Below are 288,358 nucleotides of genomic sequence, written 5' to 3'. Positions count from 1 at the left end.
ACTTCCAAAACTTAGGAGAATTATCTGTTCTGGATGCTAAGACTACATAAAGTATTTCTCTGTACTCATGAATTCACCTCTACTCATTACTCTCAAAGACTTTGAGACTGTACGACACTGATCCAATAAAAAAGTTTCTATGGCACTGCTGAAATGATACCTCTACAGATGGAAATGTGTTATTTGGACCACGTGTTGGTGAGACAGATAAGGGAGCTTCACGCTGGCATCCAAGACCCGAAACAGGAGCGCAGTGACAGGATGGCAGCAAACTCGCGGGGTACCACAGCCAGCATCCCTTCCAGCTCTTCATGGACTTGCCCTGATCGCCTCTTGTCAGGAGCAGTCTTTCATGATTTGCTTCCCTGTAAGACTGCCTATAGAAGCAGGTCAGTGCCATGAGATATTTATTATCTATATATATATATATGTATATATATATATACACGCCTACATATATACATATATATGTATACTTAATCAATATATATATATCAGTATAATATATACTATATGTCAGTATATATATAATATACATCAGTAATAAATTTGCACGTCTCAAATCAGTAATCTCACTGCACTGCATAATGTTCTCACTCCAAACCATAATGCTGCCAAAAGCCTAAAAATCACCATTTCTAACTTTCTCGTATTTTTAGACATGTAATGACAGACAGATAGTTCACACAGGCCCAAGCCAAAAGAAGAAATACAAGACCACAAACATTTTAAATAGGTAGCTAATACCAAAGAGCACTTACTCTGGAGATCAATATAGATTTCCATAGGAAACATGTGCACCCTCAAATATACATGATCGGTAAACGCAAAAAAAGTTTAAGTACCGCAATTTACACAAGCAGCAGGTATTCAGAATTAATGGTATTTGTATTTCTTACTGGGTAATACTTGGTTCCTGGCAAAAGGTACTCTACTGCTGGAGTAGGTTGGACCCATTGTGATTTACATTTTCAGAACACTTTCCTTACATAAAATTAATCTAAGTTAATTAAAGAAGACCGATCCAATGATCCAATGACATAATTAAGTGAGCATTATGCTCTCATGAGCAGAAGTGAGCGACCCTTCGAGCCATGGATAGAAGAGGAAGATGGTGACTTATATTTTCTCCTTCTGACAGCAGGAGCTGGTGGAGCAATGTTTGGTGGTAGACCCCAGCAGGGTGGAGCGATGCTCAGCTGTGGACGGTGAAGGCTCCAGACCAGCAAGGACCAGCTCCGCTGGTCTCTAGCACGTGGCGCAGGAAGGCTGACGGCCGGGCTGGGGACGGCTCCTGTCATCCCGTCTGACACCATCCTCTTGCAGAGACAAACCCTGCAGCTCCTGAGGTGCAGAAATTACCTTTTTTGATAACATAATTCCAACACAGTAAGGTCCTGATCCAAATTCAGATGAAATTACACACTCCTGCTGACTTCTGGAAATTCCAAACTTTTAAAAATCTTGCCGTATTCTCCAAAGCTGATTTTTTGAAAGGTGCTTTATTTAATATATTATTTAATTTATAGCCTGTCAAAGGGTTCAAAAATGCCTGTCCACAGCTTCAGTGACAGTTCACCATTCAATCACAAGGCCAAAGTCCCTCTCCCTGGCTGAGGTAAAGTGACTGAGAAGCCTTTCTCAGCTGTGGGGCTCCAAACAGCCCTGTTGATACTGTGGTGTGGACTTTGCCCTCTGTAGGGTCAAAGGAAGACCCCTCGTTATTACCTATGAGTGACTGAATTTCTGAAATCTAACCGTTTCCCATTTCTGCACAATTATTTAGGTACAATTTAAACTCTCTAGAAAAGGGGAAAATTTCCAATTTCCATCTCAGTTCCTCCAGATATACAGTTCCTGAAACTGCATTTGGCCTCTGAGAAAAAGATTAGTTTAAAACAGAGGTTAATAGTTCCTGGAGAATTTCTCCAGATGATATCATCAGTAACTCATTCTAATACTTCAGTCTTTTCTTTTTTCCCAAGCAGACCAGCTGCACCAATCCATTTCCAAGATAGGCCCTACCCACAAACTTGACAGATGAACTAAAAGAGAGGAAGGCTTTTTTCTAGTAATTTGAACTTTGCGCACAATATTGTTCATGAAAGTTCAAGTGAACTCAAGAGAGCTCACTTAAATCCCAAGGCGCAGAAGGTGTAGAAGTAACTAAAAGTGAGAACTAACTGCACAGCGATACCAAACCCAGCACTTTATGGACCTGAAACAGCCTGCCCTACAGCAAAGAACCACTCCTTGAATGAAGCTTTATTTGCATATGCATTTGAGATGACAAATGAGGCCAGAAGAGAAGACAGAGAACCCATGGGAGATGTGTCTCACTCTGCAGTGGCAGCTGAAGACCAGGTGGGATACCCAAGTAGGCCGTGTCCGTGCTTAGGTAACGCATTGACATCCTTCATATTTTAATGTATGATCATGAGTTATATTTCTGCGCTCCTTCACAATCCATATTTCCACTGCTGAAGACAAAATTCCATTAGTGTTTTTTTTTTTAATCTCTGCATCGCTTTTCACCATATTCCATTACAATAATTGATAAAAGAAATGACAGAGCAGGTAAGATGCATAGCCGAAAATTTCTCATCTTTGAGATCTGCTGTGAATGATTTGTTCTTGTGTCTCATTTGAGCCCTAGGACTCTTTCAGCAGCCAAATGTGCCCAGCAGTTAAAAAATCAATAGACTCCTACTGAGGAGTATGTCTCTTCCCATCTCTTGTGCTGATTTGTTCTGTAACCTCTGACAAGATCACGTTCCTCTTTGGCTCCCACCCTGTCTGCTTGTGAAACTGTGTGCAACAATGGCCCGAAGCGTGCAACAGCAATTTCCAGTGTTGGGGAGAAGAGTCTGCCCTCCACTGAGCAATGTCCTGCACTTTCTTTCCCTGCAGGAAAGATGGGGAGGGACTCCATCAGGGAATGTGGCAATAGGATGAGGGGTAATGGTTTTAAACAGAAAGAAGGGAGATTTAGATTAGATATTAGGAAGAAATTTTTCACTATGAAGATGGTGGGACACTGGAACAGGTTGCCCAGGGAAATTGTGGATGCCCCATCCCTGGAAGTGTCCAAGGCCAGGCTGGATGGGGCTTTGAGAAGCCTGGTCTGGTGGGAGGTGTCCCTGCCCATGGCAGGGGGGTTGGACCTAGGTGATCTTTAAGGTTCCTTCTAACCCAAACCATTCTATGATTCTATGAAAGTCTCCCAAAAGCTGATAAGCTCTGGAGGCTTGTGGTCCTGTTGAATCCGAGATAGCCAATAAACTCAGCAAGAGTCTGCAGACTGTGTCCAAGGCCATCAGCACACAAGAGCATCAACACCAGGTTTTGTAACTCAGACCATACCCAAGGAGCTGGCAGCTGCTATATGCAGACACAGACCACAGGCGACAGGGTTTATATACACCTGGGTAGGAAGGGACTTCTGAACACCTTCCTAAAAACCACCAGTGCATCGGTATGTCCCTCTGCTTCCAGCAAACACCCAGGGTTGGCCTCCCCAGTGCTGCTCTAGCTGGGTAAAATGAAGGATTGAGGGGGATAATTGAATGGACGGTACCGATAGTACGTTCTAAGTAAGGTCCCTTCCAACACAATCTATTCTATGATTTTATGATTCTCCCAGCCTCTGCGGCTTCCATCAGCATCAGATTAGAGATATTTGCCTCCTTTGGTCATCCTACCTTGCCCACCTCGGCCAATGCCTTCTCTGGAGACCCTGTAAGATCCCCAGGGCAGCACAATGCAACTGAGGAGCAAGGTCTGTTTTTCAGTGAGACCCTCCCTTCCCCTGCCAAGCCCTGGTGAAACCACATGAGCTGAGCAGTCATTTCTCAGCACAAAACTTGCTACAGAGCTAACCAGGACCTATGCTTATATTATCACTGTAATTTAGAGCCAAATCTGTACATAAGTATATGGGTAACTGCAAGCCTCGCTCGTTTTATACTCACAGTGCTTCTGAGAACTGTGACAGCTGCATTAAAAAATGGGATCATTTACATGGATCCCTATGTAAGATCATAAACCAGGTTTCTTCCAGACTTAATACTGCTTCATAGCCTCTAACAGTTAGCACCCATACTGTTTGGGTTGCAAGAGAGCTAATTTGTCACCCTTATGGCTTCTACTAGCAGTAGGGTAAGAAAGAGCAGCAATTTTAATTAAAAGTTTATATGCAAACATATCTCACAATTTCTGTGTGACAAATGGTTTTCCTCACCCTGCGGGTTTCCCTGCTGTTGGTCAGAGCAAAATGCTTGCTTTTGCAAAATTGCACATTTTTGTCAAAACACACACAGGAAAACAGCAGTGATTCTCACAGCTCTATTTTTGGACTTCTGTAGGAGAAGCAAACTTCTTTCTGTCACGCCTATTATTTTATCTGTTTAGGGCTTCATTCCACAGGCAATTCTGTCTGGAGTTAAGGCATCTTCTTGACTTTATTAGTTTGTAATTGCTTTAAAACAAGGACCATTTTCTTCTGCATTCATGCCTAGTACCTCAGATATCTCCACATTAATATACTGAAAAAAATTATGGTAAGTCTTGGAAGTATTTTATTTTTAAGTCTTTTTACAGCATTATGGCATACAGTGAAATAAAATATCCAAAGCTATAATTGTACTAGCTGTGTTAATGGCTGAATAATGGGAGAAATTACACAAATAAATACATGTCTAATTTAAATGCTCTGGGTATGTCTGCTGAGTGTCCATTATATTTCTTCATGGTTTTTTTTTCCTCATATTAACTTCCATTTCTAATCCTTCCCTCTCCATGCAGCCCTCTAAGATGGAGTATATTCTCTCTTCTTACTGTCTGGCTAGCTAAACCATATTCTCAGCAGGCAGTTGCTATAATTGCTGACGTAAATTCTTTCCATAAACTGAAAGAAAGGTTTGGAGTGATTTTCTTCATATCAGCGTATTGCAGTAGATCAGTCCAATATCGTCTATCCCTCGTATCATTCTGTCCAATGCAAATTCATTACCATGTAGTCTTGGATCAGCACAGATTAAGTCTATTCAGTACAGTTTTCTGCATGCATATAGAATTATAGAATCATAGAACTGCCTAGGTTGGAAGGGACCTTTCAGATCATCGAGCCCAACCATCAACCTAACACTGACAAAACCCATCACTAAACCATATCTCTAAGCACTATGTCCACCCATCTTTTAAATAACTCCAGGGATGGTGCCTCAACCACTTCCCTGGGCAGCCTGTTCCAATGCTTAATAACCCTTTCAGTGTAAAAATTTTTTCTACTATCCAGTCTAAACCTCCCCCGGCGCAACTTGAGGTGTTTTCCTCTCATCCTATCGCCTGTTACTTGGGAGAAGAGACCGACCCCCAACCTCTCCACAACCTCCTTTCAGGTAGTTGTGTAGGAAAAAGCTCAACTTCTCTATAAAGCCTTCTGATTCTGTGCTGATGTGGGATCTGGTGGGATCTGTGGGAATCTTTCTTATAAGAACAACTTGTAAGAAGCCTTTTCATTGCAGGGTAGCGTATTTTGTTTACTGAGTTTCAACAACATTAAATAATTATTCTAATTGCTAATAGCCAGGAAAAGAGGAAAGATAGCAGTTTAGAAAGTTTGTTCACGGTCTGAAAGTTGAAAGAATTACTTTGAACACCACTGTATATAATCCTAGACTCCACAAGAATGAAGAAAAAGGAAACAGGGTGGAGAAGCCTTGGAGGAACCCAATAGCAGCCCTCCAGTGCTTGAGAGAAGTCACTGAGAAGATGGAGCCAGGTTTTGCAGAGGTGTCTGGCAGGAAGATGAAAGACTATCATCATCAATTGAAACGGGAGATTTTTACTGGTCACAGGGGAAAACATTTTCATCAGAGGCACTGGAACAAGTTACCCAGGAAGTTTGCTTGTGGTACCTCCTTCCCTGGAGATTTTTGACTAGCTAGACAATGTCTAGGTACCAACCTGGGCTGAATTCAGTGTTGACCCTGCTTCGGGCAGGAGACCGGGCTAGCAGCCTCCTGAGGTCCTTTCCAGTCTCAACGATTCAATGATTCAAATGATTCAAAGACCACTTCTTCCAAGCTCAGGATCGGTGCATCCCTAAGAGCAAGAAATCGGCCAAGGGACGCAGCAGACCTGCATGGTTGAGCAGGGAGCTTCTGAAAAAGCTCAAGTGGAAGAAGGAAGTTTACAGTAAGTGGAAGAATGGAAAGACCCCTTGGGAGGATTACAAGAATGCTGCCAGAGCGTGCAGGGATGAAACGAGGAAAGCCAAGGCCGCTTTGGAATTAAACCTGGCAAGGGATGTCAAGCTCAACAGGAAGGGCTTCTCCAAGTATACTGGAGGCAAAAGCAAGACCAGAGAAGTTGTGGGCCCACTGTTGAATGAGACAGGAGCCATGGTGATGGAGGATGCAGAGAAGGCAGAGTTACTGAATGTCTTCTTTGCTTCAGTCTTTACTGCTCGGCCCAGCCTTCAGGAGTCCCAGGCTTTGGAGAAAGTATCGGGAAAAGAGGAAGACTTCCTTTGGGTTGAGGAGGACTGAGTGAGGGAACAATTAGATTGATTAGATAGTCACAAGTCCATGGGCCCCGATGGGATGCACCCACGAGTGCTGAGGGAGCTGGCGGAAGTCATTGCTGGGCCACTCTCCATCATCTTTGAAAGGTCCTGGAGAACAAGAGAGGTGCCTCAGGACTGGAGGAAAGCCAATGTCACTCCAGTCTTCAAAAAGGGCAAGAAGGAGGAGCCAGGGAACTACAGGCTGGTCAGCCTCACCTCCATCCCTGGAAAGAAGATGGAACAGCTTGTTCTGGGCGTCATCTCAAGGCATGTGGAGGAAAAGAAAGCTATCAGAAGTACTCAACATGGATTCACCGAGGGGAAATCATGTCTGACTAATGTGATAGCCTTCTATGATGGCAGGACTGGATGGATAGATGAGGGGAGGGCAGTAGATGTTGTCTACCTTGACTTAAGCATGGCGTTCGGCATGGTATCCCACAGCATCCTCATAGGGAAGCTTAGGAAGAGCGGGCTTGATGAATGGACAGTAAGGTGGATGGATAACTGGTTGAAAGACAGATCTCAGAGGGTAGTGATTAGGGGCACAGAGTCTAGTTGGAGGTCAGTGACGAGTGGTGATCCCCAGGGGTCAGTATTGGGTCCAGTCCTCTTCAATATATTCATCAATGACCTGGATGAGGGGCTAGAGTGCACCCTCAGCAAGTTTGCTGATGCCACAAAGCTGGGGGGAGATGGCTGACACACCGGAAGGCTGTGCCACCATACAGAGAGACCTGGACAGGATGGAGAGTTGGGCAGAGAGAAACCTTATGAAATTCAACAAGGGCAAGTGTAGGGTGCTGCACCTGGGGAGGAATAACCCCATGCACCAGTGCAGGTTGGGGTCTGACCTGCTGGAGAGCAGCTCGGTGGAAAGAGACCTGGGAGTCTTGATGGACAACAGGATGACCATGAGCCAGCAACGTGCCTTTGTGGCCAAGAAGGCCAATGGCATCCTGGGCTGCATCAAGAAGAGTGTCACCAGCAGGCCGAGGGAGGTCATCCTCCCCCTCTACTCTGCCTTGGTGAGGCCGCACCTGGAGTACTGTGTCCAGTTCTGGGCTCCCCGGTTCAAGAGGGACAGGGAACTGCTGGAGAAGGTGCAGCAAAGGGCTAAAAAGATGACTAGGGGACTGGAACACCTCTCTTATGAAGAAAGGCTGAGGGATTTGGGCCTTTCCAGTCTGGAAAAAAAGACGGCTGAGGGGGGATCTTATCAACACTTATAAATACTTAAAGGGTGGGTGTCAGGAGGATGGGGCCAGGCTCTTTTCAGTGGTGCCCAGGGACAGGACAAGGGGTAATGGGCACAAACTTGAGCATAGGAAGTTCCACCTAAACATGAGGAGGAACTTCTTTCCTTTGAGGGTGGCAGAGCACTGGAACAGGCTCCCCAGAGAGGTGGTTGAGTCTCCAACTCTGGAAACATTCAAAACCCACCTGGACGCATTCCTGTGCAACCTGCTTTAGGTGACCCTGCTCTGGCAGGGGGGTTGGACTAGATGATCTCCAGAGCTCCCTTCCAACCCTATGGTTCTATGGTTCTAAGTTTGGGCTTAGCAAAATAATGCCTGAAATGATAATTTATGGTGTGTTTTGGCTTGCAGTTTTGCACTAGAAAAATGCAGGCATGGGACTTTCAGGTTACAGTATGCAGCGATGGGGGGAACAGGACTGGTAAGAAAAAAATACTGTTTATTCCTTGCTGAAAAAAAAGTCAATGCCAAGCATTTCCATCAAACACAAAACACTGAAATTCCAACCCCTGCTCCAATGGCTTTTTATAGAAGTTGGAGGAAGAGAATGTGGAAAGGACCAATCCCAAATATTTTTTGTGAAATAGGGATGTTTTCCAGTCCCAGACTCCACCCTGAACTGCTTTCCTCTGTCACCAGGTGCCACGCAGCCCTTCTGCCAGGGCAGTAGTGAAAGACAAGAGATGGGGGTGGAGACCCATTTGCCTCCAGCTGGCCTGGCCCTTCTCCTCTGCTCTTCTCAGGACACTCTGCTGGGGTGCAGAAGCTGGAGCTCATGCTCTCCTGGTCTCTCATGTCCTCTGTCAGTGCTGATCCACAGACCTATTGAATAAAAGGTCATCTTTTTTTCTAGTGCTTTCTGCGTTTTTGGAATCCAGACCAAAGGATTCTTTTTTTCCTTTGGAAATTAAATGCATCACTTCACTTTGGACTTTTTACAAATAATGTGTTGAAAATAACTCCTCTGCTCCTAAATACTAACCAGAGAGGATTGTGTGGGCAAGATCCTCAGCCAGCACAACCCTCCGGGCTCCATTGCTTTTCATGGAGCTGTACCCCAGCTGAAGGTCTGGTCTGAAACGTGAATCTGGCAACCGGTCCGGCGGTCCACCTGAACCATCCTCCTGCTCATGCCAAGGGTGCCAACACCCGACCTCTCTATAGCGATAAAGTTCACCATCAAAAATCACACACACAACCCCATTGCACAATGTACCCAGACGTCTAGAGCCAAACGGTGGACATCTGTTTTCATCAAGCGACCTTTCATAGTGGATATATTTGGCTTCCTTGCGTTGTATTCAGGTGCAGGGCTCCAAATATACGCAGACGCTAATGTGTTTATTTCAATGCACAACTATTTAACTGCAGGCAGCTGTGACATCCGAAAACTGGCATGCATAATCCTCTGGGGTGTCACATCTGCATTTATTGAAAGATTCCACATCAATATACTCGAGCTAGTGTTTGCATATGTTGGGAGTTCTGCACCTGTATGTATACCAAGACATCCCAAAAACGGAGTTCTAGATCTATTGCATTTCTACTCTTTAGTGATTGAAAGGTAAGCCCATATGGGCAGTCCTTTTCTGTTCCTCTTAGAAGGAGAGAGAAATATCACATTTACCCTTCTTGGCACATCAAACTCAGCAAAAAGGAACAAGAAAATGTTTGCCTATTCTTAGCTCTCAGCACACATTCAAAGCTCAAAACTTAACAGCTCTTGCTATAGCAAAAAAAAAACCTCCCAATGTGAGTCTCTCTTGATAGTTGTTAAGGTCCCCCCTTACTCTTCCAAACTAGATCAAATTTTCCATTATCTTATTTTCCAATTCATCTGTCGTTCACCTCTAATGGCCTTGTTGCATAAGTTGTTTTTGCCTGAATAACAATGATGAACGAGATTGTCATCATTCTGTTAGGAGATGTTTCCTAAATGGTTTATCATCTCTCCCAGTATTTTTTTCCTAAGCTTTTCCGTTGCTTTTACCCTCATTTGTACTTGTGATCAAATGACTTCAGTATTTAGCAAGCTCTTCATCCTCTTAATTTGTGTATGTTATGTTTGAACTTACAGAATGATTGTCTGAACAGCCCTTTTGCTTTCCGTAAGGTTTATTCCAGTTGCAGTGTATAACTGCATGCTGCTATCGAATGAGTAGCAGTTCCATTAATCCTTGCAATGAAGCTGTTTCCCTCTTCATCCACATCTTTCTCCTCAAAAGTCCATGGAACCATTATGTTTGCCCTGTTGTCAGTGGTGACCTTAAAACTTGCTACTTAAACTGACAAAAATAATAATTTTTCCGGTCAGTTCACTGTAAATTTATTAGCAAGTTTTAGAAAAATAAATCTTAAAAAGAAAAAAAAAGTGCATTTATGTTAATGGCTTAAATACACATTTAGAGTTCATGAAATTTGTGGAATCCACTAATTACCTTAGGTAGCTGGATGGATCTGGGAGAACAGCAATAACAGATCAAGCAGTTATCAGATTAATAATATTCCTCTGCATGTAAGGAACATTGACACCAATTCATACAGAAGCAAAAGAAATTGAAAAAACAGACAATGTCCCTGACTGACAAATGCAAATAGGTCATTAATCCTAAAATACTCATGTGGTATTTACAAAATATTTAGCCAAAAGGCCAGCTATTGTGTTCCCGGTCTGCTTTTATTATTCTTGGGAGGACGCACCGTTATGTCAGCAATAAGGAAAAAGACGCATTGTTTTGGGATTTGTCCATGGAAAGAGAGGAAAGGAGCAAGATGTTACAAAAGGGCCACCGCAGGCTGCAGCTGTTTGGCGCTGCCAGATTTAAAGACCCAGCTCCAGAAGCACCCGCCAGGAATAAAAGCCACAAACAAATGCTGCTTCGCCAGCGAGGAAATCAACAGGTTTCAACTTACACAAGCAAAATGCTCCCGAAAGATTTTTTCCCTTGCGGTTTGATAGAACCACCGTGCTCTATGTAATGATGTAATGTAATAATGTCACAGTTTTCTCCTTTTTTGATGAAAGCGCTTTGCTTAGAGAGGGGAACGTGCGTAGCAGCTGACATCCAGATAACCGAGAGGCACAGCTTCACCGCGAGGGTGGATGAAGGGCTACAGTCCAGAAGAGCACAAAGCCCTCCAACTCCACGGCTGGTTGAGAGCCACGTGGTGCAGAGCCCAGTCCTGACGAAGGCTGCGCGTGCCCTCAAATAACCCAGCTTAGAAAGTCTAGACAAGCAGCTAGATCGTGCCAAGGCACTTGCTGAAATCTGTTGTAATAACTGAGCGCCTCAAGGTGTTGCTGTCCCTTGTTTCTTATTTGTCTTGTTTGCAACTTCTCTTCACCCTTGTTTTAATTTCAAAGCAATTTTCTGCTGAATCTGTGCGGATGTGCAGAATGGTGTAAAACAGATAAATGTGAGAAGAGAGCTAGAAGTACCAAACACTTCCCGCTGCTCGCCGGGTCACAACATAGACGGGTGCTTAGCTTCAAAATTGTTGCTGAATTCTTTATGGTTCCTCTTCACTGTGACAAACTGTCCTTTATACCAACTGGCTGACAACAAAGGGATGTTCCCCCTGCAACGAACTTAAGCCAGTAGATTTGCAGCATTTTGCAGTTGCCATATCTCAAGATGCTGTCACATCTTTCCTTCTAGCAATAAAGAACCTATTGAACCAGAGAGTCAGTCAGTTTTCCCATTTTTAAAGCTAAATGGAAGGGGAAGAGTACAAAACTGGCAGAGCTGAAAGATGGCATTGTACATTGGGTATCATGTAAATGTGGATTTGTGTCAGGAATTATTTTTTCTCAACCAAGCACAAAATGCAAAAAGCCATTACTCACTTTATGCATCATATGTCACAGTATGAAATCATCTCTAGCAGACTGACAGATGGAGCTGGAATTATATTTGGTGTTTCCATATGTTAGTGGTTAATGGAAGAAGCTCAGAGGTCCAGTCCTGCAGAACCGAGTCACGCAAGCGAACCCTGTCAGAGGTGGCTTTGATGCTGGTGGGGTCCACCTTGCCCAGGCACAGCGGCCGTGCTCCACGGCAAGGTCCCCACCCTCAGGGAGTGCTCCACCGTTTAACTGCATACAGCTCCATCCACTCGCAGATTGTCAGCCTAAACGAGGTCAGGGCTATATATGCATCGAGAGTGACAGCTACCCGCTACTACAGTGTACATACAATAAATGACTTTTTAAATATGAAAATTTGCCATCTGCCCACTCGCATGGAGAAACTTAGACTTGCATGCAATTCAAAACCTCCTTCGAAAAATAGAAAGAAACTCAAGTATATCCTCTGATCAGAAAACCTGAACATTTAGTTTTATCTTTACTCCTCAAGGTGTTATCATAGCCCAAACTTACAAATATATGCAATAAATGAAGCATTAAGATTTCTTTCCTTTTTAAGGGTAAGAGCAGTTTCAGTCAGAATCAGACCAAGGGCAGACATATTTTCTGGTGTGAGGACACTACTGGCAGGCAGGGATCCCATCCCAGGCGTCCCACCACTGCTGCCTGCCACCACTCACGCTCTCAGAGGATATGACCCCTCTGACCCCCCATCTACAAGAAGGGTCAGAAGGAGGATCCGGGGAACTACAGGCCTGTCAGCCTGACCTCGGTACCAGGAAAGATCATGGAGAGGATCACCTTGAGTGAGCTCTCACGGCAAGTGCAGGGCAGCCAAGGGATGAGGGCCAGCCAGCATGGGTTTAGGAAAGGGAGGTCCTGCTTAACCAACCTGATCTCTTGCTATGACCATGTGACCTGCCTTCTGGATGCGGGGAAGGCTGTGGACGTTGTCTGTCTGGGTTTTGGTAAGGCCTTTGACGCCGTCCCCCACAGCATTCTCCTGGAGAAGCTGGCGAATCATGACATAGACAAGTGTACTCTTCGCTGGGTTAAAAACTGGCTGGATGGCCGTGCCCAGAGAGTTGTGATTAATGGGGTGAAATCCTCTTGGCGGACGGTCACCAGTGGTGTCCCTCAGGGCTCAGTTTTGGGGACGGTTTTGTTTAATATCTTTATCAGTGATCTGGATGAGGGGGTTGAGTGCACCCTCAGTGAGTTTGCAGACGACACCAAAAACTAGGTGGGAGTGTAGATCTGCTTGAGGGCAGGAAGGCTCTACAGAGGGACCTGGACAGGCTGGATCGATGGACCAAGGCCAACTGTATGAGGTTTAATAAGGCCAAGTGCCGGGTCCTGCATTTCGGTCACAACAACCCCAAGCAACACTACAGGCTTGGGGAAGAGTGGCTGGAAAGCTGCCCGGCAGAAAAGGACCTGGGGGTGCAGGTGGACGGCCAGCTTAACATGAGCCAGCAGTGTGCCCAGGTGGCCAAGAAGGCCAACAGCATTCTGGCTTGTATCAGGAATAGCGTGGCCAGCAGGAGCAGGGAAGTGATCGTGCCTCTGTACTTGGCACTGGTGAGGCCTCACCTCGAGTACTGTGTTCAGTTCTGGGCCTCTCTGTACAAGAGGGACATGGAAGTGCTGGAGCGTGTCCAGAGGAGAGCCACCAGGTGGTGAGGGGTCTGGAGACCAGGTCATATGAGGAGAGGCTGAGGGAGCTGGGCATGTTTAGCTTGGAGGAGGCTGAGGGGAGACCTCATTGCCCTCTACAACTACCTGAAAGGAGGCTGTAGAGAGGTGGGTGTTGGCCTCTTCTCCCAGGTGAATAATGACAGGACCAGAGGAAATGGTCTGAAGCTGCAGCAGGGGAGGTTTAGATTAGATATTAGGAAGAATGACTTTACTGAAAGAGTGGTCAGGCACTGGAACAGCCTGCCCAGGGAGGTGGCTGAGTTGCCATCCCTAGAGGTATTTAAGAAACATCTAGATTTGTCACTTCAGGGCATGCTCTAGTGGCAGAGATTGTAGGGGGGTTTTTTTGTGTTTGTATGGTTGGACTCGATGATCTCAAAGGTCCTTTCCAACCATGAAGATTCTATGATTCTGTGATTCTATGATCTGCCGGAATAGCTGCTTGCATAATTGCTCCCCACGGATTTTGTCAATACTCCAACTAAAATTTATATACTGGGTTTTTCTAACCAAGGTCTGAACTGGATGACTGAGTTTTCACACGCTGAATATACATCAGCAGGTCTGGAAGAGCAGCAGCTTCCAAGGTGGGCTGGTACCCGGCTGCTTATGACCAGCAGAGGGGTTGGGACTTGGTGGTCTGTGTTGGCTGCGAGCAGAGCAGGAGCTGCCCTGGCTGTGGGAGCGGGGCTCAGCAGTCTGACTTCAGAACCGGATGTCAAAGAGCTGCATCGTTCATCCTCGGTGACCAAGTGTGGTGCTGAGCTGTCACAAATAGATGTAGTGGCTCCCTTGGAGATTGTTTCAGCATCTTTTAAGTGTAGTTGCATTGCAGCATGTTTTACAGCCTGTGCATCTGCTGAAGACTTTGTCTGTTCATTGGTTACTGTACCATCACATATTTACTCCTTGCAGATGATTAGCACATCTTTAAAGTATTTTTCTAAAGCTGTCTCTTGCACATGCCTCTAAGCCTAATAAAGCTCTGTGTTTTTGTTAAATGTGCATTGCTGTCTGCTTAACTGTGAAAAACAGAAAAGAAAAACAGAGAGGCTGCTGTGACTTGCCAAAAGGTTTCATGTAAGTATTAAAAAATCAGCAAGCAACCAATACATGTCCTCATGTTCCCAGTCAGAAAGCAGAGGGTTTTGCATGTGGTAAGTGGTTATTTAATATAGCGAATAAATCAATCCTCCCAATATATTTAATCAGATTAAAGAGGTTCAGTACACCTCTTGTGGATTACCTGTTTCCTCACATCAGGACGTTAAAAAACTGAGCAAAATTAACACTGAAAATGCTGTAAAATACTGGGGAGGGGGGGTGGGGGAAGCATGTTTTAGCAGCTGTTCCTTAAAATAGAACTGACATAATGTGAGCCCCACTATTTCCCTTGCTTTCTTTCATCTTAGCCCTGAATTGCTTTCATGGATATCTTCCACTCATGTAAGGAAATTTGCAGTGCTTGGTCCTTGCTTCATGTAAAAGCACTGCTCTGCAGTCTGAGAGGATGTCAGTAGACTGCACCGAGCCACATCATCTACCTGTCACTTTTGAAACCTGCATTCAAACAAATTTGAGAAGCCAACCACCTTGTTTCTTAGGTGGTCACCAACTTCTGCAAGTGCTGGAAGTGCTGGTGAATTATCTGTGTTCCTCCCTTGATGGCCAAGTTTGACATCCTAACGTGTGGGAAGATGTCCTGTGCAAATGAATGAGGGACTACTGAGAGAAGTACCACTGGGAGGGGGTCCTGGGGCACTAGAGGTGACTGGGGCAGATTGCCTTCAGTCATCTCGATCTAATTGTTTCATGAAGAAGTTTTGGAATTACTGCTTTATATCACATCTCTGTAGAGGGACTTGATCTCACCATATCACACTAGTACTCTTCCAGAAATGCCAACGTGAAACATGAAAATAAGGTACCAAGCACAATACCCATTGTCTTTCATATCTCTCTGTTTCTTTGTCACCAACCCAACACCCATACATATCTCTGCAATGCTCTGATGTTCTTTCAGCTGCTCTTTCTCTCTAAAAAATGTCAACACACCATAAACGCACCACATGGTGTTAGGAAAATGTCCTCTAGTGTATTCAAGTACTTTATCACCTCTACATATGGACAAAATGAAGCATCACCCTGGGCAAATAAAAGCCTTATGCTAACATAACATCAGCCGAGGAAATGTCAAGGCGACACCAGGAAGGCAGCACTTCAGCACTGCTTCGGCTTGGAGATGTGGGGTATACGGCCAGTGAGCCCAGGGCTACACACACATACAAGTTAGCCCTGTGGACACAGGCAACCAAAGCTTTTAATGCACCAGGAGAGGTCTGTGCACGGAATTTCATTTGCGTTCTCAAAAGCAGAGGACAGATGTTGGCACCCAGTAGCACAGACAGACGGGCCAGGGTAATATTTCATGAGGATGTGAGGCACTGACTGGAGAGATAAGCCAATCCCTCACGGGCAACTTTTTGGTCACTGAGAGAACAACTTCTGCACTACTAGTTGGGAAGAGTAGAGCTGTCTCAGCTCCAACAAAGTTACAAGGATTGTTTTGCCAAGGCTGCAAGGGAGGATTTGAAGGATTCTGGCCAGGTCTCCGCTATGAAGCTTTACGAGCATAGCTGTACTGGCTACGAGCACACACAAATCACACCTCACAACACCAGCAAAAGCCCTGATCTGGGCACAACTGTGCTTTCAGATAATACTTCAGTTCGTACTTTGGGACAGGTTTGAGCTAGGCTGGAAGCAAGCCCCGTCAGAGACATCCCACCTAGATGCGTTCCTCTGCTGTGATGCGGCCGGGGGTGGCTGCCAGCAGAGGCCGGGCAGACTTGGGGCACCTAAACAGTGCTAAAGTCTCTCAACATGAGGTTGTTCCGATTGAAACCAGCTTTCCTCCAGGGGAAGGTAAATTCTTGCTAGCCAGCCAGCGTGGACTGGGTGGTTCAGACCCTTATCTGCAGAGAACTCCTGCTGTTAAGAATTAATAACGTTCAGAAACAGGATGGTCACTTGGTGCATGTTGGCAGTCACATCCCTCAAAGGCAGAACTGCCAGGACTGAAAAAAACCCAGATGGGCTGAGGGAACCCTGTAAAGAGAGAGAGAGGAAGAGTAGGAGGAGGTTCCTTCACCAGGACAGGGTGGCTGAGCCACCTGCAGCTCAGCAGCTCGGGAGACGCTCTGGCAGAGCCGGGCAAGCAGCTGACCCACAGCCAGCACAGGAGCCACATCGTACTGGGCTTCCCCTATTCCTTTTTGAACAAACAGGACACATTTTGGAAGAAAGAGGAGTAGTGGTAAGGTTAACTGCCAAGTAGATAATGCACAAGGGCAGAAAAAATAGTGTTATTGAACTCTGAAAGCTGAAGCACTTGTTATTAATTACTTTTAGGCTACTTTGATACTGTGTGTGTAGGACTGATCATCCTGAAAACCATGGCATTACCACTTATGCAGAGGGCAAGACCAGCAATGAAAATAAAAGATGAATCGGTATTTATTTTGCAGGCTAATTAGATTGCTTTCGGGAAATATATGAGTCTATTTAAAGTAAATGATAGCAAAAGTCACTGATCATTAAATGCAATGTGCACATTAAATGCAATGTGATCATTAAATGCAACATGCGCAAATGCACAAATGCACAAATGCAATTTACAACGTGCACATAACTGATGATCAGCATCCCTGCATGCTTAGAACATACTATTTTTCATGTTTTTTACATATTTTATACATACTTTTGCATATATTTTACATATGTAGATCTTCTTTACATAGCATCCTTTACTAATGAGAATGTGGTATTTAAGATGTAGAAGTATTAAAGGGATGTAACACTACAGTATTTGGCAAAGTACGTATACAGTAGTTTTAAAGATGTCTGATCTAAGTTGTAAGTATTTTCCCTTCTACAGAAAACATCGTACTTGGGTAGCAAAGGGCAATAGCATCTCACCCAAATGCTGTTACGGTGAACCTAACCAGCCACACCACAGTGAGACTGTAGTCTGTAGTGTTGACTTCAACACCTCTTAAAGCCTATTCACTAAAATCTGAGACCAGGATGAATACCCCATTTCAAATTCCCTAGTGAAAATTCAGAAAACTATCATCCTCTGACGTACTAAAATGCTTAACCTAAGGATGGATCTTACATCAGTCCCGTCCTCACTGAAGACACCCAAGTTCAACCATACAGACTACAACCTTAGGTTTTCTTTATTATATTAATTTTGCCATCCAATAGTCAGCATTTTTACTATCATGATAACTGCATTTCTAAAGAGCCTGTCATTCTAGGTTGTCAACCATTTGGATTACATTTTTTAAGTTTCCCCTATATAAAGAAACACGTTTTCCCTGCTCTTCTTTTTAATGCTGGTTTTCGTACAAAGTAAGGGTCAACAGCCAGTTTTTTATTATGGAAGATAAGATACACTGATACGCCTTCCAGTTTATCTTAAGGTGAAACCTTTTGCAAAGCCAAAAGCTGTGTTACACAGTAAAACAATTACAGAGACCTGTGCAATACTTCTAGTACTTTAATTGCAACCTATAGGAGGAGCTGCAATATTACGGTCACTGAGTAATACTCATCCAGCTTTCTTCAAAGCCAATGGTGGACTACTGTTGCCATCAGTCGGAAACAAATTGGGCCTTGAATGTGTACCCATTTCAGTAAATTGCTTGTTAGCTTCTCCCATCAAAACTGCGGTTGAGCGTACCGTTGCCAGGCTGAGACAACACTCACGTTCGTTTACAGAGGTAGCGCAGAAGTGTGACCGTTGCAGAATACGGATTGTTTTGGCTTCTCTGCTTCCATCAGCCACCCCCGCAGAGGGGAAGGCAGGCAAGGCAAGGCAAACCCAGGCAGCTCACAGCTCTGGCTGATAGGAAGTAATGGTCTCTAGCAGCCCAGCGCTGCCATTGCTGGACAATGGTGCAGCTTTCGTGGACCTCTACAAAAGCCTGGAGACCTGCAAAAGAATCCCAGAAGCGTGGGAGCATGAACTCCAAGCGCCAACCTGCCTGCCTGTCCTTGTTGTCCTCGATGAGAAATACCTGAGAAGTCAATACAGAGTTCCTAATAAATTGTATTCCTGGAGATTGCAACATGGTCTTTCCTCGGCACATTTACCAAAATGAATACAAAATTTGCTCATTCCACAAACCTCTTAAAAATCTCTGCATGCAGTAAAAGGGTTAATAAGTCAGCTTCTTCTCTGCCTGTAGACATTAGTTTTTATGGCTAAATGTTAAATTTTAGAGTTACATACATTTTATATGCACTGATTTTTATTGCCTAGAGAGTTCTGCATTTATGAATCATCCTCAGGTCCTTTAGCTATTTGAATCTAGGAATGAAAGTTAAAACGCTGCATGGTACTAATGTAGTTTGTTTTTCTTTAAAAAAAAAAAAAAAGCAAATGACAAAGCATTAAATCCAAGGCACAGTTAAAAATTCTCATTTTCAGGAAAGAACGTAAAGAACATTTAAACTAATGAACACCTGAAGTGACACATACCCCAGTGAAACATTCAAAGAACTAGAAGTTGTATGAAATTATACGTATGAAGAACAGCTTGCGAATGAGGCAAAGCCCCTTTCCTATATATGCGTACTTCTTGGACACTTTTTAAAAAAAGCAAACTCTTCTCCCCAACAAACAAGTGAAACTGCAAACTCTAATATAAACATCACTTTCCCCTACACCCACGCTAAAATATTTCTGTAATTTTCAAACAATGCCGTGTGTTCTGCTACCAAATTGCATCAAGAAGCTCGCGCAGCTTATCCATAACGTTGTTGTCAGAACCGTTTATGGAACGTGTAATTCATCCGCAGGGTCTATGTCTTGAAACACGGTTTATTATTCTGGGCTCCCGGCAAAGTTCAGCGCTTTGGATACAAAAGCTGCTGACAGTTCATTTTCATTCCTCAAGTCTCCGCGTTTCTGTGTTTAAATCCAGCGGAGTCCTGGCAGGCTGTCGACTCGAGGAGTGCACCTCCAGCTAAAGACACGGAGGGAAAGATTTTTATTAGCAGAAGATAACTATCAAACTAAATTACAGCCTGACTCTTTAAGGATGGATAGATACATTTGGGTAGAAACATAAAGGTAATTTCCATAAAACTCATCAGAAAAATAGACACTTCTCATACGGTTTTCGAGTGATATAGCCTTCTTGCTAGCTACAGGGCAGCCAAAATAATCCTTCACTGGAGAAGCAGCCACTGGATGGGTATTTATTACCTACCTAAATAATTCGAAAAGGAAGTAAAATTAATTAGGATCAAAAAGTGAGCAACTGGAAAGCTGACATATACCATCAAATGCAAGTGTGTGAATTAATGCAAACTTAATCTTGTAAAGTGTTGATCTCTGAACCAAGCCCAGCAAGTCACTTAAATGCGCTTTCTAGTTATAAACATGTCACACAAGACCCATCAGGGTACAACCACAGGCAGCCGGTTTAGCGTGGCAATGAACAGGGACATGGTGCCCAGCGTCTTGCAGGATTGCTCCCTTTATCCTCATTTTATGTGTCCTGGAGTGTAAGATTTAACTGCGTATACCGTCCAAATATGCAACATCTGCAGTCAGAGAGAGACACAAACATGCAGATCCCGAAGTCTGCTTCTCTACTTATATGAAGGCTAGTCTAATTTAAATGTTTGCATAGCCACCGTTTAGAGAGAGAGTTTACATTTAAATGATGATACCATTTTTGTTAAAGCAGCTCTAGCCCACCCAGCAAGCTGTAAATCCTTCCAAGGTGAATTCTTCGACCTCTATGAAAGTTTTGTTCCCAAACAGGTAATTTTCCCCTAATTTTCTATTTTCTTTAATGCTTTCTTATTAGCAATAACCACCACATCTTGCCTACCAGGCAAAGCTCTTAAAAGATAAGTAAATGTCACAGAAAATGCTGGACATTTCCTAGGGATTATTGCATGCCTTTAATTTCTTAGTAAATTCAGGTTGATTTAGGCGTATGCCGGAATTCTCTTGCAAGGATTGAAGTTGCCGACTACTATGAGAGTCTCAGAAACTTCAGGGATGAGGTACAAGAGTTAAGAGACATAAAGTAGGAATGGATTCCAGCATTCCCAGATGTTTCCTATAAGCACAAACTGAAACCACAATGTGATTTCATTACAGTCAACACCAATTTCCATTTTAACCCTATTAAATGATGAGTGGATCATGATAGGTGATCCTGATAATTCTAGCTGACTAATGTTTTCCCATTAAGTTCTTGTTTTCAGTGGCTTCTATTTTGCCAAATACGACCGTTTAGACTACATTTTTCTTCTTTACTCTAACCGGTTATGTTTTTGTTTTGATTTTTAGGTTTCGGTACAGCCAGTTCAGCTGTTTCTGAGAAGTACGCGGGGAAAAAGTCAATAACTTCGCCAGAGCTTAAACTAATATTTTAGATGCTTTTTTTTAGCATGCTCTTTATGTTTACATATAGCAGTAGGGAAAAGCAACTGAGCAAGATTTGTGCCGTGCCTGTGAAAAACCCCTACTCTGGGCAAATTGTGAGATTCTAAAATATATATATATTATATTTATACATATTATATACATTTTCTAAATATGTTTTCTATATATCCATTTTAAATACATATATATGAAAATACAATATATATATAAAAATACAATATATATAAGTATTGTATTTATATATAGAACGTATCTATACACACGGTGATTGGCAGAACTTAATGGATATCTACTGAAAATATCACTGGGCATCCCATCTGCACTGACCATGCCTCGTCCCTCCTGAAACAACTTACCAATACCAGGTACAGCAAGCACACCAGCAGGAAAAGATTCGGAACTCTGAGTGAATTTTCACTGCAGAAATCACCCTTTGACCAGGGAAAATAAAGAGTCAAATTGGGGGCAGAGGGGAAACCTTCTTGGTTTTAAAGAATTTGCTCCTCTGGTTCGGTGTGGCTCCCGTGCAAAGTGCACTCCCCTGAGGTTCCTGACCCTGATCCCCCTCCTTCTGTCCTGACCTGCTGGGCTTTGCCAGCCCACCCCACTCCTGGCTGGTTCCCAGAGGGCCAGTGCAGAATAATGCAGAAGTCGGCTCTGTCATTGCTCCATTGGAAGGAGTTCACTCAGTACCATACATTCCAACAGAAATTAGCCCACATCGCTAAATTGCTAACTTAGCACCCCAAATGCACTACGTGTCCCTCCGTAAAAATCAGAGCAAGGTCCTCAAGAACCACGAACTGAACCCGCAGTTCATGATCTACATTACTGTCCTGTGATTAACACGCTGATCTCGGCAACCCCCAAGGTGTCCTTCAAACCTTTGCTGGGTGGCTGGTCTGTGTAAGTGTTACCAGCTGCTTCTCGAACTCATCTAGTGGGAGCCTGGGCTGGGTAACTAAATGTCTTTAGGTCAGTGCTACTGACTGTCCTTTGTGGATCTGCTAAATGGAATTAGATGTGGTAGGAGAATTTATTTACATTTTTTAAGACATTTTGAAAGTGTTAGAAGAATAAGCTGTCTGTAGCACTCAGTATTCCAAGTCAGGAAAGACGAACATGAAGATAGTTCCTTATAAATTGCTCCTTGGGAAAAGATGTGCTGCTGGACTGATGGGCTCTAACCGTGCCATCCCTGTTATCTTGAAATGTCTCCCTGCAAGTGGGCTTGATGTGGGTGACATGGGAAACAACGACTATAGCCTGAAAGGCTGTAAGTACATGAACGCATGACAGGTGCCTGAACTGACCACCACTTTCGTCAGTGAGAAGGAACACAAGAGATTAGCACATGGCTGTAAGAAGAACAGAGAACGCTCATTTATTTTTGTACTTTGGGAACACAGGAGTGACTGATTCAGCTCCCGTCCCTTTCATAGAATCACAGGATGGTTGAGGCTGGAGGGACCTCTGGAGGTCATCTGGTCCAACCCCTCTACTCAAACAGGGCCAGCTACAGCTGGCTGCGCAGAGTCATGTCCAGGTGTTTTTTAGATGTTTCTCCAAGATGGGAGACTCCATGACCTCCCTGGGCAACCTGTGCCACTTCTTGGTTACCCTCACAGTGAAAAAGCGTTTCTACATGTTCAGAGGGAACCTCCCATGTTCCAGTTTGTGCCCATCGCCCCTGGTCCTGTCACTGGATATCACAGAAAAGAGCCTGGCTCCTTCCTCTTTGCACCCTCCCTTCAGGTATTTATATACATTGGTAAGATCCCCCTGACCTTTCTCTTCTCCAGGCTGAACAGTCCCAGCTCTGTCAGCGTTTCCTCATAAGAGAAATGCTCCAGTCCCACAATCATCTTCGTTGCCCTTCGTTGGGCTTTCCAGTACGTCTGTGTCTCTCTTGCACTGGGGACCCCAGCACTGGACACGATACTTACTCCAGGTGCGGCCTCACCAGCCCTGAGTAGAGGGTTAGACTCACGTCCCTTGACCTGCTGGCAACTTTAACACAAATTTCTGAGAGTTTATCATATCATAGTTTATCATAATCAGGGCAAGCAAGCTATAGCTCTAAATTTTAAGGACCAAATAGTCCTGATTTTGCTTTTTACAAAGTTCTGTGTTCTTCATTTTCCCATCCTAACTTTCGAAAGCAGCTTTCTGAAAGTACATAGTATTTGTAGGCACAATTAATAAAATATATGTACTGGAAATACAATCCCCGTTTTGGATTTAACTCTTAACAATTCTATAACCCAAAGCCATGAATTGCATGTAAATATTTAATTACACACATTTAATTGGACTAGGAATGTGCTTTTCTCTGATGTAGATTTATGAAAGTGACGGTAAAAAGAGATGCTACTTGACTCTCCTTTTTTATGACAGAATATAAACCATTGTCAGTATTTTAATGTATTGAATATTATTAATGTTTAAATGGAGTGTATAACTTTTTTATTAGAACTTTTCTTTGAATAATTGCTTTGAATTGAATTTAAATTCTTTTTTAAATATGACAATGCTATGGACATTTCAATTTCTGAGAATGTTGTTGAAGGGAAATTTAAGAGCAGAGATGTATTGGAGATTCAGCATTCACTGACATAGTGGAAGAAGAAATATGACTTTCAAAGGGTCAGTGTTAGCTCCTTCCTATGTTTTATATGGAGTAGATTGTTCAAAAAAAAAAAGCACCAAGCAAATACAGAATAGAATACATGAAAAAAGCAGGCACAATATCGCCTGGTGGAGGGTTCCATTTATGAACACCAGCAGCATAGAGGCCAACCTTCTTATGTCAAGAGTCTTCTAATAAGAGCTGCCTCTGGCCACCATGCTTCAGGTGTGTGCTGGAAGAGGAGCCTTAGCAAGCCCCCCATGGCATGTTCAGAGTTACTCACAGGGCCCTCACCATGCGTTGTACAGGACTTTGCTGCCTGAAAAGCCCCTGATGCAGCGTGTGCCCTGTGCCAAACTCCTCGACATCTCAGCTTGAACTGCCCCTGATGTCCCAGGGCATTTGCTTGGTCTGAGGGACTGAAACCTGGGAAGCAGCGCTAGCACAGGAGTTCCTTCATCACCTACTTTCACTCTAATCAAACCTCTTTTCTGCACCTGGACAGTATTTTCTCACCCTAGCTGGTCTCTGCCTAGCTCACAAGTACTGAGATAAGCTCATCTATTCCCTTAAAGTAAGGTGATTACCAGAATGATTTGATTTAGCATTAGTGACTTCTTGTAATCTCAACATTTTTCTCACTGTATCTGCTGGGTAGGATTGAGCTTTTCTTAACAGCCCAGTCACCTTAAAGTCAAAACATCACCTGATAATGATTTTTGCCAGTAGGAGATGGACAAAATTTGTTAGAGCTTAAACTAACTGCACAATCAGTGGGGATGCCGCAGCTCAAGTCAGACTTCATCTGCTGCTAAATCCAATCCCTCCCTTGCATTAACTAAAGCAGCCTGCGTAGACCTGGCGTGGTTTCACGGCACACACCAGCGCTGCTCGCTGCAGGGACCTGCGGGTACCCGACCTCCTTTTCGATAAAAGAAATATGGGTAGGAGAAGCCATACTGCCGCATTGTAACAGAGCTCCACGTGGATTAATTTTACTCAAGACTGCTGATGCAAAACGCAGCGCTACTGCAACCAGTTTGCTCCCAGCACTTGGCCTCCCTCATTTATAGCTTGGCTTGGGTAGTTGTTATACCACACCAGAATATGGCCCTGGAGACCAACATTTACAGTGTACAGTTCCTTTGCTCTCACCTCACCTCTGCATAATACATGTGAAGGATTAAGCAGGCATATTAACGGGTTGGAGCCCTGGCCCTGAGGGACAGGGATGGGGACCTGCTGCTTGGTGACTGGGGAGGGACCTTACCCAGCCCTCCTCCCTCTGCTGAAACCAGCCGCAGGGAAGGCCAGGACATCACGGGGTGGCAACGTGGCTCCAAAAATGCACGCTTCTGAAATGCTGTGTGGTCGTTGGAGGGTTTTTTTGTGGTTTGTTTTGTTTTAAATCACAGAAAGCTGTTGGGGTTGCGGCGTGTCCCATCAATCAGCACACCACGCAGTGTCTATATTAAACATCCTACCGAGTCCCATCGGGAGCGTGAAATTTCCGATGACAGAAGATAAGAAAACATTCAGCAGGTTTTGTTAAACAATTTATATGTTAAGGGACTGAAAGGTCAGCAAGAGGAAATTGTGTTTTATCTTCCTTGCATATATATCGCTTGATGATTAGGTCAAAAATGCTACAAATACAGATGTAAGTGAAAAATATGACTATTCATAGGCAGAGATGGGAAAACAGAGGGCTTTGTTATACTGTTCATTTTGGTTCCCAAAAAAACAGATTCAGAGAAAGGTTGTGCATTGGTACAGAATGGGAGAGCTGCTTTTCTGTCGCTTGTGGGTATTTTTGTTCTTTTGCTGTACTGTACCTGCAAAGCTTGTGTAAAATTTCTAGCAAAATAAATTTTTTATCAATTCTTGTCCATCTCCCGTGCAAAAATGCATGGAGAGCTATTTCATCCTTCAATTGGCAATATTAGATGAGTGCAAATTAGTTACATTTCCATCCTATTGACCGCTTAGGGGTTTGATCTTGTCTTCAAACACTTGCAGGGTAGTACCTCAGTAGACCTGCTAAGATTGGTTGGATAATTAGTGCTGAAAAATCTGTAGTTTGCATTTCCGATTTCATGGGGGGGGTGTATGATGGCCTTTCTGGAAAAAGAACTCATCAAAGGGAAGGGGAAAACCAAATTCAGACCTTCTGTGTAGGGACTGTGCCTTGCCTCGGCTGAATTGAGTCAGAAGGTTTTAGCAATGAAGCTTCTGTTATGTTGAATTTAAGAGCGGTTTTCATTTCAGAAAAAAAGAAATGAAAAAGAATAAAGAATTTTTAAGGCACTGGGCAGGCACCGGGCAGGCACCTGGGCACAAGGCCTTTCTGGGTTTTTTTCCCAGATCTGTCATTGACTTTTTGATTATATCTTGTGGGTCCTTTTATTTTTTGAAGGAAAAAAAAAAGCAATAATAAGAATGATAAGAAAATGGGGAGGTTTGATTCACTGCAGCATGATCTGTAGGGTTATGTTGCAGGCTGGGTAAGGAGACCTTCGGTGTATTTTGGTCCTTCTTTATATCCATTTTGCCGTTTGTCTTTGATACGTACTGGCTATAATCCTGTGGTTTCAAGTTCAACAAGGCCAGGTATAAGGTCCTCCACATGGGTCACGGCAATCCCAAGCACAAATACAGGCTGGGCAGAGAATGAGTTGAAAGCAACCCTGAGGAGAAGGACTTGGGGGTGTTGGTTGATGAGAAGTTCAACATGAGATGGCAATGTGCTCTCACAGCCCAGAGAGCAAACCGCATCCTGGTCTGCATCAAAAGAAGCGTGGACAGCAGGTCGAGGGAGGTGATTCTGCTGCTCTACTCTGCTCTTGTGAGACTCCACCTGGAGTACTGTGTCTAGCTCTGCTGTCCTCAACATAAGAAGGACATGGACCTGTTAGAGTGGATCCAGAAGAGGGCCACAAAGATGATCAAAGGGCTGGAGCACCTCTGCTATGAAGACAAGCTGAGCGAGTTGAGGTTGCTCAGCCTGGAGAAGAGAAGGCTCCAGGGAGACCTTATAGCGGCCTTCCAGTACCTGAAGGGGGCCTACAGGAGAGATGGAGAGAGACTTTTTACAAGGGTATGTAGTGATAGGAGAAGGGGTAATGGCTTTAAACTGAAAGAAGGTAGATTTAGATTAGCTAGAAGGAAGAAATTATTTACTGTGAGGGTGGTGAGGCACTGGAACAGGTTGCCCAGGGAAATTGTGGATGCCCCATCCCTGGAAGTGTCCAAGGCCAGGCTGGATGGGGCTTTGAGAAGCCTGGTCTGGTGGGAGGTGTCCCTGCCCATGGCAGGGGGTTGGACCTAGGTGATCTTTAAGGTCCCTTCCAATGCAAGCCATTCTATGATTCTATGAAAGTCTCCCAAAAGCTGATAAGCTCTGGAGGCTTGTGGTCCTGTTGAATCCGAGATAGCCAATAAACTCAGGACAGCAAGAGTCTGCAGACTGTGTCCAAGGCCATCAGCACACAAGAGCATCAACACCAGGTTTTATAACTCAGACCATACCCAAGGAGCTGGCAGCTGCTATATGCAGACACAGACCACAGGCGACAGGGTTTATATACACCTGGGTAGGAAGGGACTTCTGAACACCTTCCTAAAAACCACCGGTGCATCGGTATGTCCCTCTGCTTCCAGCAAACACCCAGGGTCGGCCTCCCCAGTGCTGCTCTAGCTGGGTAAAATGAAGGATTGAGGGGGATAATTGAATGGACGGTATCAATAGTTACTTTCTATTAACAGTAACAGCTGGATTCCATTATTAATAATGGCTTAAGTCATAAAATGTGTTCCAATAAATATTGATAGCAGTCTGTATCTCTCCCTGACTGGTTCCCCTATCTGGAAAATTTACCTCCTTCTCCCCCCGTAGTTGGAGAGACAGGGCGACAACGCAAAGAAGATGCCACGCTGTCCCCTGTAGGGGATGGGGGAGGAAGGGACGATGCTCCGGGTGGGGAGGCAGGAGAGAGGCAGGCTGCTACAGGGGCAGGGAAAGAGAGGCCAGCAACGTATCCCAGGTATCCTGGGTTCACCGAGGTCACTCATGACATCTAGGTACTGATAGAAATATGATACATACATTAACAATAATGGTGGCACTAAATTACCAAGATCTTTAGACGGACAGTGCTACAGGCTGTTCTGCCTTTCATTAGGTGAGTAAAGCGGATAGAAGCGGGTAGTCGTGTAAAGATTACCAAGTATTCCTGTCCACAGATGACTTTTTGCAGACACTAACTCGTTTTTGAACGCGGATTAATTTCTGGAAACAGAACACCTCAGTCCACAGAATTTTTCCCTCATTAATAGTGTTAATTGGCTCGTGAATGGACAATAAAATGTTTGCCTTTATGGTCTCCAGCCCTGTTGCTAAGAGCTATATACAGCAACAAACCGTTCACATAAATTTTCACATTTTTCTTAGCTAAAAACCCAACAGGAAGGAAAAAAAAAAAATCCGCTGACATTGATAAAGAATTTGAAAAAGCTCCTATGGTTTTTGCCATTCCAAACTGCCAGTTTATAGCCTGGGAACATTATCGCAGCTTCATTTCCACAACAAAAAGGCCCCATTCTTTTCTTAAGGGTTTGACCGTTCATCCCGTCCTTGGTGTTTTGCATCAGAAACGCACTCGCGCCGTCAGCCGTTCCCTTAGCGCTCACCCACCGAGGCTGCCAAAGAAAAGTCTAAGCAAAGGACAAGTGTCCAACAGGTTACTATAGTTCCTTTCGTGCCCTTAAAATTTGCAGGCTTCAGGCGTTTAAAAAAATGTAATTAACATTTGTGCATATGATACATTTAAAAACGGGGTGAACTTTTCGCACTCGGACGTTAACAATTTCCATTTGTCTGGTCTCCAGTAAGTTTCAATCGTTGGTTAGTTTTACTCCAGGGATTTTTGCGGGGCTGGAATCCTGCTGGGTCCTACTAGGCCTTTTACAGACACAGAACAGGAAACGGCCATTTAAATTTTCAATGTAAATCCAGCGAAATGGAAGGTATTTTCCCCCCAAAGGTGAAAGAACAGGATTTCAATTATTGCAAGCTGGTAGGTGGGAGGCATCTTGCTAATACTAAATTATTCAGTTTTTCTTTCACTGTCATTTTATATAGTCGTTTAGTTACAAGTTATGAAAATGTATCAATAATCCACTTACGCTATGTCAGCTTGCTGTGCAAAACACAGTCCCATAAGTGAATCAAATATGATTTTGGAAACATTTAAGGGAACAGCAAAGTTCGTGCAGTTGAGGATGGAGACATCACACCGCCAGAGAGCTCACGTAACAGTGTTCTTCCACCAAAGTTCCTCAATTAAATTCCAGAACGGACTAATTGTTAATGGAAATTATCATCTGCTGGTTACTTGATGTCCTACAAGAAGTGAGTCCAATGGTTTTAGTGTAGTTTAGTTTAAAGCATACTGGTCTCTGTATCACAAACGTTACCAGTTGACAGCCTGGTTGGCAATCACCAGCAAATCCACTGACCGTTGCATTAGCCTCTGGCGGCAGCATTTGCCGGCCAGGGTGAGGTAAGACAACATCAGGAAATCTGCACCGTGCATATTCCGCAGTAGTAACCTCAACTTCATTCTCTGAGGCTGCCAGGGTGATACCTACCAAAGGTGCGAGTCCACACGGTCCTTAAAAATGCTGTTGAAGTTTTGTCTGTAGGATGTTACACCAATTTGAGCAATTAGAATTGGAAAGAGACAGAATTAAGTCAGTACCACTGAATTTTGTTGACGCGTCTCTTTAAAGAGCGGTGCCCAAGAGAAAAAAAATTGCTGCAACACAGAATTTGAGAGTAAACACCTCAGCATTTTAATAACTGCAAAAGCCATTTTTGATGGAATGCCATGAACGTTATTGCTGTAAGATAAAACAAAGGGCAATCCTATAAAACAGTATGTAAAAAGACAAAGACATTACTTGTCACACTGCTTATTTCAGGGCTAAAATGCTGGCTGCATGTTCCCACTGCACTATTTTAATGTTCCCAGCTGGTTTCTGCAGGGGAGTGCTTACTTCTCACAAAGGAATGCGACTAACTCTTCAATCAACGCGATTCATATAGGAAACAGAAAAACACTTCTTCTCACAAAAGGAATGCGACTATTGCTTCATCCAACACGATTCATATAGGAAGCAAAGAAAGACTGTCTCCCTATTACCTTTTTGCTCCCTGGTCTCCCCGGGTCGGTGAGACAAAAGGATGCTAATTGCAGATCACTAGCACTGATATGAGATTTTTTGGAAAGCAATGTAAATAAGTGTTGAACCAAAGGGACGTAGTAAGTTCAGAAGCCTCACCCCATGGCACGTACATGTGTAGTCCTCTAGTATGTATGTGCTGGTGTCAGGTGTGAGCATCACGACAGCATTAAAGGCATTAATCTGCCTGCTAATGTCAGAGATAGGATGAAGAAACAGGACCCAGAATATTTACTCCTCCCCAACTGGCAAGAAGCCTGGAAAAAAAGGGCAATGAAATGAAGACCCTGGGAGTCAAAAAGGCAGGGGAGGCTTATAGGTAAATTCAGAGAGGTTCTTGGAAGGACAGATTATCCAAGGCATTCAAAAGGATTACAGATTAAAACTCACAAAGCAGGTGAAATGATTCAGATTGGAGGAAGACATGGTTAGAAAAGAGAAGGTGAAAATGAGTTTAGCAAATTAGTTTTAGGTAACAGCAAAAGGATGTTTGGAAATGAGGGCAGAAACGGACAAGGAACTTAGCGATGAAGATAAATTGCCATGGATAGGCTTGCTAATGTCACATGGAATAAAATTATTTGATTTAATAAGTGTGTAGATAGAGAGGCAAAGGAAGAATGAGAAATCAAAGGCGATGTTAAGAGAAGGAGGACAGTAAAATTCTGAATAAACAAACAAGGGAGAAAAGAACATCCTTGGGACAGCTAAGAAAGTCTTATCTGAAGGGAGTTTGAGATGGCATGGTAACATCAAAGAACATATGATGGAGGCAAAAATTCACAAGAAGAAAAGAAAGTTGTAAGTAACAGAAACTGTTGGGGAGGACGAGTTAGTCAAAATAGAGACTATAAAGATAAAAGGAGGAGGACTGAGGGTGAAAATCTGAAGGGTGCCAACAGATAGTGGAGAGAGAGTGGGAGGATCTACCAGAGGAGGTGCTAAGAGAACAGTGTTTGAGGTAAAAGTAGAAAGCAGAGAGCACAGGCTCCCCAAAGGATAAGGTGGAAAGGAAGAAGACGTGGAGAGGTGCCAGTGGTCCTGAAAGCCGCATTAAGGAGGATGTGAATGGAAAGAAGCCCTCTGGCTTGGCTAGGAAAGAACATCAGTGAAGGAGGTCTCAGTGCATACTAAAACTAGATAATAAAGAAAGTCTGATAAATGCTAGCTGGGAATGAATGTTTGGAGGTCTAACTGGGTGTGGGAAAAGCTCAAGGCAGAAAGTGCAATGGTGTTTCCAGGCGGGCTGAAAGAAGCCAGAGAACTGAGGCAAGGCAGCAGCGACATGGCTGAGGAATAAGAGAACAAGGGGCAGCAGGATCGTGTCATACAGGGAACAGAGAGGTAACGCCACAGAAATCTTACCCTCCAAGGAACAGAAAGCAAGGGGAGGTTGCATTTAATTGAGAGGCAAACAGAGGAGGTAGAAAAATCAAAGTAGTTTTAATCGTCTTTTAGGGGATTTTGCTATTTAATATTAGCAAAGGGTTGCACGCTTCAAAACTGTCCCCTGCAAATGCAAGATCCAGAAGTCTCAATAGATGTAGTGTCATATATTAAACTGATGCTATAGTTGACCTTGTTTCTTGAAGGAGAGGCAAGAGATTAACTTATATGGAAGCTTTCCAGCCACTGAAAGTACAATAGAACTAGACAAAATATCATAAAATCTGTCTCAGTTATGGGGCAATCTAGCCATTAGCGTTGAGGTGAAAATATTTTGGAGAATCATTAGGGTTGATTAATAGATTTACAGGCCCTGTGAATTACAGAATAAAAATCTGTGGGGACCCATATTTTCGGTCTTTCTTTTTCTGATGAGACTGCAGGGATTAGCGAGGCCACACCAGCCATGAGGCTGAAGTATCAAGGCAGGCTCCTTTTGATTTCTCTCGGTAACTAGAAGATCGATTTACCTGGCATGGTCTGAGAGGAGAACTTGTGCCTAGGTGATTAGTTTAGGAAGTTAGCACGGATCTGTCATAGTTTTCCAGTCATTAAATAATTGTGGCAAAGGAGGGCAGCTCCCAGTTTCCAAGCTACTTGTGGTTTACCAAACGATTTCTGTTGCTCAGAAGGGCTGCTGCTGAGACAGGCTCTACTTGCACCTTGGCACCAACTGTTTGTGCCCTGGTTCCAAGGCGAGGTGCAACAACGATGCAGGGTGCGGTACTGGTACTCTGGTGCTATACCCGTACTGCTGTGAAGGCCGCAGTCCCCTTACAAATTCAGTAAGTTTGCCTCAGACACCAAAATATCCGTCGCTTCAGTGCCAGGACAGTATGTAGCTGCTCTTTGTCACATCCTCATCGCACGCGGTGGAGCGTTAGCCGTGCTAACAGCATTGCATTAGTTGAGCATAGAATAAGCTGCTGACCTACAGTAAACCACCGACTAAGGTTGTCAGGCTGGCTCATGGCTTAATCTGAAATATACCAGTGACTTTATGTATTCAACATTGAAAATGCTAGGGCACTCTCCCTATAACTAACAAGAAATATATCCTTGCAGATGACACCTAACTTCCCTGCAACCGGACAAGATAAAGAAATTGTAAAAAGAGCTTTCTAAATATATCGTTCCCTCTTCCTTGTGTAGAAGAGTACCAAATAATAAATGCTATAAGAATAAAAAATGTTTCTAAAGATGGCCACCTGCCATTGTGTGCCTTAGCGTAATTAAGTTCATTTAGTAGGGCAGTGACTTGTCTCCTTGACACGACCTCTTGCAGGCTGATCTTGGTAAAGATGTTAAACAAGCAATGCATTTTTAAAAAGCGATCGCCCTTCAAATCACACAAACCAAAAGACTGAATTTCATCTGCTTTGAAAATGAATTTTTTATGCCACACAAAATCAGCAACACAGTCATCTTTCTATTTAAAAATGGCATAGTAGGAGGATGCTTTCAGGGTGGTTTGGTTTTTTTTTCCCCCAAAGATTACGTATTCTTTATGGCTTAAGTTGAGAGGCTGCCTAGCCTCATTAGGAATCTGGGTTGACAATAACTTTAGAGAATCTATGCAAATCTATACATTAATACATCTGGTGATTAATAGCATGTGAATTTCTCACAACTCAGATCCACTTATATCTAATTAGAGGCAAGAACTCTGCTAAAGCTTCTAGTCAGAAAGAGACCCAGAATCTCTTTACAGAAAATATTTATTTCATTCGCACTAGTCTGTCCTAGGGAGAAATACAGAAAGGTATGATTTCTCTACTCTTGTTTCTCATGTAGATGTTGACAGAACTTCTAACTTGCTTTTGAAATCTTAATTCTGAGAAAAGTTAAAGGAAGTACAAGAGGATGATAAAATCTGGCAGATGAGATTTGGCACAAAATGCCTGAAAACCAAAAGCATATACGACTCATGAAAAGACACATCAGAAATTTAGAGGGAAGATGCATTGCACATAACAACTCACAAACCTGCAGTTTCTGCCATGATTCAGAAACCAGTCATCAGAGCTGAAAGATATCCTGGGCACCAGAAATCCAGGACAACCCCAGGTTGTGTTTTAATGACTGGTATTCATTAATAATGGTTGTCTGTTTGGTAGTAAATCAGCTGTGGTCTAATTGCAAGTCCTTGTGAGTTTATTCTTGCATGAAAAAGCCAGCACAACATTTGACCATGCAGTCAACGGTGTGTGGTGGTGGCTCTTCAGGAGCTTAGAACCACATGGCTACAAGGCTAAAACATTTTCTTACTTAAAATATTACTAGGGCACTTGTACTGATGGTGCATGGTAGCTTGTAATTTTGAAACTTTCATTGCACTTGTTCTGTGAATCAACATAGGATTTCACTGTTCAACATTCTTATGCTGGCACCTTTAAGTAGCAGCACTTTGTACATGATCTTTTTATAAATGAGAAGACATAAACGGAGGGAGAACAAATGGAACTCAGGATTTGGGGATTTACATTTCATTTATTTTAGAACTGCTAGAATTCTATTTAAGTCTAATTATATGCATTAAAAAAAATTAAGATATACTTATTTTTAGCACCATAATTTTTGTGGGACCTACAGATTTGTACTTCATGCTTATAATTTCTTTCCCATTATTAACCCTTTCTTCAAACTGACCTGACCTGGCTGGGGTTAGGAGCTCTCCCAGGGAGATTTCAGCTTGTACGGTGGCACTGGAGCTCCCCTTCCTCCCCCTGCCCCCCTTCATCTGAGTACTGGAGACATTATCCCAGTGCAATTCTCCCCAGAGGCTCGCTGAGGAGGGAGGAGAAGGAGAGGGTAGCTCCAGAGCACCAGACAGACAGACAGACACTGCAATACCCCTAAGCAAGACGGGAGGAGGGACAAGGCAGAGCGGTGCAGTGCTGGACAAAAGAGCAGGAGCGAGGATACCGTACGGGTACCGGCATCTAACAAACCTGATAGTGTTGTTTAGTGGATAAACTCAGAATCACCCCCTCCCACTGTACATTTGTTGTCCATCATAGCTGAAATGCTTGGGTCAGTTTAGTTATGGTAACAGAGGCCTCTAGCGGGAGGACAGCAAATGCCAGACAAACACCTTCTGCGAGGATAGTTCAAATGGTTTTACACAAAACTCTCCTTCAGAGTTGTGACAGATCAGTGGACGCAAGTGGTCCGGCTTTCTTTTTGCCCCATCCTTATCTGGTACAGGATACCATACACAGGAACTCTATGTACTAGCCAAGCTTGGGATCCGGAGGGTCGTGAAGCTGAGGTTTGTCACCGAGAATGGCTGCACTTGGGTATGAGCATCACAGAAGTGGGACCGTGGTCGTTTTTTCCCAAGAAGAGACAGGGCAGAGCTGGTAGTGTGCAATGTGCACACCACGGGGGCATGCACAGGATATTATGACAAGAGATGGGTGAGCTTTGCTGAGCTTTCAGCAGCAGGGAGAGTCATCATGTGAAGATACGGTGTGGATGAAGACAATCTCACTGCAACGCTGTACAGCCACCCACTGACCAAAGAAGTTTTAAAAACAACCTTGTCCTAGTATGCACGGATTTAAAGCATAAGCCCTGACATTAATCTCTAACATTATCATAATCTTCAACATTAAATAACTACCACTTTATTTCAACTCTACAGGGATTCCCTAGAATTTCTTTCATCAGGAATGGCTAAAACATTCCTGAGACCCTTGGCACCAGTCTGGCACATGTGATGTGTACTGGGCCTGCTTGTTTACTCCACTGTATCAGTTTTATCCCAGTGTAAAACTGATATAATAGAGAACCAAGCCTCCAACCTCTGTGTTTGACTCGCCAGACCTTAGCTTTAGCACAGAAGAAAATAAATCAGTGTATAAATCTGTTACATATTTCTCATCTTCTCTCCAGAGGCAAATTCATTTTGGATAGGTGCCCTAGGGAGCAGGAAAGACCGCGTTTTCAGCTTTTGTGATGTTTGTTCCTTCTTTGATCAGAAGATTACACAGTAATCTCAACAATAAAATGAACTCCAAACAATAACAATCCACCAAAGTTTTAGCTGTGTGAAGAAAAGCCTCCTCAGTGAAGACTTTGAGAAGAAATAGGAGGTGATGGAGAGGTTAATTTGGATGTAATTTTATTCTTAAGGTGATTTGACTCATGATTGGGAGCAGCATTACTGGAGAAAATGCATTGAACCTCTCTGATGGGAGGTGAACTCAATCACTAGCAAAGGTCCTACAGCAGTGGTCCATGACTCCCAGGAAGCATGGTCAGTGAGCAGGTGATGAGACCACTGCACGCGTGCAGTCCTCAGCAGCACAGCCCAGATGGGTGTTATGTGTTGCTCTGCCCTCTTCTCTCCATCCTCCGCTTCTCTTTGCGCAAACCAGCCCTTTAAAACTGCCTTCATGCCTCCCTCCAGCCCCAAACTTCACCGTTTTCTCCTGGTTTCTAAAAGGATATGCAGGTATAGCCTTGGGTATGAACTTGTTTCCCAAAGCTAAGTTCTATGAAAAACAGGTAGATGCTTAGTGAAAACGTTATTTCTATTAATTCCTGTTCATGCTGCAAAATAGTAGCCTATTTTATACACACACACAACTATAAGGGCCTCTCTCTCTGAACAAACATATGCTGATACTTGAATGGTTGTGGTTAAACTGATGAGTGAGCTGGAAGTACAAACTGCTGGCACAAAGAGGGTTTCGGAGCCAGGTATGTGTTTCTCTCAGCGGTTACTTTTCACAAAGCAGGCACGGAATTTACTCTTTGAAAAGACACTTCCTTTTTGAAATTGTTACTGGCTTTGAGAAAAATAACACATTTCAAGCTTTCTTTGCACGTTGTAAGGAAACACAAACAGGATATGAACAACATTTAAAAAATTCTCTGCCAGTCACCTTTAAAACCCTGCAATTCTCTGTAAAAGGACTCTGCTGCATTTTCTTCCATTAAATCCTTTCTGTCTCATGTATTCTCAGTGCTCTGTTCCTGCTGTATGCGAAGTATGTCTTAGCCATACAATATCACATCGGGGAGACTTTCTTTTATGATGTGACATACGATCACAGTACAGTTTTAGGAATCATTTGAGCAGCAGTCCTAGGAAGACAAGGGAAAAACCAAAACTTAAGATAAAAAAAAAGACACAGCAAGCAAACTATAGGGATATACTTTTTCATAAGGGTATACCGTAAAGGTATACTTAAAAAATATGTTAGAAGACCCAAAATATGAAAGTTCTCTTCTGTACTTAGAATCATAGAATTGTCTAGGTTGGAAGGGACCATCAACCTAACTCTGATAAAACCCATCACTAAACCATATCTCTAAGCACTATGTCTACCCATCTTTTAAATACCTCCAGGGATGGTGACTCAACCACTTCCCTGGGCAGCCTGTTCCAATGCTTAATAACCCTTTCAGTGTAAATTTTTTTCCTAATATCCAGTCTAAACCTCCCCTGGCACAAATTGAGGCTGTTTCCTCTTGTCCTATCGCCTGTTACCTGGGAGAAGAGACGGATCCCCACCTCTCTACACCCTCCTTTCAGGTAGTTGTAGAGAGCGATAAGGTCTCCCCTCAGGACGTTTTCTCCAGGATAAACAATCCCAGCTCCTTCGGCCGCTCCTCATAAAACTTATTCTCCAGACCCCTCACCAGCTTCATTGCCCTTACATATCTGTTCTGGTAAATGTTCAAATCAAGATCTAGCTGAAGAAAATACAGCTGCTATAAGAAAAGTCCCTTTCAACATTGAGCAGTCTTTCTCAGCTACAACATTTTGACTGCTTGCCATGCAGATATCTTCCTAAAATGTAAGTGTGCACCCACAACTACCAGTGGTAATGTCTCCCCAGACATTCCAAAGGGACCATTATCCAGTCATCCAGGGTGCGTTTATCTCCACATTTGTTATCTAAAAGTTGGCCATCTAGTTCAAACCAGTTGTCCAGGGAACCTCTTCAGTCAGTGGAGGGAGACAAGTATCTTAAATGGGCAAAGATACACATCTCAAGATGTGTGTTTGACACCAATAAGAGGAACTGCCCTCTGGATGTTCCTGTGCAGCCCACTAAAGGAGAAGACAGCTAGCTTAGACAATCATCTTGACTTTTACATGACTGAAGATCAATGAGACAAAGCTCACCACAAATGTACTGTTGCAGTGGGGCTGCTGTAAGACTCAGATTCACTCCTTTCTTTAGATACACTTCCAAAGCACCTACAGGATGAGTCACTTGCCTGAGGGACCTTCTATGGAGACTGGAGAATGACAGTCTATTCAGGCCGCCTAAGATCTTCTGGGACACCGCAGCAGGAGCCAAGAGCAAGCCTTTTGCATTGCAGGAAACCTGGACAAGCAGTTAACATTATGTGGGATGAATCCCAGTTTAAACCCCACTAAACTATGGACTTCCACATTTACTGTGCAGCACTAAATCCAATGTCATACTTTGCTGCAAGATAAACAGTACCCAATAATAAGGGAAAGCCATAATTGTCTGAAATAGTAGCTCTTAAGAGATTTTTTTTTATAGCAGAGCAAACCAGATGTTGACTTTATGGATGTGACAAACCGTTTTAAAAATCGCAGTACAATAGGATTTCAGCTGTTAGCACAGATTCTGCTAAGTAATCGGTATATGTCCAAGGAGAGAATTTGTCCTTAATGGCTACACTTCTGCTTATTTTTAAGCAGCAGCTTAAAAATGTCAGCCAGCATGAAGTATTGGAGCCAAGTGGTCTCCTGCTATGTTTATTAATTTCAGTGCAGAGCCATTTTAGCTTTGTTTTTTGCCATTCAGATGTCTGTGCACCACATCATTGCTCAGTATTTCTGCCCGCAGTAGTGCGGTGTGTGGAGATGCGCAGGGAGCTTGTGTGTCAGACAAAAGCTGCTGAAGTGTTTCTGGCCGAAAGCTTGTCCTGAAAAGCATCAAAGCCAAGGATCTAAACAAAGCATCCAAATCAGCACACCAGGACTCTGACCAACCCCATAACTTCACGTTGTTACGGTTCAGCATTCTTGCCCACCCCACGAGCAGTGCTCACCTGTAACAGTACTCTCAGGGGTAAGCAGGCTCGGCTGAATGCAGAAATACCTTTCTTTCACCAATTTTTCCTAGACCAAGTCCTACTCTGAAGTACAGCTTCTTGGTTACTTCTACTATTGCTACTTTCACGGCTGTTATCTCAGTCCTGTTGGATCACGGCACAAGAAAGCAAATGCTGCTGCTAAATGAGGCTGGCCTCCACCGTGCAAAGACCAAGGGCCAGATTAGTCCAGTCCTTCAGCTTAACTCTACAAACCTCATTAGTTAAAATCAGATAACCCCCCTCCTTCTCCTTCTCTTCTCCTTCTCCTTTTCTCCTTGTCTTTCCCCTTCCCCTTCTTTCCCCTTCCCCTTCCGCTCCTCATCCCTCCCTTTCTCCTTTGACTGCATCTCCTTACCAAACCGTCCATACAGTCCTTTCATCACTAAGGTAAAAACAGGATTCTGCTGACATCTGAGGAAAACATAAGCAAGTAACACATAAAGAGAAATTACGAAGTAGTGTAATTCATACGGATGAATCAGACTAAAAGCTACTTTTCTCCCTATACATGGAACCAGATTTCTATGCTTCTAAATAATATTCTTACAATTGCATATAAATTGACTTTGAGGCTCTCCCAGCGTCACTGTGGACGTTTTCCCATCATCAGTGATTTTCAAGTGCTTTCCAATAGTCTTATTTTTTTCTGCGCTAAGGTAACAATACGAAGGTAAACTACCTTACTTCAAAGGAACATTAAAACCAAATTTATTATGGCATGTGGTATTTAACTGCTGGGAGTTGAGGATGTTATATACAGGAAGTTTACTGGAAAGCTCAGAGCTAAGGAATTTCTGCATATTAGTTGTGACACCTCTGGGAATATTTAGATTTTGAACCAGAACTCAGGTGGGCTTCAGTGACATCAATTCTATCCCGAAACGAAAATTACCATGCTATAGGCAAATAATACTGCCTTGTTCCCAGATAAGAAAAACTTAGTTTTTATAAAAAATAAAAAATAATGTGCTGACTAGGTGGACTTCTCTGCTGTGCTGAAAGATTGTATAAGGTTTATGCAAAACTTTATTCTGAGGCTACACAAAGACCTCAGAATAGGATGTGAGGGGGTGTGTGTACATACATGGCTTCCATCCTCAAAACACTATACTGATAAAGGCAACAAAAAACTGGGATTGTTGTGCCCCAGTTAGCCTGTTAAATGTTCACACTAATAGATATAGTTACTAGCTGAAAAAACAGCTCTTGAAGTTGAGATTGCTATATATCAGAGTTAGAGATAAGCAGGATTTGTGAGATTTAAACTAGAACACAGGTAGGTAAGTAGGTAGGTGATTATCTACTAGTATTGTTTCCAAATTTCAACCAAAGGCAATTAATCTCTTTCTCAGAATGGAGGGAGCCACAAGACAGGAAAAATAGTTATTTATTCATGTTAAACAATTTAGATGGGTTTAGCAGCTTTAGTTTTCCAGTGGCTTGAAGTAGGAATTTGGAACGTGGCATAATACAAGCATGATCCTACTGATGTGTCTTTGGCTTTCTCTGGGAAATGCTGCCTGCAGCAGAGCAAGCTGTTAGCCTGAATTTGAAAGGAAATGAGGCTTATTCAATTAAGGTCTCTGTCAATCCTTCCCTAATAACTTTTGAACCAGATGGCCAGTTTGAAAAGAAAAAAAAATTACAAAGGGATGGAAGTCTCTGCAGCCCGAAGTTCCTAAAAGCTTTCAGAAAAGCAGCAAATACAAAAAGAAGAACTAAATATTGCATACCCAGAGGAGGAGACAAGTGAGCTCAAGTTACCTGGTGTGTCTGGCCTGCCAGGCAGCTCCTCAGCAGCGGTGCAGCCAGGGAATTGGTATCCTGGTGCAGCCAGGGAATAATCACCCCAGCAGTTCAGAACCAGCCACAGCACACGCTTTCTCTTGCCTTGCCCATGGCAGGAAACTGAAGACAAAGTGGGGAAAAAAAAGGCTTAAGGTGCACGAAGGGGAAAAAGGCAAAGTGTTAGGGGCTGTGAGGGAGGCCAGTGCTCTCCCAGGTGAGGGCAGAGGGAATATGTAGTAACACAGACGCAAATTGATAGGAAATGAGATTTTAATAGTGCTGCTGCTCATGTGGCTTCCTGCTTATTAACCATAATCATCATGGTATCACACAGAAGCCTTTTTGCTGAACTGACCTTTGGCATGAAGGTCACAAAACCTGTGATATGTATACATATACATATATACATGTATGTGTTTAGATCTGATTAACGCCACTTTATCTGAACCTCAGGGACGTAAACATATTTCTGGTGGCAACAGGAAGGCCACTATAGGTAAAGGGAAGAACGACAATAAAAAGTGAAAATTCTCCTTTCCTAACTGTAAGATGAAATTTTGGCTTGCAGTATTTAGATTTTAAATACCCGTAGCTTTTTTGATATATCTATTACAGTGAGCATGAAAGCTCTTCCAGCAAATCAAAACTGATTCTAAAATACCTATAATATTATCAGAGTCAAGAATTCCTTTATCTTTTGCACAACCTCAATAGAAGGCGAGCTTGAAAAATGTTCCGTAATGTAACAAATGAGTTTGCAGACCCACAAGGAAGGGAAATGAGTACAATGCCAATTTATTTTACTGCATCTTTTATTATTGTGAACTGTATCTTAATTTCTCCTACTGCTTTAACGTTGCTGCTATTGTTATTAGACAATATATATTCTATAGCTATATATTCTATGTTATAGTATCACAGAAAAAAACACAGACCAGTAATAGATGTCAATAGAACATGCTAGAAGCTGTGTAGTTAACAATTATAGGGCAGACATTTTGGAGACAACCTGCAGATAGGAGAAAATGTTCCCTTGTTTTCATAGAAAATGTTCCCTTGTTTTCATAATACAGTAGCAGTGGCTTTATGCAATGACACACTGGGTTTATATTACTGGAGATATTTCTGTCTAAATCTATTATCTACATAAATATCCAGTTTTTTATGTACCTCACTTAGCCCTTGACCTGCGTCTGACCATGAGTGCCATGGGTCGGTCTTGCATCAGATGCTTCGTGTTTTCTTTTATGAATTTTATAAATATTGCCTTCTAATTGCATTGCGGTTTCCACTGTAAGCTTTCTCTAGTGGCTAAACTTTGCAGCCTATTACAAACTAGGGGCAGGCTACGTTCTCATCTCCTTCTCAGTCTCACCCATTTATTGACCTTCTTTGAGGCTAGAAGGCCTAGGCTGCTAACTTAGACTAGGACAACTGAAGCAAAATAAACTCCACTGGAAACTTCAAATCCCAAAGATGTAAATAAGACTTTTTCCATTGATCTTTCTGGATTGTGGCTGGAGGCATTAAAAACCTCACTGTTTCCTGGCACCCTGGGTCTCTGGTAGGCTAATGGTGTGTATTTTCCTCTTTTATCACTTGTCTTACAGTATGCCCTGCCTAACTCCCACTCAGACCCAGCCCCTCCTGTCTTTTGATCTCGGTTTGATTGCTTTGCTCCTTTGCTGACTAGATTCTCACAGCTTACAGGGAGCTGTGATTGAGAAAGCGGCTCAGAACTAGGCCCATCATAGTATAATTTAGGAACAAATATAATCATCCCCACCACATTATATAAGTTTCGAAAAGGTTACAACTCAGAAAAATTACTAATGCTTTTTTGTACTGAAAAGATAACAAAATAATTTAAACACATTTTGGCTATCTCTACTTGAAATAGAAATGCGCTTCCTGAAGAGAGATTATCTGTAAAGATTCAGGAAATACAATCACAGGTTTTAGGAATGTCGAACAAGAAACAATCTGCCAATCGTGTTATATTACTCCCTGTACAAACTAACCAAGCTTTATATTAAAAACATTTGGGGAGTTCTTTTGGCTCTTGCATTTCCTATCCTAGAGTCGTAGTTTTCTGATGTTTGGAAATTTTAATTTCTGGCCTCAGTTTTCCTGTGAACCGGTTATATATGTTTGTCCTTGAGTCATTACTGCCAGTTGGCTGAACTGAATCTTCACCTTCTGTGGCATTTACCTCTCCTGCCAAAACCCCATCATATCCCTCTGCTTTTGTTTCGTTAACGTAAATACACCAATTCTTTTTATTCTCTTGACATAAACAGGCTCTTTGTTCTCCTGATTCTCTCAGTACTCCCGCCTCCCAGTACTGCAAGCCAAGTCTGCATTTCTGGGAATTGAAAACTGTAAAGACGGTATTTATACCAATAAAAGTTACGTAGGACCAGGGCATGAGGACACAAGTACAGGATCATCCATACCATCAAAACACTAGCCTGTTCCCTGGCACAACTTTAGTCCACACTACCCAGCATCCCTCCGGACAACGCATGGCTCAGGGGACAGAGCGAGTCATAGCCGTTCCCAGTAGATGCTTTGAGATGAATCCCGGACTTCTCCTTTAGGCCTGACAGTTGGGAAGAGGGAATGCAATTTAAGCTTATGAGCCATTTATTTGCTAATATAGATATAGCCGCAGAATTTCAGACATTAACGAGACCTCATTTACATGCTGTCACAGCAGACACTTTGATACAGTTGATGACTGCATTTTCTGTTTTCAAGGACACATTACATGGACGACATCACACCAACTGACCTTTTGCAGTTGAGGCACTTAGAAGCTGCTTTTATTTACACTGCCATTTAATTATAGCTGAATTAATTTCTGAACACTCATTTCAAAGTATTTTTTGATGACCACCTTTTCAATAACATCACATCACAAAGCCAGTCTAGTATGGTACCATTTCTGATTGGTTCTGTGGCTGTTTGGCACATGTTCTTGTTAGATACCAGGCTTAGAAATATCTAAATTTTACCATTTGTTCTCCAACCGATACCGGAATGACAGACTAACGCTTAAGTGAATTGCATCTATGTCTAAATTGAAAGCTGAGGGGAGATGTCTGGCAAACTTCATTCACACCCTTCAGGAAACTTTACTTTTTTTAACAATCAATCATCAAAAGGGATAGTAAAGCTAATTTTTTGCTCTTTTTATCCCCTTTATAGGCCCTTTATAGGCTCTAGCATTTAGCAATCTTTTCCAATCCAAACTGCCTTTAACGTTTTTTCTGAAGGTGCAATTTCTAGTTACTTATTTCTGAACATTTTCTGCTTTACAAAGATGATTGCTATTCACTGTGTCCCTGTTGTTCGTATAACACCTAGTTTCATATTCGGCATTGGTTGTTCTAATTTCTTTCCTTTCTTTTGTGTAAGCCCCTTGTAATTACTGTATAGATACTTCAATTGCTTTTTACTGATTATATCCAATTTCCCAGACAGATGAGACACAGTCCTTTCTATATCTTTTTTTCATTAATATGAATAATTTCTTCTAGCTAGCAGTGTTTTCCTGCTCTTTGACCTATCTTTTTTTTCTGTTGTTTGTGTACGTTTTAATCAGATCTTGTTTAATTTGTGCTAAAACCAGATGTCTCTTCCACTCTTCATAATTCCTCTCACTTCTTCGCTCACATAACAGACTCCTAAGAGACCAGTATCCCTGGTGCTCAGTACTGTTATCATAAATGTTTTCCAGCAGCTGGTTATCCTAAAATTCTTTTTTTTTTTTTTCACAGAGAAAATCCTTGGCTGCATTATATTGTTATGAACATGTCACAGAATTGTAAGAAACGTAAACTGCAGGAGCCACTGCAGATCATCAAGCCCAACCTTGCTGCTCCAGGCAGGGCTGGCTTCAGGGACAGAAAACAGGGTGGGGAAGCAGCAGCAGGAAGGATCAAAGGCAGGAGAAGAGCAATAGGAATGACCTATTGAAGGCAGCTAGAGATTAGCAGTTCATCATGATCCTAGCGCATAGATATCAGCTTCTCAGGATGCCCAGATCAGAGACAAAGAACACTGAGTAAATGCTGACAACTCATAGAGGTGAGATAGGATGGAGAAACTCATCACTGAGATGCCCTAAAGGGTACAAAAAAGCACGTGCAAAAAATCAGCACACAGCTCCCAACCTAAGAAGAGACCAGGAGACAAGATGAGGTCTCAATAGCTGGCAGCCTTGTCCTTCAACAGGATTCCTGGACAGACCACCTGGACTCAAGCATCCTGATGCCTACGTGTTGGACAGACTACTTGGGTATATATGTCCTGGTGCTTGTCCGTAGGACTGTGAGAGAGCATGAATGAAAACAGTACTCTTTTAAAGTAAAGCACCTTCCAGTCCCCCTTCCAGGGGGTAGCAAGAGCATTGTTGCTCCCTGAGGGGAGATGAGCCAGGAGCTGAGGGTGATCACGCACAGGCAGAGGTACTGCCCTCACTGACCCGGCACCCTCCCACCGCCCCTGAGCAAGGGGAGCAGGGCCAGGCTGACAGGAACAGGGCCTGATGACAGTCCAGTGACAATCAGATGGATGCAAAGGGATGGGTCAGGTCCAAGATCAGCCCAGGAAGTCCCATTAGCAAGTCAGCAAGGGACGGGGCTGGGCAAACACTTACCCACAGCACAGCTCAGGAAGGACCCAGCAGAAATGGGACTGCAGGGCCCCTGGGAAGACCATGGGGGCCCCAAGTGAGACTCATCAGGGCAATTAAGGCTTGTTGGCCACTCAGGACCCTGACACGCACGTTTTTGTGTACTCATCCGGTTGATTTTTAAAAGTCTCCGAGGCCAAAGATTCACAGAACCCTGGGCAACCTGTTCCAGGGCAAAACCATGTTCATGGTAAAGCTTTCTTTTTCTTATGTGTAAATCAAAATTTCCCTCACCGTAGCCTGGAACTGCTGCTTCTTGTTCTTTCACTATGCTGGCCCTGTCTTTTCTAAAGCCCTGACTGCTTTTAGAGGCCACCAGAGCCTTCTCTTCTCTAGGCTGAAGTCCACTTTGCTTTGCCTACCCTTGTACACCATATACTCCAACTCCCTCACCAAATGGTTTAGTAGTTCTCTGCAGTCTGCTGACAGCTCCCTTGCACAGGGCAGGGCCCAGCCTTTATAAAGGGTTTGAGATGTGACCTCACCAGTCTCAAGCAGAGGGTAAATGGAGAAGGTAAATGAAGGCTAAACGAGTAGAGGACAAATGGAAAGAGATGCTCCATTTCCTGAGCATCTCTCCCTAGCTTGCCGTAATCATCCCTGATCTGTTCCAGGTCATGTCATTTGTTCACAGAAGAGTGACAACCAGAGGAGACTTTTCTGGTTCATCAGTCTACAAATGTACATCAAACTGTATCTCGGTCACTCTTCAAGACTGCTGTAACAGCCAATGTGTCTATCGCTTGCTTATGAGTTTGGTATATGAAAATCTCTAACATTTTCCACTTACATGCTTCCAGGCACCTTCAACTTAACCTATATGTAGTTGTAACTTACTTGTAACATTTATTGATCATCTATTAATTCGACATTAAGCATTTATAAATGTACCCTTCATACAAAGTATGATTCATTCATCTACAGAAATCTATTGTTTGGGAGGTTATATTATATAAAACAGATCTTTATTATTAACAGAATTAAATTACAGTATCCTGTAAAAATCATTCATGATTATAAAGACAGAGAAACTATGCTGACATGCTTAATAGTACTAGAAATTGAATGGTATAGCTATTATACTGTATATATAATATATAGGGTTTTATGGATGAACAGTCTTTGGCTTCATTCTTTATTTAATAGCTATTTTGATCCGCCATGTTGCTCTAACTTCTACCATAATTCTCTATAAATCATGTAGCGCACTTAAATGGTTTAATTAATTGTTCTACTTGACCAAAGAAACAAATATAGCCATACCTATATAAAACAGTAAAATATCCAGGAGAAAATTTCAACAGATATATAGTCCCAGAAAATTTGTACTGAAAAATAATTAAATGGCCACTAAAGCAACAGCAAACAGGAATTGTGAAATAAGAACTCACAGAGGGAAAGTGCATAACTAAAAAAAATATCTCATTCAGTGGGAAAACCGCCTTTTCATTCCTAAGAGATTTTAAGACCTGATACTTATCGTATATGAAATACTGTATTTCTACTAACTTTAAGTACTTGAGTTAATAGCAGGCGGATTTATACTACTGGGCAACCTTGCTCAACATCCATTCATGTTACATAGTTTGATGCAGAATCTATATTTCACGTTTGTTCCCGAGACTTCAGCCTTGCCTACAAGAAGGTTACCTTGCAGTAAGAATATTCATTATAGTCATGTCATACTAATGGAGATGCGTCATCCATGTTCGGTGATCTTTTACTTTACCATGATGCATTGTTTCTATACAGAGAACAGAATTTATTTTGAATGACAAACCCAACTTGGGGAGGAGGTAGGCTGCTCTCTTCACTCCCCTTTCAAACACCATGCTTCGGAGGACAGCTTCTATGAAGGCCTGGAGGATACTTACCAGAAGCCAGTTAGGCTGGAAGGCAATGTAATTCTGAGTATGGAATCAAATTTTTAAAGTGGCAGGATTTGTTTCCAGACATCACTGATAATATAATTTTATCAAAGTATAATCCTGATGTATTTTTCCATACTCTTTCCAAAGAGTCTCCCGTGCTGCAAGGACAGTGCTCAGGAGCAGGGTACAACTTGTACCTTCTGTCTTTGATAAGTCATCACTGGATGATTGCACTTTTGGAGGCCAGGCACAACTGCTGACGGCGGTTTTCAAAACGGCAGCTACATCTTACCACTGCAGTGAGAGAGCTGGACGACACTGGGGACGGTTGTTGGAGCAGCTTCATTCTGTTCAAAACTGTTGCCAGACCTGTGAAAAACACTGATAGGCACACTAGGTACAGTCAGCTCCATAGCTGTAATACAACCAGAAGGAAGGCGGGTACTTTCCCGGTGGTCTCTGCAGAGCCTGCCTGAGGAGCACCAAAACGCGTGGTTGCTCTCCCCTGACAGCTCGGCCCAGCGCTCTGCATTGCTACCGGGAAGTTACAACGAGGTACAGACAGCAAGAAATCTTGTGATGAAGACAGGCGCCATTATTTAATAGACACCCACAGGTTTCAGAGCTTGCCAGGAGACTACTAATAGTTTTGCCGCATCTTGGTGTATATAATCAGAAAGATCACTTCGTGGTCATTGCCTGCACCATGGCTATCAGTTTGAGGAAATGGCGAAATGCAGGAAAGCATAACTTGGAAAGCCTACAAGTATGCACTTGCCAAAGCATCAGATTTGTCTTCTTTGATAATTTTAACTCAAAAGACTTATTCCTACCAACAAGGTAGAACGATGCTATAGGTAGAGCAGATAAGTAAAACAATAGTTTTGATATAAACACACCTTTTAGGTCAACGCATGGAAAATAATAACGATATCAATTGACATCACAGGAGCCTGAGAAGTCAGATAAAAGGGAGGGAGGTAAAATCAAATTGCCTAATGATAACTGAACCAAAAATATATACTTAACACTGTCATTATGAATTCTAAATTTTTTAAATCCATTTAATTACTACAGTGTGCCATAATCTAGTTGATTTGTACTTTGTCTTTCAGAGAGGTACTAGCGTCAGACACACAGTTAAAGAAGGTTTCATGATTCCTTAATAATTTTAATTATGTACATATGTACAATTATGTATTTAATAATTTTCATATACTTCAGCATTATACCCCTGTCTGGTTCTATGAATCAGATAAAATGATCCCAACAGCATTTTAGTATTGAACTACTCCCAGGGCAAGTATTACATGAACATGACCACGCTGATAGAGATCGGATGTATACTTTAATTTCTTGAAAGTTTACATCAATGTAAGACAGTTCTCAATTAAAATGCTGCAGAGCATCAGCACTCAAGGTATGTATAAAGTTTGTGGGTTTGACTGAAAATCCATTCAAAAATCAATGTTTATGTTGTATTTCTGATGCGCGCCTTCAGCCTCTCCTTTCCCTGCAGAGCTGTCCCTGTGTTCTTTTCCCTGGACCATCCATTACCAGCTTCCTCAACAGTTTCACCCTTCTGATCAACTTTAGTAGTTAAAAATGACCACAAACTGCAACTAGCAGGTTGGGAGGAGAAAGGCAGAAATGTGTCAGAAGAGTGTAATAGAAGACGGGAGAGAAAAAAGACTGCAACTGAACAGCAAGTTGAAACGTTCTGGTCCAAGAAAGCACTACTGGTGTTTATTGGCAAAATGTGAAATCTATTAAGCTCCAGTATGCAAGAAAAACTTCATCTGATAAGCTGCAAGCCTTTCCAGAAAATTAATATGACAAATGTCTAAATGAATATTTCAGTTTACTGGAAACAAAATGTGTTAGGAAGAGAAAGGGAGGATGCTTGCAAAGTTTTCTTCTTGAATAACAACAAACTTAAGTCTTTTCAAAATTGTTCAGCAGCCGTGGGTTGACAGGTAATTGAGTCAAAAAGGCCAGTACAAGAATGCTGAGTCTACAGATAATTTGAAATTCTTATACCATTTCTCCTGAGCTGGGGAAAAATCCTTTTCATTCTAAGAAACAAAATTACGGAGACCTTGAAAACCCCGATACAAACAAGTTTATTTGTACTGATTATGTGGTGCATGATTTGCTGTGTCAGATCTTAACAACATTCCACCTACCCAGTATTAGCAAATGTTGAGAGATGAATTTCTATTACAACTTCACAAATTTAGACTTTTTTTTTTTCCCCTCAGTTGTATTTCTTTGTGTTCCTCAAATGAAATGAAGTGGTAGGAAACATCTTTGACTTGCCATGTAAAGAATTCCCAGCAAATATTAAACCTTTCTGCCTGGAGCTACTGGCAAAAGCTTGTATTGTGAACAAAAAGCCAAAGCGACAAGAATGCAATGCTTTCAGTTACTCCCATCTTTCAAGTACTTCACATGGGATCTGTGCCAGGCGGCCCTTACTGAAAACAGGAGGCCTAAAGTACCAGCCAGAGTGCAAATGTTTGTCTTCCAATGTTCAGACGAGAGCATTGTGCTGATTTGGTGGTGGCAGCTGAATGCCAGTTTCAGAAACCATTACACCCACAGACCACCTAAAGGCAGTTGTGGCTTACAGTTGCCAACTTCTGTCCATGTGCACTTGCATAGGAGGTCCCTTTCCAGCACCTCCCACTCTTCTATACATCCGCAGCAGAGCTGACTTGCTGTAAAGAGGCTGAAATTCTTTCTCAGAGAAGGTCCAACATATTGGACAAATTGGATTATCTGCCTTGAAGTGTTGAAGTTTTTAGAGTACGCAAGTTCTAATCAATTTACTTCTACTTCACATGACGCAAGCATGACTGTGACTGTCACAAATTTCTTCTTTGATGACTCAAAAAAAGCAATTTATCTGGCAACTGTGTTGCTAGTACTTTGAAGCTATTGGGCAAAACAGCTTAGATTGGAAGGAACTGGAAGATGGGTGTGTGACTTAGAAAGGATCTGGATGTCAAATTTCAAGGGAAAATGTTTATCGGGGGAAAATGATTACTTCAGTTATTCAAAAGGAATTACAACGTCATCCTTTCTCCTAAGAGAAGATTATTTATATATGAACTAAGTTCTTCTGGTGTGTTGCTTGATAGATACACTTGATTGAAGCTGGTAATGAAAATACGCTTTTTGCCTTAGTTTCTTTCTAAATGTCACTGCATAACGTGATCTGCTATATGCCAGCAAGCGTGTACATAATAGTCACAAACTTGCTTTTTTAAGTACCATCTGGAATGCATGTGTCTGAGCAGAGCCAGAGGAGAAATTCAGCAAAAAGTACTGAGTGCCGCATACAAATCAAACAGTGTGCTTCTTTTCTTGTGGTAGTTAGAAATAAAAAAAAATAAAAATGGTTCAGGAAGATGAGTACGATGAGTTTGAAGGAGTCATGCAATAATTTAATATATGATTAATAATGAAGAGAGCTCATTCATGTTCTTTAAAACTGGTAGGTCAGTGGATGGAACTCAATGGACGTGAGTTCCAAGACAATGTATTTTGATCTTCCCTGTTTACTGTGCTATAATTGTTTTAAAATTTAGTAGAATATCTGAAAATTATGCTGAAGTTTAAATATCAACTTGCTCATGAAGTGCATTCATCTCCACAGTAAAAATGAAACATTTTTTATATTGGGCAATTAACCTTAGTTTTGGACCATGCAAAAGAACTGTCTTGATTTCAATTTTGATGGAAGGAAGCATTCTTGTTAGATGAAGCAGAAAAGTATCAAACTAAGAGACCTTGGAAAAAATAAGTCATATTAAATTAGACTGCCATCATTTTAGAATACATTCAAGAATAAATTAGAGGACAAGATCACAGACTGATCTTCACAGTAGTCACATACTGCCGTGAGAAACAGATGTGATAACAATTCAAATCCTTTAGATTTAAATTGAGCCAAATTTAGACTATAAACTCTCTGGGATTTGCATATACTTGCTTCTTTGAAGTATGTATTTTTAAAGCCCCCTAATAACTAAGTATGGAAAGACTGGAAATGAAACTTTGGAAGAATTGCAAAATCTGACTACAGAGAGTCATCTGGAAAGGACTGGACCTATGTATTAACTTTGTACTTTTAATTAGATGGTGGGTATTACCAAGAACTTAACTTTAAGCATCCTAGCTTTGGTTCCAAATAGGATATCTTTTATTATAGGCAGAATTGCTTGTTCAAACAGTATAGAGCACAAGCAAAAAAAATAAATCTGAGACCCATTTTTCATTATTTTATGAAAAAAAAAAAAGGGCAATAATTAAGGAAATGGTAGTGACAATTAAAAAATTATCATAATTCTCTCCCATCATTAATTTCTGCTATCAGTCAAAGGCAATCTGATGTAGTGCTTCTAGACAGGCAACCAGCACACAGTGGCCAATACCAGCTAGAAAAGCAATTTTGGCCAAAAGCCACTAATACTCAGTGTCTGCCGAAATAGCAAAAGAAGGATTTCTTATCAAAATGCATGCAACTGAGAGAAGTAATTTGGCAAGAGCCAAAGCAAGGCTATGCTATAGACTTTTCAGTAATAATGTGGGTTGGGGTATGAAGCATTTAGATTTCCAGCTCACACAGTTGTGCCATTACTTGACTGGTGTGGCTTTTTTTTTTTTTCTACCCTGCGAGTCATTGTTTTCCTATAGCAGCAAACGACGCACCTTTGCTGGTCCACCCTTTTGGTGGATTTGATGGTGGAGGAAATGGCCTCAAGTTGCCCCAAGGGAGGTTTAGATTAGATATCAGGAAAAATTTTTACACTGAAAGGATTATCGAGCACTGGAACAGGCTGCCCAGGGAAGTAGTAGAATCGACGTCCCTGGAGGTAACGAAAAGACGGATAGACGTGGTGCTTAGGGACACGGTTTAGTGATGGTTTTAGAATCATAGAACTGCCTAGGTTGGAAGGGACCTTTCAGATCATCGAGTCCAACCATCAACCTAATGCTGACAAAACCCATCACTAAACCATATCTCTAAGCACTATGTCTACCCATCTTTTAAATATCTCCAGGGATGGTGCCTCAACCACTTCCCTGGGCAGCCTGTTGTACTCAACCACTTCCCTGAGCAGAACTGCATGTGTAGCACGTGGAGAATCAATGTTTGTTCTGAATAAAGGTTCTAATGAGACATTATGAACGAAAATGAATACTGAAATCTGCAAAATTGAATCTGAGGAAAGAGAACTGGGAGACTGGATGTTTTTACATATCATTTGTTTATGTTACCATCCACTAAAATACATTATCTGAGTGTCACAAATAGCAGCAATACTTCTTGGCAGGCAGATTTTCTTGGTATTTTAACATTATTTTTGTAAACTGATGCCCCATTACACAAAAAATATTACTTCTGAGAAGTTATTTTAATAAAATTTTTGTATTCTGGGTCGCTTTGGGCTAAAGACTGTTTGTCGTTGATCCAGAATGTTATTTTATTTACTTGTAGCATCAGACTTCCTAGTGCCTCAGAGAGAAGACCAAAAAATCCTGTTCCCAAACCCAGCCTCCTTGTTTTCCCTTTCCGTTCCTTTTACCTAGTCATTGACTCCTTCTGTGCAAGTCCAGTTGTAGCCACAGTTCCCTCTCTGTTACGGCACAGGTGGCTATCATAGATTAGCAAATTAGAAACAAGAAAACCTTTCTAAGTCCTCTTGAAATCAAGTTACTCCAAACAAAGAAATTGCACGGTGCCTGCAGTTGTTCCTAACTTAGATCAGAAAACACCCCACAGCATAAAAGGAGCACCTGCAGCGTCCCAGATAGCAGAGAGTAAGCTGCAAAGCTCAGAAAGAACACCTGGTGTAAAAAAGGATCTTTGTTTTAAAGGAGAGACTTTTGTTTTGTTTTGTTTTAAAAAAAGTGAATTAAAAATTCAGAGCCACCTTCAAGGCAATGCTCTTTTATTTTTTGGGTAACCCGAGAGCTAAGCACCACATGCAGCCAGGCTGGTCGCCAGGTGCAGCCCGGCCTGGACGCGAAGGCTGTGCTACCCACCCCCGACCCATCCGCGTCACCGGGCTGGGCCCGACCGGGGTGCACGTCCCGGCTCAGACACCCCGGCATCCCGCCGGCAGGCTGCCCGGCCCACCGGCCTGCCCGACCCCACGTAGGACGCAGCCCCGGAGAAGGCCCCGTCTCGGTGCCCCGCGGCTCCCTGACAGGCCGCACCGCTACCATGGCATCCGCACGCGCCCGCCCAACCGCCGCTTCCGCCTCCCGCCGCTCCCCCGGAACGTCGCCGCCAGGCCCGGCCCTTCCCCCGCGCAGGCGCAGTTACCCCGGCCTCGGTCGCGGCCCCGCCCCTCCCCGCCGCGTCACGCACCCGGCCCGGCGTCACCCCCCGCCGCCCCGCCCCTTCTCCCCGGCGGCGGCGCGGGGCGTAATGGCGTGACCGGGCGCATGCGCAGCCGGCCGGATCTGGTGGGGCGCCCGCCTCCTGCGCAGGCGCAGTGGGCGGCGGCGCCGCGCGGGCGGGGGAGGAGGGGGCAGTTTAACAGTAAACATCCGGCCGGTTTGAACGGCCGGTTTGGGCGGCAGGAAGGGCCGCGGCCGCCATCTTGTTTGTTTGAGTGAGCGGCTCGGCTCGGCGGAGGAGGAGCGGAGCGGTTACCGAGCCCGGCCTCGCCAGCCGCCGCACCAGCCTCTCCCTGCACCGGAACAGGGTAAGGAGCGGCTCCGACCGCCCTCGGTTGCCCCGGCTCACTGCCGTCATCCGAAGGGGTACAGCGGGGCGGGCCGGCCGCAGCCTGGCTTTCGGGGCGCTGCCGGCCTACTCGGGCTCGGCTGGGCCGCGCCGGCTCTTGGGCCGAGCCCTCCCGGCGGGGGCAGGCGAACGGCAGTGGGAGGGGAGCGCCCGCCTGGCAGCCCGGGGCGCGGCGCCGGCAGGGGCAGGGCGGTGGGGCCGCTCCGGGGCCCTGAGCTGGGCCGGGGTGGTTGGTGTGACCTGCGGCGAGGTCGGGCAGAGCGGACCCCCGTCTCAGGCCTGGCGGCGGTACGGGCAGAGCCCCGGGGCGGAGAGGAGGCAGAGGCGGGTGCGCTCCGAGGGGAAGGCGGTCTGAAGCCTGGAGCGGTCCCACGCGTGGAAGCGCAGTGATCCCCTCAGTGATCTCCCCGCTTCCATGGGGGAGACGGTTCACGGGGGAGCCAAGAGAGTGGTGTGCGGGCGTCCGGAGGCCGGAATAACGTACCAGATCCCCAACCGGGGGCCTGGCAGAAGGGCCGGGGCAGCTGCGGGGCTGCCGCAGTCCGGGGAGGGGAGCAAAGTTTCGTCTGCCCGTGACTTATTTTCTCATGTGATTTAACTTTTCACTTGGACAAATATTCTCGCAGTCCTTACTAGTAACATATGAACTAGCTTCTGGGCGCTGTGGCTGTTGAATAGGCCCCTTTAAAAATGCCTGCCTCTTGAAGAATTAAGACCTTACTCTAGCAGCTCCTAGGGACACTGATGTAAATCTTCCTATAGTTTTTGAGATTTCTCTCTGATCCTAAATGAAAGACTTCAATATAAAACGAGTTGTTGGTTTCTTATTGATAACAAGGGAAGTTGGGGATCACTGTGACATATTGGCAATGGCACTGCTTCAATAAAAATGGATTTTTATTAGATTTAGGCACATGGAAGAAAATACTGTAAATTTGGAGAAGTTACCGTTTAGGCCAGTATTGTGTGTGTGTGCAGTAAGCTTGTGCTTTCATTAATCTGTTCCTGAGTAAATCTAGATACATGAAAAGTGGGGCAACAACAAAGCATTATTAGGGCCAGACTTGCGTTTTATTTTGTGAAGATTCATTTGTGAATACTTTAAATTCTATGAAACTTGGAAACACAAAGCCCACTGATCTAATGTTTTAACTAGAGAAGGAAGTAAGTGTGATGTGGGATTAAAAGGAGGAGCAAAAAGTTAGTGAGACCTACAATAAACTTAAATTACCACACAATTTAATTAGTCTTGTCTTGCTATCAGGGTTGCTGATATCATGGGATTTTTCCACAGAAATGAGAATAGTTGCCTCAGTTAATGCATGAGTTTAACTTCTTTGAGGTAAAATGTTAGAAAGTTAGTTTTTTTACATTTGGGCTCTTTGGGTGAACAGTGCAGAGAAATAAGCACTGCAAACGAGAGTGACATAAGGAATTCTGTTCTCTTATTCAAGTTATGTACATTTAAGGAGTGTGTTAATACATGGTTTCTACAAGTGTATTAGTTTGACTTGGAACTGGAATTGCACAAAACAGGTTGGAATAATTGAGATAGGGCCTAAAATTAAAAAGATTGTTTTCTACTGGATGAGTAGACACAGGGGCAAGGGCAACCTGCTGAGGTTTAGATTCATAGGGTTCAATAATGTCAAATGCTATACAATAGTTCTGTGTGATCTGCCTTTTGAATTAGTAACTTTAGTAGGGCGCTGGTTCTAGCAATTTGATTATGTAGGTGTGTAGTATATGGTAATTGGAGAACAGTGAATGCAGTTCCTGTAAAGGAGAGGGGTGTGTTTTGAGGTATTACAGACCTGACAGTGCAAGCTCAGCCATGGGATTTCAGGAAAAAATGTTGATGGAAAAAGCAAGGCCTGGAGACAAATGGAAAATGCTGTATGCATTTAGCAAAGGTATGCCAAGTTAGACTGGTTCAGTTTCACCTTTCAATAATTGATTTTGTGGACATAAGAAATTGAGGTGACTTGTCAGTGAACTTCAGTAAAGCTGCAGGTGCCACAAAGAAATACATTAAAATTCGGAAAAATCTGGATTGACCAGAGAATTACAAAAGTGGCTGAAGAAAGGAGGTTAAATAAGGTAGTGCTGAAAAGATCTATTGGAGTAAGGAGTTATTAGTGGAGCTTGTAAAGACTGGTACTATGATGAATTTTATTTTATTTTTTTAGTGGCACCAGGTGTTCAGTGTGCTAATGAAAGCTGCTGGTGAGACAACATTATTAAGTGCCTACAGCAGGGAAGTTTTAGACGTTTAAGAAGGACTGTATCATGAAGCATTCTGAAGTAAAACTGAAGAGCTCAAAGTACAATTGCAGGGTCAGGGTAATCCTTGCAGACTTCTGAAGTCTGGCGGGACCAACTTGGACTGCTGCAGGTGCCCAGGGTGAGATCACATCCCCAGATCATCCAGGGCTGGCTTGGCTTAGCAAAGCAGAAACAGAGACAGCCTAGGAAGAAAACGTGTGTGTGCTTAACCAGCAGAGGAGAGAGATGGAAGAATAGTGTAAGAACAAATTAACTAAAATGACTGGCTGATTTCTAAATTGTAGTATGAAGGTTGTCTGCTGATCGGTGGATGAATGTGGTTCTGGAGTAGCCCTACAACAGGAGCAAAAGTAGGTGACAATAAAACAAATTGAAGACTGAACTTAACCTGTGAACTGGCACGTGTATACATAATCTGACCTAGTAGAGTAACAGGCAAATGGATTTAATGGGCTGGAGTGAACCACAGTCAAAGTAAAATATTGTATATGTTGTCTGGAATATTATTGTCAAATGTTAGTTAGTTAAGTTTCTTTATGAATGACTTGAAGGATGGGACTCAAATTACACAGGAGTGCTTTTCAGAATTTAAATACTTAGCCATTCTAACATCTGGAAGGATTTTAAGACTTAGTATTTGTGAATTGATGGTTAAGATTAACTTCATAGGTAGCATCTACCCAATTTTCATGTTGTTTATTTGGGAGGATCAATTTCCAGATACTCAGATGGGGAATGGAACAGGCAGATTCTGGATCACACCCTGTGTGCTATCTGTATTGTATTAGTTTCACTTTACGTGTTCAATTACTTTGTGTATAGAATTATAGCCTTTTTTACATTTCTACAGAAAGAAAAATAGTAATAAGATTATTCAGTTGTTGAGGACCAATTTAGGCAGAGGAACCTGAAGACAATTGTGGCACATTGAAGCAAATTCAAAGTTAATTAAAATCAAGTATAAAGTCTTTTAAAAGCTCAATTTGGCAGGCTTGGGATTTGATCCCACCTAGTCAGATGTGAGTACATATTATTTTTGCTTCAGAGTAGTGCAAGCAAGACAAAAAAATGAGTAAATTCTTAGAACAAGTTTTAAGGTTCTGGTTCATATCCAGTCAATTTCAAAAATTAACAGCTGTTGATCTAATTGAAGATGTCCCCACTCATTGCAGGGGGGTTGGACTAGATGACCTCTAAAGGTCCCTTCCAACCCCAAGATATATGATTCTATATCTTACCTTACAAGGTTTTTAAGAGACATCAGTTACCCTTTATCTTTTGAGGATTCTTATGAATTGCTTTTGCAGCCAATGACATATGTTTTACGTGTCTACATGAGCACTCTGCTACTCCAGGAACTCTTAGTTCCTTTAACATTCATCCCAGTCTTGAATTATGCCAGAAAATCTTTCTTCTCCTTTTGTGCCAGTGCATCAGCATACTGCCCTGTGAATTAAAGATCAGACAAAAAGCCTGAAATACGGAATAGGATTATCTGAAAAGAAAGGAAAAAAAATCTGGAGAAGGTGAGAGCAACCATTGGGGCCTGCTTTTAGGCAATTGCGCTGATACTCTAAACAACAGTAGCTGAATTGCTGCAGCTCAGAACTGTAAAGGTGCGATTTGTACAGTTGTTGTAACCCCCATGTTACCATACAGAGCAGGGTGTTTGCTGGGATTTGGAAGTGGCAGAGCCTCCTGTTATGACATAGGAAATCGGTTCTTCAGAGAATAGAAGTATGGTTTGTTATTAACAGTTCAGATTAAAACAGACTTTAAAACTATCTATAGTCTGGTTGTCACTGTTTCTCTTCATGCATTTTGCTGTGACAAGGCTTCATTAATGGCTGAAGAGAAACAGATGACCTCTGTCAGAAGCTAGTTATTTTTGGTTCTTATTCGCTCCTGAAGTTTAGGTACCCTGCACATGTAGTGTAAGCTTCTCACTAGTCTTCCAAGCAGGTTTTAGGTTTGATCCATAACTCCAGTAGTGAGTGGTAGTCAAACCTAGGAAACACCATGAATGCAGGTGTCCACTTACTGTTTCTAAGCCTTCCCTTGGTGCAGAGGTTTTCAGCCTCTGTTCTTTGATTTAGTTGCTAACAAAGCATATGTTTTGAAAACCATTCGCATATGTTAAGCCCGGTTATGGGGAGTGCTTTGACTTGGATTGTCAGTTCAAAAAAAAAAAAAAGTTGTGAAATCATTAGCCGTGGTGTGATCCCGACATCTCAGTTTTTTTGGGAACCTTGCTTTCTTTTAGCTATCTTAGATAGTTTGTCTTAAGCTTGCATTACCCTTGCTATCTGGGTTTTAAAGTGGTAAGTTGTTTCTGTCTGACTTGGCCAAATAGTATGTTTCACATTTAACAGGAAATCTTTGGTATATTTTCAGGGTTACAGTTAACTGTATGCTTGAAGTTTTGTGAAGCTCGTGCTACATATTTTAATGATTGTAAAACATTGGTGAATAATTGTGCTAAACTCCATGAATCAAAGTACATTCTCTTGCAACTGTTGTTGGAAGTTTTTAGCAGAGCTATATAAGTGGTTTTGTTGACTGTATGTGGTTTTCCCTATTTTTCATAGTTAAGGATAACTTAACAGGCCTGCTGTTACCAGAACAGCGCATGATTGTCGTAGTAACTCAAGATATCAACTTGCTGTGCTGCAAAATTATGTCTCTGCATATGCAAAAATATTGTGAGGCCTTTGAAAATGCACAAGGGATTGAATTGTCAGCTGGCCTTTGAGACAGTGTGATGTCTTTTGAAGAAACACTGGGGGAGTAGAATGACCTTCCTTTAGGTAACTTCTATTGATGAAGGAGACTTCCATAATTGTTTCATTGTGCTTCCTAGAAAACCTTGCTCATGTCCATCTTCTTGCAGTGCTGTCCTTAGCACCCCCCCCCCCAATCTCAACAAATAAACCCGTCATTTTAACTTTTTGTTAATCTGCAGCTTTGTTATAACTCATAGCTATTAATTTCACTCCCAAGAACAGTTTTGATCTCTGTGTCCAGGAGCAAACTATACCAACAAAGAGGAAGGCAGGAAAGAATGCTAGGAGACCTGCCTGGATGAACAGGGAGGTCCTGGACACACTGTCACACAAAAAGAAACTTTATAAGGAGTGGAAGAAAGGACAGCTAGAATGGGGGACATATAAGGAAGCTGTCCGAACAGCAAGAGACCTGGTGAGAAAAGCTAAAGCTCAGTTAGAATTAAATCTAGCCGAGGAGATCAAGGGAAACAGCAAAAATTTTTATAGGTACATTAATGGTAAGAAGATGACTAGGGAGAGTGTGGGCCCCCTCAGAAAGGAAATGGGGGAGCTTGTGACAAGTGATATGGAGAAGGCCGAGGTTCTCAACGACTTCTTTTCCTCAGTCTTCACTGGCAAGGGCTCCAGCCACACTCCCGGAGTCACAGAAGACTGGCAGGGGTTAGACAGAACTGCCCATTGTAAGTGAAGATCATGTTCGTGACCATCTGATGAACCCAAAAATGAAGAAGTCCATGGGACCTGATGGGATACACCCACGGGTACTGAGGGAGCTGGCGGATGAGGTTGCTAAACCGCTCTCTATTATATTCCAAAAGTCATGGTAGTCTGGTGAAATCCCCACTGACTGGAAAAGGGGAAAGAAGGATGAACCAGGGAACTATAGGCCAGTCAGTCTCACCTCTGTGCCTGGTAAGATTATGGAGCAGATCCTCCTGGAGGCACTGCTGAGGCATTAAGAATAACGAAGAGGTGTTTGAGTACAATCAACACGGCTTCACCAAGGGCAAATTGTGCCTGACAAACCTGGTGGCCTTCTATGAGAAGGTCACAATATCAATAGACAAGGGGAGAGCAACTGAGGTCATTTACCTGGACCTGAGCAAAGCCTTTGACAGTGTCCCGCATGACATCCTGGTCTCCAAGCTGATAAAATATGTATTTGATGGACTGACAATTCAGTGGATAAAGAACTGGCTTGACGGCCGCACCCAAAGAGTGGCTGTCAGTGGGTCCAAGTGGAGGCCAGTGACAAGTGGAGTCCCTCAAGGATCAGTACTGGGACTGGTCTAGTTTAACATCTTCGTCAGCGACATGGACAGTGGCATAGAGTGCACCCTCAGCAAGTTTGCTGATGACACCAAGCTGTGTGGGGCGGCTGACAGGCTGGAGGGAAGGGATGCCATCCAGAGGGACCTTGACAGGCTGGAGAGGTGGGCCCATGCCAACCTCATGAAGTTCAACAAGGCCAAGTGCAGGGTCCTCCATCTGGGTCGGGGCAATCCCAAGCACTGATATAGGCTGGGCAGCGACTGGCTTGAGAGCAGCCCTGAAGAAAAGGACGTGGGGGTGCTGGTAGACGAGAGGCTCAACGTGAGCTGTCAGTGTGCACTAGCAGCCCAGAAAGCCAGTCGTATCCTGGGCTGCATCAGAAGTGTGGCCAGCAGGTCGAGGGAGGTGACTCTCCCCCTCTGCTTCACTCTCGTGACACCCCACCTGGAGTACTGCGTCCAGTTCTGGAGCCCCTGCTACAAGAGAGAGATGGATGTGCTGGAACGTGTCCAGAGAAGAGCCACGAGGATGATCAGAGGGCTGGAGCACCTCTCCTGTGAAGACAGACTGAGGGAGATGGGGTTGTTCAGCCTGGAGAAAAGAAGGCTCCAAGGAGACTTTATAGCGGCCTACCAGTATCTTAAGGGGGCCTACAAGAAAGCTGGTGAGGGACTTCTTAGGATGTCGGGTAATGGTAGGACTAGAGGGAATGGATTAAAACTAGAGATGGGACGATTCAGACTGGATGTTAGGAAGAAGTTCTTCACCATGAGGGTGGTGAGACACTGGAACAGGTTGCCCAGAGAGGTGGTGGAAGCCCCATCCCTGGAAGCTTTTAAGGCCAGGCTGGATGGGGCTCTAAGCAACCTGATTTAGTGGGAGGTGTCCCTGCCCGTGGCAGGGGGGTTGGAACTAGATGATCTCTTGAGGTCCCTTCCAACCCTAACAATTCTATGATCCTTTCTCTACTGTGTTAACTTGAGCTCAAGCTGAGCATGGCCTCCATTTCCTTTAAATCCTCTCCACTGTGTCCATTCTTGGTTATGAACAGAATCAGTGGCTAATCTGCCATTAAGACACATAAGCTTGGTAATCTGTTCTGTTGTCCAGACAGCTCTGTTCTGTTTAATGCAGCTGAAATTCAAAGCTTTCATCGTTTTACGTGTTGTACCCACTCATAGGTGTCGTTCAAGTACAGAATATGGTACCACTGCAAAGATAATTTTCCCTATCCTTCAACTCCCATTTATTGAAACATAAATGCTCCTGCACAAATGCACAAAATACCCAAAAGATTATTTGCCTTTACTTTGAGATCTACCCCTAGTTCTACAATTTTTAGTTTGTTACCCAGGTGTCTAGCGGTTGCCTTTGCTTCCACTGAACCAGTAATGCCAGTGGTTCTCTTGCTCCTATACTTATTTTTCTAGCCGTCACAACTGTGCTCCCCTTTTTTTTCTTTTCCTCTTTTCTTTTGTGTGAAGCATACTCTATAAATATCAACACCTCTACCCTAGCTGCTTTGAAACTTGTTTCTTCTACCTACAAGTAAATTGGTATGGTTTAGGAACTGGCTTCCTGAGAATCTCTGTCTGGCTGCCATGTTTACCAATGCTTTGTGTTTCCCCGTGTTCCCTATTTGCTTATAAGTTGTGTTGGCATGTATTTGGGAAACACCAGGGTTTTTTTATGGCTATAAACTGATGCTCCTCACACTGTCTCTGCGTGCCCAGATTAAACTGCCCTGCTTTCACTGTTACATTGCTGTGCTTCCCCTGGAAGTTGTTCTGTAGGCACGGGGGAGGTAAAAACTGAAATGCACTTGTTGCATCTCTTCTGTTCTTTCATTTCTTTTTCCCTTGTTATGGGTATTGCTGGAGAAAAAGCTGTTTGTGGAGAATTTCTACCTCTTTGAAGCAAACTTTTCTCAATTTGTAGTTGAACTTAATCTTATGCTTACCTCGTGCATAAAATTGGCATGTTTAGATCATAAGACACCATGCTGTTCTGCTTCCCTATGGTTTGATATGTTGGCATCTTATCAGCCGTAGGAAGGTAGTTACGAGACAAGTAGATAAAAGGAAGTCAGTTTTTCTGGTGAAGGAGAAGGAAGAAAATGAAATCTTCAGGAAGTTTAGAATAATGCATTTTTATCAATGCTTGAACAAAAAATGTGAAGCGTTACGAAGAGGACTATGAAATGGAGAGCAGTCTCTTCAGAAATGAAGACATAATTGTACTTTCTGTTTAACAAAATATGGTGAAGTCCAAAAGTTTAGGACTGTGTATTTTATAATGCTGAATGTTTAACTGGAATGCTATAGAACATATATATATACTGGTGTAGTATAGTAGTAGCTACTGAATTAAGAATAGAAAGAAACTGATGTGGTAGAAAACTACAGTGGACTGAAAACTGAGATATGTTTATTTGCATCATATGATTTTGGTATCATTAAGATAAAATTTAATATATTCAAGATTTTTTTTCTTGTGGGATGGTAAACATTTTTAAATTATGTAAATGGTCATCAGTTGCTGTTCTTCCTGCTTTATATTTCCTCTGCAATAAATATATATGCTTTTACATGGCCGATGCTTCCAAGTGTTGCTGCCTTAAATATTTTATACAAATAGGCTGACTTAATGACTGAAAAGCAAACATGTGCTTTGCTTACTGCAGGTAAAGGGTGTGTTTACAAGGATGTTCCTCATAAAAGATTTTCTAGAAGCCAAAATAATTTGCCTTTCTTTTTACAGGTTTGCACTTTGTTTTAGACATCTGGGACCATGTTCTATGCTCACTTTGTCCTGAGCAAACGTGGGCCGCTGGCCAAAATCTGGCTGGCGGCCCACTGGGATAAGAAGCTAACCAAAGCCCATGTTTTTGAATGTAATCTGGAGAGCAGTGTGGAGAGTATCATTTCACCAAAGGTATCTATTTTACACTGATGTAATGTTATCTTGTAACGAAAAGAAATTGTGTGTACAGGTGGTAGTTACTATTTGGGTCACTGAAACAAATAAAATTCTTAATGTTGCTATTTTAAAGAGTGGAAAGATCTGTTCAGATGTAAAATACTCTGATTCAGAAGAGTATTTTCTTGTGAATTTTCTAAAGCTAATCATGCAATTTAGTTACAAAATGTTTTGCTTTGCATAAATGGAGGACTTGTATCTTGATGTACCATGCATCGTTTAGAAGCAAGTGTTTGAAAGAGAGGAAATCCTAGGCTTTCTAAGAATTATCTCTTAAAGGCCTCATGATGATGCTCTTTCAGTGCTGTTGTTACTGGGAGCTGTAGAAATAACACTTAAGATATTTTTGGTTCTGCTTGTGACCTGAGTTCATAGCATGTTTCTGCTTAGCTACTGCAAAAAGATCTGAAGTATTGTGGTAGCTTGTAATGTTACTGGTTACACGACAATAGTTTTCCATATAATAAAAATACTACACACTAGTGAAAAAGCCTTGCTTTTGAAGCTTTTAGTCTCTGGTTTTCTGAGAAGTGAATAGATGGCAACAAAACTGAAAGAGCATAACGCTTTTGGATTGCTGTTGTGAAACCAGAGGAAATTCTGAGGAACTTGGGTGTTTAAATGTGTGGGGTTTTGTTTTCCTTCTACTTCTCATGAAAATGAAATTTTCCATTTAAGAACCAGTGGACTGAGATGGTTGTGACTTTTGTCACTTAACAGATGTCTGAATATTTTACAAGAAAAGCAACTGTGAAAAAGAATGAAAACTTATTTTGATCTTTTCTTTTGGTTGATACAATATAACAATGTTTCTATAATGCTACTCTGGATTTTGGAAAAAATTGCTAAGTATAAGCAAAAACTGTATAGTACAATCCCATAGATATTTACAATTCCAGAACAGTGATTTGCTTCAGTGTCAGCTCTGGAAGGATTTAGAAAGAAGATGATAATGTTCATGGACTCACTAGTGAGCTGCAGTGTTCTTTTAGAAAAAGGATAAATTGATAGGCATTCTTTCTTATATTTAACTTTGTATAACGGTTTCATCAGCTGAAATGCAATAAAACTTTAGAATTCTTAGAGGCTGAGGTTCAACCCTGTATGGCTTAATCTTTCTGGGAGACAACTGTTCCATGTACCCTTCAACACAGGTCTCATGCTCTTTCAGACTAAAGTACTGAAGAAGAATCCCTTCCTTAAATTTTTGTATCAGTTTTCTGTTCCCACAGCACATACTTAATTACATAGTAAAGGAGTGAGGTTAAAGAGGAAAGGCACTTAAAACATGTTTTAATGTGTCAGTGCTTGTTTATGGACACCCCATATCTTCCACTATTCCTCTGTGATTTTATTTTTAATTGCAGGACAGAAGATGGAGAAGTAACAAGTAACAGTTTTTAACCAAATTTTACTTAACCAAATTGTAATTTGTGGTTGTCCAAGCTTCTGTATTTTTCACTTTTTTCACATTTAAAGTAATGCAGATGTCAAAAAAGGTGTTGTAAAAGGGTTTTATCTTGTCATCTTTTTTTTTTACTAGGCAGAGCAGTGTTTGGGAATTCCTGGAGTGAGCTGCTATTTAGTTACAGATATTTGCCAGATCATCTGTAAATAATATGTAGAGCATGGTCTTGAACTGTAGACTTTGCTTTCTTTCTTTCTTTTATTTTTCTGCTGATTTTTATACATGTTTTGGATATTTGATGTTATTGAAAAACTCATGCAAAGCTGAATGAAATTTCATTAAAAGAAAATAATGCTACATCTAATTCACTGGTTGTGCAATATGTTTTTAGGTGAAGATGGCACTTCGAACCTCAGGACATCTTTTACTAGGCGTTGTTAGAATCTACCACAGGAAAGCAAAATATCTTCTTGCAGACTGTAATGAGGCTTTCATTAAGATTAAGATGGCTTTTCGTCCAGGTATCTCTCTTTATCTAAGCACTCTCTGAAAAGTTATGTTGTTATATAATGATATTTATTTAGAAGGTATACTGTTTAACCTTCCTGTCTCAGTAGAAGAATTACATGAAGTTATACAGGATTAAAGGAGAAGTTATTTTCTTCAGTGCAGCTTCAGGCTGGCTATGTGACTGAGATATATGCTGAAAATCATCCTTAAATTGAATTCTGAATGAAAACTTTTCCTATTAATGCTGATTCAGTTAAATATCAATTATGATTTTTGCTGTTGTTGGTGTATGATGTTAAATGGAAATACGCTGCATGGTTTTTACCTTCTGTCACAAGTCTGAAAAAGGCCAGTCGCATGTACTGAATAGAAGCACAGAAGGGAGCTTGTTTCCATCAAGGGTAAAGATTGCTTTGCCATGAGTTACAGAAGAAACATAGAAGTAAGCTGGTTTTTTACCACTCTCACATTTTAGTTTCTGGAAATAATGTGAACTGTAATGTGTGCAACAAAATTTCCCTTATGTATTTGTGACACAACTTCCCCCTCTATTGTTGCTTACTCTAAGGTTTTTTCCATGAAGATGGAGAGCCATATTAATACCCGAAATTACTTTCCATCCAGCAATTAATTACTTGGCTTACATGCAGTTGGTAGTTTTCTTTAATTCTGTCCTGGGAAACTCTTTTCCAGATGGAGTGTAGCTGTGGCAGTGATGCTGCTTGATACTCAGCTGCTGAATCAGATTCTGCCTTTAAGTTTGTGAGTGTAATAGATTTAAAAGCTGAACTTAAGGAAGACTTTTTTTTTTTTGAAAGGCAATTCTTGAAAGCTGGTGCAACATTAGAGAAAAGTTAAGGTATATAATGCTTTTAGCTTCATTTCCTGATCTTCACATTGTGATTCAGGCATTGAACTTTAAGTTTCAGTGGCAATTTGTTGACTGTTGCCAATTTTTTGTTTACTAGTTGCCTTTAACTTCCCTGGGTGATGAGAACACAAACTTGTCTAATTTCACAAGGCAATCCGTTTTCCCAATTTTTCCACTTGCAACAGAGCTCATATAGAAGGCGAAGCACCTTAAAACAAGAATTACAAAAAATGAAACAAGTTGTGGCACTTGTCTTTGTTCTCAGTTTATCAGCTTTGTGGTTTAGGCATTGTCTTGATCCTGTCTGCTGTGAGAATCATTGACATGTTTTATTTTAAGCAGCCAACAGGTAAAAATACTGGATAGCTCTGAAAGGATGGAATAGGTTTCTTCATTCCTAGCCAACTACCAAGATGAGTAAACTACAGACTCATGCTTGTTCCTGGTCTCTCTGGGCAGTGGTTCTTTGATTATTCATTGTGGAGGGGAACACAGTGGGCACAGAAGTATTTGTACCTCATAATTGCCTGTGTTGTGTGGGTCAGAAGGCAGAACGTAGAGTTCAAATCTTCTGCAAGTTACAGAAGAAATTGAACCCGCATTTCCCATGTGCTTTCGAGTGTCCTGACCTCTAAGCCTTTGAATAAAAAGAGAGGCACCAACTACTGTTACTGTTTTTGTGTGATGCCTAGTCTGATAGTCATGCTCTGAGAATGCCACTGAATAGCAGATTAAGCATCGTGCAAGGATAAGAAAAGGTATGTATGTGGTTTAGGAATCCAGCTCTGTAAAATGCAGAAGCCTAAGCGTTTGTGTGGCCCAAGTACAATCAATACTGTGCTGGGACTTAAGAGAGCTAATTGAACTGACTAAATGACCAGTAGCAAAGTAGTCATACTGTGTTGCCACTGCTTTACCCAAACTAGGCTGCTATGTTGCCATTGCTGTACCCAAACCAAAATATAGGACTAACTAGCTCATCTGGAGCATCATGATAAAATGATTTTGTAGCAAGTACCTGCATAGCGTTGTGATGACATACGCTGCCTGTGTTAGCTGCACGGCTCTGCATTGTGCTATACAAACATTGAGTGATTTGAGGCTTCCAGGTTTATACAAAACAGTAAAAAGGCTTGAGGGTATATATTTTGAATTTAGACTGAATCTCAATACTAGCCTTATTTAAGGTTTCTTCATGGGTGTCTATCAGCTAGTTAAAGACAAGAAGCTCACGCAGAAAGAGCGATACTGAAAGCACAGGGAAAAATGCTGCCCATGTAAGGAATGGGAACTCATGTCTGACTGTTCTTCTCTGCAGGGGTTGTTGATTTGCCTGAGGAAAACAGAGAGGCTGCTTACAATGCTATTACCTTACCTGAGGAATTTCATGATTTTGACCAACCACTTCCTGATCTAGAGTAAGCTTGGTTTCTTGTTTTGGGTGTTTTTTTTTTTTTATTTCCATGTTTTGTTTTCAGTTGAGGAGAACCTGATTTTAACAGCAAACTCATTGCCGAATTAAAATAAAAGCCTGTAGGTACCATGTGTTCTTAAGTCTTTTAGTATACAAAGCAAGTACGCAATCATGTTTGTATTGATTTTAAGTTCATAATAGCATGTAATTTTAACCAAAGTGAAAGTTGTGATTACAGAAGCTTTTGAAAAACTCGTATGTATTATCGCTTTCTTTTTTCTTCTACGCAAGGCAGTCTACATCACATACATTCTTAGGTTAGACAAGATTAGTGTTTTGGAAATGTCCTTGTTGACCTTCTGTAGTGGCACTTTTAATTCTTAAAACTGTTTAATACTAATGGGTTACTTGTAAACATAACAAGTATACAACTTGCATAGTTCTTGATCTTTAAAAAAGTGATGTTACCCTTTTGGATTACTCATAATGGAATTTCTAGGACATAGTTTGCTTTACTCAGTGTTCTATTTTGTTTATATTCAAATTAGAGTATATACTAATTTGAAACTACATAAAAAATTGTGTTCTAAGAAATGTACCTTAACACATCACAAAGTGTTAACTTGGTACTGTTACTAGATATATTTTTTTGATAAATTATATTAATAGCTTTTGAAGTTGAAGGGGGGTACATCTGTTCTTAGTTATTAATTTGGCATTTAAAATTAGGACTACAATATAGCAAGGAGTAAGAGAGGTTACTGATATGTTTCCCAGAAGCTAACACAGTTTGGATGATAGGTTTTAACCATGAATGGTCTTACTGTTTTAAGTAGTGTTTTCTGGTTTGCATTCACCATCAGCTGTTTCATTATCATAGAATCATAGAATTGCTGAGGTTGGAAGGGACCTTTAAGATCATCAAGTCCAACCTTTAACCTACCCTGACAAAAGCCACTTCTAAACCATGTCCCTAAGTGCCCCATCTACCCTTTTTTTTTTTTAAACACCTCCAGGGATGGTGAATCCACCACCTCCCTGGGCAGCCTATTCCAATGTTTAATAACCCTTTCAGTGAAAAAATGTTTCCTAATATCCAATCTAAACCTCCCCTGACGTAACTTGAACCCGTTTCCTCTTGTCCTATCGCTTGTCACCAGGGAGAAGAGGTCAGCCCCCATCTCTCTACAGCCTCCTTTCAGGTAGTTGTAGAGGGTGATAAGGTCTCCCCTCAGCCTCCTCTTCTCCAGGCTAAACAACCCCAGCTCCCTCAGTCGTTCTTCATAAGGTTTGTCCTCCAGACCCCTCACCAGCTTTGTAGCCCTTCTCTGGACACGCTCCAACACCTCAATGTCCCTCTTGTAGTGAGGGGCCCAAAACTGAACGCAGTACTCGAGGTGGGGCCTCACCAGTGCCGAGTACAGGGGGATGATCACTTCCCTAGTCCGGCTCACCACACTATTCCTGATACAGGCTAGAATGCTGTTGGCCGCCTTGGCCACCTGGGCACACTGCTGGCTCATATTCAGCTGGCTGTCAACCAACACCCCCAGGTCCTTTTCTGCCGGGCTGCTTTCGAGCCACTCTGCCCCAATCCTGTAGCGCTGCATGGGGTTGTTGTGACCCAAGTGCAGGACCCGGCATTTGGCCTTGTTGAACCTCATACCATTGGTCTCAGCCCATCGGTCCAGCCTGTCCAGATCCCTCTGCAGAGCCAACCTACCCTCAAGCAGATCAACATGCCTGCCCAGCTTAGTGTCGTCTGCGAACTTACTGAGGGTGCATTCGATCCCTTCATCCAGATCATTGATAAAGATATTAAAGAGAACCGGCCCCAGCACCGAGCCCTGGGGGACACCACTTGTGACCGGACACCAACTGGATTGAACTCCATTTACCACCACTCTCTGGGCACGGCCATCCAGCCAGTTTTTTACCCAGCGAAGAGTACACCTGTCCAGGCCATGAGCAGCCAGTTTCTCCAGGAGAATGCTGTGGGAAACAGTGTCAAAAGCTTTGCAAAAATCCAAGTAGATAACATCCACAGCTTTTCCCTCATCCACTAAGTGGGTCACCTTATCACAGAAGGATATTAGGTTTGATAGGCATGACCTGCCCTTCACGAACCCATGCTGACTGGGCCTGATCACCCTGTTCTCCTGCATGTGCTGTGTAATGGCACTGAGGAGGATCTGTTCCATGACCTTCCCAGGCACCGAGGTCAGACTGACTGGCCTGTAGTTCCCCGGATCCTCCTTCCGGCCCTTCTTGTGGATGGGTGTCACCTTTGCTAACCTCCAGTCAGCTGGGACCTCCCCGGTTGTCCAGGACTGCTCATAAATGATGCAAAGTGGCCTGGCGAGCACCTCCGCCAGCTCTTTCAATACCCTTGGGTGGATCCCATCCGGCCCCATAGATTTGTGCACATCCAGGTGCTGAAGCAGGTCCCTCACCGTTTCCCTTTGGATTACAGGGGCTTCATTCTGCTCCCCATCCCTGTCTTCTAGCTCAGGGGTCTGGGTACTCAGGGACCAACTGGTCCTACTGCTGAAGACTGAGGCAAAGACTTCATTAAGTACCTCAGCCTTTTCCTCATCCTTGGTCACTATGTTGCCGGCCCCATCTACTAGAGGACAGAGATAATCCTTAGTCCTCTTCTTATTGCTAATATATTTATAGAAACTTTTTTTGTCGTCCTTGACAACAGAAGCCAGGTTTAGTTCTAGCTGGGCTTTGCCCTCCTGATTTTTTCCCTACATAGCTTCACTACCTCTTTGTAGTCCTCTTGAGTGGCCTGCCCTTCCTTCCAGAGGCCATAGATCCTCTTTTTTTCCCTAAGTTGCAACACTAGCTCCCTGTTTAGCCAGGCCAGTCTTTTTCCCTGACGGCTTGTCTTCTGGCACATGGGGACAGCCTGCTCCTGCGCCTTTAAGACTTCCTTCTTGAAAATCATCCAGGCTTCCTGGGCTCCTTTGCCCTGGAGGACTGCCTCCCAGGGGACTTTGTCAACCAAGCTCCTGAAAAGCCCAAAGTCCGCCCTCCGGAAGTCCAAGGTAGCAGTTCTGCTGACCCCTCTCCTTGCTTCACGCAGAATTGAAAACTCTATCATTTCATAGTCACTGTTCCCAAGACAGCCTCCAACCTTCACATCCCCCACAAGACCTTCCCCGTTTACAAACAACAGATCCAGCCGGGCACCTTCCCTAGTTGGCTCTCTCACTAGCTGTGTCAGGAAGTTATCCCCAGTACATTCCAGGAACCTTCTAGACTGTTCCCTCCCTGCTGTATTGTATTCCCAGCAGATGTCCGGCAAATTGAAGTCCCCCACGAGGACAAGAGCTCGCGATCTTGAGACTTCTCCCAGCCATTTATAGAATATTTCATCCGCCTCCTCATCCTGTTTGGGCGGTCTATAACAGACTCCTACTACGATATCTGCCTTGTTAGCCCTGCCCCTGATTCTTAATTGACTTTTAAGTGTATAGTGTACTTTTTAGGAACTAATTTCACATTTATCTAAGCAGGCTTTATCTGTTAATTTTTTTAAATGGAGATTTTTAATAATTGCCTTCTGTTTGTTTAAGTGATATTGATGTGGCCCAGCAGTTCAGCTTGAACCAGAGTAGAGTGGAAGAAATTACAATGAGAGAAGAAGTAGGCAACATCAGTATCCTCCAGGATAATGACTTTGGTAAAAATCTCATGTATTTTTACGTGTTACTAAGCTAGTTTTGGTACTTGTAAAGTTATGGTTTTGCAATTACTACAGAATGCCCTCTACTACGTATAAGACAAATTACATCAAACATGCTGTGTTTCCATATATTTAACTTTTAATTTGTACACGTTGGCTTTTCCAAAAAGCCTGTCCTCTAATATTCAGCAAGCTTCCAGCTACCTATATAAAGCTGAAGAATATTCAGTCAGGTTAATTCGTGAAGTACTATGTCAATTATAATTTTCAAAACATGGTGTGAATATGAAGTCAGCCGTTGTAATCATAGGCATATTTTCAGTCAAACTGTTACGAAAGTTCTCAAGCTGAAGCACTCAGCAGTGACTAGCTTACTTCTTCCAGTATCTTTTCAAGGACAGTGTTCCAAGATATGAATCAAAGCCTGGAGATGGTTGTATTTGAATATCTAGTTTCCAGAGTACAATAACGTAATCCATAATTTAGTAATCTCTTAAAATGTATAATCTAGGTATTGATGGTGGTGTTGATTCAGTATTGGTTTGCTCTCTGTACCTGAAGCACAACCTTGAGGTGTAAGGTATAACTTTTTTGAATTCCCTTGAATTCTTTGGTTTCAGTGCAGCTAAAATTTAGTAGAATCCTGCTAAATTCAATTCAAATAAGTATAATAAAATGCTTTGAAGAGGAGATGGTTATTTTTATAATTGTTGGAAGGGTATTTTTATTATGGTATTGCTGGACATAAATATTTACATCTTGTCATTAACTCAGCAATTAAGATAACTTGAAATGAAGTTTGGTCTTACATTTGGGCCTTTGCTGATTGATTCACTATGTGTCTTGTGTCTTGGTTCTTCGGCATTTATAGCAGTGAAATTGTGTTCTTGCAGGTGACTTTGGGATGGATGATCGTGAGATGATGAGAGAAGGTAGTGCGTTTGAGGATGACATGCTAGTGAGCACCAGTGCTTCCAATCTCCTTCTGGAACCTGAACAGAGCACCAGTCACCTCAATGAGAAATCCAATCACCTGGAATACGAAGACCAATACAAAGATGATAATTTTGGAGAAGGAAATGATGGTGGGATATTGGGTAAGTTTGAGAAATTTGTGTTTTCCTCTGCCCTACCTTCTGCCTCAATAATTAGTTCTTCAGGGAACTGGGGGAGGTTGTTTCCTTTGCCAAGGTCCCTGTCTAACTTATGCCTTCAGCAGCAGAATTCTAGTTTGTGACTGTTACAGCAATATGGATGGTGTAGTATGTTAAGTGTTGACGTATTCCAAATGAAGTAAAATAAAATCATCCAGAGATTTTCCATTCTATACGTAATGTTCTTTAGAGAAAAATTAATGTGCAACTCTTTTTGTTCTTTGACCCCTTCCAAGGCTTTATTTAATATGTTGAGAACTGTATTGAGTGCTTCTCTGTGAAGTACTAAGAAACCTACTAAGATGCAAATATGTGACGACTGTATTGTAAAAAAGGTTATCTGTAAACTCAAAGTTTGAGCTGAAATGCACCTCGAAAAAGCACTCCTAATTGCTTTTGTGTCAGCATTGAAAGTATAGGTTTCTCTAACCTTTGCACTGTCTTTATCTGTGTTGTCATAAATTTGTCCGTACTTGTTTCGTGAATGTGTGGATGCAAAACTCATTCTTCCATATGGTTGTTTCAGATGACAAACTGCTCAGTAATAATGATGGTGGTATTTTTGATGACCCACCTGCACTCTCAGAAAGTGGAGTAATGATACCGGAGCAGCCTCCCCATGATGATATGGATGATGATGATAATGTATCAAGTGAGTATGATCTTGGGCTAGATCTAGAATTACTTGCTTTCCACTAATTTAATTGGGGTTCTCATCCCCATCTCTCCATCCCTAAAACCGTGTTGAGCTCAAAAGTATGAAATGTGGTAAACCACTTTAAGATGTGGAGGAGTGGTTGGGAACGGTAGCACAGTTTCTTAATGTTTTGACATAGTGCAAGATACTTGTTCTAATTGGCAGTGGGTGGACCAGACAGCCCGGACTCAGTAGATCCAGTTGAACCATTACCAACTATGACTGATCAGACAACGCTTGTTCCCAATGAAGAGGAAGCTTTTGCTCTGGAGCCTATTGACATAACCGGTGAGTGAGCTATTTGGGAATGTTTTACTTGGGTCATCAGAGACAACCTTAGCTTGATGGAGTGGAAATGAATGTCTGGCACTGCTGCTGACTCTACTTCTCAGTGGAAAGAGAAATGCGGGACCAAGTACTGAATTCCTTTTATTCTAATGATAGCCTTACAGAATGTTCCAGGTTGGTAGCTTACATTGATGATCTTGGAGGATACTAGTCTGTCGTTTCTGCAGTCGGTATGTATAGCGGCATGGTACTGTAGCTTTTGATAAACGTGCTAGTTAAAATATAGTGAGTTGGAATAGACATCATCATGTCTTTAATTCTAGTACGGTATCTAGTGCAGCACAACTCTCAATACCCTATGAGGGCCAGAAGTGACTGTTTACACTGAGACTGAGTGATTTTCTAGTTCGTAGCTTTAGTGAATTGCTGATTTGAGGAGATGCATCTTTATACTTGAAGTTCCACTAAATAGTGAAATTCCTTGTCGTCTTCTCTAATGCAAGACACTTTTTTATTTTAACTGGTATTGTATTTGGCTCATTATAAACAGATCCCTGCTTCATTAAAAAAATTAAGATCTGTAAAAAATGCAGTTTGTCCTGTGTTTTCAGACTGAACTCCAGCCCCTCATTTGCTGCTTGACCAATTAAAAAGCCCTAGCACTGCCCTCTGGTGGCAAGCTAGCAACAGAGGTCCTAGCTGATCAGCTGGGACCAGCAAAGACAGCATTAGCCAGAGCCTCAGGGTCTGCTGCAGAGTGCCAGGCTGTAAGCAATTTACAGTAAAGTCATTCTAGAACAGGATGGGAGGGTACAGGTAAGATAACCACCCACGTTAACACTACCAAAGCTCAAATAGGGCTTAGGGGAAAAACTTGTTGTGGTATTTTGACTCCTTGTCGGAGGGCCCCTGCATCTCAGGGCTTTGCTCCTGAAGAACACCAGCCTGACAAGTGAGCCATGAGGAAGGGAGGTATGTGCAGGTGAGGACATTGATGAGGCTTAGGTAGATTCAGTAGAACTATGAGTATACGCAGAAGAATTTGTAGGTTATGGAACAGTATTCACAGTGTTTGACCTTTCATAGTGCTTATAGCTTTTCGTTCCTTCTCCCAAAGCTAATATTGCCTTAGATTCTTCAGGCAGCTTTGTACATGGGCAAATAAGACCTATAGAGAACGTGCAAGATTCTTCTACAGCGTGGTATCTGTTTAGGCTAACCTTCATTACTTGCTAAAAATCTCAACAGTCAAGGAAACCAAAGCAAAGAGGAAGAGGAAGCTGATTGTGGACAGCGTTAAAGAACTGGATAGCAAGACTATTCGAGCCCAATTAAGTGACTACTCTGATATTGTTACTACTTTGGATTTGGCACCTCCTACTAAGAAACTGATGATGTGGAAAGAAACTGGTGGAGTTGAAAAGCTTTTCTCTCTGCCTGCACAGCCTTTGTGGAATAACAGGCTACTGAAGGTAATGTTTTTGTGCTGGTTCATTTCTAAATGGACTATATTCAAGATTGTGCCTCGTATAGTAAATATCAGCACATGAATAGCAATGTAGTGATAGTGGTAATCATCATCTAAAAAAATAAACTAGTAAAACAACTAAAGTAACACCAATGCTTACATTATTTGTCAGTTACAGAAATAAATGATTTTCTTAAAATGTTACTACTGCTGGAGAAGAGGTTAAATGGGAAAGGAAGATGGCCTGTAATTACTTGGCCTAAAATGAAATTAAGGACACTGAGAACTACAGTAGTGACTAATGTAACCTTTCCCCCGTAGCTCTTTACTCGTTGTCTTACACCCCTGGTACCAGAAGACCTAAGAAAGAGGAGGAAAGGTGGAGAGGCTGACAACCTCGATGAGTTCCTTAAAGACTTTGAAAACCCAGAGGTTCCTAGGGAGGAGCAGCAACAACAACAGCAACAGCAGCAACGGGATGTCATTGGTTTGTGTCTTGTTAAAGATGCTCTGCTTTCCTTCAGAGCTTATTTTTCTCCTTTGTTTGTGCTTTATATTAAGTCGCCAAAGATTATGAATGAAGCAATGGTTGATTAGCTTGATATACAGTCTGTGAGTTAAAATAGCTTTTTTTCCAGAGGATGACACTTAGAGATTCAGTTTGCTCCTGTGGATTAAATGGGTGTTGGACTGGATTCTATGCACATCTGTACCAATTCTATTTAAGTCATGGCAAAGGCTATGCAGACTGTTAGGAGTGCTCAATTCTAAATTAATAGCAGACTGGACTTAGTAATGGAATTTCAAATGGTACCAAAGTATCTAAAACTGGGTTTGTTGAATTAGATGAACCTATTCTGGAAGAACCAAGTCGTGTACAAGAATCGATGATGGAAGGCAGCAGAACCAACCTGGATGAATCTGTTATGCCACCCCCACCACCTCAGACAGGTGTTAAACGCAAACTGCAGCAAGTAGAACCAGAGCCGGTGTTACCTGTGAGTAAGATGTGCTGGGGTTTTTTTTGTTGTTTTTTTTTTTTTTTTAAGAATGAGAAGTGGGTAGTGTCTTTGAGCAGATTAGAGGCACCAGCTTTCTGTGGTGTTGTGAAATATGCTGGAACGGCATCAGAATCTTTGGCCTTGGGTAGTCTTTTTGGTGTTTTTCTTAAATGGGAAGCTTACTGAAACATTTAAAATGTAGGTAGGATAAAGAAATGACACTGTTTCCTCCAGAAAAAAGTCTTCGAGGAGTAAAGTTTATTACTCACAAAGCTATCAAGTTCTTCTGCTTGGCAAATGTATATGAACAGCTTTCATTGATGAAAAAAGGATTGTGCTAGCTGCACAAACTTCCTTTTTAAGATAGTCCTTGTATTCTAGGGTTTAACAGTTCAAAGAAAAACTTGGATCTTCAGTAAAGGTTTTCTAGTTGAGTTATAAGTAGACTTGGAAACTAGGTTGCATCTACCTCTTCTGTAAAAGCTGTGATGCAGTGTGATAGGAAGCCATATTTGTGAAGGGAGAGGAAATGGGCAAAATGAAAGGTGTATGCTCTTTCTGAATGCTTACCTGGTGAGAACAGCCCTGGTTTATGCTGTCTTTCTCATATTTGTGCATTTTTTAACTCCACTTCTCGTATGTTTCTTGGCTAACAGGTTGTTTGCTGTAGAATGAGACTGTTTAGATGTCACATTGCCTTATTAAAAAGGGTGCAGCTGATGCTCCTCTTGGCCATGTCATTGGGTGAAATTGGCATCAGCTGTTTGTGCTGAAATCAATGCTGTCATGCCAACCAGATCAGGCTTCTAGCAGTGTACCTGTAGCAATAACCTGCTGTATGACTCTAAAGTAGAAGTTATTTTAATAGAGCTGTTTTGGGGTACATGTAGAAACAGTTTCAGGTATTAAGGTAGCTATTGGCAATCACTTAACTGTGTATAGATTCAGGGGGAGAATACTGTACATTAATTTTAATAAAACTGAGTACATAGATCCTGTTAAACTGCTTTTCTGGATTTTCCTCTTGATACAAACGTCTTCTGAGAATGGGTGACTTCTGTGCTCAAGTTATCATACATTTTTGTAAACTTTACGAAGTACCTATGTTTTAATTCCTTCATGCTTGTATTGCAAAGAACAACATTTTGATATTTTGAAGATGTCTTGTTCCAGTGAGTTAAAGTGTCTTCATGTAGCACTGCATCTTGTTATGTGGGATTTTAAAGTTGCATGTTCTGATCCAAGAAATGAGGTCAGTTGTTTGGATGGTGGACTAAGTTATTGGAAAGCCTTTTTCCTTATAGCGGTATCATCATTTCTGGTTTGAGTGGACTCTAAAGGATTAAAGATACACGTATGGACAGCAAAACAAAACAAGAAGGCTCTTCATCTTTCAAAAATGAAAAGTTCTGACAAATGGCTAAGATCTAGAGACTTGGACTTTGTGAAACTGGCTTGTAGCATCAGCATTCTGTTGTAAAAGCACTGATAAAATAATGCTATCTGTTTAACTATATTGTGTACTCTTAAAGCATCCACCATCACAACAGCTGGAAATACCACCTGTAGAAATGCCTCCAGAGGAGCCCCAAAACATCTGTCAGCTAATACCAGAGCTAGAACTTCTGCCAGAAAAAGAGAAGGAGAAGGAAAAAGAGAAAGAGGAGGAGGAAGAAGAGGAGGTAAGAACTAAGCTCTTAAAAGCAAGCTGTGTAGAAAGAAAGGATTTGTGTGTTCCCCAACACTGTTTGACTTTGGATTCATTAAATGGTGTAAGAAACCTTCTGTCCTTACTTGGGAAATGATAACCTTTGGAAACGTAGACTTTAAAATTATTCCATGACCGTTTTTATAAATTGCATATACATTCTGCTTTGAATTAGACGGTTCTCCTGTTCATCCACATAGTTGGATTAAACCAATCTATATATTAACTATATATTAATCTATATGTTAACTTTTTTCCCAGTTTCTCTACCTCCTCCCCTTCAGAAGCACAGGGGGATGGGGAATGGGGCTTCCAGGCACTTTATCACACATTGTCTCTGCTCCTTCCTCCTCAGGGGGGAGGACTCCTGCTCCAGTGTGGGGTCTCTCCCACGGGGACAGTTCTCCACAAACTTCCCCAACGTGAGTCCTTCCCATGGGCTACAGTTCTTCATGAACTGCTCCAGTGTGGGTCCTTTCCATGGGGTGCAGTCCTTCAGGAACAGGCTGCTCCAGCATGGGTCCCCCATGGCATCACAAGCCCTGGCAGCAAACCTGCTCCAGCGTGGGCTTCTCTCTCCACAGGGCCGCAGGTCCTGCCAGGAGCCTGCTCCAGCCTGGACTTGCCACGGGGTCACACTCTCCTTTGGGCACATCCACCTGCTCTGTTGTGGGGTCCTCCATGGGCTGCAGGTGGATATCTGCTCCTCCATGGACCTCCATGGGCTGCAGGGGGACAGCCTGCCTCACCATGGTCTTCCCCACAGGCTGCAGGGGAGCCTCTGCCCTGGTGCCTGGAGCACCTTCTTCCCCTCCTGCTCTCTCATATTCTCGCTCCTCTCTGGCTGCAATTGCTGTTGCACGTTTTTCCCCCCGCCTTCTTAAATATGTTATCCCAGAGGCACTACCACTGCTGCTGATGGGCTCGGCCTTGGCCAGTGGCGGGTCTGTCTTGGAGCTGGCTGGCATTGGCCCTATCAGACATAGGGAAGCTTCTAGCAGCTTCTCACGGAAGCTATCCCTGTAGCCCCTGCATTACCAAAACCTTGCCATGCAAAACCAATACAACTGTCCATGTCCCAAAATCTGATAACTGAAGTTGTTTCTTAGCTACAGTGTTGAATATTCTGTGGCTATTAAACCAAACTTCATTGATTCTTCTTATTTTACACCCAAACTGCATAACATTAAATTAGCTTTTTAAAAACTGTTTTATTGTTGAAGTAACGTATCTGGAATTTTCCTTCTGTAACAAGTGACACATACAAAGAAATGTGAATTACTTTAATCGAGATAACTTTCCTAGAAATGTAAAAAAACCTGTTAGAATAGAACAGAATATTTTCAGTTGGAAGGAAAGGACCTACAACTATTGTCTAGCCCAATTGTCTGACCACTTCAGGATGTTGCTGGATGCAGATGAATGTTAAAGTCGTACAATGAAGAGGAAGAAATACATGCTGGCTGACTTTTGAGAAATAATATAATTGGCCAAACAGTTTTTCTGTACAGCTTGAGGTTCCTGAGTTAAGACTAGAAACAAAGTAGTTTGCATGTGTCGCTTTCATTAATTAATTGCTGGTTTGAAATAAAGCTCTTATTTTAAAAGCATAACACATCTTCCATAAACAAGTAGTGTTCTGCATAGGTGAGTGCTTCACAGGACATGGAGAGGTGAGTTGTTACTGCCGGCCTTTGCGGCTTTCAGCAACAACCTGGTTTGCTTTTCAATGGTTCTGTTTCCACAGTGAAATGAGAACATGTCTGTGTTTATTAATGTTTGCAAAATAAAAGCACTGTTGATACCATGTTCAGTGCTAGCATTCCTAGATTAGATTGAAGTGTCTCTTCTCATTCAGCTGTCATGACCGAACTCTTGTGTTTACTAATTGTCAGCATAATGTTTTGAGGTATAATCATAGTGGCAGGCAACCTTACTATGATACATCAACTTAACGTGTGTGTCTTCTTCCGTCCCACTACCTGCCTCTCCTAGATGTATCCTGTGACTCAAGTTGTCTAAACCTTCTGGCTTGATGAAAAGAAGAAGCTGCAGTGATATCTAGAAATACCTCATTTATTCCATAACTCAGTGGATGAAAAGATTATTGTTTTGTAAATGCGTGAATTTTGACTGCTTGCAGGAAGAAGATGGCACAGGGGGTGATCAGGATCAAGAAGAAAGGAGGTGGAACAAGAGGACTCAACAAATGCTTCATGGACTTCAGGTACACATGATAATCTGCTTTCTCTTAAAGTTGCTTTTGAGTGTGCCTACCGACACTTTTGACCTGAGTTAAAAGCTTTCCTTGCAGTAGATGTTACAGACTTAAAATGCCAGTTCTGCCTTAAAGGGGAAAAAACGCTTGTAATTGATTAAATCATAATATAATTGACACTTTATTTAAAAGAACATTTGAAGTTAAATCTTTCATTTAACTGTTTTTCAACCTTCATGTTCACATTTGGTGTGCAAGTAAGACTCCCAGAAATCAAAACTTTAAAATAATTGGGTATGATTTTTTTTTAATAAAACCTTAGTATCTTTGATTTTGTGCTACTTGACTCTAGGCAAGCCTAGTCAAGGTCTAGGGATAAAACCATTTTATGGGATGTTTATTCCCAGCTAGGCTGGTTCAAAATCTTCAAGCTACGATAAGCTGAATACACAACAACTGTGGGAACCTGACCTTGGCTGAGGTGCAAGCATTACTTTCAGCATGTGGCTTCAGTCTGCACAGCCAGATAACCTTTGTAGGATGGCTTATTGCTTGCTAGAGCTCAAGAGCTTTTTTTCTTAGAAGATAATTGAACACCCCTAGAATACACTTGAACTTAAGTGCAAACTGCTGTCTGTTTTCATATAGGTCTCTCTACATTTACTTCATATATTCTTGGACTGCCTTTACCTTTCAGTCTAGTTTGCCTTTCCTACCCCTTTGTTCCCGTAAACATTTTGGCAGCTCCTGAAACTCTGCTGTCTCTGAAGTGTGTCAGTTCCAGCTCTCTAAGCTGTTTTTGTTCTCCAAAGTCATCCTCACTTTTTGTGAAATTGATAGGCTCCATCTCTACTGATAAAAGCTCATTGTCATTATTGTATCTTTGAACGGAAGTGGGTTTGGGAGGAAGGGGGGACTGCTATCGAGTTCTCAGTCAACTGAAATTTTAGTAGTATTTTGTATTATATTAAGTTTCTCAAAAATGATATAATCAAGCAAAAGCTTTATGTTTCTGGAAAATATTACGAGCTATACCATAAGAATTACCTGCGTACATCTCTAAAGAATGAAACCTTAATTTTAAACTCCTAAAGAGCCTTTATGGCACTTAAATACACTTAAATTTAGTTCAGATTGCATTGTGTACTAATGTGATCTAAGTTCTTTTGCACACCTGCAAGAATTCCACTAGTTTAAGTAAGATTGTTTTAAACTGTTGTTGTAGTTTAATGCTGGTAATTAGCGCAGTCCCACACAGCTGCTCACTCAGTACCTACTGGTAGGATGAGGAGGAGAATCGGAAGGGTAAATGCAAGAAAACATGTGGGTTGAGATAAAGACTGTTTAATAGGTAAAGCAAAAGTTGCGTGCGCAAGCAAAGCAACATAAGGAATTCATTCACTACTGCCCATCGGCAGGAAGGCATTTAGCCATTTCCAGGAAAGTAGGGAATTGTTGCACATAATGGTTACTTCAGAAGACAAATGCTATAACCCCCAATGTATGCACTCCCCCCGCTTTTCTTTCCCCTGGTTTTTATTGCTGAGAATGTCATATGGGGTATGGGATATCCCTTTGGTCAGTTGGGACATCTGTCCCGGCTGTGTCCCCTCCCAGCTTCTTGCGTACCTCCAGCCTCCTTGCTCCAAAATGAAAACATTTGATCCCATCTAAAACGTAGCACTGTATGAGCTACTGCAAAGAAAATTAACTCTGTCCCAGCCCAAACCAGTGCAACTTGCTTAAAAATAATTTTTTAAAGTGTACAGATGTTTAGACAGTAATGTTTTTTCTCATAATGTTTCATCACAGTTTCTGATGAACTCTCTTTGGACCATATCTACCTTTTTTTTTTCTCTCAATTCTTTCTTCCATGTTCCCAGAAGAGCATCACACTGGATGGCTGAAACATTAAGTCTGTAATGAGATTCAAAGTTAAGATCTGTTTAATATAAAGTAATTCGGTTTGGCCAGCCTAATATCTTCTCATCTAGTAGATATTCCAGAGCAGACGGTTCTGTTTTAAATTGAAGACGTCAGTTGTTGTTCTAGCCAGCAAACAGATGTATTTTCCTGAATTATTTTTTTTATATTCTGGCCAAGATTTTGAAAAAATATAAGTGGCCATGGGTACTTAGTTTCAGACAAACAGAAGAGTTCTAGAAATAAACAGGCTTTCTCCCTGGGAAAATTATGCATCTTTTAAATAACCTAAGCTCTTGAAATTTTGTTTTAAACAACAGATCATGATTATTTTTTGAGTTATTTTTATTTTGAGAAATAAAACAGGATTTTTTGTTCCTGTTTAAAAATAATTGACCTGTAGTCAAAAGAGACTGGCTAGCTGCTGGTGCAGAAAGGAAATCTTATGGTATACTACAGTGTTTCTGCAATATGTGACTATAAGTCGCACAGATTCAAGACTGATTTTTCACACATCTCTGGGAAGCCTTCTTGGTTTCATTTAAATAAGATCCACATAGAATTTTTTATGTACGTGTTGCAACGTCCCCATCCAATGTCGAGTCCTTCCCAATCCCTCACAGTGTCCTGGGGGTGCCAACAAACAGAATCTTGCCAGGGACTTCCTTGTTTGTATGTAGTTCTGCATTTAATTTGTGGTATCAATGTTTGTGTTTTTCAGAGAGCTCTTGCTAAGACTGGAGCGGAATCTATCAGTTTGCTTGAGCTGTGCAGAAATACGAATAGAAAACAAGCAGCTGCAAAATTCTACAGTTTCCTGGTACTTAAAAAACAGCAAGCCATAGAGCTGACACAGGAGGAGCCTTACAGTGACATCATTGCGACACCTGGTCCCAGATTTCATATTATTTGAATGGTTAGATACAGCAGAGCTAGTGTTTGTTTCACTAGTGCGTACGTGTATTGCCCCATCTGTAGGGCCCACAAGACCATTGCAGAAAATTTAGATTTTATTGTCTGTATAAAGTCCTTGGTTTTCTTTTTGGGTTATTTTGGTTTTGTATTTTAAATTTACCACTTAAATTTTTAGTGAAACTGCTGGGGTGGGTGGCTTGAGTTCCAACTGCAGAAACCAGACAGCTCAAGGACCCAGATGAAGATTGTTTTAACAACTCAGAGCAGATGTGTGCAATATTGGTGCATGTAATGTTGAGTATCGATGAAAATGTCTTACGATAATTTGCCTAGTTGATTCAATAGTGATATTTTTAACCTATACAAGTAAACCTGAATGGCCAACATATTGTCTGATTAAAAACTTTGCCAAACTCGTCTGAAATGTTCGGTCTGCTTCTCATAGTAGTGGGTTTTTTCCCCTTCCCTAGATCGTTGTGCATACTGTGGGTCTCTTACAGCTGCCAATATGAAAGGTAGTGCCTGATATGTCAGCTTGCTTTGTCACTGCATTTTTGCAGTCGGATTTTTGTAGCCCTTGATGCTAAGGGGAAACGGGTGTCTGTGGAAAGCACTTCCTCTATGTGATACTGTTACATACATGAAAAGACGGAACATGTGTTAAGCATTTTAGACGAAACATTCCTTTTCACTTATCACCTCATTACGGTCCACTACTGATAATGGCTAATTACTGTTAATAAGCGTCAAATGAAAACTCTAGTCATTTCATTTAAACCTTTTAAGATATCAAAATGCTTTAGGTTTGTTAGAGCTGTATATAAACTCCAGACTTTTTAAAACAGACTTCTAGATTGTAAATTATCTGATTTTTATTAAGCAGGCATATGAAGATAAGAATAAGAGAAGCTGAACAGATTGCCTCTGTAAAGATGCTAAATTCAGATACCACCTGTACCGAAAGGGCAACAAACTCGAATATACAGTACAAACAGGCACAGTTCCACTTAATTGTGTAGCGTATTAATGGCTCTTTGGATATATTTATGGTTTTAGTATCGATTTTTCCAATAATGCACACTCCTGTGTTCAAAACATTTTATCGGTTTTGCAAAAGAAGTCCCATTTGATTTTTACTTATAAAGAATGAAGCTTTACTGTTAGACCAAGTAGCACCAGAAATTATGTGAATATGTTGATTATGGAAACCTGTCTTAACTTTTTTTTAGGGCAAAATTATTCACACTGAAGGTTCTGGTTTTAATGTTGGCACTTTTGTGAAATAATTTTGGGACTCTGAAATTTCAGTGTATACTCAAATGTAAAATTATGTGAATGTTTTTAAAAAAATCGGAGACTACATGATGACCATGTTTTAATAATCCTCAAAAAAGTTAATTGTATAAAGTTACTGCAGCTTTATTTTCAACATGATGTGCCTGTAAAACCATGATTTCCCCCTTTGTAAAAAGAGACATTGTAGATAACTTGAATGTTTAATTATAGAAAAGGTCATTAGTTTCTTGTTACACATTTTTAGTCTGTTGCTTTTCAAGGTTAATATTCTTGAAAATAGTTGATGCTGTTATGTATAACTTTTCTAATAAAAGTTGTGTTATAAGCTGTTATGTTTTAGCTCGGTATCTTGCTTGAACACCTTTTGATTCTTCTGTAGTAGGGACCTAGCATTTACAGGTTTGCTTGTTTTGGTGTTAGGAGTGGAAGTGTAATGATTTAGCTCTGAGAGAGATTTAAACTTGAATATGTTGTAGGTTTCTTGCCATTAGAAGGAAGAGTTGTTTTGCTGACCGTACTGTGGTTTTGTTCAGGCATTCTATGCTAGGAATGTCTGTGCGGAAAATTAGGGGAGACTGTCTATAAAATGGGATTCATCTCCATGCCAGTCCCTTCTGAATGCCAGAACCTACCCAGCTTGAATTCTTGTAGCTCTGCTGTTCCCTTGCTTCTAGAATCCCCTCTGCATGCGGGTATGTCAGTGCTTCTGAACTTATGTGCTCCTGGTAGATCCAGATGCTTGGATCCAAGCCTGTAGAAGCAGCGCATCTCCTGTAGAGTCACTCGGGTTACCTGCAGAGCTTGTGTGGAGCCCAGGGTCGACACGGGCTGTCTGGGGAAGTTGAAGAACCAGCCTGGATCCAATACGGTGCCTGGGCTCCACACAAGAGTGACTGTACTGCTCTGAGCTACCTGTGGAAGCAGCCGGGCTGCTTCTGTTTGTGCTGTGAGCCTTGTGGCGTGCAGGGTGGTCGGGGTTGAGCTGGCTTGAGTGTCTGCATATGTGTGCAACGCATCCGCACCGGAATATGAGGACTTGATTTTTCGTTCCTTTGGTTAAAGCTCTGTAAGGGAGAGAAGTATAGGGACTCGGGTACTCGCACTAGAATGAAAGAGGATTTCTGCCTTTTTCTTGTGTCAATAATCTAGGACACTTCTGTCGCCAGTTTTGCTGTTACATCACTGTGATCAGCACGCGTGACAAGATTTTGCACAAATGTGTACTCGTGATGATGTTAAATATAACCCGAGGCAATGAATGCAAGCTCTGCTTTATAATGTACAGGATTTGTTTATAACATACAGGAGTTTGTAATGTGGCCCGCAAGTAGCACTGAGAGACTTGGGTTTCTTGGAAAGCAGGCTTCGCAGTAATACGCTGATCAGCTGTTGAATAAGGTCCAAGGAATGTTGATAGACAAACCATTCGCGCGCTCTATTTCTCCTATATCTACAAGAAGTGTGTTTCCCTCCTCTGTTACTGCGCAGACAGATGATGAGATGCAGAAAGGCTGTCTGTTGCGCAGCATTTATTCTGTTTACCCTGTGACTGCTGTTCTTTACAAAGGTATTGGAGGACTTAAAAAAAAAGTACACCATCTGCATTTTATTATCGTTCCTCTTCAAATAAATGTCTAAATGGTTTTAAAGGAATTAACCATAAGCATTCAGTTAGCTTTTACTAGATAAGGAGCCATTTTCCTAGCAGTTCAGTGAGTAACACCATCGACTTTTCAGAAACCAATCTTCTTGTGAGGGATGTAGATGCGATGGGTCACATTCCTGTAAAACGTATTCCTTGCTGCTTTACCCTGCAGGCTGGAATGTCTCCAGCGTGTTTGGCTACAGCGTTACGCTGCACCAGTGAGGGGAAGGAACTGCTGCGGCTACCTCTCGGTGCTCTGTCTTCCCTGCTGGCAGCAGGTTTGTTCTGTCTGCAAATCTGAAGTATTTACATCAGTAACTACTGGGCATGCCCCGCTTTCCAAATTACTCCTTTTTGGTGGGTGAAAAAGAAAACAGTTCCTGAATCTAAGGCAATATTCCTGCAAGGAGATTCAGTTGCTGAATGAATTCCTGCCCTGCATGTCTGACAGCCTTGAAGACGCACTGCTCCAGTTGTCCCCCGAGAGAGCTCTGTTCTCATGCCAGCTGGGGCGGAAGGAGGAGGTCAGGCAGGTAATGTTACCTGTGTCTGTAGGTTAAAGAGTGCTCTGCTTCTGGGAAGGGTATGAGTAGAGGACTCTTCATAACTCACAAGACGTTTTCTAAGGCAGGTTCTAACTCGCCTTCAGCCAATACTTTTAGCTATCACTGGAACTCGCACTTAAAGACTTTAAACCAACCAGCTGGCAGCTGTCATGTGCAACTTGGCTTCGGGGGCTTTGTTGGAGGGTCAGGTAGGTGGTGGTAAGGATGTGGAGCTGGTCTTTCCACCTGCAAATAAAGGAAGGGTTATTCTCCACTCCCTGTTGTCATCCCACTGCCACACGTCTGTCTGTGTGGTGGTACGTAACAGATGACCTTTTGGGGGAGGAGTGGGGTTCTGCTAAGCTTTTCTGTTTCCAAAGCTCTCGTGGAATATATTTCCTCAAGTGGTTATCGTGTTCCTGCTTGTGCTTTTTTCAAAGATTTTTCTTTTGTTAGACCTACAGAGATGGGCTAGGCTATATGCTGTGAACGTCTGCAAGGTGAAATAGAGGAAAGCTAAAGGAGTGGGAGATGGACTGTCCTAACACACACTGAAGAAAGGACAATTCTCTCTGTACAGCTGATAAAGCCACTGGAGAGACAAGAGGAGGAGGTAGAAAAAGGGAAGATTTTCCTTCATTATTCTCATAGGAGCCGTTCTTACATTTGTTTTATTTCAAAACATTTTCATGCAGAGTCCAGAAAAAAAAACAACCCAGAACTCAGCTAGGAGAAAATGTTCATATTAGCCAGACAGTAATGTTAATGTTGTGTTATAAGTAGAATAAAGTGCCAGAAACTTTCTGGGAGAACACACCCTCCCATTTCACTTGGCCCCAGCTCTTTCCCAGCAGCCAGGAAGGCTACAAGAAGTAGCTTGGCTGTCATGAGCTCAGTCTCTACATGTTCTCCCATCCTTCTTGTTTGCCCAACTTTTGTTTTCAATAAAAACAGTAAATGTTATAACGTAGCCTGAAACTAGCACTAAATAATGGAGGACTGTGTGGTTGACCTTTCATCATGGATGTTTATAGATGTCCTTTGACATCGATCAAGAATACATGTGATGAGAAACACAGGTTTGCTCCTGACGCTTAGCATCCTTCTAGAGCAGATGGGGGTTTGAGGCCAGTAGTGTTCTCCAGGCGCGGACTCATCCGTAAATTAAGCTGTCACTCTCTCAGAATACTTCCCCTTTCCCTGCCTTGCAGTGCCCAGGTAGTGCTGGTAATGATTTGTACCATTAAGTTCTCTAGGTTGGAGGACGGTGGGAACCGATTCATGGCAAAACCCACCGAAAGAAACGTGGGTTTTTTCCCTCCAGCTGGATCCATGCCTGTATCCCGCGCACTGGGCAGCCAGACAGAAACCTGTGCCAGCACAACACAAGAAGCACCAGGCAGGAGAATAGAGAAGGGAAGGGGTGAGGATTGCTTTTTCGGATGGCTGCGCCAACTTTTGCATGTGTGTTAAATCAGTCTAAGAAAATTATTCACGCTAATGCTGCTTGAGCTCAGCATTGGCTAAAACTGGTGCATTGGCATGGTTATCCTCAACTTGCACACCAGCGTTAAAATTCTGCTTTTCCAAAGGCAGCAGTTGAATGTTCCCCTTCAAATGGGGTATTTCTGTGACAGAGCTCAAGTCCAGCCCGTGCCAGCGGATGTGTCTACACAAGCTTTCTGCTCATTTTGTGAAAGTTAATATACCCAATCCTCGTGTTACTTGAGAGCAAGCCAGAATTGGTGTCAACGTGCGCTTCACAGGCAGCGTGTACCACACATCGCGGTGCGTTTTATCGGGATACCATGAACCGTTCCACCGCTGAGCATTTTTGCAGAAAAGCTCGGCTAAATTTGTTTTTGTGCAAATTAAACTGCTTCTCATATTCCTTGACTACGGGACTAATCTCCAAAACAAAAGAAATGCTGATGTTTAAGGAATAAGAAACCACAGTCAATGTTGTGAGAAAAAATAGAAGGAGAAGCAGCTTAGTATTTGGATTCAAAAGCCAAATTTGATGCTTAGCTTAAGAATGTTTCCCTGATTGGTCAAATAACTGATGAGAGACCCTGAAAATAAACTAAACGTAGCATTTTGCATTTGCTAATTACACTAATACAAACTTGTAGCTAGTCTTGACGATGCTGAGGGAGGCAGCAATGAGCCAGAAAAGCCATGGCAAGGTTTGTTATGGTGGCAGGCGCTTAGCAACACAAGCTGCAGGTTTTCCTTGATCATTTCTCAAGACTGAAATAAGTGCGGAAGACACCGGGTGCTTCCAGTGCGAAGTTTCATCTTCACATCTGTCAGAAGTAGTTCCAGTTCGTTAATTGCAGCAGGCTCCCTGCGGCGTGAATTGGGGCTGGGATCTCTGTCGGCTTCGCCACCAAGCCGGTGGAATTGCAGGGAGGCTCTGTTCCGAGCTGAGCAGATAGCCCCAATACTAAAAAAGGTTGAAAACCAAGGCCACGCGTGGGAGGAATGTACCAGGAATACTTAAACCATCCTTCATGTCAGCAGCAAAGTCCCCGTCACCCCCTGTCTCGCCTGTGCTGTCCCCTGGGCAGGGGTGACGCGACTATCGGAGCGCTGCAGATGTTCGACGGGTTTTACCGATTCCCAACGAGCTGCTTTGGCTGAGGCACGAGGGAGCGAGCGGCTCGGTCTCTGGTGCAGGTGGCTGCGGGGGAAGTTTTTGAGCTCCCTGTCCTGATCTGGGAGTTCCATGTTCCCTGGGGGTGGCAGGTGCAGGTTGCCCCCAACACGCAGTGCCCGGGGAGGAGGAGGAGGCTGAGCCTGCCTCAGAGGGCAGCGTTACGTCTAGCTAGATAGGTACGCGGATAACCTTAGAATCGTAGAATGTGTTGGGTTGGAAGGGACCTTTAGAGGCCATCTAGTCCAACGCCCCTGCGGTAACCAGGGACATCTTCAACTAGATCGGGTTGGTCAGAGCCTCGTCCAGCCTGGCCTTGAATGTCTCCTTACCTAAAATTATTTTGCATTTATGGCAGGCTTTGTTCTTATGGCTTGGTAATGCCGTTTCTGATAGGAAAGGGCCCTTCTGGCTCAGTGTGACGTGCAGACCAGTCCCCCCCACCCCAAGGGAGATCCAGCGGGTGCCAAACCCAGCCAGATGCGCTGGGCGTACGTACAGTGGAGCCACTGGGCTCTGAAACCCCGAGGCTGGAGTGAAAGGGATAGAACCTAAACGTGAGGAGGAACTTCTTTCCTTTGAGGGTGGCAGAGCACTGGAACAGGCTGCCCAGAGAGGTGGTGGAGTCTCCAACTCTGGAGACATTCAAAACCCACCTGGACGCGTTCCTGTGCAACCTGCTCTAGGTGACCCTGCTCTGGCAGGGGGTTGGACTAGATGATCTCCAGAGGCCCCTTCCAACTCTATGGTTCTATGATTCTATGAACCATGGGTTTTCATCGCAAATGGGGCGGAGGCATGAGCTCTGCCAGCTGTGGAGGTGGATTCGGCAGGGTGAGAGCCAGGGCCTGCAGTTTGGCTGCCGGGCCGAGGATATGACAAAGTTACCCGCCTGCTCAAAACATCCACCGGCACAAACACGAACGTGCCGTCTCGGCGGCCCTTCTGCAAAACCCCTCTCCATTTCCGTGCTCAGCTTTTCAGCTGTAACAGAGAGTTTTCCGCCTAATTTTAGGGCTAAGACTTTTTGTGTCAAAGGACCGGATTTCTGCAACCAGGGCTACGTGTGCTCATTCTGCGTTGGATAGAAAAGCACACCTTTACCTCACGTGCACATCAGGCATCCTCGGTAGAAAAACACAACCAAGACATGCTTACCATACTGGAAGGAAAGATGAGACTACTCTTACTCTTCAGATTTTGGTGGTTACATTCTCCTACCTCCTAAGTGTGGCACTTCTATTTTTGCATTAATGTGTGTGGTTTTAGTTAACAACTAAACAACAGCAATTTTTTGAACCTAACACTTTCTTCCTTACAGTGAGAGGAGCTGGGTTGCCAAACGCCTGGATACGTGTCAGTGCAGTACGTGGGATTCAGAACTTGTCATCTGTGAAGAAAACGGGCCCATGGTAGCAGTGTTTGTGTCTGGCTGAGGGAGACAGCGCTGCGCAAGTTGTTGGATTCCTGTGGTACGGTGACCAACACACACATCATTTCTGAGTACTCAGGTAAAAACCTTGGCCTGAGTGTTCTTCTGCCCAAAGAGAAAACGGATGCTCTTACATGGCGGCTCCAAGTCTGGTACTCAACTGTGAGCTGCCAAGAGTTCCCTGGCAGCCTTGGACTCGGGGTTTGCCTGCTCTACGGGAGCTGGCAGGGGATGCACTGTGTGAGGACATGTGTGTAAACGCTCCTCCATGAACGGCACTTGGCCGGGCACCTGGACTACGAAGTGCCCACTCTCCTTCCTCTCCAGCAGAGCAATTTCCCAGCCTGTCCTACTAGAAAGCCCGATCGTGGCCAGCCAGGGTGGGTGAAGCCCATGTGAGAGAACCCTGTAAAGATGACTAAGGTGCGTGCCCTGCCATTTCACTTCTATGTCTTGTCACCTCAAGCGTGTCGCGGCTGCAGAGGAAAGCCAATACTCTGTCCCCTGTCACAGCACGACCTGCCAGAGGCAGAGCCGAGGAGGCAGATGGAGAGAGCATCTCCCACCAGGAGCCTCACAGTTAGGACAGAGTCCTTGCACCCAAGCCACTGATGCACAGTCAGGTCTTCATCACTTGGGTAAGACTTAGACTAGAATACCAGGACTAGGGCAAGGGACAAAAGAAGATGTCTTTCTGCTTTATAGTAGGAAAGTGAAAACAATGCAACTTTTAAGCAGAAATCAAGCTGGTTTCACCCGTACATTACACAGATGCGAGTCAAGAATGCTCGTTCATGATTCTTCCACCTACTCCAGTGGAGACCTACCAAGTTAGCACCAGGTTTTAAATCCAAAAAGGTAATTTAAAATGTTACAGTAAATTTGCGGCTGACATGTAAAGCAAAAAATGATGTTTTAAGGTCATTGGAATAGCCTGCTACAAAAACTGTACATTATTTGAAAATTTCAGCTTCTAATTAATTCTGCCTGGAAGAATTCTGTTCCAAACACAGGACAGAGAAATCCAGCTTAACCAAAAGGTACAGTGAAGTTTGTGAAGCTTGATTGCAGAACTAATTGGCTCATCATTTGACAAATCATCGCTACAATGCATAGTCTGCACGTGTTTAAAACACATCCTCCTATAATCAGCTTCTAGATTTTTTTTCTAGCTGTTCTTCTGTTTAGTATCTTTATCAACAACGTGGACGAGGGGATCGAGTGCACCCTCAGTAAGTTTGCGGATGACACCAAGTTGGGCAGGAGTGTTGATCTGCTTGAGGGTAGGAAAGCTTTGCAGAGGGCTCTGGACAGGCCAGATCGATGGGCCGAGGCCAATGGCATGAGGTTCAACAAGGCCAAGTCACAACAACCCCATGCAGCGCTACAGGCTTGGGGAAGAGCGGCTGGATATTAGGAAAAATTTTTACACTGAAAGGGTAATCAAGCATTGGAACAGGCTGCCCAGGGAAGTAGTCGAGGCACCATCCCTAGAGGTATTTAAAAGACGGGTAGACATAGTGCTTAGAGATATGGTTTAGTGATGGGTTTTGTCAGAGTTAGATTGATGGTTGGACTCGATGACCGGAAAGGTCCCTTCCAACCTAAATAATACTATGATTCTATGATTCTATCCCAGTTTGATGTAGTAGAAGTTGCTGGCATTTAAAATAATCCCTTACAAACTGTAGTTTCTCCATATTTTTTCCTCCAATCAGCTAAATTAGATCTTCTTTTTCAGGCTTAGGGTTTAGAAGCACAACGACTTCTTGATGAAAGCCGTGGAACAGTGGGCAAAATGCCAAGAAAAGAAGATTTAAAGGAGTTAATTTCCTGCTGACTGAAGGATGTGTGTGAAGTCACATCTATTTATCTTCCATTGTGACTCCTTATTTCCTTCTGAAAGGGGAAGAAAACTTGTCTTCATAGCATTTCTGTGCTGATATTTTCATTTTAGAGGACCTCATTGTAAAAGAAGGACCAAGAATCTAAGCAATCCAGGGAAGGATCTTAAATTCTTGAAATACTTAAAGTACTATGAGGTGGAAACAGTCCACAGAAAAATGTCATCAGCTCTCTGCTACCAACCTAAGTATCTGTCCATACCGCCACTGAGGACGGAGCTAACCTACTCCCTCCATGCTTGGATTGGTCTCACAGAGCCAGAAACCTTTCTCAGAAAAAGTCTTTCTCAGAAATCACATTCCTGAATATTCTTTTCATGAATCTGCAACTGTAGTCACGTGGCGCTCAGTTATTTTTCTCCAGCATTGGCAATTTGTTGTTTCTCTCAAATGTTCATCTGGCTCTGTTTTGCTTAATCATGGTGTCTCCCAAAGGTCTGCACTAATGAGTTTCTGCATTCATACCATATGCTTTCTTTGCCATGGAGAAGTTTAGTCGTATAGAAAACAGATTTTGAGACTCTTTCTATTCCCTTCCTCTTCTGTGTTCAAATCTGAAAGGTCTTCTAGGCAGAAGAGGCTTCTTGGGTCACTTCACCCTGCTAGTTAGAACCAGTCCACATCTTAACAATGCTCCCACTAACGCAGACATGTGGCAAAACTTTGAAAGGAATTTTCACTTCCTTCTTAATTTGGATTTAGGTTAACTAGCTTTTTTGGAGCCTTCATTTGAAATCCCAGAGGCCAATGTCATCCACACACTCAGAAAGTGGTGGCAACTACAGGTGATTATAGGCACCAGCTTCTTATTCAAGGAGCTGCCATTCTTAGGGTGGCGTTTACAGCCAGGCGAGACGGGGAAGGACTGCTCCTGAGCAAGGGGAGGTTTCAGAAAGTTTTAGGAGGCTCAAGGTGGCTAGAACTAGCACTTCCCCCCTGGAAGTGTTCAAGGCCAGGCTGGATGGGGCTTTGAGCAGCCTGGTCTAGTGGGAGGTGTCCCTGCCCATGGCAGGGGGGTTGGAACTAGATGATCTTTAAGGTCCTTGCAACCCAAGCCATTCTATGATTCTATGATGATTCTATAACATCATCTCTGGAGCACAAACCTCTCAGGAAAGGACATGCAAGCCACCCTGGAGATAATCACAGGTCACAAAGGAAATTACCCAAACTACTCAACTGATAAAAACAACCCATAGGAGAAAAATATCCTGGACAGAGAATATAAAATCTCCATTGGAATTATCCATTGAGGAAACGGCTCAGCGGGGAATGTTCTTTACAAGAAAGTCCTTGAAGGACTATTTGTACCTCCCTTTCTGGCAATTGCTGTCCCTTCATTCCCATAAATTCCCGTTCCGGGGTATTTCTGGCACAGATCTGCTATCAACAGCAACACTTAGTTTAGCGAAGCATCACAAACCCAGCTCCAGTAGCATAAAAGACTTCCCTCCTATTTTTCCCCATATGAATCACTGTGTTTCTAGTTTTCTCTTGTAGGTGCAATGGAAGCAGTGTTCAAGTGACATTCCAGTTTTTCAGATTGTTCACCAAGTTGAAAGTGTACATGGGTGTTGACTGCTAATCGAGGTCCATGCGCGGCCTGTTCCCTGGTACAAAACGCTGTCGGTTGGCTGGAACGCAGGGACATGTGGAAGAACCTGGTGCTTTTGGTTCTAAGAGAAACAGCAGGAAGGAAGATGGCTCATTCCAATACAGCTCTGTCGGGAAACCTCCTGGGCAGGGAGCCATTCATGCACCGTCCCTGTATGAAGTATGGGAAGATGTTGACTGTCCTGAAGGATGGAGGCAAGGACAATGGTGTTGATGTACACTAGAATTGGGGGGCAATTGCGCAGAGGAGTTTGTATTGGTGAGCCTTAGGAACGTGTGGCAGAACAGATTTGTTCAGAAGAATTTTAGGGAGGAACAACAGTTTTCCTGTAGTCAAGGACTGTTTTTTTTTAAGGCACCAGTTTAATAACAGCTTCTCTCCCTGATATCCTTCAGAAAAAGACCATGTTCTTTTTCCAGAGGCTGTCATTTCTCAACCTGTTTGTTACTGGAGGCTCAGGCAGGTGTGATGCACTTTGTCGCCATGTCAGAGCAGCACCCAGGGCAGCCAGCCTCCTTAGCAGTGGTGCCAACCGCAGCCCATCACAGGGTTGCGCTGGACCTACCTCTGCATCCCTTTGTGGCACCGAGATGGGTGTCTCAGACTCTCGTGGTGGTGAGAGTCCCATCTAAGAAAGAGACTCACCACAGATGAAGTTCAGTGATCATGCCCTGCCCTCTCTGCTTTGCAAGTCTACTGGCAAGTAAGAAGAGCGTTCATGCCAGCGGATGGCGTTTTTCTCTGAGTTATCTAATTTTCCGGCAATGGTATAAATCTTAGCTGATTATGTAGGCACTGCCAGAAGAGCGGAAGACAAAACTGTGCTTATGTCTCCAAAGCACCAGTTCCAGTTTCTGTGCTGAAGTTACCACTGCTACGTTACTTTACAGCTTTTGAGATTTTTGCCCAGGTGCTTGTTATATGTATTTTTTCAATTACAATGGATTTTCTAATTGTCCAGCTTTGTTTTCTTTTGTCTGGTTTTACAGCCACTTCCCAGAGCTCAGGACGCTTTCATGTGAGCACTGGGCTTATCTGTAGGATGTCTCCTGATAAACTTGACAAGCTTGCATTTTTCACAAGCTGGTCAGACTTCTTGAAGCAAACTAAAATATGTTGCATTAATGTATGGGAAGAGACTTAATCCACTTTTATATCCATTTTCAATAAAACACAATTTTCTCCGAATCATCTGCCTAAAACCTTTGTCTCCCAACTTGAAATATATTTCTGAAAGTAATAAAATTTTCCATTACACCAGCAAAGTAGATATTAAATTTTATTTCTCTAAGTGTCAGAACTTCTCATCCCTCGGGGAATGTCTTCTGTGTATCTTTGCAAACTTGATAAATGAAGTACAGTGAATCCAACTGATGTCCTACCTTCGGAGCAGGGTTATTATAAAACAGGGGGAAAAGGATGTTCCTATAGTAAGTGGAATCAGAAAAAAAAAATAAATCTCCTTGTGTTCTTAGCATACCAGGAAATTTCTGGCAAAAAATTATGACAAGGTATTTTACTTCTGTATGTGCGCATAACTGTAAGGGCAGCTTGCCGTATACTTCACTCATTTAGAGGAAACTTCCCTGTGATGGATGACACAACTATGTCAAAAATAACAGAGCCTGGTGATAAATTCATTGTGCAGCTTTGACCTATTGTCTTTCTAATGCTCCATCTCCTTCGGACTTTCTCATTCCAAGTGTCCCAGCATCCTCAGCTGGGGCTCTGCCTTCCTCTATGTTTTTTTCTTTTCCTTTTTCTTTTCATTTATTAAATTCAAACTACAGGATAAATGTTCCGTTTTCTTCATCCAGGTATGGAATCTCACGTGCTCCAGGCCAAAGGCAGGTGAAAGTCTATCCAATACCAGTAGAAACTTTGCTACGTGGAGAAAAAGCATTCATTCTGGGCAAGTGTGGCTCCTTGTCACATGAAGCAAAAATGCCAGTGCTGTTGAAGCGAGTGGAAATTTCCCGATGGGTTTCAGTGAAGTCAGAGTTTCGGTCCTGGATTTTGGGACCATGGATCTGGGCTGTCCAGGGGACACCCCACAGCCTTGGTGATCACGTCCCACAGGAGCCGGTGCTGTGTCACTGCTCTCTCTTGCTTGCCACCGGGTGCTGTAACGAACAGAAATGGTGTTGTGGAACGCTGGTCGTCATCACCCCATGGGAAGAGGATGCGGGCGGATGTGACCCTCTGTGACCAAGTGCCGCCCTCACCCCAGGGGACTGCACTGGGACGGCATCAGCTGCCCCCTCACCCTCTCCTTTTCCTCCTTGTGCCAGAGGAGGTTTAATAATCTCACCCTGTCACCCATTCCCAGGCAGGATCCAGTGCTCCCCCTTCAAAGCCTATTTTTAAACCTGATGGTTTAAAACAAGACTAATAAACGACACTGTCAGAAACCGAAAAGCTGATTTGTCAGGATTAAGGGAACCGGTGGATATTCCTTATGCTGAGAGAACACAATTAACATTCAAACGCTATCATTATGAGGCCATTAGCCAATTTGGTCAGTTAATTTATGGGCTATCTTCTCGCTTTGGCTGGCAAGGGAGCTGGAGCCTCCTCGCCTGACCCACCGCCCATGCTGGATTCTGCTCCTGAGCGTGAAGCCAGGGCTGGCACAGCATTCACGTCTGATGGAAATGGCAGTTTCGTTATTCCTAAAATGGTTTGCTGAGCTTGAAATGGGAGTGCTTGGCGCAGAAAGATGCAGAGCAGATACCGCAGATCAAGCCAAGGAGTCTGGGGATACCTCATACGCACCGTGAGGCACAACGAGGAAAAAAGCCACCCCTTTCCCTCTGAAATGTCCCTCTCCGTGCAGGTAATGAGGGTCTGCAGCCTGAATTGTGATAGTAGTTGGAGATGTTTTAAAATCCATTTGCAGGTCACATCCAGCAGGCAGGCAGGCTGTCATCAGCTCTGATTTTGCCATTTCATTTCCACTCGCTCTCATTCATGTGGAAAGATCCTGGAGCGCCCTGGGCTGTGATCTGCTCAGGTCTATTTTTGGCTGTCCCCTTTCTGAAGGAAGGTGATTTCTCACATGTGGTTGTTTTCCAATTATCACTTGTTGAGACATACCCCCTGGTTATATTACAAAGAGAATCAGGTGGCAAGTACATATTTACAAGTCTTTATTCTAAGGCGCAGGAATACCGTATTGATCGGAGCTTTGAGCTGGAACTGTGGGGACTCTCTGGAATCACATTTCTTCTGGCTGAGTTGACCCAGCCTCTTACTCTTCCATGGGAGATATAGGAAATTAAGTATTGTCTAATTTACTTCCGCGTGTGTGTGTGAATAGAGTGAGGGTGGTCCGCTGTACAAGATTTAACATAACCAAGTGTCTCCTACAATATGCTGTAAAGTTCCCATTCGATTTGATATTTAGCAGGGTTTTTTCCAGCCACTGTTCACCCACTGCACACCAAGCTGTGATCCACCTGCTTCCTTCATTTCAAAGGCTTAATCTTTTTCATGTACAATATTAGTTTGTAAAGCACTTTATCAGGAAAGCACGGATTTGTGATGGGATGAGTGGGTGAGCTGGCAGTGCCGTGGCCTTTCTGTTTGCTCTATCCCACTCACAAGATGCACGGGATTACCTCTGAGCTCTCTCGGCAGCCTACGTTTGAAAGCTGGAAAAAGCATGACGATAAATGAAATATTTCCATTAGCAGAGAGCAGATGGACTCGTTCTGCATCAAAAACTAGCTCAAATATTGACAGCATTGCAATAACACATCAAATACAGGAAAACAAAAGCCTCGGGGCTGCCGCGCCGGCTTCTGGCAAACCCTGCCATGGGCTGATCGAAGCCACCCTCCTTCCCCACCATCCACTGTCCTGGCAGAGTCCCAGGGCAGGTCACAGCAGTCCCCAGTGCATCCCCGCTGCCACAGCAGGACCAGCAGGGGCTTGCTTGGAGCAGCTTTGTCATCAGCAGAGGCTCCCTCCTGCATTGGACGTTCAGGACCAGCTCGGTGAAACCACTGGCTACTGGTTTTCCTCCGTTCTCCCAGCTCCCCGAAGTGGCAGAAGTCCCGGTGAGAGCCGCTGAGAAGGGAGGATCTCTTCCGTTGATGCAGTGGACGTTTCATGGCTCATAACCTTTGATTTCTTTTGGCAGCCACCTTTTCCTTTGCACCAGCGTGACCAGCAGCTGCCTTTTCTCCCTGAAACTTGAAAGGTTTTGACATTTTTCTGCAGTTTCTGTTACTTTGGTGAGCAATTTAGCCCAGGGTCTTTACACCAGCCGTTTTCCTCTTCCAGCTGTTTGCTCACATCTGATGGAATCATTTCAGTAGAGCAGCTTCAAGCTCATTGTAGCCAATGCCCCAGTTTCTGTTACAAGTCATTGAGATGTAGTTCATTTTCTTGCCTGTAGTTTTGGAGACTGAAATTGAGCTGCATCAACATTCTGGTAATTTCTGGTTGTTTCTTACGCATCTTTTCATTTATGGACATCCTACTTTTTCTAGGCAGACAATACACTCATTATCTTCCTTTTTTCTATGCATTGTTTGATTCAGAAATCAAATTTGAGAACCACCTCGTAGAGCTTTTCACCTACAAACGCATGTGTTCAGCCTGCGGTGAGTTGTTTTGGCCCTGGTTCATCCAAACAAGAGTACCAGATGTACATGTGATACTTGTAGGGCCAGGGAAACTGAAGAAGACGGCGCCGGAAAGATGCGCGTAGCACAGGAGCTCCCTGTTTCAGATGTGGGCACGGTAAGAAAAGAGGCCCTTGGGTCTGGGACTGCGCAGCCTTCCTTTGTAGCTGGGCACTGGAGATTTCTGTGGGCAACAGCTAACAGAAAGCGCGCTGGGAAAGAAATAAAAAGTGTGATCATGCTGCAAAAAGCACGGGCAACTAGTTGAAAAGTTCAATAATAGCACCAGCTAGCAAGAATGGAAAATGCCCCCAAAATGTGTGATTACTCTCTGCAGAGGCTCGCAGTTGAAATTTCAATACAGTGAGTGGACTATTTCCTTATCAAACGTGACAGAAGGCAGAGCTGACTGTAAGGTACTGTACAAATATGAACAATGACCACTCTAGTGAATAGTCTGACACCTGGAAATCCATCTACCAGTAAGAACAGTTATTTTGTCCGTGCCTAAACCATATTTCTGAACCTTTTCTACCTGTCAGTAGTTAAGTTAGAAATAATTATGTGATTCAATGCTGTGTTTCTGGAAAAATCAGTAGTATGAGAAAACCGGTCTTTTCCCTCTGTTCGGCTTTGTTTTCCGTGCTCCCTTCTGCGCTGCTCTCGCTCTCCGAGTATTATAGGAGGGATTCATACTAATCTGAAGGAAGAATCAAGTAAGCTGGAAACATCTTATTCTAAATTACACGTGCAGTTGGGCTTCTGACCCGCGGAGCAGTCTGACAGGGTAAACTGGTGTGACGGATTTTATTGAAGTGGAGCAAGGGAGTTTACTCTTAAGGCAGCAAGGGCTAATCTGCTACAATTTGGCTAAGTTAATTAAATATGGAATGATACAGTGATTGCATCTGGGTTCCAATTAAGACTAAATCAATAAACCAATGGGTCCAAATCACGGAATCGCTAAACTAATGCAGCGAGTAATCAAACTGGAGTCCGAGGATGGCAATGGAAGGAATTACTTAGCATTAGCCCTATTTCAAGCTCTCATGAGAGCAAGGGACAGAATTTAAGGACAAGCCAGCTTCCTTTCCATCTCAGGCTGCAGGCTGTAGTCTAACCAGCACATTAAATTATTTAGTCAGTGAAGAATCATTTTGGTTTTAGGCCGATGCCAAGGAGATGTTGTAATCCCATCCTGTTTCATTTTGAGGAAATGCAATTTAGTGAGTTCTCCGCGGTTCCTCTTTAACACGGCCCCTTCGTAGTGGGTTGCTGCCAGCGGTTACGGGTTAACTGTTCTCTCCAAATACCGCAAAAGCTAGAAACTTCCCAGGGAAGAATAAAATCTCCTTCCGTGAGGTACAAAAGAAGTGGTACCAAGAGGAGCCTGCTGCCCCCAGAACAACTGCTGTTTCCCCTCCCCAGGCACTTGTTCCCAGCAGCAAACTGCTCCTCAGACCTGTCTGCCTTGGGGAAAGGCTATTCCACTGTTCCACAAAAAATATCCACGTCTCTGAATTTGTTAGTCCAGTATAAAACTTCCATCAAATTGATGGTGACACACAGAAAGCCCCTCATGTGGATGTCCCAGGGCATCCTACCTCCAAGGGGCTAAGTGCCCCCATACGGGCTGCCCGCCCTGCCCCTTCTCTGCCCACTAATCAGCCAGATACGTGGCGAGACTTCAGAACAGTTTGGAACCATTATTTTATTGTATTGCTTGTTTTGTTTAAAGTCCCTTTAAAATTCAAGCTGTCCTATTTCTCAGAAGAGAGACCTCAGCCTCCTTGCTGTGGCTGTGGCTTTCTTGCTGCCCTGCCTTTATCCAGGCAATTTCAGGGGAACATACCCTGTAAAGCTAAATGCTATGCTATTTTCCAAACATTTCATGCATTTTCTTCTCAAGACAGAATAGCGCGAGGAAAACAGTGACCTGTGGAGATTTAGTTCAGGCTTCAGTGGTGAAGTTTTGACAGACGCATTTTTAAAGATGCTTGAAGATCCTGACGGACAGCTTGTAGGATTTTTAGAACTGTCTTTACAGGTGACTTGCAAGGTGTTTTCTGTCACTCTGAGTTTCTGTCACTCAGAGCAGTGGCTTTAGAAACCAGGTGTGCTGGTTAGAAACTCATTAGAAACCTAAGGAGTGGGTGCTTTGAGCAAGTGAAAAATTGTCCTGTTCATTTGCCTACGCTTGAAAAAAACCCCTGGTACTAAGCACCTCACTGTGCAAAGTGTCCCGGTAGGCATCTTTTCCTATGTTTATCCATTCTGGTGTGTTGTTTCAGTTAAGAGGGTGACCATCAGATGAACATCTTTAAAAATGAATTAGGACATTATAATAGCACAAGACAAGGAAGCCAAGATGCTGTCATTTTTTTACCCCTCAGCTGTGAACTGGCAAAGTTATTTCTGCCTTTGTTTCCTTGTGTTCCTAATAACATAGGGTAGGGAACGGTGCCTCTCCTTTTAGTGGGGTCCATCGTCACAGGCAGAGGCTATTACACGAGAGAGAGGGTCAAATCTCCCTTAGTCAAGGTGGCCCCACACCTGACGTGGTACCATCAATTATCAATATAATTCCTGTCCTGGTGCAGGGAAGTCCTGTGTGGTCACCGGATCACACTGAACACTCAGGACGGCCAAATGATTTCTTCCAGCTGAAATCACTTTAATGACATAACGATCGGGAGTTCAGCTGGCTGGGCATAAATACATCACGTCTGGCAGAGCAGTGGGGGTTGTGCCATCACCGAGTAACTCTAGAGGGCTGGGTGGGTAATGATACCCCTGCCATAGGCTTCTACGGGACAAGTGAAAAACATACAGACAGACTAGCGTGCTTTACTGGATTTGACATATTTTTAACGAATTCGAAAAAACCCATGGTAAATTCATTAAGACTTTTCCATGGGGGTCTCTAACCAGAGTCCCACAGCTGGGATTTGAAGGTCCTGAGACAAGAAGTAGACGTTTTCCCCTTGGATGAGGCCCAGAGAACGTACTGGAAAGATAAATGCACACTTCTCATCTTCTTTCTTTCTCTGTAAAACATTTAGGCTTAGATCCTCCCTGGAGACAAATTGGCATGGTTTCACTCGTTGCAGTAGAGCTGCAATAATTACGAAAGCCCTTTGCATTTTAAATCATGTCAGTTATGGCGGAGACAGAGGGAATATTGCAAACCATGGTCCCTTCTGCGTGACCATGTCCCCTCCAGCTCCTGGTCCTCACTTGCCTGCTCTCCCTGTCTCCGCCTTGAAGCCAGGTTCGATGGAGGTTTTCTCACCCACCAGCACCCCAGTCCTGACCTGGGGGCAAGAAGTGAGTCCTGGTGGACAACATGAAGTGAGTCCATGGTGGCCAGCAATGTGCCCTTGTGTCCAAGAAGGCCAGTAGCATCCTGGGGTGCACCAAGAAGAGTGTGGCCAGCAGGTGGAGGGAAGTCATCCTCCCCCTCTACTCTGCCCTGGTGAGGCCGCACCTGGAGTACTGTGTCCAGTTCTGGGCTCCCTGGTTCAAGAAGGACAGGGAACTGCCGGAGAGAGTGCAGCAAAGGGCTAAAAAGATGACTAGGGGACTGGAACATCTCTCTTATGAAGAAAGACTGAGGGATTTGTGTCTTTCCAGTCTGGAAAAAAAGACGACTGAGGGGGGATCTTATAAATGCTTATAAATACTTAAAGGGTGGGTGTCAGGAGGATGGGCCAGGCTCTTTTCAGTGGTGCCCAGGGGCAGGACAGGAGGTAATGGGCACAAACTTGAACATAGGAAGTTCCACCTAAACATGAGAAGGAACTTCTTTCCTTTGAGGGTGGCAGAGCACTGGAACAGGCTGCCCAGAGAGGTGGTGGAGTCTCCGTCTCTGGAGACATTCAAAACCCGCCTGGACGCATTCCTGTGCAACCTGCTGTAGGTGACCCTGCTCTGGCAGGGGGTTGGACTAGATGATCTCCAGAGCTCCCTTCCAACCCTATGGTTCTATGCTTCTATGATTCTATAAGTGCCTGGAGGAGCCAGAAGCAGCTCAGTGCTCGTGTCCCCAGCCCGGAGAAGCTGACACGATCCCGGCTCGCTGGCTGAGCACAGGGAGTTATGGCTCCCAGGGGGCTGCGCCTTGGGGACCCCACGCTGCCTCTCCAGCCGTCACTGGGGCTCCCCAGGAGCTCGGTCTGCCTCATCAAACCCTTCCACTTCACATCCAGAGCGCGGGGTCCCACATCCAGCCTGGCCTCGCAAATGTCCCAGCCTTCCCCCAGAGCCTTTGCAGCCTTTGGGGCTCCCACTGAGTGGCCCTCTCAAGTAATTACCGCAGAGGGCCGTACGCTGGTTCTGCAGAGGCCATTAATCACTTTTGCTGAGACAGAGGGACTGTTTGTACAGAGTTTGCAGAGATTATCGCCCTGGCTCCGGGATTTGTCATGTTGCATTACAAATGGTGTTTTAGTGAGCTCCTCAGTTCCCAGCGGGCCATAACCTGTCTGAGGCAAAGTCAAATATTGCCGAGCAGCAGAGGTTTCCCAAGAAGGGGCTTATCTGTTCCAGATTGCTTAATTATATAAATAGGACTTCGATATGGGATACAAATGCAATTAATTCCTCAAGGGCTACATTTGATAACGGCACAGAAATTAATCTTCAGTCGCAGAAATAACACTGGCTGTTTCACGGAGTTTAAGTAAAAGCCTGTAGAGATATCCACTATCCCACCAAAAATATTGCTTTATTTTCCCTTTCAAAAGAATTATAGTATTATTCTTGTAACCTACTGAGATTTCTTATTTGAAAATGTTTTAACAGGGATTAATTCATTAGTAACTGAAGGGAATGGCACAGCCACCACAAAACAGCCGAACCACAAGCAGTGTCCTCCATGAGCAGGAGGCTGAGCCAGTGTTCCCAGGTTTTGGATCCATTCTCCCAGACATAATCTGTCAGAAGGATGAATCAGGATTGAGTTTTACAAAGTCATTTACTGTGCCTAAGTACTGCGGTGTGAGTCAGTGGCCTGACACTGTTGGGGGGCTCGTCCTAGATAACGTAACGGGCCGTTTCCCAGGGGGTAACTGGGAAACTCTCATGTGATTCTACCAGGAGATGCTGATCATAAACCCATTCCTGCAAAAGTTTACCAGCAAGACAGTCAGATAAGGATAGTCATAAAGCCAAGGGCATTAGTGAACAGCGAATGCTTTCAGGTCTATGCTATACATTTTTCAGCCATTCCTTCTGCTCTCAAGTGAAGAGCAGAATTTCCAGTCTTAAGCTTTTACTTAAAGTAAACTTAGGTATACTTATACTTATTTAAAATGAATAACTATTAATGTTATTGATTCTTTTTTTAGGTTAGGTTTTCCTTTCTGGGCCCAAACTGCCCACACACATAAACGGATCCAGTGCCTTCCCCAAACTCCTGTTCTCCATCTGGTAAGTGTCAGCTCTGTTCAGTTCACTCTCCGTACACTTCACAGAAGACGGATGCAACTCAATGCCACAGGTTTTTACGTGGTTTTCGTAGAGTAGAGAATCTGGAAGGGGATGGAGGAGGGAGAGGAGAAGAGGGGAAAGGAGATGCAAAGGCCAGTGGGATCTGGCTTTGATGCAGAGATGCTGGTACAGGGGTACATCCAAAGATCAGTGGTGTTCACATCACTCTCAACTATACCAAACAAGTGGTGCTTACAGTAGACAGGTGAGTAGGATATTGAGAGAAATGTGTTCGGGGACTGGGACACACAGTTTTGGCCCAATCATGGGAAAAAATGCTGAGAAATCCTTCAGAAAAACAAAATATTAAAAAATGTGAAAGCAGTGCGTTGCTCTGCTTCAGCATAATGGTATCAGATTTTTTATTGTGGTGGAGGTAAGTTTGTGTATAACAGGAGGGTAGCTGAGAAAGCCTTAATGAAGTGTAGTTTAAAAAAAGTATGCATGAAAGAAAAGTTTTGTTATTTAGAAGTTTGGTGATTATGTATTTTGAGCGATCCTACCACCTGCAGCTTGAGTCAGCTAGCTACTTCAGACACTTTTGGAAGGCACAAGTGAACAGATGGTGTGTTTGTGACACCATCAGGTAGTGGGCAGCGAATATTAGTAAACTGGCAAGTATCCACCAAAAATTATTCCAAAGCAGATAATTAAATAAGTTATAAATAACAACCAAACATATTAAAAAAAAATAATCTTAATAGTTGAAAAAGAAAGAATGAGGGGAGGAAACAAGATTTTTTTCAGATAAATTACGCAGCCTTATTTCTTACTTCTTCCTAGTCCATTACACACAGAGACCAATTAAAAACCTAATAAATTAAACATCCCTCAGATATTCTACATAACTGAAGCTAATTGCTTGCCATTTTGATATGGTCAAGCATACGTAATAACAATGTAGTTGTTCTCACTAGCATTAAGAAAGAAATACAGGCTTGAAATCGAGTCCCCCAGACACCACAAAAAGCCAGGTAGATGGAAAGAAGTCCACTGATGGGCACAGAGCAGTGATTTGTATGAATGCCATATCCCCGTTTTAATTTTACTATCTTCAGCTCAGAAGCTTGACAGGCCTGCCTGGGTTTTGATATCACCGAGCTTGGATTTTTTGTGCACATTTCTCTCTGACTCAAGCTTGACACCAACAGTATTGTTCTTGGTTAGGGCAACAATATATTTGACTTATTTTCTAAACGACACAAAAGGGAATACTGCAATTCTGTAAGCATTCTACTGATGATGCAGATATGTCATTATTTAATATCCAGGTTAATTAATAAAAAAAATCTCATATAAATAAGCAGCTCCCATTCTGAAAACACTCTGTGGATACTGAGTAGTGAGGTCTAAAAGTCACAGGACTTGGGAGAAGATTCTAGCTATGGAAAGGCAGCCAAATAGCCATCGAGGACTACAAGAATCTTGCTAGGGCATGCAGAGATGCAGTCAGGAAGGCTGAGGCTTGTCTAGAACTGAAATTGGGCAAAGATGTCAGGAACAAGAAAAGGTTCTTCAGATACATGAGCAGTAAGCAGAAGCACAGCGAAGACGTAGGGCCATTGCTAAACAGGGCAGGGAAACCAGGTACTTCCAGTGCAAGACCACTGTCTATAACTGAAAAGTTACGGAGATCAGGGGATGTCCCTGATGACTGCAAGAGGGCAAATGTCGTACCCATCTACAAGAAAGGCCCAAAAGAGGACCTAAGAAACGACAGGCCCACTAGTCTTACTTCAGTTCCCAGGAAAGTAACGGAACAAGTCCTCCTAGAAAATGTCGCTAATCAAATGAAGCAGGTGATTGGGAAAAGTTAACACAGGTTTACCAATGGCAAACGATGCCACACTAGCCTGAGTGCCTTCGACAACAAAATAACATCTTCTCTTAACATGGGAAAGCAGTGGATGTTCACCGGGACTTCAGCAAAATGTTCAACACCATTTCCCACAGCCGCCTTCTGGACAAACTGGAAAGGTACAGCTTGGCTGGGTGGTCTGTGAGATGGGTAGGGAATTGGCTAACAGGCTGAACTTAGAGGGTGGTGATCAATGGTTTCTACTCAGGCTGGCAGCCTGGCACAGGTGGAGTCCCCCAGGGACTGATACTGGGCCCCATGCTCTTCAACATCCTCATAAATGATCTAGGTGATGGGACTGAAAGCACCCTCACCAAGTTTGCTGATGACACTAGACTGGGTGTTGAGGTGAACATGTCAGAAGGGAGAGCCATCTTACAGAGAGACCTGGACAGGCTGGAAGAGTGGGCTAGCAAGAACTATATGAAATTTAACAAAGACAAGTGCAAGGTCCTGCAGCTGGGATGACATAAGCAAAACGCCCAGTACTGGCTAGGATCTGTGTGGCTGGGGAGCAGCATCACTGAAAGGGACCTGGGGGTCCTGGTGGACAACAAGCTGACCATGAGTCAGCAGTGATCCCTGCAGCAATGAAGGCAAATCAGATCCCGGGCTGCATCCACAGGGGCACTAATAGCAGAGAGAGAGACATGATCATCCCGCTCTACTCAGCATTTGTCAGGCCACACCTGGAGTACTGTATCCAGTTCTTGTCCTCACAATTCAAGAAATGCACGAACAGACTGGAGAGGTTCCAAGGGGGGGACCACCAAAATGACAAAAGGGCTGGAGAACCTGCCCTGTGAAGGAAGGCTGAAGGAATTAGGTCTTTTCTCCCTGGAGAAGTGAAGGCCCAGGGGGGACCTCATCACAGTATTCCTGTACTTAAAGGGCAGCTACAAACAGGATAGAGGCTCTCTCTTCACAAGGAGCCACATGAAGAAGACAAGGGGCAACAGATACCAGTTGCACCAGGAGAGGTTTCATACCGACATAAGAAAGAAATTTTTTACGCTGAGAACAATCATTCTCTGGAACAACCTCCCCAGGTACATGGTGGAGTCTCCATCACTGGAGGTTTTCAAAATGCAATTGGACAGGGTGATTGATAATCTCATCTAGGCTCCCTTTCCCATTAGAGGCTGGACCAGATGATCTTTTGAGGTCTCTTCCAACCTGGGCTGTTCTATGATTCAAATTATCATTTACATCTTAATTGTAGGGTACAGGTTTACAACCGTAAGTCTTATGTATGGCTGGGTTTTATTTAGGATTTACTGTGTATTGGGTGAAGACTGGGCTTTTACAATAGTGTCAGCACAGTAGCCAGTTGATTTCTGCATGCTAGTGATCCCAACCTCTGAGGAGCTTGAGAGCTCAGGGAAATATTTACACCATCATTCCACAGGTGAGAAGCTAGGACACATCCAAGGCAATGGCATTCAGCTCAGGCACCCAAGGCGTCGGTGGCAAACCAAGAGCTGAATGCAGAGATCCTGTCCTGCGCCTTTTCTCACAAGACTCTTCTCGTCCATGCTCTTCCTCGAAGAACATCCAGCAGAAAGCAGGGACACTCTGGTCTTCCCAAGTGGGCTTAAGTTGAAATCTGTCTCCTGTTAGGTGCTGCTGTTTGTGATGCAGAGGACACTTCAACATGGGAAAGAGATGAATGAGGAGAAATATCACAGAGGTCTATGCGGTCACGAGTGGCATGGGAAGGGTGACTGAGGAATGACTGCTTCATGTTTCATCCATTACAAGGGCTAGCTGGTAGGTTGTGCATTTGAAACAGACACGTGAAAGTATTTTTCTTAAGAGGTGTTCAAGTTGTGCAACTCCTTACCGCACAAAATTAGAGGCTTAAATTTTACACGGTCTCAAGGAGAGACTGGACAAATTAGTGAAACAGAAAGTCATTGTGTGCTGTTAAAACCAAAATTTTTTTCCTGGGTCAGAAACTCCCTAACAAAGTGACAGAAAGTTGGAAAGTCACCTGGGGAAGTAACAAAAACAAAAAGTTTTATCTATTTTCATCCTATTCCTAAGGAACAGCTTTCAGCCACTATTGGAGGCGCGATGCTGGGCTAGACAGATTTTTGGACCATCCGGGAGCAGCCCTGCTTGTATTCTTGGAAGCTGACAGAGAGGTCAGGGGAGGAAAGAGGGAGCCAGGAATTCTAGAAAACTGCTCTCTTCATTTTTTCTGAAAACCTGCCTGTCGAAACGGGTGCCAATTCACAAAGTGAAAAATTTCCTCAGTGTTTCTCCGAGACAGTCTGAAAAAATAACCGCCCCAAAGAGTCAAATCAGTAGCGTCTTTGGCCCCAGCGGAATGAACATGGCAAAAAGATCATTCTGGATCAACTAGAAGTCAAGGCTGCAACGAGAAGCTTTAAAGTCCCCTACCGAGTTCCTGGAAGGAGATTAGACTTAAAAAAAACCCCATACCACACTTTGGGTCATGATTTCCACTGCCAGAAGAGCCTCAGTCTATCCCAGGCTATTGCTGCGGGTACTCTCAGGAGCAATTAACTAGGTGGATTCACCCTATCAATAATGGCATGAGTAAGGTTGCTCCTGGATGTAATATCTGCATGCTGGGCAGCGAGCCATGTGCAATGTCAGGCGAGCTCTACAGAAGGATTTGGCCGCAAACCTGCCAGCGCTGCAAAGTGTGTAATGCTGAAAAGCCGTAAGGACAGGGAGAGTTCGGCACCGTGAGACCTGCGTTCTGCGGGAAGTCTCGGGCTGCCACGGCAGGGTCTGCGAGCGGGTAAGTCAGTCCAGCTCCCTGGTTTGGAAAGGCAGAAACTGAGTCAGAAAAGGCAATGAAGTTTTCTTGAGGGAATTAGAAAGATTTTTTTATTATTATTTGTTTATGGTTTATTGCTATGTTCCCTACTCTCCTTGACCACTAAACCATTCCTGGTTCATATTTCACTACTGACCAATTCGTTCCCCCAGTTAACACCCAGAAACCCTCATATATATTTTTCTCTCTTCCTTGGTTTCTTTTAAATCCCAGTGACTAATGTGCTGTCTCTTTTCTTCCTCCCAGCTCTCGGCTCTGGGTTGTTTTTGGTTGGACCCATGTTAACAGCTCGGTTGTTTCCCTGTATCCATAGAGAGAGTGCAGCTGCTTGCTCTCCCTCTCAGTCTCCGGAGAAGAAACCAGAAAAATGAAGTGCCCCCGAGAGAGCCCAGCCTGTAACAAGCCAAAGCAACTTTGGCAAAATGACTGCTTCTGTGGGCAGACGGCTGAGCTCTCCCGGGCAAATTTGGGGCGCAGAGTGCGCAGACATAATAATTACCAGAAACACATCACAACCCCCTCCCCGGCATTATTTAGGCTGTTCCTAAATCACAAGGTGCATTCTCTCTCTCTTTCCCGACTCTCTGGGTATGAAAACTTTTGCTTTCTGTCATTCTCTCTCAGTACCCCTGCAATCTTTCTCCCTGAGATTGTAAATGATAACACCTGCTGGGGCTCTTATTTGTTCATTCCCCGTATCTCAGGCTGCTCCCTGTGTGAGATATTACGCCCACACAGAGGTACGAAATGTACAGTAGCTGCTTGTGAAGCTTCTATATGAAGGATGCAATGAGTATAAATAACGGTATTGTTCTGATGTTCTTCATCTTGCACCTGACAGAACATGTTCAAGAAACCCCAGGAACACTCTAAAGCTGATGGAGAAGTCATTTGCACCGTATCAGCGTAGCTGAAAACAAATGAGCAGGACTGCTCTGGACATCCTATTTTCCTTTCACCACCAGAATGTATTTATTCTTCCAGTCATACCATATTCATATTTACTTTAATGATTCATAAACATCCCAGGTTCCAGAAGCTTCTAATTAACTCATCTATTTAGTGTCGTTAACAGATGCTCAGGGAGTGATTTATTGTGCAATACCGGATCACACCAACATATTAATCCAGCCAATGGAACTGGCAGGCAGTCTGGGTAAATATCTTCTGCTGCTGGTAGATGAGACTCTGTCCCAAATTCAGTATTAATGCCCTACAGACTGTGGCTGAAGCATTATTGTTTGCTTCTTCTATTACTCTATAGACGTAGCATACATTGTGCTGTACAACATGGGTTATTTCCCTTTTTTAGAAAAAAAAGATTTAGTGAGGTACTGCATAGGATTCGGGGTATACATTTATCCTGTCTGAGAAAGGAGGAAATCAATAGCCCCAAAGAAGTTCTCGCTCAAGCTCCTTTTAATTTACCTCTGGCTTTATGTAGTTTCAAAACCAAAACAAGCCACAAACAGCAAAACGATCCTAAACTTTATTAGAAAAAATCACTTTGGGAACCCCATCTATACTAGAGATGTGGCCAGATCTCCAGAGGATTTATTGATAAATAGGGGAGTGGGACTGGCCACCACGGCTTTGGGCAGAACGTGGAGTTGAACACCTACAGCAGCAGAGTCAGCTCTGCAGGTATTTCCACTGCGGCGTTTTAACCAATGTCTAGTGATGCTCCCAGTGCTGGATTAGAGGGACCCCAACATGGTTTCTAGCCTGGACCAGCCAAACCTCCACCAGACGCTGGCAGGCAGCGGCAGTGCGGCCAGGGAGCACCCGCACAGGGCCATGGGCGGGCAGGCAGCCGCGCCGGTGGGCACGGACAGAGACCAGCCTGGAGAGCTAGCCCCTGCCAGCGGGGATGGGTGTCACGGGCTGCTGCCATCGCTCCCCATTCACTGGGGCTGGGCGTCACAGGGGGCTCCTACCGCTCCCCACTCACCTCTATAAACACAGCCCGGCAGCTTTGGACTGGCGGAATTATTTTACTTGGAAACTAGGGTGGGTTTTCTTTTCAAATTTCAAACTGGTGTTGCCTGGGCAGGAGCTCTCTTCCGAACGTGAAAGGTGAGTTATTTACCTGGCTGAAGAAGAGCTGCTGCTACCCCACAGACAAATCTTATGGCTTTTCCATGAAGAGCTCACTCCCTTTTCCTTCCAGTTCTGCCCAACGGCAACACCATGACTCAGTTTGTGTTAACAAAATGCTAAGGAAACACAGATAAATATTGTTTTCAGTTCCTCAAGGTGGGAGCCATTAGAGGACTGTTAGAATAATCTTTTTTTTTTTGCAGTAATTATGTTTTTGTCTGTCTATAGTCTTCAAAAAAAGGTATGTTTGAGCTCTGTTTCAATGCACTGAAAGGGACTATTGTAAATAATTAGTGCGTCTTTTCTGCTTGATTTTTAAAAATGGTATTTTTAGTAAAGTTACTGGGTTTTAATATACTTTTGACTCAGAATGAGATTTTGAAGATGAACCATCTCTGCTGCCTGCCCCAAGCTCTACTTACAGCAGTGCTTTCTGTGGGCGGGCTGGGGGAGGGGGAAGAAATACAAGCAATATTTAAGGGGGGATGGGAAGCAAAACCACATTAACATGGCACCGTACCCAAATAAGTGAAGGAGAAGGGAATATGACAGCTTGAGAAAGGTGATATACATTAAACAAATATGCTGCATTAAGGGATTTTGAGGAGTTATTAAATTTCTCGTCAGGACTCACTATTAGCAATCAATGTAGGAATGATACCACGATGAGTGTGACTGTTTTTAATTAAAGCTTTCATCTCGAGTATAGCACCTTTGCATGCTGCTTCCATCTCTTGTGGTGAGAGGTTGTTCTGTTACAGAATGTGGAATTGACCTAAAAGAGCGTAAGTATCTCATTTATCTGTATTGTTTGAGTACAAAAGTTAACTCTTCGCATTGCAAAGTGCCCGGATGCCCTCAAGAAGTCCCTTACAGCATAAATTACTCTGTAAACTCCATGTGAGCTGATATGTCTGTTGTTCACTTACTACACAATAGAATAAATTATTAGGACAATAACCTGCAAATGTTGAGATGCAATAATAAGCAGTACTACCTTATAAAAATAAGTTTTAATATTAACAACTCGATTTCACATGAGTGCATATTAATCTTTCTTTTTGCAAGTCCAAACAGTGTTCAAGTCCTGCACCGTTTACAAAGATGGGTTTATTCTTCTTCACTCTTCTGCACTGACTGCACGGCTTCTCCTTTAACCCTATTTCGCTTTCTTTTTCTTCTTTTCTTCTTTTCAGCAGAAGGCTCCTGACCCTCCTGTGTTTTCTTTTTTTTCTTCTTCAGACAGCTGAGAGGATTGGGGCCACCTGCCCTTTTACGTTTTCTTCTCTTTTCACCTTCTTGCTTTGCTAGTCCTTCTCTTTCTTTAAGCTGCACGATGCTTTGTTTTTGGTGCTCTGGAACAAGCTCATTCATCTGCAACTTTTGAACAAATGCCAAAGATTTAGGAGAAGGTTTGTCTAGCACCATAGTGTTCTGAATAATAAAGAGGAGAGGAACGCCAGCCTTCTTTTTCACTTTGTTTGCTAAATCCTGGTCCTGTAAAATTAAATACTTTAGTCAATATTTTGGGATTAAATGATATTTGCAATTCAAATGAACCTACTTTTAATACAAAACTATGAAGATAAATTGCATTATGAAAAAGATAAGAAACTTAATCTAGCAGATATACGTGGCAGTGCCTTTCAGAGCAATTTAAATTTCAATTTCTCTCCTTCTGATTAGCTGTACTTCTGATGGAAAATTTATTAACATTTCCTTTTTTCATGCATGTATAAGCATACATTCCTTTTTTGAGGAAAAATTACCAGTTCATTGGTATGCAGTCCACCACTTCACAAGAAGTAACATAATTTCTTCTATAACAAGCCATTTTAAACCCCTTATATCTTACGTAAGTATATAGAATTGTACTGTAAACCATTTCATATATATTGTATATTATTTATACAGAGTCCCAATAACAGACCTAAGAAAAAACCCGCCTTTCTTAGTTGTACACAAGTTCTACCTTTATTATTTAGTTAAAGCTTCCAAACTTTCTTAAAATTGAAGTTATATGGTTGTTCAACACTTAATTTCACTTTTGAGACTACTGTGCAAAAGAGTTCAGGGCAGGGGTGCACACACAAGCAATAAGCAAATTAACATTCATCGGTTGTTTTCTTACACATCAATAGGTAGTCAGAAGTCATCAGAAAGTCACACTTTCTGCTAAACTAAGCAATATCCTTCTAGGGTAAAAAAATCTAGTTGTTCAAGTAAGAAAAGATTCCCTACTTCATAATTAGCAAATACATTTAAGAGCTAGTAAGGCTTTACAAGATTAATTCCAATAAGCTATTTAAAAATATCATAATCGAGGTTTCTGTAGGTTTCCTTATCCTTAGGTATCAAAGGATCACTTCAAATGAAATAGAGTTATGTTTCCCACAAGCATTTACCTGTGTAGCGATAAAGAAGTGATGAGGGTTGCCTTCTTCAATCATGGAAAGCAAACAGACCGAACCACTCACAGGATCCTTGTGGTGAGAACAATTTCGAACCTCAAATCTTTGGGCAATTAATTTTGCTCCACACAGTGCTTTCCCCAGTGATTCCAGTTCTTTTAGAACACATCTGAAAAACAAAACCAACAGTGATTTCTAAATGTGAAAATAACTACACATTTTTTACAACAGCAAAACGTTGACGTGAGTTAATTAGGAACGAGTGACGCCCTGTTGTTCAGGGTCTATGATTTCTAAGTGGCAGCCAGTAACCTGAAAGCAGTAGCCCATCTGAAGACAACAGCAAGATTTCCTCGGTTCCAAACAAGATTAACCAGTAACAATATTAAGTTATATTAAAAATATTTCCTATCAGTGACAATGCTAAGTCCTTACATTTATGTTCGGCTATCACCTAGCAAATGAACTACTACTTAACAAATAAAATTACTTGAATTAGCACAAACTGATTAATGACTGCCTGCAAGTTAAACTCTGTATTAGCGTCCATCACCTTGCTTCAAACTTGTTATTAGATTCCAACTCACTCAAGCAAAAGAAGAAAAAACACTGTCCATATGATTAAAAATCTCGAAGTTCCAAATCTACAATGTTCCAACTAGACAAAATGCAAACGTAAAATCCTCCTCTTAGAGCAGCACTCAGAGCAGACGTTCACACACGACAGTGTAGCAGTCTATGAGGATACTAGCTTGGACACTCAGGAATGAACAGGAGATGAAACCTAACTTACTCCGGCCACTGAGTCTTCCTATTAAACGTGGACAGTGGCAGGAACGTATGGCCTTGAAACGCAGCTTCAAGGATATGGTGGCAACTATTTTTCTTTCCAGAGAAGAAAGTTTAGCCTTTGAGGCCAGTCTTTGTGGAGACCTGAGACTGTTCTTTCTGCAAAGACCCTCACAGTGAGCCAGCTCATTTCCTCAGGGAAGCTCTGGTCATGCCACTGAGGTGCTGCCTCACCAACTTAGCATTCTGACAGCAGAGAAAACGAGTCCATTCAGCCAGCCTAAGTGAAAACTGGTCAAAAAGACCATCAGATATTGCTGAAAGAAGTAAACAAGAAGTGACATTTAGACATGACTGGAATACATTTTGAATCAAAGTGATTCCCAAACCTTTCACAGCTAAGGTCATGACTCGATACTTTCTACTGTTTAGGAGTACGGGCCATTCTGTATGCTTTGCAAGATGGCTCACTGTTTAACTTCTGTATCCTAGGGCATGCGTCTTACTGATATTTTCAGTGCTTGCCTCCATGATGGGCAGTTAGCTATTCTGTCATTGCAGAAATCCAAGTGAGGGACAGGGAGGTGATTCTGCCCCTCCACTCTCGTGAGACCCCACCTGGAGTACTGCGTCCAGCTCTGGGGCCCCCAACACAGGAAGGACATGGACCTGTTGGAGCAAGTCCAGAGGAGGCCACAAAAATGATCGGAGGGCTGGAGCACTCTCCTATGAAGACAGGCTGAGAGAGTTGGGGTTGTTTAGCCTGAAAAAGAGAAGGCTCCAGGTAGACCTTATAGTGGCTGTTCAGTACCTAAAGGGGGCCTACAGGAAAGACGATGAGGGACTCTTTATCAGGGAGTGTAGTGACAGGATGAGGGGTAATGGTTTTAAACTGAGAGGAGATTTAGATTAGATATTAGGAAGAAATTCTTTACTGTGAGGGTGGTAAGACACTGGAACAGGTTGCCCAGGGAGGTTATGGATGCCCCATCTCTGGAGGTGCTCAAGGCCAGGCTGGATGGGGCGTTGAGCAGCCTGGTCTAGTGGGAGGTGTCCCTGCCCATGGCAGGGGGGTTGGAACGAGATGATCTCTTGAGGTCCCTTCCAACCCGAACCATTCTATGATTCCATGCTTCTGTGATCCCTGCTCTCCCTTGAGAACACCTATTTTGGAAACAACCCCTTGCTAGCAGCTTGAAACGCCAGACAAGCAGCAACTCCCCCCCTGCCCAGGAGACCCGACCATGCCTCTGCCCTCGCTCCGCGGGGGAGCGGCCCACCCTGACCCCGACCCCGACCCGCCCCCCACCGGGGCCACCCCTCGCCCCGCCTCAGCCCTCAGCTACCGCCACCGTCCGCACGGCAGCCGGTGTCTGACAGACGCTCCTGCCTTTCCACAAGCCAACTACAGCCCACAGACACACCTCCCCACCGCCGGCCAGGGCTGAGGGGAGATGGCGGGACGGACGGCGGCCATCACACGCCACCGGCTCCCCTGCGCATGCGCACGGCGCCCCGCGACCTCCAGCCCCGCCGTGGTCTCCGTCCCCCGTCCCCGGGCCTGCCCGGCGGCCCACCCTCCCGGCCTTACCGCGTGGTGCAGAGTTGGGTGGCGCCGCCCAGGTAACCGGGCAGCTGCTCCCGGATCTGGATCTTGTTGCGGAGCGCGGCCTGGCAGAAGGTGCCGTCCAGCAGCACCTGGAAGGGCTCTCGGATGTGGAAGTTGTGCTTGTAGAAGCCCATGTTCTTCTTGGCGTGCTTCTGCCGCTTCAGCTTCATGGCGGCTCCCCCGGAAGCTGCGCCGGGCCCGGCCGCCGCGGCAGAGCGGGGCGGGGCGAGGCCTGGGCGGCCTCCCGCCCTTCCCGGGGCCTGAGGGAGCCGGGGCTGGGGCGGGCTCGGCCGGTGGCCGGGCGGGGGTCTCCCCTCCGCCGCCGGTGCGTGCGGTGGGTGCGGGAGCGGCCCGCGGTCCTGCCCGCCGTGCGAGGGGCTGCAGGGCGGCCCGGCCACCGTCAGGGCTCGGCACCGGTCACCTGAGGAGTGGGAGGGGGTCGGTCTGTTCTCCCAAGTAACAGGCGACAGGACAAGGGGAAACGGCCTCAGCTTGCGCCAGGGGAGGTTCAGGATGGATATTAGGGAAAATTTCTTTACTGAAAGGGTTGTCAAGCACTGGAACAGGCTGCCCAGGGAAGTGGTGGAATCGCCATCCCTGGAGGTTTTTAAAAGACATGTAGATGTGGCACTTGGGGACAGGGTTTAGTGGTGGACTTGGCAGTGTCAGATTAATGGTTGGACTTGATGATTTTAAAGGTCTTTTTCCAACCAAAACTATTCTATGATTACCCTGTGTTTTGCAGTGCTGCGCTAGCTCTTGCCATTTGCTAAGGTCAGAAAGACACTCAATTTTCTTTTTTCTAATTCACTATAATGATTAAATTACAATTACCATCCCAGAGACTGTAGTTTAATCACGCATCGGCGTACTTTCCTTAGGAAGGGCTTATTCAGTGCCTGCTTATATTGTTTGCCTGTGTTGGCTACATCAGTGTAACCTCTATGTGCACAAAATTGAAGTTGAAAAGCATATATTCTACATTTTAATACTACTACTTTTTTTTTCCATGACAAATAGAAAATTTAATTTTGCTGAAGCCTGGGGAAATGGCTGTCATTCAGAAGGCTAAATTGCACAAACTCTTCCCTGTCCAACGGGAAACATGAGCACACCAGGCATCTGGCAGTTAAGAAACTGAACCGAATGCCTGCATTTTAGGCAGGCAAGGGGATGTGATATTTTAACACCATCAAAATGATAATTAGAGACATCTGTCTTGCTGTGCAGGTACAGTGACACACATCGTTCTGCCAGGAACAATTGTATTGCAGGTGAAATTCACAGCTACCTGCCAGTTAGCTCATTGTAATCAGTCATACAGCTCTAAGGTGATTTAAGCAAATACCCACCTGTCATATTGGTCTTTTTGATACCAAATAGACATGGGAAACATCTGCTTCCAAGCAGGTTAGATAGTGTTAAGAGAAACTGAATAATAATGCATTTAATTACTGTCCTAGAAATTGAAATGTTTAAATGGGAAGATGTTTTAAAGTGCTACAGGATAAACTGGGGGAAGAATGTGGGAAGAACAGGTGATTGAGAGTATTTTCCATGAGATATGACTGTGCTGTTGACAGTATTTTTCCGTGTCATGTTAAAAGGGTGTTAGTTTTGTGTCTATTTCAGAGCCGAGGGCTGTAAGACACCTCAGCCTGTGCCTGTCTCAGATCCTGCCCAAGGCCTTCACTGGGACAGCATCACAAAGCTGTAAAGATAAATGATTCCCTGTTTCAGAGCCCTGCTAATGGCCTTTGCTGAAACACTTCAACATGTGCCTGTTTCAGAGCCCCGCAAAGGACTTTCACCGAGACAATTAGCAAGGGTGACAAGATAAAAAGATTTATTGAAGCGACAGGTAGAACAGATTTGGGATTGCCGTTGGTAAATGCAATAGTGCTAATAGTTAGCTGCAATAGTGCTAATTTACTACAATAATGCTAGGAAAATAAATGAATAAATGAACAAGTGAACAACTGAGTAAATGAACGAATGAATAAATGAGTAAATGAATAAATGCTATCCCGGGAGTTCTTTCACCAAGAGGGGAAGGTGCGATGCTTACCAAGAAGGTGTCCCTGTCTTGGTAGAGGAAGAGGAGCACAGACTGTCCCTTCTAGGTCTCAAGTTTCTTCTTCCTCGGAGAGATCTCTCGGTGATGGTGTGTAGGCGTCTAGGTGTGTAGGTGTGAGTATGTAGATCCAGGTACCCTCTGCATTGCCCCTTGTATCCTAACCTTATCTGATCCCTTCCCTGGGGTGACATTTTAGCATGATTTGGGTGGAGAGTTGGGTGCTATAGTCATGTATGTTTAGCATGTTTCTCTTTTTGCGCATTATCATACTTAGGGGCGTCAACTTTAATATTCATTTTGCGGATGATTAAGCCAAAGGTCTCACTCCAGGCAGCGTGGCCTTCAAGATTCCGTGCTGAAGCCGTTTATTTGCTTCTTCCTTGGCTCCTGCGACTTTGAGCCAAAACAGGGCCATGCTGCTGTGGAAGGATTCCCTCCTTTGGCTGTTTTTCACACCTGGCTGTTGGCTCTCCCCCCTGCAAGGTTCTCACAGGAGACAAGGGCTCATCAGTGTTGTTAACCTCTTATCTACTAAAGTCCCACATTATCCACCCTGTGACTATGGTCACCCAAGTTGAGATTGAAATCATGCTCATAGAAAATCAATCTTGGAGGTATCTCTTACGTGTGAATCCCCTTCCTCCTCACCTGACACTACATGCAGTTAGTGAATGAACACTTGGCTTACCATGGATTTGACATGAGCTAACAACACGCAGAGCACAGTAAACATGATATTTACTACTAATACAGATTGCAATAGAGAAGCAAGCCATGCTGGTAGTGAGAATCCTAATCCATGCAGAAATTTGTTTAACCATCCAACCTCCATGCTTTCTCTAAGGTCCCTACTTGCTTTTGCCACATGCTTCATGTGCTCTAATTGTTCATTAAGGTCTTGTGTTACATTTGGTATATGGATACAGCAAGTGTTTTTGGCTAAGCTCAAATAACCACACACTCCATTTTCATGTAACAATGACAAATGTGATCTCAGTCTTTTCTGTAATGGCATTTTTGATGTCACCTGTGGTTGCATGTTCAGTTCTTTCAACCTGACACGAGTTGCCTTACCCAATGCCTCAGTCTGTCTGGTGAGGTTATACAGCATCGTTTGATTCTGAAATGCCATTAATTGAGGCATGAAAATCGATTCCAGGGTCCATCTGACCACAGTTCCTGTTGTTGGGTGTTGCCAGCGGTCTTCTGGTTCCCTTTTGATCCATTCCCATAGGGTCAGAGGCTGTTTTCTCCAGAGGGGGCAAAGTGTTAGCAGTCCCATCGTGTGTTGGCGTTGCTGGGTCCCCACAAGTAAATCCGTAGTCCACGTTCCATAACTGCTAACCCACACAGCATGTCCCATAGATGGTATACTGAGTTCTGAACAAATTATATCAGAGTGGATATCATTGATAGCCAAATGAAACCAAGTGTCATTGGTTGAGGTGGTATAGTTACGACAAACACAGCCTAGTCGGAGAGCTTGAGCTATCGAGCTCAATCTCTGAATGTCAGTGTTTCGGCTGCTACAATTATAAACGCTAGTACACTTCCAATTGTAACGTTTTGGACTATCTGAGTGGGAGATATTAAAGTTTGCATATTGGATATTGACCTGTATGGGGTCGTACAGGAATCCAATAGTCCCATCCCAATCAATGCACCAGTCAGTAGTTTGCATATAATGCCAGTCACCACGTGGAGCACCCCACACCCTGGGTATAGGTGCTCCCCAGGGTACGTTGGTACATTGTTCCCCAGGAGAACAATAGATCGTCTTGACTGTTTCACCACCAGCTTTAAGTTTTATCAGTGGCTTAGTGATGCTACAATTGCCTACGGTTCCATTCCCTTAGGAGTCCACTGTAGGACATATTTCCTTCCCTCAGTGTGTCATGTTAGATCAGTACGGTTTTGTGTTTTCCACATAGGCTCCCACGTGTGGTTCAGAGCCGTGGTCAGTGTTCCCCAGGGAACTGGTGAACTGGCAGACTGGGGAAGGGGTAGGCACGCTGTGATTTGACTAACATTATGCATATGCCCAAAAGCTGGAATTAATTGTAACATGAGATTTGTAGGTTCCGGTTTTCCGAACGCAGTACCTATGAATATGATTATAATGATCTGTGTAGCTGTACCCATGTTAAAATTTAGGTTTCCAAATAACAATCAGTAATACAAACAGAACATGATACATACAGTTAAGTCTGTAACACACTCCAAATCAAGATAATGTTCCAAATCACCCTAGGTACAATAACCTGTAATCCTGACTTGGTCAATTTACAGTATGTTTATCAAGGAGCATATCACATCAAGGTGTCTATACTTTGATTTCTTATTCTTGATGATCCGATGTCGTCTTTTCAGTTTCTGGCATTCGAAATACCTGTAAACACAGAAAAAGGTGCTTGGTTGTCATCACACTGGCAGATGTAAGGTTAAAAGGTGGGTATTATCCACCTGGTGCCGATTCAATGGAGTTTACCAGAACTGTCTCTCACTTCCCAAGCATACCAATTCTTTGGGGTTCTTAGTACCATTGCCACCATTCCCGTCTGAGGCATATTAACCACTACGGGTTGGCCTGTATAAAATCCAGCAGGATATTCTCCTGGTTTAGTGTGTACTGTAATAGGCATTATTTCATTGATATCTTCTAAATAAGCGTACCATTTACGAACTGCAGGTTTCTGGGCAATGCCGGCAGGCGGTGCCGTACCCTTATGCACTATATCCAGGAGATGAAAAGGCCCACGGATCCACGGATAATCACATTCTGTCCTTTCCTTATTATTTCCATTTCACAGCTCACACTAGAGACAGCAAGCCTTTTTCAAGATCCCAGTATCTTGTTTCAGTGTCACTGAAGGATTGAGAGCTAAACTCCAGTGGCCTTTTGGGTCCTCCTGGTCCTCTTTGACAGGTACTACAAAGGGAGCCGTGCTCACTGCATCCCCACTCTGCGTGGATGGGCTCGGACCGGTGTACTGGGCCAAGCTGTTGAAATAGCCGCAGTTCTCTGATTAAGAATTCTAACGCGTTCTCATGCTGTTCAGTCCTTTCCCATGGTTTTCCTTTTTTAAGCAAATTATACAAAGGACGAGCAGTAACAGAAAAGCCAGGAATGTCTTAATGCCAGTAGCCTAGAGTTCCTAACAGTTGCTGTATCTCCTTTTTGCTAGATGGTTTCTGTCCATATTCTGTTTTTCCCAGAGTATCTGAAGGAATGGAAGGAGCTCCTTTTATCCACCAGACTCCTAGAAACTTAACCTCCCGTGCCAGTCCCTGGCGCTTAGATGGAGGAATGTCTATTCCTAAGGTTATTAATTTTTCTTGCACACCTTCCAAAGTGCGCTTGACTTCCTCTGAATTGTCTCCCCGTTGATATATCATCGATATATTGATATTGATATATTGATAGATGATGACACCCGGTGGGCTAGAAACATCTAAAATCTTTGCCAAGGCGTTGTGGGCGATGGTGGGGAAATGTTTATATCCCCGGAGCAGTCAGTTAAAGGTGTACTGTATCCCTTTCCAAGTGAAGGCAAATTTGGTCTTGTCATGTTTCCAAAGTGGAATCATAAAAAACATATCTTTTAGATCCAGGGTTGCCATCCATGTGTGAGACGCCTCCTGAATTTGTGTTACTAATTCTGCAATATTTGGTACAGCGGCAGTATTGGTGCAGTATTGGCATTCAGTCACCTGTAATCAATCTTAGGTTGCCACTGTCCATTCGGCTTTTTCATTGTCCAGACAGGAGAATTATACAGGGAGTGAGCGCGAATGATAGTATCTCTTTTTTCCAAATCTGTTACTACCCCGTCAATGCCCAAACACGTGGCTGCTGGCAAGGGGTACTGCTCACATTGGTAGTTTTTGATGGAGGCAAGGGTATACACATTTCCAGTAAATGTATTCCTTTAGGCTCACCCTCCCCTGCATTAATCATCCAGCAAAACTCCAAACTAACCCCTCAGGGAGTTTCCACATTCTGCCATACAATAGATCAAATCCTAATATATTGGTGTTAGCAGCACTTCAGCACGGGTTAATTTAGTCTCCCCCAGGAGCCACAGGGTGATTTTCACTGTGGGGCACTCATTTATAACTCCATCAATTCCTGTAAATTTGACTTTACAGCGGCTGGGCTTCACATTTAAGCTTTCTGCAGTCTCCTTGGAAATTACTGATATTTGAGCACCCATATCAATGAGGAAATTTATAAAAATTCTCCTTGGTCCTACTGGTGTAGCAATGACAGGTTTGTGATGTGTATCAGAGAGCCACTGTGTAGCCAGCACCCACCGGGCAGGATGGCTCACTGTCCTCCCGGCGATGTATGTTTTTTGGCAGGGTGTCTGTTAAATCAATTAAGTCCTGCTGTTGCAGAGCCGAGGGAACAGGTCTGGCAGGAGGCTGCCCCCCCGTGAACGGATCAATTCTTTGGCTCAGCAATAGTGGCTAAAAACACTCCAGGGCCCCAGCAGCCTCCTGCCTCTTCCTCACTTAACAGAACTCGGTTTCCCCCCACCATAAGGGAAACTCGCCACACGTACTCTGTCTCGGACTCCTCCAGACGCCTGGAATATTTTTCCTGCAGCTTTGCCAATTCAGCAGGAGACCACGGAATAGTTCGCACAGTAGTACAGACCTCATTATCTCCCTCATTTGTGGTTTTGGTCTTGATTACCGGCCGTGTGGGTGTGGGTTCTGGGGTAAAATCATAGCCAGTATCTCCCCCCAGTTCATCAGTGTCATCACCGCACCAGATGTCCCCATCCCCTATTTCAGGATCGGCACAATGTATTAATTTGCAGATTTGTTTAGCTAAGACCGAAGATGGTATCTGATTTATTATGTTTTATTAATTTTCTTGTAATTGCCTGTCTCGCCTTTCAGCCGAGGCCAACAGCACTTTAAGTTCTCCAACTTCAATTTTTAGGTTTTGATTTTCAGTCACGAGGGCATCTACTTGTGTTCCAAATTTCTCTCAGTTCTCCACTGATAATTTCAACACTTCATTTTCTGATTTCAAAACAGCATATTCTACATTCACAATTTTTTGGGGACGAGGGGACTCTCTGGTTTCCTTTAGCGTGCACGACAAGCAAGCCCCCAGTATTGCACAGACAATACCTTTGCCTTTACCTATTCTAACTTTTTGATCACTTCTACGTAGCTCAATCCGCTCCACCACTTTATCCTCCTTTTTCCAGAATTTTTGGGCCCGTTCTATTCCTGCTTGGGAAGGCGCACACTTATATTTTTGCAGCAGTTTATCCACGGCAATCCTGCCGACTATGCTAATTCACTGTCATGTTAAAAGGGTGTTAGTTTTGTGTCTGTTTCAGAGCCGAGGGCTGTAAGACACCTCAGCCTGTGCCTGTCTCAGATCCTGCCCAAGGCCTTCACTGGGACAGCATCACAAAGCTGTAAAGATAAATGATTCCCTGTTTCAGAGCCCTGCTAATGGCCTTTGCTGAAACACTTCAACATGTGCCTGTTTCAGAGCCCCGCAAAGGACTTTCACCGAGACAATTAGCAAGGGTGACAAGATAAAAAGATTTATTGAAGCGACAGGTAGAACAGATTTGGGATTGCCGTTGGTAAATGCAATAGTGCTAATAGTTAGCTGCAATAGTGCTAATTTACTACAATAATGCTAGGAAAATAAATGAATAAATGAACAAGTGAACAACTGAGTAAATGAACGAATGAATAAATGAGTAAATGAATAAATGCTATCCTGGGAGTTCTTTCACCAAGAGGGGAAGGTGCGATGCTTACCAAGAAGGTGTCCCTGTCTTGGTAGAGCAAGAGGAGCACAGGCTGTCCCTTCTAGGTCTCAAGTTTCTTCTTCCTCGGAGAGATCTCTCGGTGATGGTGTGTAGGCGTCTAGGTGTGTAGGTGTGAGTATGTAGATCCAGGTACCCTCTGCATTGCCCCTTATATCCTAACCTTATCTGATCCCTTCCCTGGGGTGACGTTTTAGCATGATTTGGGTGGAGAGTCGGGTGCTATAGTCGTATATGTTTAGCATGTTTCTCTTTTTGCGCATTATCATACTTAGGGGCGTCAACTTTAATATTCATTTTGCGGATGATTAAGCCAAAGGTCTCACTCCAGGCAGCGTGGCCTTCAAGATTCCGTGCTGAAGCCGTTTATTTGCTTCTTCCTTGGCTCCTGCGACTTTGAGCCAAAACAGGGCCATCCTGCTGTGGAAGGATTCCCTCCTTCGGCTGTTTTTCACACCTGGCTGTTGGCTCTCCCCCCTGCAAGGTTCTCACAGGAGATAAGCGCTAATCAGCGTTGTTAACCTTTTATCTACCGAATTCCCACATTCTGTCATTAAATCCACCATTCCAGCTGTCTTCAGGGCACAGTTGCGCATGCTCATGGGCATCATGGACATACAAGGATACACCTCTTATTCTTTGAGCTAAGTCATAAATTTAATTAATTGGTCTTTATTAAACTTCAGTCCTGTGGCCAACGTATTCCCTTACTGATGTGGTGTCTCAGTTCCTCTATCTAACTTTGTGGTTTCATTATTTAAAAAAACAAACAATAACACTCAGCAAGACTCCAAAGAAAAACCTTATTAGATGATTTTTTCTCTTTTTCTTCTTTTTTCCAAATTAACTGCCCAAAGACAGGCAGTTATTCCTTATTAAGAACACTTTGCCAGCACATCTTGCAGTGGAACTGTCAGCTAGAACGTGGAATCTGCAATGGTAACAGCTGCTATTGCAGAATGGACATACAAAGGAGAAATAAGTAAATGAGAGCTTGAACTAGTCATCATTTTGAACTAAATATAACGTAAGATATAATCCAGAGTAGGGTGTTAAATACCATTGTGATGCGATAGTCCTTCACTGTTCATTTGGGAAATAGTACCATCACAGACAGGTTGTAATGCCGTTGGTATGGTAAAATACGTTCAGAAGGCTGGCTAGCAGGCAAAACTACCGCACAGATTTCTGCTCCTTCACTGTGCAGAAGCTAGCATTAATTCTATGATAAACTACTTGCAGCACCATTCTGCAAAATGCGTTTCACTTCTGTGCAAGTAATGTCTGTAAGAATACTATAGCAATGCAGTGAAGTATAATTTTTTAACGTTTTCTTTGATGTTTTGACAGCATTTTACATATAATAAAATTCACCATTTTCCTCTTAAGTTCAATTATTTTACTATTCCCGTGAGCAGTCTGTAGAGTGGGTTTTTTAAAAATAAGCCTGAGGATCTTATGGGAGCTGCTGAATTCAGTGGTCTCTGGGACCAGCGGAGGTTACTGCTCCTGGCTGCTGAAGCCCATCCGTGTCCACTCTTTGGACCTGGGAGGGGTCTTAGGCTCGCATGTGTCCTGGACAAGCGTATGCAACACACACACGCACACACAGAGAACACATATATAATGTAAGCACAGCCAGTGAGTGGACCGCTGCCTACTTACTTGTGATCCCTCCTCCCCATTTTCCTAAACGTCCCCCTAGATCCACCATGATCCTTCCTTTCCCTACCTTTGGCCAATTCTGTGAACATCCCATAGTAAATTTTGCATAATCCCACAAGCCCCTGCTGATATCCCATAAAAAGTTTTGCACAGTGCCATACACCCCCTCAAATATATTGTAAAACTCATGATAATCATGTTTCCCCCATCTTACCAGTGACGAAGCTCAGGTTGATTGTCTTCAGGGTGGCTTCCTCAGTAGCTCCTTTAATGGCCTGAGGAATTCTGCTCTTCACTGTTGTCTTTGTTACCATCTGCTCATTTGGCAATTTTTGTTTGTGTGTGTTTAATATATCACTTTCCTTCTCATTTCTTATTTGTTTTATACTGAATGATCCTTAACCAGATGACTTAATGAACCAAATAGTCTCGCATTCCACACACCCCTACAGGAACTGTAACACAGCAAAGCTTGTCATAAAGCTCAGAGGAAGATACCTGTTTGAAATTACTTGCAATTATATTTTTAATTGAGAAGTTTCATCAGTTATCTGGCTGCACCGCTAAAAGATTTTGAGTTTTTTTTTAAAGTGAACATTTTATCAAAGAACTAACAAACCACTTGCAGTACGGGTAGAGCGCCTGCCAGCAGTATCATTGGGGAAGCGAACCTGAGAAGGAGCGCGGAAGGTGTTGAAGCACTACTTTTGTTAACGTGACTTGTTTTTCCAATGCCAGGAACCAGAATTTGAAATGAGGAACTTGCGTTTTGCTGAAACACAATTTGCCCAGAGAAGCTGTGGATGCCCCATCCCTGGAAGCGTCCAAGGCCAGGCTGGATGGGGCTTTGAGCAACGTGGTCTAGTGGGAGGTGTCCCTGCCCATGGCAGGGGGGTTGGAACTAGGTGATCTTTAAGGTCCCTTCCAACCCAAACTATTCTATGATTCTATCATTCCTGATTGCTGCCGGACAGGATACTGCTCTAGGGTACAGTTCTGATTTAACAAAGCTGTTCCTGTGACTTTAGCAATAATATTAATACCTTGTTGGTAAATATACAGTCTTTATGAAAATAAGGTGTCACACTGAAGGAGGCCTTCTATATATCCAAAGTTCATATTGAACTTGCCAAATCTGAGCAATGGGAAGCATCACGGGAAACCCGCCTTCACCTCTTGCACTGCACAAAACTTCCTTCAGCAGAGTATTGGCTCTTTGCAGGGAAGAGCATCCCTTGGCATGTAAGAGTCCAGCTCTGGTTTTCAGATGCTAGGTAATGCGGCAGTAGAATTAAATAACATAAAATTGCTGTGACATGTGGATTACTTGAAGCGAAAGCTGTTCTTTATCAAAAGAGCTTTGATGTCGGCCTAATAACAAAGTTTTCCCTTAATGGCTGGCACTTGGCAAGTGCTTGTAGCTTGGCGAGAAAAAGATCTCAGCTCCTGATTCTCCCAAACTTGTCCTGTGTCAGACCTTTTTAATCCAAATGTGTTGCTTTTGGGCAAGTGTTGTGCTCTGTGGTTATCTGCAATAAGTCTTAGCACCAGACATGCTTAAATATGAAAAATAAACTGATTTACAAAAAAGAAAAGGGCAGGGGTTTCAATTAGAACATTTGGAAACAAAACCATAATAAATAAACACAGGACAGCAAAAGATTGTTGGAGTGTGTCTGAAAATATTTTCCTAGGTGTATTTTTGAATTTTTCTGAGGTATGTATAGGCCACAGAAGATTAATTAGCATTTAATATACTAAATTATATTTGTCAGAATGTTTATTATTCCTGGCTGGCTCCTCCTTTCATCGCCTTAGGAGTGGTTTTGAGCTTTTGCATTTTAGCCTTCACCATGTACATTCATCTTTTACAGTACCTATTTTTCTATTATCTCATGGGAATGCAGCATCTGGATTTATAATAAACACGGCTGTGACAAGCCCTGCATTTTCGTTATGGATTGCTACGAACTCAGCAGATGAGAATTTTGTATGTGATAAAGCTTTCTGAACCTTTCTGGCTCTACCCTTACCATAATCCTTAGTTAGAAAATTACTTCGGGCTTAATACCATAACTGCCCATCACAGCGTGTCCCACATTAACTGTCTTGTAAATTGTATATCACAGGATGTACACATTTAATGCAGAGGTTAGGGTATTTAGTTTAACTACATGCTGGTGGCTTCTGTGGGCAAGAAATAGAATACAGCGGATATCTCTATAAGCTTTTAAGTGACTGCTTATAGTCGCAAATACTTTGAGAATGCTCTGGAGGAAACGGTTTCGCGGGCAACTAGCTTTCTTAGTAGAGCTGAAAGAAATTATAGGGCTGAAAATAATCAGTGGGATTCTTGAGAGCTTCTCAAGTGTTATACCAGCTTTTCTCTCTTTTTTGACCTTGCACTAAATTCACATTAATGGTGAGCAAAATCAGATCTTATCTAATTTAACTAAGTCTTTTGTCTTTCTGAATAGATACACATCACTGATACACATCATTTAGTTTATACAGCATTTTTGGTTGATGCAGCTCTTTACAATGTACATGTTAAACAACTGGTTTCATGCAGCTGTAAGGACACACAAGGGCATCCTTTGAGAGGAGCCTTTCCTCCCTGCACTCTTCATTGAGACCTGCACTAGTTAGTTGCCATTCTGCTCCCTCTGTACTTGCAGAGCTTGTACGAGCACTTAAGAGTGATGTGAAAGTGCCATAATCTAGAAAAACAGGAAGCCTTCCTGGAGTACCCAGGACTGTAATTGTAACTTCAATTTGGGGAGCGGGAAGAACGCAGAGGACAGGAAGATACCGTGTCAAACATGGATTATGTGATAGCTGATGTGCTAGGCAGAGAGAGGGGACGAACGGAGTGATGCTTTACATCCTGTCTCCTGTTGTGCCTATGAAAGCATCCATTGCTTCATTTTGAGCAGAACATCCCTCTCCTCCCTCTAGTATTTCTGATAGAAAGTAAATATACCAGGTCCATTTTAGTTCTTTTAAACAACTACATGGTTTTACTTTGGAGATAACAGGAGGCTGGAAGACATAAGACATCCTGTACTTTTGGTATGCTTCCTTCCATTTGTTTCCCCATCTCTTGTTTTCCCCTTAGAGAAGGTTGTTATCTTCAGCATGTGATAGCCTGTGTGTCATCAAGAATCGGAAGATGCATTGCTATGAAGATACGGCAGAACAAATTGACATCAAAAGAGAAATTACATGGGAAGCATATCATCTCAGACAAGAAATTAACTTTATGGCCAAAATTCTGATTTGTGCAAGAGAATTCAGTTCTGTCACCTGAGACGCCACTCGTGTCTTTTCACCCTTTCACTGATTTCAGGGAGAAATCAGTTAACTGGGAACAGAGAAGTGGAATCTTTACAGTGTGGTGATAAATGATATATACTCTCTATGCTCACATAAATTTCCAACTTGATACTACAGCAAGAGTCTGGCTCTGCTTAGAAACATATAATAATTTTGTGCAAATAAGTTTGTTTTACAGGCCAAAATTAGCACTTAAAATGTCTCGGGCTTTTTTATCAAATACATTTTCCGTTAGATGATTTTATTGTTTATTCCTGTGTCACTTTTTTGCTCCTCTTAGTTGTATGCTAAAGGTCTAGAGGTGCTATAGTAAATGACCCATTAATAATAAAAAATAGCTATAAACCACCTGGAATGTAAAAATAGTAGATAAGAATAGAAGGTAACTGAAAACATTTATTGGAAAACAGTTACTGAAAAAGCAGAGAAAAAGTTGAGCAGTGAAAAAAACCCAACTTTCCCAAAAAAAGAACTTATATTTTTTAAATGTTTCCTTAACATGCAGAAATACCATACTATGCTAGTGTCCATGATAGCCACTCCATTTTTTTTTTACAGCAATGCTTTTACATTTAGTCAAGCATACGCTAAAAGGCTGCCTGTCTAAGAGCATGGCCTCTGAAACCTCCATTCTTACAGAAAATAAATTGAATTTTCAAAGCTCACGTTCAGGTCCCGTAGTTCCTTTGTTGCATTTGATGTTTGTCCCTGGGGGTTTCTATGCTGTTGCAGCTCCCACCTTTACCATTTTTCTATCACTCCTGCACCTTATTACTTTCCATTTCCTATTTCAAATAAAAAAATCCAATAAACCCAATTTCTTCACTTTGACTCTCTTGAAGAAAATTAGAAAAAATAGCGGAATGAACTTCCATATTGGCACCAATAACTTCTGAAATCACATTTAGCCTCATGACAAATACCAGTACTTAAAAATTCTTTGGCACAAAATGCCCATGCAGTTATGGAGACTAAGCTTAAATTTTCATATTGAGCTCCTCTGTGGAAAGTAGAAAGCATTGGATGAATATCTGACCCTTCAGAATATTATTATTTAGCAGTGAAACAGAATGTTGTAGAAGCTGCAGAAATACGTACGCAAAGGTCTGACTTCAGTGACTTGCATCTGGTGAAGCAATCAGTGATATCTGAACAAAGTGGGTGTAGAAGCACTTAATAAGTGCTACCTTATTTATCAGGGAGAACTTTTGTTAACATGGGTTGATATGCGAGGGGATATTTCATTTCCTTTAGACTTAAAATGCTGCGGTCAGCAGAACATAACCGGCTGGAACGCCTGAATTCCACAAGGTTTATACACGACGCTGCTCGCTGAGGCTGTAGCCGGTATTTGGAGTTGCCTGCACATGGCACGCAGCGCGACGGAACATAACTGCAGTTAGTGGAGGAGTAATGCCTGCACTTGGCAAAACTGTGTCTGCTGGGGACACCTGAGGGTCCCTGTTACATCTTCTCCCACCTGCTTTTTTTTTTTTTTTTTTTAACAAAGGAAAGAAAAGAATGAGCATTTAAGAGATCTTGTCTTTCCCATGGCTTCTGAAACTCAATTCTTCTTGCCTTCCTCTTGCTTTCTCCCCATGCCGTGGGAGAGGGGAGGGAGCGAGAGGCTGGGTGGGTTTGGCCGTGGTCAACCCCCCTGAGATACCACGGACACAGAGAGACCTTCTTGTCATAAGGATTCTCACTCTCCCTGTGGGATGTGAAAGTGGTGTGGAATGGAGAGGCTACTATCAAAAGGCATCCTGTCAATAAGAAAGGGATTTCAAAAGGAGCTAAGAAACCATGCCATGTGTAGAATTATGTAGAATAAGCTTTTTACTTGAACATAGGGATTAAGTAGAGCCTTATATTCACTACAGTTCTCCCAAATACAAGCCTTACTTTCCATAGAATAGAATAGGAAATAGAATAGAACAGAACAGAACAGAACAGTTTGGGTTGGAAGGGACCTTAAAGATCATCTAGTTCCAACCCCCCTGCCATGGGCAGGGACACCTCCCACCAGACCAGGCTGCTCAAAGCCCCATCCAGCCTGGCCTTGAACACCTCCAGGGATGGGGCATCCACAACTTCTCTGGGCAACCTGTTCCAGTGCCTCACCACCCCCACAGTAAAGAATTTCTTCCCAATATCCAATCTAAATCTCCCCTCTTTCAATTTAAAAACATCGCCCCTCATCCTATCACTACACTCCCTGATAAAGAAGTAGTTACTTACTTCATTTTTAAGCAAGTTAGTTAGTTACTTCATTTTTAAGCCATGCACCCGCCTGCTAAGGCAGAGTAGGTACGTTACGTATAAAGGCACATTGAAAAAGGTCAGCAATAGATTCACAGGGAGATGTGCCACGTGCCCCTGTTTCTTGATGTTTGAAAGTTTAAGCCTGAATACCTCATCTTTTCCAGAAAATAGAGCTTTTCTGAACTTCAGACTTCTGTAAGGGTGCAAGATATTACAAGGCAATTTTAAGTCTGTGTTAGGAGAATCTGTTGCCACCAACTTTTGGAGATTATTTTACTGGAAACTTTTTTTTTTGTAGATAATTGTTGTTGTTTTAGGCAATTGTAGTTAGTACAACTTGCTATTTGGGGTGCTGTTGGGTCTCAGTGCAAGTACAGACTGCTATACGTGTATCCCAAGTGATTCTTCCCTATTCCTCTGTACTTTGTGATAATTAAATTACGGTGTTCATTATGCTTAGGAATATTTGGAATTGCTGAGAGGGTAGGGAGGAAGAACATGGAATTCAGACATGACCCATTTACCAAGCGGTAACAAGTCACTGCAGGTTATCCCATCTTTGGTTACGATTCATGTGCGTGTTCTTAGCCTGCAGCACACACAAACGTAATTCAAGTTGGTTTCGCCCTTAAGGTAACGTCGGTCTGACAATTTGGAAGGGATTACATCTTTGAACCCTTGATCAGATAATTTCCATTTAGCAACATCAGTTCTGCTCGTCGCACTGATAGGCTGCAGCAGTGCCATACAGATAAATGACACATCTGAATTATACCAAGGTTTTTACTTACGCAGGACTGGGGAATAAAAGGGTTTTGTTTGGTTCCAGCTGTCTTTTGACTTGGAGTATCATTTAAAAATGATTAATGGAATTTGTGCACTACTTGAATTTTCTAAACTCTTTTGTGATGGAAGTCGTCTGTTTTGTGGTTTTCTGGAGTAGCTTGGGCAACGTTAATAAAATTTTTAAGTCTGACATCCTTTTTATGTCCTCCTTTTCAAGAATTCAGTGTTTTCAATGGCAAAATTTTCTGTGGCCTCTTGCCTGGATCTGCTAAGTTCTATGAAGTAGAAAGTTGATATTTGTGTTTCATTTTTCATATTAAGCATAATTAACCAAATTGACTGAATTATTCTGGCAGTGCATTAAGTAATGCGAGCCCTATGCCAGTCCCTCAAATAGGGCTATTTTGGGTGCCCACAGCAACCTCTTTGAACATGCTGATGTTCTGTACTGTAGCTACTTGTTGGTTTGGGTGTTGTTTTTTTTTTTTTTTTTTAAATTACATTGAGTTTCTGTTCAAAAACTGATAGGCAGGACATAACGTATCACATTTGTCTTATCCCAGAGGTTTTCATTCCTTTTCAGACCCCTAACGATTTGCTAGTGGTAAGGCACCGTGCATTTACTGACAGAAGGCATGTTTTGTCTATTTAAATACCTTTCACTGACATCTTTGAAGTAGCCCACAGATCTCCAGCAGTCCGTGGACGGGAGTTGAAAACCACTATATTACCATAATACTGGTTTCTAATCTCAGTTTTCTTTAATTAAAGCTATTTGATCATATTTGTAAATTAAAACTGGATATGCCCGTGTATAGAACAGCAAAAAGAAATATTAACATTGAATCAAGCAACCTTGTTCTCTAGAAAAACTTCAAAAGGCAACACCAGTGGGAGTGCAACATTCAGCCATGGAAACCTGCTAAGGGCAGGACTCAAAATTTGCAACACCTACGTGATGGTTGAGCTCATTGGCCACAGCGCACTGCCTTGAAACTCCGCGTCGTTATTGCATCAGCCTCTCTACAAATCTATTTTTTACAACAATGCCCCAATCCCACGGCTCATGCTCACTTCAGTCTCTTTGGGGCACAAGGTACATTTGACCTCAATGACGCTGCGATTCCAAACTTCACCCTTGATCTCCGTGTAATAGAACTTTTCCCAAAGGGAAATTGAAAGTGGGATTCATCACACCTAACTGTAGGCATCTATCATGAGGTGTTCTTAGCTAAGCTGGGTATCCAGGTCTCGTTAGTCAATGCAGATCTGGTCAGTGACACTGGTGGCATTTAGGTTTGCCTAGTGGGGATGATTATTATTCTAGATTCTTTGCTTGAATTTGTTCCAGCTCTGATGCCGGCAGCTGGCAGTGAATATTCTTGTGATGTTAAGGCCATTTTATAGGAACAGGCAAATGCTGGGTCTGTGTCTGCTGGAAAATGCAGATACATCTTGGTATTGGTATGTTCCTTTCCCTCAGTGAGAAATCAGTGTCAACTACATTGTTGAAAAGGTTCATGGTGAATTTTTAAGAGGTCACATATTTGGCATAGCGTCTGGACAGCTTTGGGGTGTTTGGTATGTCTACCTTTCACAGCCCATTTCATTTTTCAGAAGAACGTGTAGCGTTTGAAATTCTTTAAAAAAAACACCAACAAAGAGCAGCAAAGCAAACCCAACAATTTCTAATACAACACTTAAACGCTTTCCTGGGAACAACAGAACTAGTTGATAGTTCAGGGTTTTATATCTAATGCTAAGATTTTGTATCCCCTCCCAGTGCACACGATTTGTTATTCATGCTCAAAACAAGACAGATATTCACCTGACTTCGCAGCAGTATGCTTTTTTAAAGCTAAAATCCAAAGCTTTCAAATCTATTATCTCTTGAAAGTGCTCCTCCCTCGAAACGAAGCTGGTTTATTGGGTTTAAAGCCCTCCATGCACAGACCTGCCCTCAGCCCTGCTGGGGACCCTCACTTCGTCCCGCTGGCTGGGCCCACTTTGGCCCAGTGGCACAGCCGTGGCTTTACGTGGCCGTTAGCATCGCCATCGCCTGCGGCTCCCGAGTTGCCAGACACGATTTGCCAGGCGCCAACCGCCATGAGGGGAGGAAGACGGGGAGACAGGGCCCCTCAGCCCCCCTCCCGTCCCGGCTGAGGCGGGGTGGCCGCCGCTGCCTGGCGCAAGGCACAGGGTTTCTCCTGCTCCAGCACCACCTGGGGCCGCCGTACCAGCTGGCAAAGCCAAAGGAGGGCCGGGCCAGACCGCCCGGAGACCGTCCGGGCCCCGAGGGAGCGCCTAGGCCCTGAAGAATCGCCGCCATGGCGCCGGGGGGAGAGCGGCGGCACCGCGCATGCGCCCCTCTCGCCTCCCCCGCGGGTTTCCGCCCGGAGCCGTTTCCCCGCGCACCGTCGCCGCTGCCGCTGCTTCCGGTGTTTCGTTTTTCTCTTTCCGGCCGGTGTGAGGGGGAAGATGGCGTCGCGCAAGGAGAGCTCCGGCGCTGCCGGTGGTGGCTTCGGCGCCTCGAAAGGCAAAGGCAAGGCCGCCGCCACGGGCGACTCGGCCGTCAAGCAAGTGCAGATCGACGGGCTGGTGAGCGGCGGGGCCAGGGCGGGCGCTGGTGGAGGGGGCGGGCGGGGCGGCGGCGGCCGCGTGGGGCCGGCCCCGTCCGTGCGGCGGTGGCGCCGCCGGGGCCTGTGCCCGTCCCGGGGCCGGGGTTGCCGTGGTGCCCTGAGAGGCAGGAGCAGTTCCATCCTTCTCCCGAGCCGCGGCCGGGCTCCCCCTGTGCTGTCCCTTGGAGGGGAGCGGCTCCCTCTCTCCTGGAAGCGAAGGGACGGGACAGGAATTAATTGCTTTTAAATATTTGCTTTTTTTTCTTCCACTCTGGTGCCCGGGTTTTTGGTTCTTGCTTGTCGTAGCTTAGGCTGTTGAAAACTCCAGAGGTGTGAGAGAAGGTGAGCACGGTGGGTCCTTCCCTAATCCATCGTGCTTTTTTTGCCTTCTCTGTTAGGACTACTGATGCCTGCTGTGTTTTATTAATACTAAATAAAAGAAAAGGAGGGATTGAAGGGTTTAGTAGAGAATGGAACCAAGAGGGAAGATTTAGATTAGATATTAGGAAGAAATTTTTCACTATGAGGGTGATGAGGCACTGGAATAGGTTGCCCGGAGATGCTGTGGATGCCCCATCCCTGGAAGTGTTCAAGGCCAGGCTGGATGGGGCTTTGAGCAGCCTGGTCTGGGGAGAGGTGTCCCTGCCCATGGCAGGGGGGTTGGAACTAGGTGATCTTTAAAATCCCTTCCAACCCAAACCATTCTGTGATTCTATAATAGAGGCGATCCATGCAGACCTTAAGGGGAAGAAGTCAGTTCTTGGCTTTGGTGCTGGATGTTTTTGTGTCAGGTCATGTTTCATACAATTGGTATTACAGTGACGTGAAGTGGGGAAAAAGTAGTTATGTAAACTCCTTAAGGTTGGAAGCATTATTTGTTACTTCTGCATCATCTTTCCCAAATATGACCAGAACACTGTACGGTTGAAGTGTGAGGGAGAATCAGTATACTGGTAGTGAGAAGGAAAATTGTAATTTTGGGGCTTTGAAGCCTAATTGGCATTTATTAGTGATAGTCCCCACTCATTATCCTGGAGTTACGCGGTATAGTAAATGTTTGGGAAGAGGAAGAATAACTTATTTGTCTATAGTTGTTCTTGTGAAAGAGAAAATTTGAATTAATTAGAGTATTTCTGCGGTATTCTGTTCATCTGTCTGTGTATCTGTGGCTATGCTGCACTTAGGATTTTCAAGGAGTGGTGAAAACTGACCAGTCATGAAATGTAGCCCTAAAAACATATCATCTGACAGCAAACTGCTGCTGTTGCAAGCAGGCTAGTGCCAGATGGACAGTGGTGTGTGCTTGTGTGGCTTTTTACTAGCAAGTTTGAGGGAACAAAGAAAAAGGGAATAGTTAAGAGCAGGATACAGGTTGGCACCTTTAACTCCATTTCTGTTGGTATAAAAGCTGTTTTATCAATTTTGGATTTAATAACAACTATTATATTTGATTTCTTTTGTTTCTGCTTTAAGGAAGTAAAGAGAACAGTTCTCTATTGGATATGTAATCTACTTTGTGTACTACTGTTCATTCGAATCAACTATGAGTGGCCCTGGTGGTCTGCTTCTGACAGTCCAACAAATACCTATGAATACTTTTTGCTTTATGCTTTTGGTTTTTTCCATGTCCTTGTGTATTCTTCTGGTACAGCACAGTGGTGCCTCTTGAGTGGAGTCTGTGCAGAGGAAGGTGGCTTACTGAAAACAGTGGAAAGCTTTCCCCTTTCCACTATGCAGAAGACATCTTTCAATGGATCTTACACAAAGCATTCTCAGGACACTTAACAGCGTGGTTCACAAAATTCCATGACGCCTGTGGTGAAGTGTTGGCATAAATGTGCTTGATATGTAAACAAAATGGCTCCCATTGCAAGTCCTTAGAATCTCTTACTGAAATTCTGCTAAAATGCTTCTAATATCTTATTTAAATGTCTCATCTGTACTTTCAGAAAGTGATGAGACTTCATCAGTCATCTTGATGATGACCAGGGTGACTACGTGCCAAAACAGGGGACAGACTTTGGTGGGTGTCAAGCAAATTAGTGATCTCTTTCTCTCCACTGGCGCCACATCTCTTGGCAGTGACAGAAGTAATGCTTTCAAATGGGACTGCTTTGAAAGCAAAGACACACTATGTAGTTTTTTGGGGGGGTCTGTGTATGCAAAATAGAAGATGCGTCAGTCTTCTGTGTATATGAGAATGCGAAAGTACTTTTATTAAGTTTGTTATTTCAGAGGAGCAGTAAAGTAAAAGAAAATCATATTAGTAATGAAGAGAATAAGTTCTGAATCTCTTTTTTAGGGTACCTTTTAAGGTATGTGACCTTAAAACATAATACGTAACAATGCAGCAATACCTACGTTTCTGGCATCCTTTTAAATTTGGTACAAGTAGACCATGCTATAGTTAACTTATTTCTTATTTTAATCTGATTAATTCTTTGTTTTATTACGTGATGGTGTAGTTTGGATTTAGATCAAGTGGAATTTTGTTTCGGGTAACACAATAGTAAATTAAAAAGCACTGTCATGGCAGAAGTAAAAGCTAACAATGAAACCCTGACTAATAAGATAGACTAAATCCGCATAACTTCTTAAAATGTTAGTGTTATTAGAGTATTCCACAAAAATAATAGCACCAAAATTTAGGAAGATTAAGGGAGAACTGTGTCAGATTGTAGACACTTGATAACTTGATTGGAGTACCTGAATGATTGTTTATAAAATGCTTCTGAAATTAAATGTGATTAAATTAAATTTCCAATCTTCACAGTTTGACAGAAAGGAGCGGGAAAAAAACCGGTCTGTACCCTTTTCTATCAGCATTTCTGCTAGATAGTTAAGGTCTCAGTCATCAAATGATACATACGGCTAGCTACTGTATCAGTATGATAATAAGATTCTAAGTATTTTATTCTATTTTTGATAGCTTGAATGTTGTTTTGTTTTCCAGCTCATTTTTGAGAGATCTGTAGCAGACAGAAGTTATCTGTGCATTCAGATGTATTGACAGTTTCAAGTTAGGAATGTTGAATTAGGAGTGAGGCACGATGAGCAAAAGTGGATGGTGTTCTTCATTCATCTCAGGAATACAAGGAACGACTGCAGTGTCAAAGAAAATTGTCTCTTTCCAGTTGTTTTTACAACACAGAAAAAGACACTGATTGCGTGTGGATTCTGAGCCACTGATGTTGAGGAGGTTTGTTAAGTAAGGTACCTTTGAGGTGCCCTCTTTTTGGAACTGGTCATCTTCCGAATTATTGAATTGAATGAGCATTGCAGTTTAGGCTATGTGATGAATAGAAATAGGAGACTTCTGTTATTTTAAGACAATATTGTGATTTGCTTTGGGTTTATTTAGTAATAAGGATTAGTAGTGGCAGCCTATGCTTGTTCTACAGATCACTGGTTTTAACGCATCCCTAGTGAGCAGGGATGTGGAGTTTATATAAGAATTTATACAACTCTAAGGGATAACATGTGTTTAGTTGCATATTATGGAAAGTCCTAATATGTCACTGATTTATGCTATCATAAAGTGCTTGTGCTGATTCAGCTTGTATTGGTTCAGCAAACAAAGTGTCCCATGTGTTTAAGTTTTTACATTGAGCTTTTGTTGATACAGCAGCGTGTCAGAAAAATTATACACTTAATGAATAAACGTCTAATGAGAGCAGTTTCCAAAGTAGTTCTTTGCAAGAAATGTTCGAAATCACAGGGTAAAAAAATGCCTCCACAAACTCACATTTATAGTGTGCTTTTTCATTCAGATTCATTCGGATACAAACTCTTTTAAGATTTCGTATATTAAGTTTTTTACCATCCTGAGGAAAAAGATAGGAAGATGAGTGTAATTCGCCACATTCTGTTGTCTTTGCTTCCTGTTATGGAAATTTCAACAGTGTATTTGGATAGAGATTCCATCGTGTTCTCTCTTTTTGAGTAGCCCAAAGAAAACTTCTGCTCACAGCAGTAGTGGTCATATGCATATTTCTGTTCTTTTTTGAGGGGGGAGGGCGGAGGGGTGTTTGGCCTTCTGTATGGCTGTAGTTAAGCAACCTTTTCATATTTCTTTTTTTTTTTTTTTTGCGAGATTAGCATTTACCTGATCACTGAAACTTGTGATGATTACGATTTCAAAGAGGTTTACGAGAAATCTTAAATACCTTCTGAAGTTCTTAAAAACAGTAATTGTAAATTTTGTTGTGCGTGTCCATTTGCAATAATTGTAGAAGACCAAATGACGCTTTTAATGTAAGAACTGAAAAAAAACCCCATGCCTGGGTTTCTGCAGCTTGGTTTGCAGTAGGTTTTTGAACGTAATTAGAGCTCTCACCTTCTTAAAGCCATTTCTCCATGTGGAGTCCTGTAAGCTTTTTTTTTACCTTGTGTGGATTGCTTTATAAAGGCAGTTTTAGAAGATGAGTGAGCTTATTCTTCAAATAGTCTCTTTATTCTGCTCAGATATCTACTTGGGTGGAGTCCCTAAGAACTTATTTCTTCAAGAGAGGTATCTGTCTTAAGTTTAGTAAAGTAACCAGCAACTTTGGAAGTATAGGTGGAAGAACTTACATATGAACGTGGACATCATATAAGTTTATATTCTATAGGGAACTAGACTCATAATTCCACTGGCTCAGTGTCTTATATCATTGGAACATGTGTGTCTGATGTGGTCACCTCAAGCTGTTTTGTAGTTGTGTTTTAAAAGAAACACAGGATTAAGATCACCTTATGATCACCTTCTGCCATTTGAGAATGTGACAAAACTCAGACATATGAAGACTAAAAATTACTTTGGTTTATTATTAGTTCTGGGACTTCTGCATACCCTCACCTGGCTGTTGGTAGATCAGGGCAGCTAGTTCGAGGTGTACCAGCTGCATTCACAGTTGATTGCAACTGTATTTAATTGCAGGGATGTCACTTAGAGATTGGAAGAGGTGCGGTTGTGACCAGATATCTAGGATTTCTTGTCCCTTGTGAACAGAGACAAAATTTTGTAATCTGCCTTTTCATGGAAAGAAAGGACATGCCTTTTTTAAGCTTCACATATGGAGGAGAAAGGGTAGCATGGCTCTGGTGTGTGTGTGCGAGGGATGCGTGGAAAGAAATAGTATAGGCTTTCTTCCTGGTTGCTCGTGTGCAACACAATCCCTTTTTCCTGCTGAATGGAGACGTAGCAACAGGTAAAGCAAGGGTTGTAATGCGTAGCTTTTACTACACTTGCTGGAGGCCCTTCTGATGTTTTTTGTGTAGATAGTCAAGTCCAGGTATGTAAGAGAACCATATTATAGCTTGAACGTTTGCATATTTCTGACAAAATTAATGGATGTAGTTTAGACTAGGTTGTGCAGGACTTTGTGAGCTGTTTTTTCAATGCTTATAAGCTGACTAGATTTTCAGTTTCATGGTTGTATGACCCTTCAAAGCAGAGAACTCAAAAGCCACTCTCAGAATCTTCCCCCAAAGGCTTAATAATTATTACACATTCTCTGAAATAAATGAAAAGCAGTTGCATTATTTGCTTATCTTTCTCTTTTGTTTGCAAGATGTGTTGGTGGACTTTTGTTTGTTGTATTTCTAGAAATTCTTTAGTGGGGGGTGAATTTTTTGGAATTCACCTGCTGAAATTAGTCAGATTTGGTCACTGACCTTACATTCTTTTCCTTCAGTAGGTAAGGTGCAATAAATCTCAGACTGAAAGTTGATGGATTTTAGAATATTAGCAGCAGATATTCCTTTGGATAGAAAGAAATTTTCAAGTTAGCTGAATAGACATGGCAGTTTTCTTTTAGAGTACCTACCTGTGCAGTCAAGTGAGCTTCTGTGTTAATCCAGGAAAAGAAAAGATGCTTGTGCCTTGCTGTTTCTTGCAAGGAGGAAGGCTGGGTTGCCAACTGATTGCATTTAGTGGTGTCAAAATGCAGAATAAGATCCATAAATTAGCAAATTTATTTAGAACATTTATTAGTCTGAGTCGTCTGAATTTGTAAAGTTGGGTATTTTCCTTGTTTCTACAAAACGAATCTTAAGTCTAAACTGCGATTGCGTACTTAAAACTTTTGTATCTGTCTCTAAAAATCATATATTTTCTGGGAGTGTGGTTGGTGGTGCTGTATTGTTGATTTATGCAGATAGCTATATTGAAAATAACCTTTCCATGGAATCATGAACAACTGGTTCAGGTTTTTTCATATCTTGGTGTTTGTTTCCTTAAAGCTAACGAGCATCATCTTTCCTCTTTTTTTTAATTCTTTTTCCTGTACTCATTTGGGATCTGCATTACGCCAGGGAGATAATGTAACAAAAAAACATTTCTGGTTTTCTTCGGTGTTATGACTGTGTCATGAAGCACTACTCTGTTGTACAGGGTTTCAGATATAAACCCACTTGTGGAATATTGCTTTTGTCTTTAAAATGCGATTATTTTCTTGTCTTGTAGTGGAAAATTTGAAATGAGAGCGGGGGGAAAAGGAAATACTGTGTTAATTTTGTGCTTATTGGATTAATGATAAAGATACTTGAATTTCTTGCATCTGCAATTTTAAATGAGAGCCATTATAATGATAGAACAGAGTGTAATAAACAAACCTGATTAGTTGCATTTCCTGATATTTATTATCTCTTAAATAGTAAGGTTTTTTTTTTTCACAATTACTATTCTGCTGTTGCATTTTTTTTATTTGGCCTTTTGTACATATGCACTAGGCTGTAGCCTTTAACTGTACAAGCGCCAAGCGTGTGCTCTGTAGTACCTTTGCATCCTTTCTCTCGCACGGCAAAGTGAGTAAATGAGGCAAAGAGGGTGAAGGAACTCTTGTACTAAAGTAACTCTGCTGTGACCCCGAGAGCAGATGGAGCGAGTTAGTTTGTTGGCATTAAAAACTCTTGTCATCCAGTTTGCTGCATTATTGCAATGGAATTTTGCAGGGTAACCTTGTTTCGTGTTTGTAATAACTTCAGCATTTGCTTTTGCAATATTAGTGTTCTTTTCAACAAAATAATCCTATGTATGATAACATTATGTAGGCTCAATATTACATTGCTTTACTGGAAGTGGCAGGCTGATGGCTGTAGGGTGTTGTGAGACTTCCGTTGTTTTTCTTCATTTACAGATTTTCCATTATTATGTAGCCTCATCCTGCAAACTTGTACTCTTGGGTAAGCTTATTACTGGGATACACAAAAGTTTAATTTTGTATAAGGAAGCAGCCTGTGGATTCTCCAGTTTTTAAATTGTCTAGTGTTGGAAGTACCAGGAAAGGGTGTAGTCCTATGAAGAGACCCTGAATTTCCATCAAAGCTTGGAGACTTTTCTAGAAGGCTTTTGTAGTGAAACTTCTAAACCTGCGCAACTGTCTAAACTTGCACTTTGTAAAGGCCTCTTGCGCATAGTTGTGCAGTTCTCACAATTTTAGTAGTGATACCAGGCAAGATAAAAAACTGTAACAGCAGAGATGAACTCGTGTATCACTCGGAGATGTAAGATCAGACAGGATAAGTAACATTTTTACTAAATGAACACAAAAGCTTATGTAATATAGAAATTGAACTAATATTCAAAAACAATTACTCCATATGGTGGATTGTGGGTCGTGTCTGACCATTAGTATGTAGATACTGGGTATATGGGAACTTTCTTCTGGGAAAATAACAGCTGTGGGTTGGGAGATGGGGATCTTTTAGCAAAGCAAGTGTGCTGGCTGCTAGACCAAATAAGTGTTTTTTATTAATCAGGTTTGCCTTCAGAGTAGTCACACGGAAATAGCTGTTACTGGGAAGCTATTTCATTCTTTGCAAATCCTCTGCATGAGGATATTAGAGGAAGGAGAGTAAAAGTGAAGGAAGATAATTCCTCATTGAACTAAGTCCTTAAGCACCAATATATGACTTTTTTTTTTCTTTTTAAAATCCTAACCTCTTGAATTTATGTATGCATTCAGAAAATTATATCCACTGAAGCTTTCGGAGAACACAGTGTTGGCAGACTGAATAAGGTTTTCTTATACATTTCTCTTGCATAATAATGTATCTGGAGTCTTAACAACATGTTAAAGCATTAATATGCACGTTGCTTTTATTATTTTGTTAATGGGAATTAAACCACTGTATATGAATTCTGTTTACACTTACGCCCATTGCACACAGATTTTATTTATTTTAGAAAGTATGAAAAGTTACGTGGACTTCTTGAAACAACTATAGGTTTCTATTCCTTTATCTTCATAGCTGCTGATGTGGAAAGCCTTAATACTAGTAACAAATTGCTATACTGTAGTTAATGAATATTGCTAGAACTTTCAACAAAAGCCTTTATGGGTAGCAATGGGTGAGGCATCCCTAATTCTTTAGGCCATCAAACTCTGAGATGAGGGTTAGAGGCCATGTTAGTACTTAAGATGGTCTTCTAATGCCAGGTAATATTTGTTCCAGCTACTTAATTCTGTGAGTCTTTGAATATATATTTAGCTGCATGTTTTAAAGTTTGTATAGGACTTAAGCTAAACCTTAAGATATCCTTGTCAATTTATCTAAATTAAATATAAACACACATTAGCCAAAACATAAATATGTCAAGAAAAAGGTTAGAAGTTGTAGACCTTGTTTGCATTTGTATTTGCACCAGTGTGACTATAGTACAGGTGTTTCTCTTGTGTCAGATATGACTGATTTACTTAAACATTGTTACTGTAAGCTTCATTACATCATCCTTGATTTGGTGGTGATGTAGTGTGCCTAATGGTTTGTATTCTCATCTATGGTATGTAGAGGGTTTTTTATTAATTTTTTTTAACATAGGTAAAAGCTTGTGAGTCTACCTTCTTTAAAAAAAAAAAAACAAAAAACCCAAAAAACCAACAAAAACAAAAAAACCAAACCGCCACAAAACAACAACCAAAACCCATAACCAAAAAACCTTCAAACCAAAAAAAACCCCAAACCCTAAATCCTATCAATTATTGAACTGTTTTTCAATAGTTACTCTACTCACATCTGTGGTATTTAAGATGCTTGTGCCTTGTTTTGTTATTACCAGTCATTTTTGTCCTAAGTGCATGTGAGATACCTTCATCTGTTGATAGGGAAGGCCTAGTTAGCTTCTGGGGTGAGAATTTTTTTAGGATGATTTGTCTGATCATAGTAAATAAAACAAAACAACATCATGTTTACTGGGAATCAGTTTTTGAGGCTCATCTTGAAAATGTTCTTTGAAGCACTTTTTTTAAAGATTTTGACCCTCTTGGGAGGAAAACAATCAAATCTGGTAGTATTTGGGTACCTCTCATTTTAAGTTGGTAATACCAGGGAAGCCTATATTAAACTGGCTAGAAATTTTGATGTTTTCTCAGGTTGTGATAACTGTGCTGTTCCTAGCTTTTCTCATCGTTTCTTTCCCTCTCCTTTACCCTTTTTGAAGACTTGGCAAAAACGCCTGGACTGTGTGCTCTGCCTGCTGTTCTCTGTACGGTTTCCTGACATTGCAGAGCTGTAGAACGGTATTTTAGGCTATGACGTCCTTCTGGCTGTATGGTGTTGTATGTGTCCTCCAAAGGAGTTTGAATGGAATTTTAGTTTGAAGTTTAATCTCTTTGACTTTTCCTTGATTGGTTTCCCGAAAAGTTTAGATCAGGCTAAGCTGACGCTGAGAGTTAGTGTGTGAATTGAATACTAGCTTGATGTGTTCACGGATACCTTGAACCGTGGAGAAGACAGAAGTGTTTTGTATTAGTTGGGTGATATGTATATACTTTCTGTTAATTTTCAGGTACACTGAGTTGCATGAATATAACCCAGAGGGGAACTTCTGACATATAATCCGTGCTTACATTCAGAAGAGAAAGCATTGATGGGTATTAGCAAGTTGAACCTCCTTGGAATATAACACTTCCCATTTTTCAGGCTTAGTGAAGTTTTGAGGCTATAACTGCCGTTTGTCTTTCCCACCCCTTCTCCCCTCCAGCTGGCTACCTCCGTTCGTTACACTTCAGCAGGACAGTTAATGGCACTCTATGGGTAATGTCCCACAGTGTCTGACCTGCTGGATTTTCTGGGTTGGCTTTGTCCGTTACCAGAGTGACAGTGGTACAAATCAAAGCGGTAAAGAGCTGAATGAAGTGTGCCAAGAATATTATCTGTTTTCTGTGCTCTTTATGCCCCTTCTTACATTGGCACATTTCTATTTAAAGCAAAATAAAAAAGATCTGTTGGTTTTTCTTTTTTTTTTGTTGTTTTGCTAATCTAAGGTTCCTTCAGTTCTGGATCCGTGAGTGCTTTCCTCTAGCAATGAAGAAAAGAAGAGACATTTGTGGTTTGCTTTTAATTGTAAACTCTTGTACTTGCTATTGATTTAATTCTTAAATATAGACACTATCCCTTTTGAGATTTCTTAATCTGAAACAGGTAAAGTACCCACATCATGGTGGTCTGAGGATTAAAATTTCAGTGTGCCCTGCCAATGGATAGCAGGTATACTTGCTAACAGCGCACAAACTTTAAATGATTTGTAAGAATGCATCGGTGCACTCAGCGTCTACTAAGTGTCATGGTAAGTGTACTCTAGTGAGGCATTTAAAACTAGAACATCTGGTCTCACTTCATACCGTGAAACTAGTGTGCTGACAAAAGGAGTTAATCTAAATGTGGAGGTGGTTTAAATGTTTGAGCAGCGTTACACTTCAAGACTCGAAGGGGAAAATATTATTTCAAAACATCCTTTTTTTTTTTTTTTTTTTGCTGTGTGCAAGGAGAAATAAAGTGTTGCCCTCCACACTACTGTCATTAACAGTTAAACATCTCATTATTTTTTGTTCCAACTATATGCATATCAAACTGGTCTCCTGCCTTGTAATTATGTATGCATAGCTGTTGAAAACAGTAAATTGTGCTTTTGTCATACCTATTTGGCTGTGTTAATACTAAGGAAAAGAATATTTCAACCAACCATTTTTCAAATACTTTACTACATTTTAGGGATTAAAATATTACGTCAGAACCGAATGAGACAATAAGCATTACCTTTGTGTCTGATTTAGGTGTTAATTTTGGCTTGGGTGTCTACGAGAGGGGAGGTGACACTTGCTGGCTTTGCTGAGACGATGCGTCGTGTCCTCTTGCACGCTGAAACATCCTTAAATATTCTCATTTGGTTTTCAATTTATTGTAACTAAATTAAATCTTTACAGCTGACACGCAGCATGGTATAGTTGAGGGAAGCGTATGAGATACAGCAGGCCACGGGCAGAAAAATGGCATGTACAGATGTTGAAAGTCCCTTCGTGGTGTGTATAAAATGAACATCTTTTATGCATTGTTATGCCTTAGGACTTTTTCTTCTACCTTTCAAATGAATCTTGCAGGCCTTGGGAGAGGTCTTGTAAGAAGAGAAACAAGTCTTCTGTTTTTTCTAGTCTTTGAAAGAAGAGAATGCATTTTCAACTTATTGTTGCTGTAGTCTTTTTTTTTTTTTAATTAATCTTTGCCAGAGACGTTTTTTGGATGTGATTACTTTGTATATTTTTCTATGTTTAAACACATGCTCAAAATACATTCTCAATGATGATAGTCTTGAGCATGCTGTCCTTTCATATTATTTTTTTTTTTGATCTTCAGGCAGTGTTAAGATTGCAGAGATGTGATACCTGCTTTAACAGCAATGCTTAGCAGTTACATTATGTTCCTGCATAATAGTATGTTAATGGAAAGTAAATACATTGTTAATGTAATAAATTGGAAAATTTCATGCCTGTATAGTAAGAATTCTTGTTAATATTTTGTAAGATTATCCAATAGTCTAAAATTGAGAATGCAAAACAAAAACAGTGTAACTGGTTTAACTTTAATAATGTCTTTTGTAACATGCATACACAAGGTTATTTAGGAGTAAGTGTGGAAATATTCTTGAATGACTTGTATGTGGATGTATATTTAAGATAAGCACTTTGTTCACTTTTTGGGGGGGTTTAATCTAATTATAAAGTTAATAAAGACGCTTATTTACTCACTGGAATTTGAAGATGCACCTGAATTTTGCTGCGTACATACAATAACAGGCTAATTCTCTTCTATAAACCTTTGTTCTTTTACTGGAAAAGAAGGGTTAGGATGTTGCTGTGAGCATATGAGGCTTGTCAGTCTCTGCCTTTGTTCTGCTTAAACGTCTTATCCTGCTTTGCAGTCCATTTGCTGTACATCCTTCCCATTCCGTGGAGCCCCATGTCTGTGCAATACACAATATCTGTACCTAGTCCTGTTAAAGAGGTGTTGTGCCCATTTAGTGTTTATGATGCTAGTTGGAGGTGTAAGTCACTTCTTGTCGGTCTTTCTTTTTTATGCATATCTGAGGAAAACAAGCAATCTCATTGACAAAATTCTTCATTAACGTAGGGTTGAGTTTTAAGACTCAGGTGTTTTTTGCTATTACATTACCATCAATGCAAAAACCTCACTGTTTTAAAGCTTTTTGAACTTCGGATGACATACAGGGTATTTACTGCAGCTATCCTATGGCTTTTGGGGAACAACCTGAAAGCTATACTGCTTTATCCATTGGTGCTTTCAGTGATAAATTTAGAATGGTTGTTTTAAATCTTACTGTCACAGAGTTGTTATTAGAAATGGAGCTCTTCTAGAAGCGGTTTTCACGTGGCCATGTTCAGGTAGATGGTGGTACAAAGGCAAGTCTTATCTCTATAGGAAAGATGGGGAAGCTGAAGCTTACCAGCAATAACTGACTTTCATGTTTTTTTCCTCAATTTTGTACTTTAAGTCAGCAGGAAGACTGAGGCTTGGTCCACCTCCATTCCCTGGATTGCTGTACCCGTTACTAGGAGGATCTGTCTCTGTTGCAGCCCCTTAGTGCATAACCAAGCACTTGCCAGAAAGGATCAGTGCTTGAATGTGGAAAAAACGGTTGCACAATGATTGAACTCATGATTTTAAGACACACCCTTAAATAGCGTATGTATTCCAGTTCTGTTGTGTAGGGTATGGTCTTTGAAAAAGATCGGTAGCCTCAGATCACCCCCCACTCCCTCCTCCCCATCTATCTCTGTCCTATTTTCCTAATTTTTGAAGGTCAAATAGATAAGGGTGACTGTCTTGCAGTTTTTCTGCAACTTCAAAATGATAACTGTTTGGCACAATCTGATTAAAAAACAGGCTGTTAAATAAAATTTGCTACTGCTGATTTTGGCTGTCATCTTTAAATCTTTTCTTATAGGAAGCTGCTAGAAGTTGATGCTGACAAGAAAACCTTTTACTTGCAAATACGCTACTAGCTCAATAAGCACGGTGAATATTTGAACAATGATGATTCGCTAATACCTAGAACATACGTATTGACTGTATGTTGAAGTGTAAGTGTAAGGCTCTAGTGTGTCAAGTGGAAGATGTTGAAACTGTGCCTGCCTTTACTGCTTCTGTATGATTTCCATATGTTGTGCTCTACAGGAGTGTATTCGTCAGCTTTCATTCTTGAAATCATGGTTAGGTATCGAATTCATTAAAAATAATAAATATAAATTGTATTGGCAATTTACAAAAAACGCCTGAAGTACTGAATGTTTTCAAAAGATTTGAGTTCAGTGAGGCTTGTGAAATAGGAGAAATAATACAGTAAGTAGTCCTGGGGAAATGCTCTGTCCCACTTGTAACTAGCAGAATTTTGGATGTTAATCTTATTACACAGCCCTATCGCTGTCTCCTAACAGTGTGCTAATAACATCTAATGCCCTGCTGCTTGCACGATTGAAATCCTGGGGCTGCCTTACGGAAATGTTTCTACAAGGAAGTGGTTCTGCGGTGCCTGTGGCCCTGATGGTTTCCATGGGAATGAGCATGAACCCGTGTACTGTGAAATGTGTTATGAAACTTTGTGCTGCGGAGAAATACATTATACCAGTGTGTGAACAGGGCAATGGAGAATTTAAATACACAAATGTAATGGTGCATTTTTCCTTACGTTGAGGCAGTATTTAAAGTGTACTAATGGTTTGCGAACAGCCATGGAGATGTGTGTTACCCTGAACTCTTGTGCAGTCTGAAAAAAATGAAAATGTAGCAGGACAAAAATCAGGAAGAAATTGGCCTGTTAGGTACAACACACCTCGAGTAACATTTTTCTATGTTTCTGCGTTTTAATAAACTTTGCTTTTCTTCACTGTTTAATGACTATTTCCTTTGGTGCACTGCGGTTTGTGTTTAACTTCTTCCCTTTGCAAGAACAAGCAGCTCGCTTGGAGGTGAGTAAATAAATGACTTAAACAGATGTTTCATGGCACCTGCAAGACATTAGCTGATTAACGTAAATTCCTGATAAGAGTTGAGGAAAACCACAGCCTATGAAAAACCAACAGACCTCTAACCAAAACCCAGTAATCTCCCCTTTTAATGTTGTATTTGTCGAGAAACAGGTTTAGTGTCTGCACTATTTCAGTTCTTCAGGCTGAATTCCACCTACCTATTTGTATCAGTAGCAAAATCTTTTTCATTTTGTGTTTTAGATGAGATTTTTACCTGTTTTAGTTCTAGGTATTAACTAACGCTTTGTTTCGTGTCCTGTCTGGTTTTATGTAGAATTAGTGATTTCTGTAATTTGGCCTCTTTTTTTTTTTTTTAATAGGCTTTATGGTTTTTTTTTGTTTGTTGTTTTTTTTTTTTTTTAAAATAAAAAAATCCCTACAGCTTTTGAAGTATCCCGGTAATAAAACGAGAAGCTAACCCACGTGTATAGCAGCTGGATGTACTTCAGTAAATACAGCGTATGTGCCAGTCCCTTGGCAGTGCCCTGTGTGAGTGACCACGCTGGGGCTGCTGGAAGGTGCAGGTCGCTGCATCGCCGTAGAGGAAGGCCCTGTTCATGTTAGAGTGGGTTTCCCTCTTAGAGTCATAGAATTGTCTAGGTTGGAAGGGACCTTTAAGACCATTGAGTCCAACCATCAACCGAACACTGCCAAAACCCACTGCTAAACCGTGTCCCTCAGCACCACGTCTGCCCGTCTTTTAAATACCTCCAGGGATGATTCCACCACTTCCCTGGGCAGCCTGTTCCAGTGCTTAACAACCCTTTTGGTGAAGAAATGTTACCGAATATCCAATCTAAACCTACCCTGGTGCAACTTGGGGCCATTTCCACTTGTCCTTCTTGCTTGAAGGGAATTCTAGAGCTGTTGAATTCCAGCAGTTCGGAAGTAGTTCTTAAAAATGGAACGAAACAACTGAAACTGTGGATGCTTGTTTTAGGTGGGACATTACCTGGTGGTGGTTTAAGCTTTGCATGCAGTTTGTGTTGACCGTATGGCTGAGATACGTGTAATCTGTGTAACAGTTACAGAAGGTGAAACAGGAACCGAATGTCTACTTTTTCTAGACTGAGCTTCAGGGTGAGCAAGGTACAGCTTTTCCAGCCGTGCCCCAAAGAGTGCACACAACCAGTTAATGTTCAGGAAGGAGGCATAAAATGCCTCTTGGCCTGTCACTGACTTTGAGTTGTGCTTTGAGTCAGCGGCTTACTGAGATAAAACAGCACGGTATATTCCATGTAGCTTAATGCTATGTGTGGATATTATCACCTACTTTGTCCTTTTGCAAAACAAAACCACAGGAGAGTGTTGAGTTGGATGGCTGTAAGCACATTATGAGGCAGGAGGTAATATGGAAAACCATTAAGGTTCCTATAATTATAGGTTGGTAGGGTTCCTAAACCAAGTAGAAGTAACTGAAAATATTGATGTTAAATCAATAATCTGTTACGATTTGAGTAGTTTTCTTCAGCTTGATGTACATATTGTGGAGCTGCAGTACTTGTTGAAGGTTACTGATGTTCCCTTTTGTACATAATAATCAGAAATCTTGAGGTTTACAGACTAAGCGGGTGATATGGTACCAACCGAAGTAATAAATCACCCAGGGAACAAAAAGCTTTAGGTGCTTTTCATATGCTTCCTAATAATCAAAAGTATTCAAATAATACTGGAGCACGTAACATCCCCCCACCCAGCCAAAAAAAAAAAAAAAAAAAGCCCTACAGTTCAAGATGGAATATTCTCCGTTCAGTCATTCAGTTCAACATGGATTTCCAAAACAATTTGGTACTGAGGACCTACATGAGACAAAACTAACGGAATCCTATGTTTTATAATTTCAGCGTTAAAATAGTTAAAATATATGTAGTGTCCCCTGCTTGAGGCCCACCTCAGACCAGCGGAGTTCAGGCTCAGCTCCAGGAAATTTCCACTCTCATGTCAAAAAAGAGATTTTGATATTTGCACCTGATTGAGATGGTATGAAATGGCACGCATCGTTCTGTTATGCGTTCTATATAATTATTGTTCTTAAGCCCCAAATTTCTGGCAAGTTCAGAAATAAGATTTTAACATCTGGTGTTTATTACCTGCTGAGTGACATAAAATGTAAGCATACTATTCCAAGAACTGTATTTTCAAAGGCTTTGTAGATGTTGGTGTTGGGGCTCTAGCCAGTCAAGATAAAGGTAAAACATTGTGGGGCGTTTGAGGCCTTCTGTCCAAAGGATGACTATTATACTTGCTAGATAGAACAATGAGGGCTAAGACTCGTTATTTCTGAACTTGCTGTTCAGAAACAACACTTTTTTAAAGTTGCCTTGGTTTTCAGGTCTACTCAGTGTTGTCCTTTTGGTCGTAGATTTTGTACAGTATGTTCAGATTAAGTATCTCTCTGCTTACTTGTCAGGGAATTAAATTAGCTTTATTTTTGGCCACCAATCATAGTTAAAGTTGAAGATACCTGTCAAAACAATTACTTTAAGATGTTGAAGGTCCTAATGGAAAACAATAATTTTTCTTTTTACTTCTCCTGACATAAAATTGGTCTAAGTTCTAAGAGCTTTTATTCCAAAGTTGAGCATGAGGAAGAAAAGAATAAATGTTTAGACATCAGTCATGTCGGAATGGTCAAAAAATCAGCACTATTGAATAAGAAAACTTAGAAAAAATTCAAAAATCTCTGCAGATGATCTAGAATATGCACGTAAGTGAATTCAGGTTTGATTGTCAGTAGAGATTGTCATATTTATCAAGATTAGTATAACATGGAAAATTCAACTTCACCTCTAATTTTCAGTTCTCCTCATGGCATGACTTTATGTGGTGGCAGTCTTGCATCATGTAGCTTCGTATCCAACACCTGAAGGGACTACGGTATCAACCTGATTTTGTGCTTTTGACGTGGTATCTGTCAGTGCTTTCTAGAACATGTTTCTGTGGACTGTGCTGATTAAGTTGGAATTTTTTATGTGTCATTGTAAACATCTGTCTCCTTAATCATCCAGAGGAGAGCGTTATGTGTATTAGACATATGTTTTCTTACTCTTGACCGTTGCAGTGGTATCTTTAATTTACTGCAGAGCTCCTTTTCTCCTGGCAGGAAAGTTGAGAGACTTTGTTACTGCCTTATCAAGTGGTGCTATAGCCAGGAGACAGATCAGCTCAAGGCAAGTTTTTGCGTGGTCAGCTTCCAGAACTTCTCATTTGTAAGTGTAGGAAAAGCATTTGTTTGCAGTGTGTCTATAGCAAAAAAAACCCAAACCAACCCCAAACCCCCAAAACCCCCAGCCCCCCAAAAAACCTGCCCCACCTCATCTGGAACTACTAAAAAATGTTAACGTTGTACATGTTTCACTATATCTTGCTCTGGATTTCTCTCTCTTCCCATCCCACAAGTCTTTGTTTAAAAGCAAAGCTGTTCTGCACTTACCTGAGGATTTCAGAACTCTCTGATTTTTTTAATCAAATTTCATTTTTGCGTAGCTACCTTGGTGAAGTTTCATCACAACGCAGCTTGTAGATTTGCTTTTGGTGTAGTGTGAGCTAGGGAAGCAGGCAGGGCACTAAATTAGCACAAAATTTGATGCGTAAAATTTGGTATGTCTTTTTTTGGATAGTATTAAATAGATTAACTCTCTTTTTTCCAGAGGTGCTGTATATGGTCTAGAGGTAGGTGTCCCTGCCCATGATCTTTAACTAGATCATCTTTAAGGTCCCTTCCAACTCTAACTGTTCTATGATTTTATGTGTGTCAGGTAGACGTCTTGATTCCAGGTATCCTTGAGTTTAGCATAATTAAAACTCAATTGCATGAGTCGTCGTTAGTAATCATTGTTGAGATCTATCCATTTACAAAACTACATTAACAGTTCTCCCTTGAACTTGGTCTGTGCAAGGAGTTTAAGTAAAATTGCTCATGCTGTAATGCTTAAATGTAAAAGTTTGTGGTTTGAGTTTTAAGAATTCATATGGAGAAGGCTCCATGTGTGATACGGATGTATTCAAAATATATCAGACACTATTAGTGGTAATAGCTTTCAAGCGTCTTTTGCAGAGCTAAATATTGATCACAGTTTTTCAGTAGTGTTAAATATGGAGAGGATGTGGTGTCGTGGCATCTCCCACATTTGATGCCCGTGTCAGTTATGGTTGGTTTGAAAACAGCTACATAACACAGTCTTATTTACACTCTCTCCCCATCCTCTCCCCAGATGCTGGCAATTGGTGCTAGTGGTTGTGCCGACAAAGCTTTCTTGGGTGAGAAAAAATGTTAAGCGTTCAAAAGAGCTTAAATACTTGATTTAAGACTGTAAATCAGCTTGTTACATCGTGTATCCAGTGGGCTAACAGAAGCTCTCTCATGTTTGATAGCACATCTGTAAGGCACAGCACAGGTACTGGAAATCTGCTTTCAATGTGGTGTCTTTCAGCTCTCTGGGACACATTCATAAATGAATCTTCAGTGCTTTGATTTGCTGTTGTCTCTCTTCAGAGAAATACAGAAATGTGCATCTTGGCATATTCGTGTCCTTACAGTGGAATCTTCCCAGGACCGCCCCAAAGGCTTATGATACTTCAGCTGGCAGTTCATGTTACAGGTATTTCTGTAATGAGATACAAACTTCTGAAATTAACAGCTGTGATGTCGGGATGTAGCCAAAGTTAAAATTCGGCATTATACTCCTACAGCTAAAATATCTATCTTTGAAGTTTTTAATAGTTTCAGAATGGTTCTTTTTTGTAGTATGACTATGTTCATGTTTGAGCAGTGCTTTGAAGATTTGAAGATTAGAAACACAGCTGAAGTGCAAACTTTTTTTTTTTGCCTTTTTTGTTAATTGAGGATTAATGGCCATTAAAATCTCACAAGTGGCTACTCCAAGTGATTAAATTGCTTTGGTTTTTTGAACACTAAATTTACAAGGCTGTGGGACTCTTGGGTTTTATTTAGTAGCTATTTGTATATTCTTTTCTAAAGAGTCTTTGTGTACCTAAATATTTCTTACATAATAAATCAAGCTTCATACAATCATTGAGTTATGTGTTCAGAGGTATCAGAATTTAGAAATATGATTTTTTTTTTTTTAACAGTAAGTCAAATTACTTGATATATTTTCTACTTGAATACATAGCCTTTCCTGGTTAGCCAGCTGCATTACTTAAATAGCAGTAACCGTTGAAATGTGGTTTGGTTACTGTTAATTTTATGTAGCAACAGTGTAGCAGTGAAGGGTCCAAGGGTATTTAAAAACAATTATAGTTTGTACAAAGAGGCAATATCTTTTATTAGATTAATAGGTAAATAGGAATTGTAAGTAGTATTTGGAAAGTGAATCAGCATTGGATGAAAGATGGGTTATTCTGATGTTCACTTAGATTTTTCTGGGATTTTTTTTTCCTGTGTCATTTGGAAAAATTGATTTGTATTTCTTAGTGTATTGTGTTACTTGCGTTATTTATATTAACACTTCTTACATTTATTTTCAGAACAATAAAACTATTCTGATTCTGTTCTTATGCTTCATCATAACATCTTTTTGGGGAAATTTCTAGATACACGTTAGGGTTTATTTTTGGGGGGGTGCGTGCATGGTTTAATCAATGTAAAGTGTTGGTTTGTGCAGTGAAATCAGGAAATGTCATGACACTGTCATTTATATAGTGATCAGTTCGTCCTGTTGTATCTAAACTAACAAACAAATGGAAACGACATTTTAGGTGTTTGAAACTGGTCTTGTTATCTCTAGAGAAGTGAGTTCACTTCACACTTGAAGGTCTGTTGTTAGTACTGAGGCGCGAGTCCCAGTGCATGTTTCCCTCTTGGTTATATGGTAGTATTTTGACGGCAGGTTTTTCAATCCAAGTTTAAGAGCCTGCTATACTAAAGGCTCATGTCGTATGCACTAAATAAAACTCTCTAGAACAAAAACCAAGAATCGCATGTCATTGGATGCATTTCTCAGACTTGTTTGTTTATCTTCTATAAATGATTTCGGTAGCTAATGTATTTTCCAGTGCAGTCATAAACCTGAAGTTCTGCAGCTTGCTAACGGGTGTGAAATTTAGAGTATTGAGTTCATGACCTTCTGTGCTACCTTTCTCAGACTCCGTCAGAAAACTGACTTGCAGGTAGGACTAAACTGGGGTCTTTATCTCCCTGGATGATATCTGCTGTGGTCTTCAGGCTGGAGATTGAAAATGGCAGACTTATGTATGCGATTACTTTGTTGTGTATTGGGTTGTTTGGTTAGCATTGAAGAGTTTTGAACTCTTAGTTTTATCTCCCTGAAAAATCATTGGTACTCGATGACAGCTCATGCTCTTTTCATTTGTGGCTGCTTTCTGCGAGCAATTATCATCAGAAATGCTGTGATAAAATTGACATCGTGTCACAAACGCTCCTGGAATGGAGTCAACGGGCAAACAGGATTCACAGTAACAGGGGCAGTCAATGTACATAGAAAACTGAAGAGCAAATGAAGAGAAAAATACTGGAAAAGGTGAAGTTTACAAGACTGTAAAGATATTGAGAATAGTTACGCAGTTAGGCAGAGAGCATGCTGGGCTGTACTCTGTCCAGTGAATTATGGGTTCCTTGACTGCAGAAGACAGAGCTTATGGCAAATGTATGATAAACCTTAACTTCACACTAAATGCAAGTTGAATATTATTTATATGCTGGCTCTGTAGTAGAAGGCATCCATCTTCTATGTCTAGGTGATCTCGAACTTGTGTTTGCTGTACTGCTTTCAGCATTGTTAAATTCTACTTCACTGCCCACTGATCTTAATTTCTTTACAGTTTGCCCATGAAATGAGATTTATATAGCCAAAGTACCGTTTTATCTCTCTGCTTGGTAGACCTCTTTTGACAAATTGGTTAAAAAGGTAAGTCCTCAAAGGACCTGAGGGACAGATGTAAATGTGTATTGGGGTGGAACAGTGTTCTCTACCTGTGATTGAGAGGCTCCAGTGTGAGTGTATCCGGATGCAAGAGAAAGCAGAAGTGACTGGTATTGTGAATGAACAATCAACCGATGGGTGTTAGTCCTTTTCAGTACTTACATCCAACTTAGTTGGAAAAAGGTATTTGTTTTCCGTTCTCCTTCCACCTCACAAGCAGCCTGTATACGTAACTCTTGGTTTCCCATTTTACCCCAAGAAGACAATGTGTTTGTAAAGAATTTGTTTTCTAGTCACCTTTTTCTTCTATTTAACCTATATTGTGGCATTTCAATTCATTAGTGTTGTTTTTCAAAACTGTGACATAAAGTTCTACTAAGCAGCCAAGGAGAAAACTACCGACAAATATATATTCCTGATATGTAAATTAACTTAACTTTCTTTTTTTCCCCTGTAGAATGTTCACTAAATACCAGTATGTGTACAAAATCTGTTCTCAGGGTGGTTGAGCTGATGCTAATCTGTTTGCTAACAGACATTAAAGTGCTATTGCTTTAATGACAACATAGTTATCAGACATTTTCTGGTGCATTTTGCTTGGATGGATTAGGATTTAGTGAAATAAAACCCACTTGTGCTGGACAAAGTATACGTTCTTTCAAGTCTGTGATTGTGGTTAGTGTCTTATCTTGTTCTGGTTCTTGTTGTTAAGCATAAAATTTTACTTAAGTGTAAAGTGTTTCTGGCAAATGATTGGCTATTTTTGAGTGGTTTTGTTCATACTGTTTCAATTTACGGTATCATCTCATGAGAATTATTCATTGTGGAGTTCAGACTTAGGGAAGGAAGTGAGAACTGTACTATTAAAAATACGCTGAGTAATTTGTGCTCCTTTTTTCATTCTTCTGTCATTCATTATTCTTAAATATCCTCTGACACATAGTTTACAAAATATAAATTACATTATCATCTGAAGTAAAACTGCAATGAGATGTAATTTTGAAGGTTAACACAACTGAAATTTGGTGCATTTCATGGCTTTTAAAAATTTGCTACCAGTTTCTGCATAGTTACTTTCAAGGTTTTGTGGTAGTTTCTTGTGCAGTGTTTCCCTCAGGGGGGAGCTTATTGCCCCTACAAAATAGCCTTTAACAGGTACAGCAACAAGGTAAAGTAAAAAAGATCAATATTTCATTTTAGAAGGGTGTTGCAGAAAATTGGTTTAGAACTGTATTTTGACTGTTCATTTAATGGTCTTTTTTTTATTCTCCTGTAATATTAGGATATCCTCCAGTTCTTCAACCTGTATTAAAATTGCTGGTGTTTAAGCCAGTAGTTCACTTGGTTTGCGGGTCTAATTTATGCAACACTTCAAGAATTTAAAAATTCCAAATATATAGTTTGAGGACAGAAAAAAACCCATTGCATAATATGATTTTCTTGTCTTTGTGTCCTAGGTTGTGTTAAAGATCATTAAACATTACCAAGAAGAAGGACAGGGGAATGAAGTGGTCCAGGGAGTGCTGCTGGGTCTTGTGGTGGATGACAGACTTGAAATCACAAACTGCTTCCCTTTCCCTCAGCATACAGAAGATGATGCAGACTTCGATGAAGGTAATGGTTACAGTTTTGCAAAACTTTAGGGTAAAAAAAAAAAAAATAAAAAAATTAATAAAAATCCCTATGTGCAAAGAAGGATTTTTATTTTGTTCCCCACAGTGACAGAAGCTTCTGTGTGATCAGAAAATGGTTTTATTTGACTTGAGGTATCAATGGGTTAACTCACAGTGCCATCCTGCATGTCCGACTGAAATCTCGTCTATGTAAGAAAAGTTAACAGCGATAAATACCGTATTATATGACACACTTATTTTAGAGTAAGACTGTGCACACAGGAAGTTACATAAATTTCCAGTCTGTAATTCGTATAGATTTTAAAGCTTTTTACGAAAATGGCTGTGTGTGTATTATGTATGTATATATACATGCACATATGTATGTAGTCAGGCCTGTAGATTGCCTCTCTGTAGATTGATTTGTGTGTGTTAAGTACTCATTGAAAGCCTGGAGAGCAGAACTTTGTCAGTGTAAAAGGGACTGGTTAACTTGAAATCTGGGTGATATTTTTGCTTCTCCAAGTGAGGTAGAAGTAGCATCAGTGGTTTCTGTCTGTCTTGGTGTTTCCTTGATGGTCATTGCCACTGTAAGTCAGTATAATTGGCTTGACACAGAATGGTGTAAAACTTACAAAGTAAACTTGAAAGGCTTAAAATTCTAATCTTGGTAATATGTGTGTGTGTGTGTGTGTTTAATGATACTAGCAGAAACGCTTCTTTGCTAGGCCTTAAAGAGAGACAGTTTAACTTCAACAGTAACTAAAGACGCAATATAGTCAAAGTAGTTGCTGGAAGCATGAGTCTATCTAATTTTGATAATTCAGTATAAGTGAGATTACTTAAAGTATAAACTGCTTTTTCTTGCTTATAATGAGGTTATTTATTATTAATATTTTATCTTATTATAAGAGAATCTTAGACTCTGCCTTTGAAACAAGTAACTTTAAGAATTCTTCGCAAGTTGGTAGGGTTTCTTAACTGTTTATTGCTTCTGTTGTGGGATTGTACAATTTGCTATATGAAGAAAACCCACGCAAAACATAAGGGAATCTTGATTCTCCTACATTAAAATGGTGCTTGAGTCAGAACTGTATTTTATTAAAGCCTAAAAGATGTTTTAAAGATTCCTCCTCTTCTGGAGCTCTTCAAAGGATTGGAGTAATTAAATTTTTAATTGGAGACCATGCTTCAATTTTTTCTGTAGAAAATGGTTAAATTATTTCCGTGTAGCTGATAGGCAAGCAAGGAGTGAAATAAATTTCTTAGTTTCCGAGATGGATTATTATCACCGTAGATGACTGCCATGCTGAAGCTGTAAGCCTGTGATCTTGTATTCGAGGTTCAGCTGTTTCTACTTGGAAGAAACTTTATTCCAGGAAAGTGACTCTTGTTACCAGTCTTTCTTTTTCCCTTTTTAGCAAATAGGCAATAATCCTGTCATTAAGTACGGTGCAAAAGGCAATGCTTGTGGAGCTTCCCTCACCTGGATGTCTTACCTTGTTGACTTTCTGTTACTGTGCTGCAGGCACAGAAAGAGCAACCTGTAGCCAGAGTGGAAAGTGAACGCACGCCTCTAGCAGTGACAGGGAATTTGCAGCCAGGTCGTGGGAGCTTGCCTGTGCTGAATCACAAAATCATTTAGACCTTTAAGATCATTGAGTCCAACCAGTAACCCAGCACTGCCAAGTCCACCACTAAACTGTGTCCCCAGTTGCCACATCTACCTGTCCTTTAAATACCTCCAGGGATGGTGATTCAGACACTTCCCTGGGCAGCCTGTTCCAATGCTTGACAACTCTTTTAGTGAGGAAATTTTTCCTAATATCCAGTCTAAACCTCCCCTGGTGCAACCCAGGGCCGTTTCCTCTCATCCTATCACTTGTTAATTGGGAGAAGAGACGAACCCCGCCTTGCTACAAACTCCTTTCTGATAGTTGAACCCTGTAAGACAACCTCAAGAGATGTTTTGTGTTGCTTTTCATCTTCCCTAGCCTCTACCGTATGAATCACAGAGAGGTTGCCTCTGTATTCTTCTCAGTGAAATACGGTTAAATGGACTGAACCATTTGGGCAACGCATGGTGCCCGTGTTCATTCTGCATTCCCTTTACTTAGGGCCTGGTCAGCCCTGTGACCTATGTGGTAGAGGCTGGGGAAGGTGAAAACACAAACAAAATGGCTCTTGAGGTTGCCAGATGAGCATTAGGTACTTTTTTAGGCTCTGTATGGAGTTGTCTTCTGTCTTGCCATGTGAAAAACACTAATGTTTTATAAATACTTCTTGTTTGTTTTCCCTGGAGCTGTGTTTCTGTACGCAAGCATCTGGTCAGATTTTCAGATGATTCTGTTTTTCTTCTAGATACAGATACTCCAGCAGAGAAATCTCTTGTTATATTTCAGAACCTTAAAATTCAGGATGCTAAAAACCAAACCAAACAAGGGCACCTCCCTCCCCCTAAGACTTGTAGGTTACATCAGTATCACAACTGGCTTTATATAATTGCACAAATTCAGGCCCAGAGATATGGAAGGAAAGAATAAGGGTCTTGGCATTTTAGTGCCTCCATCACCCAGAATGATAATTAACATTGTTCTCTTTGGTCAGAATAAAGTTGTATTTTCTTTTCTTCTTGCTTAGTGTGCATATATATATTTTAAAATCCCTGCCCCCCCCTCCTCCCCAAGATTCTCAATAGAAACAATCCTATTGAGATTCCAAGTTTCTGGGCCTGTGGAAATCATGTCTTAGTGGACTATTGGTTGTACTTCATGTTATGTTTCTGCAGGGACTGTTGCACTGGCTGAAGGGCCACACTCAGCTGCCCTTCTCCTGAGGGGATGGAACTGGGAGCAACCACGGTGCAGTTATTTATTGGTAAACCCCTAATTTGCTGTGCTGAGAATTGAATGAATACACCCCCAAAATCATTTCTTTTATATCATTTTGCAGGAGCTCTAGGAACAGGTCTCCTGAAAAATACTCATTTGCCTTGTGGTCTTGAGGTGGTTGTTGTCAAGGGAATTGAGCTTACGTACAGGAGGGTGATATTTGAGCAAATAAACTGTTGGATAATTGGCAAGAGACATTTAAGCTCATGTTTTCCTTTTTTAAACTGAGTGAATCTAATGTAAAACACATTTTTGAGGGTGCTAAGAAAGTATCCTTAATTTGAACTTGAAATAGGTATGCATGACATTTAAGAATCAGTTTGATAAAGATGTATTTCTAACTTGTTAGCAACAACCATTTCTTCAGATATGATTAGATACGCTTTTGTTATGCTGCCATTTTGTCTCTTGCTGCTAATGCCTGAGATAATACTAAGTTTTGTCTGTTTGAACAAAATAGATCTATTTCCTTTGAAGGAAGCAACAGAATTCCTTCAAAGATTAGATTTTTGATTTAAAACAAACAACATACCCAAGCTTGTTCTTTTAGCGCAAGAACGTTTTTTTAGTGCAGTTTGAATTGAACTATTTCTAGAAACTACGGAAAACATGAGAGGTTTTTTTTAGCTTCAAGTAATTCTTGTTATAAGTCTGGGAGGACTGTCTACCATTTCTGAATTCACAGGTGTTTTTCATCTTGGAAAGTTTCTCCTCCAGTGTCGTCTTCCTATGATTCGTTTTACAAAGTGTAATTTTTTGGTAAGATTTTCCTGTCAGGGAAGTCTTAAACACCTAGGTTGGCCTGCTGCTGCCAGAGCACAAGATTTTTGGAGGGGGCGGGAGGGTTCAACCCAGCTCTGTGTTAGAAATCTGTAGGTGAAGTTGAGTTGATGATGTGTGAGGTAATGAAGGAAAATTGCAGAACGGGGGTATGTTGTTGAGTCTTCCAACAAAAGATGCTTCAACACGATGTTTTGGGGCTGCACTCTGGACTTTTGGGCAGGATTTACTTTTCAGATAACTGTGTTTCCTTGTTACTAGTGCACTTAAATCCTCATAGGTATTGAATTTATTTCTCAAAACACAGATCTTAAAATTAAAATTTGCTTTCAGTTATCTTACGTGTACAAGCCCTATTCTTGCACCCCCACCCCTTCCATTCTCCACCTGATGGATTCAACTCTTGTTTAGGGAAAATCAGATTTATGCTCTAAGGATTTTTGGCTTAGGCACTTCTGTGAAATGATGCAGTACCCCAACTTGTCTTTGTGAGAGTAGTTTTCGGAGAATTATTTTCTCTTTAGGGCACTTCCCAGCTTTTGTCTGAGCATAGTTTTGCTTTCTTTCAGTTAAGGTTTACAAAAAAGGTGTAATGCATGAACATATTTCTTCCTAAGAAATAGATGTTTTAATTATTCTTGACTAAATGGTGTCTCTAAGTGACATGTTAAGTTCAGTCCTTTGCACTTCACTATTTTTATCTTTAGTGCTATTAATCGAGTAGCTCTTCTCCCTGTTTAAAGGGAATTTATATTGCTTTCGTGGAAAGCAACAGTTAAAAATATAGTATACATCTTGTAATTCTTTATAGGTCTTGTGAGACATTATTTTATAAGGTATTTTGAAACAGATACTATTTCAACCTGATATATTTTAGTACCTTACTTGCAAAGCTGAGATAATAAATGAAGTGCTGTGGTAATTATGCCAATAGAAACTTTGAGACACTTCTATAATGATACATCAAAATAAGTTCTAGATTATGGTAACTTTTTCTTCTTTTGTAACTATGCAGAGTTTTCATTAGATGCCTTCTGAAATGTTTCAGATGAAAAGGTGATGCTGCCTTCTCTTTCCCACCCCTTCCTGCCCCCCAAAATGATTTTTACTTTCTTACCTGAGAAGGTTAATTTTGTTTTTCAATTTTCAGGTTAGAAGTATCTAGATGATTAAAAATCCTAATACCTGTATTTTTCTGTGCTGTAGGTTGTTATTTAGTTGTATCATCGGTAACAAGTAGAAGTGACAGTGTAACATTTCCACAAACACACTCACTGTTTCTTTTACTTGTGGCTTCTATTTAACCTCAAATGAATGCAGTTGCATTTGGAGAAACACGTCCTAACTCCTATAGGGTACTTTTTCAGGGTTTTGATGGGCCAGAGATAGCATCAATTCATACTGCCGAGCCTTACCTCCAGTGTTGCCCGTACCTGCGATACGTGATCCTTGCAGAAGCAGAGGCTTCAGGTTGCTAAAAAGAACACGCTTGCAAAAGTTAATTTAAGATAAAACAATGAACTGAATGTGTGCTTTTGAAGTGTTGCCTGCTGCAGTGAGAATGAAGTGAGCGTTGGCTGTGTTAAGGCCTTTCCTGGTTTATTGGAGGACGTGTTCTTGGGGATGCATTTCCTGAAGTGACGCCTGTGGTCTGCTAGGCTGGTTTGATGTTATTGGTGCTTCAAGACCAAAGTCACACGAGTCCTTATGCTTTCCAGCATCCTGTGTCTCAGTGCACAGGTGTGGTGGTGTTTGGTGGGTGGTTTTAGGTTTTTAAAAAGCATCTTTTAAAAAGGCTACTGTTTTCTAGAGTGATATTTTTTCTTTTATTAAGCTAATAGAGTAGCTTCACAAACAGCCTTGTGAGTACAACTGGAACGCCTAAGGTGCCTGAAACCCCTGTATGGTCAAACCAGAATCTCCCAGGCAGCACATATATACCTATAGGGGCCAAATGGACTACGTAAAAGTTGATTTCTTTTGCTAGTAATGCTGTAGAAGTCCCGATGTCATTAAATCACAGCCCCCTAGCTGTGTTGATTCATCTCCTTTCCGTAAAGGCTTCTGTCAACACTAGATTCTTACAGTTTTTCTTGTGAAAACAGCTTCCAGTTATTCCCGTTTAAAATCTGCTAGTATTATAACTTAACTTAAAGGTTTATCTTAATGTTGTATCTTAAAGGCATATCTTTTATTTCTCTTTTATTGTTGCAGGACAGAACTTGAACATGCTGTAACTGTGTTCTGAATAGGCAGACGCAACTTCAGCTGACCATTTTTTTTTCTGGTTTTTGCTTAGGTTTATTCTCTTTAGGTATAACAATTGGCAAAAATAGAGAAGGTCGTGTGTATTGTCTTTTACTGTAAGAAAATGGAACGTTTATGAAATGCAGAAATCCAGTTATATGAAATTTGAGTTTTATTTGACTGAGGACAGGGAACAGATGATTCAAAAGCTCCTAAATCACAGCCTTGGTTCTGGCTCCAATTTAGTATGGAGCTGTATGTTTCACTTTGTGCTCTATGTGAAAAGAATATTGAATTGTAAGGTGGATTTTTTTTTTCTGTATCATTTGGGTGTAAAGAATGCATGAAATAGTTTGTAGACTTGATAAGGATTTATTTATAAGAGAAATTCAGGTGATTTTGATACAGGCTGGATGATCACTTGCTAAACGTGGAAAACAGTCTTGTCTAGGCTTCTGTGTTTTGAGGCTTTTTTGTGGGTTGCCAGAGCTGATATTGGAATATACCGATTGACAGAGGGGTTGGTTATTAGGTGTGCTTAGTTGTCGTGTCATAAGATGTATCATGTAATCAAGATTCTTTAATAAAGCTGCTAATCACACCCGAGTTATTTTGTACTTTACCTGTCACTGGTGCAATTCTTCATTTGTTTCCTAAAAGGAAACTAATATTGACACTGTTTGCGTAATTGTAATGGTTCAGTGGAGTAGCAGGCATGCAGCACGTCAAAGGTTTTGTGGAAGTTTTCATACTGTGCAGACTTATCTCTGCTGGAGGCTTTTGTCTTTATCGGGCAAAGAAATTCAGATAAAAGGCTACTTTTCACGGCACGTACGTGGACTTGTCCGTATCGGATACGGCATCGTCCCACAAAGTATGTTTTTGTAATATAAAGCCCTAAGAAAAAGCGCTGTTAAGTACCCGAAGTACAGGAGAGGAAAGTGAAGAGTCGGCGCGGGTGTCGCCGTCTGGGTGGCGGAGCCCCGGCCCGGCGGCGGCCGGAGGAGCCCCGTTAGGGGGCACTCGCGCCCCGCGCACCGGCGGCCGCCGCGCCGGGAGAGCGGCGCCGGGCGGGTAAACCCCCTCTTCTGCCCATCGGGGTCATGAAATCGTCGATACAGCTGTACTCCGAAAAATACAAAAGTGCATTGAATTAAATACAGCTCCACTGACTTCAGTGTTTTGTTGTTCCCCGCCCGTTTCTTAAATCGGCCTAAATGTGCCGCTTGTTCTAAGGAACCATATGTATAGAGGGAGAGAGATGGGTAGAACTCGATTCAGAGACTTTGGGGTGTGTGTCTATATGTACCCCAGAAGCAGAACAGGAGCTTTCTTGTTTTGCAGGTTCTCTTCTCTTCCCAATCCTACCACCTGTAACTAAGGAAGAGGAGATGGCACTTGTGATGGATTTTCTTAGTTTAGTTAAGTAGGTTTATACTCCTAGACTTAAAAACTGCATATAAACGATTCCTTTTCTGATAGTATCGCATGAAATGCCTGAAATGCTTTGTTTATTGCATTTCTGGATTTTCAAGTTGATTTTTACTGGGGAGGCAATGCTTTAAAGTGGTAGGTAAATCCGTTTGTTCAACGTTTGATTTTGGATCAGAAAAGAGAAATCATGTTGCTCTTTAAAGCACCAGGCATATTAAAGTTTTATTTAAATCCAGTTCCATTAAGATTTTGCTGCAAAAGTAGTTAGTGTAATTTGCTTTTAAACACAGAAATGCTGCACATTTTTTTTTTTTTTTTTAAGGAAACATATTTCATGGCATTTTTCCTTGAGTAATTTTAAACATAACCCTGTGGTTGCCTAAAATCTGAAAAATTCAGTCATAGTTTGTTTGATTTTTTTTTTAATAACCCACAATTGCAATGGATATTAACATATCTAATACTTTCATGCTGAAAGTTACTGAAAATTATGCTTAAGAATAATCACTTAGTAATCCTAAAAATGAAGTTAGAGAAGCATCTATTTTAAGTGATAAGTAGTTTACTGTATGTAACTATTTTGTAGCAGCGTTAGAATGAGCTGGAAGACTGCATCCAGCTCGGTTTTGCATTCAGCCATTTCACTATATGCAAGTTTTGACCTTGAAGCCAGGAGGTTTTTTACTTCATATTTTGTGTTCTATATTAAAGGTATTCTTTACTTACAATCATGATGTATGATCATTTAGTTTGCTATATGGATATTTCATATAGTTTTGTAACACTTGCAGAAACTCATTAATTTTTATGTAATCAACAATATGAAAGTACAATTTTTTTTTATTTTCTGCAATTTACGTAAAATACTACAAATTGGCTAGTCAGAATTTGATTTTTCTTGCTAATATGATCAACTCAACTCTGACTAAAGACATTAAAGTGCACAGAAGAGGATAACTAAATAATAGAAGTATATTCGGGTGTTTAATATCTGTTCTTTGATTTCAGATATCAATCTCTGAATTTTATGCCTATGTTATAGTTTGTGATAGTGATTTGAAAACAATAAGCCTTACGTTTACTGTTTATTAGGGGAGAGACACTGTACTGGTTATTTAAGAGTTACAAAGAATCTAAAGGTTGTTTGATTTTTTTTTACAAATTCAATTCATGTATTATTTGTTCAGTTTTGGGAATATACGAGGACTTTGAAATACGAAAATATTTATGTTCCTCCACACTTTTAATCACACATATGGAAATGACCTCATGGTTGTGTTTTATCATTAACTTCTGGAAATATTATGGTAAACAATATCTAATATGCTAGTTCCTATTAAAAGGACAGACTCCCGAGTAGTTCTTTTAGCTGTTCTACTACAGGTTAAGTTATGAAATAATATTGCTGTGAACATATGGCAAAGGTGAAACTTACTGGCTTTCCCCCCCCCCCCCCCCCCCAAGTGCTCTGTCATTTACTGAGCATTTGAATTTTGCTGTACTGCAATTCAGGAAAAAAGTCTGGGTATAACCATTTGTATTTTCAGGAAAAAGACGTTTTTTTCAGGCAATTGCTAGAACGCATGATAGATATCTTGGTAGATCCTGTATTCATCTTACCCAATGGAGGTAGGTGCCTTCGTGAGTGCCTAGAAGTTAGAAAAGTAGAAGCTTTAGTCTACCTCTGTGTTTGGAGGAAGTAAAGGTTTATCCAGAAGGAAACCCAGACCGTGTAAAGTCGGTGTTGTCAATTCTGGTAGATACTTTCTGCTTCATCCTTGATGGTGACGCTTCAGTCTTGGACAACATACTCCAGGTGTGGACACTTGCATTGGGCTGCCTGGATTGCGCTCTCAGCGCTTTTTTGCGTGTTTTGTTTTGTTCTGTGACACGTCCTTTCTTAAGACACCGATTGCTTGTGGTCCCCGCGTTCCCCTCGTAGCTTTGCCCAGATATTTTGACTCTAAGCTCGTTTGTTCTTTTGGTAACACTTCACCCAGTGTGACTGGACCAAGAGGAAAAGAGTGCTCTTTTAACACCTTCTTATTACCTCTTTCCATTCCTCCTCCTTTCCTTTTTTTTTGCTAATACAAGTATTTAGCTATTTCCTTCCCTGAAGAAAGCTGCAATAAACTTGAGGGAGCTGAAGAAAAGCACGGCAAAGTGAACAAATCCCACGTGCTAATATTTTATTCTGAGAGGCAAAATGAAGGAAATGCCTATAGTTTTATTGAACAACAATTCAAAGCAATACATCTGGGTAAAAAATAATAGAAACTGATTGAAATAAGAAGTAGTAGTAAATTAAGAAAAATCTCTTTGGTTCTTGTTTCTTGCTCGCTAATGTTGTATGGATTTCTCAACTGCGTAATCTGGAAAAATTATGTAGCATTTGTTCTCTTTAGAAGAAAATTACACATACTTGAGGTATAGAACACATTAAACCCAAGTTGCACCTCTTTTCTTTACAGTGTTTATGCTTATTTTATTGGTAGAAAGACAGAGATGAGTTACTGAGCCAAGGTTCAGTACTGAATATTGAATACTTGAGGAACAGGCTTGAAATCCATTTTGCTAATGGGAAACCTACTGCAACAGTGGAGTTGAAGGGATAAGATATGGATTCAAAAAGATTACTAAACTTAAAAGATTTTCTAGAGAAATACTAGTCTTTGATAGAAAAGAGAAAAAAAACCCCAAACCTTAATAGAGTTTAAGTTTAGATCTATATTTTAGCCTCATTTATTTACAGTTTAATAAATGTGGTTAAATCCGGTGGTGCAGACAAAAATGTATGGAGAAACTGAAAAAGCTCAAACTGAGTAAATCTTGCATTTTGCTGTAGTGTGGTGAGACAGAGTATAGAATCTTAACAACAGTAAAATTTAAGGAAATAAAAACTTCTTTAAAGCTCTACCGGGTGTACGTAGCTGCACATTTAATACTGTATAGTAGGTTAAATTTATGTAATTCCTTATCGACTGTATCTGCAAAATGTATTTATTGCAGATAAGGTTGTTCTCGGCCATCTAACTTCAAGACATTTACTTTATTTTGGTTTGTGGTGTGTTGGTCGAGAAGTTGCTGTAGTATGCAGCTTGTCTTTTGTTTCACTGTTTGCTGAATACACAGTTTGATTTCTTTTATTGGATTACATGCTTCAGTTCAGCATAAATTCATGCAGTAGAAAAATACACGTTAAAATAGATTGTTTACTCTTCAGTAAAATACTGGTACGTTTTTGTAGGTTTAGTGTGATAAATCCGCGATGCAAATATTTATAGCCAACATGCAGCATTGTGGAGTTTTAGTCAATAATAGAAATGGAAAGATTTCTTAGAACTTTTTTAGAAAACAAGACGGGCATAGTCTTTGTGCGATATATTTAGGTCATAAGGGACATCTGCTAAGGATAATTTTTTAACACTTGCTAACAATCCTAATATAATATGGCCTATTCATCAGTCATATTGTTCCTGACTTGGCTAGTGTGGATTTTAGTGATTCCCGATGTGCATTCAGACTCTCTTAATTGCTAGTTTCTTGCTGTTCTATCTTATTGTTTTGTAGGACAATGCATAAGCGGGCACAGAATAATCATAATGGTTTCCCTGGCCATATTAGGCACCTCACAGAGATATATTTGCTGTGCGATGTGTGCATGTTTTTGCAAGTGGAAGTCTCGTTGAAACAAAATAAATCTTAAGGGGGAAATAATTCAACAAGATTTGAACATGCTATTCCATATGTGTGTTTGAATATGTGTATATTTAAAAATATACGTGTGTGGATGCATATATTTTTATATATATATATATATCAATCAAACTCTAATCTGTGTGATACATCTTGGAGCTTTTATACCGTGCATTTATGCAGCAGAGAAATTAGAGGGGTGAGTTAGGGAGGCACTACAGACACTGAACATGAGGATTTGAGAGATCTCGATAAACTGTTATATTGTGCCAGTTTTGTGCCTTTGGTTTGGAAAGAAAAGCTGGTTCAGAGATATTTGCAGTATAACTGAGATCTAATCTTTTATGTTCTTGTGAACTCGGAACTTCACTTAGCTGTAAGGCGTTTGACTCCTGAAGAGGTGCACGAAAGGTTCCTCGAACGAGCACATGCGAGCCAGCCAGGCAGATGGGCAACGCCGGGCTTCGTTGTTTGAGGGGAGAGAGGTTGTGGTGGGGTTTAGGTTTGGATATGGTGAAACAGGAAAGCTGACCAGCTGAAGTCTGGCAAAATTACTAAAAGGGGTATTTGCAATTTGATTTCCACGTGTAGATGGAAATAGATGCGCGTTGGTTTTGGTTTTTTTTTTTTTCCCCTTCTCCCTAGGACGGTTGTTTTTTGGTGTTTTTAATTTATTTATTTTATTTTTACTTTTTTTTTTTAGCAGTTTGTATTGCTCCGTACTGTGTTCTTATCTACCAGTAGAGTCATAGCTGTTTGGTGCTTTCAGATAGCTGTTCTAATCGTTAAGTGTTTTATCTTAATCCAGTTCGTGCAACTCTGAACTGTTTGTGATAGTGAAAGAAAAAAAAAAAAAAAGTAGAAATTGTAGCTTTTGCAGCAGGTTAGGGGAAGCTTTCTTTAGAGCTTACTCCAGGTGTTGCATCTTGTTTAAACTGAAGTCTTACCCCTCTGATCAATTTTGTAAGGAAACAAAAGGAATTTATTTGCTAGATTTGTTGCTCTCATTTTTACTCCGTTGTCTTAGCCAAGTACGATAGATGATCTTTAAAATCCCACATAGCTGCAAAACATGAAAATATTTCTTTTTCCTAATTCTTTAAGTGATTTTTAGTTCCGCTCTAGCAAAGCATGTTTAGGAAAATTAGTTTGGGCTATTAAAGCAATACCAGTGATCAGGAATAAATCAGCTGGTGGCTATTAAGTCAGTTGTTGAATACAGTTGAAAGACCATATTCTACGCAAAAGTTGATTTCATTCAGAGTTTAGATCTATAGCTGTGTATGACTTAATTGAAGAATTTTATCGGACTTCATAGTTGTTTTCCACATTAAATAGTTGAGAATTTGATTCATCTATGCACCGTTGATTAAAACAGTTTGGCAAAAGCTTGATGTAAATTGCTTTACTTCAAGTATACTTTATGCAATGTACAGCGTAAGCGTAGAGCTGCTGATTTTCTGTGGCTGCAGCCTGGGAGAAAGGGCTGAGGGAAGAGCGTTTGAGAAGGGAACTGCAGCCGCTGTTGTAAGGATGCGGTTTGGACACTGGGTGCCACTCCTGGTACGCACTGAGCCTCCAAAGCCTTTCTCACGCGGTGGAACAAGCAGCACGCTTAAAAATGGAGGTCTTTGTTACTCAGGAAATTCTGAAGGTCTTCGTCCCCTGAGCCAAGTGGTTCTTCTAGTTGAAAAACATATTCCTGAGTGGTACAAGGAGTAATTAAAGCTAGAAGGGCAGGATTTTTTTATTATTATTTTAATTCTACTGAGGATGATTTTCTAGACTTGATGTGTTCCTCTCTGGTTATATAGCTCTCATCATGTACAAAAAAGACAAGGTCGCAGGGCCAGGTATTCAGAAACTAGACCAAACATGGCAATTCTCCTCAGGAATAGGAAGAATAATTTCCAAAGCAAAAAAATAGGAATGAGATATCTCCTTGGAAATTTTTGGTCTTTTTTTGTTGTGTGGTCGGTTTTCTTTTTTTTTTTCTTTTTTTTTTATATCTTTTGGTCATGTGCTTGTTAGAATAACACAGTGTCAAAAATGATTGAGTGGTTTGTTACTGATGGAAGACTAGATGAAAAAAAAGTTGAGGATCTGTTTGGGATTAATCAATTTACAGAAACTAGAATTGGAGTCATATAGTGACGATTTCCAATAGGTACCAAGTGCTGAAGATAAGAGAAATGCTGAGGAGATGGAGTGAGGAGGTGGGAGTAAGAAGTGTTCAGATGTAAATTGGAACAAGGTTAGTGCTCCCATCCTGAAAGCTGTGTAGCTCTCAAACTGGGCAGCGTAATGTGATTTATGCTTTACTGTGCTCATGCCCGCAGGCGTCAGCTGGCTCTGGGTGTCCTCAACATTGTACAAACACATACTTGCTCAAACGTTTTAGAAACGACACAGGAGTTTAGGTGTCCAGGTCCTAATGGCTTTCAGTGGAATATTGGCATCTCTACCTGGCTAATTTGGAAACTGAAATTTCAGTTATAACTGAAAGGCAAATGGATGTTTGGAACACTAAATGCCATAGCATTTTAAAAATGTTAGACTTCGAAACCTGATTTCCATGCAAAAATTTTATCCACTCTTTTGTTTGAAGAGGAATTGGAATAGTGGGTCAGAAATTAAAATGTCCTTGGAGGGGAGGGAAAGCAAGACGCTACTTGAAATAATGAACGGCAGGGTGAGGGATGACAGAGTTCCTTGTAAAATTCTACTTTGATGCAGTGGTGCAGAATTAAAAACAAAAAGTCCCTCCGTCCTCAAATGTAGAAATTTGAGCTCTTGGTTTTACTTTTTAAAATGACATTTGAAAACGGGTTCCTGTTATTCACAGTGCTCCATTCTGTGACGTTTGACTGAATCTTCCAAACCACTTTTCTTATAATGATGTTTCAAGTGAAAAATTAATTGATGTATTTGGATGTATAAAGCACAAAGTTAAAATGAGGAATAAATGTCAAATCATCTTTTTTTTTTTTTTTTTGTCTGCTTGCTGACAGCAAGCAGAGCTTATACTCCTTTTAAAGGTAAAGACTTTCAAAAGTAGTTAAAAATACTGACTGTGGTTTTAATTGAAACTTGCGTATTAAGTCTGTTAAAGTTGCTATTAAATTTTTTTGGACTTTCCAGGACAAACACAATGGCCCACAGAAAACTATGGCAAACATGAGTCATTTGGTATCTCCTTTGTAATTAGCTAAGCTTTATGTAGATAGTGAATAATACAAAGCCACATTGGTTTCTGTGGTTTTGCCAACTGTGGCAAAAAGCCTGACTCTTAAAATAAGTATTTTTTAACTTTTTTTTTTTTCTTTTAAATTAGACCTTCTTATCGAAAGGCACCAGATACATAAGCAGAGCCAGGAATGAAAGAACTGGCAACAAACCTTCTTTTGTTGTCACCTGGAAATTTGTTAAATGGGCCACTTGAAATAATGAGTATGGAGTATGATAAGCCAGAGCCACCTGGGTTTTATTAGGCTACTCAATGCTTTGATCACAACTTTCTTTAAAGAGTTGTCTGTTTATAGTGTCAATGTTCCTTGTCATCGCTGAGATTTAGATTTTAATCTGACACAATACAAAGAGGGATTGCTAAAACCAAGGCAGTACTCAAATCAGAAATTGGTGTGGGAGAGATGCTAGTTCAAATTGTCAACCTTGAGACAAAGGCACCTGTTAAACAAGCCCTGTAATCTGAAACAGTAAATGATTTTCAGCGGATGTGGGACACATCTGCGTCGTGCCGTGGAGAGCAGTGGTAATAACTGAGGCTTGCTGGGAGCAGACAGAGGAGTTCACATGGAGCGGTTGCGCTGCCGTCTCGGGTGGAGGGATCAGGGTGGGCATCAATAAGGAGGTGTGTACGTTGGCGTGTTGCAGCCGTGTCCCTTAGGAGCTGGTGTCACGAGTAAGCACGGCTGCATCGCCATCTGCGCAGCTCTGCATTGCACCGTGAAACAGCCGGCTTCTGGTCCAGCGTTTGGTTCCCAGCACTGCCCTCTGTACGACGTGAATGTGCTCCTTACAATTTTCCTTTGGTTTCCCTTCATGCATTTAAGTGGCACTTTAACATGAAAGAAGGAACACTTAGTTCCATCCTCTGATCCTGCTCATTTTTGTTAATAAATTAATAAAATCTGATCCATCTTAATAACTCGAATATGGGAAGTATCTGTCTTCATTTTTAATAAAATTTTGACGTGTCAAATAAGGGCAGTGAAGCTGGTGAAGGGTCTAGAGCACAAGTCCTACGAGGAGCGGCTGAGGGAGCTGGGGTTGTTCAGCCTGGAGAAAGGGAGGCTGAGGGGAGACCTTATCGCTCTCTACAACTACCTGAAAGGAGGGTGCAGCCAGGTGGGGGTCGGTCGCTTTTCCCAAGTAACAAGTGATGAGAGAAAACAGCCTCAAGTTGCACCAGGGGAGGTTTAGGTTGGATATTAGGAAAAAATTCTTCACCAAAAGGGTTGTTAAGTGCTAGAACAGGCTGCCCAGGGCAGTGGTTGAGTCACCATCCCTGGAAGTATTTAAGAGACATGTAGATGTGGCAACTGGGGACATGGTTTAGTGGTGGGTTTTGGCAGTGTTAGGTTTATGGTTGGACTCAATGATCTTAAAGGTCTTTTCCAACCTAAATGATTCTGTGATGCAGTTTTGCAGAGATGAAATCATAGCATAGTTTGGGTTGGAAGGGACCTTTAATGGTCATCTAGTCCAACCCCTTCGCAATGAGCAGGGACATCTTCCACTAATCATGTTGCTCAGAGCCCCGTCCAACCTGACCTTGAATATTTCCAGGGACGGGGCATCTACCACCTCTCTGGGCAACCTGTGCCAGTGCCCCACCACCCTCATTGTAAAGAACTTCATCCTTATATCTAGTCTAAATCTTCCCTGTTTTAGTTTAAAACCGTTAGCCCTTGTCCTATCGCAACAGGCGCTGCTAAAAAATTTGTCCTCATCTCTCTCATAAGCTCTGTTTTCAGTACTGAAAGTCTGCAATAAGGTCTCCCTGGAGCCTTCTCTTCTCCGGCCTGAACAACCCCAACTCTCTCAGCCTGTCTTCGTAAGAGAGGTGCTCCTATGTGGAACAAAACCGGGTGCTGTCTGTGTGACCCCATGTGGTGGGGTCTCAGCGGAGTAGAGGGGCAGAATCACCTCCCTTGACCTTCTGGTCACGCTTCTTTTGATGTGAGTGCACATTGTCGGCCCGGGTCCAGCTTTTTATCCACCAGTACCCCCAAGTCCTTCTTGTCTCAACCCCTTCATCCCTCAGCCTGTACTGAAACCCAGGTGCCGGACCTCACGAGGTTCCTGTGGGCCCACTTCTTAAGTTTATCCAGGTCCCTCTGAAATAAAACCATCACATACAAAATGCCTAGGTTGTAACTTTTTGAGACTTTGCTGATTGGCAGAGTTAAGAGAACTGCGTGTTTGATAGTGTCTGTGCATTTGGTTTTGTTGTGGATACTTAAGCATATTATTCTGCCTCTAACAGTACTACTTTTCTTGCTGAGTTTATCAGGTACTTGGCACTGAGGCTGAAAATAACTTTTTTTTCTATTTTTTTTTTTTTTTTAAGTACATAACAAGATAACAGCTAATGCTTAATAATATCGAGGGAGGGTGAGGTGAGTCGGGAGGAGAAAGACTTTACGGGTGGTGGTAGGCTATGGCAGGTTGAGGGGAGGTCTGGGGAGGTCTCACAGGATACGTCAGCCAAGGGCTCGCTACGAACAATATGTAATGGAAGGAAACAGCTATCAAATGACTTTTAGCTCAGTCCCTATGATTTTGATATCCTATTTATCCTGAATTCGAAAGAGACTTTTAAATTACCAAAAATCTATGCTTTTCAACATCCGTAATGTGTTCAACTTGTGTGGTAATGTTTTCCATACACACACACCCCACCCTCCAATGTGGAAGTTTTCATTTGTGAAGGGATTGATAGGAAGGTGGTTTGATTTCACTGAAAATATTTAGAGTTATGAAATGGAAACCTGGACTTTGTATGAAAACATCTTGAAAGTTGTAGTTCAAGTTATCTCAAAATTGCGTAAAGGAGAAAAAATGTTTTACTTTTCATTATTTGGTGTTTTACTCAGTTGTGTATGTTGCAGTTTTTCCGCTTTTGACACAGTGGAAAGTAGTTGATGTGAACATGGTAAGCACAGTGTAATGTCCAAATGTCTTTGAGATCGCAGGCATATGATAATATCAGAACATGTCATTTGGGGATGATGGGGGGGTAGGTGGAAAACAGGGCAAATCCTCCCCACTTTTGATTTTTTTTCTTGTTTCCAAATTATATTCAAATGTTAAAGCCTTCATATATTTTTTTTTTCTGTAAAATCAAATTTTTCCTTGATATTTTTTAGGAATTTGAGTGTAAAATTTAAAGTTCATTAAATATATGCAAGCACCTGTTTCATTAAGCCATGTTTTCTCTTTCAGGACAAATAAAGTTTAATTATTAAGCTAAATATTTAATTAGTTTTAATGTTGACAATTTTTTTGCATGCAAAGAAATGCTGTGATCTTAGTTAAAATAGCAGCAGTTCTGTGTTTTCAGTGCAGTATATATACCGTGTGCAGTGTATATATCCCCTCCTTCCTTATTTCACACCTCCTTTCTTCAGAAGTTCTCATCGTTGTGTCTCTGTCCTTCAGCTCGCTTCAAAGCTTGGTCAGACCTTCAAACACATGTCCGCAGGAGATGCTGGACTGACTTGCGTGGACCCAAGTCCTCGAACTCCTGCCAGTTGTGCTGCAGTAATTAGCAAGGGCTGAGCGGGTAGGGTCCTCTTCCACATCTCTTCCAGTGAGATCTGGAGCCCAACCCTTGCTTGTAAAGGCGTGAACTGGGAAGTGCCGTAGAAATGGGGATAGACCCGTGACTGCCTGTGGTTAGCTGGACCTAGCCCATGTATTTAAGAGACTTCCAGGTATCTTACACAATGAGTCTGTTTCTATCTGGGTCAGTTTTCAAACGTGGTATTACACTTAATGTTAAAAGGGTATTGGCCAAACAAAGCAAACAGTAGCCATCAATTTTTATTTTCAAATGTCAAAGCATAATATTAATGTACAGCCCCAATTCCCATTAACTCTTTTTTTTAAGTTAGCTAAAATAGTGACACAACTTCCACCATAGTCTTAAGTCTTTCTGCCAAATATGTGTGTTTAAGTATGGAAACGAGTTGATCAAATTATTTGTTTATTGTAAATTTGCATAAAAATTGTGGTAGTTACTTTTAACAGCGCACTTTTGTATAAGCCACTGTTGGGAAAGGTGCTGCTGAATTCAGGGCCTTCGTCTCAGGTAGACTTTTTTGTTTTTGTTTCCTCGGAAGGTCTTGCAGATCTTTGGCTCAGATAAAGGCCCATCCCCATTTTTTAAAACATTACAGGAAACTGTTACGGGAATAAAGTAATACAGCTTCCATTCTCATGGAAGATCACTGTCATATCTTGATAAAAATGAGATCACCGTTCTGGTTTTATCAAGAAATGGCTAAAAGTGTTAAGAGAATTGTAGACACGGTTGAATAAATAAAGCTTTCACTGAAGTTATTTACTAATACTAACTATATTTTGTCTATAAATCCATTCAAACTCCTCCAAATTAACAAAAACCCACCATTTTTGTTAGGTAGTAAGATAATTAATGCATTGTGACATGAGCAACATAATTGATCAGGTGCTTTTAAACACTTCAGCATTCTTTTAATTTAGAAAGTATGAAACATTTAGAAGTGCCGTTGGTATTTTTCTTCCCAGAATACTTTTCTTCTCCCGTCAGGACTTCTGTAAACGTATATGCGTGCTTCTCTTTGTCTCTGTGTAGCAGAAAGGTGTATAGCGCACTGAACATCTATAAAACGCTATTGCTGTTGGCTCTGCGAAAAGGGAAAAATATTCAAAAGAGACTTGGAAGAAAAGAATGGAAAGGGACCTCGGTTTCAGGCCTGGGGAACTGCACAGCACTTCTGAGCTGCTGGAAGAAAAAAGAAAAGGCTTTGTTTATACTAGTAAATCATCACTAGGAGCTATAGCGAATGCAGAGCTACAGCGGATAGGGCCAGTGTTGTGTAACTTTGATCATCATTATGGTTTGTTTTGCATTTCCTTCCTAGTGTCCCACCAGGCCGCCTTTGAATCAGCTTTGTTGTCGTCATGTCACCCACACTTGCAGACTCCGAAACTGCTGTTCTTCCGTCCTATCTGGAACCTTGCAAATGCTGTGTTTTCTTTAACTTTCTAAAGTGTTTTGCTTTTTCTTTTTTTTTATTTTTTTATTTCCGTCTGTCGTATGGAATATCACTTTATGGTGAATTAATTTTTACCGCCACCTCTTTTCTAATGTCTCTCCCATCTCCTACCCAGATTATAGCGTTAGGGTAACGGTTGATTTACAGCTATTTTCATCTCCCTCCTTGATCTTCCTCTTTCCTTCCCCCAGCCTGTCCCGTTAACGCAGAGCAGACCTGCCCTTGCTTGCACCGCTGCTCTTTCCCCCGCACTCCTCTTTGAAGCCTTTTCTCTCCTCGATCCTCTGACCTGCAGCCCAGGCTGATAAAAGCGCCATCTCGTTGCTGCACCATCCTTTCTGCCGCCTCTGCTGGATCCCTATCACCGGCGAATCGGGACTGCAGAGTTCCCAGTGTTTGTGTTGCTGCCTGCTCCAAAGTTAAGATCTGTTTTATTAATTTAGACGGAAGGCTTCATCTAATATATTATTTAAATAACATTATGATGGATGAAGTGTAAGCGTTAGAACTGGTTGTAGACCCAACGCACGTTCTGAAAAGTATGCAATTAAAAGTTAAACTTACAAAGATGGCCAGTGATCCTTTTGCTCCTCCTACGCTACAGCTTTCCTGTGAGTTAGATGGTATCTGGCAATGTATCTGTTACATGCAGCTGACAGAAGTTTCATGGCTTTCGTAGTAGTGCAGCCAAAAACGCGATGCCTGCGTGCAGCTCGCAGGCTGTGTATTTGGGCAGCCGACCTGAAGCTGCAGATGTCTTGAACCGAATGCCCTGTTTCATGCAGGAAAATGTAGGTAGCCCAACCACAAAAGTGCACTGTGTCTGAGATGTCTGCTGCGGGGCACCAAGCCAGCGTATGTAGTAGGGAGTTTAAATGGTTGTAAAGCTGCCAACACGAGGTAGAAGGTGGGATAAGAGAATGATTTGTACCTGGAGTGTGAGATTAATACCCTGCACTTGCATAGCACCTTTCATTTGAGGATCTTGGCACGCTTTATGATCAGTTAATTGCCTCATAACCTCTCTGTGAGGTAAACTATCACTAGTTTACAGTTAAAGAAACTGATGCAGAGAAGGATTTAAGTAACTTCTTTGGGGTGCCTGGGTAGTTGTGGGAGAAACCTGTGAACTTTGTCTCGTGCTAATTTTGGAACGTCTAAACATCACAACACTTGATTTCCCTAAACAAAAGGCAGTAACTGATTCTCGCTCTTTCTTGCTCCTCCAGCTCTTCAGTTGTGTGGGTTCCTTTCCTGTGGTTTTTTCCCCTGTGGTCCTTTGAACAGCGGGCTTACAGGTGGCAGCTGTAGGGAACCGTTGGGAAGGGAAACGAAGCGCTCTTTTAACTCTGAGTTACGAGCACTGCAACTTGTCTGTCTTTTTTAGATGCTAAGAGCAGAGTTTTACCATGAAAAGAATTGAAGTCTTTGGACTTTCTTCCCGTTCCCTTCGACATACAGCTGGCTTAAGGCTTCTCCCTTTGTTCCCTATTGTTCTTGTCACTTAGAGAAATCATAAACCCGTAATCCTGTAGTGCCCGAGTTACCATGCTCATTTGCTAAATGTATGTATTGCTGGTGAGGTCTGGCGATGCTGGGTGAGCTCGACATTGCTAATTAGTAATGCTCAGGTCAAGGTATGGCTTTTGTCTCTGTTAGAACTTACAAGCATTAAATAAAATTACATTTCTGTTTTAGTGTATGAACGCACCCCTCTGTGGCCCAAAGAAAACTTTCACAGTTAGTTTATTCCTAATTTGCCTTTTTCGCGTTAGGAATAAAAGAATCGGGGCTATCTTCTTAATTGCTTTTGCCATGTCTCTATAAAACTTCTGCTTCTCTATACTGGTTATAAAGGCAGGAGTAAGCAGAATTTAATATGTGCTGGGAAAGGATACACTGGATATTTGGTTGAAGAGGTGTTGGAATATGAAAATTAAATTTATCTTTTGGGGAAACAGTGCTACAGGCTGCATCCTTCGTAGTAGTATATATCAGAAGCTATCTTTAGAAAGGTGACTGAGAGTAGTAATTCTTAAGATAGAAAAGTACTTCAAAAATTTTTGGAACTATGACAATTTATATTCTGGTTTGAAGTATAGATAGGTAAAAATGGGCACTGCCTGCACACCCCCACAACCCTCAACTTCACGAACCGTGATTTCCTTATTACGTGTGCCAGTTCTTGTTAGTTGATAGTTTTAAGACACTGGACAATGAGAGGTGGTGAAAGAAAGCTGGTATTAACCATGAGCTCCATAAGCAAAACACGTTTTTTGACCTTGTCTTTGGAGAAGAAAAAGAAAAAAGTAAACAGGACTTTCCCTTAAGATACTTCAGACTTGAAAAGACTGATAATTGCTTTTAATCTTTAATTTCAGCTGCTGTTACCTCACATGATAAAGTAATTTTTCTTCTGCTTCTTAATATGCAATAACGCATCTCATGCTGCTAGGCAAAATCATAAGGTCAAATATTCAAGACAGACAAAATTTTTGTTATTTACGTATTTTTTTTTTTTTAAACCCAAACCTACTGTTTAATTATTCTGTTTTTCTGATCTGCATCTATTTCAGCAAAGCTACACGGTGGTACTTCCTTAAAATAAGAGCAACTAGAGCTGAACATAATTTAACTAGTTTCTTAAAGAGAGATCTTCTGAAACTGATGTACAAAGCTTCTCTTTGTTACAGGAGGCAATTTTAGAAACTTTTTAGATGGCACAAGGATAACTGTTGTGATGGAAAAGGTAATGGATTATTTCCAGGGAGAAAATTTACCAGCTTTAAGTTCAAAAACCAAAATGTTGAGTGGTTTTCAGCTAGATGCATCTGCTGATGCTGTTTTTAAAAGTGATGCTTTTACTCCTGTAACGTACTGCGTGCATGTAATATTAACCAGCTCACTCTACCTTATCGTCCTGACTCCAAGGAAATTAATTAGGGTCACATTAGGTGTGTTGCAAATTTCAGGGGTTCATACTGGTAAGCATTTGAACTCGCATGATGGCGAGCTGGGCAGGATTAATCCCTCGTCTTGTAAATGTACCTGCAAACCTCCTGACCATGGATGGCCGTTTTCTTCTACCGCTTAGCGGTACTTGTTCTGCATTTGGGGTGTAATTAAAAAGCAGGCATTGCTGGAGTACCTGTTGCTGTAGCCTCAGTAAAATTATGGTCATCTTAAAGAAAAACAAACACCTATGGTTGTTTTTCTCTTCTGTGTAGTACAAAATGTATGGTGGTGTGGGGTTTTTTATTCATTTATGGGCTCCTCCTGCGTGAGGTTTCTCTCCCGACAGACTTGCATGCGTTTTTCATTGTTGAAATGGTACTGATGCATCGCCCATTTTCAGTGCTCAGTTAATTTGTCACACAGAAGATAACTGACTCTGCTGGCCATAAAATTTGCTTTATTGCCAATACATTTAAACACTTCTGATTAACTTTTATTGGGGTCATTTTATTAAATTTGATGCCAGTGAGTATCATGCTGAGGTAAAGATTGCTACTTCAGATGCCACAAATTTTATTAAATTGTTATCTGAGAGCATGGTGGTCCTTTGTTCCTGGCCGGGCCATCAATTTGATTTGGAATCTGGCAAAAGAACACGTTCTTTCCTTCTTTTATATTGGTATCATGCTAAGTAGTAGGGCCTCCCAAATGCTTTACACAGTTATTTTTAAAAGATGCAGAAAACCCCAGAAATATGAAGAGACTTCTTTTAAAAGCTTGAATGGCTCATTTGAAGGACAAATTTATTTGCGCTCTCTCATCTACAAGAGAGTTCAGAAAATAATAATGCCCAAGAAAACGTACCTCTTTGCAGGTAGTTTTATTGTCTTTACAGAAAATAATCCAGCTGACCTATTTGAAACACGTATTTGCTGTTTCCCTTCACAGTGGGCTGGAAATGAAGTTTTTAGTATTTAATGATTCAGCCCTGGAGGAGATTTTTTAAGTTTATTTATTTTTTAACTGAACTGGCTACTTTTAGTGCAAGTTAATTAGATTTTACTCCCAAGCAGAGTAAGACTGCAGTAGTCTCGCTGCAGCTCAATATTGATTTGAAGATTACATTTTATTAAGTTATACTTTAAAAATAAATACATTTTCATTATTTAAGAAACACTGCTGGTAGAAGTAGCTGTTCTCATTTTTATTGATAATAAATAGATTTTATATAACGTAACGGATGTTATATGATTCTATATCATGAAGACCTTACGTGGTAATTAATTGATACCATAGCAGTCAAATGGTATCACAGGTCCATTCTGCTGAGGAGTAGAGACACGCCAAGGAGTTACATGCTGGGACTTGAACAGACCAAGGAGGTTATTATTAATTTTAAGTAGTAAATGGGCTACTAGGTAATGTTTACCTACAATTTATACTGGCAAAAAAGAATGTATTTAATAGGTTTTTTGGAGAAAATTTTAGATGGATTAGCCCCGGTCCCCAGTGGTAAATAGAAAGGCGAAGCATGATTGGCAAAACGTCCCAAAGAGTAATGCTTAAGAGAAAGCAGAAGATGATCACTATTACTTTTATATTTACAAGATGATAATTTACTACTTCTGTATTTACTCAGTGAGTGTTGCATAAGTAAACAGGCAAAGCTTTAACAGCAGGGACAACGGAAAAAATGGGCATTAAATTGGCTGAGCGAGGGATCACAGCAATAAGTGGAGAGAGAGAAGAGGAGAATTTATACCTGAAGAAATAATGTATTTACTGTGATGTGAGTTGTAATTTGGTGTTACTGGGACCGAAATGGTGTCGGGAAGTAGAAGTTATAAGGCAAAGTATTGGTCTTTCTTTTTGAGCATAGTCTCTCTTTTCATAAAGATAAGGATAAAATGGGTAAGTTTATTTCCTGCATTGTAAAAATCGAAGGATTTGATTCAGTGCATAAAAACAGCATTTGAGAAATTTGATGAACTGTGTGCTAAGTGATTATTTTACCTCCACGAGAGACCCTGAGGGCCTGCAAGTTTTTGACACTAAGGGAAATGTGTAATTCTTTAAAACAACTCCTGCTGCTAACCTAAGTAAAGAGAGAACTTTCGTATGAAAACCTAATATGTGTGTTCCTTTAGTCATGCCAGAAATGTAGATATGGTGTTTCATGAGGCTTTTCTGTGGCTACCAGTAACACAATTGCTGAACATCTGACAGCAATGTTTGTATTTCACCATAAATTGGTAATAATCTGTGCTTTGGATGAGAAGATGATAATAATCTTTTGCCTTGTGTCACCTAATCTGATTTTCAATTTTTCAGTTACATAAACGCTACAAAATCAAAACGTGGGCATCTGTTCTAGAACATTTGGTGATTTCTTTTTTAATAGTAATTTCTATATTCAGTTTGTGTCTTCTGTTAAAAAAGATTTTTAATTTTTTTTTCCTCAGGCTTTCATGGAGTAATCTTCCTTTCCCTTCATATTAAACCATGGCTTTCCTTGCCTAAAAATGAAGGAAATAGCTGTGAAATGTCTAATTTCTTGAGCATTAAGTAGTTCTTTATGTGAAGAGCTAAACCATACCGCCCACCTCCCTTTTTTCCAGAGGAGCATGCTTTTTATGCTTCTTAAAAAGTACCAAAAAATACTTTTATCATTATGTGCTCCGTCATGGCAGACTGTGTTTCATGATAAACACATCTAAGGTACAGATTACAAAACCTCAGTGTACTGCAGGGATGTTATGGAAGGTAATCTGTCAACATACTAGGAAAGATGTTTGCTTCTACTCAACAAAACCAGATTATTTTCTTAAGCAAGAGAGATGTTTATACAAAATATTGTCACTTCAGGATACATATGAAGTTAATGACTAGATGAATCTGTTTGAGGTGCCATCAGATGGTGGTATGCATTTTTTGGCACACCATACTTCCTAGTATTCTGATGTTTTGGGCCAGATTTTATTTTAAACATAATTTATCTGAAAACTGGGCATGTAAATAGTGTTCTCCCTCCACGCCCCCCCCCCCCCCCCGCCCCCCAACAGAAACACGCTTTTTGAAAATTTTGTCTGAGATGTTTAACTAAGTCAAGTCATTGTAAAACCAACTGGAGAACGAGAGCTGAACGGATAGGAGAGTCACAGTATTGGAAGTTTGCTCTGTCTGCTGTTTTCTGTGGGAATATTTTATTTTCTTTACAAGTAAGAAGAAAATAAATTGCAGTAAACTGCTATAGCTGGATGGCCTTCATGGAAGTTGAAAAAGAAAGAAAAACAGCTGACCTGCTAATAGATTGTATAATTTGTTACTGAAAAAAGGGTACTTCACAGTTACTAAAAGACAGTGGACAATATTGTAACCAGCTAGAGGAAAATAGGTTGTAAGTCATTCCAAAATAAATAAAGCTTGTGGTTCTTACTGTGATACTGAAGGGGGGGGTTGGGGGGGGAGTAAAATCTTTAGAAATATTTTAACATGCTGTTTTTCTAAGTGTAATTCATTAATGACCCCAAAGTTTTTTTCCATGTAATTTGTATGTCAGTTATGACTAATGGAAAAAAAAAATAAATTAAAAAAATCCCTCGGCTTTTCAGTTATTTTGTGTAAAATTGCACAAAAGATGGTGAATGAAGTCTGGTAGCTGCACTGTTCCTTGCAGTGGACAGACTGAAGCAGGATTTTTAAGTATTTCTTTAGACTAAGACAACTACCTACCCAGTTCCGAAAATTTTACTGGTCTCAGATAATTGAGGGAAAGGACACTGACAAATTGGGTTGACCCTACTGTAGTCACACTCAACACTTAACACTGTGGACAGAAGGTATCCTACTGTTTTTTGAACTCCTTTTTTGACTTTTTAAAATTACATTAAAGTAATGTGTAGGTTTTTCTGGAACTTCTGGTCTTTTGGGTGTCTTGGTAGCTGTAGCTGCTGTGGACGTGGTGGGCAATAGCAGACAAAGGCAGCAGCAGTTCACAAAGGTGGAGGAGGAGGGATGAGGCAGTAGCTTGTGCGTGGCCCTTGAGAATATCTCAGAGGCTAAATTTATTCTATCGAGACAGATGTCCCTAGGTTTGCTTTTCATTTATGAGAGGGAGAAGCTCAAAGAGAGTAGCTAATTTGGTGGCAGGGACGATCTCGACTGACACTTCACCCCGTAATGAGAAGGTACCTGTGACTTGGCCGTAATAAAGGCACATCACTGAATGGAATTAAGCAACAAATGGTAAAAATAAATATTTACAGCAGTGCATAACCAACCTGTTAAATGTTGAAAGTATTTACTGAAGGAGATGATAATTTTTCATTCCAAGTTTATAAGGCTTGAGGTTACACCCTCACAGAAGCATGCAAATGAAGAGAAGATAAGGTGAGATATCTTCTATTTGACAAGAGACAGGAATTATTTTTCAAGGTGTAACAAACTTTCAGTGTAACACCATTTGTTTTAAAATAGGGTACTAGCCTCTAATCCATTTTTTTCCTGTGCTTTAGCTGATGCATTTTGATTTTTTGCAAAACCCCCCTCATGAGTTGTTCGTTTAAGCATGTTTTAAACTGTAATAGCACTTTTATGTTCTGGTGAGATGGAGGGGACTGTGTCTGTGAGTGTGTTTTTGTTTTTTTAAAAATTATATACTGAAACAGTTTTTAAAAAATATTCTAATATTACGGTACCTCAGCCTTTCTAGTGTCCAGTTTAATGAACTGCCTCCATTCAAACACAAGAATGTTTTCTCTGCTGTTTCTTACGTGTCTAAAAGCTGGGTGTCTCAGAGGATTTTGAGAGTCATTCACAAACTGCTCACTAATTTTTCATGGAATTCAGTCTTTTTTCCCTTAAATTACATTGAAGTGACTCAGAAGTTGTAAATGGGTCCGTCAGTTCCTAAGTGTCCTCCTCCCCACAACCTCCCATCAGTGGCGTAGCAGTTAAAACCTGTGTTAGAAAGGTGGGTCCACAGGGGTTGCTATACGTTTGTTTTTTGTGGTAGGATATTTGTTAAACCCAAATGTGGTCGCGTTGCCTTTGTGCGATGCCCCAGCTGCCATGTTTCCCTGCTTGGAAGTGCTAGCAACTTGAGTGTGGGTTAAAAACCAGACCTGATAAATTAATAGACTTTTATCAAGCTTCCTTTAGCATCCTGACAGACGAGTGGTTTCTCAAAGAATAATTAGAAGGATTTACAGCTTGTATTGGACAACTCTTCATAAGCTTTTCTTCCTAAGTTTAGTTGAAATACTGCAAAAAGGTAACGGGGATGGGTATAGATATATATATTCCCGCCCACCCCAGTTGTCTTAATACTCTATTAGAGCATATTAAAGCACTTCTATAGGAGAACCGTCTATATCAGCTTTGTGAATTGATATGAAGAAATTATTGGTACGCTGGTCAAAGCCAAAGGAAAGCAAATGTCAGGTTTATAATCAAGAAAATATCATCAAGAGATTGGTTCATTTAATTGCTCATTTGTTTTAAGTTGTGAATGACTTCTCTGAAGGGTGGGTCTAGGATAGAATTTGAGAGGATCCCCACGTATGGACTGTAAGCAGTAGATTTAGTGAGCTTTATGTATCAATGTATTGTAGATGTATTCAAAGGAGGGATTTTTCATGTAAAGTAAAGCTTGCTTGGAGTGACAAGAAAATGAGCCGTAGGGAATGTCAGACTAAGGAGGCAGACCAACTGAGAAAAAGAAAATATACTGGCTAGTTTTTATCAGCTGTCCTATTTAGAGAGGAAACTGAGAGGTTTTGAGAAATGGGGAAAAGGCAATTCAGGCTGTTGATATAGAGCCTGAGCTGGTGAAGTGATGTTCATTTAACAGGAAGATGCTCAAAGATGTCACCTCTTTAGAAGGGGCATAGAGGTGTAGCTGGTGCTATAGAAACGCTCATGCTGTTGTGATTTAATCTGGAGGATCAAGCTCAATTTGGGGACTTGATCCTGCATTTGCTGTAAAATTAAACATATGCTTCAATCCTTTTAATTGTTCTACTATTTTACCAGTCTCCCAAGAATGGAAATCTCTATTCTCTCTCTTTCTCACAAGAAATGCAATTCACAGTTGGAGTTTGAATAATGTGCTTTGTGATTCATCTTGTCCATATAGAGTTCTGCAGAGGGGAAGACATTTGCTTTGATGGTTCCTGTCTTGCCTTATTTCATGTAGATGTTAATTGGTCATAGAGCGTAATACAATGTGTACCATTATTTCCTCTGCATAATTTGATCCTCCTCGACCTGCCGACAGCACCACAAAGCTGTGTGTGGGGGGGGAGTGGTTTGCAGGCACTGCGGGATGGGGAGAAGAATGCACAATGACTTAAAGCAAGATATGTCAACATTTCCAAGCCCTGTAACTCCACTTGGCTGTATAACTTTTCAGAGGAACTCTTCCCTAATAATTTAATTTTAAATAAAAATACTCAAATCAGTAATTCTAACTCCAAGCAGCCAGGAGACCCTGAGTATTAATGCGGTCTTCTATTGCATGTATTTCTATTTGAAACTGTTTTGGAGCTTTACTTTATCATTAGAGTACTTTGTGTATTGATACACACTAACCCTAAAATACCTATTTTAGTTGACAAAGCAAATGCCTAACCTTTACACAGCTTTTTACACAGAAGACTTTTTTCTTAAGAAAAGATTTATTCTTTTGGAATTCTGACACTCCTTTTTAATCATTTGCTGCATAAATCCTATATCCGTACGTAGGGCAGTCAGAGTAGGGATTTGTCCTCCTTCACATTCTAAACTTTAGTGAATTGAAGTTTCCAGTTAATGTCACGGGGCTCTTGCTTTGAGCTTTACAATCTTTTTTCAGTTTCTCGTATGTAAAAAACAAAGGAAGGCTGTACGTATGTATTATTTGATAAATTCTGTGAGTTCTGGATGACTTTAAATCATTTTAATGCTGTTTAAGTTTCTTTCTTGTGATTCTCCTAACTAGTTACAGCTCTTATTAGGACGTGCATTACTCGGAGTAGACCATTTCATTGCACTGCCGTTTCTGAAGCAAATGATCGTTGTTACAGGGAGACCTTTGTAGGTAGTGTTTAATTTAAATATGTTCTTACAGCAGTCTCTTGGCTGTTAAATTTTGTAATTCAATCATCTGTCGTTCAGAGCTCACTCCCCGGCAAAGCAAATCTTAGGTAACAGAGCCATTTATATTGTGGCCTGGAAGCAGCACTGTATTGATTAAGTTGGATGGTTTCAAGAATGGGAAATTAACCGTAACATGTAATTTACCCTTTCTTTGTTATTTTAGTAGGACAGGTTTTTTGAATGATGTATAACAACAAAAAAAATTGATTGGGTGTTTCTGGTTATGATACCGTTCATTCTAGAAGGAGTGATTTGTTGTCTGCAGGTGAACTTTCATAAGACGTGTAATCTAATCTCACAGCCGAGGGCCGGGAGGGGACCCGACTGTTCCTCCGGGCGCTTGGCTGCCTGTTCCTGCCTCCTCCCTTGCGTAGGATCTAGCGATTGCGTGACGGCAAAGTGAGTCAGAGTAGTCTGTTGATCCACTGGAGAGTGAATCCAACAAGTTGATGCAGCTCACGGAGCTGGGGGAAGAGGAGGAATGAGTAGGGACCACCCATTTCATCAGCAATTTGGGCTAAAGTTGGAGTGTAACATGAAACAATATCATTTTTGTTCCCATCTCATTTACTTTGTTGTCTGGTAACACAGCGGAGAGTTTATTTTATCATAAAATGATCAAGAGCTGTAAGCATTATTGGGGTGACTTGTTTTATTCTTAGCTAATATCTAGATTACATGTCAGCTACGGTAATTCTGAAATAAGCCCGAGCAAAATTATTATCTGTATCACAGCTGTAGGCTTATTTGTGAAATCATGTAGAAAAGCCGAGTAACTGTTGTGTTTCTTATTAAGGGAAGAACTAAATTTGAGCTCACAGAGACACGTTAGCTGGGTATTTATCTTTAAATGATACTTTCCTTAAGATTCCTCCAAACTGCTGTACATGGACAAAGTAGTGTAAACAAATAATGATTTATTAGACCCTAGCATACAAATTTCGTAAGGCAGTCCATGTCAGAATAACATTTTTGTCATTTGTACTGCTCTGGTTGGGTTTTCTTTGGGGTTTTTTTTTTGTTTTGTCCCCCACTCCCCCCTCCCCCCCGACACCTCTCCAGCTGATTTGAGTTATGAAAAGCTTTTGTATCACACTAGTCTTCAAAGTATTTCAAAATTCCATTGCAAGGTGGACTATTTGCAAGAGTTATTTGGAACAGAAGTTGAAGCTTGCTGGCTTTTTCTTAAAACTGAATAAATGCAAGTGCCCCTCCGCCTCTCGTCGGTTTTCATTGCATGAGAGGTGGTCCCTTTCCTTATCCATTCTTCTCCTGGAACCTTTCATCACTTTTCTGCAGGGTGTCCAGGAGCAGGACGCAAGCCGAATATCAACACCTAATAATTTGGTATGCTTGGTATCGCAATTCTATTCCTGTGTGATAGATTCTTGGTATCGTGCATGATTTATATCATGACACTACTGGCTTAACCACATTTTCCATGGCCAGTTCTTAATCTCAGTTTTCCCTAGTTGACCACATTACATTCATCTGTTCCCTGGTTTTGTCTCATGTCTTGCATTAAGTACATGTAAAACTCTTTTGATTATTATAGTAAAGGCTATTATGCAAAGGTAAGTGGGAGAAAAGGGCCCCCCCGTACTGAGGGTTCTTTGCAACGCAGTTTGTGTTAACGTGTGGTCTATTCGGTGGAAAAGTTTCAGTGTTCCTGTGATGGCATTAAACGTTTTAATCGCTTTCAGTTCTACTATGAAATTTTTATCCAGGAAAAATACGTTTGGGTCTGGATATCACTTCTTCATCTTCTAAGCTTGACTAACCAAATGCCCACTAGGGTCTTTATTCTCCTGATTTTTGTCCCAGGTTTGATGTTAGAATTGTTTAGTGACCAAGCTCTGTTTCCACTGTCAGTAATGTTCCTACCATTTATAACACTGTGTAAAATCCAGTCTCTCTTTCATCGGTACTAATGGAAGTGAATGATAGTATGAGGTGATGGAAACATTTTATTTCCTAAACACTTCTCAGTTTGCCGTTGATTTCGGTTACTCTGGAGGACTGATCTTTCACAGCTGTTGCAAAATGTAAGTGGGGTTTTTTCCCTGCTGTACAGATATCTGCCTTTTTCTAAACTCTCCGTGGCACAAAAGGGTCTTTTTAAAATGTCACAAATACAAAGCAATTTATGTTGGCATTAAATGTAAACATTTTGCTGTCGTTGTTTAAGGAAGAAATTGAAAGTTTAGGAGTGAATGGGTAAAAAAAGATAAATATTGAGCAACCTTCTTATAGAAACAGGAATGCAAGTTACACATAGTTTATTCCTTAGGAAATATCTTACATTCAGTTTTATCAGTTACTGCTTGAAAATCCTTGAGGCTTCACTTTTATGCAGTTACAGTAACTGTGCCTTTTACTTTCTACCCTTGATTTTAAAAATAAGTTTTGTCAAATGTAATGGTGTATGTATGAATTGTTGTAAGTTTGCTTGCGGTCTAAGACTAGTGAAAGCTATATATACATGCGTATATAAATGTGCCTAGATAAATGCTTGCATATGCATAAAACTGCCTAAACCCCCCTATGATATAAAATAATAGGATAGGTTTTAAATGAGATAACTTTGCTTTTAGAAATTATTTTCCACTGAGGGTTAGCGCTGGACATTAATGCATACATATGGAAGCACAATGTTGATTCAGATGGAAGAGGAAATATCAATTTAGGTTGAGGAATGTGTTCCCTATAATCCTCGCTGTTCTCAGTTATTCTTATAGAGCTTTGCGTGGAGCTTGTAGCTATGGTGCGGGAATACTAACTTCAGTAGCAGATGTGAGCCTGAAGCTTATTACATGTTTCACCAGATGTTTCATTTATCTTTAGGGCAACCTTCTGGTTTGTTTTTTATATCAAACACTGTGAGAAATCAAAATTCAGAATCTATTTAAAACATGTTATGGGTATTTGGAGATAAAGGAACCCTTTTATAACCTGAAGAAGCAGTGTAATGTCTCATATTAAATATCTTTTTCTTTTAAACTATATTTCAACAAGATACCTTATAATTTTCTATATTGATCCAGTTTGATTTACACTCAGCTTGCTTGTAAAGATAACATAACCCTAAACTGAGCAGGTTTTGTTTGTTTATGTAAGCTCATTGTCTTTTATATTTCTTTATTAGTAGTTCACGTGATTTAAGGTAGTAATGTAGTTCATGATTTAATAACTTCGTTTACAGCCTAAAATAATCTTTTCATTGAAGAAGCCTCACTATTTTCAGTAATAATTGTGACTCTCAATAAGAGACCCCTCAGAAGAGGGTGAATAAGTTCATAATTGTTGAAGGCAATTGATCTTTGGGACGCTTCTGTGGCTCGCTGTCTTTGCAGAGCGGCCATTGCCTCTGGTCAGGGCGGGAGGTCAGAAATGCACCTTCTGTGTTCCTGCACCGGCTCAAAACCACGCTCTGCCCTTGCCGTGTTTGAGTTACAAGATTTTCCTAAAGCTGATGTGTGTTTGGTATCTGTTAATGAAAATTGTACCACTTGTGACTCACAGTTCAGGAGTATAATAAAAACACGTTTTGGAAAGTTTTACCAGTGAAAATTGTAGGGGACAGCAACTGAAATGTCTATAAAGTCTGTTCAGTGATTTTGTTCATCAAGCACATTTAATGGTGTTGCTCATCAGGCCCCGTCTCGGCCTTCTGCCTTTTCTTTCATCACTGTATTGGGTCCATGGAAAAGCAACTTCCCAAAAAAACAGCGAATTGTTGGTCAACGTCAACTAGAAGGCAAGTAGGAACCAAATGAACACTTAAATCTGACTCTTCTGTAGATCTGAATATTACACACGAGTTCTAGAGAAAAATTGTCAGCAGAGCAAAGATTGAATAACAATTCTTGCACCTGAAATGCAGCATTTGAAAACAAGTTCTTTATTGCTCTTGTCCTTGAAAGAAGTAAAAGAGAGAGTAATTTTAAAAACACTTTGGATCAAGAGTTTGTGAACTCTTGTGTAACATGGAGCAGGTCTTGACAGAGACTATCCTGTGTACATACTCGTCCATTTGTGGATCTCTCCTTTGTGGCTGTGTAAATGTCTCAACCCCCTGGGACTTCATTACATAGCCTCCTTCTAACAGCTACAATTGCTTACATAGAAAAGTAATATCAGGAGAGTATTTCATATATTTATAGCTATCTTTTAAAACAACAGCTGGCTACCAGAGCCAGTGTGATGTGATCAGCAATTGCTCTCCAAAACAGAATTTGGAAGTCTATTTTAAAAGCTAATTGGCATATCTTTAAGTCTGGGGTAGTATTTCTGTTCCTCCTCATGCTTCTAAAGTAATGCCGAAGAAAGGAGGTCTCGAGGATAGGCTTTCATCGCCAGATGGCCTTGTGGGGACAGGGGAGTAGAGAAGAGAAAATAGCCTGGGCTCTGCTTCTCCTTTAAAAGGTGGCAGTGGAATGGGCAAAGTTTCAGTTGAATTGGAGTGACGATATAGCTAATTAACCAGTTGCTTAAAAATCTCACCGAAGGGCTGTCCATTGCAGTTTACCATGGACTGGGTGATGCTGAGTCCCTAGTGTAATTCTGGCTTTGTGAAATCATTGTGGATTCGGCTCTCCCACGCTGAGGTTTCGGTAGCGCAATTGTCAGTTTGTCAAGGACGCACGGGACTCCGACGGGGCCATTTTTCACATGGAATCTTCTCTGCCACCCGACGAAGGAGTGGGACATGGTTTCCAAGACCCCTCAACTCCTAAGTATAAAAACTCAAGAAAGATTATTTGTAGAAAAAGCGTCTTAGGACTCTTAAGCTAAAATAACTGAAATTATTTACTGTGCAGAAAAAAAATATATCTTTTTTATTACGCTACCAACACAATCTATTTGGTGTTTTATGGCTCAGGACTCTGTGCACACACACACCACAAGCTCTGCGTCTACGTGGGTACACTGATGCTCCCTAATAGGCAGTGCTGTGGCTCACAGTCTTCCTACGGAAAGAAGGATTTTTTTTAACTCCCTTTGAGTATATTCTTATGATAATATGGAGGAGGTGTTGGAAACAGATTGCAGTTTTTAAGTAGTTTTTTGGAGACTGAAAATAGTATAAACATCTTTCTTCTAAAGCAAAGAAGACTTTTGACAAAGTTTGCAGTGTTTCCTGCTGGCACATGATACTGTGATTGTGATACACAAAATTAAAATAAATTGGGAAGTTTAAAGTAATTATTTTAAATAAACAGAAATTGAGTTTACTCTTCGCGGATTATCACCTTTCCAGGTCCCTCAAAGTTGCCACTGTTCAGCTCATTAAACTTTTATTATACTGAACTGTTTTCTGATATGTATGTATATCTGTGGGGCATGTAAATTTTTGTTTTTCAGTGAAATACTTCAGAAAACAGCATTCCTTGCAATATCTTGCAGAGAAAGGATCTTCAGCAGCTTTTTATCCTGGTTATATTATTATTCAAGAGAATTTGCTGACTTTGCTGTTGACGGCTGCAACAGTATTCCTCAATATTCTTGATTTAAATGCAATTTTAAACAGAGGGGATCATGGGCAGTGTGCTAAGATGCTTTTTAATTTGTATTTCTTTCTGCCATGTTTCGCCATCTGTTGAACAAAATGAATTCTCTAGGCCTCTCTTTTCAAGTCCTCTTGACATTGCAGTTCAGTGTTATTCAGTCCTTGGCTTTGTTTCCTTTCTGTCCTTTGACAGTTCTGTATTTTCGTGTTTGCTTAGCATATTGAACTGCAGTCGCAAATCTAAGCACAGTTTGTGAAACAAAATATTTTTGGACTGGCTTACCCATGTTAATTTTCTGAAACCATTTTGTTGCATTTTTGACATTCAATGAGAGTGGCTAAAATAAATATAGTCTGTGGCTGTTAACCAAAGATTTTCTACCTATTGTGACTAGTGTCTTGTTTGCATTTGAAAAAGTATTTAGGCTGAATCCTTTGAGAATTATATAGTGCTCTGCATAATTGCTTTTAACGTTTTCAATAACTAACAAAAAGATGAATGCAGAATGAAAATAACTGCTTTTGAAACACAAAAAGTCTCCTTTGATGAAATTTCACACTATGGTTGTTTATTTCTAAAAGCCTCTATTTTACTCAAACCAAACTTGCATTACTTAGATCACCATAATTTTTCTTTAGTATATAGCAGAACTTTTGGGATCTTGGCCCCTTTAAAAAAAATACATTGAAAAATATTCGAACAATAATATTTTGTGTGATTTGAGTAACGGTTTGGTATTTTTTTGGTTATTTTTTTTCTTTACCATGTTCTAACTTACTAAACCGTCTTTTCCAGTCATAGAATCACTGAATAGCTGAGGTTGGAGGGGATGTGTAGAGATTTCTGGTCCAATTTCTCTGCTCAAAGCAGGGTCAACTAGAACAGGTTGCTTAGGGCTTTGTATGTTTGGGTTTTGATCATCTGCAAGGATGGAGGCTCCACAGCTTCTCTGGACAGCCTGATCTGGAGTTTGTCCATCCTCACAGCTTTTACAAAAAGCACCAAAAAACCCCACAAACCCCCAAACCAAGAAGGTATTTTGTCTTATGTTTAAGTTGAATTTCCTGTGCCCATTACCTCTAATCCTGTCACTGGGCACCACTGAGGAGAGTCTGGTTCTTCCTTCTTGATACCTCTGCCCCTCCCTGCTGAAGTACTTAAGCACATGGATGAGATCCCCCTGAGCCTTCCCTTCTCAGGCTGAACAACCTCAGCTTGTGACAGGCTCTCTCAGCTTCTCCTCATATGACCTCCTCATATGACAGATGCCCCCAGTCCCTGAACTCTCTCTCCAGTAAGTCCACGTCTGTCTTGTACTGGCGAGCCTAGCACTGGACACAGCACCTCAGATGTGTCCCACCAGTGCCTTTTTGACCTACTGGTAATGCTCTGCCTAATGCAGCCCAGGAGGCTGTTGGCCACCTTTGGTGGTGCATTGCCAGCGCATGGTCAACTTGGTGTCCACCCGGGCCAGAGGCTTTTCTGCAGAGTTTGTTTCCATCCAGTCAGCCTCAGCATGTGCCGATGCCTGGGGTCATTCCTCCCCAGGGACAGGACTTTGCATTTCCCTTTGCTGAACTTTGAGATTCCTGTCATCCTATTTCTCCAGCCGGTTGAAGTCCCTCTGGGTGTCACCACAAACCTCTGGTGTATCAACCGCTCCTCCCAGTTTTGTATCATTGCAAAACTTGCTGCGGGTGCACTCTGTCCAGCCATCCAGGTCATTAATGAAGATGACAGAAGAATATTGGACGCAGTATTGACCCCTGGGGCACACCACTAGTGACTGACCTCCGAATGGACTTCGTGCTGCTGATCCTGCATGTCTCATCGTCACTGTGTCTTTTATCTGAAGTCTGTTTGGGTATTATTAATCTTGATGAACTTTTTTTCTCCAGCTATAATTTAGGTTTGCAAATACAATTTAGTTATGAAGGCATTTTGGCAGTCAGTGAAATATAGGTACCACCAAGTGATTCAATGATTCATCTTTTCCTCAAACGGGGCTCTTTTGCTTTGGGGCTGTATTGAGAGTAAATGGGGGAATGCTGTCCCAAGGGCTTACAATCTGCAGAGAAGAAGCAGGAATGGAAAGAATTGACTCGTCCAGCCCCCATCAGGGGGTCCTTCAGCTGAGCGAGCAGTGGAACCGCAGCCTCCTGCCTCTGGCTCCAGCGTACTGCACATTACACTGTGCTTTTGCTCTTGCTCGTTAGAGAACTGATTGCAGTGGATCTGCCTCTCTGCTTCCCAACTTGTTTCCCATGTACAAAACCTACTTTAAGTTTACAACTTCCTCCTTGGCACAGAGCGCTTTTTCTGCCTGTTTAAACAGGGTGTGAGTTTGGTTCTTGGCTACTTTAAAAGAACAAGCCACACTTAGATATAAAAGTTGCAAGTGCTGTGTTGCTGAAATATTAGCTTTGGCTTGCAGAATCCTGCCATATGATGTTACAAGCCCTAGAAAGGGGAGAAATTCACCCTAATTCTGTCTTGTGTAGCTTGATGTAAAAGCCACAAGCTTTGTTTTCTAAATTTAATATTCTTAAACTGTTGAGGGTTTTAGTTTTATTTGAATTATTTGCTATCTTTTGCATTTGAACATAGTGCATGATCTCAAGTTGTTAGATGCCAGAGGCTGCTTGGGAGAAGGCATGGCTGTCTTTCACCTCAAATATCTAACCACTCCTGTTTTTATTGTTCCTCTTGCTGTGCTATGGAAAAGGCTTTTTGAAGCTGGCCCGAATTCATTGTTTCTTTGAGGACACATTGAAGAAGTTATACTAACAACAGGCGTTGCTAGCGTTAGCCTGGGCTTTAGAAAGTCTACTGAGTAATAGCAATGATAACGCCATTCAGCAGATACCGTGCAGAGTTACAGCTCTTAACTGCAGCTCTAATGCACAATGGAATGGGGATTTCTGAGTTACCTTGGTCTAAATTCCCTAACTGTCCATTTATTATCTGGGCAGTGGTGTGAAATCATAGGCTGGATTTATTTATCATTATTTTTGGAGGTGGTGGTGTAGAGATGAACCTTGTAATACTGCGAACAAACACATGTTCTCAGGCTTCTGTGTCTTGTTGCTAACAAGTTGCCTTTCCATTACTACTTGTTGAACTTGCTTTGCAATGCCCTTTTTCCACGTATATGAAAGTCTGGCCGTAGGCATTAACATTTACCATGGTGTCCACCTTGATTCTTGGTTAAATGCACATTTAATCCAGAGGGGGCTGTGTATATTCTCTCTCTCTCCTCCTTTTCCTGCCCCTGTATATGTGTACGTATATGCACATATACATACATACAGAAGTGAAAACAAGAAAGCAGTAAGTGATGATGAGAAATCTGATTTCCTTGGGAAGAAAACAGGACCTGTAGTAGCTAACTATGGAGGTTGTCCAAGACAAGGTTGGAAGTCTGATACAGAAGTAGTTTTGGGATTTGGAGAATGTCGGTGCATCAGCACAGTTGGGGTGGTTCTGTCTTGGCCAGTTGAAATGTCATTTAATTGTACCAGGTTTTACTCTCTTAACATCCATGTGGAAAGCCTCTGAAGACTAAACAAAGCTTGTTTAGACACTTCAGTAGATTCTTGTGTGTTAAAACAAGGACTGGCATTCCCACCCCACCCCCACCCAAGCGTGGCATGCTAAATTGTATTTTTCTTCCTTAGATTAAGGAGTGAACATTCTGGTAGAAAGGTGGGGACTGGAAAATACTACTTTCATGGTTCTTCTGTCAAAATGGTGTGGTTGCAGCCAGTGAGGCTTTCAAAGCTCTATCTGCTGGCTTTCCTTGGCACCTCCATCATATTGGAATTATTTAGAAACCTGTACTGTTATGCCTGAAACTGTATGCTTTTAAAATGTTAAGTACCTTACACCGTTTCACTAATTAAACGTTGCACATGCTGCTTAATCGATAGCTGTTGTGGCAGCAGTCATGTAAGGAAACAGTACAATGATGTAGTAGTGATGTTCTTGAACATCTCTACATTGGAACTGGCATAAAAACAAGGTTTCACCTAATGAAGCGTAACGTACTTCCTCAATTGATTAGCTCCAAAATTCTTATCACATTGTTTTTCTTCTGACATCGGTGCTTAACTGTATGGGGTGAGTTGTGTTGAAAGTTTGGATGCCATCAGTTCTGGATGACGATTTTCTGGTCAGAATGTCATGTATCTGATCACTGTAAGCTCTTGCTGCCTGCTAGCATCCATGGCCGCTAAATGACTTTTTGCATCTCCCATACCCTGCTAATGCTGTTGCCCGTCATATTGACATTTACATAATATTATTTGGCTTTGGGAATTGAAGGAGGCTGGTTTTCACATGCCTCTCTCAAAATTTGATTTAACCTGGTGCAGCCAGCAGCTTCCAAAATGATTGTGCCGTGGCCATTGGCAGGGAGGACTTAATAAAAAGGCATAGGTTTTCATGAGATATGACAATGTCTTGTCATCCAGTTGCAATAGTTTTGGAGTTTTTTGGACAAATTCTTTCACAAGGTTTGAACCACTAGTCCTGCTCTTCCTCCAAAATTGAATATTTTTCTTCAAGCTCCCTAGAAAATGTTAATCAGGGTCTTCTATGCTTGAACCCACCTACAATCAGTTTCCTTCATGTTGTTTCACAAACTCTAAACTATCCTAAGAAAATTGAGAACAGCTCTTGGTAACCAACATGCTACAATAAAATACTAGTGTAACGTGCATCCCTTATGAATATTTTAATATATTAAAAAAAATAATAAGTTATTTCAGATACTCAGTTCTGGCTCTCATTAGGCATTAGCTAAGTATGGATCCACAGCCTCCACATGTGCAACACAAGCCTTTCACTTCATCTGTAGAAATGTTTAGGTGGAGGGGTTGTTTAGTTAGCCTTTCAGAAACCTGCATGTTAACAATTTTTTGCGTTAGCACTGAGATAGTAAAAGTCGATTCCCTCCCCCCCTTTCTTTTAAAGAGTGATAATAAGTGATGTTGGATATGTCTGTCTCCTGTGTAGTGGTTGGATCTGTAGCTGGAGAACTAAATCAGCAGGGAACCCATCACTCTCAGATCTTTCTGTCTGCAAGCTGAAGAAGGGTAAAGATTTTTATTGTGGCAGGGATTGAAAGCAAGAGGACTTGATTCATTTGATCTCAAAGTCAACGCTTGGCAAAGCAAATGGCTGACGCCAGATCTCGTAGTGGAGAGAGAGGTGTTTTCTCATCTATCTACTGGGTAGGACTTTGCCTGGATTCTGACTTACTCGTACCTCGTGTGAATTAAAGGTATGCTGCTCATGGCGTGAGGACTTGGCTGAGAGTGAGGAGGAGGGCACGTAGACGGTAGTATAGCAGAGATCCAAATGAAGCTATCCTTGGTTGGAGCTTTCGTAGTGTTTAATCATTGCTCTCTAAGTGGGTCAGATGGGATGTCTCAGTTTTCCTTTGTGTCATGGACAGTTAAATGACTACCTGCTCAGTGGGATGTGTTACAGAGAGCTGTCGGGTGGTGTTTTAAGAGCGTTGTAAGAGGTATATGGAAACGTCCTTGAGACCTTGTGTTCATCTAGGGATTATACAAAGCTCCTAGTTATTGCTTTAAATGAAGGGTGGTACTTAAGTGCTATTCTTACTGAAAAGAAAGAAGTTAATACTGCATTTTACAGCACCTGGGCTAGATAAAACTGGTAGAATTTGTAAAACTAATGTGAATTTTGGGGGTTGTGTGGGATCCTTCTTTCTTCCTTAAAGGAGCAGTAGATGTTAACTGCTTCAAGCCTTCCTGGCGCATGGGTAGATCTTGCCCTGCACAAATCGGCCCCCGATGGAAGAAGCTGTAAGGCTGAAGCTGAAGACATGCTCTTCTTTTTTTTCCCAAGTGCACTTAACACATTTGAAAGCTAGATACTTGTGTAATTCTGATTCAAAAGACGTGTTTATGGGTGTAGCTACCATGTTGTTCTTTTGTTTTGCCAAAAATTAGAACTTTTCTTGACGCGTTCTCCCTGCCAAGTGTTTAACAGTGTTATCCCTTCATGATGGGCTGATGGAGGTCACAGAAAACAAATAGCTGGTGTAACTTTCAACTGAAGAAACAGTCTGTAGCAACGATTTTTCTTTTAATGAATCCTGATTTACTATAAGGGCAATTCATGAAAATTGTTTTATGGGGGCCATGTCGGCTTCAGTGTTCGGACTACATTTTGTGAGCTTGAAATTTAAGAACAGTTTGAGAGGTTCTTTGAAACAGACGTGTGGATATTTAATACCAAAGCATCAGAAAACCACTTGCTCGTTGAATCTGGTGAGAGAAGATGGGCATTTTGGCTTTCAGCAAGCTGTTGAAGATGTCCCTCCTCTTCCCCCTGCCTTTTGAATTTTTGCAATCCAAACACTAAGAGTGGTACAAGGTACTCAAACTTTGAAGCTTTACACGAAAGAAGAATCTTTTTCTGCGCTTCAAGGGGAGGCGGGGGATTTAAAAGCCCCCAAACCCCTTGTGTGAAGTCATTATTGTTTTTCTTTGCTTATGGAAAAGTTATTAACAAAATGAGACTGACTTTCTTCTGATGCGTACTATATGATGTTACTGATTTTCAAAGTGCAGCGATAGCTAAGTTGTTTCCATTTTGGTATCTGTTCCCATTCTGCCTTCAAATTGTTGAATATGAAAATCTGTGTTAAGTTTAAAAAGTGAAAATGACCATGTAATTAATTAATCTTTAAAACGTTTCCAGATTTTTTCCAGATAATTTAATAAGCTCTCTGAGCACTTATGTAATATAAAATTTCTTAAAAATACATTAATCTGATTCACATTTATGTAGGAAAGGGATTAGATCTTTCACCAGACATTTTTCTGTTATTGTGTGCTTAATTTCTTTGTAACTTGTAGCACTAAGGTAGATATGTTGATAATACTTCTGTAAAGAAAGAACTTTTACCTGTTAATGTATCCTCACTAGAGTAAACAAGCAAAAATTGACTGCCAATAAAGAAACTTAAGGAAATCTTACTAAACTTTTTAAAATGCATTTTTTTTTTAAAGGAGGTGCTTAGTCACATTCGAGGTTACGCTAACATACAGTTGGGTTTTGACCATGCTGATTTCTTCTCATGCCTTTAATCCTACTTTGCATTTTAGCAACTAGACTGATACGGGATCAAAAATGTGTAAGTAAAGGCTTCAAGGTACTGAAGTTCATGGGACTGCATTCCTAGTAGAAAACATTTGATGCTTTCATTAGGCGTTTGATGTTTATTAGGAAATGAGATAGCATCTTCTCGGTCTTTTACAAGGAAAGCAAGAATTAAGTTGCCCAGATGGCATTTTTAGTAGTATAATTTACTCCTATCATGACAGTGTAGGATGACTGAAACTTTTTTTCCTGATAAAGATTTTAATCTTGTATCAAATCCATCTTCAATCGACGCAAAAATAGTAGTGTAGTAAGCCAAATGGACGTTTAGGTACGGATGATGTTTACCTGCCAAATAGGAGGAGATTGAGGATTAAGTGGTGAGTGTTTGTAAGATACTGTGAAGATGGAGCTCTCTGTATAAAGGTCAAGAAAACTACTCCAGATATATGGCAGAAAACCTTCAAAATATCTTGTGTTTTCTTCTGGCAGTTGCTTCTTAAAGACCATTATCAACAAAATAGTGAAATTATATTGCTTGATTTCAATTTTAATTTTGAGATGCTAGTTTAAAATGGGTTTCTGGATTAAAAAATGCTTTTAGAAGACTCAAGTGTTTTAATGTGTCTGGAAGATAGTATTTTAATGCTTTTATCCTTTGGAATAATGTTGCATACTTTAGAAGACAATTTTGCAAGTTATCTTGGCGGTCCCGACCATCTTCTTCAGACTGTTCATGAGGTTCTTCTGTGTTTATTTAAAAACGCTACAGGTTTCCATTATCTTGAGTTCTGTAGGGAATTATGTGGTCAGTGAGATTTATTTAATTTGTCCAAAGGCTCGTCTGAATGTTTGCTCGTGTGTTAATAAAATGATATGATAGCCTGATTGGTTTGATTGCCTCCTAATTCGGTGGTTCTGTGCTTAGACCAGAGCCCCAGGCTTGCTGTCAGAAAACACTGGGCGAGTGCCAGCACATGTGCAGGAAGTGGTGTGCTTCCATTTGCTGCTTTCCCGTTGTCCCGTCACGCACATCCCCATGCTCCCCATTCCCTTGTTTTACTCCTTTTCTCCGAAAACTTGTCCCCATCCTCCTCTATTCCCACCAGTGACAGAGCTACCCTTTGCTGCCTTGCCCTGCTTTGGTAGGAAGTATGTCCTTGTGCTGGCCCATGTCTTGGAGCCACCTTTGTAAAGCAAGAAGGTGGTGATCGGCAGTTACTGCCTGCACTGGTCTGGTGTCCCAAACTCCAGCACACTTACCTCTGCCTCTGGTCATCAGCTCTGGTGGAGACCATGCACGGGCAACTGCTGACTAAACTGGTAATAAAAAACAGTCTGGAGATACGTGCTTATATCTTGGGTAAGTATCTCGAGATAGAAGTACTCCAAACGTGTTGTTTTATTTTTGTTCTGTTCCTGTTACTTTTCACTGTTCACCTGCTGGTTGTGATACCTCCTTGTCCCATACTTTTCCCATACTTTTTCTGTAGATCTCAATTAATATCACACAGTGCTGTACTAAAACTAACATTGAATTGTGATCAGGTTAAAAATGAAAGAGTTCACTGAGCATACGCAATGAATAGTTACTTCAGAGTTTTTCTTCTTCAGTTTCCCTCCTCTTTCTCATAAAATGAAGGACTTTTCGCTTTGGAAAGCATTAAGCCACTAGCAAAGCCTCAGTTGCTGTAATGAGCATCTACTCATGGAAGGTGGTTGGTCTTGCTCTTACTAGAGCAGTAGCATCGGTGGCATAAATGGAGGTGTTTGCTACAGATTTGCTTTCAATTTATGCCATAGTCTATAAAGAAAAGGCAAATTTGTAAAGAGTGCTTTTCAGATGGTGTGCAGTTTTTCCACCACAGTTGCTAACTCATTAAAATATAAGAATTCCTTAAGAAAAATTTAATCCACTTCAGACAAATACGTTCTGCCTTTATTTTTTTTTTTCTTCGTCCTTGAATTTAGCAATTAAAATGGAATTGAATTAAGTCTTTTGACTCACTTTTGTTTTTGTGGTCTTATGATTGACTATGACTCTTGGACTTTTGCCTATTTTCAGGTGATTTTTTCCCATCCAGCTACTCACAGGCCCTGCTCTACTTAGCTTCCAAGTTTAGAGGAGATCAGGTGCTTTCAGCCCCGTATAGCAAAAGTGTATAAAATAGAGTACTGTTTTGTAACCCTGACTTGATATTTCAGAGGAGGAAATGAATATTATTGAGGAAGGCAATATTTACTTTTGTTTTTTTTTCTCCCTGAATAGGAGAATTGTTGAGTTACTCGGCTTGTGCATTTGTCTTGGGAGGAGTTGGGGGGGGTTGAATAAAGATAAAAATCTGCAAAAATCTGCATGCACGTGTTGCACACTTAAGCTTAAGAAATATATTTCAGCGGTATGTAAAGGCTTTTTTAGCTAAAACATTGCCTTTGCCGGAATTAACTGTGAATTCTTGTTTCTCTTTGCTCATCCTTTTAATTTGTATTTTTTAACCGGAATAAGTTGGTTGTGGTACTAATTATATTTGTATCTTCACAATTGGAATTGTTATCAATAGACGCAGTCATTGTGATTCATAGTTTTTTAGACAATTAATTGAGATTGTGTGTGTGGAGGGAAACGAATTAATCTGTTGTCTCCGTAATTCTCTGTGCTTAATTAAATTAAATAAATCAATTTTTCCTTCTTTTCAAATGCGTACGCTGGCTCCTTGAACTAGCATCTGCTAACTTGTTTTAGTCATTGAAGATACTGTCTGAAGCATACATGTGGTTTGGCAAAGCTTAATATGTATAGAAAAAAATAAATTTTTTGTGCTGCTAAAAAGTACCATGTAGTGTATAGCACTTGTTCAGTACGCATGCTACCACATGGTAGCACTTCAAAAGAGACAAATTATTGCTTTAAAAATACTATCCACATTAGCAGTGGTGCTATTAAAGGAATATTTTAGTTGTTTTTCAGTATAGTTTGACCAGAATAACCGAAATTTGCCGTGTTCATGTTGCCAGTTAAATTCAGGGAAGTGTTAGCGCAGAGGCTGGATGGTGTTTCTTCTGATGGACTTTAGTGTCCCTTGAAAAATATGCCCAATCTTGAGTAAATTTTAGTTGGTGACAACCCTAAGTTTTAGTTCATCTGTCTTCTGGATGTCCAGGATTCTGTGAGGAAACAATATTCATTTTCAGATAGTTCAGAGAGTCTTTCTGAGGAGGCTGTTGGGGGTGAGGGAGCAGTTCAGGTCTACCTTGTTCTTGAATTGGTGACCTGCCCTCATGAAGACGTGTAACTTCTCCTATTTGAGTTCATAGTTTAAGGACAAATTTGTGAAACGTGAGACAAGACAAACACACTATTGTGAAATCCAGGCTGAAGGCTATGCAGATGTTAGTGGTTCGTAGCGTAGAGTTGGTTGTTACCTCCTTTGGTAGTGTTTCCCATGTCCAGCGTAGGCTGCAGCCAACTGGTGAGCAGCAACGTAAAATCGGTCTATGGTCTACTGCCTTCCCTTTTGGTGGGGCTTGGCTTTTTGGAGACGTGTTGGTTGCTTCCCTTAAAACCATATTTCTAAAGGCGTGTCAATTTAAAATACATTTTGGAAATAAAGGCCTTGAGCATCTGAGGTGTGCCATCAAATGTATTGCCTCCAGGCCACCTTTGATCAGGGCTTCGCGTGTCATAATATTTAGCAGCAGTCTGAATGGAGCTGGGCTGAAATGTGTCTCATCTGATGGTAACGATAACTATTTAAGGACTAAATTTTGGCAACGTGTACATCAATATGTGGCCTCCTCATAGCTGGATTTTAATAAATGGTTTATGAAGAGAAAAAAAAAATACAGCTATAAATAAAATTGCATCATGTATCAGGTTGTGACAAGAACACTTGTTTTGGAAGTGTTTTAGAAATAAGCTGTTATTTCAAGAGGGATGTGAATTTGCCAGTTGTTTGTAAACTCTGGTGTCTTAGATTTGTTTGCATTTTAAAATCATCATGTGGACCTTTTTTTTCAGTGCCTCAGTTGATTGGGCCGTTTCTTAAATTAGGTTTTCAAATAGTGAAGTTATTGAACGAGGATATTTAGAGAACGTGGCTGAGTTGTCCCAGTGTTGAACGGGTCATCACATTAGTGTTCAGTTCTTGGCCTTGTCTCTGATTTATTATATAATTTTAGGGATGTTATTTTCCTATTGGTAAGGTAGGGTATATACCTCCTATATGTTAAAGCCCAGATAAAGCTTCTAATGTTGCCAGTACATTTTAGAAAAGCAAAAAGTGTTTACTTTATTTTAGTATTTAATCTTTTACAACAAGTTTATTAAAATATATGTGAATTCGGGGGAAAAAATACCTACCAAAGTACTGTAATAGGGTTTACTATTTTCATTCAAGGGATTTTGGTAGTGTAAATTCACGCAAGTCAGTCACATTCAAGCCAAACATCCGTCCTGTATAATTTTGCACTTTTTCTGCTTTAGACAAATTATAGTAACACTTTCTAGCGGCATTAACACTGAACTCCACATTAGAAGTAGTGCATGACCATCCTGAGTCCTAGCAGATCAAGGACAGGGCAGAAAGAGAGAGCTCTTGCCTAGTCCCGGCTAAACTTCTAGGTAAAAAGATGGTGTTCTGTAGATTGGGCAAAAGATGTAAAGAAACAGTGGTGACAGTATCAACAAAAGCAACTTGGGGGCTGTTACCCATTTGTGCAAGTTGGCAGCTTGTTGGAGCTATCTAGCTACTAATACATGTTATAAAATATATATGTTTGGTTAAAAGAGTTTCCATTTCTCCCTGGTGGGGACTGCATCATGTTTTAATTTCTGCAGTTGTTTTCCCAAGGCAGAGATGTTAGCTATTGATGCTTTATTGGTTCTTTGAGATTTTTCCGCTATTGCCTTCATTATCATCTAACTGCTAACAGTCATGAGAGGAGGAATTGCTGACTTGAAATCTGGATTTCCTTTTTCTTCTAGATGGTGTCGCTTACACTTATGTTCACTTACATATTGCTGGTTATACCGTGTTTAAGAAAAGAAGTTGTCCTGGAATTTGGTTACCAGTTGCCTCTCAGATGAACACTTATAAGAGCACGATAAGCTTTTATTCAAGTTGGTAAAAAGTCTGGATGTTTTCTCAGGGTATTCTCTCTCTTTAACGTTACACCTCTTAAGGGGAAAATTATCTGAATGGGTCAACCGTACGATTTCATAGGACTATATATAAGTATCTTTTTCCCATCATTACATGTCCACCTCTACTTTGACAGTGCCCTCAATTACAAGAGAATTGCCACTGCAAGGAGCAGTCTAGCTCAGCTATCTAAAAATCCACATTTAACTTCATTCTCAATTTTTTTATCTCTTTCATCTGCTTTTGAAAATCCCTTTCTCGTTTTTCCTTTTCATGACTTCATTTGGCTAGAAAGGCTCTAACCATAATTTCCTGTTTTAGCATGTTGTAGCACGTCATGTCAAAAGCAAGTCTTACTTGCTTTCCACACAGATATGTCTTTGAAAAGCTTCTTTTACCAAAATAGTTCATTCTACATTTAATAAATGGATCATACGCTTTTTCAATTCAAAACTGTGGTCACAGCAAGAGTCTTTTAGTTTGTGCTGGGGGAGATCTTGTGTTCTTTATGGTTTAATTGTAAAATTTAGAAACTTAACATCTCCCCCCCCCCCCCCCCCCAAAAAAAAAAAAAAAGCCAGCAAAACCTTGTAAGTTTAAGGACTGAACTTCTTTGACAACCTGGATCTTAGCTTTGCTTTTGTGAGAAACGTTGAGATGCCACCTGCTAAAGCGTCGGGGCAGCTGTGTGAGGAGTACGCGTGAAACTGGCCACTATTTCTACAAGTTGTGCAATAAAAGTGGGATTAAGATTTCTTTTGATCTGACAGGGGGCAAGGTGTTCATACTGACTTTCAAATAGCTGTTTGACCAGTTCTACTGGCTGGCTCTCCCAAAGAGTGCAGTGGCATCTTCAGATTTGCCTTGGTTTAGGGACAGCCAAACGGCGCCGGCCTTGGGGGGGTTTCAGACTCTGGCCTGGATGGTTTTGCTGCATTAGCTTTGGGGTGTCCGTATTATCAGGGTGTCCTGGATGAACTACACATGGCAAGTCATTTCTATTAAGATATTATGAAATAGAACGCAAACGCCAACATATGCTGATGGAAAAGTCTGCAAGGGTTGATAGAAGTGTTATGATATTACTTTAAAAATACAGTCAGTAAAGATATGGCAATTTAATGAAAAGGGCCAGCAGACTGCAGAATGTAGTTTGTGCTGTAAGCGTGATAAGTTGGAAAAATATTTGTCCGATCTTGAAAAATGTCTCCTCGTGTCTTTAAGGAAAATGGTTGGATTATTTTTTTTTTTCTCTTGAAAGGATATGAAGTGGGGTCTGAAAACGTAGCACATTCTGTCCTCTAATTAATTTATGTTGCTTTCTTTTGTAATGAATATCATATTTTCATCTGCGCAAGGAGAAGCCTTGAAAAAAATTAACAAAAATGACTGCATAGGAGGGGGTTATTTTTTAACTTTCTGTACTTTTCAGCTGCAAAAAAACCCTGAAGGATCATGTGGTATTGTTACATTTGATTTGCTATCAGTTGGCTGCGAGCGTTGGTTCATCTGATAATCACACTGAAATCTGTTCCCTTAAATTTAGTCAGCAGGCACAGTGTGTCTGTCTGTTTAAAAGGTCTGATAAGTGGTAAGGTGTGTTGATCTGCTCGATGGGATTATGTTAAACATTCCGGAATAGAATTCTGTTCCGTCAAGGCCATCTGTTTGAATGAAGCATTTAGTAGAAACAGAATTTATGCGTTGGTACAGTGAAACATTACAGCTGTTGGTGTAAAAAGCCTGGCAAAAAATGTTCTCTGCTCTCTAAGGTGACTTACCGCGTAAGACAGACATCTAAAAAGAAGAAAAAATCTGGGAAAATTGAGGATAAATGCAATCAAAACTGTCTGACAGCTATAGCTGGGCCCCCAAACTCTGATACTGAAAATGTAGTTTTATGTTGTAAGAAAGACATAAATAGTTAATCTTCTGCTTCAGATACTCATTAAATAATTCTCCTTTGGATTCCAAAAGTTATCTAATCCCGGACAGTATTACAACTTAAATCACAATATTTCTTTGTTACTAAATGGTAAAATGTTGCTGCTTAATGGAACCCAGTATCAGATTATTTTTTTTTTATGAATGAGCAAGGTAATACACACTGTAAATGGCGTGTAACAGTTTGTTGATCACTTTAGCAATTAACTGAAAGAAGTCAGTTCTCTGAGGAAGCTCTGGGTTTTAATGAAGACGGTCCAGCAGTGAGTAAGCAAACTTCTACGCAGTTGCAAAAAATGAAAATAAAATAAAATACAATTTACTCATTTAGTATCAAGCTCTCTCTCGAAATAGTACAGATCGTGTAAGTTTACTTTTTAAACATACTTTTTATTTGATCTAGTTCAATACCAGATGGAAATGATGCGAAGCCTGCGCCACGTAAACATTGATCATCTTCACGTTGGCTGGTACCAGTCCACATACTATGGCTCTTTTGTCACTCGTGCCCTCCTGGACTCCCAGTTCAGTTACCAGCATGCAATTGAGGAGTCTGTAGTTCTCATTTACGGTTAGTATGAGGTTTCCTTTATTATTCTTTTCCCCTCTTAATATTATTACTACTATTTTTGTATTCTGTCTTTTGCCTGTAAGAGTAGCCTGGCAGGCCTTTTCGAGTAAATACCAACCCTGTGTCTACGGCAGCCTCAGCAGCAGCTAAGTCTAGACAGGGTTTCCTTCTTTCTGTTTATTTTTCTTGCTATCAGAGCCCTGATGTGTACGTTTTGGAATGCTGGAGTAGCTGCTTCATTTTTATTCCTTCATCTCCCCTCCCTCGTGGAAGGGGCTGGTGGAACCCGACCAGATGTCTAACAAACCCCGCTTGCTGGCGTGTCTGGCTCTGTACGTGACTGACCAATCATCGCACGAATTGCCAAGGTTTTTTTTTATACCTCTGACAGAAGCATACAAAACCTGGACTGTTTCTTAGCACAAAGATTTTTTTCTTTTCTGCCTATTTAATGGTGTTTCCTCAAGCTCTCCAGACCAGATGTTCTGTGCTGTATCAGAACCGTAGGCAATTTAACAGCTTTATAGCCTCCCCCTCCCCAAACACTCACAGTTTGCCATATCTGGCAGACTTGCATATAGTTTCCAGCTGAGAAGTAAATGTAACGTCCTGAGTATCTGTCAGAAAAAATACTAATGAATACGATCAATCTTATGAGCTGCCCCAAAATTGTTTCAGTATGTTAACAATTGGATTACAGTAAAGAACAAGTTGTTAAAGTATACTTATATTGGCTGGAAACATTGCATCATCAGACCTTGATGAATTTTCCACTTGTTTCAGTCTATTTTGGTTTTCATTTTATCACCGATTGCTAAAAGTTTTACTGTGTTAAGTTTCAGACAACATGAATGTTAACACAGCTTTTATTCTCCTGTTGGCATGCTTCAGCCGTTATCATGCTGCAAGTGTTAAGCTTCTTTGTCCGAGGAATGTAACAGTTTGTTTAGAAAATTTCCCCCTAAATTCAGTAGAGTATGTCAAGGCAAAACTAATCTTTTTATATACCAGTTACATTGTTGTGCACGAAGCAGCAGGGCAACTTGATCTGAATTAGCTTATTGCTACTCTAAAATTACAGGCTTTTTGTATAAAATGTAGTTTAATGAATATTTTAATTTACTGCATAATGACTGGAGGGAAAAATCTTTATTTAAATGAGGCAGCTCGTACATGAGTTCTGTGGATAGTTCATATGAAAGAAAATAAAAATGTGAATTAGACCTTAAATGGGGAAATAACGTTGCTAGTAGAATGGGTCTAGGTCCCCACCATGTTCTCCAAGCTAATTTTATTAATTAGCTTCACCGTATATAGTTGGATGTATTTTACATTTCAGTAAAATAGGTTTCCTTCCGCTATAGTGTCTTTTCTGTGTTGGTTATCTTAATTTTTTTAATAAAACTACTTAGTTATTTTCCTCCTGTTTATGTCATTCAGATATTAAAAAAAAAAGGCAATCTGGAGTTACTAATAATATGCTTCCTCCATTTTTAATTATAGATCCCATTAAAACTGCCCAAGGCTCTTTGTCACTAAAGGCGTATAGGCTGACTCCCAAACTGATGGAAGTTTGCAAAGAAAAAGACTTCTCTCCAGAAGCGTAAGTAACTTAAAAAGAATTTTTCTCATAGGTTTTGCAGGATTATTTGGGAGGCAGAAGGGTACCTGGGGTGATGAAGGACTGTGTTTTAAAATCTCATGTAATAGCGTGTGCTGGGGAGACTGGATATATATGGGTAGCGATAGACGTGCACTGGGCTGAGGAGGCATGAAAGTCTGTCTTTGGGCATCTAAATACGGGCTGAAGTGATGGAACTTGAACTGATTTTGGGGATGGTCAGCGGGCTGGCTGTGAGGACCACGGTGAGGATAGCTGTATCTGGGAACAGAGTCAAAAATATAAAAAACGAAATGGAGAAGGGGAAATAGCTGATCTGTCTTTAAGCTCTTTTTTTTTTTTCCAGAAGGAAAATTGAACAGGTATTCTGGAATAGCTGTTCTTCTGTATTTATTCCACACAATCTTGTGGAGTAAAGCAGGATAATTACTCTGTTTCAAAAGATTAGCCGCTTGTAATAGTTGTAGGCCTTAGCTGTCATCTTTTTCCTCAAACAGCTTGGTGTTCAACGGCAAAAGCAGAAGCACTTGTTAAACTTTCTACGTTGAGGAAAAATGGAATCATTTCATTGCTCGGTGTCTAAACATAACATTTCTGTGATAAACAAATGAATCTGTGCTTAGTCAAAAAAAAAGGGGGGGGGAGGCGGAAGGCAAAAGGCAAAACCCAAAAGTTTTTCTTCCAAAATTCAATATGCATACAGAGAAGTTAAGGGTATGTTTCCTTAGAAACTTACAGGTCATGCCTATATTTCCAGATTTTATGAAAGGTATTAACTGTATACTTTTATAATAAAGCAATAACAATAGTTTTTATATGTATATTGTAAAAAAAAAATGCATTGGAAATTTATATTTTAATATCCACCATGGAATTTAATTATTCCAAAACACACACTATTTTGTCAATCTGAGTTTTGGTCAGTAAAAATTTTAATTATTCAGCTATTGGGGAAATTGTTTTTCATTGTAGTAGTTCTGATTTGAAGAGTATTTCAGTGTCATGTGCTAACTAACTGTTCGCTTCTATTTAAGAAACCTGATTGCAGGGAAATTAGTAAAATATTTTGGAAGGGGCAGAGTTAATCCTGCCAGTACAGTCTTTTGCTGGAGGCTTTTTCATGTAAGTAATGTATTAGCAAGCAAAGCGGCTGCTTGACTTCTGAGAGTTTTTCCTAGAGCAGCTTTTCCTAGTCTTTGTAAACGTGAGGTTTTGCCATGCAAATGCTCTCTTACCAAAACTTAACTCTTGTTTGATTGTGGAACTACAAAAATCAAGAGTTTTTACAAAAACGCCAATTGTTGTGGGAGCAGCAATTCAACAAAAAACCCAAGCGAGTTACTGTTTATATTAATTAATTTTTTAAAAACTTTTTTCACAGCTTGAAAAAAGCAAATATTGCTTATGAAAATATGTTTGAAGAAGTGCCCATTGTAATTAAGAATTCATACCTGATCAATGTGATGTTGTGGGAACTGGAAAAGAAATCCGCAGTAGCCGATAGACATGAATTGCTCAGTCTGGCTAGCAGGTAAGTACTTGTTACAATAATGGATGTATTTTTATTCGCTTTCCCAAACCACAGTTTAGCACCTTGGGTGAAATCCCAGTCTCATTACAGTCCATGGAAGCTTTGCCTTGACTTTTGATGGGGTTAAGACTTTACCCTTCATGTTCTTTTGCTGAAGGAAAAACTGCATGGTAAAACTATAGCATTAGATTCAAGACTAAATTCAGTCTGTAATCCGCATATACCTGTTCTGCTTGAACTGTATAGTCTTTTCAGTAGTGTGGATTTCGTCAAGAAAATACTGGCATTCAGAAAATCCAGGCAAATAGAGCTGGAAATAAAAATTGGTTTTGTGAAATATTTTTTAAGTAATTCTATAAATTATTTTGATAACAAGTAAATCACGTTTGTTCTACTTTGCTAGCAGAATGCATTTGAAAATAAAATACAATAATAAAGCCTCTGTCGGAGAAACTGGCAAAAATGCTCAGATTGATTGCCATGACAGCCAGCATTCATGATGTCAGAAATTGTTTAAGAGTTTCTAGAATGATCGTCCCATAACTTTATCTAAGAATAACTTTTTGTTCTTGTAGCATTTTGCCCTGAAAATACATTTATGATAACAAAGTACGCATGACCTCCAGCAGTAAGATCAGAAATTTGGTGGTGCTTAAATCTTACACAACACAGTACAGTTAATTGGATTATTATTGGGTTGACCAAAATAACCAGATGCACAAAATGATGCAGTATCTTGTTGCTTTTAGAAGCTGGGACGTATTTATTAATGGGTTTTTCGGGTGTAACACTTTCTTTTTACCTTAAGGTATTGTCTGACAAAGCTTCTGATCCTGTCTGACTCTGACAACCAAGTTAACTGAATACTAGTGGCCTCTTTTCTCCACCCCCCCATCATGTAAGGCTGTTGTTAATGGATCCATATATATTGCTGGTTGTCCACATGTTGCCTGAGTTAGCAGGAATTTTCCACTCAATTTTCTTTTCTTGAGCTTATGTGGATGCATTGAGGGATCTCATCACTTTTAGAGAAAATGGTCAAGAGAGAACAGGTAAGGGTTGAACCCTGCCAGGGAATTTGCAAGTGTTGCAAGAGATACTTAGTCAATAATTTTGTCCAGTAAAGTTATGACTTTGCACCTTGGAATTAACGAAATGAAGAATTTTAGCTGAGATGTTCAGTCTGATTGACTTTGCAGGCTTTCTGTCAGGCTCTTTCCTTAGTCAAAGATCACAAAGCTTTTACCATCTGAGAAGAGGGTGGGCACCGGATGTAGGAGATGACGGTGATTCCTCATGAGCTCTCCCATGGTGCTGTGAAAGAGGACCATGCATGGGCATACAGCAGGTTTTCAGGGGAACTGCCAGTGTTGCCTTTGATTGTTTCTATGGGTTTGCTCCTGTAAAAAGGTTTGGGATTACCCAGCAGCCTGGATCCTAGCACGGGCTGCTGCTGGTCATGCGATACAATTCTGGAAGTGAAAATTAATTTGAACAAATCACAAACCGCAGTTGAAGTTTTTTGTCAGCTTTACATCTTACGAAGTAACTGTTCTGTACCATTGCTCCTACTCAAGATAAAAGATAAGAACTGTACAAATTAATTTCCTTTCTGCAATGATGGTGTTAATAGCTTGGTACAAGACAGGCTTTTGTGTTGGTCTTTGCATCAGTAATTGAGATGAGACCAAAGAAGAAAAACATGAACCCAAAAGAAAAAGAAAACTCCATCATTTGTGCTCAGGAATCCTTCACAACAGGAAAAAAGGGAGAACTTTTTTCTTAGAGAATCAAGGGTTCTTTTCAATGGGTGTTTTCTTGGAGCAGTGCTGTTCTTGATGATGACACAGATGGAACTGGATTTTTGATAAACGTGGTTAAAAGTGCCTTTTCAATTAAGTGTGTTTCTTTGAACTTACACAGTTACTATCCTATAAACTGGCAGCAATTCCTTGAGCTTATTGAAGTCTAAAATTTCCCACTAATGGGGAATTAATTCAACAGATTCATCAGTTTTCAGAGGTGTTTCTGAATTATGTCTCTTGACCTGACTTTCCTGGCAGCATTCTTCTGGCTCACCTGGTTTATTTGAGGCACTTAAGGTGCTTAGTTTGGTTTGAAGAGAGTAAAGTTTTGGAAATTACCCCAATTGGGTTTATTCTGGGGGTTTCTGTATATCTCTTCTTTTAATATTTGATAGCTGCTTTTAGTTACCAGGTAGGTTATGTTCAGTGATATCTTACATTGGTATAACTCAGCTAGCAAATTAAAACATTCAATGTTCATTTATTCAAGGTAGGGTGACTTAAACTGCCTGCTGAAATATTTAACTAGTTTTTACTTGAATGCAGCTACGAAGATTTCTTTGTCAAAGAATATATTGCCTGAAGTAGAGGAGTTCAAACCCCCACTATTCTGGAATTTTATTTTCACTTTGCATTTCCTTATTTTTGTCTTTGAATAGTTGTGGCTAAAGCATTTCAGATACCAAACTTTTAATTTTGGTGCATGTCCCCCTCACTTAATTTGCTGTCGTAGAATTAGTTGGCAGTAACTTTAAGGCTACTTTTTTTTTTGGGGGGGGGGGAAGGGGTGGTGCTGGTTTGGCTTTTTGGATTTTATTTGGGTCCTTTGGGAGCATCCCTGAACCTTTTTTAATCTTCTGAAGTAATGGTCTTGGCAATGAAATTATTTACCCATAGTTCTTCTCCTCTGGAGAGTTTGTTTCATCAAGATTCTCACATGTTCAGCCACCCACCTTGTCTGAGTTTGAAGCTGTACCTATTTGAGGTACTTTGTCTGCACCTTAATATCTTTCTCCTTTTGAAGTACATTTGTGATAATTGTATGAAGTAGTTTACTTTTTGGGGCATAAATTTGTGTTTCTCCTGTGAAATCTGAATTGACTGGCATATTCTAGGGAAAGAAGTTGAAGGCAGAATAGCACGAGGCTAGCAAGTAATAGCAAGTAAAGGCCTTTTACTCAGACTGTTATCCTCCTGCTACCCTTAAGGACCAAAATGTCTTGAAGACCTTGGAGTACTGCCAGTCTTTTGATAGAGACTCAAGAATTAAAATCCTGTCAGATAATGTTCCAGATCTTCAGAGAAATAATTACAACCAACTTTCCCATTCTCATCCATCTCTTCCCTATTCTATTGATGATCTAGTTTAAATTAAAAAAAGCTTTTTTGTGGTCTAGCTTCATAATAGGGTTGTTCTATAATATCTCAATTTGTCTCAAGCAATTTTTCTAATAGTGTGCGTCAGTAGAAGCAAACATGTGCTGAACATTTACTGCAGTAACATCTACTTGGCAGATATATTTTTCAAACATCAGATGCAGTATTTTTGCAAAAGTGACATAAGGAGGGTTACTTTGGCTTTTGAAAACAGTATTAACCTTCATACATTGTACTGCTTATTCAGAAATCTCAATGTGCTTAATGGTTTATTAAGATAATTATGAAAATCTCTAATTTGCAGATGGGGGAAGCTGACACAGAGAGGGTAAATGCGTTGCCCAAAGGCACACATCAAAGTCGGAGTAGAAAAGGGAATGGAGCTCAGGACTCCTGACTTAACATATCTCATTCAAACAAAATCCTCTTAAAAAGAGCACAGGTTGAACCCGGGCTGAAATGCTGAGATGTAAACAAGTTCTGCTAAGTGGTGGGAACGTTCCTTAGAAATATTTAATCAAAAAGATGTGCTATGCCCAGCAGTATCTCTCTAATCCACCCAAAGCTGCTCCCACCAGGAGAAACGCTGCGCAGGGTGGCACCTTTCCCAAAAAACCGTGACTGAGAGGGACCTCAGTAGGGATGATGGGAAGTGGAAAAATGAGGCGACAGATACAGCGTTTTCTTACGCTTGCTCTTGCTGCTCCCTTTTCTCATCTTCCTTAGCCAGGGTGCAAGCAAAATGAAATGGAGTAAGCGAGGGGATCCGTTTACAGTGATGGTAGGCAAGCTTAGGGAACCATCTGTTTTGGACACCTCCAGCTTCAGAATTGTTTACTCAAAAAATTCGGTGCCTGGGTACATCACAGGGATTCAGATCTCAGAGGCTGGGCACCTCTGCTCCCTCCTGGGCCAGCGCAGGTAGGTGGGCGTCTCCAAAAGGGCAAGCTGAGGCCCACAAGCTGGGTGTGGAGAGAGTTAAAACTAGTGAGCAGGACACGGGAAGCCGAGAACGATAGGAATTGCTGCCTCTCCTTGAAGCTTTGGAGTCTGACTCGAGGCTGCATTTTGGGTATTTCAGACCTTTAGCGAGTGTGTGTCTGGGGTCCTTTCCTGATTAAAGATGCTGAAGTAAATGTGGGCTTCATGTGTAGTTCCCCATTATGAATCCCACAGAAGCGGAGCCAGTTTGAGGTTCCAGCCCCAGCTGCTTGCATCATTCCTCCCCACTGCCCCCATTTCATCTCTACACCCCTCCCACCCTCGAAGATTTTTATTCCCTCATCTGTTTCAGAATATGGCAGTACAAATAGCTTTGTGGAATAGTCTGGTGGAAAAAGTCAGGCTCCCGCTCTTCCCTTCCAGCCTTTCCCTCAGCTTCCCTAAAAAAAAAAAAAAAAAAAAGAAACCCCAACAGAGGGTGGTTTTGCATTTACAGTAGACTATTTCACTGAAAGGGTTTGAAGTGTGCCCACGCAAACAGCTGAATCCATACAGCTGAGAGTGCTGTAATCCTTGGGCAGAGGGGGAGGGAGAGGCAGGAAGATGCTGATGCTGGAACCTCTTAAACTGACTTTGCTGGCAACAGCAAACTGCACCTTTGCTCTCCTGAAAATACATCTGCACAGGGAGGCTCTGGTGGTACGAGCGTTCCCGCAGGAAGAGGGAGGCTTGGATTCAGGTCTCTTAGCCATATCCGTATCCTAACAGGATGCCCTTGTGTAGTGAGTGATCCATGAGTTTAGTTAACATATAGTTGTTGGTTTCTCCTTCTGTGTGTGCTGGACTCTAACACTGCCAAATGCAAGGCTCGCCAGCGGCAAGAGCAAGACAGAAAGGACCGTGACTGTCATCTGCAGATTAGGCTACTCTGTTCACAGGTTTCTACTTCTCACCCTCAGAATTATTTGACCTTTATATTTGATAATGGTTAAACAAGGAATCGGAAGTAATCCGTGTGTCAAGGACTTGATTTCCTATCTGCCCTTTTGGGTGCAGGATTATACCCCATCGAGTATAAGGCTGTTACAGCAAAACCACACAGCACGAGAAGTTGCTTTGCAGGCTATACCTTCTGGTCTGTTTGTTTTCTAAACAGACTTTGTTTCCCTTTGAGAGTTTTATGCGTTTGTCCTTTTTTGGCATTTTTGATTATGTCATCTAAGCTACATAGATAAGTCGCAAATGATAAATTTGTAGAAGTTTTACAGGTGATCCTGATTTTAATATTAGTGATCCTAATAACAGTTCTGGTGAAGGAGTGCTCTCACATTAGTTTATTTTTTCATTCGATGAATAAGAATCCACATGAGAGATATTTTTGGACTGTCCTAACTGCAGGAGAAGCTCCATTCTGTTTTTTTCCCCTTTTATTATCTGTATTTCTACCAAAAAAAGAACAGAGTCCCCATGCGTGGATGTGCTGATGCTTAGTATGATAGCAATTCTGCAGCTGGTATTTTTCTCCCACGAAGATTCACTGATACCTGAAGTGCGGTGGTCTCCTGGTGCTATCTCGAGGTCAAGCTATGTCTTTTAGTTCAATTCAAGCGTGTGCTCAGATCATCGCCACTGGGTGATCTCAGACCTGACTTGTTTCAGATGAAACTAAACTGAAAATCGACTTCAGGGGGATACCTACTGCACTTCAACCACTAATGGGCTTTCAGATCACTGGACCGTGTCAGACCTAGTGATAAGAAACCCACGTGAAACACACGTAGTAGCATGGACACTGGTTTCTCAGCACCAGCTGTTTTTCTTTATGGATCTGTTCCTGTTGGTCTACACCACTCGCTAATCTGCATGTAAACTCGATTTGACTCATTCGCTGAATCAGCTGACTGAAGTGCATCTATTGAAAATGCAGTTTCGTTATTACCGTTGTCCTCAGAACAACAACAAATGCAAGTGCTGAGCTCCACGTTGTCTGCATTTCACTAGCACAGAGCCTTGTAAGAAAGTGAGCCTTGAGGGGGATATGAGCAGCATTTATGCCTCACCCTTATTTTTATTTTTTTTAATTTCTTAGTTGGGTTGATGTGTAGGGAGCATTTAGGTAGCTAGCAGCATGATCTTTGAGATCTGCTGTAGGGGAGCGTGCAAGGTAAGGAGGTACCTAAAAGAGCCTTTGGGATAAGTAAGTGTGTGATGAGTCTTATGGACTGGAGCAATGCGATTTAACTTCCTAAATCTCACCAGAATAAACTTCAGCTGAATAAAACTTGCTTAGACTTTGTATATATACATTTTTAAAAATTGCTTCCTATTGGTCTTTCTATTTTTTTAAGAGATGGAGCAAAAAAGGTTATCAGCCACATGAGAACTGGTGAAAAAACTGGTCCCGTATTCACAGCATACTTATCACTTCATGTCTCAGTTCACATCTGTTTAAGTTATCTGTTTTTAGCTCTTTGTTTCCCTGGCAATGAGAGCAAACACTATATTACCGCAACTTCTAACAATAACTCTCTGTTTCTGTATTCTGCTGTACTAAGCTGGTCCCAAAGAGATTCACATAAAATCATTCTTTGTAACCAGCTATATTTCATACGGACACTATCTGTAAAATAATTATGTATTCCTGATGTCCACATACCCTACAAGGCTATTAGTGTGTACCTACACAGGCATTTCTGATAATATCCAGTTCTAACACTAACTCTGTATAATATAAACTCTATCAAAAACTGAAAATATGCACACCCCTAGCCATGGCAATATTCCACAGTTCTAAATATCATGTGCTTGAAATGTTCAACTAAAAAAACCCCACGAAGTTTAAAAATAATTATTATAGTGGCGCCTTTCTTGCTGCTGTGTAGCTGAAGTCCTCCTCACCATCTGCCCCTGTACGCAGCTGAGATTTAAAACTCTGGCTTGTAAATAAATTGTTGTCTGAAGTTACTGATACAGCCTTTTGTTCAGTGAGCAGGCAGCTTAGCTGGTAAAATAGTTGTCCTAGTACTCGGAGGTAAGGGTGTTTTTAGCTACGTTCTCAGCAGGTATCCTCTAGTGCCTCAGTACGTAACCAGCTTGTGTCACCAGCTATGAGTTCTATGGATTTGGGACATAATTTACTCTTAAAAAGGCATGTGCATAGTATTATGTATGTGGTTCCCTTTTCACTTTATACCCGCCTGTTCCAGTTAGAGTTTCCCCAGTCTATAAGCTGTAGGACGGTGGGAATGCATCGTAAAAGGAAGAAGGAATCTCAGATGATGTGGAGAAGCAGTAACTGAAGGATACGATTTTTATTTGAAAGAAACTCTCACGAATAGTAGTGGGTTTCAGTTGAGGAGAAGGATGGAGTTTAGCTTTTTGGGTCGCTGGTCTTCAGCCAAGTAGGACTGGGTAAAGCTTAGATCTGAGCCAACAAACTAGCTTCTGATCAAAGGGCTCAATAGCGAGCAGTAAGTATCCTTCTTTTACTGCACTACCCTGTAAACACCGTTAAGGATGAATACTGTCTCCATGGGCACCAACCTGAAAACTTCCAAAACTTTAACTTGGAAGCTATACCTTGAGTTGAACATTCCTGCAAAATACTGAATCCATTGCTAAAAATGGTTACAATAAAAGTTGTTTAACAGACTGCATTTGTCTGGCCAAGGCAGTAGATCGCATAACTGGAACTGGACGCACCCAGCCGAGCTGCTTCCATGTTGCCTATGGTATGGAATGTGGAGCTGGCTGGACTGGACGCCGCACTCCCTCTCAACAGCTAAGATCAAGTGATGTCTGCTGAACTTCCAGGCGTGGTTTGATAGACCAGTTAGTGAGATGGAGTTCTGAAGAATATTTAACTGTCCCCACAGAGGGATAGTTAAATATTTGTGAAAACGCTAGCGGAAACTTGAAACTTTGAACACATCTCCTGGAACATTGTTCGGAGTTGCATATCACAAAAGTATCAGACTCTGTTTGACCTGCATCTGTAATATCAGTAAAATCACGCAAGGCATTGTTTTTTCATAACTATGAGGTTCCCTGCAAAGACCAAAACACTTCAATAGGGTATTCGCAAGGTCGCAAAGATGCTAGAGGAGGAGATGCCATGTAAAGTATCATCAAATAAATATATGAACAAAAATAACCAGGAACTTAAAAATTTGCAAACTGTGCCATTAGTGCAGAAATGCTGGTCAAGTGACTTGGAATGAATTTTAAATTTTAAATGTTGGGTTTTTTTTTTTTTTGTTTGTGTTTTTTTTGTTTTTTTTTTTAATAAATTGACTCTTTCATGAATGTTTTTTGTATTTCAGTAATCACCTAGGGAAGAGTCTGCAGCTGCTGATGGACAGAGTGGATGAGATGAGCCAAGACATTGTCAAATACAATACCTACCTGAGGAACGTGAGCAAACAGCAGCAGCAGAAACACCAGGTTGGTAACATGCAAAACCTGAATGAGAGTATTTCTTTTCCGCACAATAAGGTTTGCATGATGTTATCTGAGAGAGATGAATTTGGATTTAAGCAAGATAAAATTCTTACACAAACATATCCATTAAGTAGCTTTATAAAACATACTAGGCAGTGGGGAATTATCAAATGAATTCACTTCTGCTGACGTGTAGATTGATCTTTCTTTGCTATTTTGCATTGTTGATAGGGATTTATGATAAACCAAAATCATTGATAAATACGCTGTGGACACAGGGATTAGAGGTTTAATAAATGAAATGAAAGAGCTGAAACTAAAGTGAATTGTTCCAAAACAAACCGTGTTTTAATACGTGTAGTCATATGTCTGGAAATAAAGAAATGTAGTCCATATTTAAAAGACAGCAGATTGTTCTCTGATCAGAAATGACGTTTTAGTCATGTTTTGTATCAGTAGATAGTAATACTGATCGTGTGGTGCTGACTTTTAATTCCTGATGCCAAAGGGCCTCTTTCAAATCCAAAATAGCCTGATTAGAGAATAGTGAGTATGGAGACTGGCTCTAGGTGGCCCTGCTTGAGCAGAGGGGTTGGACAAGGTGGCCTTCAGAGGTCCCTTCCAGCCTCAACCGTTGTGAGATTTGGAGGCGGTATTACTTTATTTGCTGTTGCTGCGTTTGATAAAGCAGTACTGTGTCTCATTGTAGAAGAATGCTGGTAAAATGGAAAAAAGCACTATGAGAATGATTTAAAAGCCGGCAAAGCAGATCTTGGTGAACGCAATTAACTTCTCGTGATAAATTAAGTTAACGAGTGACTTGCTTACTCAAGAAGTACCTGTATGAAAAATAAATTTGAACTCTTTAATCCAGCAGACAGAGATATGACAAGATTCAGTATCGGCCACCTGAAAATGGGCCAGGCCACTTTAAAGATAAAATATTACAGGTGTTGCTACACAAAGTAGCTAATTATTAAAAAGAGCACCTGTGGTTCATGTGAAATGCTTCATCACTGACTATTTTAAAGTCAAAAATCAGCTTTTTTCACTTAAGTGTAGCTTGAACAGGGAACACCGTAGGGAAGCAGCACATGATCGGTGGTCTCTCCTGGCTTTGTGATTCCTGAGGCCATAGAAGCTTCACGCATGTTATCTTCAGAAAATTTATTTTCCTTTGCTGCCTAATTTGAATAGAAAGATGGCATCCACTTCAAAGGCTCTTGTTAATAACAAGGGGATCTATTTATTTTGAAAACCAGAGCAGAGTAGGTTCCATGGTGTCTCACTTCATTTCTTTACTAACTATAGCTGCTTTAGTAGTGGCTCATTGCGGCATAGTTAGTGGTCTTAACTTCATTTTTAAAATGGAGCAATTGTGATTAAGAGCAAGCCGTTTCAATAGAGAATAATAGGCAGACTGCTGAGAAGTGAATGGGGTAACGCAAAGAAAGAAGAAACTACATGCAATTCACATACAAATATGGGCATTTAAGATTTTATTTTTAACATTGTCCAAAAACATGTATTTGTCACTACTACTGGAAAAAAAAATTACTTCATTTGAGTATGCCACCAAGTATGAACTGTTTTCAGACTCTTATGCACAGATACATTTAAGTAAGTGAGGGAAAACACCCCGTACTCTTTGGCCTGTTTATTTCAAAGATTTTTCTTGTGTCGAATATGAGGGCTTCGATAGACAAACCTTACAGCTAATTCCTGGCTGTGACATACAGTACGAAATCTCACGTACGTGTTTTTCAGTGTATGTACTTCCGCAAGAACAAATATTTATCTAATAGATGAAGAAATGGCCTGCCTTAATCTAGTATATCCTCTGGTAACCCACAAAGAAAGGGCGTCAAAATGGCAGAATATCTAAATAACTGGAATGGAAAAAAGCACCATTATGCTTTGTTTCAGCCACCACTTAGTTCTCAGTTTAGGGTTAATATTTTTTGTCTTAAAATACCTTATTTAATCAAGTTCTTTTCTCCTTTCACATTAATATTGTTTTGACCTTTAACTTGCTTAAAACTGATTATTTCTGGTTTGTATAACTATTTGAGGTAAAGGCGTCTCATACCCACATATTCTGACCTTATTTTCCTTTTTCGTGTGGTGAAATGGAGGCCTTTATCTACCATTCTGTATTCTTTCCATCAGACACAGTATTTACGAAAAAACTTTTAAAATTAACCCCACCGTGTCAGTACCACATAATTTTCCAGTGCCTCGCTTATTTAAGGTGCCAACTTGTGGGGGAAATGCTTATTACCAATGAATTGAAATAAACTATGCGTGATTTGAAATAATCTGAATTACATTAAATAAGTATAATTTTTAAAACCATATTTGCTGGTTGGGTAAAGAGCATCTAAAGCGAAGAGCTTTTCACTGCTTTGGAAGTCCTGGTGCATTCGGTTTCTGTTGCTTTATTTTCAGTACCAGCAGAGACGTCAGCAAGAAAACATACAGCGTCAAAGCCGAGGAGAAGCCCCTCTTCCTGAGGAGGACATCAATAAACTTTTTAAGCCACCACAGCCACCTCCAAGAATGGAGTCACTCCTTATTGCAGGTAACATTCTAGCAGCCTCTTCCACTCAGCTTTTCATATATGAATGTTAGGCTGGGAAAAAGTGAAGCTGTTACCTTAGAAAGCGTCTTAATTTTTCGTTACCATTATGGTGTGATGTCTTGGCATTGGTAGTATTCCAAAAACTGTCCTTCATTTAGTCGAAGGTGATGGTTTCAGCCTGTGATCTACAGCCCTGGTGTCTGAAGTATTTTAATAATAAATAAAAAAAGTAGCTAAGAAAAACAGCCTTATTGTTAGTAGGCAGTCCTTGCCTCTGGTAGAAAGTAAGCTTCCACACGTAAAAGAATTTTAAACCATCTAGGTAAGTAACAGAGGCATGTTACCCATGCAGATATGAACTTAGGTAGATTTTTGAAAGCAAGTCATTGTGTTTAACCAGAATGGCCATATAAAGTTTTAAACTTGATGTGTGGAGACTTTATCCCTTTAGTTCTTATTTTGCCATGGTACCTATCTCCTGCTTGACCATCTCTGCCTCCTGGGTTGATGGGAAAGGGCAGGAGCAGCAACCGGAGCCTCTTCCTGCCTCCATTCGCAGCGGGTGAAATGGGATTTTAAAGGAGAGCTGGAGAAATACCCCACGGAGCCAGCCTTCTGCGCGAATGGGCGTAGCGACTGCTGCAGGCAATAAGCTGCTCCCTGCACTCGTGTCCCAGCTCTTCCCTCAACTGATTTTTAGTCAATGGAAGGGTAAAAATATCTGGGATCTCACAATGGCAACAGAGGGCAGAAAACCTTAGATGTCCGTTTAAGTGATCTAGATCTGGAAAACGTCATGAGAGAGCAAATTGATTAACCATAGCAGGCATTGGGATCAGTTAGCTATCGCCTTGTTTTGTATTGAGAGAAAATTAAACCAAAGTCCTGGTAGTTTAGTGTATAGAAAAGAGTGCTTTGACATTAAAGGGGGGAAAAAAAAAAAAAATGAATTTGAAGTACCACTCTTAAATTTTGGAGTGACCAAGAGATTATTATTTTAATATTAATAATTTCACACTGCTAATAAGTTCTCCTTTTAGAAGAAATAGAGTTCTTGATTTATTGCTCCTTCCAGAGTCTTTCAAAAAAACTGTTGTTTTGACAGTTTTTACCAGTTCATGAATCCTAGCAGCATTAGCGTATTTAAACATTCAGCTTTAGCATAGCTTAAAAATGCAACAGAAGCGTGTGTGTGTGTGTGTACACGTGTGTTTTATGAAAGTGATAGTTTAGGATGAATCATCTCCTATAAGAGGAGGAATTGAAAACTGTTGTACTTAAAGGAAAAAACAGTTTTCAGCCAAAGCACTCTCTTTGTTTGTTCTTTTACCATAGTCAGGGGAAGAATTGAAAGCATCCACTTCAACTTAGATGAAGTAAAGTTTGTGGATAAAGAATAAAACTTAGCTCTTTTGTCTCGGAGGCATTTAAAAACTTTTCAAATAGAGCATTAAACTGAGAGTTTATTGGCCTTCTAAACAGTCTTAATTTTGATTAAACTGGCTTCATGTTTTGCTATTCCTAGCTAACAAGGGAAATAACTTGAGCAGTACGTGTATAAAAATGTTTTGATGGGCACATTTGATTTGTAAAGCACTGACAAGTCTTCATACCCTGATGATTTTTGAAATAGCTAATAAAGTGAAATATTAGGTAGAAAAAAAGGCTAGCAAAATGTGAAACAGGAGTACCACAATTTTCAATCTGCTACTGAAAAATATTTGTTACAAATATTTCAATAGAGACAGCAGATGCGTAAGAACAGAACTGAAATTCAGTCTTGAAGTATTTTTAGAGCAACTAAATTGAACAATTAATGTGATTAAGCTTCCAATAAAGCAGCAAGAATTGTTTATTCTTTTTATTGTCATATGTCTTTTCAGAAATAGTATACGTAATAGAATTGTAGGAAAATTAAGGGGGTTTTGAGCATACCAGTTTACCTATTCTGCTAATTTAGTTTCTTCTTCTTCCGAAACCTATTTGGGAATACTGGAAATGTAAAATTCCTAAGTGGAGAGTAGTTGAGCTGTTTTGGTTACTTTTCTGTGTAAATCCGGAATGATTGGTGCACATTTGGCTTTTTAAAAATGATGTTCTAGGATGTCTCTTTCTGAATTTCGAAACTGACAATGGTTTACTCTTCTTTCCTATTGACAGGTCAAATTAATACCTACTGCCAGAATATTAAGGAGTTCAATGCACAGAACCTGGGAAAGCTTTTTATGGCTCAGGCTCTCCAAGATTACAACAACTGAAGAAATTTTGCCGTAGCCCTCAACAGGAAAAGTTATTTACAGTTTTAGGCTGTTCATGATCCTCTTGAAAATTCAGTATATTGGGAAAAGTCATGTAAAACAGTCACCTTGGTTTGTGTAGAATTCTCCTGTAAGAAAAATAAAGGCAAATTTTAATGATATTTTAGTATTTCCTTATTTGTTGGCCGTGTTGGGCTGGAATTTTCTGTGGTCACTCAGGTTTTCTAAATGTTTGGCAGTTATTCGTGTTTAGTCATAGCAAATAATACAGATTTTATTTAACTTGGAATCTGAAATAAAAGCGAATTATTACAAATGTTCAGTACAGCTGGCTTCACAGAAGAAATTTAAGATTTCCCAGTTTTGGTTGAGAACTTACAACCATAATGTGCTAGTCACTTGGAGCAGTTCCTCCTTTTTATTTTAATCTGTTCGGACAGTCTGGTGCCACGGACCTTCCGTATCAGAAATATCCTTCTGAGGAAGAAAAAATGGAAAAAGTCACAAGAGCTGAGGAAAAAGATGAGGTGATGGAACTAGATCAAAGGGGAATGAGAATGGTAAGGAATAGTTAATCTTGCAGAAGAAGGACATGACGTTGCATTTGGAACATGCAGAAGTAGTGTTATGTGCTAAACTGTGCTCCTGTGTTCTGTCGCCACCACCAACTGGATTGAAATCCAGTGACGCTACTGAAGTCTTCACGGCAGAAGCCGTGGAAGTTAGCTAACCTGGAGCAGCTGGTGTGGTGTAAAGGGACACCAGACCCACTCGGCATTAACTTTGCCATCTAGATGTGCCTCTGTTCCCCAACTCAAGCTACTTCACTTTTTAACAAGAATGCTAATTTAAACATTTAGTATGTGGCAACTCACAGGTGTCACTGTTATCGATTTCTTTTTTTTTTTTTTCTTGAGTTCGTTCTTGCACGTCATTGTGTGATGAATTCCTAGAGTCTAAAATGGCTGAAGGAGTGTGGTTTGGTCTTTTAAAATAAAAAAAACATCCTCTAAGTATGGACCTAGCATGGAATATTTCAGCCTCTAAGGTGAATATTTTTGGAAAGTCCTAAGTATGTAAAAGCTGGGGGTTAGACTAAGAACTTTTCCACTCTAAACGGTAGTGATTGCAGGATTTATGTAAATATGGATGCAAATTTCGTTCAGCCCTCACATATTTGGCAAATTGTCAGTCTGACCTTTTGTTTTGGAAACTTTGGGAACCTTTGTGTTAGCTTTCCTACGTTTAACTTCCCTGAAATCAAAGATTAGTTAAGTACCCCGCTGCAGTGCCACATGATTGAGGTTCATTTCCTGGACAAATAATATTCAGACCTGTTAATTTTCTAGTTTTCTGAATGACCAAAATAACCACCAGGGAACAGAAGTAGGAGCAGATAATTAGACTAAGATGAGACATTTGAGATAGAAGAAATGATGATCTGGGTAACTGGGAACAGAAGACTGACTCTGTAGTGACTATGTGTAGAAGGAAGCAGCAGGAACATCGTACATAGGTCTGCAGAGGAGGGGCTGGCAAAATAAATACCCGGAATAGGTTAAAAACGAGCTGTGGGGTTTGAATTAGTTCTTTAAGATTGAGGATGTAAATGTGAGAAAGAGGGCAGTAATATTCCACAGTGCTAGAGTTTAACAAGAACAGCAAATTGTGTATAGCTAAATCCAATGTGCAAAATGTCAGTTAAAGCCTATGAAGAAGTATGGAAGACTTCAGTAAAGATTTGTGGCTTCTAAAGGTATGGGTTTGAGTCAAACAGGGAAATGAGATACAAAAGTAGGTGAGGTGTAAGTAGACTTTGGCAATGATTTTGACTATTTTGTTCTGAATCACACTTTGGTCTTCGATTGCAAAAATCCCTAGAGGAAACCTCCCGGGCGAGGGAGGTGGGGTCAGTTGGAGCTGTTGATCTACAACTGAGAATCAACAGCTGTGGAGATTCGGAATTAACAGGGATGGGGCTGTGTCTCTGTGCTGGATTCAGTGTGAGCTTTCTCTACTGTCTCTACATTCCTGGAACTTCACTTTTACATGTTCTCTTCCTAATGTGAGGGAGCTGGCAGCTCATTCACCGTAAGACATGTCCTTTCCATTTCTAATTATCATAGCACTACCTATTTTTTCTCCTTCTTTGGCTGTGAAAGGCTTTTCTGTATACTAACAAAAATGTAGTCTTTAAAAATCGCCTCTAAAGAAGTTAGAACTTCTTTTTGGTCAGCCAGCCTGTTGTCATTGCAGAGGCAAGCAAGGCCTCTGCCCCGTGTTTCCTTCTCCATCACGTGTCCACAGGTAACACACATGCACACGGGAGACAAAATGTGGGCATGTGAGGGAAAACCTTTCCTGCAGCCATTAGTTATACACATAGTCCACATCTAGCCATCGTCTCTTCTGTCATGCTTTCCATGCAGGTCTCTGTTGAGATAACTGTTTTGTAATTGTTTTTCATTTGTGCAGAACTATAATCAGAATCATAGAATGTGTTGGGTTGGAAGGGACCTTTAGAGGTCATCTAGTCCAACCCCCTTGCAGTAAGCAGGGACATCGTCAACTAGATCAGGTTGCTCAGAGCCTCGTCCACCCTGGCCTTGAATGTCTCCAGGGATGGGTTCTCCACCACCTCTCTGGGCAACCTGTGCCAGTGTCTCACCACCCTCATTGTAAAGAACTTCTTCCTAATGTCTAATCTAAACCTATCCTGCTCTAGTTTAAAGCCATTGCCCCTCTTCCTATCGCTACATGCCCTTGCAAACAGCCCCTCCCCAGTACCATTCAGGCACTGGAAGGCTGCTATAAGGTCTCCTTGGAGCCTTCTCTTCTCCAGGCTGAACAACCCCAACTCTCTCAGCCTGTCCTCACAGCAGAGGTGCTCCAGCCCTTGGATCATCTTCGTGGCCCTCCTCTGGACCCGCTTCAACAGGTCCATGTCCTTCTTGTGCTGAGGGCTCCAGAGCTGGACACAGTACTCCAGGTGGGGTCTCTCGAGAGCAGAGTAGAGGGGGAGCATCACCTCTCTGGATCTGCTGGCCACGGTTCTTTTGATGCAGCCCAGGATGCAGGATCCTTCTAAGAGAAAAAGTTACTAATTGGCATGAGTCTTACAGGCAAGTCTTCTAAGCTAGATGTTAGACAAGTCTTTCAAAAGTGAGGTTTGAAAGGAGGGAAAAGGGGGCGATTATTTTAGTTTTGATGCTGAAGTGGTCAATACTTGGGATCTTCACCAGCGTAGCTCCAGTTTTGCTGTGACATTTACTGCCTCTGTTCCCCTGCCACTTGTAAAATGCTCTAATAATTTGAGCCGATGTGGGATGTGAAGTGCCATCTCCCTTAATTTTAGCCCTAGCTTGGTCATACTGCCCTGGCTGCCTGCTTACGGGAGGGTGGGATCCTCTGTCCCAGCTCCCTTTTCATCTGCAGCCAAAACATAAGGGCTTTGCTGGTGTAAGCTGGGGTGGATGCAACTTGTTGTTGCATAGATAGAAAGTTAGTGCTGCTGTAGTTCGAGGTAATGCTGTCGCTGAGGGGTCGCAGTAATGGGTGGTGCCTGCTCCTACTCGATCCCAACGCAAAGTGGAGGAGATTCATCTCTGAGCCTTTCTGACAGCCTGAAGCGTGTCTGGTTAGACTGACAGCCCTGAGGTTATCTTCAGGACAGGCAATAGGAAAGGGTGCTAAACTTTGGATCACCTACTTGGTTATCTAAGAAAATATGTATAATTCCTCAGATACGGTTAACTGTCGTTATCAGAGACTAATCCTTTATATTAATATTAAAGGAAAATTAAACCAAGTAGGAGGGAGTTTTTCTGTAATCCAAACATACTTGGCGTGCCCTTATGTTGACATCAAGATATGTACCGGTGTTCCTGTCTCCTTTTGGAGTTTTCAAAGTTGGCCCGAACTCCGTCTGAACTATGAGCATTCTGCCGCTGCCTGCCCTCATGGAGGAAACCTGTTCTTCTACGTTATTTATTCTACCCCAGTTATTCTACGTAAGGTTATCGTGTCCTCTTTCTTCTCAGCTCCACGTGCTGTTCTCCCAAATACTCTACACTTTTTAGAACCTGCGTTTCTATTCGTCTGAGCCCTGCCAGCGTCTGGACTTCTGTGCAGAGCTGAACAGCACGAGGACAAGGTTCTGCCAGGTGAGAAAGGGTAGCGTCTGCGCAGATGTAAACGACAGCAGAGTACAGACCAGAGAAGGTCCGGGTGAGGTGTCAGATGGCCTTTTTGGTGCTAACAAAGCCGTTGGATGGGATTGGCCATGGCAACCAATGACACTTGTAAAGAACATCTGACATCTTTGTGTTTATGCTCTTTATGCTTTGCAAATTCCTGAGCGCGGAGTCATTCGTTACTCTTCGTGTTGGTCAGTCTTGCCTGATTTTTTCCCTTCTGATAAACGTCTGGTGTGACAAATCACTGGTGGCAATCTGAGACATCTTTAAGAAGCAGGCACTATTTAATGGTTCTCACTTGGTAGGCAAAGGACTCCTGGTGCTCCGTTAAGAAGTCGTTAGGAGCTGGTGATGCAAATAATATCACCAGCCGAAATATGTGCAATGTGTGCAGTAAGAGGAATCGAATTGCTCTCTGTAGAACTGCTTCTCATCTAATTTGCCAGCCCTGGGGTGAAAGATCTCTCCCTCGTGATTTTCCATGCCTGTGCATTTTCTTCCCCGGGATTTTATACTTCCTTTTAATTTTCTTCAGATTTTGCCCACAGCTTGTTGATTTTTAAGCAAAAGGAGTGTGCTGCTCTAAATCCAGCGCCTTCTGTCATTTTGCGCTTTACTTTCCCATTAATTCTTCGGGAAAGCTTTGTCTGCGGTTGGGAAGACGCTTTACTTTTTGCGAGCTGAACATCATTCCCATGGTGGAAGCTTTGGTTGCTCCGGTGTCGCGTGCGGCCCCCAGTTCAACTTGTTCATGCCCTTGGTCTTCAGCGGCCGGGGACTGAACGCCGGGGCGTGGAATGCTGCTCCTTGGGACTAATCCAGAGGCAGCGATTCAGAAGCTTCTCCTACCAACTTTACAACTGGGAAGAGGTTTACACCAAGTTGGGCCTGCGTTTTATGTTTTGATCTTTTAATTGCCAGAGCAGGTTGCTGGTGACACGGCCCATCGTGTGCCGAGCGGCGGCGCGTTGCACAGAGCTGTTGAGGATGTCTCTAAAAACAACAGCTTTGGCGAAAGGCTCCGTAGCGAGAGAAGAGTTAATGTCTTATTTCAATTAAAACAAACATTTATATGGGAGGAAAAATGGCCAGATCCATTTTACAATGATATTAAAAGGCATTAGGGTGTCAGTAAAATAAGCAAGGAAGGGTAGCAATGCATTTAGCCAGCAGAAACACAGCTAAAGACTTCAAAAGCTTTATAAGATGAAAAGAATGCGTGCAACGAGGGTTTCCATTCTAGTTGAAATGATCAGTTTATTAATCTGTCACCATTACTGAGGGTGGCGTTCCTCAAATATCGTACAGTACATCAAACTTTGGATCTTTTTTTTTTTCTTCTTGATTTGAGCAATACACATTTAGTCTTATACACAAAAATGTTTCCTGTTTTCAGCGTTCAGTGTGTGATTTAATCTTTTATATCCCCGTAAAACATATCCAATGGGTTAGAAAGTTGAAAGCTGATTAAAAGATTCAGGGGTCTCGTCCCACGTGCGATGTTTGCTTGCTCGTGTATCCTGACGTTTTTTAAAGAAGTCACTGAAGGATTTAAAGCAGGTTTGGTCTGTCACAGAATTGGTTTTCTTTTTTTTTTTCTTCCCAAATATTTCACTTGGCTTCTTTAACATTAGTGATTTAATTATTAGCTTGCAGAATGCATCTAAGGCAGGAAAACATATAACTGGAATGCACCAGTGGTAAATAGGCTTGCCTGTTTCAAACTGTGGTGGCAAATACGCCTGAAAGCGAAGTCTAATAACGACCAATTTATATATTTTAGGAGAAGTAGTAAACAGTAGGATGATCAAGGCTAGTCTGTCTTACAGAAGATTGTAACACTTGAGCAATTTCTGCTTTGGACTAAATATGTGACTTACACACTGATTTTTTTTATTTTATTTTTTTTTTTTTAAGCTTACCTTAAGCAAAAAGAGTGGTCATATTAATTGCTTTAACATTTAACATAACACAGTAGTCAAGCAAATACGTTGTTACTAGCTATGGAAAAACTAGTTCCAAAAGGATTAGCAATTACGAGCTTCAACGATGTTAACAACTTGTTTACACGGACTACAAGGTCAAATTCAATTTAATAATTTTTAACGTGACTCCTGAAGTCATGTTGTAAGACTGTCTATTAGGAGGAGAAAAAACTTGTTTCAATTCATAGAAGAGCACTTTCCAGTGTTATGTATGTGAGCCCAAACAGTCATGGACTTGGTTTCTTGTGGCTTTTTGGTCTTTTTAGTTCAACCACAAATAGCTGTTCACAATAACTCCGGCACACAACTGCCACATTATATCTTCAGCTCCTTCCAGGAGTTTCTTCCTCTCCCTCTTTGGAGCGTGTGCTGGTCTGTGCTCAGCCTGGGCTTCCTGGCTCCCGGTGGGCCATGCCATGGACTCTCCATGGCTGCCTGCTCCAGCCCCACATGTGGGGCAGGTCTGCTCTCAGCGGCTCAGCCCACCCATCCGTTGTCTCGTTGAACTTGGCCGATGAGTTTAGAAGTTATCGGAGTGGAGTGTAAGCAACAGCATAACTACACAAGCCCTGTTTCCTTAGAAAAGCACAACATAACCCTTTACTTACGCTGATATCAACAGCTGTGCACCTCACGGGGGCTGTGCGAAGAGGGAGCTGTAGGTTCGCGTGGACCACCAGCATCCGTCCAAGGGGGGACAGCACAGGTTGCAGTTCAACAAGCTACTTGGAAATGAAAAACTCTCCCATTCGCTAATTGATATTCATAAAACTTCAATGAATCTTTAATGAATCCCTACTCTGAAAGGAATATTTTCTGCTTGGGAAAGATACACATTTTCATTCCCTTCGTAATGTAGAAGGGAAATAAGGGGATCTATGAGAAGAAAAGAGGCTGCCGAATTGAGCACTAAACCAGTTACATGGTCACAAAGCGACTGGATTGTGACTGTCTGCAAATTACATGTGCTGGCATAAAAGTAAAATCCTATAGCACTTGTTGGCATGAATGTTTCTCAAGTCATAAGAATTTTCGTTAGATCACAGCATTATTAGAAGAACCTTCTTTTGTTTATTTATGGTATTTTTCTTCTGTCTTAAAATAACTGACTAAAGTGGTACAAATTAGACATCTATCTGAAATTTCTCATCCTCTTTGTAGGTGGCTGCTGCTTCCTCTCTTGGGACAACCAAGGTTTTGCTTTTCTCCTACATGATATAGGATGGCTTTCCTTATTGAAGGAACAAAAGGGGACTTGGACTATGGGCTGAGCAGTCCCAAAGGAGGAAACCACCATGCCTGGAGAGACGCTTCTCCCTGTCTTGTGGCCCGCTAGCCACGGGCTCTCCTTGTCACCACCTCTGCCTGCCGCCCAGGCAGTAGCTGTGAACTGGCCGCTCCTGTTACTAGAGTGTACGTAGAGATGTTGGTAGATGTGGGTGAATAGTTTCCTTACGTAAACGACAGCTCTTCTTGATAGGAAGCACGTGAGCTGCTTCATCCTTCACAACGGCCCGGCAATGCAGACGTGAGCCTAGCGGGGAATCCTGTGTCTAAACCTGGATTCAGTAGATCTGGATAAACGCCCTGAGCCAGTCCTTGAATCCCAGCACTTCACTCCTCCAGCACAATACGGAACAATTCTGTTTCTTTTGTATTTTCGGAGAGTAAGCTCCTTAAGACAGATGTCGTGTCTGTCATAAGCCTTTCAAGTGCTTCATGAGCTCAATCCGGCCCATGCTCAGCAGGTCCTTGATATAATTTGGAGAATCTAAGTATAATTGCCTGATTATTACATCTTATGGAGAAAATAGTACATGATTAGGCCATTAAAAGGTTGTGTCCTGAGCAACTGGAAGAAGATTGCGCTGACAATTCAAGTTTTTCCTGTCTCTGGAGGGCTCAAATTTCCGAAGTTTAGTAAAGCAGGTTTTATCGTATGAAAGTGTGTAGGCTGCGGTGCTGGCTGTATTTTGAGGTTGCATTGGAAGCGGAGTTGTCTTCTCTCCGAGCTAAGAGAGTGGAAAGCAGTAGCACAATGCAATTACCTGCCCTATGTACCTGACACGGAGAGGTGTTAATGGATTTCTTTGCTACTTGCCAAACAGCAGAGCACTGGTGAGGCCAAAACGTGTAGATGTGATGAACCCTCCTGGCCTTGTGACCCTACCAGGCAGACAAGGTTGTTCTGCCTACCCTCTTCTTAGCACCTGCTTTTGGTTTCTTATGTCTCTTAATTCTGCAATTAGCTCATCACATTATTTATTTTCAGCCTTCCTCCTTGGTCCTTCTTTGAATTATCAGCAGGGTGAGGATCAAAACTCTTGTTTTTCTTTATGGGAGCACGAGAGCTTTTCATGTGAAACAAGTTTTTCTCCTTTTTTTTTTTTTTTTTTTTTTTTTTCATTTCTGTAACCTCAGTCCTGGAAATAGCTGAATCCCTTGAGCAAAAGCTTCCCAAAAAAGATCCTATTAGTCAGACAGCTAACATCAGGAATGTTTAGCCTGAATTGTTCAAAGTTATCCTGAAGCGGAGTGTTACAATGGAAAAAGTTAAGTAGCCTCCGCATAAATGTGGCTACTTGTGCTGCCATTAATAACCTTGGCCTTGTAGAGAATATTCTTGCGTTAGCTAAATTAGATTAACCAGCAAATTTTCTCCGTGTTTAATGTCTATCAGATTTAAGACTTCTGGGCTTAAGCCTGCTGCCACTAAAACTGATGGTAAAACTGTTGGATTCTCTGTGAACGTGGACTTTTCAGGAATGATGTCAAAATTTTGTACTGTTGAAATCTGTGTGTATTACGAATACGAACATTACAATGCAAAACTAAAGTGAACAGCTTTCAGACCAGACTTAAGTGTGACCAAGAATGTGTATGGCGTTTCAGTCAGTTTTGATGATAGCTTGTAAAAATCTTTAAGTATATTAAGAACATAGTCCCTGTGGCTTCCGGTAAAATTACATTTTTAATATTGTAGAAAAAAAAATATCTGTGTGATGAAGGGTTCAATTCCATTTTTCTGAATGCTTCATATATCTGAAGAATTACAACTCTCGTGAGAACAAAATACAATATCTAAAGTCATATTGGTATTTAATGTTTTATCATTGTGTGGTTCTGCTTGCAGCCGCTGCACCTCATTCCATCACCCTCGGCTATACCGTGGCGTTATTCAGATTTAAACAGCTTTTACCGCTCACTGGTGAGAAAGCTGTTCCAAGAATATTGTCTGCATTGCTTGCTAAAAACCACGATAATATAAGCTGCTGCCCTTTTCAACTGGTGATTGCTGCCCGGTGCCACTATTAAACAGCAGGTAAACAAGCAGCGTCCTGGGGTCTCAGCCGGCGTATTGCCGCTCAGGCCCAGCAATACGTGCTGTACTCCTACATACAGGTGAGACATTTATAGATTTAAAATACTGAGCTATTTTGTCCTGTGTTTTTTTTTGTGTGCTAGGCAATTTTTTTGTATCCCCGTGAAAGTCTAGGGTATCTTCAGTGCTGGTTTCATGTTGGTTTTGAGTTCCCAGAGGCGGTTTTTTTTTTTTCAGAGCTAAATCCTGCCCTACCAGGGCATGGGTCAGACCAGAGCTGGCTTTGGGAGCAAGCAGTTGAGTGGGATGAGGTAACTCGCCTCGTTGGGCTGCTGTGATGTCCCAACTACCTGGACTAGTTCTGCGCTGCTGTACCGCGGGTGGTATGGACAGCCTTCAGCCTGAGATCCCCGCGGGCAAAATGGGATGTATCTGTGAGCTGGGCCGCTCTGCTCAGCCTGTGCTTCGTTCCCCACGATGTGCCAGGGAGTAGAGATGGAGGTGGCAGGTTTTGGTATGCCCGGCGTGGGAAGTCTGTGCCTCCTCCTCCCCGGTTTGAAACCGAGAGGAGGCGGTGACTGAAGTCAAGAGTTTTACTGACCGTGCCTGGGGAGCAGGATCCTGTTTTGATGGCTGATATCCCAGCGTATGTGCAGGGATGGGAGTAACACCTCACCCAAAATAGAGTATCCACACACTCGTATCCATCGTACAGGGAATTCACAGCACATGCTCGTACCTGACCGCCCTGCAAAGCGATCAGATCAGCTACAAATGAGCATCTCTCTTTGGGAGCGCTCTGCTGAGCTAAATGGGAGAAGCTCTCTGAAGCTTGTTGGTGGCCAATTTTAATAGCAGCACTCTCATCTCGATGTGTGGGGCTTTAATTGTGCACGTCCCATTAGTGCTAATGGAGTTACGCACCTGAAGTCCTGTGCATGGAGATGAGACTATAAATCTAGGGTTACAACCTCATTAAAGCTGTTTATTTCATGTGTAATAGCCCTTTTGCCACCAGGATACCCTAATTCATTACTTTATTTGTCCCTTTGACTGAAGTCTCCTCATCTCAAGATCATAACTGCCTCTTCTGTGCCGTGCCCTGAGATGACCGCTCGTCCTTTCCTCCATCTCTGTTGCTCAGCATGGCAAAAAAAGCCAGGACCCATCTCCCAGGAGTTATTGGGACCCTGATGCAGAGAAGTATTTTCCTTTTTTAATCTTTTAGACCTCATCAGTTCCTGTATTGCTTTTCATTATAAGCGCTGGAAGGTGCTGCTAAGCGATGCTGTTTCTCAGCACAATTTGGCGTTGCTTTTGGAAATCCAGCTGTACTCAGCACTTCCCTACAGGCAGCGAGCGTGGTGGAAAGGAGGGTGCAGCAGCAGCAGCCGGGCTGGTGCTGGGGAAGGTGCGTGTGTGCATTGAGAATGAGCTGCTGCGGTGCTTGGTCCCCCTCTACTCTGCCCTGGGGAGGCCACATCTGGAGTACTGTGTCCAGTTCTGGGATCCCCAGTTCAAGAAGGACAGGGAACTGCTGGAGAGTCCAGTGGAGGGCTACGAAGATGATCAAAGGCTGAGAGACCTGGGTCTGTTTAGCCTCTGGAGAAGAGAAGACTGAGAGGGGATCTCATCGACGCTTATAAATATCTAAAGGGTGGCTGTCAGGAGGATGGGGCCAGGCTCTTTTCAGTGGTGCCTGGCAACAGGACAAGGGGCAACGGGCACAAACTGGAACACAGGAAATTCCATCTCAACATGAGGAAAAACTTCTTTCCTTTGAGGGTGGCAGAGCACTGGAACAGGCTGCCCAGAGAGGTGGTGGAGTCTCCATCTCTGGAGACATTCAAAACCCGCCTGGACGCGTTCCTGTGCAACCTGCTCTAGGTGACCCTGCTCTGGCAGGGGGTTGGACTACATGATCTCCAGAGGTCCCTTCCAACCCCTGCCATTCTGTGATTCTATGACTGAGGAAAAGGCTCCTAAATAAGAGCAGGGGAAAGAGTGAAGAAAGAAAAGCCAGGAGAGAACTGGGGATTGCAGAAGTGAAAATAACTCCCTTTGCTTAAGAACAAATGTCAACAGCTGATGGGTTAAAACGATGGGTTTCCCCAAGTGTCAAAAGTGGGCTCAGGTCAGGCAGTCTGTAAAAGAAGGTGGTTTGTGAAGGGATGGAACGTGCTGATGGCAAGCAGCCTTCGAGGGGCGCTGGGCAGAGATGTCTGCCCCATGGGAGAAGAAACCTCTGACATGTAGGTACCTCATCTCTTATGAAGATAGATACCTTGGTCTTCTGCTGTCTTGTGGTCTTTTCAGGCCTGAATCCTGTTTGTCTCTGATGAGTGATATATACAGGAATAACAGGTCTTTTGTAGTCCAACACAAATAGCAGACGACAGGAAAAAAAAAAAAAAGACAACGATGTTTTATTCTAATGGCCTTTGTTTTGAACTTATTTTTCTTTTTTTTCAGCAAGGGTGATTTTGTCCATTCTGGTCATGAAAATCTTTACTACCTCTGAGCCAAGACTTTCTATGGTGTTTAATAAGCTTGAGCGCCCATCACAGATTGCCTAAAAAAGTCTGTCTCGCTAAAGACATGAAGTGAAATTTGAACTCTATAAAGACGGTATAACGAAGTTAGTGGTTATTTGAGAATATTGGTCTTTTCTGGCGTGGAAGGGTTGAAAAATCAGCTTTAGGCCCATGTTTCTAGACTTGGATTTTCACGAGTGCTGCGCTTTCGGCAGGGGGACATGGAGGTTACTGGGAGGACTGGGGGGAAGCGAGAGCCTCCGCTTTGGCCAGCCCGGTGTGTTGGAGGGCACCGGAGATGGGGATGCAGGGTTAGCCTCGGAAACAGGTTATGTTTCAAAAGCACAGGTAGGAAAGTGATCATTTAGAGGATAAGCAAAGGGGGGGATCATTTAGGACAGTCAGTTGGTGTGGGAGAGGAAAAGGCAGGAATGAGAAAGGCGCAGAGCTATTTACTTGCCCGACCAAATTAGCTGACTTGAAGAAATGGCCATATGTGAGGAAGACATTAAAGGCAGATGCAAATGTGGATTTTCATATTGTTGAGTGGGAGGAGAGCTGCATGGAGGAAGCTGAAACTAGGTAGAAAAATCACGAATGTGAACAGACTGGAGCCAGCAATGAGCAGTCTGCTGCAAGCAGTTGGACGGTGTTGGTGAACTGGGAAGAGAAAGTAGAGATTTGAGCAGAGGTAATGCTAAAAGGAAAGGAAATTGGTGGGATAGGAAACTTTTTCCCAAGTAGTAGTCATTTAGTTCACAGATGACACTTTCTCCTGGAGAATCCAAGTGTGTCCTTGCCAGTTAGGTCTGCAAAACCCGGAGCCCAACCCCTTCACTAAGGCCCCTGTGTTCATCACATCCCCCAGCACCACCCTGTGTTGTCCAGTGGTTGCTGTGTCTGTTCACTTGTGTGAGTCTCTTTCTGAATAAGCTTTAATGGCATTGCAGAGCTTCCGCGTCACTTTTGCACTCGATTTTCAATATGCAACTCACTGAGTTAATTCGCAAGGGTAGTTACAGTTTGAAGCACCTCATCTGGAGATAGATCCAGATGAGGCAGCGGCAGGTAGTGAATTCTGTGTTGTGCATCGAAATAATAACCAAAATGGAACTTTACCTTGTTCTTTCCATTATGATTTTATTTTCTTATTCATTTAAGTGAGTAATTAAGATGCAGGTTGCCCCCAAGTATTTGATCCACCTGAGATGCCTGGTATCCTGGGCAACTGGGCCCACAGAAGCCACCTTAGAGGTGTTTCAAATTCATTTACAGCCTTGGTTATTTGAGACAGCTCTGAGATTTCAGGTGTACTGAATGTTTTTGTCTGCTCGGCTGTGATAAAGGTCTGCCTGCCGTTGGCACACGTTCAAACTATGCCATCACAAGCTCAGCTAGTGTCCGGGCACAGCCTTCCCCTCTCCCCATCTGTAACGGAGGCCATCAGTTCTCAGCCATCCCTCGGTGCCCCACTGGCAGCTAAACTGGCCTTGCTGTCATTGGGTTTGTGCAGGCCTAGGGAGAGAGTGAGGACCCTTCAGTCGAGGACTCTTCAGTGAAACTGCTGGCTCTACCCCTTTTGTGATAGTCACAGACATTTATCTATTAAAAGAAACAAATTCAGATGCTGTCGGTTTGTACCAGCTTTTTGTTCTTCCGCACTGATCTGGTTTGTTGTTCCAGAGCTGTGCAGTTTTTTCTTGTTTTTAAGGGGTTTTTATTTTTGACCAAATCAGCACAAAGTAGTAGTGGCAGTAAAAATCAGGCCATTTTATTTTAACATCTGGCTTTGAGTCGTGTTTGACATTGGCAGGGAATAAATACAGGCATTCTGTTGTTTCCCTGTGAAATGGGATTTTTTTTCTGTTGTTTTTTTTTTTTCCCCTGGGTATTCAGGTGAGTACGGTGCTCCTCAGAAAGTGCATCCCATAGCTCCTCACGCAACTTTCCTAATTGTGGGCTGGGTAGGATGAATGTTTAGCAATTGACTTGGCAGGGGAATGGCTGCTGGGAGACACCACCCAGGGAGCATCCCACCACCTACTCCTCGACCAGATCCAGCAGTACCGGTACCTCTGAGATCCTGGCTGCTGTGCCACCAGGGTTGCCGGTTGCTGGCCTGGGCAAGCCCTTTGATGAGGCCACACAAGCTGGCTTTCATCTAGAGGCTACCACCTGCATGTGTATCACTCGCCCACAGCGCGATTCATCTCAGCTGGCTTCTGCTGCCTGTGTTGGACTTGATCGCCTGAGAGCTTCTCAGGGAAGTGTGCGATGGTCAGGGGACCAGATGTCAGCACCTACTTTTGGATGAGACGTTTGTGCCCTGAGCTCTGCTGACTGCAGAGAAGGCGCGGGGTTACCTGCTCAGGTGCACACAGACTGCCAGTTGAATGAATATAGCCTCTGGTACCTCCAGTGAGATCACATTAGGGTTGAGAGTCCCACCTGGTTTGTCCTGGGTCATCCATTTTTTCTGTACGCCCTTTATGCGTAGATGAGATCCATCTCCTCATCCCAGGCATGTGCTACTCTGACTTTCCACCTGGAAATGGGAACTGAGGAAGTCCACATGCGAGGAATGTCCTCGCCGAGCGGTGTCACCCTCAGCTGCATCTACCAGCAGGTGCTTTGCGTGTGCACTCCTACCTCCTCTGAAAACGGAGTCCCCTCTGACAATCAAGCTTCAAACTATGGTACGTGCCCGTCCTAGGGAGAGAATCGTGCCGGTTACATGAAGTGTATCATGCTGCTGGCTTTGTCGATATTTTTGTATAGCTACAAATATTTTCTATCAAGTTTTATTAAGTGAGACCCACATACTTCTTCCAGCTGTGACCGTGCGGTCTGTTCCTACATAGCTGTTCACCCCGCCCTTGCTCAGCAACACTTCACAGTCATGCTGTGGTGCAGATGAAGAATTTGGGTTTGAAGCTGGCAATCTGATTCCCATTAAAGCTATATGGAAATTTGCCACACACCTGCCTAGGAAGCTGGAATAAATAATTCAGCGCCGCACGGTGATACCTAATGGCAAGCAGATAACTTGGATAACCTTGTACTGGGTTAAGCTCATCGGTGCTCTGTCCTTTCATGACAAGAGAAGGAAAAAAAAAAACCAAGACAGACATGGAGAGGTTAAAAAGGGCTGTGGACGTTGTCTCTCTTGGAATGAGCTTTCATCCCTTCCGAAAGGAAGGGACTGACATCTGGTTCAGCTGAGGAATGCAGCGAGGAGAGCAAACTGTGAGACCCAGTAACTCTCGCTGGGGATAGTCGGCAGCAAGGAGAATGCGGCTGAGTTAATTGCTACATGTTAATAGCCATACAAGGCAAAAAAAAAAAAAAAAGCATGTGCAAATCTGTGTCTGACTCCCATTTTCGGAAATACCTTTGGACTTTAGGAGCAAGTGTCATAAGTAGAATGTAGACTTTTCGGTGCCTGAATCACTTTTGCAAGAAAGGCCACTGTCATTACATGCGTCTATTAACCATTGACTGTGGGAGCAACTCTCCTACAGGCCTGACTGATTTGTCCTCACTTGGATGTAGCTACAGAAAGTTATTTTGAGAGCTAGGCATGCAGGAGCTGCGGGCAGAGCCGTCTGGGTTTAGGTCCTGTGCTGCCTAGGAGGTCAGTTGGTTGTACTAGTTTCCTAGTGCTTTTTCATGTTTTTGGGAGGGGACCATGCCTATGGGCACCTGGTGACTTAATATCTGGAGACAGAGCAAGCGTCATCAGATCTAACCGCTGTTGTTTCATTTTATGTTCTATAGCTCTAAAAGGCTAGGCATCTCGCATGAGGGGTGAAGGCACCATGTTTTTCTTTTGGAGTTTACAAGCTAATCTAGGAGAAAATAATCTTAACAAATGCTGGTTTACATAAAAAACCCCACCCTTTATTTGCATAAAATCGTATTAGCTTTTTGTCTGCAACACCTTTTAATATCATTGTTTCTTATTCCTGAAAAAGAAATAATCCCTGCCTCCAGGTTGCTGGTGATCTGTAAGGTACATTGGAGGCAACATATCTAATTCAGCAGGAGCGAGGCACTGACTCCCTTACGTGGTGCAACCTGTTAAAAAAAGATAATCTAGTCTTGCTAAATATATGAATAGATTAAGAATGTAGTAAGCTTAACAATTGAAGTTTGTGGGCTCAGGGGCTTCAATGGCAGGTCTCTGCCTCCTGCCCTGTTGCCAAGCCTACAACTGCACCCAAAGCAAGCAGGAGAATCGTGCAGCGATAGACCAAAGCATTAGAGTGAGTTCTGGGCTCTGTCCGTGTGCAACACGTGCCGTGTTCCATCTTACTGGGCTTCCGGATGGTGAGATATTGTCAGCCGTGCTGGTCATCACAGGTTACTGTTGGAAACAGTGCAGAACCTGCCCTGGCAGGGAGGTTGGACTAGATGATCTCCAGAGGTCCCTTCCAACCCCAGTCATTCTGTGATTCTGTGAGAATAGCTGTAGGCGCAGACAGGGAGAAGATCTGCTGCCCAGGAAGGTGTCGTTCTCATAGCCTCGCTTTCCAGCACTTTAAATTCTCTGGGCCGATGTAAATAATATCAGGGAATTAAACAGAAGTGGTTTCTACTATTACGTAGTTATTGTAATTATTTCCAAGTTGTATGGCAAAGAGATTTTTTCCGGCATGTCTGTGCTCGGGGGGGGTGGGGGAACCATAGGTAGGTCTGTGTGCTCAATTTCAGCATTTAATCTTGGGACAAGTAGGTTAACAAGTAGTCTCTCAATGACATTACAGTATATTGTGTTTACGATGTCAAACTAAGGCCATTCTGATTTTTTGACTTCTATAAAACACCCCATATACTGTACTAGGAAATAGTCACTTTTTTACATATGATGTGCCAGGTTGGTATAGTGAGACAGTTTTGGTACTTTTCCAAAGAAACTAGACTTCTGGGATTTTTTATTTCATTCCGCCCAATGCAATCTGATCTACTGCTGGTCCCATGTGAAATCGGTTTATGTACCTTTGGCCACACAACCCCACATGATTACTAGCTGCCTTTCTTGGCTCTTAGAAAAACCGTCGGGCAATTTTTTGATGTTAGCCCCAAACAAGGAGACACAGGGAGCTGGCTGGTCCTGGTTCTGCACACGAGTAGGCGGGGGGAAGCACATCTTTTCTTTAAATGAAGGGTCATTTAAAAAAAATAAATCCCCAAACTACATTTTTCTTCTGTCTGAGCAATTATAAGATGCTGGTTTCTTTATTGCTGAGAAACAACATTCTCATACCCCTAATTGGAGGCTGGAACAGATCTTGAAACAGAAAAATCTGCTTTACTAATAAAATCTATCAGTCATCTAAACGCGCATACCCAATAACTCCTGGCAGGTCATGCTAACTGCTCACTGCAAAACTGTGAGGTCTTGTAGTACTTGAAAATATTTTTTATATGTTATTATTTCTCAATCTTTGCGTTCGTTTGGTGATGTCAGGATGCCAAATTTATAAATAATGGGATCCTTTCACCTTTTATTAAACTACTGGACGAGCCGCATCCCTCTGCTTGCAGCTATGGCTTAACTCCATTGCACTGGAGACCCTTCAGCTCAGGCACTTCTTGTCCTGCTCCTCCCGGGCAGGGGACCGTGGGTGGGCTGGTCCCGCAGAGGGCAGATGGAGCAGCATCGCTGCTGGAGCGGTAACTCTGCCCACCGGGCACCTCAGCACGGCAGGGTCCAGTCCTCTCCCCTGCTAATGCTACCGACCAGGGGGTTTGGGAGCAGGGCGGGGAAGAGTTTTGAGGATATTTGACTCAAGATGTGGATTTTGCAGCTTGGACCAGGGAAAATCCTGCTGGTAGTTTCTGCATGGCGCAGGGACAGTGGGGAGGAGGTGGCACGTTCCTGATTGCGGTGGGAGAAAGTGCAGGCTTTGGGAGCCAAAATCACAGCTCTGCCCTGTTTCAGAGAAGCTAAACGAACATTTCTCAAGCTTTTAAAATCAAAGAACCAACAAACCTTTTTGATCTGAGCACCAGCAGCCAGGGAGCGAACGGTGCCTGTGGGCAGGCACTGCCATAAGCACCTGCCAACTGCGTGGGATGGCATGTGTGTGTTTTGGTTTAGTTTCTTAATTATTTTTCTGCAATCAGCTCATCGACCACCTTCTGGTGCCTTATGGGTTGCGGGTTGCCCATGGGCCCCCCGGAGCGATGCTGAGCTGGATGACTGTTATTTACGAATTTAGGCTGCACCGGAGGCATTATAGAAGAAGGATTTATGTGCTGTTACATATATTCCCTGAAACAATCGCCTCTGTCTCAAGCACTTTGATATTGATAAGTGACCGAGGTAGATTCTGTGTTCCTATCTAGTCCTACACGCCCTGTTTTGCAATTATCCACCTTCGCTGAATAGTTTCCTTGTATAAGCTTAAATTTAGCGATTATTTCTTTTCGATGATCTACATTAATTCAGACATTGCGTTCAAGGTTTTAATCTACCGTGTGCATTTCAGGTGAAACATTAGAAACCTTTCAGCATCTGTAATAATTTTTGTGTATTAAATGAAGGAATTTTTTAATTTAACTTTTAAAAAATATGTTCAAACAGTATGGGCCAGCTTCAGAGTGGCTGCAGACAGGAAATTGGAAGGCGGATGCTCTCTTTTTAACCATATGAGCATAAAAATAAAGTTTCACAGGAGCTGAACTTCAAGGCCAGCTCAGTGTGGTCTTGGTTGGCTGGGTTTGCTGCTTCACAGGGAACTGCGAGGTCCTTCCTGGGGATGGATGGAACTCTGGCGGGAGACCGGCAAGCTGTTCTGCATGACTTTGCCCTGCAGAGCGCTGTGTGCTGCTGCTGTACCCTTGTCAGCTGGGGGACATTCGCTTCTGTTGCATCAGATCAGTGAGAGCCAGTGGACACTGGAGTCAGGAGGTGTTAGCTGGTGGTCACCAGCTTAAATTGGGAGCACAGAGGTGAAAAACCTATCTTCTCCCAAGGAGGAGTCACCAGGGGTCTGTCAGGAGGATGCGTGGCCAGGGCAGAGAGCGGGAAGTGCCTAATTTACACCACTGAATTAACCGCCGTTAATTCCTGGGATCGAGGCCTTGGGCAAACACTAAGAAAAAGCCGCTCTTGCCCCCAGAAGGCATCGTGTACTGGGGTTTAATGCACAGCTTCTGGCTTCATGCTGAGACTTGGCAGCCCTGTAGCAGTGGTGGGTTCCCATTCCCCACATCCACCTGCAAGTGGGGCAGTCCCCAGAGCAACAGAGGGTGCAGGCACCCAGGAAAGCTGGGGAATGGTATGATAATCATAATGAAAATTTAAGTCAGTTGTGAAAAGGGTAATTAACAAGCAGGTTACTGCCCAGCAGCCGAGCTTTCAATCTGTTTGGTCAGGCCAGCTTTTTTCAGGAGTGGCTGATCGGCTGTAATACTTGATCTCTCGGGTACATACATCTCATTCCGTGGGTAACTGGCCGAAGTGATAAATCTGGCTACGCTGCAGTAGAGCTTAACCCCGCTCGTGAACAGGCACCGTAAAAGCCTTTGGGGCACATGCTACATTTTAAACATTGGTGTCGCAGCTGGTTTTGTTGCTGTTTCAAAACACTGGAAGAGACAAGGCAACAGGATTATATAGTTCTCCGTCTCTCTTTTGCTTGTTCCTAATCTTAAAGTGATTTTTTTTTTGTCATAAATAGCATTCTTTTCATTTTCTTTTAATTTTGTCTGCCGCTTTGGATGTCAGATCTGGTTTATATACTCAGCGTACACACACATTCCTTAAAATCTAGGGATCCTGCTATTTTGCCTCAGGCACTTTGCAGCCCATTCCTGGTTATAGCAACAGCAAATCTACTCGAGGAGCAATATCCTTCTGCCCTGCCAAGTCCATGACTCGCAGCGGAGTTTGTGCGGGCAGCGTTGGACCTCTGTGCTCTCCTCATGCCGTGCCTGTCCCATAGCTAAGGAAAACTAAATCTTCCCACACAGCTGAGCAATTAGGATTTTTTTCTCCAAAGGAGAGGATGGGGAGGGGAAACCTCCTCACCTGACCTGTAGGAACATGAACTGCCCTGTAGTCACTTGGAAAAGTGATGGTGGGGCAATTTTCTTGTGTGGCTCTTGATGATGATTATTTTCTTTAAGTGTCATTTCCTGGGAGCGCAGGAGAATCTCAGGTTTCATTTTGTATTAGAAGGAGGCAATTTTCTAAGCAATGCTTTAAGTTTGTTGAAGAAAAGCTTGAGAGAAAAACTTCAAGGCTCAAAACCCAAAAGGTGAAGAAGAAGAAACCCACAGGGTATTATTATTATTATTATTATTATTATTATTATTAAGATAAACAAACAAGCCAACCAAACAACTAACCCAACAAACAAAGACTGTCTGGACCAGTTTCTGATCGGGACTGGCGGTGCTCTACATGTCTGTCTGTCCTACTGACGTTGTCAATACTCCCTCTGTTCCTCTTCCTCCCCCTTGTCTTCTAATTTTGTGAATGATATTTTTAGAAATGCTTCCTCTTGGATGTGTTTGATGTTGGTGAAGGGAGAGACGAGGAGAAACGCTGTCATCCCATCCGCTCTGGGCTTGGTTGTGTATTTCCGCGCATGTTTCTTGCTTGCTGGCCATGCTGCGTGCCTCCCTGATTGCCTCTGTTCTGGGTCAGCGGGTGTCAGTGGCTTGGGAGGGCGCCATGTCCTCGTAAGGCTGATCTGCTTGGTCAGGACACTTACAAATATGCCTTACATCGATCTAATTGTCCTCTGCCCTGGCAGAGCTGACAGCCTTCAGACCTCCCAGGATGTCTCCTCCTTTACTTTTTGGCTTTCCCTCCGTCATTTTCCATGCCGTGTCTATCTCTTTCACTGCTAGAGGAGCTCAAGACTGAGCTGGAAATGGAGATACTGTGGCTTTTATTAAGAGGATCTGGTATTGTTATTTACTTTCCCCATGGTTCCTGTACTAATGGCCATCACAGCTCATGTTTTATTTCAGTCTGACATTTGACAATTTATTTAAGAATAATGGACTCTTAATTTCAAACTTTGCCTGAGAATATCCACAAGGCTTATGTTAGGAGTTGCCAAAACCAGTAGCCCCATAGAGGGGAGGCTGCTGCAGCTCCACAACCCCTGGCCCAGCCAGCAGCGACACTGAGCATGTGTTCCCAGTAGGCACGTGAATGCACACGTGTACCTATGTGCACAGCCTAAAAGCAATGCAAAGTAAAGCAGATGGAAATATGCAAACGCAGATTGTTCTAATGACCTAATCTCATCCCCTTCTCTGGCTTAACAGGATGGAGGTCCATTGGTAGGAACATATAGGTGTATATAACTACAAGGTGGATCCCTCCAACGGCTGGGCTCAGACTAGATCCCAATCTCCCCAGTTGCTGGCACACATGCACAAGTGAGGTCCCAAGGCCACAGCCCCACTCCAGTTGCTGCACTCAGACCCCCTTATGTACACAGAAGAGAGACCTCACTCTCATAAGAGAGTTAGACATTGAGTTTATTAAGAAAATAGGACGGACCGTAGCATGGCCAGACGAGTATATTGACCAGAAACCTTTTTATGTGCAGCTGACCCCTTTGATGCCTTTTTCCCTCTATTTTCCCATATCTGTTCCTTCCCAAAATACATCAGTCCCTCCCTTTCCCAGCCTTTGGTTCCTCCCCTAAACACCCCATAATAAGTCTCGCACGATCCCAGCATGCTTTTCCCCTGCATCCCATAAAGAGCCCTACCCCCCAGGGCAGGGACCCCCCCCCAAGTCTGTTTGGTGCCCCAGAGAGCCACCCCATGGACTCACGGTGCTAGGTCTCACTCAACCCATGGGGCTGATGTTCTTGACAGCCCTGGGTGGCTGGGACAGGGTTTTCTGTCTCTGACTGGGGCTTACCTCATGAATACCAGGCCCTGGAGGCAAGGGGGAAGGTCTGGAGAGAGGAAGAGTTTTCCCCAGTAGAGGAAGATCAGGTTAGAGACCGCTTGGCCAAACTGGACATCCATAAGTCCATGGGCCCTGACGAGATGCACCCGCGAGTGCTGAGGGAGCTGGCAGATGTTATTGCCTGGCCACTCTCCATCATCTTTGAAAGGTCATGGAGAACAGGAGAGGTGCCTGAGGGCTGGAGGAAGGCCAATATCACTCCAGTCTTCAAAAAGGGCAGGGAGGAGGACCCAGGGAACTACAGACCAGTTAGTCTTACCTCCGTCCCTGGGAAGGTAATGGAGCGACTCATTCTGGATGTCATATCCAAGCATGTTCAAGAGCAGGAAGTTATTGGAAGTGGTCAACATGGATTTACCAAGGATAAATCATGCTTGACCAATCTCATGGCCTTCTATGATGTTATAACTGGTTGGCTAGATGAGGGCAGAGCAGCAGATGTCATCTACCTTGACTTCAGCAAGGCTTTTGACACTGTCTCTCATCCTCCTTATGAAACTGAGGAAGTGTGGACTAGATGAGGGGACAGTGAGGTGGATTGAGAACTGGCTGTGTGACAGGACTCAGAAGGTTGTGATTAATGGAGCAGGGTCGAGTTGGAGGCCTGTAACCAGTGGTGTCCCCCAGGGGTCAATACTTGGACCAGTATTGTTTAACGTATTCATCAATGACCTGGACGAGGAGACAGAGTGTATGCTCAGCAAGTTCGCTGATGATACCAAACTGGGTGGGATGGCTGACACTCCAGAGGGCCATGCTGCCATCCAGCATGACCTAGACAGGCTGGAGCGCTGGGCAGAGAAGAGCCTAATGAGGTTCAACAAGGACAAGTGTAGGGTCCTGCAGCTGGGGAGGAAGAATGTCAGGCACCAGTATAGGTTAGGGATGGACCTGCTGGAAAGCAGCTCTGAAGAAAAGGATCTGGGGGTCTTGGTAGACAGTAAATTACCCATGAGCAAGCAATGTGCCCTTGTTGCCAAGAAGGCCAACGAATTCTGGGTTGCATAGGGAAGAGTGTGGCCAGCAGGTCAAGGGAGGTCATTCTCCCCCTCTGCTCTGCACTGGTGAGGCCACAACTGGAATACTGTGTCCAGTTCTGGGCTCCCCAGTTCAAGAGAGACAGGGAACTACTGGAGAGAGTCCAGCGTAAGGCAACAAAGATGACTGAGGGATTGGAGCATCTCCCTTATGAGGAAAGGCTGAGAGAGCTGGGACTCTTCAGCCTGGAGAAGAGAAGGCTGAGGGGAGACCTTATTAATGTTTGCAAGTATCTAAAGGGTGGGTTTAAGGGGGATGGAGCCAGAGTCTTTTCAGTGGTTCCCAGTAACAGGATGAGGGGTAATAGGCACAAGCTGGAACATAGGAAGTTCCGATCAAATGTGAGAAAAAACTTTACAGTGAGGGTGACGGAGCGCTGGAACAGGCTGCCCAGGGAGGTTGTGGAGTCCCCTTCTCTGGAGATTTTCAAGACTCACCTGGATGCAGTCCTGAGTGACGTGCTCTAGGCAATCCTGCTTTAGCAGGGGAGTTGGACTGATGATCTCTAGAGGTCTCTTCCAACTCTGAAAAATTCCATGGTTCCATGATTCTGTGATTCCCCAGTCCCTCTGTGCTCTTCTGTGTGAGAGGGGGTCAGCCTTTCATCATACAACTTAACAGGTTATTTCTGGAACAAGGAATTGTCCAGAAACACCAAAGATGATTACTCCTAGGTCAGCCATGACTTAGGCATGTTCAGAAATGCTGGAGTGACTTAGCAGCATCGTGTCCTTCCTTCATGCTTAGGAACGTAAAACTCATCAAAAAATTGTTGCTGTTCATGGTCCCAAGTTGCTTGCGAAGAGGGGGCCAATTTACTCCTGTTCTGAATAGTCTTGCACAAACCATAGATTTTGTACTATGAAAACTGCTCCCAACGTAACGATTTATGGTGAAACCACAGCACATATTTTAGAAAGATAGAGGCTTTGAGTCAGGACTGGATAAATAATGGAAAATGCATCACTCCATTTAGCAACTTGTTCCAATAGCAACTTTGTTCTAACAGGCAGTGATTTGTCAAAATCCACTGTCTAAAACCTGATTGAAATGGGTTGCACTGGTTGACAGAGCTGTAGTCAACAACATTCAATGTAGAAATAAGCAGGATATTTTCTTCCCCGTGTGCTTGTTAGATTAAAGAGCTCTCAAGGATCAGAAGACGTGTCTCTGTCTAAGGAACAGAGGCATCTGTGAATGGTAGGGGTGTAATTTCCTACCCACCTCCAATTACACTCTCTTGTGATCCATCTGTCTGGGAAGCTATCAGGTATTGTGTTTTATAATTACTGCTTGTTAAAAATATCATCTTCATTGGAAGTTTAAAAAAGGAAATCTCAAAAGACTCTCAAAAAATGAAAGCCAAGTTCCTTTTAGAAAAAAAACCCCTTTAATGAGAAGGAGATTAAAAATGGGAACACTTTACACAAGGATTTGATTTGAAAAAAACCTAGACAACCCATGTACAGCATTTCAATGATAAAAGAAATATATGTAGTTATGAAAATGTTTTCTGTCAAAAAAGTGCATTAAAATGTTTAGATGAAGATATCTCAGCATAATTCTAGGATTGCATTGAGAGGTGTCCTTTGCTTGTTCAGATGCAAGACTGAACTCTGAGTTTGATCTTCAAGGTAGCGGCTGTGCTCAACTTCCTTCATCTTGGAGCAAAGCAGTACATCTAATTGATGGGAAAGATGGATGTATTTGCTAATGGGATCAGGTTCTCCTTAGGTACATGTCCGATTTCCCCATGGAGCTGAATTTAGGCCGGTAGAGCAGGGGCCTCTCAGCCCCAGTTTTCCTTTTGGCTAGGTGAGAGGGGTCAGTGCTAGCCCCCTTCCAACCTACATACCTGGATTTCCTTCCCACAGAAAGAAAAGGCTGTGGCTGAGTTACGTGTTTGCACCTGGAAGTTCTTCCTAGGCCCCCGTTTTGGTATAGCCAGCACTCCCACTCTGGAGGTCTCTGAAGGCACTTCATTTCCATAATGAATATATAAGGAATTAGGAGAACCTTAGCATTAAACATTCGAGAAGCCTTAATTAAGTGTATTTGATCCTACCTCGACCATTCTTCACCTCAGTGCCACTGTGAACTGTTTAAGCAAGAAAACTTTGTCGGATAGCAGGAACTGAAAACTTGTGTGGAATCCTAGTGGTTGCAATGGCACAACTCAGTATATATATGCTGATTTAACAACAGAATTTGGCCTCTATTTATTGAGGAAATTATGGCATTTATATACATATCCCTTTCTTTATCCTTGATCTGATATCACCATTTGCTTCCATGGGAAACTAGATGTCCCCAGCCCAGCTGAACCATGTGTTTGAGAAAACTAATTCTGCTGATACTGTTTACTCTTTACAGCTTATTCTTAATTGCTTCCTGCTTTCATTTCTTGATTCCTGATCACACAGATTAGCAATCAAAGTCATCTTGAGTTGCAGAATTACAGCATTTGCTTGTGTGCCCTCTGTTACAGGAGCTGACCCATCTATACTAATAACAGTCTGAGAGGCCACCTAAATTCAGCTGGACTTGCCTCTTCCTGTGGTGGTACATGCCAAAGATGTTCGCTGGGGCAAGAAAGCTCGCTCCTCACGGTCAGGCATACACAGAGACTGGAAGATGCTGAGCTTACCTACGCTGCTGGGATACAGGGCCTTGGATTTATGCAACGAAAACTGGGAGACAAGGAAGGGAAATCACCGACTGTGGTTTGTGAGCACGGACTAATTGTTATTTTGGAACTAAGGCCATACGCCCTGATGTTGCGTATCTTCAGCACGGCACCTTCAATGAAGCCGTGCCTATTTCCGTGAGCTGATGATGTAGCTCAGTATCTGTGTGGCTATTCCTTCCTCTGCAGATGGTCAACAGGGGAGGGAGAAAGTGGGGTGGATTCTCAGGCTGGAGTTCAAATTGACTAGTCAACATTAGGGAGAATAATCCTAAGCCTGCATAGGGAGGGAAAGAGTTAAAAATCGGAATTCCACTTTGGACATGGGAATCATGACTTTTACTACATCACTCTGCCCAGCAAGTATAGTAACAAACTGGGTGGATGAAGATCTCTCTCTGTTTGTAGAGACTGAAAATTATGGTATTTGCACAGCAATAAACTGCTGTGGGAATAAAAACAACTCTCAGATGTTTACTGCTGGCAAACAGGGGGATCCTGAAAAAAGGGATCACGTAAGGATTTACGTTTTGTGGTGGAGACACTGACAGTAAAATATATTTTTGAAAAAGCCAGTGTTCTTACCTGATACCATAGGCAGACTCTGTTTCTTCATGGTTTCACCCCGCTGGACCATATTTCATGCTCTCTGCAGAGGCAGTACACTTTCTTTGCAGAATGAGAGCGTGACAACTTCTCTCTCATTCTCTGCCCTGGAGGCTTGTTAAAAGGAGGAAGAATAAGTGCATCTGGAAAGTGAGTGGCTAAATTACCCAGAGGCCAAAGAGCTGGGGTTGTGTCGGGGGGTTAAAGTACAGTTTGCGGGTTACTAGCTAATATCTCTAATTGCTTATCCCATGGAGTTACGCTGGGGTAACCAGAAGGATACTCCACTTTTAGTCATGATTCAGGTGTTGCCCCTGGGGATCCCTGTGCACTGAATGGACTGTTTTTCCTAAGGAAAGTCTATAATTAAAGTACTCCTTAAGCTCTCCTGTATGTACCTTGAGTGCCCAGGGAACCTCCAGAGACAAGTGCCTGGCCATAAAACTCCTGGGATTTCCTCCACTGGGCCATGTGCACGTATTTCTTCCAGGGCTATATGTGGTTTTTCCACTAAAGAGTGGTCTGAGCCAGGCTGTCAGGGGGATGGGATGAGGGGGAAGGGCACACTGCCCCGCGGGGGTACTGGGCATGGCGTGGCCCATAGCCACCAAGTCTTTCTGGTGGTCAGGGTGCCCGAGGAGGGGCTGCAAGACCTCCCCGTGGCAGCGGCTGGAAGCGGAGGGGGAATTTCTGCATCCAGAAGGGAGCCAGCTTTGCATAAGGAAATAATCTCATACGACAGTGTGATGAATTTGTGTGCATGTATATCCCCGCTCGCTGCTGGAGGCAGTCCAAGCTACGTGTCTGTGTGCCATAGGCCCTCCACGGCTCAGAGAAAACAGAGGATCCCTTTCAGCCTACGTGGTGGGGAACCGTCCTCCTGGCATGAGGCGTCCCTGGGTCACGGGTCATTTTCCAAGCTGGGCATTTTGGCTTAACAATGCTCAGGAAAGAGACTTATTTTTGCTTTTTTTTATACTAGTGAAAGCTCTGGAGAAGGCCAGGTTGATTTTGTGCTGCTATGCTTAATCTATTTAATTTGGTAATGGCAGAGCTTTGTCAGTGAAAGCCCTCTTTTTCTGGTGTAACCCAGAGAACCCGCCCATGTTGCTCTCCCCCAGCAGGTAAGACCTGATGTGAAGGGGTGCTTGGGATCCCACCAGTGCCTTCCACTCTTGCACAGAGGGGTCCCGCAGAAAATATCCATCTACTTCATCCCAGGAATGCTCTGCGATGAGAAGCAGGTTGCAGAGCGTGAGGGCGACCACGCCGGTGGCTGTTGGAAGCAGGGGTGAAGCTGCCTGACCCCCGCGGGTGACGGGAGGAGAGCGGCTCCTGGCCAGCGGGGCCGGCGCTGGGCAGTGGGGACTGAGCCATCTCTGTTCCCCCCACGCTGCGGCCACCCCAGCCTCCCTCTTTCCCAGTAGTTACGTCAGAGCCTGTGCACTTCGCCAGTGGGTTTGATACGACTGACTAAAAGCACCATTTTCCTGGTAAAACAAACACAGACTCCTTTTTAAAAACACCTTTTGATACTTTATGAGCGGGGCTGGTATATGTAACCTATCAAGCCCAACATATGGCTTATTATGACATTTAGCTGATTAAAATAGTCTAGACATAAACTTGAGATTTCAGAAATGTTTAAGCTAAGTCCGAAATACATTTTAATGTACAGTAGATGTATACTGCAATTTGGGCCACCTGTGTCCCTGTAGGAATTATGGAGCAGGAAGTACTTTTGACTCAAGAAGTGTGTCTGAAAATTGAGGCTGTAAATTAACAACAGCTTGTCTATTAGATTATTTCACCCATAAAGGAGTCTGTATATTTCTAAATGCCTCGTGATTTTCAATACCTTGCTGTTGTTACTTTTATTAAAGAAGGAGGTTGGCAACAGTCTGGGCTTCTAGGTCGAAGCCCATTTTTAGCAAATCGTGGAATAAATAGCAGCAGCCAGCCAGACGGTGGTGAAGCATACCTGTGGCCGCAAGAGGAGGAAACCCCGGGCTGGCCTGTTAGTGGGCATGGTGGTGCCGGTGTCCCCTGGCATCCAGGAGACTCAGCCCGGCTCGCTGCAGACGACGGGTCTCCTGCTTGTTGGCCATCTCAAAGCGGAAGGCAGGGCGCTGTGTGCACACCGCCATTAGCCGTCCCTGCAAAAGGCCACATAATTTACCTCTTTGTCAGCTTCCCGGTTGCGCTGTTTAACTTCACGTCATCATCATACTTGCCTGCCTTTCTTCTTTATTTTTTCTCCCTTCCAAGAGTTTGGTCTATTTATGGTTGCTCAGCTGTCTCTGGAAAGGCCAGAATGGGAAACTAAGGGAAAAAAAAATAAGAGTCCTGCCACACAATCTGTCCCAATCTTCCCTGGAGTAGCTCTCAAAGCGGGGGAGGAATGAATCCTGAAGGCTGTGGCGAGGGAGCCATCTCTGTAGACTCCTAGCAAGGGGCATGAGAATAAGGCTGAGCAGGGGTAAGGCATCAGCAGCAGGGGAACAGGGCTGGGGCAGGGGGAGAAACACCTACAGGGAAATTTCCACAAGGAGGAAGTTCTTGGACAGAATACGCATCCTAGCCCCCATAAATTGCTATATAATTCTCATTTTGCTGCACAGTTCTGCCACATAAGTTAGGCCTAATGACTTGCACAGAGCATGAGAAGAGTGGCCTACATGGCGGTGATTATTTTGGCAAAAAGAGCTGTGTTATGTTCAGTATGGTCATTATGGAAAGGGCTAGATACATTACCCCTGTGTGGCTCATCCTCAGGAGAATTCTGTACCCCCTGCACAGACACCCCCCTCCCGCTGAACGGAATGACACCTTGGCCGAGGTATGGGATCCTGTTACACGGACAAGTGTTTGGCCCACAAGAAAAATGAAACCACGGGTGTCAACTCATGGAAACTCACTTGGAAGGCAAAGGGCTGTGGTTCGGTAGCTAGTACTCCCATGGTCTTGCAATGCCCTATCTGCAAGCAGGGCCAGTAAGCAACTGGCAGATAGAGGCAGTGGAGGATGTGTCCTTGCTCTACATCTGGGCTAAGATACAAGTGTTATTTGTCCAGCCAATGCTACTTTATGCTGGAAGGGTCTTGTTCTGCCTGCAGAGAGGTCTCCCTGTTGTATTAGAGCTAGTGGCAAATGTTCAGGCTGCCTGCAGCAAGGACGGCCTGTCTAGCAGCCCTTCAGATACGTTCAAAAGCACGCTGGGTGCAGAGCCCGGGTTATCTGAGGGGCTCCAGACAGAAACCCGCTGGGAGGTGAGTCAAGGCAAACACACATGCACAAAATTAGAAAGTTCTCGGTATCTCCCCTTCTCTTCCCTGGTTTCTCCCTTTCGCAATCCCCTGGCCTTGTTGGCTTGGCGTTGCCCCCATCCCTGCTCTTCCAGGCTTGGTCCATCTGGCACGTTGGTTGCTAAATCACTGGTGGGCAGGCTTGCCAGGATGCCTGGCTCCGGCCGCCCGCCCGAAGGCCTCTCGCTTGCCTTTTAATCCATGAATGAAAGCAAGCCAGGCAGAAAGGGATATTCTGGCTTTGCCGCAGGGTGCTTGGTGTGACTGTGTCAAGCGCATAACGTAGTTTCTTCTTTGCACGTGCAGAGTTGGGTCAACCGGGTTGGCATGGGCTGCAGCCAGAGCCTGCTTGCACCACAGGCCTGTGAAGGAGCGGGGAGTGGGCAGTGAACGGGGGCCACCGGGTGGGTGAAGGACCCCCGTGCCGGCGGGTGAGGCTGAGGAGTGGGGCCGCAGTGGTGCCGGGGGAGAGGGAGCAGTTGTCACTCTGGATCAGCTTCTCCCATCCCAGAACACAGCATATTAAAGCAATTAAGAAAAGCTCTGCTCAACGCGGGGATTTTGAGGGGAAATATGAATGTAAGGATACAGCATTCCTCGATCAGAGGGGAGAAATAGCAGAGGGTAAATTAAACACAGCTGGAATGAGCATAAGAAATAGATTAATTCCACGAGAATTTTTTTTTTCTTTCCGTTCTTTACAAATTATAGGAGCAAGGAAAACTAGCACTTCTTAATTCCACTTGGTATGCAACCCTTTAATCCTCTAGCCTGTCAGCCAGCATGCACTGAATTCAAGTGCAAGCCATCCATCCCACAAACCCTTAACTGGGGACACCTCTGCTCTCCCCCACGCCCCAGCACGTATCCTTCTCACCTCCCCTTGTGCTGCTGTGAGAACAAATACTGTGGACAGGGAAACACAGGACAGCGTATCGGGAAATATATTTGCTGTTATGTTGTGATACTGGTTCAGAGCAACGAACAGTGCTTATTTGCAACAGCAATGTCAAGTTTTCCTCCCATTATGCTTGTCGGAGCGGAGATCGTCCCTCAGTTCTGAGGCTGCACAGCACCTGACACAACCGTGTCTCGGTCCGACGCACACTGAGGTCCTGGTCCATGCTCAGGTATTTAGTTTAATGCAATATGTATGGTAGATAATACTGGGGTTTTTGGACTGAGCCTCACAAGCTGCCGCTACTGCGGCAAGTGCTCAGCTCCTCTTGGTTCTGGGCACCTTATCACAAGGTTGGGGAGAACCTGTGAAATCCTAAGCTTCACCTGAGTGCTCCAGAGTTATGGGGGGAGAGAGAAATCAGAGCAGAAAGGAAAAATATAATTATGTTGGTGCCAGTATTACCGTACATTGCTCTAGGTCCTACTGGATCCCAAGTACAGTGGCTGGGGAAACCCATCTGACCATCGCTTCTGCACAGGGGTCAGCTTCACCTTAGTGCCTATAGGGCCTGGAGCATACGCTGAGAGGGTAGCTGAGTCCAGGGATCTGAGTCCAGAGACGTTGAGGGGAGGGAGCTGGTGCCTGTGTAGAGCACACTCTCCTGCCCTCTGCACATGGGCGCAGGCTGCTGCAGAGCCCCGCAGCCCTGAATGCTCCCTGTGCCAGAACACAGTGGCCCCCTGGCTCGGCTGGCTACTGGCACCCATCCTACATGTCCATCCCTTCACCTTCTGGGGCTTTGCTTCTCCCGGGAAAGTCTGTCCTTGGGTTTTGGGCCGGGCTGTCTGATACGGCTCCACCACTGAAAGGCTTGGGAGGGCTCAGCCCTACAACTCTGCCTGTGGCACCCTCCCAGAGACGGCTGGGCTGCAGCGGCTTTTGCTTAAAAAAGAGGGAAGATAAAAGAGTCAGGAAGAGGATACTGCTGGGTGCTTATTGTGGGCACTGCAAAAGCAGGAAAGGGTTTGACAGAACAGATGAAGCCTGTTTCCATAATGTACAAATTGGTACATTAACCAGCGCTGGACAAGAAACGCAAGTTATGGCTGGCACTTGGCTCTTACCTCATATAGCTGCTGGGTAAAAGCATAAAGGGTAGCCTTGACTTTGAATCTCTTGGCTTCTCTTAACTTGTATTACAGCCATAATATTAAGTAAATACATGTTTTCTTCTGGGAAGATATTTTCTTTTTTTCTTTGGCAATGACAGGTTTTGTTGTTTTTTATTTAATAAAATAACATATGGTCATAAATTGCGTATCATTTACCTCAACTACATGGATGACTTTGTTGGAACTTGTCCAGTCTTCAGTTAAAGATATATTTAAGCAGGTTTAAAATACAGTATGTAGTTAAAATGAGGTGAATAATCCTTGAGGCATTTTGAAAACGGTGTTTAAGAAAAGTCTGTTCACAGTATATTTTGGTATTTCCCCCCCACCACCCCACAGTTAAGCATAATGTCTTCAGCGATGCACTCAGGCTATCGTAAATGTTAAACTCGGCAGGTATGTAGAGAGTCCCATGCAAGAGCACAGTATGGATGAAGTACCCTTTGGGAGGTCTGGGAGCCACAGCTGCATTTCCCAGTGTTCCCAGGCAGCTCCTGGGCTCTGCTGGGTTTCTGGAGCAGCATCCTTTGAGCTGTGCCAGGGTATCCAGGCACCCTCATGCTCTCCATGCTGCTCTTTTCATACGTGCCTCTCCCCCTCCCCATCCTCTGCTCTGGCCTTTCTGTTGCTCTCCTCCCTTCCCTCCAGGGCCACTGCCTAGAGAGGGCCAGAGTCATTGCACCATCCCCAAGCCAGCTGGCAACTGTTTTATACAGATGATATTTCCTAGCAGAAGAGCTTTGATGCCTTCAAGCATGGTGTTTTTTGGTTTTTGTTTTTTTTTTTTTTCTCTTTCTTTTCTTTGGTATCAGCTGACCAGTATAAAGAAGACTTAAAGGAGGAGAAGAATTGAGACTACACTTCTGGAGCGAACGGATATCGATATAATATAATGCAGTACGCATCCCATAGATGCCACTGCTGAATTTGGCACATTACCTTCTGTCTCTTACACTTCCCTGAAGATGCTGATTTTGTTGCTTCCTCCTCCATGTGGTGGGTGCCCCAGAAAGCTTCCAGAGCAATCAGAGGAAGGTTTTGCAAGACTGGCGGGAAGTTTAAGGGATGTTCAAAGCACGCATTATAGACTTCAAACAAAGCTGTGCAGATAATTTAGGCTGCAGGACTGTAATTAGATAGAGGAAAATGTATACTGTGATAAACGCAGCTGCTGTTCTCACAGCATGTGATTGATACAGTGGGCACAAGGCCAGGACCAGAAAAGGTTAAAGCCGTGGTTAAGATGCCGCCTTCTAAAATGTATCAGATCTGATGTGCTTCCTCAGGATGATGAAAGGCTGGTTCAGATTCTTCTCTAACTTTGTTCAAGGAGGCCAGCGAAGATCAGTCCCAAACAGCTTCTTTGCTGCCCTGGCAAAACCTAGTTGGAGACTTTCCAAGACAGTGGCTGACTACAAGCTGTGCAAAATAAGCAGAAGAGTTCCTGATGAGATGACCCATTTGCACCAGCATAAATTCTGCTTGTTTTATCTAAAGGAGCCTTCTGGAGTGGCTAATATCATCACATGGATCTTGATCAATGGCACTTCTAATGCTTGGATCTTGCAACTCCTTCATGACCTTTGCAATGTAACAAGGAGACCTCCAATAAGGTGATCACAGAATCACCATACAATAGTTTGGGTTGAATGGACCATTAAAGGCCATCTAGTCCAACTCCCCTGCAATGAGTAGGGACATCTTCCACTAGATCAGGTTGCTCAGAGCCCAGTCCAACCTGACCTTGAATGTTTCCAGCGATGGATGGGGGTATGTCCAATAATTAAGACATTATATAATCTACATTCTTGTCAAGAACAGGTTAAAACTCCATCTCTGGCAGGATATTGTTGTAAAATAAATGTAGGAGTCACAGTGAGATCACTGAGAGACATTCAGTTTTAAGATCTTACTTCTCCAGTCAGACTTACAATCATTGCGAGGTTGCAGTAAAATAGATTAAAAAGAGAACCTTGACATTTAGCATCAGAACTGAAAATGAAGCAGTTGTGCTCTCGTCTTATCTCTGACATAGGCTTGCCTTGGCAAACTTGACATGTCATCTAGTGTGTTGGTGTTTTAGTTTTGCCATGTGTAAAATGGTGATATCTGTTCTGTTTCCTGAAGGGGCACGAGGGATGCATGTTTAACAGTTGATAAATGTAAAATTTATATATTGGAAGAATGCATATTTAATTGTATAAAAATTCAGTGATAAATCAGTGAATTAAAAAGTCTGACTGCAGAGAAGTCAGGGGCTGAGTGAGACCTGCAGGCCTATAGGTCAGCAGTGAAATGTGATGGTAAGACTTTATTTCTGTTTTTAAACATTTTTTTCCCCTCTTCTCTCATAGTGTCATTTAAAAAAAAAAAACAACAACTAAATTATATCTTTGGGTTTTGAAATAGCATCAAAGGCATAGCTGGAATGCTTATAAATAGCTGTATCTTTTCTTGAAGGTGTGGTGTCCAAGTTTATTTCAGGTTTTGAGGTAGGGAAGTGCTACAGGCCATGGGCTGTGGACGCTGCATGGGCCTGGCTCCCTGGCAAGGGCTGTGTTTACCCTCCCCGCTCGCTCACGTACCCAGACCCTGCTCCTCTCTGGCTTGCTGTTTCACCCCAGTGGTAGCCTGTGCTACCTGCCCTCGGGGATGCCAATATATGTGCTGGCTTGTCCCGGTGCCTCCCACCTTTGCCATCCACCGTTTGCATCCCAAAGCCCTCCCCTCACTCGCTGCTCCCGTTGGGGCCTCCCTTTCCCCTGGCTTTAGAGACACCTGCAGAGCACAATTCCGTCTCGCATGTCTCCTTTGGAAAGACCTGATAACATGTCCCCTCCCTCTGTGGGGGTCTGAAGGCTCCATAACCACATCCCCAAGCACTGCCGCCGGCGGGGCAGCCGCCTCCATGGCCGGCACACCGCCTCTGTGCCACGCGTGAGCTTGCGGTGAGCTGCGAGCAGAGGGGAGATGTTGTGTCAGACGGTAGGGAAAAGCCTCTCCTTTGAAGGAAAACACTGGAGAGCCATGGATGTTGATCTGCAGAAGGGCCTTGAACCCTCCCCACAGCCTGGGGGAAGGCGGCTCCCCGGGGACGGATCAAGAAGAGCGGCGGGATGGCATCTCGCAGCGAGGCGGCACAGGGAGTAAAACCCAGCATTTCTTGGCTCAGAGTCCACGGAATGAACTGTAACCACCAGCCTATAAATGAGAACATCCAAACAAACAAACAGAAATAAGACCAAGCACAAAAAAAAAAATATATATATAAAAAAAAATCCAGGATGGTGCTGCTTTGACTCTGGGCCCTGTCGTCTTCTAGGACTGATGAAGCGACTGGGTGGTTCTTCAGATTCCTGTGGTCTGAACACACACCCTAGTCATCACTGAGATGAGCTCGGAAAAAAACAGTAATGAAAGAGGGCTCTGATTTATTTCCTGATAAAATAACCTTTGCTCTCAAAGGCTAACATTTCAGCTCCAGCTTGCAGAGAATGATCTTTTATTTCCATCCATCAAAGCCTACATCTTGCTGGATATCCAGAGAATATTCTTCACACACAGCCATGTGTTGGCCAATGAAAGAAAATTACTACCTATAAATTTTTTCTTTCTGAGGGAGGAGAAAAAGGAGGGGGGCTGAAGTCTGTATTAAAAACTGTAATAATAACTATCCATTGCAACCCTGTGACTAAAGTATGAGGAAAATTGCTTAAAAAAGTACTGTGCGAGCCAAAGTTTTTCTTTGCAGTGTAAATAATCTCTGCGTTTTTTGTGGCATTTGATCTGAATCATCATCCAAATAATTCTTGTTTATTTTTGCCCAGGTAGACATCTTGAATGAGTATTCGGGGGCTTTCTGCTCTGCCACTGTGTTAGATCTGTACCAGTACATCATGTTTTTGTCCATTACAGGTGTCATTTTGGCATGAGGTAAGAGCCTGCAATCTTGACTGAGAGCGACAAAAGTAAAAGTTAAGATTTCCAATTCACAAGGACAATTTCACACCGCATTGTGCTGCAAATGGCTATGGGGAACAGTCAGCGTGAGTTAAAAGCAAGGCAGATATTTATTTGCAATCAAAACAATAGCTGAGCTTGATTCATGAAAAGCCAGAGGCACCTGCTCTGTAGAGGAACTGGTTGAAATAATGTGTTGTTTTCTGTAAAAGAGAGCCTGATTCAGCTCATTTTTCCAAAAGTACACCTTTTTTTATGTCAGTGGGCTGTACCTGGGTGGACCAGAGTGGAGGGTCTTGCAGTGTTCATATGATCACCAGAACAAGCAGTGCTGAGCAGTGATACCCAATGCATGATGGATCGGGGCTCACGCAGTCGAATGCCTTGGTACTCCCTACATGTGAGACAACTGACTGGGAGTCCCGGCTCAGGTGTTAGCCCAGAGTAATGCCAGGGTTTTCCCTGGGTTATGATAATGGATTTGTGGAAGGTTTGGAGCCCTCTGAGACAGCACATCTCACTGAGCTCCTTTTTGTGAGCCCTGAGTCTCTGGTGGGTTGGCAGATCCTCTCTGCCACGTGGGTTTGCTGGTGTTTACAAAGCTCTGTGAAGAGGTTGTGTTGAAGGAAGAAGCTTGTGTGGGTGTAGAAAGCAGCAAGGGACTGTTTTTTCTGTGAAGGTGGATAGAGGATGTCCATGGGTACGTGCACTGTAAACCATCCAGTGTGTGGGAACAAATGTTTTTACATACAGAGATCAGCATGCAGGAGTGAAAGGCAGGAGAAGCACAGAGGCCATGACCCAAAGTCTCTGGAAGTCAGCAGTGACTTCCTTTTTTTGCTAGGAGCTGAGCTCTGCTTTTTCCTGGGAGAGCTTGTGCTATCACAAGCTCATAGAGGAGGCTGAGAAGGGATGGAATGAGGTGGAGAGAAAAGATCATTGTGCAGATGAGTGGAGTGATGCTATTGTAGGTCATCAAAAGGGACTGACCCCCACCGCTGCAGAAAGCACAAATTTATTTCCTTTGAGCTAAAAAAGGGTAGCATTTCATAGTGGGCAAGCATTACAGAGATGCTTCCCATGAGGATCAGCCACTACAATGAGAGGTGAGCAGAGTTACCTTGCAAATGGTGCAATAGAACTAAAGGTCAGCCTCCTGTGTAGGTGCCTCCAGCAACAGTCACAGGGAGTTTTAAGGTCTGAATACCCTTGTTGCAGTCAGTTAAGGCTTTGATAAGGCAAATTCATGTTGGTTTTATTATGAGACAATATAATAATGGAATAGGCCACCCAGCCATCAGTGTATCTATCTTGGCTATAGGGAACCATTCGTGGCCCAAAACAGGAGCTGGAAAAAAATTGCAGAATAGCAGTAAAAAGCCTTAATTCCCTCATTTTCAGGTTCTGGTGCTAAGGACCTACAGGATTATTCCCCAATTCTCAGCTAACCAGTCCTCCCAGGTCTTGCTATAAGCAGTTTTCACATAGCCTGACTTTCCCTCTAACAGTACCCTTCATCCACAAGGACCCCATAAAAAGTACTAGGCAAAGATTAAACATTATAAGCATATAACCAGCTCATAAAATGAGTTTTAAATGCTAAGCATGAAAGGGTGAACTTGCCTAAGGGGGCTGCTCAGAGCTCCATTGGCTCAAGGAAATTTGTTCCTCAAGAGACATATTTATCACTATAGTTTATTCGTGTTGCAAGAGGCACCACTGGAGACTGGGGACTTCACTGTGTGAAGTGCAGCTCAGACATCCAGTAGGAATGAATTGCCCCTGAATATCTTTTATCAAAACTGGTAGGGGAGGCCTAGGCCAAGAATAAGGGAAGGTTTTCCATCCCCATTTCATGGCTGGGAAACTGAGGATCTGCAGGATGAAGGGCTTTGCCCAGATCATGATGGTGGTCATGTAAAAGCAAAGGACCTCAGCCCAATCCTACAGCACGTTCCCGCTGCAGATCCTTAGCAGGATCAGCCCCTGAGCTGCCCTTGCAGGTGATCAGTACAAGGCCTGAGCCCTCTGCACCTTTCCCACCTCATGCCTTCCTATGACAGACGCCTTTAATGATCAAGATCAAATGGGTACAAGGTAGAATAAGGCTCCTGTAATATATTTTCCCTTCACAAGTGCAGCTGATGACCTGTTCATTGGCTAGAGAAGCGAAACCACTTTGTTGTTTATGCGACTTACACAGCCAGAAAAGAAAAGAGGCCACAAAGAGGCTAGAGGAAGAAGATGTATTCTTGCATGGATAATTTAAGATCAGGGATGGCGGGGAAAAAATCCAAAATGGAGATAGACCTATGTTTATAGTCCTTAAAAGCTGACTCGAGTTTTCAGGCCTGCCAAACATGTGACAGCTTTTGCAGGATAATCTATTTTACACCCGACTCCTCAACAAATAGCCTTTATGTCTGTAGAGTTCGCAACGGAAGAAGCATTGAAAATTGCGTGTGTCAAAAGAAGAGTTAAATTTTGCATTAAATTCCAAGCTTTTCCTTTCCTCTAGGCTAGCTAACATTTCCTATCGTCATCTAACCAGAGTTTGTTTTCATGTCTCATTTTCTTTTTCTATTGATGTATTAGTCTGGTAGGCTGAGTTTTCTCAGAGGGTGGACTTTTGTGCAAGTTTCATTAGAAATATTTCACAATACCTCTCTAAAATGGGATCTGTGCTTTTGTGCTGACTGAAAATGGTACAGCAGCTTGTTAAAGCATATTCTTTTATACTTCATCAAAACAGATATGTTTTAAATGGAAATCTCAACTATTATGGTTCTCTGTGGAGATTAAAGTGAGGTTTTTCAAACTGTCAATACAATTGCTTTGAGCCTGATTCTCTTGTCAGATGTATCTCAGTAAATAAGAAGAAATTCTTCTGAAATCAGTGGAATTATTCCGTTGAAAAACTTCAATGCATGATCTAGTGGGGGCCCTTGTTTTTATTATGTATCAGCCAGGCTGTCTGAGCTGTCCCAGAGCTGCCCGTTAGTAGCGTATATTTAACTAGAATATTAATGAAGGGGTCTAAGTATTTGCGGTTAATGTATTTCTTTAAAACTTCACAATAGGAAACAACATGTTTCACATTACCACTTACCTCCTCTAAGGCAAGAGTTGTTCCAATGGGTAGACTGTGTGAGAAATTATGTTACATACCACCACGGAGCCTCATGTATCTCTGAGCAATCTGAAATTCTTTAAATCTGCAAATCAAAATGCTGCTGTGTATTATAACAAGCTGTGCTGTGCCACACTATCTCCTCTCAAGTCACAGAAAAAGATGAATAATTCACTAGGGTGTTTTTTTAATTCCTAAAATAAATACTTTAGTGCTGTTCATTTTAATAGATATTGCAGAAGGTGACTGTTGTTTCAGAATCCAAATGTTCTTATCATTGCATCAGAGTAAATACTTTGCACTTTTTGTCTCCCTGGTTTGTGTTCTTTGGTTTTGGTTTCTGAAGCTGTCCAGAATCTTGAGATTTGTTACGCTTGTCTGCTGCCACATCGCCTCAAGCACTCATCTTTTTCTTTCCGTTGGATAAACAGACTTGGGCCTGCTCAATACGTGTATGGGAAATCTCCAAAAACACGTGCAGTAGGAAATGGTGTCACTTATTCAGGTCCTGACTCTCCTCTCCTTGATTTAGACTGGAACCGGAGGCCTCCTGTAACGCTAGAGAAAATTTTCACTGCTGGACTTTTCTCAGGAGCTGGATTGCTTATTCCAGCTTCTTGATTAACTCATAATTATGGTGATTATGCTCTGCTCATCCAAAATTTTCCTGTACAGAAGCTTAATTTAAAAACAGTTGGCTTTCTTCTCTTTTACCAACATGCAGGTATTAGAACAACCCGCAGGTGCAAACTTTTGCTAAACCAAGCTTAAAGGAGGTGGGAAGTTCAAAGATGATGCAAAGTCTCCTCTGTCCATTTCTTCTGGGTTATGTAAACAGCAGAGAACAAAGGCTTCAGGTTCATTATCTTTGTCCTGATCTCTTTACTGAGTAGATCTGGTTGGAAAACAAAATTTCTTTTCACGGGAAATTTGACTCTTCCAGATTTGTTTTTGTTGTCAACGAGAAAGTTAGTTCTTCATTTTCTCACAGACCATTCATTAAGGTGGGTGGGGAAAAAAGAATAATTAGGAAATGTGGAAATGTCACATTATTTTATTTTCATTATGGGAAATGTATTTTGTTTTGGTAATATGGAAATATTTTGTTTTGATATGCTGAAGAAGTTTAGTTTTTCAGAAAAAAAACCGAAAGACTGACTTCTTTCTTTCTGATTTCTTTGGAGATTGGCTTATTTGCCCAAGTGAAATTTTTTGATTAAAACAAAGACCAATTTTCCAAAGGAAACTGTTCTGTGGAAATGTTTATTAATCCTGACTTGCTTTTGCTTTTGGTGAATGTTGCTCAAAACGTATCATGGCTCCTGTTTTCAGCCAATCAGTGAATCAATCTCTCTACACCTACCTGAGTGTGTGTACGTACGTCGCACATGTACATACATGTATGCACAGGACCAACTTCTGCCCTCAGCTGCGTATGGAAATCCCGGTGGAGATTTCCATCAGCGTTGTGCATATATGAATGAAAGCAGAATTTGGCTCAGGATTTGTAATCAATATATAAGGCTTACTGAGTGATTTGAGATGCTTGGAGAAAGCTGTTACATAAATGTTAGTCATTATTATTTGTAATAATTACCTACAGCTGTAACTATGGCAAACCTCCATATAAAAACAGCTAGCCCCTGACATATGGCTTCTGTGCTTCAGCTCCAGATTCCACCAAAGTGCACAATAAACTCTTTCTTTAAAAGCATGTGCCTAAAGGGAACATGTAAACTCTGGCACATGATAGCAGCCATAATGACGAGGAGAGAATTATACCATCCTTATTAGCAGCAGCAGTCTGACTCTCCCAGAAAGGAATGGGTGTTGGATTGGACCCTATCATGTGAATAACATGCTCCTGAGATGCATTACAGCCATAGGCAATGTAGGCAGCAAATTAAATTCAGGTTGTAACTGGGTCAGGGCTGAAGAACATTTTGTAACCATATTTTTCCAATGTGGCTGCAGATTAGCTGGATCCTTATTTTGGGGATGTCTTCATTCTCTTTGGTTTTACTTTTAAACTAAATAAATAATAATTATAAAAACCCAAACCAAAACAACAACAACAAAAAAACCCCCGCAAAGATCCTCCCAAGACAAATAAAACCTTCCAAGTGTCCGCTTACCTTTTCTAGCTTTGCCCATTTCTGACATGGCCACTACAGCCATTTAAAAGATGAAACACAGGAACTGTTGAGCAGCACACAATGCTGCTACTCAATAGTCTCAGGAGGAAGTGAGGAATATGGCATCAGACTGAAACTGCTTGGGAATTTAGGCAAACAGCCTGTAATTGCCAAATTGATTTTGGCCAGGAGACCAGGGCTAACACCCACAATAAGTATAAAGTACCATGGGATCTTTAATGACCCCACTGCTTTGGACACAGTTTTACATTTATTTAATGCACATTTTATGTTTGTGAATAATATACTCCATAAAATATATACAGTCAGGAAATGCCAAACATTGCCAGTTTCCCAAAGGCAATTTCAGAGCTTGCAGAGAGCACTCTCAGGCCTCGATTCATGATCGTGTTAAACTTTGTTTATATGAGGTAATCCAATATTTTATTCATTAAAATGCACCATGCACCTAAGAAGAATTAAACAAATGCTTTACTATGCACTAAAATCGTTCTTCCCCCTTCAGTGAGGATTAATCAGGAATAGTTTTTGGACCCCTGCACCTCATGAGGTTGAGGATGCTGCGGGCTCCGGCTCTGCAGGCTTTGCAGCTGCCCTCCAGGTCTGCCGTCGGTCCCTGCTGGCACAGGCAGGGCTGAGAAGCTTGGAGAGGGCAGAGGGAAACTGGTGTAATGAGCTGCCCAGGACTACGAAAGCCCTTGAGGTCATCTTCATCGCTGGGGAGGAGCTTTTATCCAAAGACAGCAGGTGGGGATCCTGCCTTGCCTTAGGATGCTCTGAAGCTGGTGATAGCTGAAGGTAAAGAGAGATGGTGGGTACCACGCCAAGAAGGAGAGACACATAGCAGTCACCCAAGATAATGTAGTATTGGCTGATTAATAACAAAATGGGGGAAATATCTGCATCTCTGAATTCAGAGTGGCATCTTCTACAGGCTGCTCAGCTTGGGGGTTAGTCGTCACTGAGGAGCTATGATGAGAATTCCTGTTTTTCTCTGTCTTCAGTCCTGACATAACAGCCTTTTGTGTTACACTGATGGTAATTTTGCTTGGGTACAAATAGACCAGGATTTTCAAAAATAGGTCACTAAACTTAGGCTCCAAGGAGTTTATATGTAGACACTTAACTCAGTGATCTGATTAAAAAAAAGCAATCTGAGTGGCCAAGGTCTCCCAAAGTTGTCAGATCTGTAGCCAGGCAAACACAGAAAGCTATAATCAGGTCTGTGCAATTATGTATGTATTTGTAATTTTAAAGATTATGCTTCTATTCTGGTAATGACTGGGGTTTTAAACAGCCTTTTGTATTTACTTTTTTTTTTTTTTTTTTTTTTTTTAAGGAAAATGATGGTGATGGTTTCCTGAAATCCAGATCAGGTCTCTTTGGGAAAGACCACAGTCTAGCTCACCTATAGCATCCTGATCTGTATTCTGCTCAGCACAGCACGCAGCGTCTGGAGTCAGTGTCAGAAGTAGATCCTCATCTGCCTCTAAAGATCCAACCTCCTATCAATGCTGAGAGCTGCTCAGATGGTCTGCACTCAGCAAACGGATCAGATATGACTGCAAACACCACGCATCTGAGAATAAGGTTTCATACTTCCATATCATTTTTCATGCATGAATTCCAGTGCTTCTAGAAAAATATTAGCAGTGAGAAAAGCTGTGCAATATTTTTGGAACAAAAGTAAGCATTGTCCTCAGAACCACCCCGGCATAGATAACTTGAATTCTCTCTTTAAGGTTTATCTCATAAAAATCTTTCTGAAGACTGACAAATGAAAATGTCATCTTGTGGCCTGGATTAATCTAAGTAAGGAAGAATCTCTTTTGTTTCCCCTCTGTGGGGGTACTGAGTCCAGGTTTTTCTTGTCAGCCCCCATTGCTGGCACAGAGCAACTCTGGACTTTGAGCACCATTTGTAGTTTTCAAGGATCACAGACTTGCAATTGCATGAGGTGCGCTTCTGACGTGGATGTGCCATTTGGGAGACATCTGTCCCGCAGAGCCACAACATCTGACCTTTCACTGAAGACTTTGTTGTCTGATAACAATGGTATCCAAACCAAGCTGGTATGCTCAAACATGTGTGTGTCACCCGTGTACGCTGTTGCTCCGTGCGGCCACTGCCTCCTCCTGCCCACCGAGCCCTGCGGGCTGCTGGAGGGAAGGGAGCATTGCCAGAGCCTCCGTGGCCAGCCGCCGGAGCAGCTCTCTGACGGAGCCTCACTTCTCACGTTTCCTTTCTAAAGAGACCTTCTTGTGCTGGACTCAGTCTCAGCTTGGGACTCTGTGGCATGCAGCACAGGGGAGGTCAGGGTAGGTAATCTTAATAATTTATTTGGCCTAAAAATCTATTACTTTCCTCTGTTTCATTAGTCACAGCCCCAGGAGCATTAAGACAGGGGTGTTGCCATGATGATGTCTGGTGTCGAGAGACTCATACCAGCATATGAAGGCCAACACTGTCAATTTCCAAATTTGATATAAAGTAAAAGAGTGTTTCTGTAAAAATGATCAAAGCATCTGGTGTGGGTATTTCAAAAAGTGTATTTGGAGCAAACAGGCTGCGAGCGCCCTTCACGCGGTAGTGATGCTTGAAAGAGATCATTCCCCTTTTTTAAATGTCAAGTCTCCAATATATCATTCAGCAGGAGATCCTCCTAATTAGTTTAGACTTTTCTCTCATGGGTCACACCCTTTATCACTTCCCACTCCGTATGACTTGACTTATGGAACACTTGGCTTCAGACGCAGTCTCAGTCCTGCTCTTTGCATGCTATTTGCACACAAATTACTTACATCCCCGTATTAGTCATTCTTCTGTTTCAGCGATACATTTTTTTGTATGTTGTGAGTCTGAGGCAGAAGGAGTATGGTTTGGCTATGTGAAATCACTTCCAGTGTGGGAATAAGTCCTAGCTCTTGATTAAAAAGTAACACTTCAACGCATGTAAAATAGCATGGCTCAAGTCAGCTCAACCTGAGCTGGTTTTGTTCCTCTGTGGAGCCCAGGCCTCAATCTGAGCATGTTTGTTCTTTGAAGCACTGGAATAATGCACATTTGGATGAAAAGGCACATTTGGTGTTTCTTGTGTCATCTGCATAAAAGTACTTGGGCCAGGGGATAACACCTGTGTCTCTCTGAGCCCAGGGGAATGCTGTAACCACTAGATTTAAGCACCGGTTTCCGAAACACAGCGATGTCAGCAATGGAGTTGGAAGACACTCTATGCCAACCATCCCTTAGTCTGCTGGGTGGAGTGGGGAGGGGATAAGGTGTTTGAAGATTTTTGGCTAGAGGGCTGGACGTGAACCCAGGTAAGAGAGACAGCTACTGCAAAAAAAAAAAAAGAAAAACAGGCACTACTTCTCTCCTTTTCCTCCTTCTGCTTTGTTTTGGTGTTGTGCCAAAAACTACAGCGTGCTATATCAAGTTCCAATATATGGACAGAGCATTGCTATTAAAGTGGCCATCAGAAGGGACATAGCCCAGGTGATGACAATATTACGATCCTAGCTGGGGTTGGGAAAAAGACACACACACACAGAGATCCTGAGAAAGCAGAAGGTCTTCAGAGCAAATACAAGATTTTTGATATCCAGGGAGCCTTATTGGCAACAAAATTATTTACATCCAAGACAGGGGTATCACAACAGTGGAAGTAAGTGCCTGACTTATATCAGGAGCTGAGGGACAGCAGAGATGAGACTTGTTGTGTCAAGCCCTACGCGACAGCCCCAGCATCTGGGCCTCTGCTCTTCTGGAGCCCTGTGGTACAGGGCTCATCCCAGCCCCCGCGTGTGGGGAAAGGCTTGGGAATGTGAACAGAAAGTACCACACTTGCAGTGCCATAAATCAACAGGCACATAAAAGGAATTAAAAGTGCGTGGGTTTTCATATTGTGATTTTGGGGAGCCCTCGCTGAAGATTTTTAAGCACTCAGGCTGACAGTACGAGTAACACTACGTAACAGAAACTGGAAATGGGCCTTACGAAATCACTACTTTGAGATAGATGTTCACCAGAAACAGCTGGAGATAATTTTTCATCTTCACTGGAAACAGCTATTTCAGTTTAGGATCAGTGCGTGGAGGGGAAGGTGGCTCTGCAGCTCCTCTGACATTCTTGCTTTTCATGGATGACTGCAGAGCAGCAGTGGGTTCTCTGTCGGCATCCAGGTGAAATTAAAAGGAGGTAACCAGGTCCAAAGGCTTGGTGGATCTCTGTGCCGCCTGCAATGCCAAGACTTGCCCGAGGCTCAGAGGTTTCGTCTCTGGGAAAAATTAGGAGGTCTTGACAAATAATTGTAACATGCTGTTATAGAGAATCACAGGAAGGAATGACAAAATCCCCAAATGATTGGGTATTCTGTTCCTTTGTAACATTTTGCTTTTATTAATGAAAATTGTGCGCACATATGTTATTCAGTGGCCAGTTTGCTGCATCCTCTGTTTGACTACATTCTTCTGCTTTCGCTTATTCTGTCTTCACCTGCAAAAACTTTCTGGAAACAGAGAGAGACGCTGAGCTATAGATAATCTGTATAAGATCATGCAAAATTTTCTTACTTTTCAACTGATGAGGGTCCCTATCATATGAATTTACCTTCTGTTTTGGCTTCAAATGAATCCCATGAGGCAGAGCAAAACTCAGCAGAAAGAATGAAGTTTTCCACCCCAGATGGTAAGTTGGTCCAGTTTCACTTGAAACTTGGCTTCTTTGCAAATGTTGTTGCACTTGGCCTTGTAGATTATAACGAAATTTCAAACTAGGATTGTTTCACTATGTAAATTAAGTATTGGGCACATTCCATTCCTGGATGGAGTAGGACTTTCCAAGCAATTACTTCTCTTATCTCCAGGGGCTACTGTGATATTTGGAGCTTAAAACATGGAGATTGTCTCTCTCGGGCTCTCACTCTTCCCACTGCTGGCACTGAGGTTATATGGAAGGGAAGGATTGAAGACGACCTGCTCCTAACACCATGTGGAGCAATGCCGAGCCTCTTGGACAGGAATGGGGACACTGGATGAAGGGGCTGGTGCAAGAGCTGCAGAGCGGTGGGGTGGAGAAAGGAAGGTGGAGATCCAAAGCTTTTGGGACTGAGGGCGGGAGGGACAACTGGAATGTGGGTGGAGGTGGGACACCTCCTGAAATGAATGAGAGGAAAGGTGGGGTGAGGACAGCATAGGGCAAGAAGTGATCTGAATGCAGAGGAGAAGATCTGGGGGCATAGTAAAGTGTGGTGCCCTTGCATCCCAGTCCAGGTCTGCCCCAGGAGATATTGACTGGGAAATGACCAGCAAAGGCGTGTTGAATGCTCACCATGGTGGGAGACCTGTGTGCGGGGTGACAATGCACCGCCACCAGGCACTATCAGCTGAAGTGGCTGGGCCTATGTAGGAGCCCTCAGACTTCTCTGCTTGCACGCTTCGTGGTCCTGCCCTTGGTTACAGCATCTCAGCTCAGAACACCCACCGAAGGGCTACGCTGCTTAGGGCCAGTATGGATTTGCTCTGCAGGTCAAAGAGCACTGGGCTCTGCAAACTGACTGTAGTTTTTATATGTAATAATTTCTACACGATAGTCACATAGTAGCTCGGAGGAAACCTTGATCCGGGCCACACTTTTGTTTGCTGACAGGAATTTAATCCCTGGCTTCAGTGCCAGAGATGATAGTAATTTTTTCTTGACTTTTGCATCAGCAATTCTATGTTTTGGGATAGGAAATTAGGTCTTGTTCTTCTTGGACATTGAGGAGCCAGAAGATGCCAAGATATTTCTAAGCCCCAGAAGTAGAGGCTATAGAAGTTAATCAGAAGCCAAGCCAAAAGCTTCTCTTTTGGACAACTGCAGCTGCTGCTTTCCTCGAGTCCGAGCAGACACTTCTGAATAGGCCGTCCTGAGCACTTTCCGTTTCATCTGGCATATGGGGTCGAGATTTCGTACCAGAGTTGCACTGATTTTGTCCAAAGTTTTATTTTTTCTTTTGCCAAGAGTAAGATCCACTCAGAGGTTCTTATCCAGCCAGCTCTCCTGCAGGTGCCAGGACATGACTGGATGCTTTAAAGGCTTACTCTTTCTTATAAATGACATGCCGGCCAAGCTCCATCGCTGCTTCAGAGAGGTCCAGAGGAACTCACAGCATCTTAGGGAAAAAGGGCTGGAAGGGATGTGAGGTGACTCAGTGCGTCTCCTGCCTCAAGCCACTGTGGCTGTGTTGTCCATGAGGGGTAATGTTTTCAGAGGCACTGAAGTCCTGTTTTGAGACACCAGTTCCCTTTGTTGTGTTGGAAGCAGAGAGTTGGGCAGGGTAACTGCCTTAAACAAACGTGTGTTCATCAGGTGTTGAGACTACTGACATCTCTCTCTTTTCAGGGGATTTTTTTTTTGCAGCCACATGCAGGACTCAAAACACCTTTCTTTAAAATCAGAAACACACATTGCATCCTCTATATTTAGCTATAAGTCAGTTCTGTTTGGATGAGATAAATGTACTTCAAAGCTCCTGTAAAGTGTCTCCACAAAAATGGTGAGTTATGTCATTAAAATAATAGGATTGTGTTCTTATTTTCTGTTGTTTATAGTTCAAGTCGTGGCTATGTTCCATCAAAACATGCCTTCAGATTCAGTCGTTAGCTGCCTACTTGCTATTTGAAGTTATATTCATCCTGCTTCTTACAAATGTAGAGTGTTTTTAAGTGCAAGGAATACATAATGCGATGGAAAATTTCACATCCTATCTGACTAATACCCCAAACCTTTTGATTTGAAAGGTCACAGAAAAACAGCGTGGTGCAATGCACCTCTCACGGATTCTTCAATGTTTGCCTGTGGTTTAACTTCCAGCTTCTCTATTATGCTACTTTCTAAGCAGCGTTTCCCCAGCGCCTCTGGAAGACACTCCCTCTGCAGCCTTACCCCTGTTCCTCCGGGCAGCCCTGCTTCCTTGACAGCCTGCAACTCACTTGGGTTGAGGTGACAACATAATGGAGCTGCTGACGGTCAGGTTTCAGAAAACAATCAAGCACGTTATGAGAAACAATCACTAAAACACAAGCACTTAGAGGAGCCAGAGATAAAAGAGTCTCATTTTCTTGGCAGCCCACGTAGATGTTCTGCAATGACTGATGATACGACTGTTATCTTGACACCATACTCTCCCATGTTGAAACTGTTTATGGGAAACAAACATCATGTGAAAAACAGATTGCCAGACACTAAGTAAATCACTCTGATGAGGAACGAGTCAAGTACTGCCAGTTTTACCCACACTGTCATTGTTATGATGTAACACATTCCTCATGACTGATATTGTATCCAAATTAGGGCACAAAACCTTCTCTTGATCAGTTAACCGAAATTCCCTGCCTTGTAACAACAACTGCACACGCACACGCACGTGCTCGCTCGCACACACACACACACACACAAACCCTGAGTTAGTACAAAACGACACCCCGCGTTAGTGTAGGATTAAGAAGGTGGGCAGAAGTGACACAAACTGTAAATTGTATCCCCTGCCCTCTTTAATAAGCTGTTGTAATTTTCTGAGTTCTGCTAGTAATGATTAATAAACATTTGGTGTGCTAAACATATGGAAAAATCATCCCATCTGGACCATTTAAAACTAGGACGTAGACTTTATCTTTGTTTATTTCATCCTTAGCTAAAAGGCTTATTATGAATTGCAATAATCCAAGAAGCCAACCATGGAAGACAGACAAGCTCTTTAGATAAAACCAAAAAGGCAAGTTTTCTAACCGAGGACCAGATGTATTTTTGGGTATTGCCCTTGTACATATTTAGCTGAGCTTTTCAAGTGGTGAAGATTTGCATGTTTGTTTTGCAATACTAATGAATATGTTTTAGATTTACATTTTAGAAAATGGAAACTTTTATCTTCTTGGGGCTTTGTAAGTTAATGATTTCCAGAAGATAGTTTGGTATCCTCTTTTAACCCTTCACCATTGAAAACATATCACTTTCCAAGGCACAAGGATCTAGGGCAGGCCTGCTGAACTAAACCCGGGAGATATATGTGACTCTTTCTATTGTTTATTTCTGGAATTACATAAAATGTGGGTTTTTAATTTTCAATCTAGTGAAAACATATGTAAATGGCAAATTATTTTAAAACTAACTTAATGTGAATCGTGGGGTAGGCATTACCGTACACATGATCCTTTAATCAGATAAATAAGGAAAATACTTTTGGAAAAACACAGTTTTGAGACACAGTATCTTCCCTGAGTTACTTAGTTTCCTCCAAGATAAAGACGGGTTTAGTGTAGTAAGGAGAACGTGCTGTATAACAACATTTTTACTCCTGTTAGAGAGAGCAAAGTTGCAGTTTCATAACACAGATTTTCGCCCTTTGATTTTCTTTAGAGAGGTTAGGAGAGAAAATAATTAATGAATAAAACATAATTTTTCAAAGGCTTACCCTCACTGGCAATTTTTATTTGACAAGAGCCCTATCAGAAATGAAAAATTCTTCCTTAGGGAACAACAGAGCATTTTAATAGAAGAGATAACTAAAGCTTTGAACTTTGAGTGGTTGACAAATCAGTCTGAAACAGCCTTTCTTCCAAAATTTTCCAATTGTTCATGCAAAATATGATAGGAAACTGAGTACGATCTTGAAAGAAGAACCTGCTTCTTCTGCCTACGTTATGGAATGTTGCAAACCTCCACCTATCTAGGATGCTAAAGTGAAGGTGTAGTACCCCAGAGAGGTCCTGGCCTGGAAGGTTGTGTTGTCTACACTGCAGAGAAGCTGAAGTAATGGTCAGTGAAAACACCCCTGGTATAAGCCGTTTGGTTCCCAGGTACCTGTTGCATAGACTTAGCAGGCCATTCACACGTGTGCAAATGTACCTCTGTCTGTTGATGTGTCTATACACACAGATGACTATCAGGCCCTCGGTTCCGCATGTATTTTTGAGGAAGGGCTCCTAGAATCCAGCTAAGATCCCAGCCACAGCATGGAGGTCATTCAGTAAAGTAAAATGCTTGTTACTTCTGTTTCTTTTTAAAGAAAATGTCATAATCAAAGCCCTCGCTCATGTGTGCTCTTGGCACAGCAAGAGATGGCATGACACCATGCACGTGTGGCCAGTGGCAACATCTCAGCACAGTGTCTCCAGGAGCAGGAACATCCAGCTCTGAGCTTTTTAACCCCTGCCTCCTTGCTGGTATGGCAACATGTCAGCTACTGGTGGGCAGGTCCTGGATTTCTGGGGCATTTTTAACAGCTGCAGAGCATACAAGTAGTTTAATGCAATCTCAGATTTGCTTTTCATACCCATGTCATGTTAACAGCAGCCTGCAGATCTCAGCTGGGGTAAGCCAATGTCACTGCCCGGGCAGCTCCCGGGCAGACCTAAGGACCTGACAGTGTGTGTGAAGGCAGGAGATGGGACAGGGCTCTCTCCAGGGCCGTGCAGCTTCTGCTGGTAGATCAGAGTAGGCAGGAGTTCTGAAAGACATTGGCTGACAGAAGCTGGCCCAGACTTGTCAACCATGAGGCCCAGAAGCTATGCTGGGGATCCTTTTTGAACCGTGTTGCTGTAACACAGTCCCTTCTCACCAGCATGGGCACCGAGGACCTGGCTGGGCACAGCAGTGCTGGGCACACAGCTGTCAGTGGTGTGTTCATGGGCTCTCAACCAGGTCTCCCTCTTGACAAAGGTCGTGCTGTAGAGAGAAATGTCCTGGGGTAGGACTCACCCAAAGGCCGTGGGCAGGACCATGCTGACTAATCCCCCTACAGTGAATTATAGGCAATTTAAGCTGCAGAGGCCCAACTCAGATTTTATTTCAGGTACAATGTTGCGGAGAAGGTGCCCTTACTGTAAGGCAGTGGTGTGTTTTTAACAGAGCCTTTTGGTGACACTGGTCTTCCATCACTGTGGCAACTCTAATGACTGAATGGGCATCATTTTTTTTCTCTAGGTGAAACTGAGGTCAAAACAAATTAAATAATCCCCGTTTACTTTACTTTACTACTGTTTTTCCTTTTTCGTTATCCGTAACATTAATACCTCCATTTCCATCAATGTGTGCATCAATATGAGTACTGCTGGAGAACTGAAAACCTTGCTCTGCTGAAGCAGTACTAATACTGCATTCTAACACTGCAGATTTATATTTGCATTAAATTGAGAGTGGCTCATGCACCAAGGGGCAGAGCGTCGTTCATTGCGTGCTTTGCAGGGAACGGGAGCCTTGCCCAAACTAGAAAAGTGGTCACGCTGTGGTTGACATGAACTGAGTGAGTTGGACTTAAATTCATCCCATTTCTTGGTATGGATATAGGACATATTGTCTCGGCCTGAATTAGTCCATGTTAATTAAATATAACCAAACATTGCTTTTCCTCTAGGCTGGACAAAGGTGACGGCTTGCCTACAGACCTTCCACTGTCTGACCTTTAGTGCATACAGGATGTGGCACTCTATTTATTTCATCTTACTCCATTTTTTCCACAGGACTCCTGATTCTTCCAGTGTATCTGTGATGGATAGAGAATGAAGCAGGCCTATGTCACGTATGAAGCAGGAAGAAGTAGGATAGTTTTGTGGTTAAGGTAATTGGCTGTGATCTAGGAGAAGTAGATTTCATCTCTGGTTCTGGCATAAAGTTCCTGTGGGAGGCTGCATAGAAGTCTCCCCCCAAATTTTTGAAAGTAGCTGCTAATATTTTCTTCATTATTTTCCGGGAATTCCATGTAGGGCATTGGAGTCTGATTTTCACAAATCCAGCTGAAGTCAATAAAACCTGCAGATGTGGGGCCGCTCTGAGAATTCGAGGTCTTGGGTGGTTGGCACTGTACACTGAGTACCAGAGGTGAAGAAAGAAGGTCTTAAAAGGTCTGAGTTCAGGTTCCCTCAGATTTATTGCAGACCTTCTGTTTCATCTTGCCCAAGGCAGCTATAGCCATTTCAGACAGCTCTAAAGCAGGTTTCTCTCCCTTGACGGCATGGAGACTAGAATCTGGCAGACCTGGGGGGAGAGACTGGAACATCACTTCTCTTTTGACTTGAGATGCTATTGTAATTGCAACGCCAAAGGTAAACACTGGTGAATGTGTAAACACTGTTTGAATGTAGCCCTCCATTTCCTAACCACATTTCCCTTCTGCACAATAATACAGTTACAAAGATAACTTTCTTACTTCACATGGATGCGGTGGCTACAACAGTAAATTCAACAGGTCTGTCACTGTTCTCTGATGTCAGCTGGCACGAGGGGCTTTTGTTCATGCCATAGTCTCCAAAACAGGAAGGCTATACGCAAACTGCCAGTTGAGAGTGGCTGCTGATCTCTGATCTCTCCAAACTGTGCCTGGAAATTGCTTGGGAATATGCTGCTTGTCCCAGCCTGTATCCATGCCAAGGACCATCCCCGCAAAGCAACAGCAGCAAAGGCAGAGTTGTGGTATCCAGGAGTGCTCCCTGGCAGTGTTTAAATTCCTCCTAAAGATGAAGCCTCTAGCTACCAAATGGAACCAATAAAAGAAGGTGTCCTCAACTCTCTGCATGAGAGGAGAGGTATCTCCAATAGCCTAGAAATTACATTTCATTCTTTGTCTTTATGACATTTCATAATTACATTACAATTACATTTCATTCTTGCAAGCGTGAGGATCACACAAGTGGCAGGAGAAAGAAGGACTGAAATGAGTAAGTCTTTGACAAATTTGACTCTAGGTGGTAATTAATTTTTTCACCACCCAGCATCAAATAGAACCACCTCAAGACACCTAAGCAAACCTGAGCAGGTACCCAGCTTTCCAACAGTCCCTTCTTTTAGCTGACTTAATAAAGCAACACTTGCATGCAAGCAGAAACTCAGGCAACCTTAATCCTCACACCTACATGGGCTTGGCCCTGCAACCTCATTACTGGCACTAGACCCAAGCTTGCTCTACCCATGCTCTGAATTGATAGATGTAACCCATCTTGGGAAGCCATATGTTCTGCCTGCCCCAGGAGTCGTGCTTTGAGTTAAAATGTATGTCAAGCCCTGCTTACTGCCAGAACCCAGGCAGCCTGTGCATCTGCCTCGTGTGTAGTGCATTAAGCCCCGCGGAGAGGCAGGAAACATTAGCAGGAGTGCCATGCTGAACTGACGGGCTTGTGCAGTGTCTAGAAGGAGCTGGCAAGCATCCTGCCAGCCTGAAGGCCAGGCAGGGGAACTCGAGTGTGACAGCTTCCGCCACATACACAAGCCCTAATATCAGTTTCACTTAATGGTGTAGTAACCCTCCAGTCAGGATCATGGCTTCGCATAAATCTGGATAGGTTTTTTTGCTGGTTTGTTTGTTTGTTTGTGTTTTTAAAACATATTTTCCAAGGAGCAACGAGGAAGCACTGTGGAATCTGCTTTGTTGGGATTCTCCAGTCCAGACCTTAACAGTCATCACTGGATGGCTTCAAGTGACTGAAAGGCACTTCATCGCCTTAGCCAAAAAAATCACAATGGTCATCTTGAAACTTTGGTAAAAACTTGGCAGACTTTTGTAGAGAATAATAGCCAAATCTTGTCCCGGGTTACATCGACTCGCCTGGCTGAATATCCCAAAAGAATGAGTGTACTGATGGAATTTAGGGTTTATTCTTTGGCCGCAGTTGGCCTGATCCACAAATAGGAGTTTTCCATTGATTTCAATGGAAGTTGGATCATATTAATATTTTTTCCATAGAATAAAATAAAAAAAAAAGGCAATCAAAATCTTTCAGTCTCTTCTTGGCCCATTTTCAGGCAAAACTTTCACTGTAAATCAACTGAGAGTTTTACTGGAGAAAAAGCCATTGGAATTGTCCCATCCCTGTGATATTATTTGTAGTGGCCACTTCTCATAGTATTTTCAATACTGATAATTTACTGCACCAAATTATACTTCATTATACACTTTCAAACCCTCGTTCTTCAGATTGTGTGAGTGGAAAGTTGGCATGAAGACTGCAAGCCCAGATTTTACTTTAGTTTTTTTAAGAAAAAAGATATTACTGATTTATAGGTCACAAAACCCTACAAATTTTATATAGAGTTCCATGTACCTTTTCTTTTACACTCTGGACCAAAGCAGGTTTATTTTTAAATACGCAAACTGATTTTTGTTAATCTTTTTGCAAGTTCCAGTGTTACCAGTTCGTATGAGGCTTGGTAATTCTGACATCCTTTCCAAGGGTGTTTCCTGTAACTTGGGGCTTTCCTGAGAGGTGCTGAGTGCAGTCAGCTTTGATTTGTTAATGCATTGGGACCTGATGTTGTTCTGGATGAAAACTAAAGAGAAAAAGGCATGGGGAGAGCTCTGTTTTTCAGCAAATGACAAACTTATTTTTCACCCCACTCCAGCAGCAGCTGTTTCAGGCATACAGCTGCATTTGCTGCTGTCAGGATGGTGACATAATCATTTTGCACAGAGGATGGCTTCATTGGGCCAAAATTGGTCCCCAGATTGGATAGGAGGAAACCCGATCTTTCGTGACTGTGGCTGGAGATGGATACCTATACAGCAGGTCAGACTTTTATAAGCTTTGTAAGAGCAGGGTCAGGGTTTGGGTCCCTCAGATGACATGTCTGGAGTGCACACAAGTTTGGAGCACTCCTTCTGACCCATTTGGATGAATGAAGGATTACCCCCTTATATGCTTCATAGGAAAAAGAGTCTGACATCGACTCCAACTCATTAATAAAGGAGGTTGAGGCCAGGAACATTGCTTGCCTTTCTCAAATCTCACTCTGGGAAAGACAAAGTTAATTTTTGCTCTGGCTTAAAAACCCTTTACAATGGCCTGAGAAAATGTTCTTTTATTTTTACGCTCTACCTCGCAATAGCCATTAGTTCTCCTGTTCAAAACCCCATTAAAAAAAAAAAAAAAAGGGATTCTTTTGGATACAATTCTCATGAGAATATTGTGTAGTTAGGATAATACACAGTCAACTGGGGTTATTTTGCATCTAAGGAGATAGAACAATATGGAGCTATTCTCACTTTTTCTGGAACTTTTCTCACTGAGAGAACTTTAGAAAAATCCATCTAATTTATAGGACTCCTTGGGCCTGGGGACCACACATCAAGCTGCAATATTTAACATATCATAGCAGCAGCACAATACCGTATAAAAATAACACAATAAATGATTAATAGGCTAACTCTCTCAAACTTGTTCCCTCCGATTATTTCTTTACAATTAAAACAAGTTGGTAGGGTACTTTCAAAAGAATAAGTGATTGCTCTCTGAAGCTATCCACTGCTGGTATTTGTTTAAGTTTATAAGAGCAGGAGCGCGTTTGGCTGTCTGCTCAGCTCTGTGTCGTGCCATACAGACACCCCTCCTGGTTTCCAGACATACCTTCCCCACTGCTCGCTCCCACTGCCCCACATGCAGGAAACATGGGTTGTGCATGCCATACTCTGGCAATACCCTCCTGATAGATGGCTGCTGGTCATTTCTAGCAATAGAAATGGGAGAGCCTTGGGGCAGAGAGCGGTCCAAGCTAGTCTGCGTCTGGCTCTAGGATTGAACTAATACAGAAAAGGCTGTGAAGGTCTTCCCTGTCAGCTTAAAGAAATCTGGAAAGATGCACCCGGCCACCCCAAAGGTTCAAGACAGTAAGAGGTAAGAACTTGGATAACTCAAATACATTTATAGTTCACTATTTTGTCAAAAAAAGTGTCATTGCCATTAGCACTGAGCTGTCAGGATACATACATGCCAACATTGTGGCTCTTCACCATGGGCAAATTAACTGAAGAAGGACAATACATGTACATATCCCAGGGACTGTCATGTCAACATTAGATGCAATACACTTTGGGATATAGCATATTGCTTGATGGGAGGTACTGTCGCATGGGGGGTTTATGGGTGCTTAGGGACAACCCTGCCATTGTGCAATTTTCTCCGCTTGTCTGTCCCTTTAGTGTGCAGAACTGGGTGTGACTGAGACATCCCCAGCTGCCATAGCTTCTAGGCTCATGAACATAGCGTGGAACAGTCCAGAGTACATCTGAACTCCCAGGTCTGGATGCAGCTGCACCCTCTGGTTGCACCCTGGTGGCATGCCCATGTATCTGGGCCCTTGCAAGAAACCCATCTATCTGAGAAACGAAGTAAATGTGCTGTGCCCCACCAGGTCGGTTGGTCTGGATAATTAGGATTGCAACACAAAGCGGGAAAAACATCTGCCCTGCAATGGAGACACATCTATTATGATACATGGATGAAAAACTTTGGAATGATGAAAGCAGCTTCTCTGGAAACATACACCACTGCCACTGCCACAAACATGGGACCAGATGTGTGAGCCCAGAAGCTGGTGTTGCTCTGCTGTGGAAACACTGACTCCGTTGACTGTTGCTACTTTGTGGAAATCGGCTGAGGTCAGGAAGTTCCACAACAGTCCCAGGATGTTGCTTCTTGGGGAGAGTTTGGGCTCTGAAAAACATGGAGGAAATATTGGAGAAGCTTGAGGTGATGGAGTTCCTAGTGTATGTGTATGTAGGTAGGAGCAACTGTCAGGACACGGGCTCCACTTTTTTCCCTTGAAATATTCCTGAGTATGTCAATGGTGCAACGCAGGCACTGACAGACCACAGGCAATGGCTGACAAGTGATAATGTGATTCATGGAGGAAGGTACTCAGAGGCACGCACTTGATGCAGATTTTTGAGAAGGTGTTTGCAGGAGTTTTGCACCCTATGTGTAGGAAAGGACTCCACTTCCCAATAAATAATTTTTTGACATTGCTGAATGATGGAAATCTAATGTTATGAGGGAAATAAAAATACAATTTTTTGTCTTTCTTTTCGCCATTGCTCTCCATACACTGGTCTCAACTGCAGTCATGGCTTTGAACCTTCTGCTTGAGACCATCTCAGCAAGAGTATCCGTGTTGTCATTTTTTTTTACCCTAGAAGGATAGTCTCTGCTCTTCACAGCCTAGAGGCTCCTTTGGAGTGGTCACAATCTGGAGGGACTTCTTGCGATGAGGACACATGACTGTGATGGATTTACTTATCTCATTCTCCTAAATCTGCCCGGCATAACTCTGATAGAAATACCTGGTCCTGATCCAGGCCTGGTTTCACCTTGCTTCACTCTTCTGAAGACCATGCTTCCTCCTGTTTTCTAATGAGGATTTTTATTCCCGTGGGTCCAGGAAGTGGGAATCACCCAATCCCTAAATGTCGAGGGTGAAAAATGGTGAGTTTTGATGACTCCAGACAGGAACAATGGTTTAGTGCATTGTCTCTTTGGGGTAAGCGAAATGTACCTGCTCACATATGGAGCCTGTCAGGAAAAGAAATTTTTTCAACACAAAATGTGATTTTAAAAAGGTACAGGGGAAGCGGAGCCAGTGATCAATTTAATCTCAGTGACCAGACTTTGAAACTGTGGCTGCAGCAGCCAGCGCACAGAGCTGGGGGACGGATATTTGCTGAGCAGTATTGTAGCTAAAATGGAGCAGAAGCAGCTCACAGTGCCTTAATGCTGGTGATCCCAGGTACATGCAGCCTTTGACAGTTTTTGTCCTCCAACGATTCACTTAACGTGAAGCCTATGAAGAGGTTTGTGTCTGTAGCAGAAGGATTTGCTCAATCCCTAATCCCAGCGGATGTGAAGACTGGCACTTCTTGCTGACTCCAGGCAGGAACAAGGGGTTAGTGCATGTTTCTGTTTCTTGTAACTAGAAGTATGTCCTCACACACAGAGCCTGGAAGAAAAATGAAGCCTGCTGACGTGAGCTTGCCCTTGCTGCTGCTCTCTGCAGAATGGAGCTCCCTGATGCCTATCCTTTGAGCTGAAGAAAAAGCAGGTGATGGCAGTAGCAGGGTGCCAAGCCTGAAGTAACACACCTAGCCTCTCAGCAGCACTTACCAGTGCTGGCTGATTCCTTACTAACATGGTCACGCAGCTTTCTTGGCTCCAAACACCAGCAGAGCAAGCTTGCGTCTGCCCGCAGTGCACTCTGTCAACAAGACTTTCTAGTGCACATCAAGCTTCAGATAAAATCTTGAAGGTGTTGGTTGTCTTCCTAGGATGTGTTGAATATCCTCTGCTCCCATTCACCTTGGTGGGAACCGAGCAGCATTTCAGCACCGCTCATTCCCTGCGTTGCATCACGGAGGTTCAGGATGTTAGTGTGTAATATTTCTGCACACAACGAATAACACATTATTCAGTTGCGCAATGAGGTGTGGATGGGTTTGACTTCCTGGGCAAAATCAGCTCTGTTTCTGAGCCGCCTCTTGCAGCCTCTGTCTGTGTGGTAGCGAGATGTACTGGTGTGGATGGTGTGGATGATGTTGGTTCCCTGGGCTTCAGGGTTAGGCTGCAGGACTGTGGCCTCATCACAGCCACAAAACTTGCAGAGAAAGCAAATTGCTGCCTGCAGGAATAGCCCCCCTTGTCTCCCTATTATGATGCTGAACACAAATAGATGTTTATTTTAATACAAAGTGAGAATTAAGCATTAGAGTAGTCTAATATCTCTTTAGATTAATACTGAACACCACAAATGTTGTTAACGGTTCACTAGTAAGGTGACATGAGGACTCTTACTTTCCTGTCAATGTTAATAAAGTGTGAGAGGTTTTGTTATTTAGCTTGTAATAAGGAAATCATTCTTTCCTGTTAGCTATGCAGCATGCATAGACCAGCCTAACAAGCTTTCACCGTCATTTGCTACAAAGATAAGGAATTGAAAACTAACAACATATGGGCACATACACACAAATACACACCCAGACCCACACAAACACAAATATATACATGCAAACAACCCACGGCCAACTGAACAGGCAAAAATAATTCTGTCTGTTATTCCATAGCTATTATATCTTAGCCTTCTTTTTCAACGTGGGAAAAAGGTGTAACTTATTATTTTTCAAAGTTTAAAAAGCCGCAGGCAATGATGGCACTTGTTACAAGTTATGCCAAACAGTCGCTATCCCTGCTGGAGGGACAGCTTCAGTTATTTTTGGATAAATACACAGGAAAAGGCTCTACTACCTGTGTTAGACGTACATACCACAATGGGCATTGGGACTTTGTAGGGAAACCAGTGTGGCCTGGGAAACTGACACCCAGGTACCTGCCTCTCCTCCCTGTGACACCTGATCGTGTGCTTGATCTCAGGTGAGTCACTTCACCGCTCCTCCTTTTCCCCTTTCAGCCGTCTCCTTTATTTATGTTCAACAATGCAAGAGTGAACCCAGTAAATCTTTGCTGCTGACTTTTACAGACATACCAGTTAGACTGTGGATCCCAGTTCTCAAGGCTGGTGTTTATCCAGTCACCATCAGTTGCTCCAGGCCTGGATGATGACAGGGAATAGGGCTGGTTTTTACAATGCAACACAGCTGTGACTCCAGCCTCCAGGAAGGGCCCGTTAAAGACCCTTGATGGAGATGCTTTGGGCGAGTTAGGAGCTTTTGCCTCTCTCTTCACCCTCAGAGGAGATTCAACCTACCCAATATTTGACTTGCCCACTGGAAATGCCTATTTCAGGTTCTACAGCTATCTAAAGGGATGTGATAAGGTGCTGCCTGTGAACATCACATGCAACTGCTCTTTCCAATATAGCCAAAATCAACCTAAATTTCCCAAACAGATGAGGAGTTGCCTCTTATGTTTCTACCACAGTAGAGTGGCAGAATGCTTTATAGTCTTCACTCTGCTAAATCAAACCTCTATTGATAAAGTAGAAACCAAAACCTGCACCAAGCTTTTTGGTAGCTGAGGAACAGAAAGCATTTGCTTTTAATGCCACCTCACTGGAAAATGTCACAGTTTACAGTGATGCTACAGTATTTTGCAATGAAGAAAGACAAGTGACATAAATCAGCTACTAATTTTACTGTGGATGAAGCAATTATTTTAAATAATTTGTGGTCAAGGTTGCTTGCCACTGCACTTTTATTTGAACTCATTTGAAGTAATGCTTTCTTAACCTCACTAAATAAAACTGGGAAAACCAGAAAGCAATAGAACTTCATTAGGGTCCCATGTATATGCGTCAGCCAAATCATTATCGTTAGCAAATCCATCAGGCATATCTAACCTTGGTCCAGCATTTAGGTCTAATAAGATCATTAACTGTTTCATTTACACTGTTATTAAAGTTCCCTGAACCACCTTTTTTGGGCGACCCTTTTGTCAATGAATCTTATATATTACTGGCTCAAGACTGAAGGAAAGACTGTGCTCGTGTCACTTGGATTCCTGAAAAGTCATATGCCAATGCTTATTCAAGGATGATCCAGATTTCTACGTTTTTCTTTTAGACAATAGCATCTTTTAGGGGAGAATTCATAATCTTTGTCAGCTAATCAGAGAAAATGTGCGAAGCGAGTCTGAACACGGTCAGGGAATTGACAGATATGAACAAAGAGGATCAAGAAAAAAAATGTCTGTAGTTCTTGAATGGAACAGAAGAATTGGTATTTGTTAAGGAAAGAAGTCTATCCTCCAAATTCACCTAGTGGAAGGAAAGGATACAATGTCTAGTAACAGACCCGTCTGGCTAAGTCAGTAATTCTGTAGCAACCGTAAAACTGAAAAAGAAACACACAGAAAGCAAAATCCAGGTCAAGAAACTAGGGACGCGTATAAAAGAATAGCACAAGTATGTAGACAAAATCAGAAAGGCCAAAGCACAAAATAAGATAAAGAGACAAAGGCTAACATGAAAACACTGTATAACTTCCTTGGCAGTAAGAGGAGGACCAGAGAAAGCAGTGGGCAGCTAATAAATGGGACAGGAAAGCTAATAACAAAACATGCCAAGAAGGCCAAAGTGTTTAATGTCTTTTATTGCTTCAGTCTTCATTAAAAAGCCTGACTGCAATCAGATGGCTGACACAGTTAACACCAGCCACAAAAGGGTAAGAACTCAAGCAAGAATAGGGAAAGAAATGTTTAGAAACTGCTTAGATAAATTAGATTTTCTCAGATCAGTCAGGCCTGTAATTCACCCTAGGTTACTTAGGGAACTGGCTGAACAATCCTGAAGGCCATGGTAATTATCTTTGAGAATTTGGATGATGCTGGGCTAGAAAAAGGCTGACAGAGTGCCTATTAAAAAAAAGAAAAAAAGAGGACACAGAGTCCCAGTTGACCTGACTTTCATTTCCCAGAAAGATCCTTGGACAAGGGATCGAATGATGTGCAAGAGAGCAGAGCGATAAGTAGTTATCAATGATGTGATTTCTCAAGATCAGATCATATCAAACCAGCCAGTTTGTTTGTTTGCTTTTTCTATGACGGGGTAACAAGTCATGTGGATAGGCAAGAATTTAGTGAGGTTTTTGACACCGCCTCAAATGGCATTTTCATAAGCACCCAGGGAATTGTGGTCTGAATCATGGGCCTCTGACTTTGCCGGGCTCAATGAACAGCAATACTGAAAAACGCTGTGTTGCTTTCCATGTCAGCTTTGGTTCGAAGGTCTCATGAGCACTCTGCTGCCCAAAAGTCACGGCTTCAGGACAACTGATTCCTGACAAGGCTGCTGCAAAATACCCACAGTACTTCTTGGCAAATGACAGCCAAGAACCCGCTGTCAGCAGTTCAGTATTGCACTGAAAGGATTCACCAGGTAAGGCCCTGTAAGAGACTGTCCTGGGGTCCAGATCCACTGTTGTCATTACAGTGAATTAACTGATGGACTAAAGAGCACATATTTTCAAGCTGCATATGACTCTGAGCACTGACAAATTGCAAGTGTCTTGGAGGACAGGCCTGAGAAATTGGAGAAATGCTCTAAAAGAAACAGGATAACACTGAGTATAAACTGGCATGCAGATAGGGCTAAATGCCTCCCTGAGTACTTGGTGGGAAATGAGAGGAGAGGTAGCAAAGATCTGGGAATTGTAGTGGATCATGAGCTCAGCATGAGTCAGTAATGGCATCCTGTTGTGAAAGAAGCAAATATTATTCTGGGATATATAAACAGCAGAGTTGTACAAAAGACACATGAGGTAATCCTTCCATTGGTAAAGTCTCCAGTAGGGAGCCGAATCCAGTTTTGGGTACCACACTTCAAGAAAGACTGCAGAAATTCCAGGGGAGAGAAATGAGCCTGGTCAGAGGTCTAGAAAACATGCTCTGCAGGGGCAGGTGTCATGAAATGTGTCTGCTTAATCTATGCAGAGAAGGCTGGTGAGAATTGTGCCTGCCAGGCTTCGAATAAATAAAATGCTGCTTCAATGAGGTGGTAATAAACCTTTCTGTCTCTATTCATTGTGGATAATACAATAAGTTATAAGCTTAACAAAGATTTGAGTTGGCTTTTAGGGAAAGCCTTTTCCCTCTAATAGATTATCTCAGAAGGAGTAGCATCCATCTGATGGGGACCATTAGGACCAGACTGGTGAAATATCTGCCAGGAATGCTGCAGGTAGAGCTGGTCTTGCCTTGGACAGATTGATGGATTATTCCCATTTTCTTTGTTTCTATGGTAATGGGTTTCTTTTTTAGAAAATTCTGAGTTCAGATCGGTACATATTTACCATAAACAATCTCTGTACTTGTCATGAATACGAACTATGAAGATGCAGTGTGTGATGTTAAACTTGTTGATGCGTAAATCAATGTGTAAGTCAAGCATATGGTTAGCCTAAGCACATTCGCTTGTTTTGGTAAACTCCCACTTTCTCGCATTCTAAAAGCCATCGCTAGCAAAAGATGGCCATGGACATATGTTGCCCCTGGTCGTCTCTGTCCTGGGTCCTCCTCATCCAGAGGAAGGGGAAAGAAAACTGGTACCAGCATTGTCAGGAGTTGTTCTCATCACCCCCCTAGTCCCAGTCCCATAGGCTGCCATCCTGGTGGGGCTGGGGAGGTGGAAGGACCAGCCAGGTCCATGTCTACAGCCTGTTTCTGCTGCACTGCCGAGATGGCAGACAACCTTTGAAGAGCCTGTGCGATAATGAAAGGGTGGTAGCTGAAGTTAGCCACTTACCTGTGGGTGCTCAGGTCAGGCAGTGCATCTTCCTGCACCCCACAGAGCGTGTGAGTCCTGTTCTGCCCCTCCTCAGTCCTGCTCTCCACCCAGGCCACCATCCCCTACTCCCACCAACCATGGCTGGTGTTGGGTTTCAAGGTTGCAGAGGGACAGAGTCAGCACGCCTGAGCGATCCAGCCAAGTGGCAACCCACAGAAACAGGATTAACCTGGGCCAGGGAGATGGGGCAGCTCCCCCAGTACCTCCACGGGCGTTAGATTCAGTGTGAAGAACAGGGCAGAAACCTGAAGCCAGATGGAGACAAATGCACTGGATTGCTTCTTCCAGCGGCAGCCTGCTGTTAGATAAGGCTAAAGTGATGTATAACAGTAAGTACCGTAATTTTGGCTTGAAAAGACAGACTTTGGTCTTGTACATGGCTAAAAAATGTGAGCCAGGAGCCATAACACCCAGCTCAGTAGGCAGCGTTGTCTTGTTTTGCTCTTTATTCCAGTGGATGATGCCAATGCTTCGTTGTTTATTTGGATTGTTTTTATCTTATCCAATGTATTTTGCTCTGGGCAAAGATACAGGCATTAAGTCAACAAAAGGACCTAGGTGTTGCAACACCGAGTGTTGGAGCCCTTAACTGTTAGGCGCCGTGCCATCTAGTGGAATCCCGAGCCCCATCTGAAATACCCGGGCTCCCTAAACAAAGTGTGGGGTTTAGCACAATGATTTATCTCTAAGCATCACATGGGAATGTGTCTCTGCCATTTAGCCATTTATTATTTCCCAGCCAGGAAAGTTAGAGAGGAGGAAACAGTGTCTCATGTGACTTGGGAGAACCTTACACCCACTGAATAACAAGCAGCGATGGGGGAAGGGGCGGAGGGAAGCCGAGCAGTTTGGAAACAGCCTAAAGGCAGAAATTTGACACAGAAACTCTTTGGCATAAATTCCTCAAGAACAGTTAGGCTGAAGGAGGAGAAGAGGGGTTCCTAAATGATTTGTGAGCAGAAGGCAGGGTGCTAAACCATTTGCATAATTTATTCATAACAGTTTGTTCAGGCGGCTCTATCAAGGACGTGGATAGTGGATGCTTTAAATGCTCCCCGTGGGAGGAGTGAATCTGACTGAGCTGAGCCAAAGGCTACCGACGTCTCCAGGGGCCTCTCTGTCTCCCTCCACGAGTTTTGGATCAAGCGCCAGGGCTGGTGCCGCTTGGTCCCGTGCCCTGATTTTGTGCCTGTGCAGAAGGGAAGCCGAGCACCCCCACATCCAGCCCACTGCTGGGCTTCGCTCTTTTTCTTTTATTTTTGCATTCACCCTCCATATTGTAGGTCAGTACCCCAACTCCCAGGCAGTGCACGCGCTGGGAATATACCGTCAGCAGCTATCGGCTATGAAATATTCTCAGATGCTTCGTGTGCCTGAGCCTATTCAGAGCAGCGCTGTTCTGCAGGCGCACGGGAAAGATAAAACTGCCCCACACAGCAAGTGAATCCCACACTGTGCTGGGAACAGGAGGGTCCCTCACTGCCCTGCCGCTCCCTCCCGCTTTCTCTTTTTTGCTATGCAAAGTCGCATGGGAATGAATTAGATGCTTGTACTGAGCATTTCAATGGGACTTCACATAATAAAACAGAAACTCAGTAATATTACCTGTCAGTGGGTCTCTGGGAAGCAAAAAGGTCCCTGCCAAGTCCTGCTGAATCTTGAGCAATTCGTGCTCAGCGTCGGCATGGCAACCCACAGATACAAATTCCATGCATCATTTGTCTGGGGACTAGCCTCTCTCCAACCTTCAGCCTGGAGCTCGACACTGGCCAAGTGTCTAGTTAATCTGAGTCATTGAATTGCTGGAAGGGACTATAGGGTTAAACTGGGATAACCTAAATAGGCTGATAAAAGGCTATTCAGTAAGAGATGCAAGTGCCCAGCATCTCCCAGGTTTTAGCCCACACGCTCTCGAGTCCTGAGTTGAACTTAATCTAAAAGAATAAAGGGTAGGCACTGGAAATTCCCCAAAAACTTGGAAAGACACCCAGTGTGATCTTAGTCTCTGCAAGAGCTGGAAAGATTTATTTTAGAAAGAGGTTCGGATGGTTAAATATTATTTGGAAGTGTGGTTTCATTTTGTATGTACAGTGGTTTTTTCTTAGTTCCTTTCCTGTTCTATAATCTCCTCTGTTTCTTCAGTGTAATTAGCCTGTTGTTTTCAAAAGGCTGCTGATTGTGTCTCTTATGTATGTGTGAATTGAACTCATTATGCACTGACTTAGCTCCCTGGGCTGTGTGTGTGTGTTATGTATGCTGCCTGTGTGGTGCGATCCCTGACCTGCACCAGAAGGAGGTTTGCAGGCTGAGATATTTGCATGTGGGCTGAGGAAGAGGATAACTCAGCAGGCTCTTGGCTCAGCAGCATCAAGCCTGGGAGCCCCAGCTGATGGCTCTGGAGTCACAACCCCCTGCCCTGGAAGCATCAGAGACTTCTCCCCCAGGCCAGTCCCACAACAGGAGCCGATTTAATCATAGGGTTCTGTCAGGGATGTGTTTTGGGTAGTGTCTGAGGTCCAAATGCTCAGCAGATGTACTCCAGTGTCTCTTGCAAGATCATCTAAAAGTATAGTCCTTGCAGAGGCCTGATGATTCTCCATTCTGCTCCACACCAGAACCTTACCATATAAGCACTGGAAAAAACAGTGGTTTTGGTGCCAGTATGGCATAATTATCCTGGAATAATGGTCACTGAGAACCTGCAACAGGGCCTTCAGGCTCTAAGTCCTCCTTTTGTGGATGCTATATGGGAACAAGATAGAACTGAGCTTTTGAGGGGTTTTACAACTCCACAAGCCTTTGGAAAGCCTGGCATGGTTGGTTGCCTCAGAGGCAGAGGTCTTACAGGCGTGGGTTCCCAGAGCTGGCATTGCTTGTCTGATGGAGCTCTGCCTTTTGGACAGGCTGGCTTCCAGGTGACCTCAGGTCTGCCTTTGATCTTCTGAAACTTTGATATC

At 42.2% G+C, this 288,358-nt stretch overlaps 3 protein-coding genes across 3 annotated transcripts; 2 read left to right on the top strand and 1 right to left on the bottom strand.

The window, feature by feature from the left end:
- The first annotated feature begins 53,137 nt into the window (after positions 1-53,137).
- RAD21 (RAD21 cohesin complex component) lies at positions 53,138-83,618 on the top strand. Its single transcript, XM_074577712.1, has 14 exons — positions 53,138-53,357; positions 62,503-62,676; positions 64,521-64,650; positions 66,829-66,928; positions 70,509-70,615; positions 71,512-71,715; positions 72,299-72,424; positions 72,635-72,757; positions 74,006-74,229; positions 74,547-74,712; positions 75,072-75,223; positions 76,759-76,908; positions 79,078-79,161; positions 81,797-83,618. The coding sequence occupies exons 2-14, from the start codon at positions 62,533-62,535 to the stop codon at positions 81,986-81,988; spliced, it is 1,902 nt and encodes a 633-aa protein (XP_074433813.1). The 5' UTR covers positions 53,138-53,357; positions 62,503-62,532; the 3' UTR covers positions 81,989-83,618.
- A 27,350-nt stretch (positions 83,619-110,968) lies between these two features.
- UTP23 (UTP23 small subunit processome component) lies at positions 110,969-115,006 on the bottom strand. Its single transcript, XM_074573663.1, has 3 exons — positions 114,766-115,006; positions 112,380-112,554; positions 110,969-111,471 (listed from the first exon to the last, which is right to left on the bottom strand). The coding sequence occupies exons 1-3, from the start codon at positions 114,951-114,953 to the stop codon at positions 111,085-111,087; spliced, it is 750 nt and encodes a 249-aa protein (XP_074429764.1). The 5' UTR covers positions 114,954-115,006; the 3' UTR covers positions 110,969-111,084.
- Positions 115,007-132,805: 17,799 nt separating this feature from the next.
- Positions 132,806-222,596, top strand: EIF3H (eukaryotic translation initiation factor 3 subunit H). The gene is made up of 8 exons (XM_074577711.1): positions 132,806-133,311; positions 155,997-156,153; positions 205,713-205,880; positions 207,384-207,483; positions 208,883-209,032; positions 217,479-217,599; positions 220,045-220,177; positions 222,338-222,596. Exons 1-8 carry the CDS (start codon positions 133,192-133,194, stop codon positions 222,433-222,435), a joined length of 1,047 nt encoding a protein of 348 aa, XP_074433812.1. The 5' UTR covers positions 132,806-133,191; the 3' UTR covers positions 222,436-222,596.
- Positions 222,597-288,358: the final 65,762 nt, after the last annotated feature.

The sequence above is a fragment of the Larus michahellis genome, chromosome 2 (genome assembly GCF_964199755.1).
Source record: "Larus michahellis chromosome 2, bLarMic1.1, whole genome shotgun sequence".
NCBI classification, from domain to species: domain Eukaryota; kingdom Metazoa; phylum Chordata; class Aves; order Charadriiformes; family Laridae; genus Larus; species Larus michahellis.
This window is presented reverse-complemented; position numbering and strand designations above follow the sequence as displayed.

What these genes read in the sequence shown, in the direction of transcription:
- UTP23 (XM_074573663.1), bottom strand. Translation starts at nt 114,953, where the DNA reads ATGAAGCTGAAGCGGCAGAAGCACGCCAAGAAGAACATGGGCTTCTAC. An exon ending in ACCCAACTCTGCACCACGCG is followed by an intron (nt 112,555 to 114,765) that starts GTAAGGCCGGGA and finishes TTTGTTTTTCAG; the next exon opens with ATGTGTTCTAAAAGAACTGG. An exon ending in ACTTCTTTATCGCTACACAG is followed by an intron (nt 111,472 to 112,379) that starts GTAAATGCTTGT and finishes TTAATTTTACAG; the next exon opens with GACCAGGATTTAGCAAACAA.
- EIF3H (XM_074577711.1), top strand. Translation starts at nt 133,192, where the DNA reads ATGGCGTCGCGCAAGGAGAGCTCCGGCGCTGCCGGTGGTGGCTTCGGC. An exon ending in TTGCTCAGTCTGGCTAGCAG is followed by an intron (nt 209,033 to 217,478) that starts GTAAGTACTTGT and finishes TTTGTATTTCAG; the next exon opens with TAATCACCTAGGGAAGAGTC. An exon ending in AGCAGCAGCAGAAACACCAG is followed by an intron (nt 217,600 to 220,044) that starts GTTGGTAACATG and finishes CTTTATTTTCAG; the next exon opens with TACCAGCAGAGACGTCAGCA.
- RAD21 (XM_074577712.1), top strand. Translation starts at nt 62,533, where the DNA reads ATGTTCTATGCTCACTTTGTCCTGAGCAAACGTGGGCCGCTGGCCAAA. An exon ending in CAACCACTTCCTGATCTAGA is followed by an intron (nt 66,929 to 70,508) that starts GTAAGCTTGGTT and finishes TGTTTGTTTAAG; the next exon opens with TGATATTGATGTGGCCCAGC. An exon ending in GCAGCAACGGGATGTCATTG is followed by an intron (nt 74,713 to 75,071) that starts GTTTGTGTCTTG and finishes TTGTTGAATTAG; the next exon opens with ATGAACCTATTCTGGAAGAA.